The sequence below is a fragment of the Podarcis pityusensis genome (genome assembly GCF_964106645.2).
Source record: "Podarcis pityusensis genome assembly, chromosome: 7".
In the NCBI taxonomy this organism is placed as follows: domain Eukaryota; kingdom Metazoa; phylum Chordata; class Lepidosauria; order Squamata; family Lacertidae; genus Podarcis; species Podarcis pityusensis.
Window position 1 is genome coordinate 13,953,628 of NC_138031.1, and position 288,358 is coordinate 14,241,985.

General features: G+C 44.6%; 5 protein-coding genes across 32 annotated transcripts; 3 read left to right on the forward strand and 2 right to left on the reverse strand.

Moving 5' to 3' along the window:
* Positions 1-428: 428 nt before the first annotated feature.
* On the forward strand, positions 429-148,208 carry MTSS1 (MTSS I-BAR domain containing 1). Of its 23 annotated transcripts, none has more exons than XM_081012604.1 (16): positions 429-1,558; positions 20,959-21,020; positions 27,462-27,535; positions 112,925-113,009; positions 113,761-113,852; positions 116,683-116,757; positions 122,368-122,379; positions 127,939-128,096; positions 128,916-129,023; positions 129,742-129,839; positions 132,515-132,722; positions 137,870-137,992; positions 139,547-139,747; positions 142,321-142,485; positions 143,746-143,917; positions 144,739-148,208. In XM_081012604.1, the coding sequence occupies exons 1-16, from the start codon at positions 1,487-1,489 to the stop codon at positions 145,422-145,424; spliced, it is 2,391 nt and encodes a 796-aa protein (XP_080868730.1). In that variant the 5' UTR covers positions 429-1,486; the 3' UTR covers positions 145,425-148,208. The 23 variants fall into 23 exon arrangements, with proteins under 23 accessions (XP_080868730.1, XP_080868736.1, XP_080868714.1 ...); XM_081012610.1 differs by having other exon boundaries at positions 132,596-132,722; XM_081012588.1 differs by having other exon boundaries at positions 430-1,558; positions 132,512-132,722.
* A 1,502-nt stretch (positions 148,209-149,710) lies between these two features.
* On the reverse strand, positions 149,711-155,783 carry NDUFB9 (NADH:ubiquinone oxidoreductase subunit B9). Its single transcript, XM_081012893.1, has 4 exons — positions 155,628-155,783; positions 152,118-152,310; positions 150,435-150,548; positions 149,711-149,967 (listed from the first exon to the last, which is right to left on the reverse strand). The coding sequence occupies exons 1-4, from the start codon at positions 155,711-155,713 to the stop codon at positions 149,836-149,838; spliced, it is 525 nt and encodes a 174-aa protein (XP_080869019.1). The 5' UTR covers positions 155,714-155,783; the 3' UTR covers positions 149,711-149,835.
* A 2,194-nt stretch (positions 155,784-157,977) lies between these two features.
* On the forward strand, positions 157,978-171,266 carry TATDN1 (TatD DNase domain containing 1). 5 transcript variants are annotated; one of them, XM_081012815.1, is made up of 12 exons: positions 157,978-158,105; positions 159,333-159,398; positions 160,634-160,683; positions 160,837-160,900; positions 161,851-161,994; positions 162,082-162,124; positions 165,133-165,218; positions 165,301-165,341; positions 166,424-166,500; positions 167,292-167,362; positions 168,979-169,105; positions 171,090-171,266. In XM_081012815.1, the coding sequence occupies exons 1-12, from the start codon at positions 158,084-158,086 to the stop codon at positions 171,190-171,192; spliced, it is 894 nt and encodes a 297-aa protein (XP_080868941.1). In that variant the 5' UTR covers positions 157,978-158,083; the 3' UTR covers positions 171,193-171,266. The 5 variants fall into 5 exon arrangements, with proteins under 5 accessions (XP_080868941.1, XP_080868943.1, XP_080868942.1 ...); XM_081012817.1 differs by lacking the exon at positions 157,978-158,105 and adding an exon at positions 158,180-158,344; XM_081012816.1 differs by lacking the exon at positions 157,978-158,105 and adding an exon at positions 158,375-159,230.
* A 574-nt stretch (positions 171,267-171,840) lies between these two features.
* Positions 171,841-185,396, reverse strand: RNF139 (ring finger protein 139). Its single transcript, XM_081012628.1, has 2 exons — positions 185,198-185,396; positions 171,841-173,930 (listed from the first exon to the last, which is right to left on the reverse strand). Exons 1-2 carry the CDS (start codon positions 185,379-185,381, stop codon positions 172,108-172,110), a joined length of 2,007 nt encoding a protein of 668 aa, XP_080868754.1. The 5' UTR covers positions 185,382-185,396; the 3' UTR covers positions 171,841-172,107.
* An 18,663-nt stretch (positions 185,397-204,059) lies between these two features.
* TMEM65 (transmembrane protein 65) lies at positions 204,060-228,710 on the forward strand. Of its 2 annotated transcripts, XM_081012820.1 has the most exons (8): positions 204,060-204,918; positions 212,314-212,394; positions 222,271-222,315; positions 222,972-223,039; positions 223,355-223,409; positions 225,796-225,838; positions 226,467-226,572; positions 227,205-228,710. In XM_081012820.1, the coding sequence occupies exons 1-8, from the start codon at positions 204,528-204,530 to the stop codon at positions 227,301-227,303; spliced, it is 888 nt and encodes a 295-aa protein (XP_080868946.1). In that variant the 5' UTR covers positions 204,060-204,527; the 3' UTR covers positions 227,304-228,710. The 2 variants fall into 2 exon arrangements, with proteins under 2 accessions (XP_080868946.1, XP_080868947.1); XM_081012821.1 differs by lacking the exon at positions 212,314-212,394 and having other exon boundaries at positions 204,064-204,918.
* Positions 228,711-288,358: the final 59,648 nt, after the last annotated feature.

Genomic DNA, 288,358 nt, shown 5'->3' on the forward strand with positions numbered 1-288,358 from the left:
ACTTTTCCCTTTTCTTGCGAGGAATCCTATTTGGAATAAGGAAATTTTCCTTAAAAAAGGGAAACATTGACAGCTATGGTTATGTTATATGTATATGTTAAGTCTAATTACCTGAAATATTTTTTTAACGCTTTTTTATTGAGTTAATGAAATCTGAGGAAAAGATGTTACACTTCACATTGCATTTTCCTTCGGGGAGCGTTTTTAAAAATACTATTTACAGTATTGCAGAAACTCCTTAGGAGGTTTGGCACTGCAGAGACGGGCCCCGGAGCTCCCACGGACCAGCGCGCGACCCTAAGGCGGCGCTAGAGAGGCAGCGAGAGAGCGCCTTAACCCTTCCCCGCCCGCTCTTTCCCCTCTTCGGCCAATCAGCGGCCGAGGCCCGGGCATTCTGCGCTCGTGACGCGCCTTCCCGGGGAAGCAAGGTTCCAAAGGCTCTGCGCCGAGGCTGGAGCCGCCGCTGGAGCGCGCGCCTGGGTGCAGCCTTGCCGCGGTGTGGGGAGCACGGCCAGGGGAGAGAAAGAGCCCGGTCGTCGTCGGAGGCAGGGAGGCTGGGTGGATTTTTATTTTTAATTTTAATTTTTTTGCAAGCCGAGGAATCGGCATTCGGGGGGGAAGGGGGCTTTTCTTTGTTTTGATTCTCTAGCTGCCGCAGATTCCGACCTTTATTATTATTATTTGCGTTTAACCCAAAACGCAGCAGCTCTGGTGCCTGCGAATACGAGCGCCGGTGTTCCCTTCCCTCTCTTTCTATTGATGCATTCAATGCAATAAATAGGCTTCTTTTTTTTTTTAGGCGGGGTTGTTTAATTCTGAATTTCGCAGGGTTTTTGAACGGCGTTTACTTTTTTTTTGAAAAGCAGATTTAGTGGTTTTCTTAAAAAAAATTTTTTTTTTCTTGTTTGCACCCCCCCCCCCCGCAAAATCGGGTCTGCAGCTGTTCCAAGAGTACTTGCTTGCGAGGGAGGGGGTCTGTTGTCGGAGGCAGCTTAGTGAAGCCTCCTTTGCTGCAGCCGAGGCATTTTGCAAGCCGCCAGCTGCCCGGCGCTGCTTCTCTCCCCAGCCTCCATCGCGCAACCTACCTACTTGTTGTGTGGGGGGCATGAGCAAGAATGGAGAACGATGGACCTTGTTGCTGTCTTTGTGTGCGGGGGATAGAGATGTCTTGATTTCGTCCAGCCGTGGGACTTTTTTCTCCAGGGCAGGGTTGCTGTAGGCGCTGCAAGAGACAAACCGAATAACATTGGTGGGCAGCGTTAGAGAAAGCTCAGAAGCGAAAGAGAAGTGGCTCTGCTGCCTTTGAGATTGAAGTCTTTATTTTTATTTTATTTTCAGAGAAATCTCTGATTTTGACTGCTCCCTCCCCGAAGGGTAGGAATTGAAATAAGTAGGGGTGGGTCGCGTGTGTGCATTTTTATTTTTGGGGGGCTTGCGAAACCGCAGCAGTTTCTTCGGCGTCCTCCTTGATCCGGGCGAGGAAAAAATGGAGGCTGTGATAGAAAAGGAATGTAGCGCGCTCGGAGGACTCTTCCAGACCACCATCAGTGACATGAAGGTAAGGGAGCCTCGAGCATCGGGGGCGCAAGGTGCAACCCCCCCCCACCCATAAAAGCCCCGCCACGTTTGACAAATCCCTCGCCTGAGCATTGCTTCTCCCTTGCATTGCATTCATTGCCACCTGCATTGAAAAACAGGGTGGTTGTGGAAGGGGAGCTTGCCTCCGCGAGGACACCCCCTTCCATGCAGATGGAGGAGCCCTGCCTAGTATTGACAGCATCGCCCCCCCCTCCAGAAAACGAATTGCTGCTTGCTTTTACTATGGAGGCAGGAAAAACGCTCTGCAAGACGCTGAGTTGTGCGTTGCTAGCCTCCTTTTCTGAGATTTCCCAGAGTCCCCTGGGAATTCTTCTAATTAAGACGAAATGGAACCATTTAATTACAATAATAATGCTGGAAAAGAGAGGGAGCCTTGCGCTGTGCGGAGTCCCAAACTGCACAGCGGAAAGCCTCCCCAAGGTGGGGTTCAAATGCCAATGGGGAGCATATGTGTATAGACTGTGATGATGATAAACTGGGACCATTAATGCTCCCTTTGTTGAGTTCTGCACCTTCTCTCCAGCGCTGCGTGTTCTGAAGGCCCAGGGGAGGTTATCGGGCAGATATGGTTCACAGAACACCATGGTTTGCTGTTATTTATCCCTTCTGCTTGGAAAAGGAGAAAGAGGGTTTTACCTTTGAATATTGGGTGTTTGGGACAAACTGCAAAAAGGCCGTACCAGCTGAGTGTCTCTTTCCTAATCTCCCAGAGGCATTTAGCAGCTGTGAGGAAACAAGAAACAAGGTCAGGTGGATCTCGGTGTGATCCATTAAATGAGGCCCGAAGTTCAATAAGGCAGCAGTTTTCTGTACTTGGTGTTTCATGTAGCCGTTTTGTGTATATACAGCCTGGAGACTTTCAAACCCTCTTGTTATTTTTACACTAGTGGAAACAAGATTCTTAGCAGGCTGGTAAAGAAATATGCTGCCTTCTGCCACGAGGACTGGCAAAGGAGGATTATATCTTTCCCATCTCTCATCTTGAGTCTGTTGCTCTTCCAGTGCTGGCCAGAGGGAAGGGGTTGTGTTTTCTTTGTACCACTAGCAAGCAGTGTTCTGTTTTTTTCTTGCAGCAAAGCTTATGGTCAAGATCTGTGTGTATAATATAAATTCCAAAATGGGAAGGGTTGTAACTCTGTGGTTTGAGCGTGCGCATTCCCTCTGGAAGGGGCCCCAGATTCAATTCTCCACTTCACAGGATCTCTTGAGTAGGGTGGCTAGAATGGATCCCATGTCTGTCCCTTTGCAGAACTGCTGCCTGTCAGAATTGACACTGCTGGGCTAGATGGGCACTTGGGGAGCAGCCCTGTAGCCAGATCTTCCGGAATGAGCAGGTTAGGATCCAGCAGATCTCTGGGTGAGCTGGGAGTGTCCTGGGGCAGCCAGGCTATGCCATTGCGAACTCTTTAACTATCATATCAGCCAGAGATAGGCCCATGTGTCTCCCTCCTTGTGGCGGATCTGAAAAGGGGGCATTTTGGAGGGGGCGGCTGCTGCGGGCAGGACCAGAGGGAGGACTTGGGTAGGATCCTACGCCTGCTCAGCTCAGTCATGTGGCCTGGCATGAGATAACCCAACAACAGGGTGGTGTACCTCAAAACACTGTCTTAAAAGCTTGTCTTAACCTCTGCCATGCTTAGGCCAGCCATAGCCCCACCAAGTTTGAGCCTGGTGTAACTTCACTCCAGCTTAATTTACGCCAGCCTGCTTTACGTCCATGTTTGCGCTTGTCCCATGTTTCCTAGGCGTGGATCCGAGAAGATTTTCTCTTGCTCCACCGCATTCCACGGGAAAACACGCCGTTTATCGCTGGATTGGAACAAGTGTAAATCAGGGGTTCTGCGGATTGACTTTCTTCTGATCCCAACAGTGGGTTTTCCCGGGGAATGCAGTGGGGCGAGAGGAAATCCTCTTGGACCCATGTCTAGGAGGCCTGGGACCAGCGGATGAAGATGGTGGGATAAGCGGAAGTGTGGATGAGAGTTCGGTAAGATTGTTTTATGTGTGTGCCTGTGCATGATTGCGCCTATTCAGTGGAATATGATGCTCGCTTTGATGCACACATCTCTGAGGCTCGAAGGATGGCTCACAACACTTTCTCCTCCAGTGTTTGAACCTCTGGTCTCTGTTGTTGTTGTTGACGCAAGTAATCTCTAGTCACTTCAGCCATGTTGGTGTCCATGTTGGTGGGCGAGGTTGTTCCTGGAGAAGATTGCAGCATTCTCTTTCAGAGGAGGGCAGAACGTCTTTTTGAAATTCAGCTGGCGGTGGTGTTTTGTGCGCTCTCAGATATATATGCACAAGAGGCTTCGCTGGATCTTTTAATAGCATGCAATTTCCCCATCCCCTTCCCTCCAAAGAAATGGGGAAGGAAGAGTACTTAAATCTGAAAGACTTGAGATTTGGGGAGTGGTAGGAGAGCACGAGGAACTATCAATGAAGGTTTGCTGACTGGCGACTTAAGCCAATGCGTTGGGCTGAGGCTTGCTCCTTTGTTTCCTTAAAAAAAATATAATACAGTGGTACCTCGGGTTACATACACTTCAGGTTACATACGCTTCAGGTTACGAACTTTGCTTCAGGATAAGAACAGAAATCGTGCTCCGGCGGCAGCAGGAGGCTCCATTAGCTAAAGTGGTGCTTCAGGTTAAGAACAGACCTCTGGAACGAATTAAGTTCTTAACCCGAGGTACCACTGCATATTAAAAGTGAAGCTTGTTTAGATGTGGGTGTGAGGAGCATTGTGCGTTAACTTTGTCATAATGAACTCTTTTGTGATGTGATTGGGTTCCCGATCTTCCTTTGCCGAATCTCTCGGGAGGGAAGGAACGGGGGTCCGAAACAAAACCTGCAATCATTTTCATCAGGTCCACTTCAGCAGTGTGAATATTTTAGCAGATGTTTTCTTCCGCCAGATGGAATGTTGATGTGAATTGTTAGAAGCAGGGGCGGAGTGGGGGGGGGCGGGCGGGTGGCCTCTATCCTTCAGTTCTCTCCAACAGGAAGCAGATAAACCTTGAAAAACTGCCGGGCTGATACCTGCAGCTGAAAGAGTGCTCATCTGGAACACACCAAAGCTTTATGGGACAGGGCAATGCTGTGGCTGTGTTTTAAAGGAAATGATCCTTCCTTTGGAGTAGTGGAAACAAGATTTTTTTATAGTGAACACTGCAGAGCAACATGGTGGAAAAAGGAGTGGGGAATCCATCAATTTTGCATTTTACCTGGTTCAGTGAGCCAAAACTTTGCCGACAAATGCCAGAGGGAGGTGTGTTTTAAGCTGTTAACAGCAAACACAAAGAAGAGTGCTGTAGCATCTTAAAAGGCTAACAGATTTGTTGTGGCTTATGCCTTTGTGGCTTGGAGCTGGGGATTTGTCAATTTCATTTTCTTGGGAGTTCCTCATTTTTCACCTCTTCAGTTCTCCACATTAGCGCATGTGTTTGCAGATATATATTTTTTCCAAGTCCTCATGAAAATGCACCAGCATTTTAGTGTGAATTTCTCTTGGTGTATGCAATTTTGCCAAATTCACTTATTTTTGCAGAGCAGTTTTCCCCAATACAAAGAACTTTGCTTCAGGATGAGAACAGAAATCGTGCTCTGGCGGCACAGTGGCAGCAGGAGGCCCCATAGGCTAAAGTGGTGCTTCAGGTTAAGAACAGTTTCAGGTTAAGTACGGACCTCTGGAACGAATTAAGTACTTAACCTGAGGTACCACTGTACTATGCATTTTCTATGGTGTTTTCACTAACGTATGCAGTTATAGGTACAATTTTCCCCAGGATTTGCATTTTTGTATGTTACTTGGCTGGAAAACAGCATTGCAGAATTCGGAGAACTGAGAATTTTGAAGGTTGTGTTTCAGTTTCCTTATTGTTCCAGAAAGTGCAAATTAGCTAGGTTCATCTTCACATGCAAATTTAACCAGGTTTCTCCTGCATGCCTGGAGCCCACTTCACCAGATAACTGAACTTGTTTGACTCAACTTGCTGCATCCAAAGTCCGTGCCTGACCCCCTAAATGAAAGTTGCTGCTGTTAATCAATGCCAGTTTAAGCTGTAATCCTTTGCATACATGAGAGTTACCATATTTTTTGCCCTATAGGACGCACCAGCCCATAGGACGCACCTAGATTTGGGGGGGGGGGATAAAGGGGAAAAAATTATTCCCCCCCCCAGGCGCGGGGGTGGGGGAAGCCCGAGCTTCCCCAGCCCCCAGAACGGGTCCGAGAGCGATGGCAAAGCTGCGCGCAGCTTTGGCATCGCTCTGGGAGCTTGCCGGGCTGGGGGAACAGCTTCCTGAAGCCTGGAGAGCAAGAGGGGTCGGTGCGTACCGACCCCTCTTGCTCTCCAGGCTTCAGCGAAAGCCTGCATTCGCCCCATAGGACGCACACACATTTCTCCTTCATTTTTGGAGGGGAAAAAGTGCGTCCTATAGGGCGAAAAATACGGTAAGTGCTATTGAATTCAGTGGGGCTTCCTTCTAAGTAAATGTGTCACTAGACCGGCTTGATTTCACTTTTCATATAACAGCATCTTTTTACAAAAACTTGCAAATTAGGAGCATGTTTTGAACATGCATACAGATAGCCAGAGAGGGACGCGGGTGGCGCTGTGGGTTAAACCACAGAGCCTAGGACTTGCCGATCAGAAGGTCGGCGGTTCGAATCCCTGCCACGGGATGAGCTCCCGTTGCTCGGTCCCAGCTCCTGCCAACCTAGCAGTTCGAAAGCACGTCAAAGTGCAAGTAGATAAATAGGTACCACTCCGGAGGGAAGGTAAACGGCGTTTCCATGCGCTGCTCTGGTTTGCCAGAAGCGGCTTAGTCATGCTGGCCACATGACCCGGAAGCTGTACGCCGACTCCCTCGGCCAATAAAGCGAGATGAGCGCTGCAACCCCAGAATTGGCCACGACTGGACTGGTCCCTTTACCTTTACGGATAGCCAACCAGGGTAGTTTAAGCAAAATTATAAAAGTATCGCTAAGATTGCAGTCCCCTGTAGGCCAGAGTAAACCCCATGAAAGCAGTGGGACTAAATATCCTCAAAAACAGTGGATTTAAAACACTTGGAAACTTTCTTTGTGGAATGAAAGAAGCAAAAATGCATTCCACCCTAAGGGTCGAAGGAAGGCAACATAATCAAAAGATGCAGACTTTTAAAAAAGTTTTCTTAAAAATCCAGCGTATAAACATTTTGTCTTATCGGTAGATAACTGGAGGAGTGGAGTTTAACTTGTAAAAAAAACCACCTGGGAAATATGCTGGAAATTGCTCTTGCAAACTCAACTTAAGGGAAGGTTTTAAAATCATTGCTATTGCTAGCACCTATATAAATATTTCTGTGTTTAGCAGATGTCCTGGAGGGAAGACCACGTGTTCCCGTTTTTATTTGCTGGCTTTTAAAGGAAGCTTAATTGGTTTTCTGCACCCTTGGACTGTGTGTACTCCTTTTTCCTTTTGATTATCTGGATTGTGGGCCCCCATCCAAAGCCCCACAGCAAAGAGGTTTTCCTTCCCCCAAAGCACATCCATTTAGCACAGTCTTGTTGTGTTCCCGCAGTGGGGGGAGCAGGGGCGCTGTAGAGACATATGGGGCGTAGTTCTAAACATGTTAAGAGAATTTTGGTTTTGTGGGGATGAAGTTCCGGATGACGAATTTAGAAACCCCCAAATAAGTTACAGGATTACACGCCTCGGGTGTTGGCCGTGGGTGTATCTCCGGCTTCTGGTTCAGCTGCAGGCTTTGAAGCAAGGGCAAATCCTATTGAACAGCTCGTCCCTTTTTTCCACGGTTCTTGGACACGGTTTTCAAATTGCTCCGGTTTATCCGCCACCTGTTTGCTTCTTGGGAAATAATGGGCAACTTTGCTTTTGTGCAATTGACGTTTCCAGGGCTTTGGGCAACCCATGTGTCAAGAGAGTCCCGAACAGCTTGAAATGCCCATTTGTTGCAATGGCATGTTAAGTCAGGACATTAAGGATCTCAAGATCCTAAAAAAAAGGGGGGGAGGCGGAGAGGCTGACGTTGTTAACCTGTCACTCCCAAGTCGGAACATTGATTTGCTAATCTCAGAAAGCCCCTTGTGTTTTCCCAGATGCCACTGCCCACCAGCTGTCCAAAGCATCGGCCTTCTGTGGCTGCTTTTGCCTCTAAATCTTAAACGTCACCAAATTGCAATTTCAGACATAAGCTAGGGTGGTGGTAGGTCTGTGTTCTGCACCTTAATTCCCTCCTCCCCTGAAATAGTGACATCTGTTGTTCTGTATGCAGGTGTGATATTAAAAGGGGGGGGGGAGACAAAACCAAGGAGGTCCCGTCCCCCCCCGCAAAAAAAACACAGCCTTTCCTGGTCTGGTTACCTTCTGTTGTTTTGGACTACAACTCCCATCAGCCCCGTCAGTGTTAGCTGGGGCTGATGGGAGTTGTAGTCCAGAACAGCAGAAGGGAACCAGCCCGCCTTGAAACAAAGTCCGGAAGCCGTAGTTCTCCTTTTAATGGTCTCGGTATGATTTAAATGCAGTAGTCCTTTTCATTTTAAATTACAGTGGTACCTCGGGTTACATACGCTTCAGGTTACATACACTTCAGGTTACAGACTCCGCTAACCCAGAAATAGTACCTCGGGTAAAGAACTTTGCTTCAGGATGAGAACTGAAATTGCACAGCGGCGGCAGCAGGAGGCCCCATTAGCTAAAGTGGTGCTTCAGGTTAAGAACAGTTTCAGGTTAAGAACAGACGAATTAAGTACTTAACCCAAGGTACCACTGTGGATACAAACGGGATCCGTTCCGGAGCCCCGTTCACGTCCAGAAGCAAACGTTACTAGTGACGGCCCGTCTGCGCGTGCGTCGCTTTTCCCAGCTTTTGTGCATGCGCATGACGTCATTTTGAGCGTCTGCACGAGCGGCGAAACCCGGAAGTAACCCGCTCCGTTACTTCCAGGTTGCCGCGGAGGGCAACTCAAACGCGCTCAACATGAAGCATGTTCAACCCGAGGTATGACCGTAGAGGTTAGCTGTTTTTTTCCTGGGGAGTCGTGATGGCTGTGCGTTCTCCTAGGCTCCGGGGCAGCTATTTTTTACTGCATTTATTTCATAAACATTTCTATACTGCTTGATTGTTTTAAAAAAACAAAAACACCTCAAAACGCACCTTTGGATACCAGTTTTGGGGAACAAGAGCAGGAGAGGGGCTGCTATTCTCCTCATGCCAAAATTCCTTTCCCAGAGGAATTTTGTTGTGGAATCGGGCTACCTTTCTTCTGATCCAGCAGGGCTCTTCTTCTTGTTCTTCTGCCTGCTAATAATAATAATAATAATAATAATAATAATAATAATAGAAAGGTAGAAGTTCCTGGAGAATCCCAGCCCACAGGAAGCGAAGTTTCGGTAGATTGCGTCAAGGGTGGCGCATGACTGACAGATGTCCGTCAGGCTCCCTGGTGGGTCCATGCACAGGGAGTTGTGTGTGTGTGTGTGTGTGCTTATTTGTGAAATGGAGCAAAGAACTGCTCCTTTTTTCTTTTTGCGAAGTTGACATTGGCTCCGAGTAAGGAAAGCCCGTCATTTGCAAAAATCACTGAACAGGGGAAGTTAGCTGCTTGATGTGCTGTAACAATCCTTTTGTTTAGTAGGTGTCTTCCGTTCTCCCAAAGGATGTTTAAAGGGCGGAGAGATGATTTTAAGATGAAGGTGTGGCTGCTAATCCAGGATAAGGCTCTGATAAGCATAGGTTTGCGAGCGTATTTTGTAAGGATGAATGAGCGAGGCAGAGAAACCCACACTCCGCTGAATTGCATGTGGGCGAAAGAGCAGTTAAAAAGTGTGTTGGCAACAAGTCATTTGCTTAAAACCATTTTGGGGGAGGACCCCAGAATTGTAGCAGTGCTGACTCTGTCCTGAGTGTTTGTGGCTTCATACTCGCTCTTAAATACTGTGGTACCTCGGAAGTCGAACGGAATCCGTTCTGGAACTCTGTTCGACTTCTAAAAGTTCGGAAACCAAGGCGTGGCTTCTGATTGGCTGCAGGAAGCTCCGTCAGACGTTTGGGTTCCAAAAAACATTTGCAAACCGGAACACTCACTTACGGGTTTGCGGCGTTCAGGAGCCAAAATGTTCGACTTGCAAGGTGTTCAGTATCCAGGGTACAACTGTATTGTGTTCCTATCTAGAGATGCTTGCAGTTCTGGTGCATGTAGCTAGACCATATGGCTATTGAGAGGGGAGTGGGCCAGTAACAATGGAAGTGTGTTCCTTCCAGGGTTGGAGAGTTACAGCACCTGCTGTGGCTGTAGAGACCAATATGGGAGAGAGACATGTTTTGTTGCAGCTGGGGCAGATGAAGGCATCCGGAGTTGGCCACAGGTGAATCTTGTGCCAGAATTGGAACCTGAATGAGTGGGTTTTTGTTTTCCTTGTGCTGTACTGCTAACCGGCCTTTGCCCATGCTGGTTGCAATGGTATGGATCCTCTCTGGATTAGACCACCTCTTGCCAGTGCGCAGTGGAATGTGAATCTTGCGCTTAGGTTGTCTCTGATCATTGAAAGTTTTCACGAATACTAAGTGGAACTAGAGCAAGTATTCTGCATGTGTATTTATCCCCTCTGCACTTCCTTCCTTTCCCCCCTCCTCTCTCTCTCTCACCCCCTTCCACACGCTTTTTAAGTAGAAGATATTTTTGCCAGCGCATTGTGTTGAGCCAAAATACAGCTGATTGTTCACTTGTTTGAAGACCAACTGGTCGTCTTTGCTCTGCTGTTCTTTGCCATTACAAACAGCTGCACTGTGTTCCTACTCGGACTTGCAAAGAGGGGAGGTGGGGGAAGAAAGAAAGAAAGAAAGAAAAACCCCTCCTGATTTTTATCCTCTGATCTTGAGTGTTGATCTTGGAAACAATCAACCCAGCAGCTGTCAGCACATTGGGGTTTCTTTAAACCTATGGCAGGACTGTGTAAATGGGTAGCTATTTTTAGATTTTAAAGCAGTTGCTCTGAAGGTGGGAGGCAGGCACCCTAAGGAGGGGGAGACGGCTTCCAGGGGCTGATCTCCACTCCCCAACCGTTCACACACTCTTATTGGCCGTTTGCTTGATCCAGGACTGTTACCTTGTGTTCATCCTTAGAGGTATGGACCAGCGAGGCAGCTGTTGGGGAACTTTTTACCCCTCCTTAAAGTCTTTGCTCTGATACCTTTTGAAGGTAACGCTTAAAAGAATATGTCACCATGCTCCAGTCTGGGAGACAAAATCCTTTTGCTACCTGGCACATGAATTGAGCTGTGCGATGCTGATGATCTGCAAAAGGGACAAAGGGAACAGGAAAGGCAGAGAACACAATAATCCGTAAGTTTTCCCCGCTGGTTACCTGGAGGTCACCTTGACTGCAAGGAAAGTGGTTAACTGCAAGCCATTTTTGTTTTATTTTTCTCAACCAATGGCTTGCTGAGTCTCCCACTGAATCTCTCTCTTCCAGGTCTCTCTCCTATCTGCTGCTGTTGTAGTACCTGCAGTTTTCCCTTTAGCTGACCATGTCTGCTACTGCCCTGTTTCCAACCACCCTGTTTTCTTAGAATGAAGCAGCTCTGTGACTCTCCTCCAGGTAACCAGGTGTGTCCCCAATTGAGCTTACATGTGCCCAGCCGCCCGAGTGCTGCTTTTTGATGGGACTTGTCATCCAAAACAGTTGGAGGCTGCCAGGGTCCCATCTGCACTATATGTTTACGGTATCTTTATTGTCATTGTCTCATGCAAAACAATGAAATTGAAACACTACATAAAACATTCAAAACCCCCTAAAAACTCTGAAACCCCATTTTAAAGCACACTATACTATAGAGACCCCTTATGCTGCGTTTAGAACCAGAATTGCATTTGCGTAGAAACTGTTTCTCAGGCGGCTAGTCCTGGCCTTTATAACCCTATACCTTCTTCCAGAAGGCAGAAGCTGAAAGAGATAATTTCCGGGGTGCGTACTATCTTGTGCTATCTCTGCCGCTATCTTATGGTACCTGACAGCATAGATACTGCTCTAAACATCTATGGCTTCTCCTAAAGAATGCTGGGAAGTGTAGTTCTCTAAAAGCACTGAGGGTTGTTGAGAGACCAGTACAGTCATACCTCGAGTTGAATGCGCTTCGGGTTGAGCGCGTTCGAGTTGCGCTCCGCGGCAACCTGGAAGTAACGGAGCGTGTTACTTCCGGGTTTTGCCGCTCGTGCATGTGCAGACGCTCAAAATTACGTCACGCGCATGCACGGAAGCAGCGAAACGCGACCTGCACACTCACAGACATGACGGTGTGTCTTGCGTTCTGTTCGGGATGCGAATAGGGCTCCGGAACGGATCCCGTTCGCATCCCGAGGTACCACTGTATTTCTCTCAAGGAACCACACTTCCAGAGTTGGGTTAACAGTCGGTCTCTCTTCCCAAGGAATTATGGGAATTCTAGCTCTGTGAGGAGAATCGGGGCCTCCTAACAATTTTCAGCACCCTTAGCAAACCACAGTTCCCAGGATTCTTTGCAGGAGGCTGGCATGAGCATGCTTTAACCGTACGGTGCAGATTGGACCTCGGCTGGGCGAAGACGGCTGTGAAATTAGGGTGGAGGCCTTCTGCATCCCTGGAGCTGAGCTGTTGAGTTTGCGCAATATGGCTCGGCTCCTAGAACCAGTCAGGCCCCCAATATAGCTTCATTGCAAGGGTCATGCAAGGCAACACTATGGGAGATGTTGTAAAAGGAGGAGCAATACAGCAGGTTACCCGCTGCTTAGTAGCTGTGTGCAAGAGTCTGACAGCAGACCTATGAAGCTGCCTTAGACCATTAGACATCGTCAGTATAGGACCTCCTTACTGCAGACTTGCAGGAGCAGACCCTGGTCTCATGCAGTGGTCTTTCTTGGCCCTGAAATCCTTTTAACTGGAGATTTTGGGGGTTGCCTGCAGCTTTCCTTAGGTGGCGCATGTGCTATGGGCCCTTGCATTTGCCACATGCTTATGCTCAGTGTCGCGAGAGCACATGGCATCAGAACTTGGGAGCCGTGGTGAGTGGCAGGTGTGCGGCACAGGTGGCAGATCAAGGGGTGGTCTGGCACGCCCAACAGTGAGAACCCAGAGCACGCATGACACAGCCTTGGAAAGTCACATTGTCATTTGGGAGCCTGTTTGGGCAGTGCTGTTTTAAAAGCTTCCCCCTCTTTCCAGTCAGGCGTGACGCCACAGGTACCGCAGAAAGGTTTTGCGGCGTCGTAGCTCAGCAGGAAATTTGTGCATCGCCGCGGAACAACATTACCAGCCGAGTCAATGTTTAAGGACGAAGTGTGTGTATAATTGTGCACTGAATACCATTTAATACAGAACATGCGTTCTTCATTCAGTTCACTCATTCTTCAACTCATTTCTTAGGACGTGGTGTTTTGGAGTAATAAAACCAACAGTGCAAAATAGGCTTGTGTATATATATAAAAAAATCCTATCTGTTAATTGCAAGTTGGCTTTTGCAAAACGATAGAAACCTTTTGGGCATTTCACCAGTTGGAAAAGTGAACTGAGTGTTCAGATATTAATGAAATAATGGTCTAGCCATTTTAAAGTATTCACTTTATTGCTAGAACCACCCAGGACGTTGGCTTTCCTTGACTTTTCATTACTTAGGCTGCAGTCCTGTGCACACATACCGGGGGTGTAAGTTGCATTGAACACAGCAAGGTTTACTTCTGAGTTAATTATGTATAGAATTGCACCATTAGTGTCTTGCTCACAGCAGTATTCGGGTTTTTAAAATACCTCCGACTGTTTCTTTATGTTACTTTCACAGCCATTCCTTTTCTAGACCCGTCTAATCCCAACAGGAGCTTCACAGAGCAGACAACCAGATTATAGGGCAGAGAACTTCCTAGTTCCTGCCGCCAACAAGGAATCTTCATGGGCATTCCTAGGACATGGCTATCGCAGCTGATGTCTGCTTTGTGTTCATGTTCTATGGTTGCCTTCCATTACAGCAGGTGGCTGGTGGGACAGGAGAGCTTTGCTGTGCTCCAAACTCCTTGCTGGCAAACGACACCACCATGAATTAAAAGCAGTAAGTGGACACCTGCCTAGTGACTTTCTTGGTTGCAATGGAACATCTGGCGATTCACTCATGGCCAGTTAATACAAAACAGTGAATGCAACTACCTTTTGGTCCACGTAAACTTGCCTTCAACTTGCCATTTGGAACCTGTACTTTGGGTCACTTGAGTGGTTGTCCCCACGACTGCTGCACTCGAAGAGTCTTCTCTTGGACATAGGAGGGTTCCATGTGAGATTTGATTCTTAAAGAAGTTCACAAGCAGTTCCTCCAGAGCCACAGCCCAGTGTAAAAGGTAAAGGGACCCCTGACCATTAGGTCCAGTCGTGGCCGACTCTGGGGTTGCGGCGCTCATCTCATTTATTGACCGAGGGAGCCGGCGTACAGCTTCCGGGTCACGTGGCCAGCATGACTAAGCCGCTTCTGGCGAACCAGAGCAGCGCACGGAAACGCCATTTACCTTCCCGCTGGAGCGGTACCTATTTTTCTACTTGCACTTTGACGTGCTTTCGAACTGCTAGGTTGGCAGGAGCAGGGACCGAGCAACGGGAGCTCACCCTGTCGCGGGGATTCGAACCACTGACCTTCTGATCAGCAAGTCCTAGGCTCTGTGGTTTAACCCACAGCGCCACCCACGTCCCTTACAACCCAGTGTACAACCCACTTAGTATGCAGAAGGTCCCAAGTTCAATTGCTGGTGTCTCCAGGTTGGGCTGGGTCTCTGCCTGACACCTTGGAGAGCTTCTCCCTGCCAGAGTCGTCATTGCTGAGCTAGGTGGATCACTGGTCTGACTCAGTTTAACGCCGTTCCTTGTGTGTTTTTTGGGGGGTAATTTTTAGGTGATGCACTCTTCTCTGAGATTGTCCCAGTTGGCTGTGGTATCTTTATTTACACCCAACCTTTCTTCCAGCATGAAACTCGTGGTGGTATACACCAGGCAATTTCTTACCCAGACACTGACTAAACTCACACTTGCTTAGCAAGGTAGCTGCATTGTATATCCCTCAGACCATGGCTTATGCCGTCCGTTGGCAAGGTTAAGTGGAAAGGATGCACCTTGGATTTTCTGAAAACAGGTGTTTGATGAGTATAGTTGGAGTTGGGGCATCAGAAATGACTTTCTCATAGCTCTTGCATCCAGCAGAAACTAGGTACAGTGGTACCTCGGGTTAAGTACTTAATTCGTTCCGGAGGTCCATTCTTAACCTGAAACTGTTCTTAACCTGAAGCACCACTTTAGCTAACGTGGCCTCCTGCTGCCGCCGTGCCGCCGGAGCACGATTTCTGTTCTCATCCTGAAGCAAAGTTCTTAACCCGAGGTACTATTTCTGGGTTAGCGGAGTCTGTAACCTGAAGTGTATGTAACCTGAAGCGTATGTAACCCAAGGTATAATGTACTTGAGCTGAAATTCAAATTTATTTCAGGCACCCAACCCTGTGCATGTTTACTCAGAAGCAACTGTGCTCTGTGGGGCTTATTCCGAACATTAAGAATACAGCTTAAATTTAGGATATGAATCTTTCTCAAATTACTCTCTCCGTGTTTTCAGCTCTGGTATCTCCCTGGAAAAGGCAGATGTGATTTTCGCACTGAACTGCTCATCTGAGAGAAAGGAACATAGTGTTTTGCAAGGGTTGTGGGTTGTGTGCTCAGAGCTGCAGATCTTTCTACAGATTGGGCAGGGGAACGCTGTGGCGTTTGCCCTTTGTAGCTGCGGACCTCTGGCTTGCCAACTGGCCTTTCCCCTTATTGACTGAAATGTTTGTGCAACAGATGTCACTCTGGTTCAGTGAACCATCCTGTTGGCCACTGGAGCGGAGCATACCCTGACATGTCACTGGTCAAGGTTCCTTCATTGGACATCATTCAGGTTATGCTGGCGATGGGCCCATGAGTTTCAGTTTTGTGCAGCAGAATTTCGAATCTGAAATTCTGGATAATACAGCTGGAAACTGAATCCTGGAAGTTTTGCTGCAAATAACAAATGAATGCCCCAAAAGGGCATGTGCGAAGAGTGAGGATGGTACAAAGAGAAGCATTGCTAATTAGCCAGATCTTAACGATCTAGGCTTGTGCCATTTGGTTACTTGCTGAACTTGGAGGATGCAAAGTCAAAAAATAAATAAACTCACTGGATTTGATCACATGCATGCTAGTGAAGACCTTGTATGCTGTAGTGCATATGGGTGTGAATGGAACCACATGCGCTTCTTAAAAGGGGGTTCATGGCCATAAATGGTGCTGTTTTGCAGGATGCACATTCGTTGAGATGATATAAATATGTTGATATTGCAGCTGCTGCAGAGGGTGGAGTCTCAGTCTCTTTCCACCTGCTAGCTTTGCTGCGAGGGTGTGATGCTCTGTCGACAGCCCAATGGGACAGAGGAGTCTTAGTAGACCACAGGCTTAAGACAAGTCCACAGTGCGATACAGCAGCTAATAAAAGCTAATGCTATTCTAGGCTACATCAACAGAAGTATAGTGTCCGGAGTAATAGTCCCACTGTGTTCCGCCTTGGTCAAACCACACCTGGAATACTGTGTCCAGTTCTGGACCCAACAATTTAAGAAGGGTATTAAAAAGCTTTGTGTGCAGAGGAAGGCAACCAAGATAAGGAGACCAAAGGGTTGGAAACCAAGTCTTACAGTGGTGCCTCGCAAGACGAAATTAATCCGTTCCGCGAGTCTCTTCGTCTTGCATTTTTTTCATCTTGCGAAGCACGGCTATTAGCGGCTTAGCGGCTATTAACGGCTTAGCGGCTATTAACGGCTTAGCGGCTATTAACGGCTTAGCGGCTATTAACGGCTTAGCGGCTTTAAGAAAAAGGAAACAAACTCGCAAGAACTCGCAAGGCGTTTCGTCTTGTGAAGCAAGCCCATAGGGAAATTCGTCTTGCGGAACGACTCAAAAAACGGAAAACTCTTTCGTCTAGCGAGTTTTTCGTCTTGCAAGGCATTCGTCTTGCGGGGCACCACTGTATTTGGGTTGGGTGTTGGGTATGTTTAACCTGGAGAAGAGGAGTTATGATAGCCATCTTCAGATATCGCTCGGAAGATGGAACAAGCTTGTTTTCTCCTGCTCCAGAGGCTAGGACCCCGAACCAATGGCTCCCAAGTTCTAAGTCAGGAGATTCCAACTGAACATCAGGAAGAACTTATTGATAGTAAGAGCTGTTCAGCAGTGGAAGGGAGGTTGTGGACTCTCCTTCCCTGGAGGTTTTTAAGCAGAGGTTGGATGGCCATCTGTCATGGATGCTTTAGCTGAGATGCCAGCATTGCCGGGGGTTGGGGTGAAAGACACTTGGGGTCCCTTCCAGCTTTTAAGATTCTGTGAACTCTGTATGGGCCTTGAGTTTGTGTGTGTGTATATGTATCTGTAAGGGAGGCACATAAAAAACTTTGTTCAATGAAGGTAACCAGATAGACAGGAAATCTGAGGATGACTGAATGAATTGCTGTTTTGTTTGGATGCTATGTTATAAGAGGTGGGGTAGAGGCTGGGAGGGAAGTCTCTCGCGACTTGCATACTTCATTGGCATTGCAAAATCATCAAGAGTTGACAGATCTCTTGCTGAGCCTGGAGCTTTCTTGGACCAGTTTCACGAACACCTAAATGTGATTGGTCTTTGACAAAATGGTGTCTGTTTTAATAGGTCCCCGGGCTGGCGTCTCTTGGGAAGTGTGGAGTGATGCAAATTGCCCCAGAGCACTCTATAAGTGGTTTACAAAAAGAATGAAACAATAAAATTGTTAGTCCCAAAAAACCCAGGGGAAAACAAGTATTAAAAACATTCAGCAGTACTAAAGGTAAGCTAAAATAGGCTAAAAAAAGCTCAAAAATGCAATTTGGCATTCTGCATGTTTTGGTAGGCTGTGAGGCAGTGTGGTGTAGTGGTTAGAGTGTCGGACTAGGACCTGGGAGAATAGGGTTCAAATCCCCACTCAGTCATGAAGCTCATTGGGTAACCTTGGAGTTAGTCACCATCTCTTGGCCTATAGCCTACCTCACAGGGTTCTTGTGAGGATAAAACGTGGAGGTGGTAAAGGGTCCATTCCACCTTGCACTCCTTGGAGGAAAGGTGCGAGGTAAATAAAATAATAAAAATATAATAATGGTGGCAGGGAGTTTTGAATTGTGGGTGCTGCCTGTCACACTAAAAGAGAGATTTATTTTTTTTAAGTGCAGAATGAGTGTTAAACCATGCCAGTTCTGCAGATCAAAGTTGTCTGGGTAAGGCAATCTTTCCAATTAACTGGTTGATAATCCCATACAGGCCTCTTCCTTTACATAAAAGACTGTGCTAAGGGTCCTTTCCATGTGGTTTTCAAACTTGGAGTTGACATTCTCACCAGTAGACTAATGTGAACTTCATTAGTGCAAAGGTGACAACAGCACAGCTTCAGCTAGCCAAAATTAAATTAAATATTGGGACACTCTGCTGCTGGGGCAGTTCGTGCAGTCACAGCGAGTACCAGAAAGTAGCGTCTGGGTGCTCTTGACGAAATGAGCACATTTAATTCCGACTTTAAATGACATGTCTCTATAGGACAGTGTTCAGCTGCTGCACCCCATCAGTGCCAGTGTGGGAGCCAGTGTGGTGTAGTGGTTAAGAGCGGTAGTCTCCTAATCTGGTGAACTGGGTTCGATTCCCCGCTCCTCCACCTGCAGCTGCTGGGTGACCTTGGGCCAGTCACACTTCTGTGAAGTCTCTCAGCCTCACTCACCTCACAGAGTGTTTGTTGTGGGGGAGGAAGGGAAAGGAGAATGTTAGCCACTTTGAGACTCCTGAAGGGGAGTGAAAGGCGGGATATCAAATCCAAATCCAATCCAGTGCAGAGATCTCGGCTTGCACAGTAGAAATTTCCCCTCTCTTCCTTCCCCACCCTGTGCGTATCCCACGCCCTCCGCAAATCTGCTCCAGGGGGTTGGGAGAACCCCTAAAAACAGAGGGGGCACAGGGCGTGAGGAGAAGGGAAGAGTGTTCCATTGCATAAGTGGGAAATGCTTGCACCGATGGAATGAGAGACTTGGTGCTACGTTGAAACCCACCCATGATACAGTGGTACCTCGGGTTAAGTACTTAATTCGTTCCGGAGGTCCGTACTTAACCTGAAACTATTCTTAATCTGAAGCACCACTTTAGCTAATGGGGCCTCCTGCTGCTGCCACACCGCCGGAGCACAATTTCTGTTCTCATCCTGGAGCAAAGTTCTTAACCTGAAGCGCTATTTCTGGGTTAGCGGAGTAGCCCTGCATTTGAGCGCATGCATGAGAGCATTTGAACGGTGATATATCTCTGCTTCACAAGCTGGGATTTGAATGAGTCTTTTGCCTGAACTCACACGGCTCCCTTTGTGCCAGTCAGCTAGCCAACCAGGAAGTCTTCAGGTAACTCTAGTTCCTGTTCCATCCAAACCAGGAAGCTATGGTTAGCAGGCTTTGCAAGAAGCCAGGGTAGTGTTCCTAAGCCGTTCATCATATATTTTTGCAGTTCAGTTCTATTTCGTCCAAAGTTACGGAAGACTTCCTGCTGGATTTGCCCCTTCGCGTAAAGGTTCCAAAGACTGGTGAATACCTCTGCTTATTAAGCAGGGAGCGGATAATCTGCGTGTATGATGCTGCCGCAATGGTGGGCAATGTGCGGCCCTCTGCATAAGTTTACGCGGCCCTTGGCTTCTTTGGCCCCGCCCATTTTGGATCCTGGCCCTGCCCTTGACTGGCTTCAACCTTGGCCTGCGGTTAGCTGAGGCTGTGCAGGCCTGGATCGGTTTGGGGGCCTGGGGAATCACCCCATGTAGGCCGCCTTGGGTTTCATGACGGAAGAAAGGAAACGAATAAAGCAAAATAGCTGCAGCCTTCAACAAATTACCCTCGAGGGAAGGTAGCCCTCAACCGAAAATCTCCCCCCGTCCTGAACTATATAGCCAATGTTATGAAAATCTTGGCCTATACAAATGGACTGAAACCACTGTATTGCCCTTTGCATGTATTTGAGCTCTCTCGTGGAAAATTCCATGGCTGAAATGATTCCTGTAAATCAGTAACTGCTATTTATGTTGTTGAGAAATTGGCTACTTTTCCATTCCGGCTAGTTAAGAGTTTTTTATGCTGCTTGGAAGTTTTTTATTAAAAAAAAACTGCCATCACCTGGTGCGATGTGGGCCGCCAATGGCGACTTATATCTCCCTTTTGACCAACTTGAATCAACGCAGGGCGCAGTGTTAGAAATTAGCCAGGCGCCAGGCGCATTTTGCTACTAGCATGGGTGCAGTTGCAGCTACGCGGAGATGTCTGGGTGCAGGGTTGGCGACCGGAGTTTGAAAACCTCCGCCTTAGTAAAGGTAAAGGGACCCCTGACCATTAGGTCCAGTCGTGACCGACTCTGGGGTCTTGGTGCTCATCTCGCTTTATTGGCCGAGGGAGCTGGCGTACAGCTGCCTTAGTCCATAGTTAATACCATTTCCATTTCCGCTGTGTGTGTTTCTCCTCCTTGCATGCTGGGACCAGTGAATTGTTGTTAGAGCAAGCAACAGTCGATCATAGAATCGCAGAATTGTAGCGTTGGAAGGGAACCCAAGGGTCATCTAGTCCAACCCCCTGGCGAATAGACATTCCGTCGTGGCGACTGTAAACCTAGGTTTAAGGTGCCACTTGGCACCTAGCTTATACATGCTAGCGAGACTGAATGTCCTACAGGGGAGATTGCAGAAAATACACAATGGTATCTTAATTTTGCTGAGTGATTTTATTATACCAAACCTTACTGGAATCGTGTCTATATGCCAATAAGGGTTCGAGAATTGAGAATACTGCCGTCACCATAGTTGAACCTTACAGTCTTTGTGTGAGCACAGAGCTTGTTTTCACCTAGCACCTTGCGTCATTATGAGAAATGGTGTTTTTCTAAAGGATTGCTTAGCTCGCAAACCAGCCCTAGGTTTGAATCAGAACCAGCATGGGGCTGTTGGTTTACTCTCTCCTGCCTTCCATTCCCAAGGGCTCTGAGGAATTTACATTGCAAAACTTCTGAAGACCTCACTGAGGTTCCTGTCTGATGCCAAATGGGCAATGGCACTTTGTTTTCATTGCAACTCTGCGCTTTCCCTTGTTGACAGCTGCATTGAGTTTTTGCGGGGAGGAGCGGGTTATAAATGTTTTAAATAAATGCATGGTTAAGAGTGTGGCTGAGCTTGTAGCTTCTGCCACACCCAGTTAGCTTTTTACAAAGCTCTAAAAAAATCTGATCAAATTCACGGTATTTCATTCTGCATTTTTGTTTTCTCTCTCCTAGGGAAGTTATCCGGTTTGGGAAGATTTCATAAACAAAGCTGGGAAGTTGCAGTCTCAGCTTAGGTAAGCTAAACCCTTGTTCCTCTCTTTCTGTCAGGGTTGCTCCTTTAATCCACTAAAATGTCTGCACTTCAAATAAGCTTGGACTTGGAGCGCAGATGCTTTGCTGGCTCTCTGCAAATGATAGTTTGCAAATCTGGAGACAGCTCCCAGAACACACACTCCTTTCCCCCTTAATAATAATAATAATAATAATAATAATAATAATTTATTATTTATACCCCGCCCATCTGGCTGGGTTTCCCCAGCCACTTTGGGCGGCTTCCAATAAAACACTAAATTACAATAACCTATTAAATATTAAAAGCTTCCCTAAACAGGGCTGCCTTCAGATGCCTTCTAAAAGTTTGGTAGTTATTTTTCTCTTTGACATCTGGTGGGAGGGCGTTCCACAGGGCGGGCTCCACTACCGAGAAGGCCCTCTGCCTGGTTCCCTGTAACTTGGCTTCTCGCAGCGAGGGAACCGCCAGAAGGTCCTCGGAGCTGGACCTCAGTGTCCGGGCGGTGGAGACGCTCCTTCAGGTATACAGGACCGAGGCCGTTTAGGGCTTTAAAGGTCAGCACCAACACTTTGAATTGTGCTCGGAAACGTACTGGGAGCCAGTGTAGTTCTTTCAAGACCGGTGTTATGTGGTCGTCTCCCCATTTGCAGAGCAAATTCCCCTTGTCTCGTTCCATAGTTTGGAATCAAACCTTCAGTGCTGTGGACCATGACTCCTGCATGAATGAAAATTTGAACCCTTGGTTTGATGTAAATAAGGAAGCAATAGTTACTCGGGAAGTTTGTGTTAACCATGGTAAATATTGTGCACAATATTTGTGCGGCTCTCCAGGGGGTGTTGGACTCCAACTCCTATCAGCCCCAACCAGCATGGCCAATGGTCTGGGAAGATAGGAGTTGGAGTCCCAGCAGCATTTGTAGGACCACGGCTTCCCCAGCCCTGATGTACAATTTTGAACCATGGGCAAAGGCAAAGTGAAAGGAGAATTTGCCTGAGATCGTAAATGGGGAAGTAACATCCATTCCCATGGCTAGCTTCATGATTTGCAAACTGTTGTTTCCAGAGAACCAGTGTGAAGTCTGCAATGTGCACATAGCTCTTGCTAGATTCTTTTCAATATTCTAGAGTCACTGTGCACGGCCCTCCCTGTGCCACAGCAAATGCTCTCCGAAGTACAGATGTCATCTGGGTGTGGTCTTTTCAGAAACCCAGTCCTCCCATTGTCTGTTAGTATAATTTGGAGGAAATGTCAAGCAGACATTTCAAACTCTTCTTACTGTCAGGTACTAAAAGTGAGTAGCATATTCCTCCTGTTCTGCCTTGAGGATGCACTTCCTTCCTCCAGTGGTTCAGGCCCCACCCTGGATCTGAACTTTTGCATTTTTGATCTGGATATGATTTTTTTTTTTTTTTTTTTGGCAAATCCTCATCTAGACATTTTCTCCATAGCTTGCTTGGAAGAGAGGAAATTGAAAGCATTTTGCGGAGACAGTGCAGGTAGATCCTGCAAATTGGTCCTCGCTTTCTGTTTGCAAGTTGGTGCAGCAGTAAAGCTGTCCTTATTTACATGCAAATTTGTTGAAGTTTCCACAGGGAGAAACAGTGTTGTTCTGTTCTGTTCTTGTTTGATACAGGAAGCTTAGATTGGGCAGTTTATCTTTGACAATAAAATTACTCAGGAGCTCAGCTTTCTACTTGCCCGTGTCTCTGCAAAGTTGGGAGTGCGGTTAGCCTAAGAATCGGCCGAATTCTGTTTATTTAACAAGTGAATAACAATCTGGTTTGTCTTGTTTTCTGCTTCGCGGTTGCTGATAATGCCTAAATAACCAGAAATGAGTATGCTAAATCTAGAGGGTCATTGGTTAACTGACTTCATTCCGCACATCTCACTTAGCCTTTCTTGAAGCAGAAGGATAGCGTTGACATTCATTCTTCTCTCTTTCCCTTTGTTAAGGGCTCCCATCTCTGTACGGTTCATACCTATACTATTGATCAGCTGCTGGAGGGGAAGATGGGGAGGGGGATGCAGTTTCCTTGCAGCTGAGCTCCACTCTGTCCTTTTATACCCTTGTTTCTTCGGCAGTGTGCCGTGAACAGTGGATGGAAACCTTCCCCACGAGAGCAACTTGCTTGGCATTCCGAGTCCTCTCTTGCTGTGAACCATTTTCCCTACAGCAGGTCTTGGCTAACGATTTCTTGATTCTCCAGTGGCTGCAAACGGAGGGGGATTTTATGTGCGTCTTAAAAGTCTTCAGCTGACCTATGAAACGCTGTGCATCTTAACCTTTCTATGTGGCTGTTTAGTGCCCAGGAGTGCTGGTGGTCTGAGGCTGTAACTTTGCTTTTAGTAGTAAATAAGAGATTTTTCATCCCTGCGATTCTCTGCTGCGCAAAGTGATTTTGGAAGGAGGGAGGGGGTGTTTTTGCAGGGGAGAAACAGCAGGCAGGGCAGGAGGTGCTTAACCCTTGGTCGTCGCCCCTGCTGCTTTCCCTTTTGCAACACCTCCCCTTGGCTGCGTTTTGTCTTTAGGGTGGGATTCCGGGATGTGTTTGCAAGCTCTGGGGGGGAATTGTGTGTGCATACGTGCGGAAGGGGCAGAAATTGCAACAGAAAACTCCTGGATAGAGAAGACCTTCCCTTCTGCAGGTTGATTCTCCATTGCAGATGTCAATTACACCATTAACTGATGTTGGCAAGCATGGGGTTGCCCGCCACAGACAGGTTCCATCTTGAAGAATTCTTCATTTTGAACCTGTGTTTAGTTCATTTCTCTCCTGCTGCTGTGCCCTTGTTTTTAGTTTCTCCCCAAAGTCATGTCCCAGATTCCTTTTTAAAATTTAAATCTGAATATGCAATTAATTTAGAGAAGGAAGCACTTCAGCACAAGTTTTTGAGGTGAGCAGGGTCCTTAAGACCTACTTATTCATGAAGTGCCGGCTATATTTAGGAAGCTCGGATTTACATTTTGTTTCTTGCTGAGAGTAAGAATCTGGGGACCTGCTGCTACTGGATGCATGCTTGGAAAAGGGAATAAAAAGGCCATTGTGTTTGCAAGCCAAGGCAGCTTCCTAAGAGTTTTGTGTGGAAGGAGTGCTTGGCCAAGCTACATCATCCTCAGACTTCTGTGATGAATCTGTACATCTTAAGACTGAAAGTGATGGGTGTGTGTGACTGTTTGAATGCTCCTCCAGCTGTTGTCCCTGTGCATTGAACTATCATGTCAGGCTAGAACATTCTCCCCAGGCTAGTTATGAATATATATAACGAGGGAGTCATATATTTTTTGAGCAGGCTTCCTCAACCTCTGCCCTCCAGATGTTTTTGGCCTACAACTCCCATGATCCCTAGCTAGCAGGACCAGTGGTCAGGGATGATGGGAATTGTAGTCTCAAAACATCTGGAGGGCCGAGGTTGAGGAAGCCTGTTTTTGAGGGTTATCTTACCTGAATTTTGAAGTGGTCCAGCCCAGCAACAGATGTATCCTTGTGTGATACTGCTGATCGTGGTTTTTTGGTTAGAAGAACCACTGATACGACATGCCCTTTTTTTAAAAAAAAAAAGCAGGGAGGAGAGGAAGTCCAGCTGAATTCTCTTCCCCCTTCCATTTTTTAGTTGGAACATTCAAAGCTAAGCCTGCATGACTTTCCCTGTTGGGATGTGCATGGTCTCCGAATGCAAACACACGCACATCAGCTTCTTAGAATTGTACAGTTGGAAGGGACACCTAGGGTCATCTACTCCAACCCCCTACAATGCAGGAATAGAGAAACTGTACAGACTGTCCAATATCAGGTGATCTAGGGCGGACTCAAGCTATATTTGTGCTCTTACTCCCAAAATACGAAATGGTGCCCTTCTAGAGATGTGGAGGGGTGGGGAATCCATGGGAGAAAAGGACCCTCAAAAATATTTCCCCCACAGGCCTTCACATCTCTCGTACCTCCCCTCCTCCTGCAAATTAATATGAGTGCAATAAAGCAGGAAGTTTCCCAGTGCAAGCACCATTGAAGGCTTGTGCATTTCTTCCAACAGGGCTTGCATTGGAGAATGACCTGGCAGGTGGCATTGCATGGGCTAGAATGCTCTGGCATTCCATGTTGATGCGCCCAGATTCACCTACATGAAGCAGCTGTTGCCCCTTGCCCCATGGTAGGGCCACCTCCTGGGATACTCTAAATGTAAAGTGGAGGCCCTATAAGCTTTAGAATACCTGAAGCCGCTCTATAGGGACGCGGGTGGCGCTGTGGGTTAAACCACAGAGCCTAGGACTTGCCGATCAGAAGGTCGGCGGTTCGAATCCCCGTGACGGGGTGAGCTCCCGTTGCTCGGTCCCTGCTTCTGCCAACCTAGCAGTTTGAAAGCACATCAAAGTGCAAGTAGATAAATAGGTACCGCTCCGGCGGGAAGGTAAACGGCGTTTCCATGCACTACTCTGGTTCACCAGAAGCAGCTTAGTCATGCTGGCCCCATGACCCGGAAGCTGTACGCCGGCTCCCTTGGCCAATAAAGCGAGATGAGCGCCGCAACCCCAGAGTCGGCCATGACTGGACCTAATGGTCAGGGGTCCCTTTACCTGAAGCCGCTCTGCAGTGTGAGCAAACAGATCTGTCCCTGCCAGGGATTTGTGCCAGGCTCATAGGCTCCTGAAGGGCTGGTCTGCTCCCTGTCTGTACCCAGCACTGTGCCGCTGGTTTGCCTGACGTGAGACTAGTGGGCTTTTGCATACATTTTGCTAGATACCGCTTCACCTGTAGTGTGAGAGATAAGCCAGCATTGATCAAACGAGTACTGGGCCCATTGTGCAGGAGTCTGGTCAGAATGCTGCCCTTTCCTGTTGTTATATTGCTTAATGCACAGCACTCAGCTTGTTCTTTTTATCCTCAGAAGAGATCTACAAGGTCTAAGCCTTATCCTCAAAGGCTGTTTTTTCCAGCTTTGCTAGACTGACCATTTATTTCTGGGAGTAGTAGCGTCAATAGCCTTCCTTTCTGTTTTAAGAGACAGAAACTTGCTCCGTAACTTTGCGCCTGGAACATCCATAGATGGCCGAGAAGCAGGTGCTGGAGATAGTATAGTAATTTCGCCTTTAGGTCAGGAATTTACGAACCAACAGCATTGGGAGAGGATCGCGTTGAGTCTTCAGGGTACAGCTTAAAGCAGTGCCTAGCCATTGCGGTGCCTCCTGCACAATGTTGAACTACAGTTCCCAGCACCAGCACCATGCTGACTGATGGGAGTTGGATTCAGGCAACATCTGGAGGGCACAGGTTGGCTACCTATGGCTCCAAGTATCATTTACAGTAACCCTTTCCCTGCACCATTTAAAAGCTTGAGAATTGTTTCTCTCCCTCTGTGTATTAAAGCACACATTCAAACATGATAAAATATGGTTTAGTTGTCAAACATGCCACTCAAATCCAGTAATTGCTTGGATTTGTAATTCTGTGTTCTTCCTTCTCTCTTCTGTCCAACGACTGTTTCATACTCTACATGAGTTTTTTAATTCAAGTGTAGACTTGGCTGGAAGTTGGGCTGATGTCGCTGCAAAACTCACATGATTCTTGCATTCATGCCAAGATTTTAGGTGCTGCTCTTCTTAGATGTACACCTCCCAAAAACTAACATGTGCAGAGGATGCTGTTGATAATAGTTCTTCACTGCATATCGGAATAATTATTTACCTTCCTTCATTCTTCAGAGCAGAAACGTTGAACCTGTAGCCCTCTAGATTTGTTCTTGGATTCCAAACTCTCCACCAGCTCCTGACAAGATGGCCGGTGTTCAGGGATGATGGGAGACTGCCTTTCCAGATGAACTACATATCCCATCATCCCTGCCCATTGGCTGTGCTGGCTGGGATGAATAGGAGATGTAGTTCAGCAACAGATTAGAAGGTTTAGAGGTCCTCCCTCTCTCCTTTAGAAGCACCACGTGTCTTTTTGTTGTTGTTCAAGTAAACTCTGTAAGAAAATAGGAGAAAAGCAAGTTTTCTGTGGTACCATCAAAAGCAAGAAAGTGATTTAGGGTACAGTCATACCTCATGTTACGTTTTTTTCAGGTTGCGTCCCGTGGTGACCTGGAAGTACCGGAAAGGGTTACTTCCGGTTTTCGCTGCTTGCACATGTGCAATAGTGCTAAATCGCGCTTGGCGCATGCGCACAAGCGCCAAATCACACTGCGCACCTGCGCAGATATGCCACTTCAGGTTGCAGGCTTTTCATGTTGCGAACGGGCCTCCGGAACGGATCCTGTTCGCAACCAGAGGTACCACTGTGAGCTGTGAGAGTCCTTTTTGTATTTTGTAGGAGCTCAAATGAGGAGGTTGTTGTTGTTTTTCTTTTCTGTTTGCAATGCTAATGCATTTTCCTTTTCGGTGCGCAGAGTTCTAAATAAGCTGTGTCTTGCAGTTTCTAACATCACATTATCTGCCTTGTATTTTAGGACAACGGTGGTAGCAGCAGCGGCGTTCTTAGATGCCTTTCAGAAAGTGGCCGACATGGCGACCAACACCCGTGGTAAGCAGATGTTTCTCTTAACAGCCTTTGCTAACCTGATGCCCTCCAAATGTTTTCGGCTATGGCTAGTGGGCGCCAGATTGTCAAAGGAAGTTTGGCGAAGGCTGAGTTGCATTTTATTCTGTTGAGCAAAATATTATGTGATTTTAACATTAGCAGGCTCTCCCTGTCTCTCTCTCCCTCTCTCTCTCTGAAACCCTGCCAACAGCCAAATCTGTTAGACATCTGTGAAATAGTCCCCCGTTCCCTCGAAAGTGTGAATATGTACTACATGAGCAGAAATAATAAATAAATAAAATTAATAGACGGCTTGGAAAAAAGCCGAAAAGCCAGAAACCTGTCATTGAAGTTTGACTGGTGTAAATAACAGGCACGCTGCTGTATTTCGCCATCTGAACGGTATCTCAGTCCAAAATGAAAAGAGTGGGTTAGATTTTTTTTTTCTAAAAAAGGTGGGTTTACTGAAATACATTGGAGCGTGTTATGAGAGCTGAATGCGAATGTGTTTTGCAGCTTTGCTAGGTAGGTCTGCGGTTCATTTTACTCAGCTATGCTACTCACGACCACCTGAAAGGAGGAGTAAAATACTGTTTCCAGTTTACAAAGACTTCCGTGCCCAGAGCTAATTACTTACTCACCATAGACGAGCAGCTTCTTAGGAGCCTGGTGTTTTTGGCAGTCTCACACTTGGAAGCCGAAGCCAATTCTGTATAGTTTGGCAAAGGTGACAGTCTTCCAGGGACCTTTCCTTTCCAGTTTGCCGTCTTTACTTATACTGTGAGGCTTCTGCTGTGTATGTATTCTTAATTTGCTCCAGAGGAATATATCTTGGCTCTGTTAGAATCATGGAATTGATAGCCCAGTCTGTGGAGGAAGAGACTCTTAATCACAAGGTCATGGGTTCGAGCGCCACATTGGGCAAAAGATATTCCTGCATTGCAGGGGGTAGGTAGGCGCAGATGGCCCTCACGGTCCTTTCCAACCCTGATTCTCGTATTCGAAAGGTCTAGTTCAATCTCCTGCAGTGCTGCGTGGATTTTCATCATCATTTGATTACGCCAGGGTCTGTTTCCTGCTTTTCAGTGGGTAGGTAATATCCCCGATTTAGGGTGCCTGGCGCAGTGCTACAGAAGGCCACTTGGGAAAAATTATAGATTCCGCATCCCCTGCGTTAAGCGTCTAAAAAAAATGTATGTGTCAGCCATGCGTAATTATTGGCAACGCAACTTTCTGCTATTCTAATATTCCTAACTAAGTGACGTGTGGCTGTGGCTGCAAAAGTGTGTAAAAAATAAATTTATTTCGCCCACCACAATACCTCAAGGAGTAGGGCCCTTCCTGATGTTATTGGACTACAACTCCCATCATCCCTGACCATTTCCCATTCTGGCTGGGACCGATCTAACAACATCTGGAATGCTGCAGGTTAGCAACCCCTGTCTCAGAGCTATGGGTGATATTGCAGCGCCATGCCTCCAGAGGTGGGAAAGGGATGTTGCGATGTCCAAAGGCATTTCGTGGTGATCAAAGCGGTGGTTGCCGGTGCTGCCTTAATGTCGCATCTTGGTGGGGCCGTCAGAAGAAGGGGCTGGAGGTGGAGGAGAGGTAGACGGGCCTCGCAGCTTGCTCTCTTGCGCATGTTTCTGCCTCATGGTGTGTCCTGAGCAGTCAAGTTTAGCAAGGCCCCTAGAGTACCCTGGGCAAAGTAGCACCTGCCAAATCATGCCTCAGGTTCGCTGTTGTGGCCTGACACTGTGCTTTTCTGCTTGCGTTTGGGAACAATATCCACTGGACAGTGTTTTGGTGCTTTGCTGTAGAGTAATCCCAACAGATTTAGTGCATGTATTCCAAAGCTGGTGGCTTGGGACCAGGCATAGGCAAACTCGGCCCTCCAGACGTTTTGGGACTACAGCTCCCATCACCCCTGACCACTGGTCCTGTTAGCTGGGGATGATGGGAGTTGTAGTCCCAAAACATCTGGAGGGCCGAGTTTGCCTATGCCTGCTTTAGACTTCCTACTACATTACCTGTTTCCCCACCTTAAATTGTAAGATGCCCTCTTGCCAAAAGGTGCCCTTTAGAGATTTGGCAGGCATCTCTCCCTCCACCCCCGAGAGCCAGCGTGGTGTAGTGGTTAAGAGCGGTAGACTCGTAATCTGGGGAACCGGGTTCGCCTCTCCGCTACTCCACATGCAGCTGCTGGGTGACCTTGGGCCAGTCACACTTCTCTGAAGTCTCTCAGCCCCACTCACCTCACAGAATGTTTGTTGTGGGCGAGGAAGGGAAAGGAGAATGTTAGCCGCTTTGAGACTCCTTCGGGTAGTGATAAAGCGGGATATCAAATCCAAACTCTTCTTCTCTTCTTCTACGCTGCCCCCAAACAAACCAGACTGGGGAAGGGAGTCCAGGCACACTCCTAAAACAAAATACAAAAGCATATTCTGGGCAAACCCTCAAAATGCAAAGTTTCTGGTTTATTGTCTTCAAAATACTGGTTTCTAGGAAGCAGCCTTTGCTGCTGTGTTGTTATCGGAATAAACTTAACACCTGCGGGGGAGGAAGAGCGGCGAGGATCCTTGAATTAGGCCTTCATTTAGCCTCTGCACAAAATGGGTGAAATACGCCCTTCTTGTGATCTGAAAAGGCCCCATTTGGCGCTGCGCCTTGCTTTCAAAGTCTAGCGAACGCTGGGTAAAAATAGAGCAATTAATTAAGAGCCGAGTTATTTAATACTGCTCTAATGGTTGAGCCAGCTGTTCGGTTGTAGCGCTGATGAGGAGAACTGCTATTTTAAAAGCATGTAGTATCGCACAGCCAATGTTCACGTGCAGCAGAATTGTGTGATGCGGATGGGGGTTTGTGTATGCATGTTTGTGTGCGCTGCAGGTGAAAGGATTCCATATTGGAATGTTTTCCAACACACAAAATAAATAACTTTCTACTTGCGGAAGAGTAGCTCATCTGAAAAGCAGCTAGTTTAGAATACTTTCTCTCCAATACGCTAGCTCAAGGGCAGCCAACGCAGCACCTTCCAGATGTTTCAAACTATAAATCTCACGAACCCCATCCAGCATGGCCAAGGGTTCAATGCTAATTGTAGCCTACAACATCTGCAGGGCACCATATTGGTTTCCCTTGTACTAAGCTGGTTGATATTTGTGGAGAAGCACTCTGGTGTATAGGGGAGTAGCTGGAAAAGCCCCCAAATCTGCCAACTACTTTGGTTTAAGTTGATAGTAGATAGGTCAGGCATCCCCAAACTTGGCCCTCCAGATGCTATGGGACTACAATTCCCATCATCCCTGACCACTGGTCCTGTTAGCTAGGGATGATGGGAGTTGTAGTCCCAAAACATCTGGAGGGCTGAGTTTGGGGATGCTTGACATAGGCAGACGCGGCTATAAAGCCTGGGACACAAATTTTCACGGCCCTCTAGTGCCTATGGTGGCTCATTTACCGGAAATAATGTATTTAGCATTAATTCTGGAAGCGTGAACCCAATTTTGGCCAAACTTAAGCCTCTGGGAGAATTGAGTGTACACTTTTAACTACTTCACATCTCAGTGGAACCATAACTTTGAATAATGCCTCCTGATAGCTCAGAGCTCCGGCCGTTAGTGTGTGTCTGATTCCACATGTCTGTGGAATGTCTCTGGTGAATCTCTCACTCAGAAAGGATTGCTTCACATGCATACGCTGAGAGTTCCTATCGGAAGTGACTACCTTCTAGGAATATACGCCATCCCTCCATGAAGGTAGCTGGGCTCCGTGATTCTCTGCACATTGGTGTCTTGCTGGGTGCAAATTGCTTCCCTGAGGCGGTTCTTAGCATGAGATTGCAATAGCGCTAAGGTGATGAGGATGCCCTGAGTGGACAGAGGCCACATGCTGCTTTTATTTCAAACTGATTTCCAATTTACCCAGCACGTACACCTGCCTTAAGGCAGGGCTATTCCCCAGGTTGCATGCTCTGCATGCGTGTGTGAACGTTCTACCTTAACGTATGCGTTTCTCCTATACGCCTCCCTTCCCATTCTTGCGTGGCATCTCAAAAGAAAATGCAACGGTCCAGCAAGTGTATCATAGGAACCTAGGAAGCCGCCTTATACAGAGTGAAACCTCTAGTCCATTTGGGTCAGTATTACCTGCACAGACTGGCAGCAGCTCTTCCAAGATTTTAGATGGGATCTTCTCTAGCAGGAGATATTGGGGACCATCTTCAAGCAGAGCGGATACCTTACCACTCTTCTGTGCCCCTTTCAGCGGCGAAGAGGAAATGCGCAGGTGTGTGCGCATGTACGGCTGTGTTAAAAGTGTTTCGTAGCACAACGCAAAATGCTGACTCGTGTGCCTAATTGCAGAAAAGGAGGGGGGGGGGCTTTCTTTTTAAATAATTTTTAACAAACCTAATGGAAAACTGCCTGGTTAAAATGTTTTTTAAAGCTGAATGCTGCCTCGCAGCATTATTGTTTCCGGGAAGTTTGCAATCTATTTTAAGGCCTGGCCATTCTAGCTGAGGGAAGCATTTTATCCCTGTCAGTCCGCAGCAACCCTCGTCAGCCTCCTTTTTATCAGTGCTCACTTTGCAGGAAGAAAACTGCTTCGTGTATAATACTTCCATGTACACATACTGTATTATTAAAAAGGTAACACGCCTAAATGGAAAGCTATGGAGTTACTTTCAGTGTCCTGTGGCCTTTGTCTACTCTTGCCTTTCCCTCCTGCCCTCTTCAAAGTACATACAGTATTAGTATGAAGCAGAATGCTCCTATTCAACAGGAATTATAAGCTTTATCTTGTTGCCGCTTCAACATTTAACCAAAACAGAGACTGTCTTAGAGAAACGAAAGCCTGTTGAGTTCCTTGGTCAACATGTGACTTGCTTTGTGTGCGTATATCAGCTACAGCTTTGTGAAATGATGAGTGTTTGGAAGATTTTATTCCTCCCAGTTCTACAATCCAGTGATTCTGTGATTTATTTCTTGATTTATTGACTGCCTTTTAGAACACAGTTGCCCCTCCAAGGTGGTGTACGAGTCGTCATAAAAATTCAGCCATCCTCCTCATTAAACATAATGCAATCTTCAATTAAAACCACATTAATCATCTTTAAAATAGAGCAGCAGCGAGGTTGCATTTTGCGTTGTGCGCCTTGCGTTCCCCCCGTCTGCCCTATATGCTTGCCTTGTTCTTACATCACTACCCGAAAGGCATTGTTTGTCTTTAAAATAAGAAATTATGGAATTGTTGGGCAGAATCCCATCTAGTGCTGAGACAGTTGTCCTTCCAGCGCAAGGTTCTCTGCTTGTGCAGTGGAACATTCTCCCCTCGGACGCCCCCTAAATCTGTTCTTGGGGTTCCCTCAAACCTCTGGAATAGATTTTGGGAAGATATGGGGCACACGTAGTGAAGTGGGACGGCAAACCTTGCGCTGACAGGACATGTTAGTACAGGGGTAGGCAAACGAAGGCCCGGGGGCTGGATGCGGCCCAGTTGCCTTCTAAATCCAGCCTGCAGATGGTCCGCGAATCAGTGTGTTTTTACATGAGTAGAACGTGTGCTTTTATTTAAAATGCATCTCTGGGTTATTTGTGGGGCATAGGAATTCGTTCATTCCCCCCCCCCCCAATATAGTCTGGCCCACCACATGGTCTGAGGGACGGTGGACCGGCCCATGGCTGAAAAAGGTTGCTGACCCCTGTGTTAGTACCATCCTTCCACAGGTGGGTCTAGCGCCACCGTTGCATGTTTTTTGTTAGTAGCTCAAGAAGGTTCACATGCTTTGGTTGGAATGATGTTATAAGAACTGGTCACCCCTGCAGAGAAAGTAGAAAGTGAATGCATTTTGATGGCTTAATTGCAATGCTGTTTTATTGCATTGAATAGTTGTACCCCTGCCCTGGGAGCCCAGGATGAAGGGGTGGGTAAGAAATGTATGTAATTATTATTATTTTTTTAAAAAATGTTTTGCACATCTTTTTTAAAGAAGGGCTGCATGCAGGAGGTGGTGATGCTTAATCCCCTGCGGTGGTTGCAATGCTTTGCTTCCATGTGTTCTGCATTCTAATTCCTCATTGTCTTAAAGGGGGTCCTGTACCACTGAATTTAAGAAGACCTGATAAAATTGTCTACCCTCCCCTCCAAATAAAGGGGAGAGATATCATGTTGACTCATTGTTTGGGAGCTCCTGAGATAAAATTGGCGTTCTTTCAACGGACTGCATTAAACATTCATAGGGGAGCCTGAGAAGAGTATTAAATAGCATGGCCTCTTCTTTATGCTTCCTCTCCCCCTTCTTTCTTGCATTTTCAGGTATCTAAATTTAGGAGATATATAGAATTATAATTTGAGAGCTGCTGCTTACCCTGGAGCAAACAATTGATCTTCAAAGTACAATTGTTAACGAACCTTTCAACACCCCTTTTAGTCTTTTGATTTTTTTTCATTTCCTCTCTTCTATTGAAGTAGGTCTTTTAACCCCCCCCCCTCCTTTTTATATGTGTGCCGCTGATTGATAAGCATAGAATTAGAATGGGCCTTAATCACACAGTGAATCACAAAGCACAATGCCTGGGTGGGCAGTCACCAGGCAATGAGTAAGTGGGCTTCCTTTTTGTTGACAGGCCCTGCAAAAAGCTCTTCTGCTTCTTGCCTACAACCACCCTTGAATCTTTTAGCACAGTGGTGTCCAAACTTTTTTCAAAGAGGGCCAGATTTAATGAAGTGAAGGGCCGTGAAGGCCGACCAAAGGGCCAGCCAAAGTTGTCAACCTTTTCTTGGGATTGAAGTTGAGGTTTTTCTTGGGATTTTACACCAGGAAATAAACTGCCACAGGGGCCAAATTAAGCCCCTGAAACAGACTTCAGACATGCCTGCTTTAGCAGATGTCAGGCTTTGAACCAGGCATAGGTCAAAGGCCCAGGAGATGTAAACAAGATGCAGTGATTGCCATCAACTTCATTGGCTTTCAAAGAGGATCAGAGGAGGAGGACTATCAATTGGTACTAGTCACGGTGGCTGCATTCTGTGCCTCTGAAGACCAGTTGCTGGAAACCACAGGAGGAGAGAATTGTTGTTGAACTCATGTCTCGCTTGCAGGCTTTCCACAGGCATCTGGTTGGCATTGTTTGAAATTAACAACCAAGTGAAGATGTCCTGGGCACCAGGATGGTGCCTGACACCTCCACCATCTGATGGTGCATGCCTGAGAATCTGGATCTTGACTGTTTTCACAGATTTAATACCCCATCCTGTTAAAATTTTATCAGTTATATTTTATCTGCACAATCAGAATGATGTTCTGGAACCAAATGGCTTTTTCTGTGCAGGAGCAGTGGCCATTAAGAAAAAGAGCTCAGAATAGGTCAGTATATATGTGGACTATTCATGGATCTTATTTAAGTTCTCAAAGTTCTTAACCTAGGTCAAGATCATAATCCGAACTAGCCAGATGTTAAACTGCGAATCAATCAAAGTCAGCCCATCATTTGTAAAATAAGACTTCAGTCTTGCTCAAAAATGGCAAATAGACATTCCGTTTTGGCGACCGCAACCTTGGTTTAAGGAGCTTTTTGGCACCTAGCTTATACTGTATATCTGAGTTTCCAACATGGCTGGTTGGCCACTGTGGGAACAGGATCCTGGACTAGGTGGGCCACTGGCTTGATCCAGAAATGTTCTTCGGTGTTCTCTCTTCTGCAGGCATTTGAAGGCCAAACTCTGTATCACTGCCAGGATACAGTGTGCTTCTGAATCTTGTGGAAATGAAGAGCTATTGCACTCATGCCTTGCATATGGCATTGCACTCATGCCTTGCATATGGCACCTATAATTGCGGTGAATCAGGATGTTGGACCTCAGTTATGCCCTTGGGTGACCATGGAACAGCTACATAAATGTGTTAGCAGAGACTTTACCCTTTCTTTGCACCTTGGCTTGCCCTGCCGTATGGCAAGTGAGCACCTGAGAATTGTAGGGGAAGAACCTTAGCTGCAGCCTTCTTCTGCCTTGGGAGAAGACAATTTGTCCAAGCGAGTACTTGAGGCCCATAATAAATTGGATGGGTATGAGGTGGCAGGTGAATCTTTAGGGCTGGGCTGAGTCTCTGGGCTTCAGTTGGCTATCCCTACAAGGCCAAAGTGAAGCCTTTGATCGGGATTGGCCAATTTAGCAACCGGGAAAGTCTCCTACGCTTAGTCCTGTGACAGTTATGGTTCTCGTAGTCACTCCTGTGTCATGGTGTCACGCATCTCCTGTGTGACTGCTTACTAATAACTGGAATACTGAAATAGATTTTAAAAATGCATATAGCTGAAGTGGGAGGAATTGTTAGTATTCTGGGGTGTTGCTGTTTAATTCAGAGCTGAGTTGCTTAAAACCTGCAGCCTGCTTTTGCGGTTTGTCAATCCTCTCCCCCAGTTTCATTTTGTGGTGGTGTTTTTACAGCCGTGTTTGCTTATTCCCTTTTAAATTAGAATTCTCTACAGAGCGGAGAAAGCTTAAGAATGAAAGGAAACTGTGGCGTTTTATTTTAAACCGAGACTCTCAGGGAAAACTGAGAAACTGAATTCTGGTATATTTATATCTTCTTGGCTAAGAGATGGCAGTGTTGTGTGTATTAAACATAATTAGCGTGGGAAGAGGCAACTGACAAAGGCACAGGCCTATACTTTCTCAATGATGCTTGTGTTGTGTTGTGTTTTGCTTAAGAATTAATATAGTTCCAATGGGAATTAATACAGTCCCAATTACTGCTGCTGTGGAGTCCTTTTTCTGTGGAGGTATTTCTAGCTTGATAGATAGAATTGCTATGGCAACCAACATGGCTGCTGTGGTGCATGGGCCTTGTAAAATACTGTATGTAGGCTGCTCATGGTCGTCTTTTGCCTTTGTCTTGTACATACATTTTGTGGAAGGGAACTATTACGTTGCTCAGGAAACTGAAGTTCTGTGTTCAGATTACGGGAAAGAGGAAGTCAGATGAATTTGTTGTTGTTGTGGGAATGCGCTAGTCTGAAATGCATATAGAGGAACCTGCCTTCAGCCAGGTGAGACCATTGGTTCATCTAGCAGTACATGCTTTTGGTGATGGGGTCAGATGCCTTAACACCAGTGATCAGCTGGTTGGCACATCTGGCAAAGGGCAGATGGATGCGGCTTGGGGAAAACAAGCCCAATTAAGCCCCCGGGTTGGAGGTTCCCCACAGTTGATGTAATGTGTTATCCGGGGTAGAGGTCCTTGATCGCAACGGCTCAAAAAAGGTCACTGTTATCGCAGTGCATTTTCTGGGATGGTGTCTAGTGTCTGTGCTCAAGCGCCTCTCATTTGGAGTAGAATATGTGGAGAATTGAAAATGGTTGTCATTCTCCTTGCACCCAATACCTGGTAATTGCATTAGGCAATTGCTATTTTGGTGTCTGGTGAAGGCCCTAAAGCTTCCAGAACCTTTCCACGGGCAGATATTTAAAAAAACTTACATGGCTGCCTTCGTTGACAGTTGTAAGGCTTCTCAGCTAGGCTACTTTCCTGGTTCCATAAAACTAGCTGTATCAAGGGATGAAAATGGACGTTCAAAGCGGGCGTAGATTCGACTTTTATGAAAGTACGAAATTGCTACCTATTTCAAACATTTACTCTTTTCATTTTAGAAGATGGGGTGAGGGGGAACTGTAATGGTGAAATCTTTATAATCAGAGCTTTTCCTTGTTAGAAAGCAGGGCATCCTCAAGCCTATTTTCAGTGTTGATTATTTTTTCCTGTTAGAAGCCAGGTAATTGATGCTATGGCAACGGCAGTGGAATAACCAAAACATCAGAGGGTTTTCTTTTCACGAATCTGACGCACTGGGTAGCAACGGTTTCCAAAGACACACGTCGTCTGCTATTTATTGATAGGCATCGATCAATATTTGTTCTGATTTACTTCATTTCCCACAAGGCGTGGGGGAGAAGAGGAATGAAAAAGTCTTGGGTATAGTAGGCACCCCAGAATTGGTCCTACAACATCCTTCCCCAACCCAGTGCCCTCCACATGTTGTTGCTCCACAATACCCATCATGTCTGATGGTTGGGCTTTCTGGCTGGTGAATCCAATGACATCTGGAGGGCTTTTGGTTAGAGTAGGGCAGGCATAGGCAAACTCCGGCCCTCCAGATGTTTGGGACTACAATTCCCATCACTCCTAGCTAACAGGACCGGTGGTCAGGGATGATGGGAATTGTAGTCCCAAACATCTGGAGGGCTGGGGTTTGCCTATGCCTGGAGTAGGGTGTCATTTCAAGATTGGGAGTATTATGGGACTCTCAGGCTGTTCGAGGGGGGCAGCATCCAGTTTGGCTTCCAGGAGAAGGAGCTTGGGAGGTGAACAAAACCAAGGGACTAGCAGTATTTGCAGGGGGACGACGACTTGGGAAGATGATCAGGGTAGCATATTGGTAAGGGGAGCACATCCCAAGTGGAAGCAGTAGCAATTTAGAGGGAAGTAGTATTGAGAAGTAGTGGGGAAAGCCACAAAGGTAGCTTGGTGGGGAACAGGCTGAAGTTGGGTAGGAGGATTCTGTTTGGGGGGGGGGGAGAGACTTGCTGTGGCTTCTGCTGACCACATTGGGTGCTTAGGAGTTGCTTTGGACATTAAGTGATGTGGTGTGAAACAGGAAGCACAACCTCCGCTTTGTTGCCCCTCTACTATCTGAAATGGAATTTAGCATCTCCTCCTACCTGCGGGAGATTTGCAGGCAAAATAAGCTCTGCAGTTGGGTCTCAATAGAATACCTGCTCTGTTCTCTTCCCATTGTTGCTTTCCTCCTCCTTTATCAGCACCTTTTAAAAATTTAATAATGCACTGAATGTGTGCCTTTGTATTCGTTTTCCCATTCACCGTAGGCATCTTTCTAATTTTATCTGCTGTGTGTGTGTGTGTGTGTGTGTGTGTGTGAGAGAGAGAGAGAGAGAGAGAGAGAGAGAGAGAGGCAGCTTTGATTTGCTTTTGGCAGAAAATCATCCCATCTTCTTCACAATCACATCTCCAGGCATTCTTCTTTTCCCTCCCCCTCCTCTCTCTCTTGCACCCTGCATCAGTTTTGTTGTGGTGGTGAGCAAGGATGCAGGACTGTACATTCAGCATTGTTTTAGAGGGGAAGTAAAATCCCTGAGCCCACAATTCCGTGAGGCCGAAGGCGGCATGTTGAGGCAACCTGCAGAGATTTAGTATTGAAAGGCAGCAAAGGGCACAACAAAAAGAAGCACAGTGGAGTCTTAATTCAGTTTTTAAAATGTTCAAAATAATATTATTTATTTTGCCTTGTTGGGTCAGATTTTGTGTAATAAAGCAAAATGCTTCACTTCAACACAGATTCTTGATATATCCTTTGGTTTGCAGAGTAAACGTACTAGGATTTAATTTGACAGGCAAAACCCACTGAGGTGGGTGGAGGGGAAAGAGAGCGAGGCAGAGGCAAGGTCAAGGACGCAGACAGCCATGAGATTATAATGACTTTTGGGGACCTCACTTGCACATCAAAACAGAGCTCTGTTTAATCCTTAAACACAATGGCCGGTGGCGTTTTGCGTTCCTGCTTAGGCATTTCCCTCCTCTTGTGATGGAGTCTTCCTCCCAGAGAGGTCCCTGAGCTGCACGATCTGATATTCCAATTATCCCTGGAGGCTGAAGCTCTTCTGTGTTGCCTCTCTGAACACATTGCAGAAGTGTTTTCTGGCTCATTAGCACAGCTCTCACTCCTGCATGCAAGGCCAGAGGTTTTTTTTTTGTCGTTGTGGAGCAGTTTAGTCAGGGTTGTCACAGTACTCCTTAGTGTTGTACATTTTGTTCGACTGTTTTATGTTCTCTAGCTGTGATGGTAAGTCAACTCCATTTTTCCGTTCAGCGGAATCTATGATGCATATTCAAAAGAAGTTTGGCTCTCACTTCTTCCATATATTTTTCTTTTAAATGGATGGTTGTCATGTCTCTATAAAGCAATTTCCAAATGCCAGTGTTGGTTAATGAAATGGTTAATTAATGGTTAATGGAAAATGGTTAATGGAAAAGACTCTGTTCCCAAGAACTGAGGGAGGTAAGCAAATGCCATTATTTCTGCTGTTCCACACAACAACCTGATAAGATAGGTGAGTATTGTTAGGATCTTCAAATATCTTTAGATATCTGAAGGGCCGTCACATGGATGATGGAGCAAGCTTGTAGGTAGAGCCTGAACCAGATGACGAGAAAGGAGATTTTGGATAAACATTAAGAAGAACTTTCTGACAGTAAGAGCTGTTCGACTGTGGGACGGTCTCCCTCTGAAGGTGGTGAATTCGCCTTCATTGGAGGTTTTTAAGCAGAGGTTGGGTGTAGGGTTGGGCATTACAGTGGTACCTCGGGTTAAGTACTTAATTTGTTCTGGAGGTCCATTTTTAACCTGAAACTGTTCCTAACCTGAAGCACCACTTTAGCTAATGGGGCCTCCTGCTGCTGTTGCGCCACCGGAGCACGATTTCTGTTTTCACCCTGAAGCAAAGTTCTTAACCTGAGGTACTGTTTCTGGGTTAGCAGAGTCTATAACCTGAAGCGTATGTAACATGAGGTACCACTGTACCTGGTTTTCAACATTGTGATGGATCAGCAGCTGAATATCACAATATGCTGATATATCACGATGTCTGGAATGTATCTCAGCTTCTTCTTCCTCTCCACCATAGCGAAGGAAGAGGTAGACATCGAGCAGCTCTACAGCTGAGGAAGCCCTCATACTGTCCTGGCTCGTGTGAGCTGGAAGGGGGCACAGGGGCTTCCTCAAAGGGGCTTCTGGGTGAGCACCATCTTGGCCTCTGTCTGCTGGCCTGCGCCTTTGCCGTCTATAGGCAATTTGAGCTGGGAATACATCACTGTTCCCTGGCCACTGTCATTTATTGCCAGCTCAAAATGTCTGAAATCGGTATCCTGATCTGAACGCCATACCGGTTTCAGACGATTTACCAATATATCACCCAGCTCTAGTTGATGTCCGTTTTTTCAGGAATTCTTTTGCTATGATTCTTGCACCGCAGGGGGTTGGACAAGATGGACCTTGGTTTCCCTTCCAACACTACGATTCTATAAATCTGAGGCAAAGATGCATGGAAAACCCCAAAGCTTTTAGAAAAACCATGCTGGATCCAGACCGGTAGCATATCTAGTCCATTATCCTGTTCTCACAATGGCCAACCAGATGTCTATGGGAAGCCCTAAAGCAGAACTTGAGAGCAACAGCACTCTCCCCTCCTATGGTTTCCAGTAACAAGTATTTGTGGTGATTTCAGGGCTATATCTGAACAGAATATTAAGCCAAAGGCTTGCATGTTCAAGTCTTGAAACTCTACGCATGGATTATTATTATGTTTGTCTTAAATGTCTGCCTTGGGCAAATGTTTGCTGCTTAAACAGTCTCGTTGAGGACTTGTCTACAAAACTATTTACCATCCAAGGTAACAGATAGCACCAGTGGCACCTCTTCCCACTGAATAGTTAACTTAAAATCACAGTACTAGTTATAACTTCAGTTGAGTTGCATTTGAGCAGTTTTGCATGGTAAACTCAGTACTGTATAAACATTGCAGCCTTCCATGTGGAGCGTGACCACATAACTACATTTTTTGGTGACCTCTACCTTGGCCAAGTGGCAGGAATGGACTTCTAGTTAGCCTACCATTGGTAGTTCATTGCCTGTGGTGTAAGGCACTGGTTTTGGACTTCTTCCTTACAGGAATCCATATTTTTGCAGCGTTAAATACCCCAAACCTGAGAGCTGAACTGCATGATCAGTACATCAACACAGTGTATTTCTTGGCCGGACTGTACACTTGAGTACCAATGTTGTTTCGGACTGGAAACATGCTTATTAAGTCTGCCATATTTAGAAGGAAAGCATTCTCGTAACATTCTAGGCTAGAATTCTCCCTGATTTGGTATATGTTGAGGAACTGGTTCTTTCTTTCTTTTTTTAATTTGGGAAAGAGAATCCAATCCTCTTTCTGCTGCTTAAAGCATTACACAGCAGCAACAGATGCACATTTACGTCTGACTATAGAAGCCCATTTATTTAGGTTAACAGCAAGTCCATCAACCCTGAATTTCCTTCTTATGGGAACCAGAGCGTGGGGGCTTTGGGGTGTGTTGTATTATTATTTTAAAAATGCAATTAATCAGCTAACGCCTATCGAAGTCAGTGCATGCCTTCAACTTGTACAGCCAACACCCTTTAAAAAATAAATGAAAGGGCACTAATCTGCAGCCAGTGGGCATCGCCTTGGGTAATTGGCAAAGGGCAGGAGGAGAAGCATCTCTCCGCAACGCTGGTGTTTGGAATGGTTTCACACCGCTCCTCTCGCAGCATTTACTTCTAAGCAAAATTGAAAAAAAATTTGCATTATTCCCTGCTGTGAGCGCCAGGGCTTAGGGACCGGTTACTATAGAAACTAATATGAAGGGAGCTGCCTGGGAGTTCGGCGCTGGAGCTGCCCGGGCTTATTTCACAGTACGGCGCAATCCAGTGTGCAAGTAATCTCTCCCCCCCCCCCCGCCCTCCCCGCTCTTCCTCCAAGAAGGGAACGCAACACAATTTTCTCTGCAGAGGCTCCTCATGTGCCTCCTCAGAAACAGGCAGAGAGTCTGTTTGGGGGAGTGAGTTGGCAGCAGAAAACCGCGCAAACGTGCCCGTCGCGGTAGCTGTACGTTTGGGAGGGGGGCATGAAGCGCAATGGTGCAAACTCCCCCCCAATACAAAGATGCTTTTCTGAAATCTTTCTGGCACGAATTGAAATGGAAGTCCAGAGAATGGGTGCTCCCCTCGCCATATAACACAAAAGGACGGCAGATGGATTGCAAAGGCAGTATTCCCAGTTGGCAGTGGGTTTCAGGTTCCCTCTTGTTTTACCAAACTGCGCCCCCCCCCCCAGTGCTGCCAATAGAGTAGCAGTTGGAGGGGCCCAAATTCTTCCCTCTGCCCACGAAGATCTCAATAAACAGTACGGGGTGCGAGAGAGAGAGATCAGAATAGAGTCAACTGTCAGTTCTCCCTCTAAAAAAGGAAGTAATATCTGACCCAGACAATGGTGTCATTGATATCTGTGTGCTGGATATCTTGCTTATCTGTGTCTCTCGTAATAGCACAAAAAAGGCAGTGTCTTGTCTCTGCTCAGCTTAGAGGCCCTGGGCTGTAGCACGGTGTCGTTTTCCCAAAGGTTATTTTTACATAACTTCACTCGCTGGTAGCTTATGAATGAACTATAAATAAATTAAAGCATTAAAAGATGCAATTGGCTCCATAAAAAATAATAATGAAAGGCACGTTCATTAGTTAGGGGGATCTCTGCATTTAATTTTTATGGACGCTCCGTTTATCTGCCCAAAATTGGCTTGGTGTGCAACAAATCATCTTCCTGTTCACGCACTCGCGTTCTGGTGCGGCTTGGGCTTAATCCGCGAGCAGCGATGGAAACCCACACTGATTTTAAAGTTGAAGAGTTCATGCATTTGTCTTCCCCCAGCTGCTGCTGTTCAGCTGGGAGTTTTGGGTAGTAACCTAGTTATGGGAATGTGTGCGCTGCAGCGAATGTTTCCGAAAGGTGGTTGTGATATTTGCAAGCTAAAATAAAATGCGGAAGGCGCGATACCAGTTTCTGATTGGCGTAGTAGGGCAATCAGTCCTTTTTCCAGTTCGTTCAGTCTTCACCGATCGGTTTTTGCATTTAGACTTGTCTGCCCAGAAAACTGTGAACATCTACTGCAGAACACGGTCGGTTGCAGAGGCTTCTGGGGTGCAAACCTGGTTTGTGTGAGGCTCTCTGTTGGCCCCATGGGTATCACCTTTGATGTGTGAGGATGCATTCTGAAAACAGCACGCAGAGGCCACAGGCAGGAGAGCAAACAGGAAGCAGGTACACACCTGGTTGAGCTAACAACATCTGTGATGGCCGGCTGCAGGTTAAGGGTGGATTTTCCAGCTGCACATTTTAGGTAACACTTCGAAGGGATCTCATGTTAAAAATGTGCCAACAGGGCTGCTCTCAGGTATGATATTAATGTGGTGGTCCTTTCAGAAGGTGTTGGGTGAAAGGGCGAGGTGGGATCATCACCCACTGTTCAGGGTGGTGCTTCCAGAAGCAAGATCTACTCTTATTTCCACACAGCTTTGCTTCATAAGATGTCCCAAAGCATTGACATCTTGTGTTGCTATAACCAGCCCATACCTTAATTGGGTCTTGATGCTAAGAGCCCTGTTTGTCCACAGGGAAGATAGTTGTGGCCTGTGAAAGGTTTGGTGGGCTGTATATGATGCCTAGTCCTTCCATCTTCCCCAGTTTTAGTTGACTTGAAGATGGGCATACAGTGGTACCTTGGTACTCAAACGCCTTGGTTCTCAAACGCCCCAAACCCAGAAGCAAGTGTTCTGGTTTCTGAACGTTTTTTGGAAGCCGAATGTCTGATGTGGCTGTTAGCTATTGTTTCCGGGGCACCTGCACCAATCAGAAGCTGCGCCTTAGTTTTCGAACATTTCAGAAGTCAAACGGACTTCTGGAATGGATTAAGTTTGGCGCTTTTGTTTTTGCTAGCTATTTTGTGGTTTTAAGGCGTTTTTGGTTAATTTGTTTTTGTGACTGTGTGGAACCCAGTTCAGCCACTGATTGATTGATTGCGTGACTGCGGAAATGGAGAAAAGCCCCCCATCCAAACAATGACTCTCATCAGTGCAGGGAAGAAAAAATAATAATCTTACATCTACAATACTGTCTTATTTATTTTATAGTATCATTGATTATTGCTTTCATTTTATGGATCAGTGGTCTTGTTAGATAGTACAATTCATGTTAAATTGTTGTTTTAGGGGTTGTTTTTGAAAGTCTAGAATAGATTAATCCGTTTTGCATTACTTTCTATGGGAAAGCGCCCCTTGGTTTTGGAACACGTTGGTTTTGGAACAGACTTCTGGAACAGATTAAGTTTGAGAACCAAGGTACCACTGTACTTTCTTAGGTTCACTTCATGCACAGGCTCCTTAAGGCGACCCTGCGGGAAAATGCCAAATAAAGGTTTTGCCGGGATGGGATAGCTCAGTTGGTAGAGCATGAGACTCTTAATCTCAGGGTTGTGGGTTCGATCCCCATGCTGGGCAGAAGATTCCTGAATTGCAGGGGGTTGGACTTGTGGCCCCTTCCAAATCTACGATTCTATGATAACTTGACTATTGCTGCATGGAGAAGATTACAAGGAGTCCTAGTCTGGGATGAGGTTCTGCGTTGGGTTCCTGCATGACAGAGGCAGGCTGTGGTAGCCGATGCTTCATAGCATATGAAGAGCCTTACTGGGCCAGTCTAAAGACTTACCGTATTTTTCGCTCTATAAGACGCACCCAGTTTTAGAGGAGGAGAACAAGAAAAAAAATATTCTCTCCCTCTCTGCGCAGTGCCTCTCCAGCAAAGTGGGAGGAGAAACAGAAGGGGCTCCGTTTCTCCTCCCGCTTTGCTGAAGGGGCGCTGCGCAGCTTTCCCTCTCTGCGCAGCGCCTATTCAGCGAAGCGAAGTTGGAACAGCAAGAGGGATCGCTGTGCAGCGAAGCAGCGATCCCTCTTGCTGTTCTGGCTTCTGGGATAGCCGCGCCAAGCCTTTTCAGGGCAGGGGGAACGTTCCTTCTGTTGCCCTGAAGAGGCTTCGCCAGGAGACTTGCTGAAGCCAGGAGACGAGAGGGATCGGTGCGCACTGATCCCTCTTGCTCTCCTGGCTTCAGCGATAGCTGCGCAGCCTGCATTCGCTCCATAAGACGCACACACATTTCCCCTTACTTTTTAGGAGGGGAAAAGTGCATCTTATAGAGCGAAAAATACGGTATATAGCATCCTGTTTCAAACAGCAGCCAACCAATTGCCCATAAGAAGCCACCAAGCAGGACATGAGAGCAGTAGCGCGCTCCTGCTTTTAGCAATTTGAGATAGCTGGGAGGCCCTGCTCCATTCTCTATTTCTCTCTCTGTGTGTATGAGACAGATGGGGAATTTACGGCCCTCCAAATGTGATTGGAAGGCAGTTCCCATCACCGCTAACCACTGGCCACGCTGGCTAGCACTGATGGGAATGGGAGTCAGCAACATCTTGCAGACCACAGTTTCCTTACCCCGCTTTACAAGCGTGCAGTGCTCTCCTCTTAAACTTTTCTTTCTTTCTTTAAAAAAAGCTGCGTAAGTGTGACAAGGAGATTTTCTTAAACTCTTGCAGCTTGGGTCCACTGCACCGTTTCTCAATCTCCCAGTCAATATATGTGTGCTGCAGCTTGTTCTCCGGCGGGGCTATTAAGGGAAAGGAATTGTGATTTGTTGTACTTTCCCCTCCAATAAATGTGGCTAAAGTGAAGCAAAAATGGAAGAGCAGTATTGATGTCCACTGTCAAGAGACGTGAATTTCGAAATACATTGTAAATAAAGGATGACTTGCTTTTAAGGGAGGGCAGGGCAGCGCTGATGAGAAAATTGCTTTATCAAGCAGTAGTCTGCTTGGGCATATAAGGGTTGGGTTCTTTTTGCTTATAACTGCTTTTATACCTGCAAGTCTCTTGGTTAAATTGAAAGAGAGAGAGTAGATACGATCTTCTTAATGGGGCGATGATGGTATGGAAATGCTGAAGGATGAGAACTACTGGGGAACCACATTTCCCCAAAGGGACGGATACGCAGCTAGTTCTGGTGCCACCATTTTTGCCTTGATGAACACATATATCCTTAACTCACGGTTTCCCAAACTTGGGTCTCCAGCTGTTCTTGGACTACAATGCCCATCATCTGTAGCTGGCAGGACCAGCAGTCGGGGATGATGGAAATTGTAGTCCCCAAACAGCCTTTCCATGCATTCAAGGGATAAGGTATAGAACAGGCTTCCCTCAACCTGGTATTTTGTATGGCAACTCCAGTCATGCCTAGCCAGCAAGGCGGATAATCAGAGGTGATGGGAGTTGTAGTCCAGCAACATCTGGAGGGTACCAGTTTCAGGATGGCTGGTGTATTTGCAACTCCATCTCAGGAGCCTGTGAATGCTGTCTCTGAGTGGGGCAGGCGCAGTGTTTTTGAGTCAGTAGGGGACAACTTTTCTGGCTCTCCCCGTGGCGTCTGTCTCCCCTTCCTTGCTATGAAAGAAGAGGTGGTTTCTGGTTGGCAAGAAGTTTCAGTTGAGCTCGTATCTCCCACCAGCCATCTGCTCTGCTTTCCTCTCCGCTTGCAAAAATGGCGCGTTGGCAGCAGGGCAAATTCGCTCCTGTCACTGCCAGCCGCGCAGGGGCAGGCAGTCGGTTGTTATTTAATAATGCCTCTCTGATGAAGGCATCTCAGCATTGAAATGGTAAGGTGTAGGGGTAGGATTCTGTCCATCCTTGGAAGTGCCCATTTTGGGACAGTTTACCTTGCCCGGAGTTTGCGAACAGTGCTTTCAATTTAACTACATTTCACTTTTTAAAAATGCCATAACAAGATTTTGCATGATGGCATCTTGAATCAAGATGGCAGAGGGAACCTTGCAAAACTGCACTGATGGTAACCACTGATTTCAAAACTTCAATGATTTTGTGATTTCTTAGAATTCTCAGACAACGCTGGGCATGAGGTTTCTAGTTACGGATAAAATGACACATAGAAGGAGCCAGTATTTGATAGGGTCACTTATTGAGGTTAATTACCCCTCTGCATCCCAGATAAATTCTAGCTTTCCAACTGATCCCTTCAAAATTGTGTGCAAGTGGATATAACATTTGATTTAAGCGGGGCAGGACCCCACCCCCTACCTTCCTCCTTGGCCCCCACCCTCTCATTTTACAAGCCTGGACTTAGGATGTTAGAACTCCCAACTGGGGGTAACGTTATTGTTTTAAATACGGCTTCCTACCCACAGGGAAAATAAAAAAAAAAGAATGCTTCTAATAAATTATCTCTAGCAGGTGGAATGTTCCTCTTAATTTTTAAATTATTTCTCCCCCTATAAAGTGCCCTTCCATGTTGAAAGCTTTCCCTTAGCAACAGGAAAGAAACATTAAACATTAACGGAGTGTTTCTAAGTCGGATGGCATGAAATGGGAGCAAGTCAGTTCGGTTTACCTTTGATTCACTGCATCTCGGAGAACTGTAAAAGGGAAAGGTTGAAAGGACAGCAGGTGAATACCAACCATTTCCCTGTCCTACTTCTCTTTTTTCAGTCGTGGCTTCCAGATAACTTGCCTCGCGGCATCGAAGCACATTCCAAACATGACTTCTCTGTTCCCGGATTATTATTTTTTTATTTTAAGTGTGCATGCAACACGATGCTACAGATGTACGCGATTGCAGTTCTGGTTCACAAAGGATGGCTTATTGGACCTGATGCATTTTGACTTTTTCCCTCCGGGGCAATTTGAGAGCTGTGCTGGATCAGGCCAAAGGCCCCATTGAGTCCATCTTTCTGCTCTCACAGTAGCCAGCTAGATGCCCTCGTGAAGTCCGTAATCACAACTGGAGTGCAACCAGTACGTTTCCGAGCACAATTCAAAGTGTTGGTGTTGACCTTTAAAGCCCTAAATGGCCTCGGCCCAGTATACCTGAAGGAGCGTCTCCACCCCCATCATTCTGCCCGGACACTGAGGTCCAGCGCCGAGGGCCTTCTGGCAGTTCCCTCATTGCGAGAAGCAAAGCTACAGGGAACCAGGCAGAGGGCCTTCTCGGTAGTGGCACCCACCCTGTGGAACACCCTCCCACCAGATGTCAAAGAGATAAACAACTACCTGACATTTAGAAGACATCTTAAGGCAGCCCTGTTCAGGGAAGTTTTTAATATATAACATATTAGCGTATTTTTGGTATTTGTGGAAGCCGCCCAGAGTGGCTGGGGAAACCCGGCCAGATGGGCGGGGTACAAATAATAAATTATTATTATTATTATTATTATTATTATTATTATTATTATTATTATTATTACAGTGCTCTCTCCGCTGTTGGTTTCCTGCAGTTTGTATTCAGAGGCATTTTTGAAAACTTCGGTGATCAAAACTGCCCCTTTGCACCACCTATTCAGTCAAGTCCCTTGTGCAATTTACCACTGCATGATGATGATGATGATGATAATAATATTATATTTATATCCCGCCCTCCCCAGCCGAAGCTGGGCTCAGAGCGGCTAACAACAATAAAAGTAACACAGCATTCCAAAATCAATTCATTCTAAAATCACTTCAAAATCAAATTAATGGCAACCATTGGGCTAGAGTTCTGTGAGGATTCCCAAAGAGGGGGTCAGACTGTGCCTTGGACAAAGGCCTGGTGGAACAGCTCTGTCTTGCAGGCCCTGCGGAAAGATGTCAAGTCCCGCAGGGCCCTAGTCTCTTGTGACAGAGCGTTCCACCAGATCGGGGCCACAGCCGAAAAAGCCCTGGCTCTGGTTGAGGCCATTCTAACTTCCCTGTGGCCCGGGACCTCCAAGATGTTTTTGTTTGAAGACCATAAGGTACGAGGGTCCTAGGCCATATAGGGCTTTAAAGGTTAAAACCAGCACCTTAAACCTGACCCTGTACTCCACCGGGAGCCAGTGCAACTGGTATAGCACTGGGTGAATGTGATCCCGTGGCGAGGACCCCGTAAGGAGCCTCACCGCGGCATTCTGCACCCGCTGGTTTCTGGGTCAGTCTCAAGGGCAGCCCCACGTAGAGTGAGTTACAATAATCAAGTCTGGAGATGACCGTCGCGTAGATCACAGTGGCTAGGTCAGGGCGAGAGAGGTAAGGAGCCTCTCTCTGATGAGAGAGCAGGGCTGCCCTTGCTGCCCCCCTCTCCATTTCCCCCTTGGCTGGCCTTTATGTCCTCCATGCATTGGAGGATAAGATCTGAATGGGGTGGGTTGGCTGTGCTATGGGATATCAAGGGGTCCCATGCAGTTTAGAACCTTGATCACATAGTGTTCTCCAAATTGCACGGGAAGCGGCAGGCTACCTTCTTCAAACCTCCTCTTCCGACACATGACGCAGGTGGGGAAATGATGGGAGCAGAGCCAATGGGTCTCCATTCCCACTCTCTTCTTTGTTACTGAAATTGTATGAGGGATTGAACACCCAAATAGTTAGCATTGAGGTAGGAGGCAGCAGTCCTTAGGACAGTCATAGGACAGACCACTGGTCCTGTTAGCTATGGATGATGGGAGTTGTAGTCCCAAAACATCTGGAGGGCCGAGTTTGCCTATGTCTGCCTTAGGGTATAATGTGCAAGCACTGAGTTTGTATTGGGCTCCAGAACTGACTGTCTTGAATCATCCGGTGTTTATGATTGTGAAAATAAGGTTGAACGTCTATGAGCGTGCACCTGATGAAATTTGGAAAGGGGCTGGAGGAGGAGGAGAATGTTTCTATTAGTGGGTAAGACTCTAAGTATCCTTCATTGCGGGTCACCACTCCAAAGGTTTTGCCAAACCAAATTATGCAGGACAAAAAAAATGAAGCAAAAAAAATATTTTATAGTTTTATAACCTTCAGAATTCAGCTTTTTCCTCACAATATATTTGGCCGCCATATATTTAGATGCTGCGGATTTGTTAAACATTGCATTGGTGTTTGTCTTCATTCCAGGTAATAATTCCATGAAATTCTAACTTGATATGTTTGACAGACTCTATGCAATAAAAAATTGAAAATGGGTGGCTATTTTCCAAGATGGCGGCCAAGCTACTTGGCAAAAAGACATGGGGTAACCCAAGTTTTTTTTAATCCTGCACACTTTTTTTGTACCAAAAGAGCTGGTTGCATCTCGTTTTCTCCCAAATGCTACCACCTTACTCAGTTTTGGAGAAATGGTCTAGCCTGTAAGATTTTGTGGTGATTTTGAATGTTTTATCGGATACTTAATAGGAAGAGCCAAAATTGCAATAAGCCATCTTTTCATCTCTGCTCCCCTGTGAAACTTTCTGTTCTGATCTGTTCTGAACAAATCTTTATTTTTCTGATGAGAAGATAAAAAGAAAACTCTCAGAACTGCCATAATACTACATAATTCACTAGCTTCTTGTAACCAGGTTTTTTAAAAATTATTATTATAAAACCCCCCACTGTGTTATTAACTGGTTTTTGGCAATTATTCTTGGATTTTTGTGTAATCTTTTTCTCTGATAATGTCCTTTTTAGTACTCTGGTTGCTGAAACAAAACCTGAAAATATAAACTAATGATATCCTTAATTAAATACTTTGTTAAATATGGGGAAACAAAAGCCCTTTAACTTCTCCAGCAGGTAGGTTGCATAAGAGATTTTGCTTGTTTGTTAAATTCTCTTATTACATTAGTATTAAAACTCCTTTTGTTTTATGAATCCTGGGCCTGAGGATGGTGGCTTATTGAGGCAGGAGCTGGGCATGAGAGCCACTTCTGCTTAAATGCTTTATGCAGGCATGCTTCATGTTCCTCTATTAATTAAGCCTGTGCCTTGGCAGGCCTTAATGGAAATGGAAAGAGCAATAATTCGATTATCTGAATATCAGTGGCTGCTAATTCATTTCTAAATGACGGCGGCAAGGATCTGGGCAAGGATTGCTGCTTTGCGGAATGCTGTCTAAGCCATCTTCCCGTGTGAATATTCTGCAGTCCTGTGGATGAAGTCATGGTGTAGCTGTAATGCGCTCAAGAAGTGCAGAAGGGGCAAGCAGGGTTAGTGATCTTGAGGCATAATGTGTATGTGTAGACATTGACGTACCTGCAGAAATACTGCACTGACAGTGTGGAAGATTATGCATCCCAGGTGCTAACGAATTTTATGTTGGCATCCAGGGGCAATCTAGTCCACTTTGAGAATCCCCACCACCTGCCAGGGACTGGTTGGACGCAGAAGGAACCAGCTGGGGAACCCCCAAGGGAAGAAGGCTCAGAGCCTGGGGAGTGCCTCCCTCTGACGACTCAGAGGGAGAAGCCTGGGAGTTAAACTGCTTGATGTGTGGGGCCCGAAACAAACTGGGAGAGCCCTAGTGTTGCCATGGAAGACACCAGGTCCAGAGCCTGTGAGGAGGGAGTGGCATCAGCATGGATGTTGAAGTCCCCCAATACCAATAGGTTAGGGAACTCCAAGGCCCAGCCGGCCACCGCCTCCAGCAGGCCTGACAGGGTGGCTGCTGGTGCGCTAGGTGGCCGGTACACCAGCCAGACAGCCAAGCTCACCTTGGAGCCCCACACTAGGCCAACACATTCAATGCCGGGGATCGATGGCCATGGTAGAGCCCTGAAAGAACAATCTTCCCGGATTAATAATGCCACCCCTCCCCGGCCCACAGTCCGCGACTGGTGGAGGACGGAGAAACCCGGGGGCGCCATCTCTCGTAAGGTAACAGTTTCCCCTTCGCGCACCCAGGTCTCCGTCACACAAGCCAGGTCAACCCCCTGCAAGATGAAGAAATCTCGCAGGGTGGCGGTTTTGTTGCCTATAGACCTGGCATTGCACACCACCAGTGACGGAGGTGAGTAATCCTTGCTCACCCTACCCTCGTCCCACAAAGGTGTTCTGCCCAGCAAATTCAAGTCCTATGCAGAAAATAAATTGCAATTTGAGAAAATTAGGTTATTCTGGCTGAGCCAGATCAAGCTGATAGTCAAGTCTCGGCAGAGTTTGGAGCATAAGCAGTAAGGGTTTGAGGGCATCTTCCAACTGCATATTATAATGCAAAGTACTGGTGGTGTTCTACTGAAGTGTGCAGCTTGTTCCGTCCCTTAAGGCGTAGGGCACAAATTAATTTTAAGCATACACAGAATGTCAATACTATAGTTACACAAAAAATACTGCTCAGTTCTTGGCACTAACCGCAAGTTCTTTTTTCCTTTTTTTTTTTAAGCCAGTGTAGAGCAGTGGTTAAGTGCATGGCTTAAAGGAGTCTTCCCCAGTTAGCTGCCCTTCAGATGTGTTTTGGAAGACAGCCCCCAACAGTTCTTCCACACAGTACACATCCTAGCAGTAGAATCATCACCATATACACACACAGTGGATGGGGAACCTGCTCCCCATAATCACTGGCTTGTACAGAAGGGAGTTGCAGTCTAGCAACACCCAGAAGTTCCACATCCCTTCTTGGAACCTGACAGGAAAGATCTAGCATTATTTGTGGGAAGTAAGTAGAATTACCGTATTTTTTGCTTTATAAGACTCACTTTTTCCCTCCTAAAAAGTAAGGGGAAATGTGTGTGCGTCTTATGGAGTGAATGCAGGCTGCACAGCTATCCCAGAAGCCAGAACAGCAAGAGGGATTGCTGCTTTCACTGCGCAGAGATCCTTCTTGCTGTTCTGGCTTCTGAGATTCAGAATATTTTTTTTCTTGTTTTCCTCCTCCAAAAACTAGGTGTGTCTTGTGGTCTGGTGCGTCTTATAGAGCGAAAAATACGGTAACTCTTTATCAGAAAAAGAAACAGGAGTAAATTGCACCGAGCAAGTTGGAGTTAACTCTTTGTTAGCAAGACCCCATCTGCGCAGGACTGTCAGGCCTAATGAGCACAGCAAATCTAGGGCTTGCCCCCATGAAGCACTTGCAAAGACTGAAGGTCCACACCTCCGCACAGCTGCCTAAGTCCCCTGCTCTCCAGGGTATTACCCAAGCAATCTGAGACTGTGCCTGTGTGAAGCTAACATATTCTCCACCCTCTTCATGCCTCTCCTGATTCTGGGAGGCCAGGAGGAAGGAAGCTTGTCGCAGCAGGAAGGGGAGACACCCGTGCCTCTTCACCAGTCAGACTCCTCTGTGCCTCTTGGCTTCCCTCATCCCACTAAGCCCTGTTACATCTTCAGTTTCCAACACCTCCTCCGTCACGGGCACTCCGCCATACTCGCTCTAGCCGTCTGAGGTCCCGCTTCATTTTCCGAAGCTCCCTCCTAAACCAGGGAGCCCGGTTTCTGCAGGGTTGCAGAGGGCGCCTAGGTGCGATCTCATTGATGGCTGCTAGGAGCTGGATATTCCAGCCCTCAACAAGCTCAGTCAATGAGTCGCCAGGGGGAGCAAGGTCCCGCAAGGCCTGACGGAATCTATCAGGGTCCATCAGCCTCTGCGGGCGAGCCCAAATTGGCTCGCCACCTAAGCAGGGTGGGGGTGGAAAATCAATCCTGGCTTTCAGAGCGTGGTGATCAGACCATGGCACCTTCATCGAAGGAGACATGATCACATCTATACCGACGCCAAAGATCAAATCCTAGCAGTTCGAAAGCACGTCAAAGTGCAAGTAGATAAATAGGTACCGCTCCGGCGGGAAGGTAAACGGCGTTTCCATGCACTGCTCTGGTTCGCCAGAAGCGGCTTAGTCATGCTGGCCACATGACCCGGAAGCTGTACGCCGGCTCCCTCGGCCAATAAAGCGAGATGAGCGCCACAACCCCAGAGTCGGCCATGACTGGACCTAATGGTCAGGGATCCCTTTACCTTTACCCTGTTGTAAGACACACTCTTCCCATGACTCTTCCATTGCTACCGGGCTGGGCAGATGGTGGGTGATACTCTTGAATATGTTCATCCATATAATGGTCCCATCTTGTTTCTGCATTAAAAAAATAAAAGCATGCAAATTTGTGCTCGCGCACACACACACCTGCTCTCTGCTAATTTTGAGCTGAGAATTGTGTTGGGACATGCGAAGGGTTTGAAAAGCCGATGGATAATTCAGATTGGCGTATTAGGCCAGGATGTGTGGCTCAGGGCGGAATTGGCGAACGCCAGATAACTCACGCATCCCTTGGCATTCAGTGCTTCTTTGCCTAGGAGAGAGAAAAGGAGAAAACAAACAAAGATGTTTCCTGCATCACCCATATTAATTGAAAAATATTTACTCAATAGCATTTCGTTGTGCAAACAAATGCAACGTACATAGAGGATACCCCCTACCCCACCCTCGCTGAAAATACAATTGTCCTATAATACGCCGAAAAGGTTGCCATACTTGGCTTTTTAATTTTGATGCATTTATTTCATTTCATTTACAGTAAAACGGTGCAGAATTGGGCCCTCTGGGCAGTTTACAAACCTTTGACCTTTAATGTAGTCGTGGCTACTAGTTGGATGAGATATGGCTTCCTCGATGCCATTCATCTCCTCCAGGAAGTCCCAGAAGGATTAACAGATCATTTGGCCACAAGCACCTGGCAACTCGTAATAAGTTATTTCAAATGTCAACATAGAACATGGAACGTGTCCACCATATGGCTGCAATAGTCCCTCTGTTGTCAGTTTCTGGAACGCTGAACATAGATCAAGCTGTAGAAGATGGGGAACAGGCTTATAGCAGCTGAGAGCTGAAAAGCAATGTGGTTGTGATTTGTGAATAAAAACATTCATTGAGTGTGCATGTTGTGTGTGACCAGCAATGCTTCTTTCGTGTCACCTTGAGTTCAAACCGTCCACCGTCTCCTGGCTTTATGTGATCTGTGGGTCAATGTAAAGCTAACCTCTCTTATTTTGATTTTCAGACAGTGAGCCAATGCTTTATCTATCCAAAATGGCAACCCACGGTTTGCAGAAGCTAAAAAAATGATGGGTTAGAACAGGCACCCCCAACCTGTTGCCCTCCAGATGTTTTGGCCTACACCTCCCACCATCCCTAGCTAACAGGACCAGTGGTCAGGGATGATGGGACTTGTAGTCCAAAACATCTGGAGGGCCGAAGATTGGGGATGCCTGGGTTAGAACCCCAAAAGCAGGCCAGTGGCAGCTAAGCATGATGTCTATCAGTTGAATCATAGAAGTGTAGAGTTGGGAGAGACCCCAAGAGTCATGTAGTCTAACCCCCTGCAATGCAGGAAACTCAACTAGCTCATAATGGATAACCGAGAGGGATGGAATGGAGTGTCAGGAATCCGGAACAGTAATATTCCACACGGCAACATTTAGTTGCAGGTACCACTTGTAGGTTTTGAATTATGGTGCTGGAGGAGATTCTTGAGAGTCCCATGGACTGCAAGAAGATCAAACCTATCCATTCTGAAGGAAATCAGCCCTGAGTGCTCACTGGAAGGACAGATCCTGAAGCTGAGGCTCCAGTACTTTGGCCACCTCATGAGAAGAGAAGACTCCCTGGAAAAGACCCTGGTGTTGGGAAAGATGGAGGGCACAAGGAGAAGGGGACGACAGAGGACAAGATGGTTGGACAGTGTTCTGTCGAAGCTACAAACATGAGTCTGACCAAACTGCGGGAGGCAGTGGAAGACAGGCGTGCCTGGCATGCTCTGGTCCATGGGGTCACGAAGAGTCAGACACCACTAAATGACTAAACAACAACAACCACTTGTAGGTGGTGTTTTTAGTGTATAGAACTCAAAACAGTCCTTATGAAAAGGGTAGAATGATTATTCTGAAATGTTAGGAGTTTTTTGTGTTTGTGTGCATCTTAGAATCATAGAATCCTAGAGTTGGAAGAGACCACAAGGGCCATCGAGTCCAACCCCCTGCCAAGCAGGAAACACCATCAGAGCACTCCTGACATATGGTTGTCAAGCCTCTGCTTAAAGACCTCCAAAGAAGGAGACTCCACCACACTCCTTGGCAGCAAATTCCACTGTCGAACAGCTCTTACTGTCAGGAAGTTCTTCCTAATGTTTAGGTGGAATCTTCTTTCTTGTAGTTTGGATCCATTGCTCCGTGTCCGCTTCTCTGGAGCAGCAGAAAACAACCTTTCTCCCTCCTCTATGTGACATCCTTTTATATATTTGAACATGGCTAGCATATCACCCCTTAACCTCCTCTTCTCCAGGCTAAACATGCCCAGCTCCCTTAGCCGTTCCTCATAAGGCATCGTTTCCAGGCCTTTGACCATTTTGGTTGCCCTCCTCTGGACACGTTCCAGTTTGTCAGTGTCCTTCTTGAACTGTGGTGCCCAGAACTGGACACAGTACTCCAGGTGAGGTCTGACCAGAGCAGAATACAGTGGCACTATTACTTCCCTTGATCTAGATGCTATACTCCTATTGATGCAGCCCAGAATTGCATTGGCTTTTTTAGCTGCCGCGTCACACTGTTGGCTCATGTCAAGTTTGTGGTCAACCAAGACTCCTAGATCCTTTTCACATGTACTGCTCTCAAGCCAGGTGTCACCCATCTTGTATTTGTGCCTCTCATTTTTTTTGCCCAAGTGCAATACTTTACATTTCTCCCTGTTAAAATTCATCTTGTTTGTTTTTGCCCAGTTCTCTAATCTGTCAAGGTCGTTTTGAAGTGTGATCCTGTCCTCGGGTGTTAGCCACCCCTCCCAGTTTGGTGTCATCTGCAAATTTGATCAGGGTGCCCTTGAGTCCATCATCCAAGTCGTTGATAAAGATGTTAAAATCTAAGCAGCTAGGCTTTAAATGCATTACTATTTCATGAAACATGGTCCATTCCTCCTCAGCTTCCAGGAGGTGTTCGTTGGATTCCACCGTTCTCTAGGTGGGGAGGCAGCTAGTTGTGAGACAGGCCTAGACTCCCACACCCCTCCACTGGTGCAGCCTTGAGACCTGCCCCTGATAATTGGGGATAGACCTGTGATAGGGGCACACAGGAAAGAGCAGGCTGTGCAAATAAGACAGGGTGCAAGCAACTACATGCAACAGAGCTAGCATCTCTTCCTGGGACTAAAGATGCTGCCTTCAATATCGCTTGCCTAATTTGCAGCAGAAAAAATATATATCTTTATTTCTAAGCAATGACTAGCCTTGGTGAAATCAAGCTGTTGCTTCTTAGGCAGATGACTGCATTTCTTAAAAGTGTGGCCGTAAAACTGTTAGGGAATATTTATGGAAATGCCATACAAGCTGAATCACTGACTCTGCGCTCCTGTTGCTAGAAGGGGGAATATTAGGAAACACACGTTTGTGTGTGTTCTTGGTTCCTTTTTGCAGCATCTTCTGTGAATCTGAGAACTAAGACTTGCTGCTGTAGCAGCAGTATATCTGCTTGTGTCTATAAGAAATCAGTTCTTGTTGTCCCTTGAACCCAGGATTTTGGCAATCCGTGCTCTTTTTACGTATGTGCTTTGAGCATATTTTTGAGAAACCGCCGTTGAACCGCGCCCCAGTCCTCCTTATTTTTAGTGCTGCAAAGCTCTTGGCTGAAAAGGAGCTCTCCAAATAGAACTACTATTCTGGCATTTGGCTCGGGGTTGTTTTTCTGTTGCGGCGTCGTAAAACCTCTTAATTAACTACCGACTTGAAGAAGTCTGACATGGCTTGGCCTGTGCCATTTTCCTGGCTTTAGGTACCTGTGTGCAGGCTGTCTTGCAATGTATTTAACACTTCAGATGCAATCAGTTTGGTATGAATTAAACTGCTGTCCCTTCCCTGGGAGCTGAGTGCCGATGCTGAGACCTCACTGTTGGAAGGTTCCTAGCCTCCCTTGCAAAATTGCAAAGTTTGCCGGGGTTCCTTTAGAGAAACTGTTTGAAAACCTGCAGCATATATGTACCCTTATAATTACAGTGGTTCCTTGGTTCTCAAACTTAATCCATTCCGGAAGTCCGTTCCAAAACCAAACCGTTCCAAAACCGAGGTGTGCTTTCCCATAGAAAGTAATGCAAAATGGATTAATCCGTTCCCGTCTTTTAAAAACAACCCCTAAAACAGCAATTTAACATGAATTTTACTATCTAACAAGACTATTGATCCATAAAATGAAAGCAATAATCAATGTAATGTACTGTAAAATAAAAATGACAGTATTGTAGATGATAAAAATGAAAAGAAAAAAATATTCTTCCCTGCACTGATGATAGTCATTGTTTGGATGGGGGGGGGCTTTTATCCATTTCCACAGCCACACAGTCAATCAAGTCAGTCAATCAGTAGCTGAACTGGGTTCCACACAGTCACAAAAACAAATTAACTGAAAAAGCCTCAAAGGAATAAATAGCAAAAACAAAAGCACCAAACTTAACCCATTCCAGAAGTCCGTTTGACTTCCAAAATGTTCGAAAACCAAGGCGCAGCTTCTGATTGGTGCAGGTGCCCCGGAAACAATAGCCGACAACCGCATCGGACGTTCAGCTTCCAAAAATTGTTCGAAAACTGGAGCACTTGCTTCCGGGTTTTTGGAGTTTGAGGACCAAGGTACCACTGTATTTATTTATAAAATGTATATTCTACTTAATACAAAAAAAAATTGCTGGCTGCCAGTTGGCTGCTGGCCCATGTTCAAGATCTTTTTGTTACTATACAAGGGACCAGGTGTGACCTGAAAAGTTGCTCGCCCCTGTGTAGACTTGTAAGATCACTTGGATCTTCTGGGGGAAATCTACTCATGGCCCTGCTCACTACAGAATAGGGTGATGATCTGAAAACGGGCATTTTCTGCTTTCCCCCTATACTATGGAACACCCTTTGCTCTGTCATATGTGAAGCATCCATCAGCATCATTTTTGCCCAGGATTGCTCTGAAACCATAAGATAAGACCCTGTTTTTATATGAATTTCCCAAATTCTTGTTTTCGTACATTTCTGTACTGCTATATTTACTAATCATATGTTGCATTTATATGTTGATGATACTGTTCTTACGTTCTGCCCTGTTCAGAGATTGCTTAAAAATATCAAGTGGTTTGTAAATGCTTTTCAATCCGTACGTAAAGTTATAACCAAGGGGAGAAAGCCCATCTGAAAAGACAACTTCCATATCAAAATAAGACTCTTAGAAACTTAGTCAAATCCATATAGCAGCTTTTGCCAACTTGGCACGCACCAGATGTTGAGCTACAACTCCCATCAGAGGCCTGTGGGAGTTTTAGTTCAGCATCTGGCAGGTGCCAGCTTGGCAAAACCTGCTATATGCCATAGATAAAACTGAGCAGTGCACAAAAAGAAAACAAATAGGAAGTGGTGTCCAGGAAAACTTGGTTAAATTTATATGTCTTTAAGAGGTGTTTTTAAGCTGGCTACTGTCTTCACCACTCAGAGTATCTGGGGAAGAGCACTCCAAATTAAAACTGCTAGCTTCAGTTTAATACTAGTGTCGCAGGTCAGTTGCACGTGTCCGTAGATGTGCGGGGTTTTTATTTATTTACTTCTTCAAGTCACAGTTCTGCTTTCTGGGATACTTTTAAAGCAGGGTGTTCTAGCAGGGGGAAAAAAAATGTCTTCAGCAGCAAAAAGCTGTGGCTCCTGCAGCCTCAGAGCGCAGAAGAAATAACAGCTTTTAAAGACAGGGTCTAGTTATTGATATTCTGCTAATAGAAACCAATAAACCTACCTGCATTCTTGAATACTTTTGAGCAAGCAAGCATGAAGCTTGTTAAAAGAGAAATGGAGATGGAGATGCTGAAAATGGTTTAACTGGGGGTGGGGTGCGTGGAGAGTCCTTTCTGTGCCAAAACCTTCAGCTCTGGTGAAGCTCTTCTGCAATCAGCTGGAATGTACCGTATTTTTCGCTCCATAAGACACACTTTTTTCCCTCCTAAAAAGTAAGGGGAAATGTGAGTGCATCTTATGGAGCGAATGGTGCTGCACAGAGGAGAGCTGCGCAGCGCCCCTTCAGCGACGTGCCAGTCCTGCGAAGTGGGAGGAGGAACAGAAGGGGCTCCTTCTGTTCCTCCTCCCGCTTCACAGGAGAGTCGCTGCGCAGAGCCCCTTCAGCGAAGCGCCTCTCCTGGCTTCTGCCTTAGTCGCGCGCAGCCTCTTTGGGCAGGGGGAGCCTTCATCCCGCTGCCCTGAAGAGGCTTGGCACGGCTGTCCCAGAAGCCAGAACAGCCAGAGGCTATCCCAGAAGCCAGATCCCTCTTGCTGTTCTGGCTTCTGGGATTCAGAATATTTTTTTTTCTTGTTTTCCTCCTCCAAAAACTAGGTGCGCCTTATGGTCTGGTGCATCTTATAGAGTGAAAAATACGGTAATACTGGAATTCGCTTTCGAATCTCACAGTGCCCATTCCTGAAACAAGGGCAAGAATAGTTACTGAACTAAGACGACAGCCTTACAGTGAGGTCCTAAGGATTGCTGCATGCCACCCCAATCTCAGTGCAATATTCCAGGGGTTCAGGACAGTTCCCCAGGGTTTGTGTTCCCTTTTTGGAAATGAGGCACATATTCACTGGTATCCCTCTTGGTATACCAATGAGGATTTATTTACACATATATGCAACCTCACCTACGATGGAGGGGATTTCACAAAAGGGTCTTATTTCTCCCACAGTTGCGTGCTGCAGATTTCAAACAAAAACAGAAGAAGCGAGAACAAAAAAAAATGGCTGCTGATCTCTTATTTGTCCAATGATTGGAGCAGAAATCAATCCAGTGTAATCAATATTTGCTATTGCTTTCTGTCTGCAAATGATAGGCAATTGATTACCCTCCCCACATTTGCATTACATTTCTTCTTTGTTGAAATGAATGGGATGGAATAGAGTAATGACAACGCCATTTACGTAATTCGTTACGTAAGTTGCGTAATTTTGCCCGAGCGGACAGCAAAATGAATGAAGTAACTTTGGGCAGGAGACAATTGCAGCGGAATGGAAACAGCGCTGCGTGCCTTCCTGCTCCCCTAGTTGTGTGTGATCTTCAGACCAACCCCAGCCTGCTTCCTTTTCAATTTTTTTTTCCCGCGCAGATGGCATTAGTGGCATCAATACATAGCCAGCTGCCAGGTCCCATTGAGTCTTGTCTAATTTCTAGCCTGCAATAATGAAAGGGGGGGGGGAACTTCCAGAAATTTCCCTGCCAACTTCTGCATCTCGAGTGTGAAGGTCATGTGTATCTTCTCTACTTCCTTTGTAGCCCTTTCCCATTAGCTGTGCAGTCCGGACTCCCTGACAGTCTGTTCCGCCGTGTTTCCCAGGCAACAATTGCCAAATCTTTTGCCAAATCACATTTTTATTCCTAGTGCAATTAGGGAAATGCCATTCTCTTCTGTTGACAGGGTGCCTGTTAACAATTCTCTTTCATTTATTTAGTTTATATATTGTTGACTTTGAGTAGCTTCACATCAACTGAATATTAATATTAAAACCAGGTTTTATATTGACCTTGTTAGGATCGAAATATGGCCACCAAATCCACAAGCGGAAGACAGTGTGTCTAGTGGTGCTTTTTTCGTCCTTGGTTTGCAAGTGGCTTTCTAAACTGGATAAAAAGGAGCAGGTGGTGGGCATTCAGCAGTCTTAAACTAGGTTAATAGTCATAACTATTATGAGACTAAATGGCGCTGTGGGTTAAACCACAGAGCCTAGGACTTGCCGATCAGAAGGTCGGCGATTTGAATCCCCGTGATGGGTTGAGCTCCCGTTGCTCTGTCCCTGCTCTTGCCAACCTAGCAGTTCGAAAGCACGTCAAAGTGCAAGTAGATAAATAGGTACCGCTCCGGCGGGAAGGTAAACAGCGTTTCCGTGCACTGCTCTGGTTCACCAGAAGCGGCTTAGTCATGCTGGCCACATGACCTGGAATCTGTACGCTGGTTCCCTCGGCCAATTAAGCGAGATGAGCACCGCAATCCCAGAGTCGGTCACGACTGGACCTAATGGTCAGGGGTCCCTTTACCTTTTATTATGAGACTGCCTTTTGCAATCAGCCTTTTGTCTGTCATAAGGGCTGCTGGGGAGTTACATCCTGTGACTCCCAGGAAGAACATCATGGCAAGAGGGATACCAGCCTGGTCCCATTCAATTAGCCAAAGAAAGAGAAGCTGCAGGAAAACTTTATTTCCCCACCAGAAAAAAAGTCAAAACTAAGTGCCAGTGTTTGCTTTTACCCTCTTCCCTCCTAATCCCTTTTCCTTTTTGTGTCGTGTCTTTTAGATTGTAAGCCTAAAGACAAGCACCGTCTTATTACTGATCATTGTATGCCACGTTTTAAGGGAGGCTTAAAAAGACAAAACAAAACTGAAACATGGTGCAAAAAAATACTTAAAACTATTATTTATGAGAAAGTGGCTAGCTTCTCTAATAGTGAATTGCCCGCATCAGCAACAAATGAATTTCTGAGATCCTTTGAGCTGTGGCGGTTATGTCAATTTTATGCCAGTTTTCAGTGTGAGCATGTTCTGCGCGTACACCTTTGAGAGGCAGAAGTATACTCTGTAAGCATTATTAAGACTACCCTCACTTCCAATTGGTTGCACTGGTCATGTATAATGCTGGAAAAAAATGCAGAAAGCAGTTCCTGAAGCAAGAAGGCACCACATTTTGCATGTCATTTGCACAACCTTCTCTCAGGCTAGGGTGTGCTCCTCAAACTGACTTTGCTATTTCCCCCCCTTTGTCTGCTCTGCACAATATTCAGGAAACTGCTTGGGGCGTGTCGGGTTTTCCTGAGAGATTGAAGTTGTTGCATATGGATAAACTCAGGGTTGCCAGTGAGGTAGCCAGATGTTGTTGGATTAGACCTTCCATCAGCCCCAGTCATCATGGCCAAAGGTCAGAAAATTGTGGACCAAGAAAAACAGAGGACACCACATTGGCCGGCCTGTCGTCCACTCTGACTAGCAATCGTTTTTGGGGACAGAGTTCTTCCCTGGTCCTAATATTCTGTTAACTGGATGTTGCCCTTAGCTGGGCCTTTGCGTTTGCACTAAAGCACAGCTGGCCTCTTTCTAAAGTATACTTTAGGTTAAGTGGAATGCCTTTGCTGCATTTGAAGGAACTGTAAAGACTGCGCTTAACTAATAATTCACCTGTCATAATAAATTGTAGGTGGCGGATGGTTTTTGGAAAATGACAGGGAGAGAAAAAAATGGGTAATCCTTTGTTTTAATTCACGTTCCGTATTGTTCAGATGAATAGGTTCATGTAGCAAGATGAAACTGTAATTAGTGCTCTGAAGTGAGCCTTGTGCTCTTGAAGTGTCTCCAGCGTAGTCTGGGGAAGGAGCAGTAATGAAAAAGTGAATGCTGGCGTTGCAAGACTAGATTAGAGTGAATAACTGGTCTGGTGTGTGTGGGTTGTGTTTGTTTTTTTTAAAAAAGAATTACATGCAGAGCAGTAAAACCCAAGAACCAGATTTCTCTCTGGTTTTCTTCCACTGAGCTGCACCCCCACAGATAAACTGAACTGTGATCTGTTTTTCTCAAAGCAGCCTTAATCAAGAGTTGCACGTGCCGAGTGAGCTCGTCTCTGGGCAATTCCCATCAGCTTCCCTTTTGTTTTTTCTCCATGCAATCATCCTTAATCTGAATGTACGATTGATTAGGTCAAGAACAAATAGCACGAGGACTGTACCCAAGCTGAATTTAATGCAGTTTTGAAATCTGCCTGCCTTTACATCCTCATTCCGCAGAAGGAAGGAAGGGCATGTAAAAAAAGTCTGAGCGTCAGTGGTAGATTGTGACCTCCCAGGCACTGATCAGATTTACAGTTTTATCTTCAAGATTGGAATCCTCCCTGACAATCTCATGGGCCCATTGATGTGAGAGCCTATCAAGGGTTGAGTGTTCATTCTGTGTTCACCCAGCACAACTATCTCGTTTCTGTTTATGGATGTGCCACAATGCTGTTTCTAGAAAGAATTAAGGTTTTGTTATGAGAGAGAGAAGGAGAAAGAGATAAATTTAATAAGTCTGCCTGTTTGTTTTAAAATATCCCCATTCCTTTAGTGCTTGGAATTCCTCGGGGATGACAGAAGTATAATCTATACTTGTTGCAGCGAGTTTTGGAGAGGGGCAAACAGCTGTTGCATAGTGTGACAAATAACAGCTGGAGGGAACACTATCAACCCTCTGGTCTCTGTGCTCTTGTATCTGCTTTGGTATTTGATGAACCGTGGTGTTAGAGCACTAGTTTTGCATGGAAAAAGGTCCCCGGTTGGGCTGGGATTGTCCCCTGCCTGAAACCCTGGATAGCAGCTGTCAGTCCTTGCAGACAATACTAGCTGGATCAGGGTTTCCTAAACTTGGGTCTGCAGCTGTTTTTCGGACTACAACTCCCATCGTCTTTAGTTAGTAGGACCCGTGGTCAGAGATGATGGGACTTGTAGTCCAGAAACAGCTGTTGTTTTTTAGTCGTTTAGTTGTGTCTGACTCTTCGTGACCCCATGGACCAGAGCACGCCAGGTACTCCTGTCTTCCACTGCCTCCCGCAGTTTGGTCAGACTCATGCTGGTAGCGTCGAGAACACTGTCCAACCATCTCGTCCTCTGTCGTCTCCTTCTCCTTGTGCCCTCCATCTTTCCCAACACCAGGGTCTTTTCCAGGGAGTCTTCTCATCTCATGAGGTGGCCAAAGTATTGGAGCCTCAGCTTCGGGTTCTGTCCTTCCAGTGAGCACTCAGGGCTGATTTCCTTAAGAATGGATAGGTTTGATCTTCTTGCAGTCCATGGGACTCTCAGGAGTCTCCTCCAGCACCATAATTCAAAAGCATCAATTCTTCGGCAACCAGCCTTCTTTATGGTCCAGCTCTCACTTCCATATATCACTACTGGGAACAGCTACAGACCAGAAACAGCTACAGACCCAAGTTTGGGAAACCCTGAGCTAGATAGAACAGTGGTCTCACACGGTGCAAGGTGCAAGCTTCCTGCCTTCTGCTACAGGCGCTAACTGCCTGCCTAAGTTGCGTGGCAGAACGTGGCCTTTAGAGTAGCAAAGACGTTATAAAGCAGCCCCATGGCCCCATCTTCCTCTGTCCCGGATACTCAAGCGTCCCCTTTTAGCTGCTGGACAGACATAAGCTCCTGTGGGCAGTTGCAGGCAAGCCAACACTTGCCTGTTTACCCACGCACTGACTTCCTTATTATTACTAATACCGTGGATCAGAAAGGAAAACTCAAGTTGCAAGAAGCTATTCCTTGCATGTTAGGAATTTGTGGGCTGCTTCTCGGTCGTCTTTCTGTACAGGCTGCGAGGTATGGGAGCCATCAGGAGGCACTCCAGCACAGAAATAGTTGCCGCCCACCCCATTCTTGATGCTGCCAGGGACATTGTCTCCCCTCGCTGCTCCCCACAGTGGAGGCTGTCAGTTGGGTGCTAGTCATGATTTCTGTGTGCTTCAGGATCAGGGACTTCATGCATCTCTGAATACCAGTTGGTGGGCAAGTTGCCATCACTTAGCCTAACCTACCTTGCAAGGTTGTTTTGAGGATGAAATGGGGAGGAGGAGAACTGTGTAGACCACTTTGAGCTCCTGGGAAGATAAAGGTGATCTGTAAATGTAAGTGGGACACGGGTGGCGCTGTGGTGTAAACCACTGAGCCTAGGGCTTGCTGATCTAAAGGTTGGTGGTTCGTATCCCCATGACGGGGTGAGCTACTGTTGCTCGGTCTCAGCTCCTGCCAACCTAGCAGTTCGAAAGCACATCAGAGTGCAAGTAGATAAATAGGTACCACTTCGGTGGGAAGGTTAACGGCGTTTCCATGCGCTGCTTTGGTTTCACCAGCAGTGGCTTAGTCATGCTGGCCACATGACCCAGAAAAACCTCCTGCGGACAAACATCAGCTCCCTCGGCCAGTAAAGCAAGATGAGCGCTGTAACCCCAGAGTCGTTCGCGACTGGACTTCACTGTAAGGGGTTCTTTACATTTACCTTTTAAATGTAATAAGTCAAATGCGCACAAGATGTCCGTTTACAACTTCATGAAGAAGCACTTCCTGGCTTTGCTTGTTTTCTAGCAGAAATGCCACCAGTCCCCCTTTGGAACTTCCTGTGGATATATCAAGGGCTACCAGGTCAGAGATGCAGCCATCTCTCATCTGTCAGTGAGGGGACATCCCTGCCTCTTCCAGCCACGAAACTGGAGTGGGGAGCTTAGTATTGCTTTGTACCATTTTGAGGCCATAGGTATTCCTGCACCAGAGTCTACTTTAATGAAATGTTTGAAGTGTAATCTTAAATGGAATGCAAGGAGACACACACATTTTGTGTTTTTGTGTGTACATGTGTACACATATCTACACATGGTGGACATCATGAGGAGAGAGGAAAGAGCAAAAAAAAAATGCGCAAAAAAATTTGGCAGGCCGTGATGATGATGTAAAAGCAAATTAGTTACTGTGGCAATTAGCAAGGTTGTGCTGATGAATCCAAACATCTCTGCATTGGCAAGCTCATTAACATAGGCAGTGTGATAAAGAAACCTGTCTCAATTCAGACCGCAGGTGATGGAGTTGAATTTCCTGATAAAAAACGCAATTCAGCAGTTTCATGCTGGAGCCTCCCTTTCTGAAGTCCCTTTGTTTGAGGAAAGGCACATTTTAAAATCACTTGCATAGGAACCTGCTGTGTTGTAATGCTGTACTTTCCAGTTCTTGGATATTGCCTTTTCTGATGTGTGAACCTGCACGATTCAACTTGAAATATTTAGGTTTGCATAGTGACGCCTTCTGGTGATGAGTCAACTGAAGGAAGGACTGGGGATGAGGATGCAGACTTGCCCTCCCAGACTGTAGCATAAGACTTCCCTCAAAAGCTCATTGTTCCCCACTGGTTATAAATCTGTTTCGGTTCAACAACTAGCCTTTGACTTAGTCTGCCAGTTTGCCTCTTGGGTTTCCTGCCTCATTTACCCAGCCAACGTCTCTAGTATGGACTCCTGAGTTCAACCTTGCCTGCAATTGACCTCTGAGTGCTGGTTGCCTTGGGCTGGAAGTGGCAGAAATCAGACCTGAATCCAGACCTTCCAGAGATCCTATCACTATCTCCTAGGTGGCACTGAAGGTTCACTCAAAGTTATTTAACAGCCAATTCCGTAAGCAGGACATTTTTCCAGTGCTTTGCTCTTCCGCAGGAAATTTTCTGTTCTGTGTAGCAATGAATGGATGCCAATTCGAAATTGGGCAAATTTGGCATCTTCGAAGCTTTTAAGCTTTCTTTACTAGATGCAAGGAAAACAAACATACTAAATCAGATCACGTTCTTGGGCACCAGAGAATTTTCCAATGCAAACTGGAAACATTTCCCATGGAAATTGCCCTCTGCAAATTACCCTCAATTGCATGGGGAAAACTTTTTCCACTTCAAAATGTCTGGAAAACCTATTGTTAATAACCGGCTATAACAGAGGAAGATCTGTCCTGCCTTGTTCCAGCGCCTCCATTTTGAATCCTCTCATGTAGGTCTTAAAGAACTGGCACATTGGCCTTGCGCTTAAAGGCACCTGGTCTCATCACTGGAGGTCGTGAGCAGATCATGTCAGATTTGTTTCAGCCAAAAGCTCTCGGGGAATTGGGCTAATTGGGGATTAAAGGGATCCCGTTGCACAGTTGACAGCCAGTAGATCGTATACTCCATTTGGGTTACATGAGTTTATCTGAATGCTAAGTGGCTCCTTAAACATCAGTAGTTTTTTTCTGGATATGTACCTTAAGATCACATGTGTTTTTGGTCAGTCCCAGCTGCTTTCCTGTGCCTTTCTGTACATTCCTTTATTAAAAGTGAGGAAATAGGTCTTTAGAACCTTACTAGACTTTGATCCTTCCGTCTTGAGTTTGCTCAGAGAGAGATTTGGCCGTTCTGTGGTTCTTCCGTGCTTGCAAGAAATTATATAAACAGCTGTTCACCACTTGTACATAATCACTTCTCGCCGTAACTAAGAGCAGCTTTGTGCTTGGAGACTGGGCATGCCTTCTATTAGCATGGTCTTGAAGTCTACTGTGGTTATTAAAAGTGTGAGGCAAGTACTAATTAAGGATATGGGCCACATGTATTTGATATAAGTTGTTTGTTTTAAAGCTGTGTTTTCATTGCAACTTTTTTGTAATTGGATCAGGTTGCTATAAGGTGTTATATTTTGTTGTCATAAACCATGTTGCGTAGAGTTATTTAAGGAGTTGCCTTTCTAACAAGAGTTTGGGAATCTGTGGTCATCAAAGTGATGATAGACTACAGCTCCCAACATCTCTGGTCTTTGCTAGCTGGAGCTGATGGAAGTTTGAGTACAACAACATCTGGAGGTCCACAGGTTTTCCACAGCTTTTCTAAAAGAAAAGGATGCAGTGGGGGGGGGGAGAGAAGGAAGAAAACCAGGAAGATGGACATCCACTCTTCATCTTTTCAAGTTGGTTGGTTGGTTGATGGCATTTTATCCTACTTTCCTCCCAAAAAGCACAGGGCCCGAACATGCTCTTCCCCCCAGCTATGAACAACTTGTCAACCTCTTCCAAGAAGGGTTTTTGTGATGAGAGGAGAGATGGTGAGTTGTACAAGGTTGTCCGGCACCTTTTGTGGCTGAGCAGGGATTTGACCTTGTGTTCCTCAGTCCTTGTCTGACACACTAATTGCTATACTACGCTGGTTGTCAATGTTTGGGGGTCAAAGGTGGACTGAGATTTTCTGAAGACTGCCATCCTAGTACAGTCTTACCCTGCTGATGCCCTCCAGGTCGTGTCGGATTCCAGTATCCATCAGTCCAGGAATGACGGGTGTTGGTAGTCCAATGTCATCTTGAGGACACCTGATTGGTGAAGGCTAGAGGTATAGATGCAGATATTTTAACTGGGTTGGAAAATAAAGTGAATGAGTACAGTTACAAGTTACTGCTTGCTTTCTGTGTTGCTAACCCACCCCCCAAGAACACATGCAGTGGGGATATAATCCCCATTGTAAAGAAACCACAGGAGATTATCATATTTTTTTGGGGGGTGTCCTATTAGCAGAAGGACTCTTTAGAGTTCTCAATGTACTGATAAGTATTCACAAAGGCCTCCATTTTCTTTGCTGTGAGAAGGTTCAAAGCGAAACCATGCAACAGACTAAATCAATCTTGAACGTTTCCTCAATCCTCACCCCGTCAGAAGGGATTTAATTGGCCGAGCAGAAGTGCTGCCGTCAGGAAATGCCGTTCTCTTTGGTATTGCTGAATATGGGTTCTTTTTAACTCCTGCTAAGCATAAAACTGCAGATGGTACGGGAATAATTTGTAATTCCAAAGGAGAAGTTCCTGAGTGGAACTCGGAGTGCATTACAATCCACTGAGCACCTTAACAATCCTGTACATGTTAACCCTGTTAAGCCAAGCTCCCGAATAAAGTCTCCATGGCACCTGAGTGCTATAACACCCTTTGCCCTTGTGCAATGGCCTTTAAATCTACAACTCCCGGGTGATAATCCATTTGATGTCTGCCAGCCAAAACGATCAAGAGGATGGAGCAATTTCTCTCCCTCCCCCAATAACAGGTTGCAACATTTGGGGGCTTTTTAGTTTGGAGAAACAAGCGAGTAAGAGCAGTTTGGCATGCCAGATGCGTTGAAAATTTTATGTGGTGTGGAGAAACTGAATACAGTGGTACCTCGGGGTACAAACACCTCAGGTCACAAACGCTTCAGGTTACAGACTCTGCTAACCCAGAAGTAGTACCTTGGGTTAAGAACTTTACCTCAGGGTGAGAACAGAAATTTTGCATGGCGGCGGCAGGAGGCCCCATTAGCTAAAGTGGTACCTCAGGTTCAGAGCGGTTTCAGGTTAAGAATGGACCCCCAGAACGAATTAAGTTCGTAACCAAAGGTACCACTGTAGAGAAAAGCTGTTCTCTCTCTTTCATAGCAGTAGAACTCAGGGACCATCTGATGACGTTGAACCTTGGAAGATTCAGGGCAAATAAAAGAAAGTTCTTCACATAACACTTAGCTAAATTATGGAATTCAACCCCCATCCCCAATGAATAGTGAGCACAAGATGGCTTTTAAAAAGAAAGGATTAGACAAATTAATGGAGGATAAGGCTAACAGTTGCAACTAAGGTAAGGTAAAGGGTAAAGGACCCCAGACGGTTAAGTCCAGTCAAAGGTGACTATGGGGTGGCGGCGCTCATCTCGCTTTCAGGTCAAGGGAGCCGGCATTTGTCCACAGAAAACTTTCCAGGTCATGTGGCCTGTGTGACTAAACCGCTTCTGGTGCAACACAACACTGTGACGGAAACCAGAGCGCAAGGAAACGCCGTTTACCTTACTGCCACAGTGGTACCTATTTATCTGCTTGCACTGGCGTGCTTTCGAAATGCTAGGTTGGCAGGAGCTGGGACAGAGCAACAGGAGCTCACCCTATCACGGGGATTTGAACCACCGACCTTCTGATCGGCAAGCCCAAGAGGCTCAGTGATTTAGACCACAGTGCCACCCGCTGGATAAATCAGTTGGTTAGGAGTGTGCTGCTGATAACACCAAGGTTGCTGGTTCGATACCCATATGGCACAGCTGCATATTCCTGCATTGCAAAGGGTTGGACTAGATAATCTGCAGGATCCCTTCCAACTCTATAATTCTGTGATTTTATGACTCTGTTTTCCTGCACTGTTGGTGGCAGCAATTAATCCAGGCGTGCCTCTCCATTGCTGGAGAATAAACTGTGTCCATGGCAGAGGAGCTCCAGTTTTGTAGACGTTCTGGCAGTTTGTTCAGGACACACTGTGATACCCAACCTTAATCAGCAGCCCCACTTACATCAATGAAAGAAGCACACAGCAATAAAACTGTGTAACAAAGCTATGCAGGGTCTGTTATGGTTTAAAATTGGATGGGGGGGCCTCATATTGAGATTCCTGCATTGCAAGGGATAGGGTTCTGTGATAGGGAACTGGTGGCTGCAATTTGGATTGCCCAAGTACGTTATGTGCCAGAGTCACCAATATTTGAGCTTCATCAATGCATTGGGAGTGCATGCAAAGGCTCCGTTTCTGACTTTCGCCAGAATATCTTCCCATTCTCAAGAATCTGTTTCCCATGCAAAATGCTGCATGTGCTGTCGAGTAACCTAAAAATTGCAGTTTAATGGACCATGTCAACCTTTCATTCGCTGATGTTAACTTTACCCTGAGCTGCTTCAGATAAAATGTGATCAATCGAATGTCCTGGCCTTTATGATATGAAATGGACCCTGCTGTGGATATCGGAAACTCATTTGCTTTCATAATTGAATAGGTCATCACGAGCTATTGAACGCTCATTGCCAGGCTCCTGTTTTTTTAAACCTGGAAGTGGTTGGCTTCAGTCTTTGTTGAACACTTTGTTTAGCTACGTAAGTTACAGAACAATTTAACGCACACAAAATCAGTGTTCACATCTGTTTGTTACATGCAGACACAGCTTTTTGAAAAAGCAAATTAAGCCAATACTTCCTAAACTCAGTTTAGATGGAATAACGGCCATTCAGATGAAGGAAAGTGACTGCATACTAACCTAAGCAAGTTGTGCTTCCTTCTTCTGGTTATTTGGCTAGAACTTTTGATAGAATACAGGTAATTGAACAAACTTTGTTGCATTACATTCTTCATTAAATTATCTTTCCATTGGTATATAATTTTATCTGAAAAAAAGTGGTGTTATGAGCCACCAAACCTCAGAAATACACTTTTCCCAAAAGCTTTCCACAATTTTGGCCACTAGTGTACATATGTGCTTTGAGAATGTGAAAAAGTCTGTTGGGCTACCAGGTTTTTCTTGACATGGTTTCTTAGCTACCTTGGATTAGCATTTATTTTTATTTGGGGATTAGCAGTAGCACTAACATGAGGCCACAGATACATCCATGAATCAGGTGCGCTGGAGTATTTTTCAATTTTTTAAAGACTTCCTTTACCAGATCTACTTGCCTGCAGAAAGGAGAGGAATGGGATCCTCAAACTCTCCTTCATGGTCACGTAACCTGTTTAGTCACACTGGGATTACCAATAATCCTGTGGACCATATTATTGCTGTTCCCTATCATGGAAGTTGCATGCTGTAGTATTCTTCCCCCCCCCCCCCCCGTTAAGAAAATTGCTTGTGGACGGAACCTAGAAAACGACTGCAGTGCAGTTTGCCCCCTATAAACAGTATTTGATTCTCTAGTTCAGCTTTCTGTGACTTGTTGCCTTCTAGAAATTTTGGACTACAGTCCCCCATCCGCTGCAGAGTCTCGGGCAAAGAGGTCTTTCCAAGGTGCCCTTTTATGCATTGGGGGAGTGTCTGCCCAAAATGCGCACACCTTGGTGCATACTTACAAAAATTATCCCGAGAACATAATTTTGTTTAAGCAAGTAATTAATTTGCATTTAAATAGACTGCAGTACTTGTTTTTAAACTTCTGCTACTTTGCATGGCTGATTATGCGCGCATGCACACACAAACATCAACCCCCCCCCCCCGCTGCAAAACAACCCTTAGCTCTTCACCACCAAACAGCTTTCGACTATGAGATGGGAACAGACGCACTGTCTTTGAGGCTAGTCTTTCCCCCCACTAGCTACAATGAGAATGCATCAAGGGCACTGGTTATCTCTTATTTTTCAATTTTAAATTAAGGGGGGGGGGATCGCTCCTTCATGAAAATATAAGTTGAAGTATGCCCTTAATTAATTTGCAGCAAAGGCTTTTCACTGGGAAGAAGGGGGAGGAATTCATTAATAAGAATGAGATGCATGTTCTTGCCGTTCCAGGGTCCGACTCCCAAACTCGGGTTTTCGTTGTCGGTTAGCATTGGTGTGTGTGTGTTTAAAATCTAATGAATCTTTGGTAACAAGCACCAGAGAACTCTCCTTTCCAAGAAGTCACAGTATTATTAAACATCTTGAAAGTTGCCCTTAAAAATAGCTCCGGGTCCTATTCTGATCAGTGTGGCTTTTCGTGCAGTGCCCTTTGAGATTCATTCTCTATTATCAAGAAATGTGGAAATTTTAAAAAGGGGAATCTCTGATGCAGGAGTTTGGAGATGGTTGCAACCATTGCATTAAATATTTGCATTGATTTTGTCACCTCTCTGTTGCTTCTTTTGTTTCTTATATTTTGCTCCGTTTCACAGTTAGAATTCTATGAAACGGAGTATATAAGAAATAAAAGAAGCAATAGAAATATAATTAAAAAGCAATACAGCACCTACTGCAGCGCATCACAACTGCTACAGCTGGCATTAAAATCGTGAAATGATCTGCCAAGACCCCCAGCAATTTTCAGGTCGTCTGTAGGGGGGGAAATCCTTAGAAGATTTCAGTTCACAAACAAGATGGTTTTATGGTGACAAAAGAGTTCCCAATACGCTACATCGGGTATAGGCAGTGTCACGTAGTGGTTAGAGTGTCGGAATAGGACTTGGGAGATCTGGGTTCAAATCCCCACTCGGTCATGAAGCTCACTGGGTGTCCTTGGGACAGTCACTGTCCCTCAGCCTAACCTACCTCCTAGGGATGTTTGGCGGGAATTAAATGTGGAGAAGGAGAACCACGTAGGCCACCTGGGGGGGGGGGGGAAGGCAGGATGTAAATAAATAAATTGTGCCCTCCAGATGTTGTTGTTGTTGTATAGTCGTGTCTGACTCTTCTTGACCCCATGGACCAGAGCACGCCAGGCACTCCTGTCTTCCACTGCCTCCCGCAGTTTGGTCAAACTCATGCTGGTAGCTTTGAGAACACTGTCCAACCATCTCGCCCTCTGTCGTCCCCTTCTCCTTGTGCCCTCCATCTTTCCCAACATCAGGGTCTTTTCCAGGGAGTCTTCTCTTCTCATGAGGTGGCCAAAGTACAGGAGCCTCAGCTTCAGGATCTGTCCTTCTAGTGAGCACTCAGGGCTGATTTCCTTCAGAATGGATAGGTTTGATCTTCTTGCAGTCCATGGGACTCTCCAGAGTCTCCTCCAGCACCATAATTCAAAAGCATCAATTCTTCGGCGATCAGCCTTCTTTATGGTCCAGCTCTCACTTCCACACATCACTACTGGGAAAACCATAGCTTTAACTATAAGGACCTTTGTTGGCAAGGTGATGTCTCTGCTTTCTGCTTTTTAACCACAACTCCCATCATCCCTGGCCATCAGCCATGCTGCCTGGGGCTGATGGGACTTCATACAGAGGGCACAACCTTTATGGAAAGAAGCATCACTTACCCCACTAACATAATTTTGGAAGTGGTTAGTTCTGGAGGGGAGAGAAATAAGGATGTGCTTTCTGTTTGAAGGGTCCTTCTTTGTTATTTTTACACGCATCAAATTTGGGTCCGTCGCTTGCATCCCATGTGTTTGGATAGCCCCCCTGCTGTAGCCCCCTCCTGCCACAATCCATAACTACATTGGAAGTGTCCTCTGTTTACCTCATTAAAAAAAAGGAACTGTCCCTGAAATGTGCTGACATTGCCATTGCTCCCTCAATTTCTATTCGCCATGCATTTTCTCACTGAAAGGCTTCCTCTAATCTATTTTTTGTTCTACTGTAAATGGCCAGTTCTCCTCCTGAAAGGCTCCGGTTTGGGGGAGGCTGGAGTTTTGGGTTCTATTTTTGGCCAGGCCACAAGGCTCCTTTGTTACCGCGGGCCAATGTTCATGGGGGCATGATAGAAAGCCCACTGAAATAGATAAGATGCTTCCTTTCTTCTCCTTAATGGGCAGGATCTGAATACCGAGCCCATAATCTGAAATAGTTTTCTTTCTCTTCCCCCTCAGATGGCTAATATCTACTTTGCAAAGGCTCATTAGTGCTTTTAGCCCTTGGAAGTCCTGAATGAGAAACAGGATAAATGTGCCATCAAAGGGGGGAAAACTGGGCTTGTTAAAACAAGGATTCTGCAAAGGTTTTCTCCCCCCCCCCCCAAGTTGTTTTCCTGTGTCCAATTTTTAGTTTGCAAGCTCTTTGAGCTAGGGACTTGTCCTCTGTAAAGTGTCATGCACGCTGATCGCACTGTATAAACGATAAATAATAGTAAAGTAAAAACCTTTGGCCAAAAAATATACTGGCCTGGCATTCCACACACCTCCATTATGGTTTGAAGAAGCTTTCCTGATCATTAACCTAGAAGGCAGGGAAGAAACTTGTTTCACTTAATTCACACTTCGCAAAGCAATATGCACACCAAAATCCTGTGAAGTTTATACTTCCCAGAAGATCCACCTGTTAGGAAGAAGTGTGCAAAAAGAAAAAGCATGCCTTAGTGAAAATGACAGATTCACCCATTCCCTGCCTAGCAGTGACCCTTTTTAGCCACGTGTGAACAGCAAGTGACCATTACAGACCTGTTCACATAGAATTTATAAGGGGCCGTCAAGCAACTTCTGGCTCTGTTGCTCAGCAGCCCGTTTTGTTTTTCTCATCGACTTTCCTACTGCTGAAGAGAGTAGCATCTGTTCATCTTAAGGCATCACCTTGTCTCTTTAGCAACAGGGTCAGAACTGAAGAAGACAAAAGGTTCAGCTGTGCATGTGTCCTCTGTTTCGTGTGTCCGTCTCTTTTCCAGTTTCTACCCAATGTGAGGGTAAGGTTGGCCTTAGTTTGCTCTTATCCACACAGACTCCTCCATCACCTCCTTAGAGACTCGTTACTCGCTTTCTGACCCAGTTCAGACATAAATAGACTCCAACTCTCGTTGGTGCAAAGAGTCGTCTTCCCGTGTGTTTGTGTGTTTATACAGTCATACCTCTTGTTATGTTTGCTTCAGGTTAAATCTTTTCAGGTTGCGTCCCTCGGCGACCCGGAAGAACCGGAAAGGGTTACTTCCGGGTTTTGCTGCTTGCGCATGCGCATGCGCAGATGCTCAAAGTGACGTCATGCGCAGAAGCTGCGAATCGTGACCCGCAGACGCGGGTCGCATTCTGCTCATGTTGCCAACGGGGCTCCAGAACGGATCCCGTTCACAACCATAGGTACCACTGTAGTTTTATAAGAACTTTAAAAGAATCTTTTCCAGTTTATTTGGGTCTCTTTCTGTTTGTGCCAAACCTGTAGAGAGAAGAAGAGGAAATTCTAAAGGAAGAACTGAAAACTGCTTGCTTGCTTGGTACAGCAGTCTGGCTTGCGTGATGTGCTCTAGAAAAGGCACACTAGCCTGCAAGGCAATTGCATAGTTACCGAAATATCCGTCAACATTAATATCTGCCTCTTGCTTTTCCTGCTGCTGCTTGTTAGCATCCTCGATTTTTTTTTCTCTCAGATGAAAGCCTATCCTACAGTTGCATGCTATCTGGGGTTTTTTTTTTTCTTGTTGGAGAAAGACAGATGTAAAGGGCGGTAGATGGAATTCTCATCTGCAGTGTTTGTTTGACTTCTAACCTTCCTGTTCTCCTTTGTCTTAAAGAGCACTGGGCTCAACCAAATCTCATCCTGTGAGCATAATATCCTTTCAAAATTAAAACTAGTCTCCATCTGAACAGAGGTCCAGCATTCAGTGGCTGGTTTGCAGTACCTTAAATAAAAGGTACTGTCTTTTTCTGAAGATGCATTTATGTCACCAATATAAATTTGTTCCCAGTCAGACCACAGCATAACGAGCATTCTACTGATTTGTGGCAAGGATATACTTTTGGTACGCCTTCACCTTAGAAGGATTCCTTTGTTGTGGTTGGTTTTCATTCCCTCTTCCACATTTGAACTTGGATCTGAGGGCAGATTTGATGCTCGGCTGAAAGAACCCGTGGACAAACTTCCCATAGAAATGAGTTTGGCTTGAGAGGAGAAATGATGTCATTTCAAAGGGAAAAGAGTTATAACAAAAAACTGCTTTCTGCCTGACATTTGACAACCTCTGGGGGAAGCTCAGTGGTAGAGCATCTGATTGACACCATCATGATCATCATCATTTCTATACCGCATGCAGCAAGTTCCAGGTTCAATCATTGATGTTTCCAGGAAGGGCTGGAAATATTAACTGCCCTGAGTCCCTGGAGCCCTGTTGCCATTCAGAGTGGGCAAAGTCAGCAGACCCGATCACCAGACCTTTTTTTGCCACACCATCCATTTGGTGACCTCGTTGCTTTAAAAGTCTTGACGTTCTTGGTCAGCTGCTCTTTCTTGGGGTCGGAAAATCGCATAGGCGCTGTAGCACAAAAGGCAGTATTAACTTGCGTTGTTTTCACAACCAAATTGGCCCCAAGTTGCTCCTTGTTTCATAGCAGAAAATATAAAGATCTTTCCTCCAGCACCACAATCCGATTCTCTCCACTGCCACCCCCACCGTGGCTGCTTTGGCACTGTTTTGAAAACAGCTCAGGGATTTCTGTTTACCCATCTTCCATGTCCACATTGCCGGGCCTTCATCCTCCCCAGAACAAAGTGTACCGAAGTTCCCAGCATATTGACAACTCAACAGGGTGGGAAGTTCACCCGGCAACACCCATTCTTTTACCCGGTTCCCACGTAATGCTAAGCCAAACCATGCTTTAGCACATAGTTCCTCCTCCCCTGGCCTTCCTGCAACTGCACTGCTGTAAGGGTCGTCCAAGCCCAACCTCATGGCTTGTCTCGTTCCAGCCTCAAACCATGTGCTGTAACGGAGAGGTAGGCTTGCGCTAGGTTGTGGTTTCACTTAGCATTACTTGCTAGTTGAATCTTTAAATCAGCAACTGTATCTGAAGGAAATGGGAGAGTTTCAGAAAAAGAGTGTATTTTAACATCCACGCGGAAAGGATGATTTCAGACACCACAGTGCCGTGTCAACAGTGGATGCAAGCTGATGCTCACGTATATTTCATTGCTGTGTTTGGGCGCCTCACTTCAGACAAACCCACTGTGAAATGAAGATTGGGGCAGTGGTACCACTGACCATTAGGTCCAGTCTGGGGTTGCGCCGCTCATCTCGCTTTATTGGCCGAGGGAGCTGGTGTGCAGCTTCCGGGTCATGTGTCCAGCATAACTAAGCCGCTTCTGGTGAACCAGAGCAGCACACAGAAACGCCGTTTGCCTTCCTGCCAGAGCGGTACCTATTTATCTACTTGCACTTTGACGTGCTTTCAAACTGCTAGGTTGGCAGGAACAGGGACCGAGCAACGGAAGCTCACCCCGTTGCAGGGATTCGAACCGCTGACCTTCTGATTGGCAAGCCCTAGGCTTTGTAGTTTAACCCACAGCGCCACCCAACGTCTTCAGATAAGTATGCATGCACACGAAAGCTCATACCAATAACAAATTTAGTTGGTCTCTAAGGTGCTACTGGAAGGAATTTTTTGTTTGTTTGTTTTGACTACGGCAGACCAACACGGCTACCTACCTGTAGGTGGTACCACTAGGCAGAGCAAAGCTGTTTGTGTGCCATGAGGTCTGATCAATAGTGTTACGATGAGGTCCAACTGCTAACCTGATCAGATAGCAAAACGCTTTTCTCCCTCTCTTATGCGGTGATCTTCTTTTATTTTAATTTTAAAGAAAACCCAGTTACCAGTATCTTGCATCATGTCCTTTATTGTTTGTTTTGGTTACGGCTGGCTTTGAATTACTGCATTTTAATATAACTTTGTATTACGCCACCCAGGGAATATTTCTTGGTAGCCGGGTACATGAATTAAATGGTAAGAAGTCTGCTTTGTCCCGTTTCTGGGACTGGTTTGAGACTCTCTGGACTCTTGTTATAATTGCCGTAATGCAAGGATGCTTCAGATACTTTTGAGCAAATGAGAGTGGAACCTTCCTTAATGGCCGGGGCAGAGAATTGGCTGCAGTATAGAGTGTTTACTGGACACAAGAAACAAACAATAAAAATGCACAATGAAAAGTGCTGTTTACCCCCCTCCCTCCCTCTATCTTTCCTCTCTGTGCACACACAATCGCAATTTGGCATCTTCATAGGCTGTTTTCTTTGGAATGGTTTTCCTTTGATGCTGTTCGATTTCAGTCCCTGGGTACGTGTATGCATGAATTCTTGTGCAAGAAACTTTCTTTTTATTTGATGAGCTGGAGGGCATAGTGTTCGCCAGTTCGCTTTCCCATCCCATCTTTATGCGTGTGAAGCAGAGTTAGGCCAGATGTTGCGAAGCACGTATCTTTGCTTAAACTTGCCTCCCCCCCTCCCACTCTTTGACAAATTGTGTGGAGCGTGAGGACTAATGGACAGGAATGAGCTTGCACTCAAAACTTAATTCTCATCCCTGACATAGATGCCCAGAGCTTTTTCATAGAGTTGTAGAGTTGGAAGGGGCCTTGGGGATCCAGTATACCTGAAGGAGCGTCTCCACCTCCATCGTTCTGCCCGGACACTGAGGTCCAGCTCCGAGGACCTTCTGGCGGTTCCCTCGCTGCGAGAAGCCAAGTTACAGGGAACCAGGCAGAGGGCCTTCTCGGTAGTGGCACCTGCCCTGTGGAACGCCCTCCCACCAGATGTCAAAGAGAAAACTAGCTACCAAACTTTTAGAACACATCTGAAGACAGCCCTGTTTAGGGAAGCTTTTAATGTTTAGTAGGTTGTTGTATTTTAGTGTTTTGTTGGAAGCCTCCCAGAGTGGCTGGGGAAACCCAGCCAGATGGGCGGGGTATAAATAATAAATTATTATTATTATTATTATTATTATTATTATTACAGTGGTACCTCTGGATACGAACGGGATCCGTTCCAGAGCTCCGTTCGTATCTAGAAGCAAACGTAACTAGCGACAACACGTCTAAGCATGCATGCGTCGCTTTTTGCCGCTTCTGTGCATGCGCGTGACATTTTGAGCGTCTGCGCATGCGCAAGCGGCGAAACCCAGAAGTAGCGTGCTCTGTTACTTCTGGGTTGCCACGGAGCGCAACTCGGAACGCGCTGAACCCGAAGTGCATTCAACCTGAGGTATAACTGTATTATTATTATTATTATTATTATTATTATTATTATTTATTATTATTATTAATTTTATTTTATTCTCATTCTCATCATCTAGTCCAACCTCCTGCAATGCAGGGAATCTTCTGCCCAATGTGGGGCTCGAACCCTCAAACCTGAGGCTCCGTAGCTTAACCGACTGAACTATGGACTTGATTTTTTTGTGGGGGGGGGAGAAGGTGGGGTGGAAAGGAGTCTTTGTGTCTGTACAACTGCAGGGATTTCCTGGTCACCTTCGGTGACCAGCTGAGTTGTTGGGTTCACTCCCATGCCGTGCTCCTATGGGGTCTCCCGCGAGAAGCAGCTGATCTGTGTTAAAAATAAAACAAAAGTTTTGTGTGCACCTTAAGAGGATGTCGAGTTTTGCAGGGAAAGAACCTTCCAACTTGCAAGTACCCTGAACTGCTTCTTCTTCACCACAAATGGAATCCCAAGGCTGTTTAGGTTTGACCTTCGGGCACAAAGAATTCAAAATTTCAAATAGGATATTTACTTTTGCTCCGGTCGTGTCATCTGATATTGCAGCGGTCTTGTTTTATTGCGTGTGTCTCTCAGATTGCTTGACTGCATCCAGCTGACTGAGACATTCTAAGGATCCGAAGGTGTTCTTTGCCCACCCCCTCTTCCTTTTTATTTATTCATTTATTTTTTTAAAAAGAAATCCTATGAAAGAATTTCATGGATATTTTGACTTCACGCTCCAACAGTGATAATTAGATATGTGACCCACTTTCATTCTGCTGGCTCATAGGGATAGTGCAACCTCATTACAAACACAGAGATTAAGGGAGGAAAGGTTTTGGATTTTGCACTATAAAATGTTCCTTTAGAAGATGCCCCAAAGAGCTCTGAGCTGCCTTGGCCACTGTGAGCGTGCCTTGCGTCCTTAAGCGACTGTTAAAAGAAGAGCTTCCTTGGAATAAAATCTATTAACATGCATCTAAAAGCCCTTTAATGTACATGGAGGGAAACGAAAGCTGCCTGTGTAGAAGTTGCTCGAATTCTACAGTCTCGGTTTATTTTGTCACTCGTCTCAGTTGCTTTCCTTGGGAGAAAACTGCGGCACAGAGATGGGAGTGCAGGCATTTGCATTCATAAGGCCCTGGGTTCAATTTCTACCTCTTTTATAAGTGGATCTGAAAAGTTATGGGCAGATTTTATTTGTGATTTTAGCGGGCACTGGAAGGGATTTTGCAGGTCAAGGGATTACTTTCATGTATGTACCGTATTTTCCGAATTATAAGACGACTGGGCGTATAAGACGACCCCCCCCCAACTTTTCCGGTTAAAATATAGAGTTTGGGATATACTCACCGTATAAGACTACCCCTCTTCCAACGCACACCAAATAAAAATTTAAAAAACCAGCCTCCAGTCCGGCTCGGAAATCTGCTCCACTTCCCAGTGGCCGGGGGCTTCTGGGGCCAATTTTCAAGCGTATTTCTGCTTCATCTAGAGAGCTTGGTGTCCTCTGATTCAATTTGCTGTCGTTTTGTCCTTTGGTGGGGAGTTGCTGCAGGAGCTGCTGCTGTAGCCGGCGTATAAGACGACCCCCGACTTTTGAGAAGATTTTCCTGGGTTAAAAAGTAATCTTATACTCCAGAAAATACAGTAGTTGGTTTTACTTTACAAATAGTTATATACACTGTAGAACTTTCTGTATACAATACATATACATAGATTGGGGGCGGATAATAAAACCCAGCACTGAAGGCAGAAAAGCTGTATTTATACTTTTTTACCCCAATCTGATGTAACACAGGAGAAACAGGAATCAGAATAGATTTGTGCTTCTTGTTCTATGTTGCTTCTGTAAGGCTCCGAATGCAACTTGGACATGTTTGCTGTGTTGACGTTGCTGTTATTTTGGCATCACATAAAGATGTATCTGTTTTCTCTGGCTTTTACGTTTAATTTTTTTTTAAAAGAGTGATAACGCCAAGGTTGCAGGTTTGACAGCGGCATATTCCTGCATTGTAGAGAGTTGGACCAGATCAGGGGTAGGCAACCTAAGGCCCGTGGGCCGGATGCGACCCAATCGCCTTCTCAGTCCGGCCCGCGGATGGTTCGGGAATCAGCGTGTTTTTACATGAGTAGAATGTTTCCTTTTATTTAAAATGCATCTCTGGGTTATTTGTGGGGCCTGCCTGGTGTTTTTACATGAGTAGAATGTGTCCTTTTATTTAAGATGCATCTCTGGGTTATTTGTGGGGCATAGGAATTCGTTCATATTTTTTTCAAAATATAGTCCGGCCCACCACATGGTCTGATAGACGGTTGCTGACCCCTGGACTAGATGATCCTCAGGATCCCTTCCAATTCTTACAATTCTGAGATTTTTATTCCTCTTTTCCATGTAGCTGTTTTCAGTTGTCTTTGTTTGCCGGTGCTTTTAAGAATGGTTTATCTGTTTCTTAAAAAATATATATATTGGGGGGGGGGGGAGTTTCATTTTACATTGTGCTCTGTCTTCCCATTTCTGTAACTGAAAGGAGGGTTGCAAATATTTTTAAAATTAAGAATAAATAAAGGTGTGCAGGCTTTCCCCACAGCAAGAGCTCACACAGATATGCAAATTCCATTTTGGATGTTGCTAAGAAGCATGAAGGGAAAGCACATTGTAGAAAGTTCACCTGCTCTTCCTGTTCCACCTGTATCGTGCTCAAAGCCACTCTTTTGTCTTCCACAACATGTGAATGAATAACCGAGGATAAATGAACCCATGCAGCATAGAGTCTGTTGAGTTGGATAAACAATCAGTGCAAGGTTATAATCAGTCGAGTTTTTAGGTGGGCCATTGGTCATGTGCTCATCCAGCAGGTTTTTGGCATTTTTCTTTTCTCATCTCTAGAAGAGCACTCATTCTTTTTTTGCTATACAATGGACGCTCGGGTTGTGAACGTGATCCGTTCGCAACCCGCGGCGTTCACAACCTGCGTCTGCGCATGCACAGGTTGCGATTCAGCACTTCTGTGCAAAGCACAATTTAGCGCCTCTGCGCATGTGCGACCGCTGAAACCCGGAAGAAACCCGTACTGGTACTTCCGGGTTTCGGCGGTCCGCAACCCGAAAAAACGCAACCTGAAGCAGCTGTAACCCAAGGTATGACTGCATTGCAAACCCAAGTTTCAAAAAAGCTTGCCATAATGTTTGTGGGTTGCCCCTCCATTGCACACATAGAAGACTCATCCGGTTCCTTTTGATTGCGAACAAGGGCTTGGAAGCCCTGCTACATATAGAAATAAACCCTTGCATTATTGATCTCAGTAGGCTTAAGCAGTAAGAATAATGGCGTCCACCTATACAAATTGGTCAGCCTCGTGCAAAGAGGTTTGAGTTTTTTCCACTGTTTTTGGTAGGGGACGAATGGGCAGTTGGGTAGACAATGGAGTCTGCTCACCCAGTATTCCTTCTCAGATGGTAATTGACTTTCTGCTTTTCTACTTAGGCCACTCTTGGGGAGAGAGGATACAAAACGCCTCAAATACAGTGGTGCCCCGCAAGACGAATGCCTCGCAAGACGGAAAACCCGCTAGACGAAAGGGTTTTCCGTTTTGGAGGTGCTTCGCAAAACGAATTTCCTATGTGCTTGCTTCGCAAGACGAAAATGTCTTGCGAGTTCCTGCGGGTTTTTTCCCCTCCCCCCCCTTTTCCCCAAGCTGCTAAACCGCTTATCAGCTGATGGCTAAGCCGCTTAACAGCTGATCGCTAAGCCGCTTATCAGCTGATCTTTAAGCCGCTTATCAGCTGATCTTTAAGCCGCTTAACAGCTGATCTTTAAGCCGCTTAACAGCTGATCTTTAAGCCGCTTAACAGCTGATCGCTAAGCCGCTTATCAGCTGATCTTTAAGCCGCTTAACAGCTGATCTTTAAGCCGCTTAACAGCTGATCGCTAAGCTGCTTATCAGCTGAGCCACTAAGCCCGCTAAGCCGCTAATACTGTAGCGCTAATCCGCTAAACCGCTAATGGGCTTGCTTCGCAAGACGAAAAAACCCGCAAGACGAAGAGACTCGCGGAACAGATTCTTTTCGTCTTGCGAGGCACCACTGTAGTTCGTGTTGTATTCTTGCAATCATAAGAGTTGTTGACGACACTTTTTTACGTTAATACTCATGAATAGTTAAACAATTCATTGTGTTCTTTTGAGGCTACCCGTAAGATCCCGTGGGTCAGTGAAATGGCTTTGCAAAACAGATTGCTTCCCAGCTATTCTGAAGTGCTTGAATTAATGCCTTTGAATGCACAACATTGTAGGTGTGCATCTGACATCTGTGTTTGTTCTAAATGCAGGAAGTGCCATGTCAGATGCCAAGTCGACCGCCCCAGAGGCTGGCTTGCAAAACCACATTTTTAGGTGGAGCTTTTGTTGATCTAAGCCAGTAATTTTTGGTGCTGTGTTTGCTACTGGTGTGTGTGTGTGTGTGTGTGTGTGTGTGTGTATGTGGATAGAGAAACTTGTTCACATTTGTCTCTGACGTGGCATTCTCTGCTGAGTTCAGGCTTGCATTCATTTCTCTGATCCCCACAGCTCTTTATATACGTTTGCGTCTGATGTGCATTCGGTTGATGACAGAGGCTAACCTTTTGTGAGATTTGGAAGGGAAGAAGAACAACCTTTTCAAACTCTATATACCACTGGAACCAGCAAATCATTAAAAAAATAAATCTGAAAAGAAGGGTGGATCGGACAGAATACGTGGAGAGCTTTTGCAAAACAATTTGATACATAGACTGCCTGGATAGCTCAGTTGGTTACAGCATGAGTAGGCAAACCACGGCCCGAGGGCCGGATCTGGCCCAATCGCCTTCTAAATCCAGCCCGCAGACGGTCCAGGAATCAGCATGTTTTTACATGAGTAGATCTCTGGGTTATTTGTGGGGCCTGCCTGGTGTTTTTACATGAGTAGAATGTGTGCTTTTATTTAAAATGCATCTCTGGGTTATCTTGGGGCATAGGAATTCATTCATATTTTTTTCAAAGTATAGTCTGAGGGACAGTGGACTGAAAAAGTTTGCTGACCCCTAGGTTAGAGCATGGTGCTGATAATCCAAGGTTGCAGGTTTAATCCTCGTCTGGGATAGCTGACCTGAAGGGATAGCTCTGTCGGTAAAGATATCCCTTACTCTTAATCTCACGGTTGTGGGTTCGAGCCCCGCATGAGCAAAAGATTCCTGCATTGCAGGGGGCTGGACTGGATGACCCTTGTGGTCTCTTTCAGCTCTACAGTCCTATGATTCTATGATTTATTCCTGCATTTCAGGGGGTTGGACTAGATGATCCTTAGGGCCCCTTCCAACTCTACAATTCCAGGAATCTACGATAACGTTCTTAGTTTTGTTTAATTAGGGTTAAACCACTGGCTTTGAGGCTACAAAACTGTGCACCCCTCCCTTCTGGATATTGAATTCCAGTTTCCCTAGCTCAGCTCTGGTTGCGTCACTTGCCATATTAACAATGGTCGAGGCAAGTCAGTGCAGAGAAGTTGTTGGGCCATCTGTCTCTGCAGTATATATTGGAAGCTTGAAAGAAAATGGGCACATGAGAGTGAGTGGAGAGAGGAGAATGTGCTGTCTTCCCAGTGGCGTAGCGTGGGGGGTGCAGGGGGTGCCGGCCGCACCGGGCGCAACATCTGGGGGGGGGCGCGCTCGCACTCGCAGCTCTCTGCCCCTACCTGGCTCACTCACTCTCTCTCACTGCAGTGCTGGCTGTGCGAATCCGATCCAAGCCACTGGGTCGCCGCCCACTGTGGAGGGGGTGGGTGCCAGGCGTGTGGTGCGGAGAGAGAGCGAGGGACTATCTGGGGGAGGGACAGTGCAGCGGCCGCCCAGCGCAGCGCTGAGCGCGGGAGAGAACCACACCAGACCAGAGGTCAGGCAGCAGCAAGAAGAAGCTGGCAGTGGTGGCAGGTTAGGGGTTAGGGGGCGCAAATTACTTGCCTTGCCCCAGGTTAGGGGGCGCAAATTACTTGCCTTGCCCCGGGTGCTGACAACCCACGCTACGCCGCTATGTCTTCCAGTTTTGCAGATGTTTCATTGCCTGGCCACCTGGGGGAATCCTTAGTCGCCTTAGGTCAGTAGTCATTTGCTAGCCTGTCTCCAAGCGAGCCAGGGCTCTGTTTCAGAAGTGAGATCACAGGCTATGTGCCAGTTGTCTGCAGGTCATCAGCTCTCTGCCTCAAGCCACAACTTAATGAGAAGCAGCAAAAGGATTTACCAGCTAGTTTTAGCTGATTTGGAAAACTCCATTTGCTCCCAACATTCTCACGTATTCATAAGGATAGGTGCTTCCTAATTCTTGCAATGCTTTTTCTTCTGAGATGAGGGTTTAAGGCCCGGAAAACGTTAACCATGTCCACATGCAGTGAAAGTTGTTTTCAAGGAAAGGGTAAAAGAGGTCAAACTTCATAAAACTTGCTGACCAGAGGAATGTTACTTGAGGTCAACTTGCGAAAGTTGAAATGCCAGAATGTGTCTTGCATTTCATTTAAGGAAGCGGAATTTGGAGGCGCTTCCCAGAAGTGGGAGGAAGAGGGAACATAAACCACCTGTTTGGAGAGGCCACAAGTCTGAAACAGCAAATGGTGCCTGAAGCAACAGTGTTTGAAAACCCCCCAGCTGCATACATTTTGCAGTGGAGTTCATTCTTGGTATTCGCTTGATGTTGCTTGGCTGTGAAGACAAATAATGTTGATAAGGGCTTATTTATTTTCCTCCAAGGAGCTTGGAAGTGGCCTGCATGGTTCTCTTCCTCCCCATTTGATCCTCGCAACAACCCTGTGAAGTAGGTTAGGCTGATAGATAAGTGACTATTCCAAGGTCACTCAATGAGTTTCATGACTGTGCAGGGACTTGAACCCTAGTCTCCCTTGTGCTAGTACAACACTCTAACCCAGGCTTCCTCAACTTCAGGCCTCCAGATGTTTTTGGCCTACAACTCCCATGATCCCTAGCTAGCAGGACCAGTGGTCAGGGATGATGGGAATTGTAGTCTCAAAACATCTGGAGGGGCTGAGGTTGAGGAAGGCTGCTCTAACCACTACAACCAGGCTGGCTCTCAGGTGCCTTGGGGAATCCTTTTCTAGTTTACACCGCTTTCGTTTCGGCTCTCCATATTCTGCCTCTGCTCCAAGGTGCCCAGAACTATTGTTGTTGTTGTTTAGTCGTTTAGTCATGTCCGACTCTTCGTGACCCCATGGACCAGAGCACGCAAGGCATCCTTGTCTTCCGCATTTTGGTCAAACTCATGCTGGTAGCTTCGAGAACACTGTCCAACCATCTCGTTCTCTGTCGTCCCCGATCACTGCCTTGTCTTGGCGAAGGGGCTTGAATAACTCAGAGAAGCCATGAGCTATGCCGTACAGGGCCACCCAAGATAGACAGGTCATAGTGGAAAGTTTAGACCAAACGTGATCCACCTGGAGGAGGAACCAGCAAGCCACTCCAGTATCCCTGCCAAGAAAACCCCATGGACAAAGACAGCAGGCCCAGAACTACTACGACTATTCTAAAAATTTTCTAGGCACCTTACAAAGATGAGTGGGTGACACTGGAGTAGAACTCCCAACAACCCTTGTTGGATGTGGAGTCCTAGCACATCTGGAAGTCTGGAGATTCGCCAGTCCTGCTCTAGAGCTTAGCTCTGAGTCATGTTTTCAGACCCAGCACACTCTGCTGTGGGTTAACTTTTGCTTCCTGGTCTGTGTGCTACTTGCAGAAATTGGTCCTCCCCCCAGCGTCGTCCCACAACATAGTGCTGTTGTTAATTCTTCAGAGCGGCGTCCTGCAGCAGGGGTGGGTCTACGGATGGATAATTCAAAGCATTAAAAAAGGCCTTTAGGAGTGCATGAAAGCGAGATTTTTCAAAGCACCTGAGGGGGGTGTTAATGTACACGAATCCGCCTGCTCCTTTTGATGTGGTAATGGAGGAGCAATTTAAATATGTTGATGCATACAGGGTGGGTCTTATTGTTGCTGGATGGGTGCGTTCTCTCCCCAAAGTGGGGGGGATCATGATGCACCCGTAATTGTAGCTAAACGAACATGGCTGGCTGGCTGGCTCTTGGGCAGACTGAACCTAATTTGTCACAGCTGTCAGGACGATCATGTCATGTTGGATGCCTTTGGGGGAGGACTTGCAGCCTGGAAACTCGGCTAGCATTTATTGAGATGGAACTGGGAAGTAATATGGAATATATGCTGACCTTAGGATTCGTGTAGGGGTTTGTTCCCCCCCCCCCTTTCTCCCCCAACCCCACTTTAATCACTCGCTGTGTCCTTATAAGTGACAGCTGATTTAATGAACTGTAGCTGCATGGGACTGGAACTTGATAGCCTGAGACGATAGCTGGTCTACCGCAAAAGCCTCTTCCATTTCCATAGAGGTTTAGATGGTCTGCATAAAGCAGCCAGCTTGCTTTGTTTATACCTTATACTTAGAGAAAATCTGAAAATATGTTAGTCTCTCCCTGCTCTTTATTTAATGCCCCTTAATTAGTAGGCATTAAAACCGAGGTGGGGATCCTATGACCAGCCAGATGTTACTGAACTACGATTTTCATCATCCCTGGCCGTTACCCATGCTGGCTGGAGCTGATAGGAGCTGGCACCCAACAGCAGATAGAGGACCAGTCTTTGCTTAAAGATTACTTTATGACTAGCCAATGGGTATCAAACCCTTAATGACTAAGTGTCTTCCCCTGCATGTGTAGGCAGGCTCTGGCAGATTGAGTGTGCGAGACCAAAAAGTGGGTCCAGGGTCAGTGAGGGGCAGGTGGGGCTCATCAACCTGGGAAGGTAGCCCATCTGGGAGAAGGAAAACTCTGATCCTAAACCTCCGCTGCCTTGCGGGATATCTTCAGGAGAAGAAAAGGCAAGGAGGAGTGGAAAGTGAGGACACCACCTTGGAGAGGGACCCAGGTGGAGAGGTGGATTTCAGGACCATGGTTAGCGATCTGCGGCTGCGATTGAAAATGCAAGTTGTCTCAGCAGTGTCCTGGAACAAATGGGCTGTATTTAACGAAATGTTATACAGAGTACACCCATTTAAAATAATGGATCTAATTTAGTCATGGTCATTAAATTTTAGTGGGCGTACTCATGTGACTACAACCCATTGGCAGATCTCTACAGCCTGGGCTAGGTAGCTGGATCTGGTCAGTTAGAGGGGCTGTTGCCTTCCTCTGCATACACTTGACTTATTTTAGGCCCTGGGGTTTCAAGCTATGGGGATATCTCCTCTAGAGCTTTTCTGATTCTCTAAGGAATTTGTGGACCAATCAGCTGTGTGGTGGAAGAGGGGTCTCTGTGCTACTGAGGGAGGAGATGAGGGCCCCAGTGACCGTGGCTCCCCATGGGAAGGACCAGGGAGTAGACCCACCTCCCCCTAAGTCAGAGAAATATCTTGCCTCTGTGTGTTCTTGTTCTGGAGCCTTAATATCCCAAAGACTCTTTTCATCTTCAAAAGGATTCAGCCTGCTCAAAGAAGTGAAGCTAAATTTCATAATAACAGACAGGCAGGTTCACTTTCATCATTCCTTGTTTAACTGAGGGTCCAGCAGACAAGAGCAGCACAACAATGCTATAGTCCATTAGACACGGATGCATGTTAGTTGTGTCAGCGGTACAAAGATTATTTCATCAATAGGCAATCTTATCTGCAAAAAAGCTATTTTTAAATCAGAAGCAACAGAAATCTGATTCCTGTCAGTACTGAGATGAGTAAATGGAAGAGATAGCGCTGTGGTCTTGTCGGGTGCTGCCAAAAGGAAAGGAAAGATCTTGCGCTTAAATAGGGCACCATCTGCTTTAAAAAGCCCACATCCAGTTAAAATCAATTATGCAAACGTTTTTAGAGTGTGGTGTTTTATTTATTCCAAAGTTGCTTCTCACTCTTCCTCCTAGGGAGTCCTATGCGAAGGCACAGGGGAAGTAGTTCATTTTGTCCTCGCTACAAGCTTGTGAGGTCTGTCTAGCTGGGAGAATCATGACTTGCTCCAAGGCCACCATCTCAGCTTCATGGCTGAGCAGGGATTGGGGCCTTGTATTGAGTTGGTACTCCAGCATCACTCTGCATCCATCTCAACCATTCAAATTTTCTTGTATACGGTTCTCTAACCTGTCATGTATTATATGAGCACGATGCCATTTCCGTTATCCAGGGTGCAGTAGTTCGCCACGATAAATAAGTAAGAGTTTGGCGAGACCAAAGTATCTACTGTGCTGCTGCCCAAATTTTCTTTACTTGTTCTGCTCAGAAAAATTGACAGCGTTGTTGTTCTCAATGTGACTTAGCCAGATACCTCATTGTCTATTCCTGCTTTTCCAATTGGGATGCCAGAACAGCAACTCACTCAGAGGCACAGTGAGTTTGTTCCATTCTTTGACCTGCACATTCCTTAAAGACAGATGGGGAACCTTGTAACCCATAGAAGTTGTTGGATATGAGCTCCCTTCGGCTCTAGCCAGCCTGGCCAAACTTTGGGGGGATGATGGGAGTTGTAGTCCGGCAGCCTAAAACTTTTTGGGTTTCAGAGCGAAGTGTGCCCTGTGCTTCTGTGCTGTTTGAAACAGAAGAGTTTTTCCTTAAGGGTGATGAGAGGCAAAATGTTTGTGGGCTTGGAATTCCCTTGACTGCCTTTTTCATCTGCTCAACCAGCAGCAATTGCTATCTGCTTATGGGCTCGTTGGGATGGTGCCTTAGCAATTCAAAATAGGACTTGCCTCGGCTTCAAAGATAACTGCCCAGCTTTTAAGCACATAATTATATCAAAATAAAACTTGCTTCCTGCAAAACCAGTACCATGAGTCCTCCCTTTTTGAGGCTTCTGGGGGTATAGGACCATTTTTCTTTAAATGGCAACTTAAGAGTTTCTATTGGATAAGCTTGGTGAAAGAAAGAAAGAAAGAAAGAAAGAAAGAAAGAAAGAAAGAAAAAAAGAAAGTGTTTTTCAGCATATGAAGGGAAAGGCTGTAGCTGAGCACCACATGGTCCCAGATTCAATCCCTGACATCTCCTGGTAGGGCTGGGAATGTCCCTTGTCTGAAACCCTGGAGAGCTTCTGCCAGTCAGAGTGGACAGTGTTGAGCTGATGGACCCAATGCTCTTTATCAGTATAAGGCAGCTTCCTATATTCCCAAGTTTAAACTAGTTCCCCACCCAGAAGACTGGTTAAAAATCAACTAGTCAAATCAATTTTATTTGTACGCCACCTTTCCAAAGTTAAAACCATGTTCAAGGCGGCTTACAACATATTTTTAAAAAATCACATAACTACAAACATAGCCAACATAGCTCAGTCGGTAGAGCATGAGACTCTTCATCTCAAGGTTGAGGGTTCGAGATTCACGCTGGGCCAAAGATTCTGGTGTTGCAGAGGGTTGGACTAAGTGACCCTTGTGGCCCCGTCCAACTCTACAATTCTGCGAGTCCGTAGCAAAAGTAGTCATAAACAAAATCGATCAGTTTCAACACAAATCATAAGATCCAGAGCTAAAGATACCAAAAATTAACATCGACAACAGGAACAACCCCCAAAACAATTCCTCAATTCAAGAGTCTGATCAGCAGCCTCAGCTTTTTGTAGCTGGAGTCAGTCCCCAGCCAGGTGAGAAAAGGCCTGTATGGGAGGGAACCAAGCCTTCCAGAACTCACAGCCAAGATGGTCTCTGGAGTTGGTAGTTTTGATGAGGGTGCCAAAACTCCAGATATTTTTCTCATTTGCTTCCTGAAAGATCAGCGTGGGGGGGATTTTAATCTTAGATTAAAGCTTCAGTTGATTAACTGGTGAGATGCATCGATTTTCAAAGCTTGCCCTTTATTTTCAGGATTAATGCCTCTAGGCTTAATATTCCCCTGTAACCTGTTTTGAGGCTTAATTTCCCTTGGGGATGTGTGTATCACTCCTGTTGAAAACTCTGTGTGTAAACCCATCAGTGCTATTGCGAATACAACAGCTCTGCTGGGACCTTTTTTTCTGCCATTATTTATTACCTGTGTTCCCACCAGCGGATTCTAATGGGCTGTTAAAAGAAGCTTCTCAGCTTACACAACAATGTAATATATTTCTTAATGGAGATTCTACCCTCATGGAGTTGAAGCCCTTTATTCCCTTTCTTGAATCAGCTCTCTTTTCCACAGTTAGATAAATGAGAATGAGGAGACTTCCGGTGGCCCTAGATGGCCTTAATTACTAAAGAGGAGAGCTTTCTGGAATTTGAGAGTGTGTACATGGGTTGCAGGGAGGAGAAGTCAGAATTTGTTGGGGGTAAGTTGCTGAGACAGTAGAGCAGAGCTAGTCAACATGGTGGGGCCTCCAGTTATTGCTAGACTGTCCCTTCCATCGTACCAAAATCTCATACCCTCCAACCTTTATCCGATGAAAATAGGGATGTCCTTAGATTATACTGAATTGGCCAGATTAACAGAGACAATTAGGGGACAACCTAGACCAGAATTCCAAAAAGAATGGGGAAAATGCAGAGAATACTTTACCAAACAGTGCCCCAAAGTATACACCTGGACTTGTTTTGATTAATTTCTATAGGAGACTTTGCGGGGGGGTTTAAGTCACAGTTAGGAAAAACTGTAATAATCGCATATAAAAGGAGCAGTACACAAGAAGTAAATAAGGAGGCCATTTACAGGATAAAGGAAGTCTTTTATTTTTATGTTATGTGTTCTTTGTGTAAGGGGATAGGAGTTTAATTTTGATAATTAAATTGTCAATGGTGGTGGGTTTTTTGTTTGTTTGTTTGTTTGTTTGTATGTATGTATGAGTTGTTGTGGACTATGTTGTAAATAAAATAAAAAATTTTAAAAAAGAAAGAAAAGAAAATAGGGAAGCCCTATTCCACAGTAATAATAATCAGACTGGGTTGCCCCAGCCACTCTAGGCGTCTCTCTCTCCCTCTCCTCTCTCTCTCTCTCTCTCTCTCTCTCTCTCTCTCAAATTTAAACCCTTCCCTATACAGGGCTGCCTTCAAGTGTCTTCAAAGGGTTGTATAGTTACTTATCTCTTTGGCTTGGGAGTTGCATAACTCCATACTCTCCAACATTTCTCCAGTGAAAATAGGGACATCCTAAGGAAAAGCAGAGGGTCGTAGGTGGCGCTGTGGGTTAAACCACAGAGCCTAGGACTTGCTGATCAGAAGGTCAGTGGTTCGAATCCCGTGACGGAGTGAGCTCCCATTGCTTGGTTCCTGCTCCTGCCAACCTAGCAGTTTGAAAGCACGTCAAAGTGCAAGTAGATAAATAGGTACTGCTCCGGCGGGAAGGTAAACGGTGTTTCTGTGCACTGCTCTGGTTCGCCAGAAGCGGCTTTGTCATGCTGGCCACATGACCCGGAAGCTGTACGCCGGCTCCCTCGGCCAATAAAGCGAGATGAGAGCCACAACCCCAGAGTCAGCCACAGCTGGACCTTATGGTCAGGGGTCCCTTTACCTTTTTAAGGAAAAGCGGGATATTCCGGGATCAGAACAGAAACCGGGACGGCTTCTGTAAATCCTGGAGTGTCCCTGGGAAAGAGAGACGCTTGGAGTGTCTGAACTCTTGACAGTGCTAGTGGGGGCACATTGGATTGGGGGGTCCAACAACCACTGGATGGTACCTTGTTGGCTATCGCTCCACTAGAGGATTGTTTCATGGTGTATGTAACTGTGTCTTATTGGCACCTGCCATTGGGTGGAAGGAAATAATACGGAACCATTGGAAATGGCAGGATCTGAGTTGTGAAAACTTCTTCCTTCCCGCAGACTTTTGTTTTTTAAAAAATCATCTTAGCATCTTAGCTCATGCTTTAAACATAATTTACCTGCGTTTCTGATCGACGGGGAATGAAACTTGCTAGCCTTTTAAATTTTGTCTGGCTTGCTGCAGTTGGTTTTGTTATAGCTGTTTCTTATTATGATGGATGCTTTACAATTTATATTGCATGTCACCCAGGGACTGTGGTATAAGGTGGCTGATAAATTCAATTCATAACATATTAATAATAAAATTACATTAGGAAGGGGGAGTTGGAGACACAGAACTACTCGTCTTTCATAATGTCTGGTTCTACCTCTGGGAGGTTCTGGTAATAATAAAATATAGTGGCTTCTATTGTTGTTGTTTTATTGGCAATTCAATTAGACATACTTGCATAGAAGGTAAACACTGTTCTTTGGTGAAGTGTGTTCAGGCCTGTCTTTTTTACTTCTTAGGAGGCAGGATGATAGAGTATCCTAGGCTGAAAAACATTTCCTGGTTTATTATATATCTGATGGAGAGTTGCTGTGATTCCTCTATCATGGCCTCTTCTGCCTTCCTGTCGTTCCAAGATTTGTGAATGGGCTGGGAGAGAACGGGTGTGTTTGTCCATGAAACTTTGTACTGGTAGGGAAAGAAACTTGTTTCCAGGTGTTCTAATCACAAACAGAAACCTGACTCCTTAATATCCTCTGCTCAAATCCTCCTGGGGCATCAGCTGTGCTACTACTGAGAATGACTGCTCACGCACAGCCAAGTCCTCGGTTGACTTCAATATTAGAGTCACGGCTTGTCTTCTCCAAGGCAAGGAATGACCTTAGCTCAGTTTTAGGGAATATCCTTTGCATGCACAGGGTCCCAGGATTGTTCCCCGACATCTCAAGGTAGGGCTGGGAAAGATCCTTGCCCAAAACCTTGCAGTCACTATTGGCAGTACTGTAACGAGCTAGGTTCGTGTTTCTCAAACTTGGGTCTCCAGCTGTTGTTAAGACTTTGATTCCCATAATCCATAGCTAGCAAGACCAGTGGTCAGGGAGGGTGGGAGTTGTAGTCCAACAGCAGAAGCTGGAGACCCAAGTTGGAGAACCATGGGAACTAGATGGACCAAGATGGTCTAACTTGGCATAGAATCATAGAACTGTAGAATTGGAAGGGACCACGGAGTTCATCTTGCCCAACCTCTTGCAATGCAGGAATCTTGTGCCCAATGTGTGGCTCAAACCCATGACCCTGACATTAAGAGTCTCCTGCTGTACTAACTGAGCTATCTATGAGGAAGCTTCCTCTTCTTCTGGGGTGTGGGATCTTGGCCGTGAAACTGTATACCCTAGAGCAGTGGCGTTCCACTCTTGTCCCTCAAAGGAACTCTTCTCGCATTGACCTATCTATATTGCATTGTAGGAGATTTGGGAGGCATATTTTAGGGCACACAGATGTTTCACAGCAGGACATTAGCCAGACCTCTCAGACCTCACCGTCGTGGGTGTTCTTCCTGTGAATTGCACGGTAGTGGTGAGCAGAACAGCTTCTGGACAAGCACACGTTAAGTCATGTTTTCATGAGCGGAATTCAGGATAAGTTCCCAAGGGGTCCCGGGGTTCCTCTGAATGGGGCCAGAGCAAGACATTCTGCTGTTTTGAGCAGGAATAGACGAAGGGAAGCAAAGCATTGTGTTTTCTTCAGTTGCCTGAGTCCTGTTCTCGACGACTTCAGCTTTGTCATTTTTGGGTGGGGTGTCGGAGATATCTGGTGTTGCTTCCTGCTGACCTTTTAGGCTGCTTGGACAAAGAGGAGGAAGCGTCTGGGGTTACGTGTATAGTCTTTCCTGGTTGAATTGTGAAAGGCTTCTGTTGGGTTGGGAAGCAGCTGTTTTGACAAGTCGGTGCTGCAGCAATTGCTGGGCAGGAAATTAATCACCCTTCTGACGAAACTGCTGGGTGGACTTCAGATATTCCAAGAATAGAGGCATCCCCACCCCACCCCCCTGGGTGGATTTGGATGCAAGACCTGGACCCAAAGCTGTTCATGTTCCTTCCTCTGCAAAAAAAAATTCCAGCGAAATACCTTGAACCAAAAGATGCTCAGGATCTGGGTTTTGGGTTTTTCCTGTCCTTTGCATTGCTTTTCTTGCCTCGAGGCTGAGTCACGGTAGAGAGAATCACTCCCCTTCTCTTCTTCCCCAAACTGTGAACGGAGCACAGTTTGACTTAGCCCCCGTTTATCACTTACGGAACCGTCCGCTGCCTCCCTGGTCTTCTTCAGACAAAGTCTCCCGTCTCACCCTGATCCGGCCTGACCCTGCTAAGCTTTGCAAGGTGAAATGAGACTGCAGCCAGCGGGAGTGTGGTCGCAGTAAACAAAATGGGAGGATGCTAAAAGCATCTAATTGAATTACCGTCCTTTGACGATGATGCGGTGACTCAGAGTGAGGCAAGTCACCTGCTGCTGTGTCTTCCGCTTTCTGCTACCTATAGCGGGCTCGCGGTTAAAAACATTTCAGAGGTCATTGTTATGAAGATTGCTGGAGTCCCATTGTTTTGCCTCTAAAGGCATCCTAAGGTGCATGCAAATAAGAAGGTTGGAGCAATAGCACTGTACGAAGGAAGGTGCAAATAGACTTCTTGTTTTACTCTTTAAGGCTACTCTGTTGAAATGCTTTATTTACAAGTCTACAGGTGGAGCATAGATAGAGTCAAACAGTATGGCACATGCACCCCATAAGAGATATATCTTCAGAGGGTGTCTTCAGCCTTCAGCTAACTCTCTGCATCTGCCCCCCAAAATCTTCTTTTTCTTTCACACATGCACATTCCATTTTCTCTCCACGTAGCAAGAATTCACCTTTCGCAGGCTCTGGAAACTTTTCCGTTTATAACACTCTGTGTCAAGGAACTATCTCTGAGCAAATTTAGTTTTAATAAAGAGAGACCCACTGACCAGACCCTGCTTTCAACCCGTAATTTGCTAAACCAAAGGCATCTGATAGGCAAGCCTACCTCTGCTGCAAGCCAGCTATCACAGTGTTCCAGCTTTGCTCTTGTATGGCTGTGTATTTTAATTTGGCACAAATTGATAACCTTTGAGGATTTGCTTGTGTGCTTCGGCAGAGCAACATATATTACCCCGTGGCTCTCTTTCTCAAGTGTGCATGGTGGCAGTACCCTGAGATGGAGAATGCTCTCCTTTGGCTCTGTGCAGACAGTACTTTAAAAAAAATATTTATTGGAGATGTCTACTGGCTTAGGTCATTCTTTCTTGGCCAGCGTTAGTGTGTGCTTCTCCATAAGTATAGGATGTTCCAAGAAAATAATATAGTATTTTCTGGTCCTTGGAGGGGTTGCCAAAGGAAATGCTTCCTTCTGTAAACAAAGGAGCTTATTTTTTCTAACAAATGTGGGTCAGTGAATGGGTAAGTCCTGGAGGTTTCCTTTTGATGTCACCGCCCTGGTGTTGAGTCAGCTCAAAGTTGGCTCTCTGAGAACGTTGCAAGTTTGGCTGTTCCTTTTAATAACTTGCCATGGACGGGATTAAGAGTCAGTCTCGGAGACTGCATGCCGTGTAAACAGTTGACATACCCTCTTGATGTTGCTTTCGGTAGGGAGCAATTTGCATTTAGTCACTCGAGGAATAAATCCAAGCGTTGATTTGGAGCACATGTCGTCATGCAAGGTCCTGGGATCGCAAGCTGCCTGCTCTCCAAGGCTAAAGGGCTTGTGGGCAGCGCCAGCCTGGCAACTGCTGTTTGGAGAGATGGAAAGGCAGTCACGGCCAGGGAGGACAGAAAGAAGAATGAGAAAGGAATAGCTGAGGGCTCCTCAAAACCATGTCTGATCCGTAACACATTTTCTCCCTAGTTCATGGACAGGGTTTCTGCTCAGTTTGCTGGAGGTGGTTCAAGACCAGCTTCCTCTTTCTAGAGAACTCTCTCGCCCACATCACAATATCGAAATGGGCAGAACTTTTCACTCATGGTGGGCTGAGGCTAATCAGATACCACCACCAGCAGCTTATGGCTAGGACTGCAATATTGCCATCGCAGAGGCTGCTAGAATCATAGAATCTAGTCCAACCCCCTTGTCATCCTGTGTGCAGCCCTCTGTTAGAGCTCATGCTTCCCATGCAAAAGGTTCCAGGATCAGTCCCCAGCATCTCCAGGCAGAGTGAAGGCAGACTCCTTCCTGTCTGAAACCCTGGAGAGCAGCTGCCAGCCAGTGCAGGCCTGGCTGATACGACTTGGTTATAAGCTAGGCTTCCTGTCCACAAATAGTTTTACCCTTTGCGTTTTGGTACCGAAGGATGTTTCCAAATACCTTCCTGCCACAGCCGAGGTCGGAAAATTAATGGAACCTCGAGCAACTGACCAAGGGGTGGTGATTAAGGCTCCTAAAAACGTGGTGCTCTTGCCTAGGTGTCTGGGGGAAAACTTTGCTTCCATTTTGCCATCTTGCCTTTGCTGCAGCGCATCATAACATCTCCACAAATATTTCTTGAAGGGGCAATACAATGAGATTAAAATGCTTAATCAAGCAGGCTTTCTCGCACTGTAAAACGGGTGCCTCCGTTGGTTATTTTATCTTTTGCTGTAGTTTTTAAAGGACCGTCTTGCCTTTGTAATTGAGTCGTTTGTTTTAACGTGTACAGTTTGCTGCAGTTTTAGTGCTGTATTAAACAGCAGATGGATGGATTGAGTGCACCAATTATTTTGTTAAGAATGTGCCTCTGCGTTCTGCGCAGAAGAAATGACATCTCTGCTGATTCGTAAGACAAAATCTTGAGCACTGGGAAGATGTCATTGTTGCCACGGTGGTGTTATGATTCTGTAATCCTGCGCAGTTAATTGGGAGAAACCCCATTAAACACAGCGGGACATTTCTGAGTGATCATGCTTAGGATTGGACCGGAAATGTATGTTCAGCTCATTCAAAAATACAGTCATATCTTGGGTTACAGACGCTTCAGGTTGTGTTTTTTTTGGGTTGTGGACCGCTGAAACCTGGAAGTACCGGAATGGGTTACTTCCAGGTTTCGGCGGTCACGCATGCACAGAAGCGCTAAATCGCACTTTGCGCATGCACTGAATCGCAACCTGCGCATGCGCAGACGCGGGTTGTGAACGCTGAGGGTTCTGAACGTGCACCCCACACGGCTCACGTTCGCAACCCGTGCGTCCACTGTATACATGCTTATTAAAGTGTACAGGACTTCTTCCTGAGTGCACAGTGTGCTATGAAAATAATAATGAACACATTTATTCCTTGCCATTCACCCTTCCTCTCCCATATGTCTTTGGTTTTTTTTTTTAAAAAATACTTATTTAGAGAACTTGTATATCACTTAACATTTTCGGGGGCGGGGGAGAAACCCTCTTAAGCTGTTTACAAGTATCGTAAAATATTACCAAACCAGGAAATGACAAATACATAATAAAAAGCCCCCAATGCCTTCAGCAGCTGAACAGGACAACCCTCTTAAGCACCAGACAAGACCTGAGTAAGCAGGTAGGTCAGAGATGGGGGACACGTGGCGCTTCAGAAGTTCCCAGCAGGCCCCTTCAGCATGACCAGTAGTCAAAGATGATGGGAATTGTAGTCCAGCAACAGCTAGAGAGTCACAGCTTCCCCACACCTGAATTAGGCTTTAAACAGTGTTCCTTACCTGTCTAGAAGCAAAGTCCTGCCCAACGGCTCACAATGACTCTAGATTGCCACCCCCTGCTGAAGGCTCTTTATTTCAATGTAATCACCTATGTCTTAGGCATGTTAGACAGAATATGAGTGACAAATAGCTGTCTGCCTTAAAATAATTTAAAATATAAAGGTGCTACACCCACAAGTGTACCTGATTGGACCCAGTCCAGAAATCAGCCTTGATAAAGGTCTGACCCAGTTCTTGAGAGATGCTCTAGAAATGGCACGTTTCCAAGCAGACAGAATTTTGTCGGCTTGGCATAGACATTCCACGTACTCTCTTCTGTCTGAACATGTGGTATTAATAAAATGCTGTTCTAAGAATATGATGGGAAGTGGCCACGTCAGGTGCACTGGTAAAGAGTGGAGGTGGTTCCATGAATGTTATTTAACTTGCCTTAATTCTGGGGGACAAAGATATTAAACTACTGCGAAAGGGAGCTAGGGCTGTGCTTAAAAGATTTCCCAGTGGTCTTCCACCCATGATAAATGTCAATTGAAACTTCCAAGAATCTAGGTAAATAGTTACTTGTCTGATGCGCCATTATTCTCAGTGTATTTCATTATAATATGCACACAGCCATCTAGGAAAAGAGTTCCCAGATTGTGGTCCGTGGACCATCAGTGGTCCACGAGCTTCGTTCAGGTGGTCCATGCTGTGTCTGTGGATTTGTGGTTGAAGATGGGCAATGCCACATTTATCACGTTGAATGGGGTTTTTTAAAATTGTATTTTATTGCTTCTTTTGTTTCTTATGTTGTATTTTATTGCATTACAATGAATTCTGTGGAATTGCAGTTTCTATAGCAGGCAGAAAAATCAGTACGACTATCAGGAATTTTCAAGTGGTGGGGGGAAACTCTGACCTAATTGGAGAGCATCTTATTTATTATCTGCCCTTAACTTAAAATCCCAGGGCAGGTCACCACATTAAAAGCCATTTAAAGCAATCCACAACTTGACTTCTCATGAAGGAGGCAGGGTCAAATTGGAGGATTCCTGCATGCACAGAGCAGATAGAAAAATGGGGTGGGGGGGGCAGGCATCTTAATATCAGCAAGCTCATTGTTCGTGTGGGAACCTGGCACTGTAGCAGCAAATCAAAGAGTTCCCTTTGGGAATAGTTAATTAATTTCAAACAGCAGGTGACTCTTCCAAAGCAGTTTCCTCTAAAGCTGTAATCTATATTCCGAGTGTCTGTAGCTGAGACCTTAGTGTCAAGGTCAAAAGCCCCTCAGCCCTAACCTGATGATTTCCTGTTTGTCTTATTAATAGACAATTTAACAGCAATAGGCCATAAAACCAGCTGTGCTTTCCCCAGCAAAAAATAAATAAAATGTTTTTTTAAATAAAATGGTTGATGAGGTCCGTTGAGCAGAAATAGCAAGCGACTGGAGATGTCTGCGTTGTTGTGTGTTTAACGTTTTCCTGTGATGAATTTAGCTCACTCGCTTCCCCTTAACAGTGGTCCCAAGCTGTTCACTGGTACAAATTTAACACCTGTGGCTGTGGTTAACCACTGTTGCGTCGCTCAGAAAAATAATGGCATCTGAATTTGCTGTTCGGAGGTGGGCTTAGCAGTTAAGGTTGGCTCTTACCAACTGCATAACTGCAGCTGCAAGGAAGGTGCATGTGTTTCCGAGGCTGGCTGCTGATTGGGAAACCATGGTTAGCTGAGAACCAGCCTGCTATCGCCTCACTGAAACATTAACCTGCACTGTTTGTACGAATAAAGCTGTGAATTGCACATAGGTAAAGGTAAAGGGACCCCTGACCATTAGGTCCAGTCGTGACCGACTCTGGGGTTGCGGCACTCATCTCGCTTTACTGGCCGAGGGAGCCGGCGTACAGTTTCCGGGTCATGTGACCAGCATGACTAAGCCGCTTCTGGCGAACCAGAGCAGCGCATGGAAACGCCGTTTACCTTCCTGCCGGAGTGGTACCTATTTATCTACTTGCACTTTGACGTGCTTTCGAATTGCTAGGTTGGCAGGGTTGCACATAGGGAGGTTTAATTTATTAGCACCCTGATTCCCATGATAGAGTTCAAGGTGACGTACACAGGGTGCTTGGGGGCCACCAATCCCCCATCCTGTAGAATTCTATCAGCTAAATTTTATTTGCACCATTGGGGTGAATTTCAGGAACCAAATTGCTTTTTCTGTGCAGCCTGAGCAGAAGCAGTCACCATTAAGAAAAAAGAGGTCAGAATAGGCCAGATATATATGTGGACTGTCCCTGGATCAAGTGAATTTTCTTCTTTCGGTTCTCAAAGTTCTTAACCTGGCTCAAGGTTGTCATCTGACCTAGCCAGATGTTTAACTGAGAATCAGTCACAGTCAATCCACCATTTGTAAAATAACTTTAGAGCCGTCTTGCTCAAAAATGGCAACTAGGCATTCTGTTTTGGCGACTGTAACCTTGGTTTAAGGAGCCATTTGGTGCCATTTCTGAATTTTCTAACACTGGCTGGGAACATCCTTTGTCAGCAGCCTTGGAGACCAGCTAGATGAACTGATGTTCTGACTTGCTGTAAGGCAGCTTACAGTGGTACCTCAGGTTAAGAACTTAATTCGTTCTGGAGGTCCGTTCTTAACCTGAAACTGTTCTTAACCTGAGGTACCACTTTAGCTAATGGGGCCTCCCGCTGCCGCTACGCGATTTCTGTTCTCATCCTGAAGCAAAGTTCTTAACCCGAGGTACTATTTCTGGGTTAGTGGAGTTTGTAACCTGAAGCGTCTGTAACCTGAAGTGTCTGTAACCCGAGGTACCACTGTACTAGGCTTCTTACAATTCATTCCATGTATCCACCAGCCTTAGATCTGGAGACAGAAAACGTCATCTTAAAGGGTATAAGTGTCAATGCATCTCTGATGGGATTTTTCTAGGGGGCTTCAATAGTCTCAGTTGACCCAAGTAGTAAATATATGTCTGCTTATTTTCTGCAGAGTTTTGGGTGTGTGTATTGTTTTCAGCAAATGCTTGCCCCCGTCCTTGTTTTCTTTTCTTTTTTTGCAACAGGTGGCCTCTTGCTGCTTTCCCATTGATGTCAGACGTGTACCAAATTCTTGGGCTTATGAGGCTTAAGGTCCCAGCTGCTCCTCTGTGGGTGGGGGCGAGGGGGAAGGATGGGCAATGCTGTAACAAAATTAGTAAAGTTGATGTTCAGCCTGGCTGCAGCAAGCATGGGTTGATGTTTCCTCCCATGGCCAACAGACAAGAGGCGGCTAATAATGACCTTGCATAGGACAATTTTGCCTTTCAGCATTTGTTGGAACTGCTAGTGCTGCTGTTAGAATGCCTCCCTCGCCAACTCGGGTCTGAGTAGATGCTACGGCAGACAGGCACTGTGCAGCTACAATCTAGATTCGTAGTTAAGAGAGCTGCAGCCATAAAGGGTGGCCTACAAATCAAACATACCTTTCTTTCCATGCTACTGCGTTCCATGGGGACGCGGGTGGCGCTGTGGGTTAAACCACAGAGCCTAGGACTTGCTGATCAGAAGGTCGGCGGTTCAAATCCCTGCGACGGGGTGAGCTCCCGTCGCTCAGTCCCTGCTCCTGCCAACCTAGCAGTTCGAAAGCACATCAAAGTGCAGGTAGATAAATAGGTACCGCTCCGGCAGGAAGGTAAACGGCGTTTCCGTGTGCTGCTCTGGTTCGCCAGAAGTGGCTTAGTCATGCTGGCCACATGACCCGGAAGCTGTACGCCGGCTCCCTCGGCCAATAAAGTGAGATGAGCGCCGCAACCCCAAGAGTCAGTCACGACTGGACCTAATGGTAAGGGGTCCCTTTACCTTTTACAAATCAAACATACCTTTCTTTCCATGCTACTGGACTCTGGTTGGTACCCAGTCCTTGCTCACTAGCCCTTGCGGATATTGAAACAGTGATGTTATTTTTCCATGTGAGCTTAATTTGGTGCAGTCATGAGCCATCGAGGAAAGACAGCTTGCTTCTGAATGCCAGTTCCTGGAAATGGCTGCACGGGGAGATTGCTCTCAGGTGCTGTTTGCAGGCTGGTCCAGAGGCATCACATTGGCTGCTGTGAGAACAGGATTCTGGGCAAGATAGGCCATTGCCCTGACCTAGCAGGTCTGTTCTTGCATTATTGTGAGTTGTCTATATGCCTCCCTGATCTGTGTCTTATATTCCATCTTCCACACTGCACTGCAATTTGCTTTTGTATACCACGGAATATATTACACTTAATTCTCCATTGTAGTAGACGTGAGAGGAAATCTGTGCTACTGCAAAGGGGGAGGGCCCTGTCAAATACAATGTGATTTCTGTAATTGGGTTAACGTGCTAAAAATGGTGCTTGACAAAATGCCTTTCTATTTCAGCAGGCGTCTTAAAGAAATTCTCTGCTTTTGTGATAAATTTTAATTGACTCTATCCACCGCGTCCTTTCTGTAAGTGTTAGGAGGCATGCACCTTAAAGATTCGGGCAATTAAGCAGCATAAAGTAAAGCAGTGAGCATGCGTTGTTAATGAAACAATTTATTTTGATAGTTGGGCCATCCTAGCTGAAGATGCCCTGATATCTACAGAGGAAGAACGGTATACAAATTCAGTTAATATGAATCATAATAATAAGAGCAATTTAAGAGCAAAAGTCCCCTCCTCTGCACTTAGATAAATGTAGGGAGAAAGATAGCACATGGAAGGTGGGTGAGATAAAACAAAATCCTTGTATTACACCCTCAAAAAATAGAAATGTCAAGAGTCTAGAATATTTTTGGGAGTCAAGTAATATTGTAAGTGCAAGGGGAGGCAGCTGGTGTCCACCATAATCCTGCCCCCCCCCCCCACCATGTCTGCATGTTTTCAGATGGTATTTATCTGTATTGTCTGCCTTCTTTTTATTCTTTCCATCTGTTGCGCACATTTTCGTTCCTTGGCTTGGAAGGTGGAGGCAGGGAAGGAGGAGGAAAACAAGTGTTGCTCCTTCTCTCACAGAACCTGGGGAGAATAAGCAAATCAGTCTCTTAAGCTTAAGCCAAGGAATTGAATATCAATATACGTATCAAGCCTTTGAGATTAGACCACTGAAGAAGCCCAGAAAACTACCTGGGGGAGTGTGCTACCTGCAAGCCCCAGTAAAAGGGCCCCATCGGGGGTGAACAGCGGCCTCTTGATTACTTGGACCGCCAGGGCGAAACAGGTGCAAAACATCGGCACCCTCTCGTCTACAACTTCATTAACATCCATCTACAACTTCACTAGCAACTCTCAGTATTGTGAACAACACCAAACTTACCTTTTGTTGGTATCTTCATGAACTTGCCTAAAAAGATAAAGAAAACAAAAGACTGAGTTAATCACTTGAAAAATCCATTGAAATCAGACATTATAAGTTCATCTTAGGTTGGGTAGTTTGCAAGTCTCTGTGGCTTTGCATAAGGTTTTGTATTTTTCTCTGTAGTTAAACTATGGTACTTGCTGATGGTTGGCCACCACCTTTGATGAACACAGCCTTGCCTGTTGGAGGCAATATGTCTCTGAACACTATTTACTGGGAATTGCGGATGAGGAGAATGCCTCCATGCGCATTGCAGGCTTCCCTGGGGCATCTGGTTGGCCGCTGTGGGAACAGGATTCTGGGTTAGATCTAGTCACCTGATCTAGTAGGGCAGTACTTAAGGCGGATGGAGGAATGCATGGAGAGTATGAGGTAGATGCATCCTCCTTAGGTGTGGACTTTTATTGTGGTAAGGGTTTAGGCCTAGATAGCTCAGTTGGTTAGAGCGCGGTGCTGATAATGCCAAGGTTGCAGGTTCGATCCCCCGTCTGGGACAGCTGCATCCTCCTGCGTTGCAGGGGATTGGAGTTGATGATCCTCAGGGTCCCTTCCAACTCTACAATCCTGTGATTCTATTTTTCTAATCTTAAGGTATACAGATCAGCAAAGTGGGAAAACTCCTGGCCATTTAACTCTGGAAATGCCAGAGATTGGACCACGGACCCTGCTGCGTACAGATACAGTCGTACCTTGGGTTAAGAACTTTAATCGTTCCAGAGGTCCGTTCTTAACCTGAAACTGTTCTTAACCTGAAGCACCACTTTAGCTAATGGGGCCTCCTGCTGCCGCGCGGTTTCTGTTCTCATCCTGAAGCAAAGTTCTTAACCCGAGGTAATATTTCTGGGTTAATGTAGTCTGTAACCTGAAGTGTATGTAACCTGAAGCATATGTAACCCGAGGTACCACCCGAGGTAATGGACTCGGCCGCTAAAATCATGGCTCTTCCCCTTCCAGTTTCTAGGATCCAGTAGCAAATAACATGAACCCATGTCTGTTGAGATTTGTTTTAAAAAAAGGGGGGAGTACGCACGTCTGCACAACTTGCAACGCACCCCATAAATCAGGTATTTAGGCCTGGCCAGGTGCCTCTTCCCTGCATCTTTTCTGTTGCATGCAGGCAGTGAAAAGCAGCAGATTCCACATTTTATGGTGGTTCCTCAAAATGGCTGGTGGCCTGTGTTCAGCGGCCAAGCCAAAAGTAGTGCAGGATCAGTTTCGATTGTGTGGTGCTCACATCAGATGTTTAGCAGCCTGGTCAACCAGTTTGCTGGGATTCTTCCAACCCAACTATAAAACTTTATGTACGTCATGCGTTATAAAAAATAAAAAAAAATTGTCATTCTGCTGATCTCTGGAAGGTAAGATTATCCTGCTGGATCTGGCCAAAGGTTGACCCGATACCTATGGGAAGCCAGCAAGGATAGGAAGACGCACGACTGAAAAATGTCTTGGACCTTGTCCTGAATACGAGAAAGAGAAGAGTCCCGTTTTCCTGCTTGAGTGCTTGAATCTCTTGAAGGGCCTTGAAGTTGCTCCCTAAACGAGCGTGCCGTTTGTTTAGCTGTGTTTTCTTCGTGGTGCCATGACGGCGTTGTAATAGGAAAGATAAAGGGCTGGCTGTGTTCTGTTTTCAAGGAAGATAATCGCAGAAGGCCTTGCGAACGCACACCTGCCCCGTTGCCCAGGACACAGATAGATGGGGAAGGACGTGCAGCTTGAATCTAATCTGTCTGCCTTGAGATGGTCTGTCTGCTTCCTTCTGCGGGAAACAAATGGGGGCCCGAAAGAGAGGCTTGTTAGAGCAGTGGTGTCCAACTGTCTTGGCAAGAGTGGCACAAATCAAGTCCTCCCGTGTGCTCAGTGCTGCTTATGCCACATGATGGGCTGAGGCAGAATTCTGCCTTCAGTCTTCTTTGCCAGAAAACAGGCAGCAGTGTGCAAGAGAAAGAGAGAGAGATAAAAGAGAAAGTGAAAGAGAGGTAAGCAAGCATACAGTCCTGTTTCTGAGTCCTTGCCAGGCTTGTGTGTCCTAATAATAATAATAATAATAATAATAATAATAATAATAATAATAAATTATTTTATTTATACCCCTCCCTTCCTGGCCAGAGCCGGGCTCAGGGCGGCTAACACCAGTAAAATTACAGTAAAATCATAATAGAAAAAAACCACCAATTTGAAATACAGGTTAAAATGCAATTTAAAATGCAGCCTCATTTTAAAAGTAGCCCATAGATCAAAACCATAAGGAGAGGGAAACATAAGGGTCAGACTGAGTCCAAACCAAAGGCCAGGTGGAACAGCTCTGTCTTGCAGGCCCTGCGGAAAGATGTCAAGTCTCGCCGGGCCCTAGTCTCTTGTGACAGAGCGTTCCACCAAGTCGGGGCCAGTACTGAAAAAGCCCTGGCCTTAGTTGAGACCAACCTAACCACCTTGCGACCTCCAAAATGTTGTCATTTGTGGACTTTAAGGTCCTCCGCGGGGCATACCAGGAGAGGTGGTCCCGTAGGTACGTGGGTCCTAATGCTCTACTCCAGGAGCACTGCAGAGCCTAGCTACCTGTGCTACTCATGTGGTGCAGGGGGCTTAACACTCATGCATACCTATGTTGGGGCTACAGAAGCACAAGCCTGAAACTTCTCATCAGGTTGCTTTGTTTTGTTTTGAATATTTTACACTAAAAAAACACAAATCTGTAGAACGGTTGGATTCTGCAGCCTGCATAAATGGTGTGAATGTGCATGACTTTGTAGAGCACATAAACTTCTGCAACTGTGAGTCACAGGAACGGGTGAAGAGCGTTTTGCAGATCCCACAGGAGTTGGGGGAACAGCCATAGTTTTGCATCTGCTCTGCATATAGGAAGTCACTCTCTGACTTCTCCAGGTAGGGTTGGGAGAGAAACCTGTCTGAAGCCCTGGTGAGCTTCAGTGTAGACAATACTGAGAAAGATGGACCAATGGTCTGACTTGGTACCAACACCAAGACCTCCTTGCACTGTGTACTGTTGACCCTGGTGATGGGGAAAGACTGCAGAGTCAGGAAAGGAAGAGATGTTTTGCACTACCTGGTCTCTGGATGGTTTCACCCACCCCTGGTGCTGGCAGCCTATAGCTTCCGCCTGTGTAAAATACTTCCTGGGCAGGCTTGAGTATACCAGTGCGAAAGCCAAGCTCCGTTGCTGTTGCTCCGTAGACTCTCTTGTTGCTGGTCAGCCAAATTACCTGCCTGTCCTCCTGTCTCTTTTCTGTGTGCTGCTTCTCTGCATCCATAGCCTCACTTGCTTCTTGGTTGCCATAAGTCAAATCCACACCCTGCATTGATCGATCGCCCTTGCACCATTGTAACAGTAAATGGCTTTCCCCAAAGAATCTTCGGAATTGTGCTTCGTTAAGGGTGCTGGGGGGGACGCGGGTGGCGCTGTGGGTTAAACCACAGAGCCTAGGACTTTCCGATCATAAGGTCGGCGGTTCGAGTCCCCGCCACGGGGTGAGCTCCCATTGCTCGGTCCCTGCTCCTGCCAACCTAGCAGTTCGAAAGCACGTCAAAGTGCAAGTAGATAAATAGGTACCACTCTGGCGGGAAGGTAAACAGCGTTTCCGTGCACTGCTCTGGTTTGCCAGAAGCGGCTTAGTCATGCTGGCCACATGACCCGGAAGCTGTACGCCGGCTCCTTCGGCCAATAAAGTGAGATGAGCGCCGCAACCCCAGAGTCGGCCACGACTGGACCTAATGGTCAGGGGTCCCTTTATGTTTAAGGGTGCTGGGAGTTGTTAGGAGGCTCCTCCCAGGGCTACAGTTCCCAACACCCTTAGCAAAACTACAGTTCCCATGATCCTTTGGAAGGAAGCCTCAACGGCTAGGTTGATTATTTCATGCTACTATTACCCGGCCCTTCAAGTGTTGCTGGACTAGAACTTTTATAATCTCAGATCTTTGGCTATGCCAGCTGGAATTGATGGGCATGTCCCAACAACATCCGGACGCCCACAGATGTAGGGTCTGTCCCCAGCTCTCCATTCCACCTCCTCTCCCAGTTTCGCCACAGCTCCATACTTCCAGTCCTCCAATGGACAAGGCAGCCAAGCTCTAACCCCTTTCCCTCTCTTCGGACACTTAACTTGAAATCACGTTAAGATTGTTATTTGTGAGTGTCTCCTCCTTCCTCCTCCAGCGTCTTAATTAGGTGCTTGACAACATTAACTTTCAAATGGATGCAAAGCCTCTCTGTTGTAGCAAATACGCTTTGACGAAAGAATTAGGCTTCCCCCTCCTTCCAGCCCCCCTGTTTTGAGCTGCGGCAGATGCCTGCTCATTTGGAACAGGCTATTCAGGGTGAGCACGTACAAGCACTGCTTTCCCCCTTCTGTGGGTCGCCTGCCTGTGTGCCCATTAATGCCCCACTGTGTTTCAAGATGGCAGCAACCTCCCAGACGCGGAGGAGGCTGTAGAAGGGCAAAGCTGCTCCCCCTCAAATGAGTTTTGCCTCCGTTTGACTCTTCCCAGAGTCTTGTGTCCTGGATTAAGCCACGCTGGTCCTTTTTAAAATGGAGAATAATAGATCTGGAGCCGGCACTTTTTCCCCACCCAGAGCGCACTTTTCTGGCACCTCTCAGGTGGGCGCCATTACAGGCTGGTGCTCCCCCTGCCCACTTCTGGCCTTTACGTACTTCTGAGAAGCCCAAAATGAATATTTCGCGTCAAAATGGAAGGTTGGCCACTGTGTGTGAGTCTGCACTTTTTTAGGTCTACGACTCCTCCTAGCCGCCATTGGTCAAGTAAATGGGTGGGGCCAATTCATATTTCCTTTTCTTCAGTCCCTCTCTTGTGTAGTGGCAATGGGCTTTAAGCTTTCCAGCCAGGCCTCTACCATTGCACACATGCACGAGGACCCCTCCGAGCTGCCCTAGCCATCTGCCTGAATCTAAGGGAACGAGGGAGGTGGGGACACATTTATTTGACCTGCACCAGAACCAGGGGTGACCCCTGAACCAGCTAGGGAGACAGCTTGCCATAGTTTTCAGCAGTGAACACGGCGCGGTTTCATTTCATTTCACTTTTGGTTTGTATACCACCTTTGTATATGACTACATTCAAGGCGTTTTACAAGCTGAGGAAACAACGGAATAGACAGCAAAGACCACGCAAATAATAACAATCTCACCCGATACAAAACAAAAGTCATAATAAAGGCGTAACTTTAAAATAAACAACTTGAATCAAATAAAGCAATATTCAATAATCCCTTGTTAAACCGGCATCTTTTCTGGGCTGCCCCAAGTTGCCCAACTTCATTGTGAGTTCAAGCACCTATTTTTCTTGGTGTTCATGCCAGAAGCATGACCTAAGTGCGCATTAATTATGTCAGGAGTGGAATTCGGGTAGCGGGCCGTGACTTTGTTTTATCTTGTTTTATTTGTGTGTGTCTCTCATGCACAGAATCTCCATTTACCACAGCAGCCTCGAAAACACCTCATGGGGTTTTTTTGGTCATATGTTTTTTGGGTTCCTAACGTTGAATGAGAGCATTTAATATACAGGGGTACCTTGGGTTACATACGCTTCAGGTTACATACGCTTCAGGTTACAGACTCCGCTAACCCAAAAATAGTGCTTCAGGTTAAGAACTTTGCTTCAGGATGAGAACAGAAATCATGCTCCGGCGGCGTGGCGGCAGCAGGAGGCCCCATTAGCTAAAGTGGTGCTTCAGGTTAAGAACAGTTTGAGGTTAAGAATGGACATCCGGAACGAATTAAGTACTTAACCCGAGGTACCACTGTATTATATCAGGTGCCTTGTCTCATCTGTGGAGGTATGCCAAATTCTCCAGTTGGGTTTCCACCCCGGAATCACATGCAACAGCCCCCCAAGCGCTCTATCTGAGCCCGTATGCCTCTGAATCCCAGTTGCTAGGAATTGCGGGTGCAATGGCACGGCTGTGCTCATGTCTTGCTCATGGGCTTCCCATGGGTATCTGGCCTGCCCCTGTGAGAGCATGATGCTTGGCTTCAATAGGCCTCTGCTCTGATCCAGTACTGTGGCTCTTCTTATGTCCCTGGCATAGCTGGCTTCCAAAGAGGACAAGGCAAATTCATGAAGGAAAGGGTTAGGTCAATGACCATCGGCTGCAGTAGCTGCTGATGGAATCTCCGAACTTCAGAGGCAATGCTTTGCTTAATTATCAGATGCGAAGGGCAAACAAGAAGGAATGGCTCGTCTTCATAGCTCCCTGAGTTTCCCCCAAGGACATCTGGCTGTTTCACTGTCGGGAACCAGAGTGTTGGGTTTGATGGGTTGCAACTGTGATCCAGCCAGGCGGTTCTCAAGTTGTGTTAGCACCATCTACTGGGGAGTCGAATGTTCTGTGGAAGCCGATTCGCAGGTTTCGTGGTACAGAACTTGGCTGCGTCACAAAATTGTCAAGGGCTCAGGTTTTTTGGTGTGGACTTAGAAAGCAGTCCTGTGTGCCTCCTTCCCAACCACAAATCACTGGTTGCCACGGCTAGCCAAATTTAGTGGACCACTGTGGAGGTGGGCATCTCTGGCAACCACCACTTAGCGTGGAACCTTTTGTAGTTCCCTTGCAGCAGGAATCGACATTGGACACCTCTGCCTTTGAGCAGAGATACAATATCTACTAGTGGGCTGGAGCATCCATTATCCTTTGACCCCTGGCAAATCCAAAATACGCTTTGCCTTTTATTCTTGCAAGGTGGGGGAAAACCTGCAGTGTTTTGCTCTTTAGTCTTCAGTGAAAGGTAGTAAGTGAATTGCCTGGTATTGGTTGAAAAAGCAGTAGTGTGGGTTCACAAAGTCAGAGACTAGGATATGTGTTGTTTTTTCTTTTTTGCAAGATCCTGCGCAAGATCTAGAGTGTGTAGCCTTATCACATAATGTCCAAGCTAAGTTGTCTGTGTTCCCAGCCTCCTTTGTTCCTCTCCTTTGCACTGAAAAGCAGAGCAGTGTGCTATTGTTCACCCTAGACAACCACTGAATGACAGTCGCCAATTGAGGGCACCCTTATAAATTGATAGCTTGCGGTTCAGTTCTTTGAGGCTATTGATACGGCGTCACAGTTGTGGAACACATTTCCTGGGGAGTATTGCCTGGCTATTTAGTTCTCCCTTTAATTTTAGGGAACACCCTTGGTTCTGGCAGGTTGTTTCCATTGAGTCTGAAGAATGAGTTGCTCTCTCTTTTTTCAAAGCTTGATGACTCCTTTTAGTCATTTTATCATTTCATGGGTTCTCATTTCTTTTATTGCTTCTGCCACCCGTGTCAAACTAAAACCATCCCTGCACAACAGATGCCCCAGGGGCCAGGCTATACTTTTTATAAACGAAAGAGTACGTTCTGCCCAAGTTTGCCCCAGAGCCGTCAATTCTGTAAGCATTAGGAAGAACTTTCTGACAGTAAGAGCTGTTCGACAGTAGAATTGACTCCCTTGGGAGGTGGCGGACTTTCCTTCCTTGGAGATTTTTAAGCAGAGGTTAGATGACCATCTGTCATGGATGCTTTAGCTGAGATTCCTGCATTGCAGGGGGTTGGACTAGATGACCCTCGAGGTCCCTTCCAAGTCTACGATTCTATGATTTGCCCTAGGTATAGGGAGCCTCCAACCTGCCAGATGGTGCTGAACTGCAGCTCCCATCAGCCCAAACAAGCATGGCCAGCGGCCAGGAATGATGGTAGTTCAGCAATGTCTGGAGGGCCAAAGATTCCCCACAGGTGATTTAGACACTGGCATTCAGGTCAGGCCACTGTTGAGGAATCTTCTTGTCCCATTCATTCTTTTTTACTTTGGTGTTGGAGGAACCTTTTAGGAACTTTGCATTGCACGTTGCAATATTCTGGTTTTCAGTTGATTTTGTCCATTTGTATTATATCTTTGTTAAATTGCTTTGAGACTTTTTTTTTCTTGTTGTTGCATAAATCGGTGGGGGGAAATGTAATAAATAATAACAATCGATTTCCTAGGCATGGTTCAGAAATTTGTATCAAGACACCACAGATGGCCTTAGAACTCCCAAAGGGCCTGAGAAGACCTCTAGCCTTGGTTTAATCTGTGTTTGAAATACTGGGTGGTTTTCCTCAAAATAGACCCATTGAAATGATTGAACATGGCTAAATTAGGCCCATTAATTTCAGTGGGTCCATTCTGAAACCCATTGCTTTTATTATTTCCATGCACCACTTGGGGATACTGTGTGTGTGTGTGTGTGTGTGTGTGTGTGTAAAACCTTTCTTGCCAGGTTTTTCTAAATAAGACCGCTTTCTTCTTTCAGGTGCTACAAGAGAAATTGGCTCTGCTCTGACCAGAATGTGCATGAGGCACAGAAGCATAGAGTCCAAACTTAGGCAGTTCTCAAGGTGAGTTAATGCATGCTAGTGAGCCGACACAGATCGGAAGGAGCCCTTCATTATTAGCTCCTGGACTTTGGTCAAGATGTAATTGCTACACAACCCCTTTCATTCAGGACCACATTAAGTTGTTTGCTGGGGCTGGCTTCCAGCTAACCTCTGACTTTCGGTTGCTGGGAACACCCTTCCCTTTTCTCCCATCAAACAAACCGGGCTTTGTGGGAGAGGAAGAGTTTACTGCCCACCCCGAGAAAAAAAAACAGAAGCTTGCTGGCACAACCCTCTTTGCACACCAGGAATTCCTAGTCATGGCAATAAGTGTAACTCAGCAGTGAATGAGGGACGCCAAAGGGGGATCGGTTCCAAAGCTGAGAACTTGGGAAATTGCTGCAAAAGCAAACTATTTTATTGGGCCTTCTCCAGTATCTGGTAACTCTCTCTTGAGGGAGTCTGAGAGCTACAGTTGCACCGGGAGATTTAGCCATGAAATGGAGAGTCCCACCGCCCAACCCCTCTGACACCCAATAGCCAGCCCTACACGTCTCATGCCATCTGCAGTATGGACGCAATAATGCACAGCCTAACGTGATGGGCTGTTGAGAACACTTCAAAATAATTTTATGAATGGGTTAGCGCAGCTCATAGATATTGAGGGGGTTTCTGAGCAGTCCATGGGTCTGGCTTAGGGTAGATTCAGGTTGATTCCCCCCGCCCCCTTTGCAGGATTTGATTCCTCTTTGTGTTTTCTCAACCAAATTAGTGCTTTAATAGACTGTCTGATAAACCCACTTCAAGAGCAGATGGAAGAATGGAAGAAAGTAGCCAATCAACTGGATAAAGACCATGCAAAAGGTAGTTATATGGAGAAGGAGCCGTGGACAAGATGTGGCTGAACGATACAGGTTTTAAAATATAACTGTGCAAATGTTTACTTTTTGTGCTGTGTTTTCGAGAATCTGGTCACACGAGGTGGCGATGGCCGCTTATGGTATGACGCAGGTACAACCAGGGTTATGCATGAGCCAGCGCTAAGAAATCAGGAATGGACTGTGAGAATCACCCACTCCTTTGCTGCATCTTCTTCCGTCCCTTAAGCAACCCCCCCTTTCCTTCTGCAAGCACGATTAAGCGTCATGTTAGCTCCAGTGTTATAAACATGGTTAGGTTTAACCATGGTTTCCGTTTTTAATACGGGTTTTGAACCATGGTTTAATGGAGTTGGCTTTCAAGTCCTGGTTGAGTAGGTGCCAAGGGTAGCCTTAATACTGTCACTTAACGCTGTTAAAGTAATGCAGGTGGCTTGCCGTTTTTTCCTAAGCTGGAAAGAACTTCAGGCAAAGGATCACGCAGTTCTGCGCCTGGTGCTCAGTCTCTTAACCATGGATAAAGAGGTACCAGGATCCTCATCTGAAGATTTGGTAGAAGCCACCACTTCTTTTAAAAAGAGTGATGTGTTCATTTTATGCAGAGATTTCAGGCCATAAAGCTAAGTATTGCTTGCAACTGCTTTAATGTTTTGTGTATGCTTAAATGCAGCCTCAAGTGCTAAGAAGAAAGTATAGTGGATGCTCAGGTTGCGAACGTGATCCATGTGGGATGCACGCTCACAACCCATGTCTGTGCATGTGCGGGTTGCGATTCGGTGCTTCTGCGCAGGCGCAAATTGCGATTTAGCGCTTCTGCGCAGGCGCGCCCGCCAAAACCTGGAAGTAACTCGTTCCAGTACTTCCGGGTTTTGGCGGTCTGCAACCCGAAAAAACAACCTGAAGCGTCTGTAACCCAAGGTATGAGTGTACAACCAGAATTTGGGACTTTGCGAAGCCCCAGTGGCTAGAACCTGCGGTTCTGCCCTGTTAACTGCAGAGGGGTGCATTTGTAGTAGTCTTAACCACAGGAAGCCACGGTTTCTTAAAATAAAATGAAAGAACAATAAAAGACAGGTTACCACTAAAACCTGATGCTCTTTAAGAACATCCTGTCTGGCTGTTTTGAACAATTGCTGCTTCTCAAATAGGACAGGTGAACCGGTGGTTAGGCTGTGCCAGAGCAGGTAGATTTAGTGGTGGAGCTGCTACCTTTTCTTCATCCCTGCTAGCTTGTGCTGGCCGGGGCATTTCATTTTCATTTGTATACCACCTTTCTATATTGCTATATGGACAAGGCGGTTTACAAAGCTGAAGAAACAACAAAACAGATGGCAAAGTTCACCCACCTAATAGCAGTATGATCCAATACAAGAAAGTCATAATAAAAGCATAGCTTCAAAATAAACAACTTACTGTATATCAAAATAAAGCAACGTTCAACAATCCCATTGGAATATAATAGTAAGCAGTAAAATTAAATACCAGCAGATAATAATTAAACAGTTTACACTTGAAAATTGCAGTAAAGAATGACTAAACTGTAATCAATAAAAATAACAGTAAGTCACAATGCATAAAATAGCACAAAGCATACAAAACCAGAAAGTGGGGAGCTGTGGTTCTCCCCCCTTTATTTTATTTTGTTCCTTCCCATTGCCTTCAGTGGGAAGGGAGTAACCATGCTAGCTCATAAGCTGGTTAAGATTCTGGTTTGGGGGAGGAGGTGAGGGGTATCAGAGGGAAAAAGCAGCCTAGGATTGTACATGTTCCCAGCTGTCCCCCACATGTTTCCAGGCTGCCCACAGAAAGGGAAGTCAGAAATACTGTGCATTCCCCTCCAAGTGGCCCTAGTTTTGCAGTTTTAACCATGCTTGTGTTGCATATTTTACATTCTAAACTGCAGGGAGCGTTGAAGGGCATTTGAGGTGCAGGTTAAGTAGGGCCACCAGCAGATTCTGACTCGGCCCACACCTCCTCCTCCTTCTCACGAGTAATCAGATGAGTACTTGGCTTATATTGAGGCCCCCTTGGGGTTACTTGTTGTGACATCACTCATCACCAGATGACTCACTGGGGCAAGATGGTTTGAGCACGTGATGCCAATCCTGGCTCATTGATTTCCGGGCCCAGTTATAAAGCCTTAAATGGCTCAGAACCTCAATACCTCAAGGACCGCCTCTTTCCATATGAACCTACCCAGATCCCGAGATCATTTTCTGAGGGCCTTCTTTGTGTGCCTCCTTTACAAGAGGTCTGGAGGATGGCAACACGAGAACGGGGCCTTCGCTGCAGTGGCCCCCCCATCTGTAGAATGCTCTCCCCAGGAAGGCTTGCCTGGCACCTTCATTACACACCTTTAGACTCCAGATGAAAAGTTTTCTCTTTAACCAGGCATTTGGCTGATTAACGTGGGCTTTTAAATGTGTTTGTGTGTGGGGGGGGTGTTATTGGTTTGTTTTTGTTTTATTGTGTATTTTGTATTCTCAATTTGTATTTTTCTGTTGTGAACTGCCCTGGGATCTTTGGATGAAGGCCAATATACAAATTTAATAAATAATATTAATATTTTCCTGCTCTTCCCTTCCCTTTTACATACTGCTTTTGTGCTAAATATTAGTGAAATGCATTAGGATGCATAAACAGAGAAAAGTAGCTTAAATTGCTTTCTCAAACCCTGCATGCCATTCTCTGAACTCCTAGCATCATCAGGCATAGGCAGATCTGTTTGTTTATTTTTACAAAGCATGCCATAGCACAGATGTCAAATGTGTTGATATTCAGACTGTGTTTCCCTCCTTCCCTCTTTCTCTCTCTAGAATACAAGAAAGCCCGCCAGGAGATTAAAAAGAAATCTTCAGACACACTGAAACTACAGAAGAAAGCAAAGAAAGGTAAATTTCTCCCTGAGGTTTTCCTTACTTGCTTGGTGTGTGGCTGCTCTGAATTTCCTGTTTGTTTTTTTATTGCAGCAAAAAGCTGTGTTTCTGTGACTGTGTATATATAATAATTTGGATGTATTGATTTGTTTTTGCCAAACACACACACACCCCTCCAGTTTAGGGTGGAATTAAACGTTGTGGTCTTCTGGCCATTTCATCTGCACAGGCATGTCATTTAGATAGATGGAATAGTCTCCCACCCTCTCCTCCCCCTTTGCACTGTTCTGGGGGATTCTTCTGACACACGCCCCACAAGCCAATTTCAAGGGTGCGATGTGGGGGGGGGGACGAAGCCCCATTGCACGTTCGTAACCTGCAGCATTCGCAACCCATGTCTGCGCATGCACGGGTTGCAATTTGGCACTTCTGCGCATGCGCAAAGCGCAATTTGTGCATGCACGACTGCCGAAACCCGGAAGTAACCCGTTCCAGTACTTCTTGGTTTCGGCAGTCCGCAACCCGAAAAAACGCAACCTGAAGTGGACACAACATGAGGTATGACTGTATAGCCTGCTGCATACTGCTTACGCCCTCTCTGTTCTTCAGACCACAGGGGCGCACAGGAGAATTTACAGCAAGGCTCAAAAGCTTCCCTCATTACGTGGCAGCTCTGCTGGACAGCTTCCCTATCAATGTGGGATTGCTAGGACTTGCAGCCTCACTCTTCCACTGCCACTTTCCCAGTTGAGGCCCTGAGCCACAGCTGGAGATGGTTTGATGCCGAACCAGCTTGTCCCGCATATGGAATATGCAATAGCAGGACATACCTGCTGGTTTTGCACACACCGTTGGGGTCCAGCCCTCCATTTCATAAGCATTGCATTACTGAACGGGCATGCGCCTCTTACGGAAATGCTTTCGTTGCAACTATTAAAATTGCTGGGTGCCAGAGGGTTCTGAAAACGGACGCTTTCCATCAAATTGGCTGTGCACTGAATTGCGCTCAGTGGTTTATAACACTGCAAAAATTAACTGGAAAGGGAACTGCCTTATGGCAAGTAAATTGGGAAATGTTGTCTGTTCCCAGCCATTGTGAATTCCATCCCTAAACAGCATAACTCCCACACTTAACTGCTGTCGTGTTGACTGTTGTGATACGCATTTATTTGTGCTGAGTAGGAGGAAGTTTGGGTAAGCGATAGGACTACTTCCTCCCACTGATGCATTTCTATAGGTGTAAGCTCCTGCTGCATTTTAATCACTGTGTAAGTGCATCGGCCTTCGCACTGAAATAATTTCAATATTCCTTCAGAGTTCTGGTGCGAGTGTGTGTGTGTGTGTGTGTGTGTGTGTGTGTGTGTGTCTACCTGTCCCAACACCATGACCCCTTCATCCTGTAAAATCGGTCCCCCTATTACGTCTTGTGCTCCCAGCCAATTCTGTAGACACAGCAATAGAGAAGAGAATCACTTTCATAACGCTTAGAGTCAGGAGTCAGCAAACTTTTTTCAGCAGGGAGCTGGTCCGTTGTCCCTCAGACCTTGTGGGGGGCCGGACTATATTCTGAAGTGGGGGGGAAATGAACGAATTCCTATGCCCCACAAATAACCCAGAGATGCATTTTAAATAAAAGCACACATTCTACTCATGCAAAAACACCAGACAGGCCCCACAAATAACCCAGAGATGCATTTTAAATAAAAGGACATATTCTACTCATGTAAAAACACACTGATTCCTGGACTGTCTGCGGGCTGGATTTAGAAGGCAATTGGGCCGGATCCGGCCTTAGTTTGCCTACCCGTGGCTTAAACACTGTTCTGAACAGTCTCTTTCAAATGCTAAGTCCACCCCAGGGTTGGTTTGCGGCACTGAGAGCAGGATAGCTGCTCTTGGCCATCAAGGTTGGCCTCTGTCTGTCTAAGGAGACAATGGAGGAGTGTGCCTTTGGGGGTGAAGTCAAACGGTTGGAAGATTACAGCACCTGCTGTGGCTGTGGAGATTGGTATGGGACAGACATGTTTTCGTTGAGGATTGGATCAGACAAAGGCATCCAGTTGTTCTGTTTTAGGTGCATCGTGGTGTTTTTTCTCTCTGCGCTCCATCCTAGCAGTCATTCCTCCTCTGGTTGCTGTCGTGGATGCAAGACCTGACTGACTGTCTCCAGGTCTTCAGTCTTCTGCAGGGGATTCCCACACGATGAGGTTGATGTCGCCAGCCTTCATGTCCCGTTTGCGGACATCTTTGCAGTGCAGAGTTGGTCTGCCAACTGGCCTGGAGCCAGCTCCCCATAGAGCACATCCTTGGGGAACTTGCCATCTTCCGTTCTGTGGACCTTAGGATGATGGGATGGGCTTTGGGAAGGAGGCACAAGGCGTTAATACTCTGATTTACCGGAAACCTGTAGGGTACTAGCCTTGTCCCCCTAGTCCACTGACCGCACACCACGTGTCTTGTGCTATCGAGATGTAACCTTACCAAAATTTGATAACTACATTTTCTTCTTTGTCCAGCTATCTCTTGTTTCTTGTAGTCTCTGTCTGGCATATCTGTACACGCACGGTGGCTCCTTTAGAGTGGAAATCTGTCCCTTCTGTTTGTCCATCCACGTGTATGGAAAATATGCAAGGGGGGAATTTATATAGTGGTCCACACACAAGCTGTTTTAACTTGGTTTTGTGATGTGACCAGGTTTCCTCTACTATTAGTAGTGCCTCCACCAGCTTTTGGAGCAAGCTCTCCCAACACAGCTTACGATAAAGATGTTACAAACAAAACAAAACAAGAGGCACACTGCTGAAACTCCCTGTTTTATTAGAGTGAAGGTGCAATGTCAGTACTTTTACATTTTTCTCATGGTAAAACAGCCCAAAGCCATACTGGAAAATGGTTTGGATTGTAGGCACTTCCTTTATTGTGGGTTCTGCTGTTCACTTGTGCATCAAAATTTAATCCCATACAGCGGTACCTCGGGTTACATACGCTTCAGGCTACAGACTCTGCTAACCCAGAAATAGTACCTTGGGTTAAGAACTTTGCTTCAGGATGAAAACAGAAATCTTGCTCCGGCGGCACGGTGGCAGCAGGAGGCCCCATTAGCTAAAGTGGTGCTTTAGGTTAAGAACAGTTTCAGGTTAAGAACAGACCTCCGGAATGAATTAAGTACTTAACCCGAGGTACCACTGTATTCCCATTTGATCCCCATGTACTGTTTCCGCTGAAAATCCATTAATTTTTTTTTTTTAAAAAAAACACAAAACAAAACAAAACAGAAACTGTAAATCTGGATGGCGGGGAAAATTGGGTGGCGGTTTGATGATTACAAGATTGTGTGGACATTTCGGAAAACTTGCATGCAGTAGCAGCACCAAGTTCCACAATAAACTGTTGAGTGGAAGTGTCCTTGGATGTTAATGGTATCAATAGCCCTTGAGAGTAAATCTTGATTGCATCACTTCATTTTAAAAATCATGTTTTATTTGTTTGATGTATTCTCTCTGTTTTTCAGTTCAGTAAAATGTTTTTGGGTGTGCAGGCATTTCAGATTTTAATTTTGCTGCCCATTAAAAAATTAAGATTACATGAAAGCCGATGAGATTTATGTACCTAGGATTCTGAACTGAGTGTATGAAATGTGATAGGCTAGGTGGTGCCTTTTTCTTAAGAAAAGCGAATTCCCCATTACAGATTGGGAATTTATTACAGTTCACCATGGTCTATTGCACTATATTGTATTTGTGTCTATTTTGATACTTGTTTTCCAACAGCTCAGCAAGCCTTTCAGTCGCCTTGGGCCTGTATCTATAGCTAAATACCATTTCTAGTTAGAAAACATTGTGCCCGTTACTTCAACCATTTTCGTGACTCTTTTATGTATTTTATTTTATTATTTTTTGCAACCATTTTTGCAAATGTGTAATGTAACTTTGGCTTATTAACAGTTTGATAGCCCAACCCATCAATAAATGGTATATTAAAAAATGGCAAACCACTTTCAGCAGCAAAAGGTAATCCTGAAATTCACATGATGATTTTTGCACTCTCTGGACCTTAGAATAAGATGGGTTGTCACTGTGTCTCCCCATTTTTTGATTGTTGGTCTCTAGATATTTCTGTTCCATAGGCACTTGCTTGGGCAGTTTTTCCACTTATCTCAAAGACAACTATTTCATCCAACAGATTTTAGCATTAAAACATTTTGTTCTGAAAAATATTGCTTGTTAGCTGTTTATATCCATTAAAAAAAACAACAACTAGAAGGAGCTTGAGGGGTGTTTTACAGAGGGACTGCAACTTCTATGGGGCACAGAATTAAATTAGGAGATTTTGGCACGTTTGGGGAATTCATCTGCTACATTGGAAATGTTTGAGATTACTTGTATGTCGCAAGTATCTACAGATGTCACACACCTCTGTGTCACGCTGCTGGAGTGTGGATCTTCTGTAGCACATAGGTATTTTTAAGGTCACAATAATGTGCTTTGCATAATGTTATGCCTAGTGTATATATAGAGAAAGATATGTAGAATAGCATCTATATCGAATTCTGTTCAAGAAAATTTCAGGGTTGGAGAGGAGAACCCGTGGATGTGTTTACCAGTCTTTGCTATAAAATATGTGGTGATTTCAAATATGTCATGTGATTTTTATTACTCTGATTTAATATTTTTCTTAAGTAACCTACATAGAAACACACACACACACTTGTCTAAAGATGAAAATTGTGCAGCGATTTAAACTAAGCGGATGTATGCAAATTTGCATAAGACATTCCAGTTGCATAATTTGAGGTTTGTGCTTACAGTAAACACACCCTTCCCTGTCTTAACGTGTGCACAGAAGGATGTGGGAACTCCTTAAGTGGTGTAAAAAGGGTCAATTGAGATTATCCTCCAAACCGTGATTTGGAGGAACAGTAGTGTTTTAGGTACAAATGTCCTTTCCTATACACCAGTTTTCTCTTGTTTTCAGTTTTCTTCTAATCGTATTGTGCCCTGACACCTGAATTGGGCAAACTATGGTTAACACCTAACCTCCAACTTAAGATTTGAAACCATAGTCTGCAAAACCACTTCAAACCATGCTTTTCAAATGACAGTTTAGATACTAGTGCTAGCCATAGTTGGCCTGATTTGTTTGCTACAGGAAACCGTGGCATAGAGTGGGCTGAACCCGGAAGTGGAGAAATGGAATCGGGATCAGGCAACTCCTGATACTCCAAACCATGTCTTAAAAAATGGGGGTGTCCTATTTCACTAGATCTCTTATCGCAAATCTAACCTTTCCCCTGGTTCCCCATTGAATTCATCAAGTTGCATCATGCAAATGTTTGAAGGACCAGCTGCTGAGATGAAAGAAACTGGAAGTTCTAACAAAGCTAAATAAATTAAAACCAGCTTGAGTACAGCGGGATTTTGTTTGGGTGGAAATTAGCACTTTGACCTTAGCAACTTTGGAATGTGAAAGAAGGAAGGAAACCTTTGGCGTGAACGGGATCATTTTGCTTCTCTTCAATCTGCTAATAATGTATATAAACACTAGGAAATTTAGAACATTGGTTTTGACTTATTTTATTTTCCTTCTCCTGTGTCAATTTTTGTATCCTGCTCACCTTCTCAACAGCTGAGGCGCTGGGTAAGTCTGAGCTGCACCGCATCCCTGGTGGCTGGTTGGTATAATTCTTTGCTGTGGCCTCTTATGGTTGTCTGGTCTCATACTAGCTGCCTAGACTTTAATTTCGAATTAAAAACTCCTACATCTTTTGGCCTCGACACCCAAGAGCAGGTGTCTTCTCAGCCAGATGCTACATGAAATCCATAGTGATGCACTAGGTTTGGAAAATAGTAGGTTGGCGGTTCGAATCCCCGCAACGGGGTGAGCTCCCATTGCCTGGTCCCTGCTCCTGCCAGCCTAGCAGTTCGAAAGCACGTCACAGTGCAAGTAGATAAATAGGTATGGCTCTGGCGGGAAGGTAAACGGCATTTCCGTGCACTGCTCTGGTTTGCCAGAAGCGGCTTAGTCACGCTGGCCACATGACCCGGAAGCTGTATGCCGGCTCCCTCGGCCAATAAAGCAAGATGAGTGCCGCAACCCCAGAGTCGTCCGCGACTGGACCTAATGGTCAGGGGTCCCTTTATCTTTACCTTTACTGGCATTAAATTATTTAAGTTCGAGCTGTGCCCTCAAACACTTCTCAAGTTTCTGGGCATCATGATGATACGTGGTCAAGTTATTTTCTAGACCTGACTTGAGGCATTCAGCTCTCCCATTTTACTACCTTTTTCGGGGTATTTGCAGGAGAATTAGCTCCACATCTTAATAGCCTAGGAAAGAGCAGGAATACTTGAGTCGAAATCACAGCCCAATTCTTACTACCAGATTGATGCCACCAAATTATAACCAAATTGATGTAAAGGAGTTGAGCAGCATTTATTTATAAGATTTTTTTACCCGCCCATCACCATAAGGTCCTGGGGCAGTTGACAGCTGTAGAAAATACAACGGAAATAAAAACAGATGAAACCATTACAGAAGGAGCAGAACGATACAATTTCGGCCAAAGAGGTGGGAAGCCAAATACATTCATTTTCAATGGCTGAGGTACGTCTTCACCATAAGGTGAAAGCTGTACAACTTAAGGTGAAAGGCACACCTGTCTGCGGAGGGAGTTCCACAATTTAGGAGCTCATGGGCCACCATCCTTGACTCCCTTGAGGGGGGTGGAACTGAGTAGACTTGTCCAAGAGACCTGAGGTTAGAACGGCAACACCATCAAATTTATTCCGTTTTTCAAAAACTTACTTGCGATCTCTCAACAGGATGATTTCAAATATATGTGCCTATTCAAAACATCTTTTTAAAGTCTAGAGCCTAAATTCCCATGTTTGTAACCCCTTGACCCTAAAACGTACCCTTAAAAAAATCACTTGCATGTTATGCCCTGATTGATAACAAATATATGAGTTTGGTGTGTTGAGAATGGGTAGAAATATGTGGTTCCGAAATAAGGTTTTGAGTTAGAGATACCTGACAAGTCGGGCTGTTGGGAGTAGAAAATGACTTTAGTTTTATCCTAGAATGTTGTGATCTTCAGTAAGTTTGCAGCAGGGAAATCCCACCGTCCCTGGCCATTGGTCCATGCTGGTTGGGGTTGATAGATGATGGAGTACAGCAAACATCAAGGAGGATTACCTGTCTAAATTTTAAAAATGGGAAAGACAATAGGGGGAGATGAAGGAGAGATAAACGTAAGCAACGGATGAAGGGGGAGCAAGTGCCTCTATATCTTGTTGGACTTGGACATAGGGTGCCAATTGGCCCTGAGGATTAAGGGGTTACACCCAAGCTTTCAAGGAAAATGTGAGTTTGAGGAGGGAGGAGGCTGGTGGTTGTGGTTGTGGTTTTTTTAATGGAATGAGATTCATGCAGTGCTATGTGTGCGCACTGATGAAGCAACCTTTCTGTGAAACCAGTGTGAATGTGTTTGAGAGAGAGGCTGTTTCTGTTCTCGTCTTTATACCGTAACAACACAACAGGGAAGGTGGTGATAGCATAGCGAAATGCAATGTGACAAAAGATAGTGTCACCAGGGCAACCGTTAGACACTTATAAATCTAAACAACCACGAAAATAACAGGAGTCCTCTTTTTCTGAATAAACATTCGTATATTTGAATAGAAGGAAGAATCCACTCATAAATCAGAGTTGCTCAACATTCAGACGTAGTTCCGGTCTACATCACATTTCCTCCCACCAAAGGGCCTTATCACCGAGCTAACGAAATTAAATAAAACAAGATTCCAGTCAACGCCTACTTCCATATGAGGTAAACAAAATGCGAAGAGAACGCACGCATGCAACATTACCTGTGTGGTAAAATGTAGGTAGTGTGCAATTATACTACTAATAATTTATGAGTGGATTCTTCTCCGATCGAGATTCAAATATATGAATGTTCGTTGAGAAAAAGATGACTCCTGTTATTTTCATGGTCTTCATGCTGTGGCAGGAGAGTAAAGAGAAAGTCTAAGACAGGGGTCAGCAACCTAAGGCCCATGGGCCACAAGTGGCCCACGGAGAGCCGCCCCTGAACCAAGCCGCCCAGGGACTCGCTTCTGCGGCGCCGGAAATCACGTCTGCGCAGATGCTGGAAATCGCAGGCGCCCATGGAGGGATCTCTGCTGGAGTGAACTGGCCCAGGCGCGGTAACCCTTGCTGACCCCTGGTCTAAGACTTGCGCTACCAAGGGGCGTTGCAGAGCAAGGTTTGAGAGCACCCCAATATGTAGCTACTGGGATGATATTGAGGCTGGTATCTTCCTAGCATGCCTCCTATATAGCAGAGGGCTGAGGTAGTAGACCATAGGTTTTAGCTTTCTGCTTCAGTGAGATCCTAGCTGCTCTCATATGGCACCTCTCAGCACTTACAGAAGTCTGTCCAAGGCGCTTAATTCCGATTTAGTGTCTGAATTACGAACACAAAAGCTTCTGCCATGCACAGTTGCACTTGAGTAGCCAGACACTTAACAGGCAACACACTGGAGTCTGAGCTCTTTAATTTCTTCCTGCAGTTAAAATAACGGCCGGTATGTCTTTGTGACACACAGCTCCTATCTTGCTAGTAGCCTTCAGTGGGGTGGAGGTTAAATGTGTTCACGGTGAGGGGATATTCGCAGCATAAACTCTGCCTGCCTCCCATTGGGATGAAGCCATGTAAATTTCATTATTGAAGAGGAGATGGAAGCATGGTTGGCGGCGAACCTAAAGGAATCTGGGCAGCACTCTTGCATCACACATGGGATTGAAGACCATGATTGCCATCTTGGACCTTAATGGATCTGGCGCTGGCTGAGAGCCAAGATGGCAGGGTTGGCCCCATATTACATCTTTTCCCAACTAATGCCCTCAAATTTCGTTGGAATGCAACTCCCGTCCACCTTGACCATTGGCCATTCTGGCTGGAGCTTATGGGAGTTGGTGGGCCAGCAAGATCTGCTTAGCAGTGCTAGCTGTTGAGGTGATTTGTGTCCTGTGAGTCTTGGTCTCACAAAGAGTACTAGTCTGTAACTGAATTTCTGCTGTACCTGCTAACACTTCGGTTCTTTGCAGTAGCATTTTCTACACACATGTTATTTGCTACAGAACAAGCTTTTTGTGTGTAGAATTGACTGGCTGTGAACAGCCACATTTAAGTCAAGGTGGACTTTTGCGGGGGGTATAAACTAGTGTCTTACCTTAGTAAGCTTTCTGAGCTAGCTCCCAGGCTGTTGGTTTTCTTTGCAACACATATACTTTGATGTTCCGACGAAGTCCCCAAACCCTGAAGGCAAATAAATGTACTGCTTCTGTCAGCTGCAGTCTCATGCCAGCTTCAGTTTTATGGGTGCCTTTTTGTGGTCACTTTTGCCAGTGAAGCACATCAACTTGGATACCAGGCTGTACCTTAACGGTTCAATATTTTTCTGGGGAATTTTTAAAATACACTTAAGATTGTGAGGGGCGGATGCACAATATGGTGGTGAGTTTGGCAGGAGATGAGAGCTGTGCATACATTTGAACACCAATACCCTTGTTTGTTTGTAACCCAGTGCTTGAATTGAAGCAACTTCCCTATTTCCCTTGTGAAACTGATTTCCTCCCTGATACCTTTACGTGAAAAGTTTGTATATATACACACCAACTCCTGTTATCCCCTTTAACGTTTGCTTATGAAACTGGATTGGCTTTAAACTGGGGTGGGTAAGTAACCTCTTCTGCTTCTCCTGGAGCTAACATCCTTCACTAAACTTTGGTGGGACCCAGCCAGGTTCTTACTGAACTGGCGAGTCCTGGGAGTCCCGGGAGAAGGGAGTTGGTGTTGCACAACCTTCGATCTGTCCTCTAAACCCGCCTTCCTACCTTTTTACGGAACCATTTTCAGTTTGCTGACCAAGAGAACACCTGTCCCCTAAACTCCTTCAAGGCATGTTCTAAGCTGCATGGCCATATATATAACCTTGGCGTCTCCAGTTGAACAGATGAGAGAGCAGGCGGTGAGAAAGACGTCTGTCAAATGAGTCGCTGCCGGTCAAAACAGACAATACTGCAAATACAGTGAGCTGGTGTGAGGCAGCTTTCTGCATCCCATGCAGCGCATTGGGCAGGCCTTGCGGGGCTCATTGTTACTCTGTATAAACAAATAGTGCCCTAGGTAATGCATATTATACGAGGAGATTGGTAATCGGTAGGCAAGCCGTCGTCATCAGAAGACCCTTGCTGGATCAGACCAAAGGCTCACCTAATCTCATGTCCTCTCCACCACAGTAGCCTTGGGAGGCTCATAAGCAGGACATGCGCTCAACAACACTGTCCCATTTGTGTTGCCCCAGCAAGTGGTACTCTGAGACAGGCTGCCTCTGTTCCCGAGGGTAGCATGCAGCCCTCATGCCTGCTGGCCCACTGATAGGCAAATTCATAGAGGTCAGTTTGAAGCCATCTTTGTTGGTGGCCTTTGCTACACTCTTCTGTAAGTGAATTCCATAAACTGGCAGTGCACTATGCGAAAAAATGCTTCCTTTAGTCTTTCCTGAATCTCCCACCGTTGTTTCAATGGACGGCTCCTGGTTCTAGAATTTGTATCAGAGGGAGAAAAAGCTTCCTCCAACCACTTTCTCCATGCATAATTCTATTATTCTGTTATGGCGCCAGATACGTTTGTCTACCATTACTGCTCTTCTTGTTAAAGGAACCCCAAATAAGCTGCTAACGATTCCCAGGGTATCCTGGGAAAAAGTGTGGGAGACCACCAGTCTGTGTCAATGTAGCTTGAATTGTTCCATCTTCTGTTATGTATTTGATGAAATACAACATTTGACTGCTCTGTGAAAGCTTAACCTCTTCTCCTTATGTGTGTAGCCTGTTCTTAATACTGTAAAATATAAGAACTGTATTTTCTTTGTTAAATTAATATTCCCTCCCCTTTGTCCCAAAGGAGGTGTGCTAGACTCCTTGATTTAAGCCGCAAATTCAGCTTATTCAAGGCAGATTCACTCCCATTGAGATGGATCGACAAGGGAGTTGACGGCATGTAGTGACTAGCTGTGTGAACACGCTTGACGTGAGCCCAGATATAGTCAAAGCCGTACAAATGTTTATAGGCTTCCTTAGGAGTAGCTTCAGCCTATAACCACCTTTGCTTTTTCTCTGTTGTGAATAGGTAGAGGAGACATCCAACCTCAGCTAGACAGCGCCTTACAGGACGTGAACGATAAATACCTACTTCTTGAAGAAACAGAGAAACAGGCTGTTAGGAAAGCCCTGATTGAGGAACGCGGCAGATTCTGCTCATTCATTTCAATGCTGCGGCCTGTGATTGTGAGTTTTGTTTTGAACCTTTCCCCCATTGCTTCCACAAAGCATGTTTTGAGTCTGAAATTCCCAGCTGTCAGAAAGGGTTATTTATGTATGCTACTACTGCGGCCCGTGTTTTGTTAGCCCCAAAATGGAAAGTGAGCGAGGTCCCAAGTATAGAAGAATGGCAACTTAAGCTGATAGAATATGCGCAGCTTGCAAACATATAGAATAAGAGAACAAGAAGAACATATGTTTAGAGAAGATTGGAAAACGTTTATTGAATATACGGGGGGAGGGAACTGTGTACACTTGAAAATGTTGGCAGCATTAAGATCAATTCAACAGTGTAAATAAGTTTTGATGGGTGCAATAATGGAATACTGAATGTATTCTTGTTCTTGTAAAATATGCAGGGATTTATGATAGGCAAAATGAACCATGGAAAGAGAAGAAGGGAAGTCATTGATATTTTAGGGATGTTTAAATGAGTATTTTAAATCATAAAACAGAAAATGTAATAAAAATTATTATATAAAAAAAGAAAGTGATGTGGCAAGAACTAAGAAGGCTTTTTTCTTTAATGATTTAAGAATGAAGGAATGTTGACATCTTGCTTGCAAGCCTGACCTTTTCTGTAGCTTCAGTCATAAGTATCTAATCCTTTTTTTTTAACCTTTACAAATTGTGTCTGTTTAAAGAAGTGAGTGGTGCTTATGCCTTGACTTAGTAAGATGAAGCAGCTAGTTTGTTGATGTTGACCGAAATTGCATACGTAATAGAACTCAGTAACTCGGGCAGTTCTGATTTTCTGCTTCGTTTCTGTGTTTTTTAATCTTCCAGGAAGAAGAAATCTCAATGCTGGGAGAAATAACTCACCTGCAGACCATCTCAGAAGATCTGAAAAGCCTCACTATGGACCCTCACAAGCTGCCGCCATCAAGTGAGCAGGTTAGTTTGACTGAGGAAAGGCTAATCTGTTTGGTTTACTGTGTCTACTCAACCCACAAATGGTAGAATTCCATATATGTGCAAAAGGTAAATATCCAATGAAAATACTTCCCCATGCAAGCGCTATTGATATGATTGGCAGCTGCCCAAGAACATGGTAACATCCTTGCCTAGCTCCTCTTGAGGTGGCCAGCTGTGGGGGCTTTAGGAGGAGAACTTTCCAGTAGACTGTGCCCTTGACCTTCATCTATGTCAGTATTTTCTCAGCCTGGTGCCCTCTAGATGTTGTTGGACTACAACTCCCATCATCCATGACTGTTGGTCGTACAGGCCAGGGATGTTGGGAGTTGTAGTCCCAACAAAATCTGGAGGGCACTGGGTTGAGGAAGTGACAGTGTAGCTTCACTAGATTTCAGCAAGCAGCACTTGGAATATGGTTGGCAGAATCTTGAATAAAACTGGTTGTGTTTTGTAAGGGTTTTGCTGGTCTGGAGGGCTCTGAGAAACGTGTGCTTCAAGAAAGAGAAAGACTGAAGGACCGTGATAATAGCAAGTCCGTAATGTTAGAAATAAGTGTGCTTCGGTGTTAGTAGGATATGCTTAACTTGATGCCCTGATAGGATTGGTTGACCTGACAGCAGCTAGCTAGTTTCAAGCCACCAATGACCAATTCACTGGTGTAAATAACCGTGCATGACTGTATCTCCTGATTCTCCAGGTAATTCTAGATTTGAAAGGCTCTGATTATGGCTGGTCCTATCAGACTCCTCCATCATCTCCCAGTACCACCATGTCAAGAAAATCCAGTGTGTGCAGGTAAGCAGAAAAGGCACATGATCTGTTTCTATGGGAACCCAATGTTTTATGCTAATAAATGCCCTTTATTTATTTATATGCTTGGATCCTGCTCTTTCCTCTAGGATGTTTGAAGCACCTAGGAAGGACCACTCAGTGTTCATCCAGGCACTGATGAGATCCAACACCTTTTGAGGGCTCAGCCACATGTGCCATTTATCCCGTGATTTCTAAACATGTTTTTCTTTTGTCCTGCCGCTTTCCCCAGGAAAACCTGTGGTTTACTGCTGAATTGGAACAAATGTTAATTAGGTTTTCTGCAGATTGATGTTTGTTCCGATTCAGCAGCAAGCAGTCAAAAGCAGCAGGACAAAAGAAGAACCTCTCAGACCCTTGTCTAGAAATCACAATCTTCTCCACGCTGCGACAAAATGTTCTCCCCAACCCATTCATGGGCAATGAGCTTTTTAGTCTTGACTCACATCAAAATAATGGTGTTTTAAGATGGTTGAATCTGGGGGTACGTCTGAATTTTGTAAAATAATAATTTGTCTACTGTTTTGTGGTCCTCTTCTTCTTGAGATGCTATTGATAGAGTGAAATAGAATTGTTGAGCGTTGTTATGACAGCCATACAAAGAGGCTCTGGAAAAAATCTTTTAAGGAAAACCGGCCACTGACCATCCAGTTGTTGATTTGGGGTCTGGTATTCTTTGCCACTGTCTCATGAACCCACATACGTTGTAAATGTTTATACGATTGCTTAATCGTACAGAAGGCTTAATTTCTCAGTAGCGTAAACTGTTTGGATGCCTCCCGTTTCTCTTGCAACTTGTTTGAGTAAAATCCTTTACTGAAAATTATTCGGTAGTACTTTACTGTTCAGTACTGATGAAATGCAGTTCAGGGAAAAAAGAGTTGTTATTTTTTTATTTTTGCGTGTTTCGAGCATCTAGATCCCCCTTTGACCTCTTCCATGAAAACTGTTTTCTCTCTGCTAAAACAGTTTGGCAGCATGCATCTCCTCCTCCTCCCTCACTCCTTGCCAGGCACACCGGTGTCTAATTCTATCCTTTTCTCCACCAAAAGGAAGACGTTCTGCTGTATGTTCCTTGCTCCTGCATTTCTTTTTAGCCTTAAATGCTATTATTATTATTATTATCATCATTATTTTTAACAAATTTGCCTTCCGAATCACATGGATTGGAGAGCTGAAGCACCCTACGGCATGGTAGACCAAGATGCCCCTTGCATTTCCCTGCGTAGCGAGCTGTCTGTGCATGCGTACATACAGTATCTATAGACAGGAGATCTATAGATATTTCTATTGACAGCGGTAAGCCCAAGCTTTTCAAAATGCAATATCCTTAACAAGGAAAATGGCTGGCCGTACAATCCCAGCAGGTAAACTAGGCAAGATGGTGGGAGATTCACATGACCATCATCTCCACAGGCGATGGGACTGTGTAGCCTCTTGTCTCCCACAAAGCAGATTGCCATCTCTATTTATTACTTAAAGGGAATCCTCAGGAGACCCCCATGAAAGATCTCCTGCTGTCTTCATCTCATTGAGCCCAACAGTTGATAGTATTATGTAAACAGCAGACGCTTAAAGGAGAAAGTAGCCAGCCCTCTTGGGTTAGCAGTGAAACCCCTCTTCTGCCTTAAAATTTTAAAATTCTGCTGCAGACTTTTAACCCCAAGGGAGGGTGCCTTTTCTGGCGATAGGGCATGCTATGAGAGGAAGGGACATGACAACCTCAGGAGCAGAGTGAGGCCACTGCTTGCACCAGCAGAATTGAGAGGCAAGGCAGGTCCAGTCCACGGTGCATAGTCTGCCAGAAGTCTCTCCTATTCCAGTCCCATTGAGTACCAGGATCTGTACCCGAGTGCAGTAGTGGTTTTGCTACCACTCCCATTCACTTGCACAGGGAATCTCTCAGTAGAACGTTCCACATGCTGGTTAGCTTTTTGTTCGGGTGCTGATGGGATTTCTTACCTCGGGCGCCTTGAGGCAGCCCTAATCGGTATCCAATGCAGCATTTCAAAGATACCCCTAGCCTACAAAGGAATTGTGTCCAGCAGAGTCAGTGCTCTTGCAGACCTTCCATTCACACAGTGGAACTTCCTCTTTCTCCTCCTGTGCTCCTACCCCTTCAGATCGGCTCTGAGGTTGCCCCTAGCCCTCTGCAGCAGATTGGGGTGGCGTGAGAGGAGAAAGGGAAGTTTTGTTGCATGAGCAGAAGTCGTTCCACTCGTGCAACAAACGTTCAATTTGACCCAAGCTATCCCAGCTTCCTCCCCAGTTGTCAGCCGTTTCGTTCCATGCTGGTAGCCTGGGGTGGGGTGGGGAACCAGCTCCCTCCCGCTTTCCTGCCTGGTCTGCTGGAGGAACTTCTTCCTTTGCAGAAACAGCCCCTGACTTGTTCATTGCCGCATTCTAGTACCACTCGATGCTGTCGATTTGCCATTTTCCATCCGATTCCTAAGGATACTGCAGTTCCTTACGACTCTTACCAGTTTCCTTCCGCTAGTTGTGCCATTTATTTATTTTATTCTTTGTGCTGCATGCCCTGCTGGAGAACCATGGAATGTTAATTGTCCTATGCGGTCTCTTCCCCCTCCCCCCCTTTTTTTTGTTTCTCTTCCCCCCTCCCCCTCCGCCCTCGTCTCTCTTCCTTTTGTATCTCACAGCAGTCTGAACAGTGTAAACAGTAGTGACTCACGGTCAAGCGGCTCACACTCTCACTCACCCAGTTCACACTATCGCTACCGCAGCTCCAACCTGCCCCAGCAAGCGCCGATGAGGCTGTCCAGCGTGTCCTCGCACGACTCCGGCTTCATGTCCCAGGACGCTTTCCAGTCCAAGTCGCCATCCCCCATGCCGCCAGAGGCCCTCAACCAGGTATGCCTAGGGAGCAGCGGCTGCCCCCGCATGTAGCACCTTCCGTTTCTCCCCCAAGATCTCCAAGGGCTTCTGTGCTCATTGTGCTTTTTGTGGCTTCTGCTTCGGGTTATTTGGTTGTCTGCCTGCTGCATTACTCTACTGCAGGAGTGGGGAATATTTTTCCAGCCCAAGGGCCGCTTTGCCTTCTGAGGGACCTAATGGGGGCCACGTGTCAGTGGTGGGTGGGGCCAGAGGCCAAAGTGGGTTGAGTATTGATGTAATTTTTTCCATCGTATGATAGTCGGACATGACTAAACAACAACAGATAGGCTACATGATTACAGACCTCTTCTCTCTCATCCATTCAGGAAAAGCAAGAGGTCAAGGGTACCTTCTAGCCAGGCACAAAACACACAAGGAGGGTGTGAAATAGGACCAGTGAAGGGGATGGCAAGGAGTGTGACCTGGATAGAGTCTAATGTGCTGGATAGAGAGTCCTGGGAGGTCACATTTGACCCCCAGGCCTGAGATTCCCCACCCCTGCTTTATTGGGCAGACTACTGCTACTTTCTGATTCTCACCCATCGCAAATCACGTCTTAAGCCTGGCTTGCAGTTGCCAAGAGGTAAACCCAGCAACTGCCTCCTGCCGCTGCAGCCAAAGGCTAAAATGCGGGGCCCTTTCACAGATTACAGGAAAGATGTTTGCATCTTCCCGTCTTGTCTTTCACATCGAGTTGATCACAAGAGAAATGCACATGCGAGCTGTCAGGGTATGTTCTCCCTAGCACTCCCTCTCGCCAGTCTCCTTCCCGCCTGATGCTCTCCAGATATCTGGGGGCTGCAAACAGGGTGGTGGTGCCGTGTTAATTTTACCTGTGGTTGACGATAACAAGAGAAACTATAAACAACTGCTTCCAGTGATGCAACTTTTAATCAGTATCCCATGGATTCTGCCATCCTGCAACTCAAGTTTAGAACCTTCCTCCCATTTGCTATGCGAATTCTTGCAGACAATGTTCAGTGATCTGACAGCTGCCTCCTGGTGGCTCAGCCATAAATATTCCCCTATTTTGTACCACCCCATCCCAAGCTATTTGATGCCCCAAAGCTTACCCCATAAATGTTTCCCTTCCTTCCATTAAATTTCAAGCTCTACAAAAGAGGTGTACAGCAACTTAAGTTGAAGTGAAAATAGTAAAAAAACAAAACACACAAAAAAACCCCTGGGTAATAATTCCGTATTTACAGGATATGAGAGCGCTTCTGAGAGCAGATCTCATATGTTCAGGAAGTAGAATGTGGCGTTGCTGTAGATACCTGACAGAAGCGGCTTGTTTTGAGACCACGTCCACGCTTAGGGCTTGTCCTAAAATCTCTTGGTGCAAAGTTAGCAGGGACGGGAAAAGGCTAGGCTGGAAGCCTTCTTCCTGAACAGCTGCCTTTGCGTGTGATGCTGGGATATTTAACAAAAGTGTTGCATTCAGACATGCAATTTTCCCTGCATGCCCAGTGAACCAAAATGCTTCAGGGAACACTATGCCACACACCTCTTGGAAAAGACTTGGAACTATTCCAACTAGGGGTTCTTTAGTTACAGGGTTCACAGGTCCACGTTCGGCCCACGTTAAAGAGCACTTCACATGCTGACGTGTTTAGTGTACACCTTAAGCCAAGATCTAAAATGAATGTGAACGCAAATCAGGTATGTTTGCAAACATCTGTATTGCACAGCGGCACCTGTATCGCACAGGTACACTAATCAGTGATTAGCCAAAGCTGAGTCTGTTGCCAGCAGCGTAACTGGCATGGACTGGCATGCGTAATGTGTGAAATGGCCCAGAGCATCAGTTGTCCTACTGTGCAATGCATTGTTTCTTTTGCAAGGTGGGTTCTGCATGGCATTAGCTTTTATGAAGAGATCCAGCACACAATTGGGTTTTGGTCCACCACAGTTGTAAGCGATCCAGGTTTTTGAGTCACTAAATTCTTGGAACTATGATGTGTTTTGGAGCTGGTCACAAGTTGGACCTCTCCATGTGACCTTAGCTCCATGTGGATTTCGGAACATAAAGAAACTGTTGCCCAGTGGGGAGAAATTGGCGTTCTTAATGTGCTAATGAACAGAGGAACCCCCCACTGCTGATCTAGAGAGAGAGAGAGAGAGAGAGAGAGAGAGAGAGAGAGAGAGAGAGAGAGAGATGTCCATAGCATCATTTCAGCGTGAGGATAAAAGGGATCATTTTTATGCCCTGGATATTTCAGACTTGCTTGAATGTCCTGCTACTCATGCAGGCAGAACCCAGAAAACCGTTTAATGTGTTGTGTGTTTTAACCAACTGACGGGCTTTCATCTTGGAGTTTTTATTTGCAAGACAGAGAAAATAACCTCGCGCTGCCCCGTGTCATCGTTTGAAAGCAGAATGTTGATTCTTGCGATAAAGCCATAGATGAAAGTGGTGTTCTGCTTTCTCTGTTGATGCTTTTTATGTGTTTTTAGCGGCCCGCTTTGTGTGAGTTCCGTTCTCTGTTGCTGAGGGACAAAAGAACGCAATGGGCAGTTGTTGCAACTTCTCGCGCCATGGAATTGTAGGGGATTGGGTGAAAGGAGGCAATTTGGCTTGGTGCGTATCCAAATTACTCCATATCATAGTCAGTTGGGAGGCTTAAACTAGCAAGAAAGACAGAGGAGGGTTTTTTCCACAGGGAGAGTCAGAAAAAGTCTTGCCTGTATATCTTATAAAAAGGTCAGTAAGGCTTGCGCCTTGGTGTGTAAAAGTTTTGCAGGCAGTGGGTTTAAGCCCTCATGTGCAAGCCTGTCGTATGAATTGCATCCCTTATAATCACCTCCATGAGTAGGACTTGCTTTTGCAATCCGCCCACCCTTATTTTGTTACGTATGGGTGGGAGAAACAGGGCCTGCTTTGTGTAGGCCCTGGTTTATATGAGAGTTTTTTTCAGCCCTGCACCTCTCTGCATGTGCAACCTATAAACAAGGGTGACTGATCTAGGTCTGTCCGTTTCAAAAATCTAGCTTGTGTTCCAAAGTACAGTGGTAGCTTGGGTTTGTAACTTGGGTTACAAACACCTCGGGTTACAAACACTTTGGGTTACAAACTCCACGAACCCGGAAGTAGTACCTCGGGTTAAGAACTTTGCCCCAGGATGAGAACAGAAATCGTGTGGCGGCAGCAGGAGGCCCCATTAGCTAAAGTGATATCTCAGGTTAAGAACGGTTTCAGGTTAAGAACGGACCTGTGGAACGAATTAAGTTCATAGCCCGAGGTACCACTGTAATTTGATTTAACACAGAGCAGGTGTTGAGAACCTTCTTCTTATGAAATAGTGAGGCCTTTCAGCACTGTAATGGGAGGTGGGGGCGACGTCCCCCTGTAGAAGTGCAGATATTGTGCACCCGTACAAAGCAAAGAGTCTCCGTTCTGGGTGAAGAAACCTCAAATTCTGTGCTTGGAATATGTAGAGCAGATTGTTGTATTTGCAGATGCTTAATAGGGTTGTTGTCTCGATTCTTTACTGAAGGCTTGCCTTGCGTGCCTACACCTTCCATGGGGGTGCATTCCTTTTGCTCCTGTTGTATACATTTTTAGCCCGCTGCTATCTCATTGATGTGGGTCACTCTGTAGCAGGGCTGGGGGAGGGGGAACCTGTGGCCCTCTAGATGAGGTGGAGCCCCAGTTCCCATCAGCCAGTGGCCCAGGAATGATGGGAGCTGTAGTCCAGCGACATCTGGAGGGCCACAGGTTTCCCACTCTGCTCCTCATAGAATTGTAGAGTTGGAAGGGACCCTGAGAATCATCTAGTTCCAGCCCCCTGCAATGCAGACAAAGGATCGGACCTCACTTTATCAGCACCACACTATAGCCAACGGAGCTCTCCAGGCCGAACTAAAAGCACTGGAATGTGTGGTTTGTAGGTTTGAGCTGAAGAGCAGAGAATCCCAGGGAAAGGTTGGATTTAGGTATCTGTGGCACTACAGGAAGAGCGTCAATTTATTATTTCAATGTTGAGATTCTCACAACTCTCCAGATGTCTCAACACCAATTTGGGGAGGATAGTACAGACATACGGACAGCACAGGGAGACTGAGGGCAGAAACCCTAGTAATAGTAATTTATTATTTGTTCCCCGCCCATCTGGCTGGGTTTCCCCAGTCGCTCTGGGCAGCTTCCAATAAAGATTAAAAATACATTAAAATGTCACACATTAAAAACTTCCCTGAACAGGGCTGCCTTCAGATGTCTTCTAAATGTCAGGTAGTTGTTTATCTCTTTGACATCTGGTGGGAGGGCGTTCCACAGGGAGGGCGCCACTACCGAGAAGGCCCTCTGCCTGGTTCCCTGTAGCTTTGCTTCTCGCAATGAGGGAACTGCCAGAAGACCCTCAGCGCTGGACCTCAGTGTCCGGGCAGAACGATGAGGGTGGAGATGCTCCTTCAGATATACTGGGCCGAGGACTCTCTGTGGGTGGACTCTCTGACCACCAGCACCCCTCACTTAAGGCCGTATAGAAACATTGGGGTAGCTTCGAACAACTTCCCATGAAGGAATCCACACGGAAAATGTCTGCCTGGTAAATATGGATTTACTTTCTCAAGAAAGTTCTGTGCGCAGCAGCTGGTCTTCCGCTGCTGGCCCAGTTCTTGACAAATCCGTGTGGGGTTTCCAGATACAGGCTTTTCCCTAGGTACCCCTGCCTAGATTTTCCCAACTACCAGCCTCAAAGGCAAGGCACGGCCGGAGGGCCTTTGCGTTGTGGCGCTGCAGCTGTGGCTTCAGCGCTCTGCCGATCTGCTCCGAGGTGGTTCTGAAGGTGCCATTGCCTCAGCCCTTTCAATTGAAACTGAAATCTCAGCGGGGAGTTGGCACGTGGCGTCATAGATGTTTGCTTCCTTTTAGACGCAGCAAAGGCTCTGCCGTTTAGGACCCTGTTGCTTTTGTCCCTCTTGCAGCGTTGAAGGCTTTCAGCTACGTTCATAACGATCGAATTTTTGCTCTGATCTCCTAACACTCTGCTTCTCTCCTCCTCCTCCCGTGAATGTATTCGTTCCTCTGTGCTTTGTTGGGTTTTTGTTCTCCTGTTGGCTTGTCTTTCCTCTCCTTTGCTGTTCCTTGCCGTGTCATGGTTGCCGCTATTTTTTTAACCCAGCAGAATTCGTCCAGCTCTGCCTCCTCGGAAGCCTCTGAAACCTGCCAGTCAGTCAGCGAGTGCAGCTCCCCCACGTCAGTCAGCTCAGGCTCTACCATGGGGGCTTGGGCCTCCACAGAGAAGGTGAAAAAGGCTTCGTCTCTAAGACATGTTCTTTGATCCTCCCCGGGCTCTGAGACACACAGGCCCCAAATAGTTCTCCTGAGTGCAAATGAGAGGATGAGAATGGAAACCCGTAGCAGGCATGTCCAAAGTCCATTTCGGGGGCCTAAATCCTAAAAAACCTCAACAACTTCAATCCTAAAAAAAGGTCAACAACTTTGGTTGGTCCCTTGGTTGGTCCTCACAGCCCTTCACTTCATCAAATCTGACGTTGGGTGTCAGGTGCTTTGAAGGCCCTAAAAAGTTTGGACACCACCACAGCGTAAAGGATCAAAATTGGGTACCGGGAACTCTTTGGACCTCCAGCTGTAGCGCTGAACTACATCGTTCATCACCCTTAGTCATTGGCCATGCTTGTGGGTGATGGGGAGTTGTAGCTTCGCAACATCTAGAGGGCTGAAAGTTCCCTGCACATGATCCAAATGAATGAGTTGAATGCAGGGGATAAAAGCAGCGGGAAAACCTGCCTCATGCTTCCAGCCACACAGTTGCTTTTAACGCACGGTTGCCACCTCTTTGGGTGCAGTAACTGGTTTTGTGAGTCCCTGCCTGCCACGTTCTGGAAGTGGAGATTGTTCAGCAGTGATGGTAACGCAAGTTGGAGCATTCACAAAACCATTTGCCAGGCATTTTGCGGTGCAGTCTGTGGCATGTCGTGGCTGTGTTTATAACCGTTAGCCCACGACAGAACCACTTTGGTCAATGCAATGGAATTGGCTCTAGGGAGCTTTTCTAATAATGCGAAGCCAAAATCTTCATGCGGTCTACTCATCACCTCCAATCATGCACAATCTCAGATTCTCTTTTTAAAATCAGATGCCCCCTGGCATGCATAAATCTTACTGGCATTTTCAAGTAAAATAATAATTTGGGGATAATTTCCGATCTCCACCGGAGCGAGTGATTTTAAATTGGGGTCCATTCTCATCTGGAAACGCCCCCGATTCCTTCCATCCCCTTTCATTATGTTGTTCCTAGAACATGTCATTTTCTGAGGGTGAGCTGCTGCTGCTGCTGCTGCTGCTTCTCACTTGAACGCGCTGTGAAAATACTAACCCAGGAGGCGTATTAACAGCTTTGGAAAGATCGCACCCCATTGCTTTCAGAATCTGAACGAAACTCGCGATTGTCCCTCAAGGAACGAGAGCATCCAAACTCCGTATTGTGTTTATCCGGCATGCATAACACTGGCCAACGCTGGGAGGTTAACCCCCCCCCCCCAAAAAAAGGCTGCCTCTCTAACAGAGCACCCTAAAGCTGTTCAGCCCCTGAAAATGATGTTTTGGTTTTTGAACGGCGATGCATATTTGAGTAGCATTAACAAAGCATGATCCAGCACTGTATGGGGTGTTGAGTTGCGAACAGTTCTCAAATCTCCGTGGGGTATTCCCCCGCCTCCCCTTCACTCCCAGCAATGCATGCCTGATTCACCTTGTATCCCACCCCCCATATTTTGTCCTATTTATATTAATTTCTCTCCTCTTTTTTCCCCTTTTTGTTTTGTTTTGTTTCCAGTTGTCTAATGGGTATTATCACTGTAGTTTGTCCAGTGGCCCATCCTTAGCTTCCGTTGGTGCAGGCCCTTCCCCTCATTTCCCGCCTGTCTCCCACGCATGGACCCGGGCTTCCTCTTCCACCACCCTCCTTCCAGACTGCGCTCATTATTACACCATTGGGCCAGGCATGTTACCATCATCTAAGATCCCTAGCTGGAAGGTTTGTGTTTCTTTTTTTTTGTTTCTGTCACCCATTCTCCTTTCCATTTCCCACTCCCCAACTCTACTGCAAGTTGTTGCTTCTGGAATCTCATTTAATTCTCGGTCGATTTCTCTGCCCCACCCCAGCTCGTAATACTATTCCGAATTCTGTGATCTGACGAGGGAGTCTCCCTTAGCTCCTACTCCCATAAATCAAGAACTTCAAAAGAGAGAAATCGGTGTTATCTGAACAAGTATTTCAACAGCTTTCCGAACTGTGCAGCAGCACACTGAGACTTTGGGATGGTTCTAGGTTAACCTTTGGTGCTCTCTGGATAACAGTTTGATAGGACCTAATTGAGGGTGTGCCTCTATTAATAAAGTTAAGGAATAGGGAATCTTTTTCGTTTAACAGGCCCAGGTCCTCATCAGGATTGGACTCAAGGGCCAAATTTGACAGGTGGCCAGGGTTGCCAACTTGTCAATCAACTGACCTCACAATGACGTTGGGTGTCAGGTGCTTTGAAGGCCCAAAGTTGCGACTTCAAAGCACCTAATAAAGCACTGCTAAAACACAAGGGTTTTTCCTCCTTTTAGCAGGGCTTTCCGCACAAACCCCTTCCTTAGGAAGCTGACCCTGCAGGCCAGGATTGGCCCACAGACTGGAGGTTCCCTAACCCTATGTTAAAATTAACACTAAAGTTGCTCATGGTACCTTTTCCAGGGAAGATCTCTTGAACAGGGCCTTGCATTTCCTGTTGGCTCTCATTCACAGCTTCACCCCTGGAAAAACTTGCTGGGACAATCACTCCCTAGTGTAACTTACGTTATTCTTTTTACCATGTGCACACACATAAAATCTTCCTTCTTGAAGACTACATCAGTTACATTTGCCTAATGTACAGTTGGTGTCAAAGGAGTCAGTTTACTAGGTTTCTAGATTGCTTTGAAAGAAGCACATTTGTTGGGAAGGAAGAAGGGAAGAAATGTATCTGCAGTGCCCTGGGCAACCCATTATTTGTCTGTCTGGCCTGAGAATCCATGGGAACGAGGGTACAGATATGAGACCCAGACACTTGCATGCTATTTTGGTTTTGAAAGGTGCCTACCTGTGTACTTCCCTTTCTGAAATACACACCTGGAGTTGACCAAAGCAGGAGTGTTTCTGCTTATTTTAAAGGGGTACGTGGCGAATTAACACCCAGGTGCACCTTTCAGAAATGGTGTGCTTTTGGATTTGGGTATCCTTACATGGGTTCAGAACTTGGCATGAGAAACTGCCCTCATCTAAACGACGTAACAATGCACTGGGCTGAGTTTACATTTGAACTTAAAGTACTTTTGTCTTATTAAATGAATATTCACTGACAAAGTGATTCTTAAAAAGCCTTCATATGAAGCGCCGCCCCCACCTACCCGCTAATATTTACTTTGTGTGAATAAGTAGGAGCTTCATGCTATTTGCAGAAGCAGGATTTTTACTGGATTGGAGGAAGGCTGGGGAGGTTCAGCTCTTGCTAATAGATCTCCAGACCTTTATAGAGAGAAATAGCCAGTTTTCTCTCCCTTACATCTTAAGGGAGCTTTGTTTCCAAACAAGATCTGGTTGCAAGGCTGATATCCATAGCAAGGACTCTTCCCTTTAGTGCACATCCTTGGCACTTTTCAGATGTTTAAAGTTCCTCACATATTTATCTCAGTAATGCTTACAACTGCCTTGCCAGGGACATTTGTATTATAACATCCCCCTTACTACAAATTTGGTAACTGCAAGGAGGTTTGGTCTTGCCCTTAACAATTAGCCTGAACATTATCTATTTGTGGCAAAATTGTGATGGTTTGTTACCTGGGGTAGCTTTCAGAAGTTACGTATTTGTGGGGAGGGGGACAGGAAGCACAGATGTTTCATTCTTCCAGTTCTCTGCAGCGTTTTTAATGTCTGTTGCCTCTCCGTTGAACAGCTGTGCATTGCTATCCTGTCCCCCAAACCCTCCCACCCATTGGCCCAATCACATTAAAATGACGCCATGTTTCTGGCGCTGTATTTTTATCAGTGTGGCTGTAAAACAATTTTTTTTTAAAAACCCAATTATTTCCTCCTTTAGCCATTTGGAAAGGGCCTTTGTGTGTTGGCAGCTTATTCCTCAAAATGGAGATTTCCCCAGCTATATATTAAAATAGGCTTAGGAAAACCAAGGTTTTATGAAATCCTAGCAATTGGAGCCAACAAAGTTGACTTCCTTTCGCTGCATTTCCTCCCCTGTCTGCTCTAGAGGGTTGGGAGAAACCCCAGAACAGATCAAGGGTTTTTTTTGGGGGGGGGGAGGGACTCTCATCCTCAGCTTCCTAAGCCATCACTTAGGAAGCTGAGATCATTACACCAGTCACTGACTCGCTGCTGTGCTGTTGCTCCTGCAATGGAGTCAACCTGGCCTGTGCCTTGCTTTGAAGGCAAAGCTGTACATGAGTTTAGAAAAACAACATCTTAAGACTGGTGACTTTCCTTTAATAAAAATCAGAGAGCCCAGCACGTATCTTTGCAGAGAATATGCAATCTGCGTAAACTTTTGACTAATGGGATTTTTTCTCTAGGATTGGGCTAAGCCAGGTCCTTATGACCAGCCCTTGGTAAATACTTTGCAACGCCGGAAGGAAAAACGAGAAGGAGACCCCGCCGGGGGAGCACAGAGTGGACCAGCTCTGGCCACCGAGGAAGCTCAGAGACCTCGGAGCATGACTGTGTCGGCTGCCCCAAGGGTGAGACTCGGTTGTTCTTTGTTGTGTCCTCAGTAGACCTGTTCATCCAGTACCAAATTGGCCCAACTGAGCCCCAATGTCTTCTGAGTTGCACAGACATTTGCTGCTTATCATAGAATCGTAGAGTTGGAAGGGTCCCAAAGGTCATCCACTCCAGCCCTCTGCAATCTTGGAATCTTGGCTAAAGCATCCGTGACAGATGGCCATCCAACCTCTGCTTAAAACAAGGAAGGAAGGAGCCCACATCCTCCTGAGAGAGCCCGCCCCACTGTCGGACAGCTCTTACTGTTGCGCTTACTTGCAGAGCTTGAACACTTACCGTATTTTTCGCCCCATAAGATGCACCTGACCATAACATGCACCTAGTTTTTAGAGCAGGAAAACGAGAAGAAAAATATTCTGAACGAAACAGTGGATGTATGATTTTTGTGGTTCATACTGTGGCCACAGACATGTGATCTGATGGTGAGTTTGGGGTAGCCCAATGCAAAAATCCTGCAAATCCATGTGGATCCATGCTTTGTAACCACATTTTTGCACCATTGCAGCCTCAGGAAACAGTGGATACGTGATTTTTTTGGTGCAGGGTGTACCCATGGACATGCTATGTGATCTAATGGTGACCCAATGTAAAAATCCTGAGGATCCATGGGCTTTTACCTTCCCCCTCCTAGGCAGCCTCCGCTAGCGTCCCTCATCTCTCTCCTGATCCCACCGATCAGCTGTTTCCTTTCAACACTCCCTTCCCTCTTGTTTGCCGTAGTGTCTTTTCCTTACCTGGAGCAGTTTTTTGCTCCTCCTTTTCTTCTAATTTCTCTCCTTATTGCTTTAGTCTTCCTGTTTCCCCCCCCCCCCTTTTGCAAGTTTGCTGTCTTTACCTCTAGCGTCCCTTATCTCTCTCCCCGATCGGCAAACGATCAGCGGCTTTGTTTCAACACCCACCTCCCTCTTTCAAAAAAAAAGAAGAAGAAGAAGCATGATCTGCTTTTTGCCCCTGGGTAATTTGGCTCCAGGGACCACACATTCGCTCCATAAGACGCAGAGACATTTCCCCTTACTTTTTAGGAAGAAAAAAATGTGTCTTGTGGAGCGAAAAATACAGTACTTTGTGACGTTTTGGTTGGTCTGATCATCTAACGGGAATAATTTCGTAATAATCTGCTTTGTGCGGAAGGGGTCGTCACAGCAAGAGGCCCTTGGGGATCATCCTAGCTTTCCCTGTTCCGCAATCCTAACAAGAGGCCTCTCTTGTCTTTTTAGCAAGGAGAGGAGATGGAGGCCTGCGAAGAGCTAGCTCTGGCTCTGACTCGAGGGCTGCAGCTGGACACCCAGAGGAGCAGCCGGGATTCCCTGCAGTGTTCCAGCGGCTACAGCACCCAAACAACCACACCTTGCTGCTCAGAGGACACCATCCCCTCGCAAGGTAAGCAATGTGCGTGTCCCATCTTTTGCTTTTTTGGAACTGCCAAGCCAAGAAAGTTGCTGCACCTCTCAAGCCTTCTGCATGCTGCAGACTTTGTGCGTTTTTACAAAGGCTCATCATGCGTTGAAGAGATGGTAGCAAGGAGAGCTGAAAAGAATGTTATTTCACATCTGACAACCAATATGTCCCTTTGGTTTCAGATAAGACATGGGTAGAAGAGTCTAAAAGCCCAGGACACGAAATTTCATATCCCTCTAGCAGTTACGGTGGCTCATTTGCCAGGAGTAATGTATTTAGCATTAACTCTGGGAAAGTTACATATACAGTGGTACCTTGGTTCTCGAATGGCTTGGCTCCCGAATGCCACAAACCCAGAATTATGTGTTCCGGTTTGTGAACGTTTTTTGGAAGCTGAACTTCCAACGCAGCTTACACTTGACTGCAGAAAGCTACTGCAGCCAATCGGAAGCTGCGCTTTGGTTTCCGAACGGTTCCCGGAGTCGAACGGACTCCTGGAATGGATTGAGTTTGACAACCAAGGTACCGCTGTACAGTGGTACCTCGGGTTAAGAACTTAATTCGTTCTGGAGGTCTGCTCTTAACCTGAAACTGTTCTTAACCTTTAGCTAATGGGGCCTGCCGCTGGAGCACGATTTCTGTTCTCATCCTGAAGCAAAGTTCTTAACCCGAGGTACCACTGTACTCAATTCTGAGCAGACTAAGCCTCCTGTGTAAATTTTGCTCATCCTGCTGCAGTTAGCGGCAGTGAAATAAAAGCTCGCAGCAGTTGAAGAGTCGTAGTTTCCTGACTTGCCTTTTTCCACCCCCAGTTTCGGACTACGACTATTTCTCCGTCAGCGGGGACCAAGAGCCGGAGCAGCAGGAATTTGACAAGTCTTCAACTATTCCTAGAAACAGTGACATCAGCCAGTCGTACCGCCGCATGTTTCACGCCAAGCGCCCTGCGTCCACCGCAGGCCTCCCCACCACCCTTGGGCCTGTGCTGGTGACTCCCGGCGTGGCGACCATCCGGCGGACCCCTTCCACCAAACCGACGGTCCGGCGTGGGACCATAGGGGCAGGGCCGATACCCATCAAGACGCCCGTGATTCCGGTCAAGACGCCAACCGTCCCAGACATGCCGGGGGGGCTGCCGAGTGTGCCAAGCGGGGCTGAAGAAAGCCCTGAGCAAAGCCCAGAGGCCGGAGGCGGCAATTCGGTTGGAGTCGGTGCAGCCTTGCCGTGGAGCGGTCAGGCACCTGCCAACCCTCCCGCTGTGAGCCAGAAGCCGAGTGCCGGAGAGGAGCAGAGACAGGCAGCCGGGGAAAGGGAAGGAGAGCCCGGAGAAAGGGAGAGCCCCAACATGACTGCTCCCCCATGCCAGCCGGTGCCTCAGTTGGGGGACCAGAATCCCGGAGAGGCCCCGCAAGGCGAAGACATGCTGAACGCCATTCGCCGGGGCGTGAAGCTGAAGAAGACCACCACAAATGACCGCTCGGCGCCGCGCATTTCCTAGACGCTGAACCACTGCCAGTTGACCCGCTTAACAGAGACTACCTGATGAAACCGTCTGTCTGTCCATTCCACTGTACAATCAGAATTTGCAGGATGCTCATTAGCAAAGCAGCTGGAAACGTTCTTTAAAATGGAGGGCAGCGGGGGTGGGAGGAGGGAGGGAACCTGCAAACTAAAACGCTTAAGGCACAGCCTCTTTCTGATATTTTTATTTTTATTTTGTAAATACTGCTGATTATTATTTTTTCCCTGCACATTTTTAACCTGAGTTTCCCTTTTGATTCCCCCCCCCCCGAAGGTGCCAAATCCTGTGTAACTTTTTTATAAACACTTTGTACAAAACAAAAGGAAAAAAAAGTTTTACATGCGTACGAAGAAGATCAAGTAGCTTAAACTTCGGCAAGGAGAGAGGAGTAGTAATGCATTCTCACTCTCCCCGGGAATTTTTTATTTTATTTTTTATTTTGCAAAGCACCTTGTCATGAGAAGGATGCGAAAACCAGCTTTTGTTTTTTAACGTACGAAGGACGTGGCAAGAAAAAGGTCCTCGCTGAAGTACAGTGACTTTTTTTTTATGTTTGAAAGGCAGGAAACAGCAGCTGATTGATTAAAGCAATATATCGTGGAAGAGAGAGAGGGGGAGAGCCTGTAATTGGTTAGTATTTAGGGGATAGGAAAAGGGGAGGGACTTTACTGTTGCACAAAAGTAGCTTAGCGGTAGCTTCAAGATACATGCGTCCGAATAAGCCATATTGGATTGCAGTGTTTGTTTATGTAGGAAGTATATGGGCGCTTTACACTAGGAACACCTCCTGTGTTCAGCCTCTCCCATTAAAATTTGTCAAGGCTCCGTAAGATCTCCTGCCTAAGAAGAGCCTGTGCGGACTGTTCCTTTTAATAATCATAATTTGTATTATTCCACCCCACCCTTGTCTTCAGGACTGCACAAGCAACAACTTTTGTCAAGTCATGCCATCTTAAGCCAGGTTAGACTTAAGAACTTTTTTTGTTTTCTCCCTTCACGTTGTCTCGTTTTTTTTTCTTTTTTCTTTTGTTAAGGGACAGTAACGAAGAAGTGGAGAGAAAGAAATGCGTAGACTTGAAAAGGGTTGTGGTGGGGAGATTTACCAGGGAGTTCTTAGTTAAAAACTTCTCATCAAACTGGCTGTGCTCAGCAGGCTGGGCAGCTTAACAAACAAACAGCAAACACCCCACTAGTTTTGAGGAAACAACTTGATCTGATGGGGAACCAGCTGAGAATTCTGATGAAATGAGAAACGTTTATCGTAAGGGGCCTGTTTTTCCTTCTCTTAAGTGACATTTTGGGTTGGCTTTTTTCATAAATGCTAAAAGCTTTGGGGGAATGCGGGAGGGAACGGGCACACAGCTTTGCTTTTTTTATTTATTACAGGGGTTACGGGGGGGTTGGCCTTTTTTTTTTAAGAGACTTCTTAGCAACGAATTTTAGGAAAGCTGTTAATAAATTTATAGATGGGGGTTTTTTTCCTTCTCTTTTCTTAACATGAAAATTGCTGTGATTATAATCCATTTCATGGGGTCGGTAGAAAACGTGCATCAAAAACGTGCACCACGGGTGTGCTGCAGTTTTGTGGGTTGTGTCTTTTTCTTTTAAAGCATTCTGCAGTCTAAACGAATACCGTCTGCCTTATCTCTATATGGGCAACGCAAGCGGAATTAACGGATCAACAGACCTGCGTGTTGGTGGTTGCAGAGAAGTAGCCCCTACAGCGGGAGGAGCCCATTTGGGCATATGCTCACACATCTACTCCTCCACGGACATTCTTGAGACTCCTATTGGCTGCCATCTTGCCTACATAACCTCTTATGCTTTAAATACATAACTGCATTGGATGTGAGACGTATTGTAAAACTGTTATAGTCACTGTGTTCTATATACATTTACACTGCTGTGGTTGCTTAACACTTTTTTAAGTTATGGCTTCAGAAGCAAACAAAAAAAAACACACAAGACAAAAAAAGCATGATCTTTAATTGATAAACCTCTCCTTTGATGAAAAACAAGCTCCTTATTACTTCGAAACATACATTAAAACAAGTAGTGCCTCTGGTATAATTAAGCCCACCCAATCTTGATGAAATAGCGGATGCGTTCTGCAAATGATGCTTCAAGATCTTTTCCCCATCACTAAACTAAGATGGGGCGGGGAAAACAATAATTGGACTAAAATGGATGCAGGGGGTCACGATCATCTCCTGGCAAGCTTCATGTTGAAATCAGCTGGCATTTCACAAGGGCTTAGCAGTTACTCTTGTATAATTCCCGTTAGTTTTTGTGGGGCTTGGGCAGGAGAAATTCCTGATGGATTGGATCCAAAAGGTATACAAAACATTTTTCTTTTTTTAAAATCCAGCTGTACTCAAGAAGTGCAGCTCCTCTTTAGTTCTTTAAACACTAGGATTTACTCTTGGTTTAAAATTTTATTATCAAAACTGTTGCCAAAATTCAATGTTTAGGGTGTAACAAACCACTTTGAATCATTCTGTTGGGTTTAATTTTTTTTTGGTGTGTGTTCCTTGCCTATTGTAAAAGCAGTGTCACCGTTTTTTAAAGGAAAAGATGTTTCTAATGGTAAGTTATTGTGGTTTAGTTGCTAGTTTGTACTGAGAGTTGACCTCTCCCCTCATGCTTTTTTGTTCTGAATTGCTATAAATAAAAAATTGCTGTTAACTGTGTTACCCTTCTACATTGTAATGATTGCTTCAGCCTATATTATAAATAAAGACCTGCTAATAAACCTCCTCATATTTTAGTTGCCTAATCTTACTCCATGACCCCCATTTCAATAAAAGGTTTTGCCACTATGCTTTTTAAAACACCAGCGTATTATATAGCAAAGTATGAACTGGGCGTTAACCACAAAACTGACACACAGAAAAAAAGGAACATTTCATTGCAGGTAAGAGAAGTGTGTTTGAATATTCCATATACCTTCCAGTGTAGTGTATTCACCTGACATTGTAGCCTTCCATTTGCAGCCACGAGAATAAAATTCTATGTCTTTTCCCCCTGCCTTCCCATCAAAGCATGCCCAAGGCAGCTAACAAAAGCAGCGTGACCCACATTTTGTGGACTTCCCAGTACAAAGTGGATGGTATAACATAGCTGCATCTCACTGTACTTGGTTTTAAAGAGGGTCCAATTGCACAGCTTGATGATTGAAGAAAATATGAGCTGTAGCAGTACAAGAACTTAGGCTTGAACATCAAGACATCCTCTTTCACCCCTTGCCTACCTTCCCCACCTGATTGTAGGAAATCATTGTGCTAATAGGATGACTGTTTGATACAACCCTATTACAATAAGCTTATCTTCATCAACAAGGGCTTCATACATTGAATGCTTTCTCATAGGTTTAGTGTGAAATGGCTATTGAACTATATAAAAACAGAGTCTGAATTCTGGAGGTGACCTGGGCATGGTATGTAGAGGCTGTTTGCTCTGGAACAAGGATGGGGAAACTCCAGATGTTGTGGTCCTACAGCTTCCATTATCATTTGCCATAGCAGCTGAGGCTGATGGCTGCCGCAACATCCTCTGTAAAGACAAAAGGTTCACCACCCCTCCTTTAGAGCAATAATAATCTTGAGTGGCAGTCCATGGCCCAGGTCTGTTGCGTTTCATATCCACACTGCTGCTCCCATAAGGCAATTCCTATACAGAGAACCAGACTGCTTAAGAAGGGCAGAGTGCCAACACACTCATCGTTCCCCACCAATATCTGGAGGATAAGGACTCCCAAGAATACATAACTGGGCAATGGGGCGGCTGTTTTAAACAGGGTGTCCCTACTTTGGGAGAAACTGTTTTGTGCGTTGGGTTGTCATGCCAACTATGCGATTCAAACTCGCCCAAGCGTTAATCTGCTCAACTTCTGGAAGCAGCATAAGAGGAAGACATGAGAAACAGTTCCAGGTAGGGGGTTCCATAATTAAAGAGCTACTCTTCTCCCTGCATATACCGATACTAAAACAACATACAGTGGTACCTCGGGTTAAGTACTTAATTCGTTCTGGAGGTCTGTTCTTAACCTGAAACTGTTCTTAACCTGAAGCACCACTTTAGCTAATGGGGCCTCCCGCTGCTGCTACGCCACTGCTGCGCGATTTCTGTTCTCATCCGGAAGCAAAGTTCTTAACCCGAGGTACTATTTCTGGGTTAGCGGAGTCGGTAACCTGAGGTACCACTGTACTGAGGAAGATGAGGTGCCACCATAGTCCACACTTGAATGTTCACACGAACGCCACTGATTGACACTGAACTTTATTTTATTGGGTACATGTACCACAGTAATGCATGCAGACATTCTTTTTACTGGTAGGGCTTCATCTCCTCTTGGAGAAGTGTTTTTGTACATGGAAAGTTGATCTTTTTATGCTGGACGCTCCCGTGGCCTAGTGACATACTGCCACCACAGGGGAGGCAGGTGTCCCTCCTTCCGTGCTGGAGGCAGGGCTTCCGTCTTGGGCCCATCTGCTGGGGTTTCTTCTTGAAGCTGCTGAACCTAGAGAGTGAAACCAAGTCAGTAGCCACCAAGAGTACATCTCCAAGAATTTATTTATATAGAGTTGCCCACTTCAAGCTTGGTGCCCATACATTTCCACAGGAGACTATAGCAATGCATGCTTGTGTCCTGCTGGACTGAACATGTATCAGAAAGTTTCCCATGCCAAGATAAGATGGAAGTACTAACTGGTATCCTGAGCGGGGAGAGAAGAAGCTATCCAGATTAGCCACTTAATTTGGGATGGGCAACATGCCACTGAAATGCAGTGCTGTGCATTTGCAAAGTGAGAATGAGCTTTCAAAGATGATAATGAGGTATCTAGGCCTCATGGTAATGACGACATTTGAAGACAGGTTGTTAGGAAACAAGCAGAATGTTTAAATATATGCGACTGCCATTTTTTTTCTTTCTCAACACACAGAAATCTACACTGCAGTACATGTAGTAGAAGCAGCAAGACCAACCTCTTTCTCCCAGCTTTCCATCCTCAGCTTCTTCCACTGCTCTCTCTTGGCAAAGTAGTCCGGATACATTGCCTTCTCTGAAGGATGCCATAAATCTAGGAACCATTCGGGTGCCTGTCAGATTGGAAACCAGACCATGACTTAAAACGCTGCAATAACAATGTAGGCAAAGATTGCTTGTCTCTTAGAAGGCACAATGTTTCTCCTGTAACGCTTCAATGTGCTCCTTTGTTTAAGAGGCTAGTTTAATAAAGACCCAGTAGACTAGTTTAATAAAGACCTAGCAATTTTTAGGCTTGAATTGCTGCAACGTGCAGCTTAAACCAAATTGAGAAGAAAGAATTACAAGGTGTGCACCCCATTGTGGGGCTTCATTTCTATGAGTCAACTTGTGCCACACAACTACTCTTCAGTCAGAAGATCCTACAATAAAATACTGGACTATAGTCAGGAGAGCCAATAGAATAAATATCATCTATCCACCTTCCAAAAGACTCTCAGTGAGCCTAAACGAAGAGGGAAGAGGCCATAGCTTGCCAGAGCTCAGTGCGAGAGCTTTCTTTGTATGCAAAAGGTCCCTGTTCAGTCCCCACCATCTCCATGTTGGAGCAAGCAGCATGGCTGGTAAGACACAGGACAGGTCTACATCTGACTACAAGACAGCTTCACATACCCAATGAAAAATATTATACATTTCCTCATGGGCTCCTATGGCAGCATACTGAGCAGCTACTAGAAAAGAAGAAATTTCGCCATCCAACTCATTTGGTAGAGGTATGGGCAGAACTACCTCACTTTCCAAATGAATGGTTGGTTGCCAGGGGCCATTTGGGCATGCACTACCTTTCTGATATGTAGGGTTCCAGTGACCCGCAACCACTCCCACCCGTTAAAATGATGGATCTTCTGGATACAGTGGTACCTCGGGTTAAGTACTTAATTTGTTCCGGAGGTCCGTTCTTAAACTGAAACTGTTCTTAACCTGAAGTACCGCTTTAGCTAATGGGGCCTCCCACTGCCGCTGCACGATTTCTGTTCTCGTCCTGAAGCAAAGTTCTTAACCTGAAGCACAATTTCTGGGTTAGTGGAGTCTGTAACCTGAAGCGAATGTAACCTGAGGTACCACTGTAATATGGTTCTTCTGCTGCTTCTGAAGCTGATAATGTGAGCTATTTAAAGGATGCACATCTAACCTTCCAACTTGTACTCCTCTTCAGCATGGATGAGAGTGACAGTAGGATCAATGCAGCAGGTATTTGTATAATGGCAGAAGCAGTGCTGCTCAGTGCATCCATCTTCTTGCTTTTAGGAGGCACACCCTTTTGATAATACTTTATTGGAAGACAACTTCTGTGTTCTAGCAAAAATTTGGTCTCTCTACCTCTCCATGACTCTTTGTTATGCCCAAGACCTGATACTTTTCTCACTTACATTTTCCCATGTCTGAAGTATACTCCTGGAACTCAACGATTTCATTTTCTTTGGGAAAAGAAAACACATCAGCCCTTTCTTTTTCCCTTCTGACTGCTCAAAGGGTTGTGGCGCCCCCCCCCCAATTTAGTGTACTTCTTGTACTAATCAATACTCTCTGTTGAAACTATGATAACTATCCCAAGCATGTGCACAGTGCTGTTTGCAACGGATTGCGGAGGTTAGTCACAAGTTGCCTGGTAATGTACTGACCTTGTAGCACTCGTATCTCTCATAAGATGTGCCTCCTGGAGCATCAGGAAAGATGTAAGGCTCAGAGTGTTTATTTTCCCAAAATTCTTGTTCACCAGCCAGCAACAACTTGGATGCTTTCACCATATCTTTTTCATCCTTATGTTCATCAAACCGTGCTCTCAGCAGGCAGGCGAAGAATCGATACCTGTCCCTGAGAATGCAAGGAAAAAGGAAAAAGATAACCATCGTGAAATTACAGGTCCCTGGTATAGGCCAATGAAGATATAATGCTGCCTGATCTCCCAATCACAGTTACTAGAGAGGGCTCCTCTGCTCCTTTCCGCTTCTCAAACACAAATCCCTTTCCCCTTTTTAGAGCTAACCATGGTTATTATTTCTTTATGAACCATTAAAAAAAAATCCAGGCTGCATTTTGGTAATTTTATGACGCTGTTTTAACAATAGCTTTCTCTGCTGATGTTGCTATCTTTTAATGTCAGTTTTATTATTTTATCACCATTTTAACAACTGTTCTCTGTAATGCATTTTATAATCTAAACTGAAAAGGTGTGTAACTATTGTAGTGACAGAAGTAGCTCTGTTTGTACCATTCTGCAGTCGCTGAGAGTTCACGCACTGTCAGATAGCTACACACAGATTGCTCCATGGATAAAATGTCATGGGGCACCGTGTTCATAGGACACCCTGTAAAATCCACAACCACTTACCCAATTTTCCCAATGCACTAGATAAGAATTCTACTTAAGACTGTTATAATAGAACCATTTCTATGGAATGGCCACTAGAGGGATCTAGTGTGTAGATAATGTTTCACAAAATTAGAATTTTAGGCATAAAGCCCTAAACATTATCTAAGATTCTAAGTAGCTGATTAACTATTTGGTTGTTATTTTGGCTCTTAAATACAGCTGTGCAGGGCTGTGAGGGGATTTATCGCCATGGATCACATTTTAAGCACAACTGAGCGTGCTAGACACTTCTGAAGACCTAAATATTCCCTGTATAGAAGGGAATTTAGCCCCATATTATTCTGGTTGTCCCCTTTGGCAGCTTTTTCAGCTCTATAATGTCGATTTTGAGATACAGACAGCAGAATTGTATACAAGTGTGTTCACACCATAGATTTGAATGACAGCTTTGGCTTTCCTAACAATCCCTAGAATAGAACTGGGCCTTTTTTACAAAGGTGCTGCACGGTGGCTTGACATTTTCACTGAGCTACACAACACTACCCCAATATCTAATTTCCACGTTTGTCTACATGTGAAGATACGATTGATTTGTCCCCATGTATATCACTTGAAACTTACTTTCAACCTCATCTGTCATTTTGTTGCCCATTCACCCAGTCTGGAGCGATTCTTTTGCAGCTCTTTCCAGTCTGCTTTATTTTTCAACATCTTGAATAATACGGTATCATCTGCAACCTGGTCACCTCACTGCTCAGCCCTTTACTTTAAAAACATAGGTGCTCCTGAGGAATAGGGTGGTCAGGAAGCACAGCAAGGGGTAAACAATAATTAACACGGGAGCAAAGACCATCTGAAGCGACAACAAGACCCGTGAGCTCATCTTAATCCTTGTTAAAATGATTTCAGGGAAATGCTGAAACCTCACCTGATCCCCTCAGCCCACCCACCAGCAAACATCAACAAATAGCAGAAAAATCACAAAATGGGTGAGGAGAAAAGAAAGAGAAGGGGTGGGGGAATATTAGTACCAGAAATATTAAAAGGTAAAATTTTGCCATGTCAGAAACCTTGACATACAAGGGATGTTGACAAATGCATCATGTTTCTATGTAAAACACAATAGTAAAAAGTGTAATTAGACCGTTAGAGCATTGGACTACAGCTAGTCAGCCGCAGGGTCAAAATCCTATTAGCTATGAAACTCACAGTGATCTTGGGCCAATCACCATCTCAGAGCCTAGCTTTCCTAACAGGATCCACAGAAGGGCAATACCTTGATTAGGAATGTCTAGAAATTGTTCAGTTTGGTTGTGTATTATTTCATGTTTTATTTATTGCTTAGAATCACTTTTGTATGTTGTAGTTATGCATTTTTTCATGTTATAAGCCACCTCCGGCATGGTTTGAACTGTGGAAAGGCAGCATACAAATAAAAGTATGTACGTATTTATTTATTTATTTATGTATGTATGTATGTACGTATGTATGTATAAATTAATACTATTAAGTCTTACCATGCTCTTTTTGGGAACAATGAAGCTCCCTTTTTACTTTTGGTCCTGCTATTACAGTACAGTGGTTCGCAGTACCACCCTGGTGTGGCAGCAAGATTCAAGGACAATCAATATTATTCACGTTCTTATGTAGCTGCATTATTTTATACTTTCTGGATGTCCTATTATAAATCAAGCATGGCTAGGAGTGGTTTCTTTTTGTTTCCCTTTTTAAAAAAATAAAATTTATTAAGGTTTATAGGGAAAAAATACAAAACTTGAAATATTTTTCCTTATTTACCAAACCAAGACTTTCATACAGATACAATAAAAAAACAGAAAGGTTGGACTAGATGACCCTTGGGTCCCTTCCAACTCGAAGATTCTATGAAAAATTTAAAAATCGGAGGGTAAAGAACTTCCAATTCTTCATCTGTCCGCTATATAAAACCAATATTCAGTTTTCCAAGGCATTACTCATGAATTAAAAATCTGGTGTGGTGCGGGGAAATTTTTATTCTGAAAGAATGGTCCTGAGAAAAAAGTTTGAGGACCACAGTCAATGGGTCTGCTTAGTTTTAGATCATTGTTCACTACATCTGTTTGCGGACCACTTCAGCAGCGTTGGAAGTCATAAAACAAAGCTTTACGGCTTGTTTTCACCAGATAAGAATCTGACCCATTGCTTCTTTCAGAGACTTGCATAGCCCACAAAAACTTTCAGAGACCTATAAGACTTATGTTTATTTGGTTCTATGTTTTCAAGAGAATCCATCTTTTGGTTCTATGTTTTCAAGAGAATCCATATTTTGTGACTTTTAGAGATTTAGAAGATTTCTGTTTATTTGGTTTTGCAGAGAGTGCATATTTCATGTATTTTGTATTGTTCTATAAAGATTATATAGAGTTTATATTGACATCTCATTGTTGCACTTGGTCATCGTGTTGCCTTTGGATATTACTAGCTTTTGATTAAGCAGACCTGACTTACTCTGCTCTTTTTTCCTTACCCCCCCCCCCCTTTTTTGGTTCAACGGGGCTCCCTTTTCCCCTTCTGGCCCTGCCTCGCAGGGTTGTTGTTGTTGTCCTGGCGAAATGGGAGGGCCGTGAGGAAGAGACACAGAAGGAACCACGAGAGAAGCTGCCCGGCCCCCCGAGAGGAAAGACAGGAAAGAGGCGGAATCAACGAAGGAGGTCGGAGCGAGGCCCAGTCGCGGAGGAGGACAGAGGCCCTCCTTCTCCCTCGGACCCCCGCAGATAACGGGAGAGGGCGGCCAAAGAGAGGGGAGGGTCCCGGGGAGCAGCCCCCCCCCGTCTCTCACCGGAAGATGCACCAGGACTCGAGGTGCCGCAGCGCCCGCTTGTAGAGACGCAGCACTTTCTGCTGGTGGGTCAGGTACGCCGCCATCTTGGCTGGGCCGCCAGCTTCTTCACCTTGCCAAGGAGGGCTGGCCGCAAGGGATCGTGGGAGGGTGACGTCAGAGGAAGCGGCCTATCCGGGCCGCCGCTGGGGAATATAGAGATAGGAAAGAAGAATGTAGAGATACGGAGTAAAGGGTAGAGTGGGGCGAAGACGCAGATAGAGATAAGGGACTTAGAGAAACGCACAGGTTAATTGGCAAAAAGCAGATAAGAGATACGGAGGCGCAGGTTACAGCAACAGCAAGGCGACGTTTTTCCACCTTCGCCGCATCAAGCAGTTGGTCCCTTACCTTCCCCGCCCCGACCATGTCTTCACTCAAACTTTAGGTTCTTCATTGGTCGTAGAAATGACTTGCTTTGACATTGTGGAGGCTTGCCGGAGGTTCCTGCAGAAGTAGACTGAAGTCGATGTTTGTGTTTGCTTTATTTGACAGTATTAAAAATGCCTAGCTTCGGATTATTTCGGTCAATCTGGACGTAGGACGTAAATGTATGTGACTGGTTGTCTTTTTCATCTTGCCAATGCCACTGCTTCAGGTTTCCTCAGAGGCAAATAGTCCCGCAAAAGCAAACAAGCAAAACCCACCCCAAGCCGCTCATTTGAAATTCATGAGTACTCCAAGTCCGAACTCCCATGTTTAAAGGGGGGGGGGGGGCTGTTTCTGTGGTTCACTAATAAATAGGCAAAATGCAGTGTTGTGTAGGAAAAGAAGCATTTGCCCAGTAGCTTTCATTCTTAAATAGACAGCCGCTCAACTTTGCTCTAAAACTAATTTGTTAGATTGTCAGACATGAAGGCTATGCAGACCTCTGCTTGCATTGTCCCATGAGGAATCAGAGGGAAGTATATTTTATTCAATACAGGCATTGTATTTAATATTGTACATACCTTTCCCGCCCCGACCTGGCCACAGTGATCCATGCGACGTTCACCTCCAGGCTTGACTACTGTAATTCACTCTACGCAGGGCTGCCCTTGAAGCTGTCCCAGAAACTGCAGCGGGTGTAGAATGCCGCGGCGAGGCTCCTCACAGGGTCCTTGCCGCGGAATCACATTCATCCAGTGCTTTACCAACTGCACTGGCTCCCGGTGGAGTACAGGGTCAGATTTAAGGTGCTGCTTTTGACCTTTAAAGCCCTTCACGGCCGTCTCTCCCGGTATGCCCCACGGAGAGCCTCAAGGTCCATAAATAGCAACACCCAAGAGGTCCCAGGCCCTAAGGAAGTTAGATTAACTTCAACCAGAAGTTAGATTAGCTTCAACCAGAGCCAGGGCCTTTTCAACACTGGCTCCGGCCTGGTGGAACGCTCTGCCTCATGAGACCAGGGCCCTGCAGGATCTGATTTCTTTCCGCAGGGCCTGTAAGACAGAGTTGTTCCGCCTGGGCTTTGGCTTGGAGTCAATCTGATTCCCTCCCCCTCTCCCCCCCCCTTTCAACTCCTGTGATGAGGCTGCATTTTAATGTTGTATTTTAATCTTGTTTTTAAGTTGTATCCATTCAACTTGTTTTTATTATTGGTTGTTAGCCACCCTGAGCCTGGCCTTGGCTAGGGAGGGCGGGGTATAAATAAAATTTATGATGATGATGATGATGAAACTGGAGAAACGCACAGGCCAATTGGCCAAAGGCAGATAGAGATAAGGAATCAAGACAAACGCAGAGGCCAATGGGCAAAAAGCCAGTGCTTCCCTTCAGCCTGCCCTGGGGGCTTTTGAAGTTGGCTCCACGATGTGAATTAGAAAATGTCACCACCGTAATTTATATCGCCACGAGCAAGCTGGGTGACCTTGGGGCCAGTCCCCTGCTATCCACCACCCAGGATAAAACAGGGGGCAGCAGGGTGGTGAAGGGAAACCATGTGCATTGGTAGCACCAAATGCTGCGAATTAATCAAATACATTAAATCAATAAAGTTAAGGGTTTTTTTTTTGTTTTTTTCTTGCTTTGTTACATTTCCATGCCGCATCTCCACGCGAATCCCCGAAGCGGCTTGCCAACATTAAATTAACGAGAACATGCTAGGAGATAATGAAACACCACAAATGCAGCATAAATCATATTTGAAAATTAACTATCGCTGCATTATATATAACGTTCAGTATAATTTAAATGCGATGGATAATAATACAGAAAATGCCAAAGGAATAGAGACAAGGGGCCATAGAGATACATTTCTAAGTGTGGCGGATAGAGCGGCACTCTCCTCTATGGTCCATTCGGCCTTCTTACGCGCCTACCCAGCATGCGGCTAGCGCTCAAAGGGAAACCGGAAGTGTCGTAGGCGCGTCTGCATTCTATGGGAGGAGAGAGAGAAGGAGAGAGAGAGAGGCGCGCGGGCCTCAGTCGCCGTCGTCATGAGCCGCTTCAAGTTCATTGGTGAGGACGGTTGCCTGGGCAACTGGGGGGGTGTTCCTTTGCGTCCGCAAAGAGGGCGCCGGGCCTAGTCGCTGAGGGGCAGCCCTTCGAGGTGGGGGGCGGCTGCGGAACCGGCCGAAGGGACCCCCCCCCCAGGCGCGCTTACTCCGAGGCAAGCCCCGTCGTTGTCAGTGGAGCTTGCTCCCGGGGTTGGGGATCGCAGCCTTGCTCCCCTGAGAGGAACCTGCGCGGGGTTGCAGGTGCGCGCAGGGCGATCCTGTGCTCGTTGGCTGGGGAGCAAGCCCCCCCCAAGTCACAATTCCGGTTCTGCGCATGCTTACTCAGAAGCAGGGCCCGTCGATTTCATCCATTCATTTCTTATTTGTGTTATATGGGGCTTGCTTCTGGGTACCCCGGCGTGCAAAGCCGGAGCCGTAACCGTAACGGGGTAGCTCCTTCTCTGCTTTGCTTGTATCTCACAAATGCACACAAGAGACATTTTGTTTTTGCGGCAAGCAGTCAGATTTATGCAGAGATCTAATCCGTTTGCGGTATTTGGCTACAAATGGACACAGGAGACAGTTCCAACCCTTTCCCTCACATCCTGCAGCGATTCCCCTGCAGCCATTGCCAGATGAGAATCTGCATTTAGTGGCTTCTCTTGGGGGTTAGTGCCTGCATGCATTTGACTCTCCCTGTCATTTGATGATTTGGCAGGTGCATTGTGTATATTGACTCCACTGAAAGAGCATTGCACATGAGGTGGCCTGAAAGTTCTGGCCTTGGTGTTTGCATGAATGAGCCACTGCAGATTATACAAGCTGTCACGTGATGCACGTACCAATGTATTATTATTAGCATTATTGTTTTTTTTTTATTTCTATACCATTTTATATGTTTAAGAAAAACCTCAAAGGGGCTTACAACACATTAAAACATCAAATAAAACAATCCAGAATGAAACATAGCAGGTACATGCAAGACAGCCCTCGTTCCATAAGAAAGGTTTTGCAGGCTTTTTAAAGGGATCCTCTCCTAGTACAGACTCCGGCCTTTAACAGCAACCAGTATATATCTAAAGCATAGAGTCATAGTTTCATCACATGTCAGGGACCCATCAGATCTTCTGACATCTTGAAACTGCAGGTGAGGAGCTTTTCAGATGATGGACTCCAACTCCCATCATCCCCAGGCAGCATAGACAATGACCCAAGTTGAGGATACTAATTTATTTCTCTCTCTCTCTAGATATCGGTGTTAATTTAACTGATCCTATGTTCAAAGGCATATACAGAGGTACTCAAAAGCATCAAGGTAAATATTCTGTTTCTTTAATGGCTCCTTCTGTAGTCCTCATATCCCCAGATATTCACGGTATGCATCTGCAAGAGACATTTTCTTTCAGGTTACGCATTTTGGGGTACCCCCATTCCCAGAGAGTGACATTATTATTATTATTATTAGTTATTAAAACTGGACTTTCATCCTGCTCTTGTCTCCCACCCATCATTTTGAGAGAAAAAACCCACTAGGGTGGTAATTCAATGCAGTTTTACTCAGAGTACACCCATTATAATTATTGAACATGACTGATTAATTGAAATGGATCTGATCTGAGTAATAATTGAGTATATATAATTGATCTGAGTTACTCCTTAACTGAAGGCTACAATCTTTTGCATATCTTACATGGGAGGAAGTCCTATTCAGTTCAGTATGGCTTCTAAGTAGACATGTGTAAAATTGCGCTGTAAAGCCACAGTCCTTAACACTCTTAGCTGGGAGTAAGCCTCAGTTAACACAATGGGACTCTCTTCTAAGCATGCATGCATAGGATTGTGCTGTAAGGCTGCAATTCTGTTAATACTTTCTTGGGAGTACGCTGCATTGGACTCAGTATTTTTGAATAAGCATGCTTAGTGTTGTGCCTTTGAAGTGTGCTATCTGACAATCATACTGAGAGTAGACCCACTGAAAACTAAAGCTACTTGTGATGTAACTTCAGTGTGAGTTTTTCCTCAGTAAGACTTAGTCACATTGTGCTACCCTAAGACTTGAGTTTCAGCAAATCTCCAGATGAAGAGTACAGTATTCAATTGCTGAAGGGAAACTATCAAAAACGCCTCCTGCATGACCAAGAAGCTCTAATGAAGCATAGATGATTAAGAAGTCAATTTCTGGCAGTTGGTGGAGCATACATATGGAGATGATCACTTATATATGTTGAATATGTTCCTAGGAAAAATATTTATCAAGGAAAACTTGATGAATCACAATCCTCAAATCACTTGAGAGTGGTACTGCTTGTGGAGGAAATTACTTTCAATGATCTTCAAAGAATCTGAGGTATAGTCCTTCCTAGTCAATAAGGATATCTATGCCGCTTAATGGAGATAGCACAGTTTGATTGACCATTACTGCTGTAAAGTTGCAGGAAAAGGAAAGGAAATGTAGGAGCTGCTGCACACCTGAGGCTGTTAAAGGTTCCAGAAATAGACATGGCCATAGGAATGCTTTAAATTAAGGATTTCAGTTCTGTCTTTTTGCAGATGACTTCTTGGATGTGGTGGCTAGAGCGGTCAAAACTGGTGTTAAAAAGGTACATTTGTTCTTCAAAGGTTTTGGGTAGTGTGTTTTGTGTTAAATTTCAGTTGTTTCTGTTGACTTTTGATATCTGTGTTTTTCAAGATATAAATGAATCCTAACATTTAGAAACTAGCACTTAAGTAAACTTTCTTTTTTATTATTCCAGTTCATGATTACAGGTGGAAGTTTGCAAGATAGCAAAGATGCACTTCAGCTGGCACAAACAAATGGTATTTGCCTCTTTATGTTATATAGCTTTCAATGGAATGCTTTAATTATCCTGTACAGTGGTACCTCGGGTTAAGAACTTAATTTGTTCTGGAGGTCCGTTCTTAACCTGAAACTGTTCTTAACCTGAAGCACCACTTTAGCTAATGGTGTTTCCTGCTGCTGCCGCACTGCTGCTACACAATTTCTGTTCTCATCCTGAAGCAAAGTTCTTAACCCGAGGTACTATTCCTGGGTTAGCGGAGTCTGTAACCTGAAGCGTATGTAACCCGAGGTACCACTGTATTTAACATTTAAAATGACCAAAGCCAATATGCACCAGTTCAGTCCAAAGAATTATGAGCAGAAGGAAAGGAATGCTTTTCACACACCATTCCTTTGGGGCGGTTGGCTGTCTCGACCTAACTCACTGCTGCTAGGTCTGATGTCTTGTCAAGTGAACCATGCATAGAGTCACACACAGAAGGGGAGATGAGTCAGGTGATCACTTGCTTTGTGGTCTTTGCAGAGCGTATGTAACCACCTGCTCACAATCTTATCTGCTATGCTGTGTGTCTCAAGTGACACTCTGCCATTCCAAGGCTGGTTTCATGACCACAGGAACTACCGGTACCTTATTCAAAAGTGAGTAAGTTAATTTAAAAGTTGAGTTAAAGAAAGCTTTGTACTGATGTACAGAATTTTACGTTGTCTTTCAAATCTGTATGGTGCCTCCCTGCTCCATGAAGCCCTTGCTTCTTGAGTTCCCAGGTTTTCACTCCCAGGTCCTAAGTACATGTAACAGCATATCCTTGCATTCAGCCTCTGTTACCATTGCATCTGCTCACCATCAGGCTTTAGGATGCAAGTTCTTTGGGGGCTGGAGACTGGAACGCTTATGCGGTGATGCACCCTGCACTTTGACAAGCTTTCTAGCAATAATAACCCACACGTTCATGTCGTTTGTTTTCAGACATGTTTTATAGTACTGTTGGCTGCCACCCCACCCGCTGTGGAGAGTTTGAACAGAGCAACCCTGAGCAGTACTTAGCAGAGCTACAAGGTCTAGCTGAGAAAAATAAAGGGAAGGTCATAGCAATTGGAGAGTGTGGCTTGGGTAAGTAGCAACCAAGTGGCTTGGCAGTGATGTTTCCTTCCTGGCAATTCAAAAGCCAGTTAATTGTTTGTCAATTCTCTCTTCCAGATTTTGACAGATTAGAATTCTGCACTAAGGACACTCAACTCAAGTAAGAGAGATTTACTTAACACATAAGAGAAACTGCATCCTTCATACTTTTTAACAGTGTTGTTTTTATTAACAAGGATTTTCTCCCAGTGACAGCCATTGGAAGCCAAGGAACAGTTGCTCTTCCTCCCCATCACCCCAAATGGATATAATAACCAAGGAGAAACAGTCACCACTTCCCTGTTCTTCCCTAAATGGCCTACAGGTCACACCAAACCCCTGACTGCCTCTTCACGTGGCTGAACCATCCCATTGCTTCCACCACATCATGCATTGGAACTTGCAGTGGCTGGCCGGTGCTTTGATTCCATGGGTGGTGTTTTTGCAATCCATATATGCACAAATCATCATAAAGCATGATGGCAGGGCCCAGAACACCAGCCCTCGAGTAGAAGTTGTGCATGCCAGGTGACCAAAGGATGGGAAGTTGCAGTGCTGAGTTAAATTGAACAGGACGCGGGTGGCGTTGTGGGTTAAACCACAGAGCCTAGGACTTGCCGATCAGAAGGTCGGCGGTTCAAATCCCCGCAACGGGGTGAGCTCCCGTTGCTCGGGCCCTGCTCCTGCCAACCTAGCAGTTTGAAAGCACATCAAAGTGCAAGTAGATAAATAGGTACTGCTCTAGCAGGAAGGTAAACGGTGTTTCCGTGTGCTGCTCTGGTTTGCCAGAAGCGGCTTAGTCGTGCTGGCCACATGACCTGGAAGCTGTACTCCGGCTCCCTCGGCCAAGAAAGTGAGATGAGCGCCGCAACCCCAGAGTCGGTCACGACTGGACCTAATTGTCAGGGGTCCCTTTACCTTTACCTTACTGGGTGGAGGGGTCACTGGATGCTATAGCTACTGAGTGCACAAGGCGCTGGTTGCTGTAATGTTAATCTTGGGAACAGTTTGACTGCAGAAAAGCACTGAAGTAAAATGGAAAGAGAATGAACTAGGTGCAAAAGCCAAGGAATTTAACATGAAACAACACATGCCAGTAAAAGCTAGTAGTTTTTATTGTGCATTGTAGGGATGGGGGAAGCTGTGATCCATCAGTTGCTGCTGGACTCTTGACACCTATCGGCCTCAGCCAGTATGGCTAATAATGGTCAAAGATGATGGTATCTGTAATGCAGAAACAGCTTGGGAGGGCCCAGGTTCCCATTCTCTGGTGTAATAAGCTTAAGGATGTGAGGTTTGGTTGGCAGGATTAGAATGTTGAATCTAGCATTCCAACAGCCAAACAGATGGCTCTGGATGTCCACAAGCAGGGCAGAGGTGTGGTAGCCATCTCTTAATTGCCCCCAGAGCCTGGTTACCAAGATGCATAACTGCATCTGAACATGGAGGCTTCCATTTCCTGCATTGCTGGGGGTTGGACTAGATGACCCTTGGGGTCCCTTCCAATTCTTTGATTCCATGATTTCACTGTCCTTCCTTAATCGGTCCACAAATGTTTCTGACAATCCCAAGTATTTGCTGCCACTGCGTTTTTGATGGCAGCTCATAAGACAGTGCTGACAACCGACAGTCATCTGTGTGATATTTATGCTCTTCTGCATAGGGGGAGACCCAGCATCAGTCATGGCAGCACAGTTGGTTAGCTAGGATTCTTTCACAATTCAAAGGTAAACTATGACTGTGTAATGTTTGGTCTGACACTTGCACATCACACGATGCAAACACAACCTCCTGTTGTAAGGTGATACAGTCGTACCTCAGAAGTCGAACACCTTGCGAGCCAAACTTTTTGGCTCCCTAGTGCCGCAGACCCAGAAGTGACTGTTCCGGTTTGTGAACATTCTTTGGAACCTGAACGTCCGGTGCAGGTTCCACGGGTTCTGATTGGCTACAGGAGCTTCCTGCAGCCAATCAGAAGCCACACCTTGGTTTCCAAATGTTTTGGAAGTTGAACAGACTTGCGGAATGTATTCTGTTTGACTTCCGAGGTATGACTGTATTTTAACAGCATTGCTTTTCTTGGCAACATCCATAGAAGGCCTGGCTTTTTACCATTCCTCGCTTAGGCTTGTATCCTGGTCTAATGGCTTTGAAACATAATTTTGCTGCTGTTATAAAGCAGGCATGGCCCTCCGAAATCCCCCCACCCCACCCAAGCACTTCAAGTCTCCTTCTGGCCTTAATGAAATATCAGCCACTGAAAATGTGTGTGTTGTGGCTGTAACATTAGGAAGCCACTTTCTAGATCACCCCACTGCACGGAAAGCCACTATAAATGCGCAGTCCTAGCCGGTATGGACAGAGGTGGTGAGAGAAATGCTGCCCTCTACCCTTGGAAGAACCTGCTGGTTTTAGCACTGTGGTACACTAAGATCTGGAGAGAAAAGATCCCTCTTGAGGTGCTCTCCAAAGAGCAGGGAGGGGGATCTTTTGTCTCCCGATTTTAGCATTACACACCAGCATTGCTAGACACCCTCACCCTGCCACTCGAGTGGGAAATGCAGGAAATGATGGTTTGCGTGTGTCTCTGCGTCTGTCTCCAGGTGAGTTTGTGGGGAAGAGTGTGAGCCTGGGAGAATGCTCTGTGCCTTCATATATGTTGGGTGCATGTTCTGTATGTGGGGTGAATGTGCATGTCTGAATATATGTTCATGTGGTCTGTGTGTGTGTGTATACACTCGCTTATAAATTGACAATACCCACCACGGGCGTGTGTCCCTGGAATGGGAGGCTGACTGTCAGTGTGGCCTTCAAGCCACAAAAGCTTAGCCACTCCCGGTCTAGAATCATTTTCTTATCGAGAAATCACACAAAACCTGGCATGATGTTGCCAATATGAAACATTTTCAAATCCTATGGGGTTTAAAGCACATGCTTAACCTTCCCATAGAACTAAATGGGACTTAAAAGTGTTCCCTTCTGGCAGGATTATGTCTGCACCTAAATAATAATAATTAATAATAATAATAATAATAACCACTCCATTCTTTCTAACGCTTTAAACCATTTAGATAATCTATAGCTGAGATTTCATTAAATGTAGGGATGTTTCTGTTTATTTCTTTTCAGGTATTTTGAAAAACAATTCGATTTATCTGAGCAAACAAAATTACCGATGTTTCTGCACTGCAGGAATTCACATCCAGAATTTGTAGGTGGGTTTTGCAAAAGAATACTTTTTTAAAAAATGTAGAAATCTCTGGGCTTTTTAATGTAAAATATTCTCCTTTCACACAGATATAATGAGGCGAAACAGAGAGAGGTGTGTGGGAGGAGTGGTAAGTGCCCGATGTTCAGTTGTGTTTCTTTTCAGCATCAACCTCTTTGTGATACAAGTTTATTTTATAAACAGATATCTCACTTTTCATGTGTTTCTAAGTAGCTGAAAACTAAAACATGCAATGCTTTCTAGTTGCCCTCGGTAAAATTATCCCGTGAGCAAGCACTTTAAGGTAGGGGTCTAGTCTGAAATTTACAGGTAGATTCGTTTTGTGGACCAGATGACTAGTTCTACTTCATTACTCTGAAATCCACATCCTTTTTAAAGTGTGGTGAATGTGATTGTCACCTTTTTCCTACAGACACATTGAACAGGGAAGGGCCGCTCCCTGTTGAGTATATACTGTGTGAAACCCAAGTTTGCCTCTGCATAGTGTGCAAAATGACCTGTACAGATTTAGTTCAGCTGGGCTTATTCCTAAATAAGTGGGCATAGTCTTGCAGCCTTTGAAATGAACAGTGTGTTCACATTATCTCACAATGGAATAATGGCGGTTGTGTGACATAGCTGTGAAATAGAGTGGGGTTTCCCAAACCAGGGTCTGCAGCTGTTTTTGGACTACAACCCCCATCATACCTGACCCCTGGTCCTGCTAGCTAGGGATGATGGGAGTTGTAGTCCAAAAACAGCTGCAGTGGGGATGAATGGCGTGACCTGTACCACATACACAAGCAATGGGCCTGTCCTGGCAGCTAAGCTACAGTGCCTTTTGCATCAGAGGCAAGGTAGGGGAGCTGTCTTTCAGCCTCCTTGAATTGGGCTGCTGGTCTCATTGCCTTCTATTCGTTAGATTAAATCAAAGATCTTTGATTTAACTGAATTCCTGACCGGGCCACAGATGGTTCTACCCCACAGCATGGACTTCGTTGATTGGCTCTTATCGGTTAAGGGCCCCATACATACACATACTCACTTTGGGTGGCAAAAATTATCAGCGCTTGTGTGCACACGGCTAGCAAATACTATTCAGAAATATCAACTGGCTTTGGAGGAATGCAAGAAAAGGGAAAGCTTGTACTTAAGTTAGAAAAATCTCAATGCATCTTCAGATGATAAAGGTGTATCTTTACTTGTTTACAGGTACACTCTTTTGATGGCACCAAAGAGGAGGCAGCAGCTATAATAGAGTTAGATCTCTACATAGGAATAAATGGTTGGTAAGTTATTTTAGACATCTAATGGCTGAGGTGAAAGGGTTCCTTTTTATTTTGGGATGGATACTTTAAAGCACACCTGTGCAGCTTGTGGCTCATCAAGGTGACTGCACCTCAGCCACCATGTATCGTGCCCTCACAGGTAATTCAGACACTTCAATCCCTGGTAGGCAGTAAGAACAGCCCACCTATGAAGCATCTGCCAGACATGGGTGGCGGGCTATATATAATTTGCTGTCCTTCACATATTCTTAAGTGCTGCAATGGGCTGCCTACGGAACTTTGAATTGGACTATATATGCAAGTACCAACCACTCTTGTGTGACATCGCCAGAATCTCAGTCCTCATTAGCCTTGGTTTGGAATTGTGTACATAGCTAGAGCAACAGCTGCCAGCCAACAGAGGTGAGCTGGGTGCATGGGGGACATTTTAAATGAAAAGACAAATAGGCAAGAAGAATTAAGGGGAACCTATGGAAAGAATGGGGGAAGAGTCCTCCCAAGGCTGCTTCTGGTTTAAGGAAAAAAATCAGGAAACGTAGGGAAGTTTCACACAACTGCTTGTAAATCTGGTTTCAGCCTTAGCCTAAGATAGCAATTCCGTGTGCACTTTCATGAGAGTAAGCCAAACTAAATTTTGCAGGAGTGACTAAATGTACTTTTTGGGGTGATTGTGCCCAGCATCTTGGATCTGGGCAGACAAGTTGCTCCTTGAATCTTGTGAGAACTTCCTTCTATTTGGACTAAAGAATTTCAACAAATCATAGTGATTTTCATATTCATATTATTTCCAGTTCCCTGAAAACAGAAGCTAACTTAGAAGCAGTGAGGTCAATTCCCAGTGAAAGATTAATGCTAGAAACAGGTAAGTTGTTTTATTTAATACTATTTAACATTTTACTTCCACCAATATACCCCTTTCAAAACTGTTTCTGATCTGGGATATATTTTGTTTGTAATCTTCTGTCTCAGTGTGCCATTTTAAGATTACTACCCAAATATATCCCAGATCGGAAACAGTGTTGACTGGGTACATGCTTACTCAGCATGGCTTAGAAAAAAAGAAAAAGGTTCCTAACCTAAAGAGTAATGTCTTTTTATAGCACGGTACCTAATTCATTAGCAGTGCAGTAAGAAAGGAAAATCCCCTGTAAATTCTATATTTAACAGCTCTCTTGGTCACACTATCAGTGTTGTGTACCCTCCAGTCCACAAGGGGGAGTGAGCATGCTCGAAATGCCATATATTGTCACCAAAGTGAGTTGTAAGAAAGGATATTGTTCTTGGCAAGAATCAGACTAAGCAGAAAAGGCCTTGCCTCATTCCTTAGAAGGGCTGTGTCAAGGACAGGCCAAAGACATTTTGGTACCTGATGTGAACCAAGGAATAAGGGATGAGTGAAAGTCTACACCAGGAATGGGGAGGGGAGGGAATAAAGATCTACATCAGGATCTGCTGCCTCTATGGATCTTGCCGCCTGAGGCAGTTGCCTCACCTTGCCTCATGAGTGGGCTGGCCCTGGTGCAGTCTTTGCCTGAGGAAATCCAGGTTGCAAAGGGGAAGAGCACACATCCTACCCTTATAGTCCACATTCTTTTCCTCCATAGCAAATGGAACAAATTGTTGATTTTTGCATCGTAATCTGATGGAAAACCTACCTCTCATTCACACCATTGGCCAAAAGCATGGTTGCCCATTTACCTCCATTAATTGGCAGAACATAAGACTCCACTCTCTCGTAGTATTGCCAAATTGGGAGGGCTATGAATACCACCCATCAAGTTGACCACCTTTGTGCTAGAACTTTGGTGACTTAATTGTATGGCTTCCTTAAATCACCTCATTATCAGGCATCAAAGAATCTGCTTTGCACATTAATAACAAACTTTGGTAATACAACTGCATTATGGAGAGTTTGACAGGAGTTCAGTATATCCCTGAAAACCCTGCCTAATAGCAGTTACCCTTCCTGACTAACTTCATTGGTGCTTGGCAGCAGTTGCTTGAGGTTAGGGGCGAGCTTCCTAACTGCTAAGCCTAGGGACCTAAAATGATCCTGGCTTGAGAGGAGCAGGTTTGTCTTCGTAGATGGACCCTTGCAAAACTCTTACATTCAAATTAGCAATTCTGACTTTGGCATTTTAAACAGTGTAAACTTGCAAGACCCTTGGAATTATGTTATGGTCCTAAGTATTGCTTACTAAAGTCATCAATTCCAACTTTCTGTTGTGGAAGTATGTGGTATATTGGTGTGGGACCCTATCTGGGAATAATTTTACTACTTACGTTTTTTGTACATGTTACGAACAGCTCTGACAGCAACTTTGCTTTGGTTTATAGCCTGTGTTAAGAATAAAACATCGCCACCGCCCCCAGTGGACAAAAAGAAATGGCTGCGGTGGTTATGAGTTACAGAAAGCTGGTAGATTATGTAACCATCTGTATGATGTTAATTCTAAACTGTTCCATAAATCACACTAGATGCTCCCTGGTGTGGAGTGAAAAATACCCACGCTGGTTCAAAGTATGTAAAAACCACATTCCCTACCAAAAAAAAGTGGGAAGAAGGACACTGCCTGAAGGACAGAAATGAACCTTGTCATATAATGTAAGTATATAATTTAATATATTTCAAGGCTCCAATTCAGCTTAATTTAGTTATGACTAAGTCTGGCTGAAACCAGTGGAATTAGTCATGAGAAACTTATGTCCCATGGCTTTCAGAGGGGCTTGATCATGACTGACCTTTAGCTGGGCTGGAGCCCAAGGGGTTTAATGCCATATAAAGAGTTGCGCCTAACAGGCAGAGCAATTGTAACCACCACCAACCAGCTGGTTCGGAGGGATGTAGCAGAGATTTCCCTCTGCCATTTCATCCGTCAACAGCACCGGCTGTGAAAAGGCTACTGTTAGCAGTAATTGATTTAAGGCCCTGGAATGAGGATGGGACAAGACTAACTACAGAGCCACTGGATTCTAAACTTGTCCAGCGGCTGGAGGAGTTTGAGCCTGCAGGTGGTGCAGCAATAATTAGGTATAATAAAATATAATAATAATAATAATAATAATAATAATAATAATAATAATAATAAAAACAACTCTGCCCATCTGGCTGGGTTGCCCCAAACCATTCTGTTTAGATGTACTCTCTGAGCTTCCCACACAGGTCAAAACTCCTGGTTTTCCAGTAATTAGCAAGCTAAGATTTGCTTTGCTGGGTTACAACCAAGAGCCAGTCTTGTCTGCATTCTGTTTTCTGCAATAGCTAGCCAGGTGGCCTTTGGGAAGGTTACTAGCAGGTCATGAGGGCAACAGCCCTCTCCCCCTGTTGATTGTCATCAGCTGGTACGCTTGAGGTTCTGCAGTCCAGAGAGAGGATATACATACCAAAGTGCATCCTATGTGCCAATTGAAGGAAAAGCAGCTCTGTGCATTGCTATAAGGAATACTTGTGAGATAATACCACAGGAAGCAAGAATGCAACCTCATCCTCTGTACCACTCTGAGAAGGGGGGTTCTCACTCCTCACTTGCTCAGCAAGGCTCAAAGGGGAAAGAATACAGTGGGGGGTGGGAACTGCCTATTATATTTCAGTGGTCTAAATCAATGCCCTTTTGCCCTCATGAATTACTATAGCAATGTGTTTGCATACAACTTATTAGATGCCACTGGTGGTTTTTAGCTACAGGTAGCAACAGTACTGAAATGAAACACTACACAAATTAGAAATAATCCCCATTGGAAAGGTCAATGCCAAACAGGAAAATGGCCTCAAATGCCAAAATATGCAGATTTCAGAACTTGTGTTTGTCATGAAATCTAAAACCATCAGTTTACTGATAAAGCATGGTAGGGACTATAGTTTTCTGGTAGAACATACACTTGGCACCAGTAAATGTCAGAAGTTCAATCCCTGGCACCTCCAGTTAAAAAGGATCACATAGCAGGTGAAAGAAAGGCCAATGCCCCAAAACCTTGAAGAGCTACTGCCAGTCAACAGAGCAACACTGATCTAGGTGGACGAAGTCTGACCAGATTAAAGACAGCTTTTTATGTTCTGAGATGCAAGTTACCTATCCGCAATATTGCATACAGTTCAGCATTTAGATTGCAGCATTTCCTTCATTACTTTTAGAATAAAATAAACTCAACACTGCAAACTTGTGCACATGTGCTTCGGAGTAAGTCTTACTGAATTCAATAAAATTTCCTTCTATGCAGTGTTATCCATAGACCTATTGAAAGGCATAGTCATGACTTAGTCATGAACCAATGTGCCTAGTATTCCAGCATGCGACTGGTGTAGACATAGGAAGCAGATGTTGCTGCTTCTGTAACTTGCCTCACTGTGGAGATGGGAATCTGCCTTCCCCTATAAATTTCAAGATAGATGAATAAGTGCATCACACTTTCCTTTATCTGAAACTTGTATATGATGTTATTTGGGTATTTTTGTCTGACATTAAAAAAAAATGGAATCCTAAATGCTATTTATGTAAACTTTAACCACCCTTGAACAAGTAATGTTCACAGTGAACATAACCACAGTGAAGTGATTTTGCCTAAAGTGCCTCCCGTTTGCTTTGTTTTAGTCAAATACTGGAAATACTAGCAGCAGTACGTGAAGAAGATCCACTAGAACTGGCCAACACTACATATAACAACAGCATTAAAATCTTCTTTCCAGATATGTAAAGCATTTTATGTATTATGATAAAAACTGGTAATCCTGTCCATGTAATAAAGATTTGACTCTTCTCTGCATCAAATCTGAAACCATGATTTAGAAACAGGCATGCTGTAAAGGTTTGATTAAACACCTAAGTAGAAAGCTTTCACCCCCACCCCGTGAAATATTTTCCTGGTTGTTGTTGTTTTGCCAAGCATTTATTTCAATTTATTTTACTATCCAGTTGACTCTGTTATATGGAATATAATGTCTTACTATTCATATAGAACCGAAAATGGCACAAGGCCCTCTGACTACCTATCTTCCAAGAGAAATGCAACCCTTAGCAAAAACAACAGTTTCTTCATCCCCAACATTTCTCTCTTCCCATAAACATAAAAACAGTAGCAAGAATGGTAACAGTTATGCAAACCTAAAATTTTAATTTTTGCTGTCAAGTTGGAAATGATGCTTTGATAGGATTTTAAAATAACTGACATCTGTTAACCCTTATCCAATATTTTAATTGGTTTAAAGGGTGACTCCTTGAGACACTGGCTTGTTTTCAATATATCCAAAAACCATGGGCTTAAGTTTACCAAAGTGCGGGAACTTTTTGACACAACTTGCACACTATAATTTTTTGATCAATTAAGAAGTGTTTTGTTCAACTGTTTTAAAAAATATGCGAAAACACTTTATTCCATGTACAATAATGTACATAAAGTTTAAGGTGGTCGCAAAAGAGACCAGCAGTAATTAAGAGGTATATTTACAATCGCACATCACAGTAAATTGACAACCCCATTCACAGATTCAACATTTTGAGATACTGTTCTTGTGCTTAGTTACACACTGATGAAGTGAAGCTTTTATTCCATAGTTGAACTCCACTATTAACACCCACCCACAGTGTTCAGTACATGACATTTTAAACCAAGTCAGGTTCCCTGTTCTGAGTGTTCTTCGGGCAGTGTGACAGACTGACTTGAATTCTCAGTCTCTGCTTCCTCCTCACTCTCAGAACTGTCATTATCTTCATTTAGTTCATTTTCCATATCAGCAGCTGCATCTTCTCCTTGCAAAGGATTTTCATCAGGTTCATTTTCATCGAGTGCAACAAAGCCATTGTTATTTGAGAGATTGAGATTCTCCTTCTCCTCAGTATAAACTTTTTGATGGCACATTGGACAAGTGTCTTGAATGTAGAGCCATTTCCGAAGGCAAAGTGCATGGAAGTAATGGTTACATGGAGTAATACGAGCAGATGTAGTAAACTCGTGGTAGCAGATTGCACACACGTCATCGATTTCACGTAATCGCTCTCCTTTGACTTCAGGAAGTGAGTTGATTTTCTCAACAGCTGTCCTGCGATTGATAAAGGTTTTCCAGCCATTCTTTGCCTGCAGGTAGATGTTGAAGTAGGCATGCAGACACATCATACAAGCCCGGATTTTGCTTCCTGATTCAAACACCATGGTGTAAGCACCATTCCCAAACATTATTACTCCAAATATAAACTCAATTATATTGCCCGTTGATCGAACATAGTAGACATAATCATCAAGCTTTTCCCATAGGACATTATAGTAGCCATCAATCATAAAGAGTACATACACAGTGATAGAAACAATAACCTTCAGGCAGAGTTCCACGCAGAATGCCGTAACAGCAAACAGCCATGTATTTAGTGCATAGTGGTGCCAAAGCATGTAACTGAGCAAAATTGGAAGAACAAAGAGGCAAGCTGAGACGAAGAGCACAGGAAAGTGTCTGCGAAATGAGGACACATGGGAGGCACTCAGAGACATTAGGACAGGGTCTGTCATTCCGTGGATAAAATGCAGGACTGCGGTCAGCAAAAGGCACATGTTTCGACTCAAGCGAACTAGTCTCTCTTCTGGCTTAAGCCCACTTAAACCAGTCTGCAGGGCCAAAATAAAAAATAAAACTGGTGCCACAAAACCAAGCCTTTTGTCGTCTTCATCAGTAGATCCAATAAAGGCCAAGATACCAAGCCCCAGGTAGTGAGCTATAGATGAAATTACAGCACTCATGCCTAATACAGTTAAAGTAGAATCACACCCGCTGACAATAAGGCTGCAAAATAACTCCCAAAAACTGTCCCAAGAAATCATGTAAAATTTAATGCCTGGATCAGTTTCTGCCATTTTGATGAAGAATGTTAATACAACAGCTTGAGCTGCCAGCCTCGTTAGCCAAAAGACCCGCAAAACTGATGGAAAACGAATCCTTTTCCATGTATCTTCCAGCAACAGTTGTAATCCATAAATGCGATACATGTGCCTTATAAGAAGATAGACATACCGTGAAGAGTAGTAGAACCGTTTAATTTTATAAACTAAAACGACCAGGGTGTATACTGTCAAAATGAAGCCTGAGGTAAAGACTAAAATCTGCCTGATGTGTAACGGCAATTCAACGATCAAGCCTACAAGAGGAATCAATAAATCCAGTATGATTAGCTGAGAATATATGGACTGGATATTTAACAGTGCAACGTAGCCAATTCCAAAGGCAAGCTGAAGGACAGAGAGTGCCATCCCTAAGGAAGGTCCTTTATGAGGAAGGAGCTGAACTCCAAAAGGTGTTGTATAAGAGGCACTGTGGAAGTTTATGTGCAAAAAAGCGTAATAGTTCACCATCACTGATGTTGCGGCTAGCAGAAGAGCGGAGCTGATCGTATAAAACTTGAAAAGTGATCTTTGTGACAGAATCAGAACAACACTGGATACAAAGACACCTAAAAGGAGGAGGAAAGGAGAGTTAGTTGTCTGCACGCTCTAAAATGACAATTGCTCAATGACTCTAAAGCACATGCACTTTGAACAAGTGTGACTGTTTGTTAAGTTTTCAGTCCTCTCTGTAAATTCAATTCTACAGTTCAATTTTATAGAAGCTGTACTCCAATTAATCCAATCATAGTAAATAATAATTTCCACACAGCCCAGAATATCAACTCTTGAACAGGCATACCTCACTTTATTGCACTTCACAGATATTGCTCCTTACGAGGCCGCTTCCAGGGGAAGGAAGCCCCCCGCCACCTCTCTTCTGGCCTGGAGCTAGGTTTCCCCCTTTCGCCCCTGCAGCCAGGGGGGTCTGGCTTAATAGACTACAGTATAGTGTAAACGTCACTTTTATATGTACTGGGAAACAACAAAACCTGTGTAACTCGCTTTACTGCAATATTCACTTATTGTGGTGGTCTGGAATCAACTCTCAATAATCTCTAAGGTATGCCTGTATATTCACTTGCTCCAAACTACTGAGGACAAATAAGCACAATGGAAATGAGGGCAAACTAATCACGTTTGATAGCATCAATTAGGCCACCATTTCTACATACATTGCTGTTCCTCTGTAGCAGCTCAGACCTCCTAGCGGCAAGTAGGAGATCATCAACACAGAGCAATATACACCAAAGTCATTATTGACCAGGGCCAGAGGGGGCCTTTTTAGTGATCACACCCAGACTGTGGGATTTGGTGCTCAGAAAGGTTCTTCACCCCTTCCCTGAGGGTCTTTTGCAATAAGGACCTTCCTTTTTAAGGAGGCCTTGGTTACTAGATGGGCTTTTAGTTTTTTATGGCTTTAATACTTAGAAAAAAATCAGTAAAAACTAGATGATGATTATGATGATGATGATGATAACAAAATAAAATAAAATAATATTTTATTTATACCCTGCCCTCCCCAGCCAAGACCAATAATAAAAACAAGTTGAATGAATACAACTTAAAAACAAGATTAAAATACAACATTAAAACATTAAAATGCAGCCTCATCACAGGAGAAAGGAAAAAAGAAAGGGGGGGAGAATCAAACTGACTCCAAGCCAAAGGCCAGGTGGAACAACTCTGTCTTACAGGTCCTACAGAAAGAAATCAGATCCTGCAGGGCCCTGGTCTCATGAGACAGAGTGTTCCACCAGGCCGGAGCCAGTGTTGAAAAAGCCCCGGCTCTGGTTGAGGCTAATCTAACTTCCTTAGGGCCCAGGACCTCTAGGGTGTTGCTATTTATGGACCTTAAGATCCTCTGTGCGGCATTAGCGTTTAGTATTTATCTGTATCTTGATTTCATTCATTCATTCTATTTCCCGTCTGCATATAGGTTGTGTTGTTGGTGGGCATCCTGAATTTTTTCTAAATACAGACTGCATTCACATATATCATGTAAACAACAGGAATATAACAGGGGCCACCTACCATCGTGGGCCCATGAGCAACTTGGAGGACTGGAACTGTTATGGGCATCATGCACACACTGTGACCCCAACACACTACAACCTTTTTTACTGGCTACAATTAAATGCTCTTTTTAGCCTAATTTCAGTAGGGGAACTGAACCCTTTGGGTGCAAGGAAAGGCCTCTGGAGGTGCATCTTTGTCTGAAGGTGCCACATTGGCAATCAGCGTTTTAAAATTACATTGTATGAAGGTAAGAAATGGTCTAGGGAAATAAAACAACCATTTATGGATGAGTAAACAGCACTGTAACTGTACTTAACATCACAGCCTGTTACTGCCTATTATACCCATCACTGATTTGCATAGTGGTTACACTTACACAAACACTGAAAACACTTGTTTTTCCAATCCCATGGCAGCATGTTCTTATACAATAAGAGTGCAAACCAGGCATTTCCTGTGGTGTTTTAATACAAAACCTGGAGGTGTGTCAATGACACGGTTAACAAGCAATATAGCCAACAGTCAAGCCCCATTATCATGCAGTTTCACTCTACCATCTGGGTGCTGCTTTTTGCTAAGTTGGTTTATGTAGCCAAAAACACCTTGGGCTTAAGGTTCTCCACAAGACTTCCTGCCAGTTTTTGCCAAAATGGGGAGAGAAAGAACCATGCACACCACCTGGAGCTCCTTGGAAGAAAAGGTGGTATATAAATTTAATAAATAAAATAAAACCCATAAATATTTGCAGGTTGTGCCCTACCAATGAAGAATTTGAGGTTTTATGATGAATACTGCTTGCCTAATCTGACGACAAGAAGGCTCGTGACTGGAAGAGATCAGTGATTAATTAAATGATTAGAGCAGGCATGTCCAAAGTCCATTTCGGGGGCCTAATCCGACCCTGTGGCAGTTTATTTCCTGGGGTAAAATCCTAAAAAAAAACCAAAAACCCTCAACAACTTCAACCCTAAAAAAATGTCAACAACTTTGGCTGGCCCTTACAGCCCTTCACTTCATCAAATCTGGCCCTCTTTGAAAAAAGTTTGGACACTACTGCATTAGAGACTGTTTGAGCATATTACACAGATCCTGGTCTGACTGCACTGGTTACCAATTCATTTTCAGGCCCAATTCAAAGTGCTGGTTTTAACCTATTAAGCCTTAAATAGCTCAGGACTGCAATATATTCAAGGACCGCCTCTTTCCACATGAACCTACCCAGATCCTGAGATCATCTTCTTGGAGGTTTCTAAGCAGAGGTTGGATGGCCATCTGTCATGGATGCTTTAGTTGAGATTCCTGCCTTGCAGGGGGTTGGACTAGATGACCCTCGGGAACCCTTCCAACTCTACAATTCTATGAAATTATCTCCAGGTCAGTGAGTAGGCTGGAGAGGAAGGGGCAGAATGCTATTTCTGCTATAGCAGCTCACTCTGTTTTTGTACTGGCCATAGAAAATGGTTTTACTGCCTCCACAGCCCTGTTTGAACCTGCAATCCCCCATCCTTACTCATAAGCGTCGGTGTGGTGAGCAGCATTGCCTCATTTCAGTATTATTATTATTATTATTAACTATACTTGCATACTGCCCTTCATGTGAAGCTCACAGGGCAGTTCACAACATAAAAATACAAAATGAAAACACATAATAAAAATGAAAGCAAACAAAACAACACCCCCCCCCCCATTACAGGCAGAATTAAAAGGTCACAGAATATTAATCAATACAATAAATTCCACAAAGCCAGGAAAGGTAATCTTGCCACCTCAATAGTAGGGTGGGGCTGTCAACGCGCCAGATTTCCCCACCTCTCCTGCAAGACAGTAAGCTTCCCCCAGCTTGTATATTGGGAACATGCTGGGAACAACATAGTCTGCATCTCTAAGAAATGGAACCTGAGTGAACTGTAGGTTTTCAGAGAGTCAAGCTGGAGGAAGGTCAGAACTGCAACCCCCTTTATGAGTAAACAGCACACAAGTAAAAATGCTTCCAGGCTGGTAGCTTTGGGGGGCTTACTAACAGGATTGCCTTGAGCCCTGTGGGGCTATATTTGGCTGGATGGGTCACAAGTTATTCAGGCCTCACTTAAAGGACCATTACAATCAATCTGGAAAACAAGAAGCAGCGGCCAGAATGATCAGAGGCTGCTGAATGCAGATTAAGAGCTTGGTCATGCCTTACAGTAATTATTATTGGAGAAGTACATGAGTTATTAGTGCAGTGAACTGAAGCTAACTCATAAGGAAAATTAACAAATCTGTTTATAATCTAATAGTGATTATTATTTCTTGAATCCTCTTTAGCTGAGAGGCAATATGATTGTACTCCAGAAAACATTGGTGGTGGCACTGGCAGGGGGAATAGCGCTACTAGTTAAAAGAACCAAAGTATATACTTTTTCCATTATGGGTTTTTTTAAAAAAGGATTTAGAGCCACTAATTAGCCATAAGAGCAAAGAACCTGGTTTCAAAACAACAAGATAACTTCAGATAGAGTATTCATTGGGTTTCAACTATTGCCCAATGGGCCAGAAAGATTTCCCTGTCATGTGACGTGGGATGAAGCAGTGGACCTACTAAGATTCTTTGGTGCATTCAAGACAAATGGGTAAAAAGGGCTCGAGTGTTATAGTAGTTAGTGTCTCCTCTTCTGGCTTAAAATAACTTGTTTATAACAGTGACCTTTCACTCATACTAGACGGCAAAACTATATTCCTCCCAGAGGAAAGTAGTGAGACACTACTTCTATTCTTTCCAAATTGGATTGAGGGAATAAACTTATTTGGATGGATTGACTAGGACGACATTTATTCAACGTTCCTTTAAGGCTTGGCGGAAACAAGGATTTGGATCAAAATATAGTCCCTGGAAAACAAAGGAAAAGTCAAGTGAAGCTTGTCTTTTAACTGTTTTACTGAGGTGAGAGTAGCCAGAGTATGCAAATGTGTTGTAAATGTTAACATTCTTTATACCAGTGTTTGAAACTACCATTGTTCTAGGTGCATTTTGTGACAAGGAATTTCATTAGTGTGAGCAGTTTCTGAGCTCTGGGCACAGTTCTGCGCCTAAGATTTCAGATTAAAACTGCAGAGTGGAAATAAAGGAAGACCTTCTTCTGCCTCCCCACTTCCAGCCACTCTCTGAAGACTGGAGAAGAGACCCTCTTAAGAATATTAGTGGGTGGGCAGGGGAAGGACTAGACCATGTGGAAAATGAACGTAATATTTTAGCTGCAGTTCATTCATTTTCAGCTTTGTATTCTTGTTATTAAAAAAGTGTGCCTAGACATTCCGTTGTTATGCCCATAACCAAGTTTAAGGTGCCATTTAGCTCCTAGCTTTCATATCTCAGCTTCTAACATGGCTTTACACACTGTATATTTGTATTTGGACATGAAATTACTGCAAAGCGTTCTGAATAATGTGTAATTGGACATGCAATTCCGACTTCACAATAAAAGGGGGGAAAGCTGATGTTGGCTTCTAAATCAAAAGTTTCTCAATGAAAAATACAAGAACCACTATCCTAGTAATTAAAGCAAGGGGAAATAACCTTTTAGATGTATATCAACTGCATGATTATTCAATGTGTTTTCTAAGGGGAAAGGTTATAGGACTGCCAAATGATCTCTGCCTGAGTTATTAACTGCTAAATATTATATCTCTCAGGAAATTGTCTTTTCTATCTGTAATCTTATTATACCAGCTACAGTTCCCACATGGGCCAGCAAATAAGGAGCTCTCTTAGCTATAGCCATATATTTGAGTAAGGGAATATGCCAGTATAAATTTAAACCATTCAAGATATATCCAGAGTAGGACTGGGCAATATTATCAATATGTGGACGCAGACGCAGACCACTTCACTCAGCCAGCGGTATATCGCTGGTGAAACTGCTGCCGCTTGAGTCCCTAAGCCTCCAGGGCGCTAATGGGGAAACAAACTACAGTGGTGCCTCGCAAGACGAAAAGAATCCGTTCCGCGAGTCTCTTCGTCTTGCGGGTTTTTTCGTCTTGCGAAGCAAGCCCATTAGAGGTTTAGCGGCTTAGCGCTACAGTATTAGCGGCTTAACCGGCTTAAAGATCAGCTGATAAGCGGCTTAATGATCAGCTGATAAGTGGCTTAGCATCAGCTGTTAAGCGGCTTAAAGATCAGCTGATAAGCGGCTTTGCCATCAGCTGTTAAGCGGCTTAAAGATCAGCTGATAAGCGGCTTAGCATCAGCTGATAAGCGGCTTAGCCATCAGCTGATAAGCGGTTTAGCGGCTTGGGAAAAAGGGGGGGAAAGGAAAAAAACCCCGCAGGAACTTGCAAGACATTTTCGTCTTGCGAAGCAAGCACATAGGAAATTCGTTTTGCAAAGCACCTCCAAAACGGAAAACCCTTTCGTCTAGCGGGTTTTCCGTCTTGCGAGGCATTCGTCTTGCGGGGCACCACTGTAGCTGGGAGCTGGAGGCAGAGGGACTCAAGGTGGCAGTTTCACCAGCGATATACCACAGGTGAAACCACCATCACACTCTGCCCCAGCAGAGAGAGAATCAAGCTGAATCAGCGAGGAGCGTGCTGCTGCCCTCACCTCAGCCATGCAGTTTTAAGGAGCCCCTGACCCGCAAAAGCCAACAACGGGATGGATGCTCCATTAAAGTGCTCCCCCTTCCCAGCTGAGAGAGCCCCGATTCCGCTCCTGCTTGCACAGGAGTAGGAGTGGGAGGAGGGCTGCTCAGGTGGGGAGCGTGAAGCTGACTGGATATGGAGAGAACTGTACATTTTAGGATATTCATAAATTCATACGTGAGTGCAGATTATGTAAAACCATCTGTATCTCCAACATACAACTGCTCTATATAATTACAAAAAATATTCTCAGTATCTCAACAAACCCAACAAAAATCTAACTCCTTGAAGATAATCTACCATAGCATTCTGAAAATCAAACTCTCTACCATTCTCTCTCCAAAATTATATAAATCGGTGTCTTTTTGTTTGAGGAGTATCTGAAGTAATTCTGGTCTCTTGATAATCTTCTCCGTAATTGCAATAACACATACTCTAAGTAATCAGGTTTTCACTTCTGGGATTTTATCATCCTTCCAAAGTCTAGCCAAAACATTTTAGCTAGAACTGGATACAGTCATACCTCATGTTATGTTTGCTTTATGTTACGTTCTTTCAGGTTACATCCCACGGCGACCCGGAAGTACCGGAAAGGGTTACTTCTGGGTTTCGCCGCTCGCGCATGCGCAGAAATGCTAAACCGCGCATGCGCACAAGTGCCGAATTGCGCTGCGTACCTGCACAGATACTGCGCTTCAGGTTGCGCTCTTTACATGTTGCAAACGGGCCTCCGGAACAGATCCCGTCGCAACCAGAGGTACCACTGTATTGGATATGAGGCATGGTCAAAAATATGCAATAGAAATGAATTCTAAGAATTCTCTGCAAATGAATAAATGCTATGACCTATCCTAATACATCAATTCCTTAAAATTTCTGTCCAGTAAATCACTCACATATATTTCCACTATCCTTTGACTAGAGTTATGGCCCTGAACCAAAATTGCAACTAGATATGAGGAAAACATATTAGACAACCCAGGGCTTATCTGGACATGACCCATGAATCACAGTATCTGAACACCCTATTGATTCCTAGAAGAAGCAAACATACATCCAAATGTTAAAGTTCAAGTTTAAGACTTATTATGAAAGCTCAATGATACACAACCTTCTCCCTGACTATGATATACCCGGAAGTCAAATTGTAATGTACTAGGGACAATCGGCTTCTATCTCTTACCACAAGCAAAGCTTCCCACAATTAGCTTAGCAGACCATGGTCCCAATCCAGAGAAGTCACATTCCAAAAATCCCCCTGAAATTAACGGGATGTGCAGGTAAATGGTACTAGTTTCAGCAGAATTAAGCACAACTAACAGTCTCAATTGGTGCCCCAAATTAATTCATAGTTCAACACTTTCCAATAAATTATGCTGCAATGTTATGCGCACCTGCTATTAAGTCCCATGGAAAAGAATATATCTGTGTAGACATGCATAAGATTGTCTCAACTTCCTTAAAAATCTTAAGAAAAGTGTTAGTTTAATTCTTTCTGAAACACAAGGTCCCACAATATTTATAGGAGGAAGAACGGGGAACAATACAAATCTCTAAAACATAAAGGACTTTTATAATATGGCTACTCTTTTTAAATCAAGGCTTTTAAATTGAAAAAAGAGCCCCTATACAAGCTGCATCCATTTTTTAGACTACATTGATCCAGATTTTTATTTTTTATTTATGCAATTTGTATACCACCCTTTATCTGAAAATCCCAGGGCGAGCCAGATGAACAAGATGAATGTGGCTTATGTAAAATTTGAGATAAAGAAGGAATACAAGGGCTTCCATTCTAGACTCTCCTCATCCCCTAATCCTTTCAAGAAAGGATAGTTATCAAATGCCCCTAATCACTTAATCTTATCATTTTACCCTTAGCAGAGATCATCCAGTAACTGACCTGATAGATCTCATTTATATAAGATTAGCTTAAAAGCACTCAATTTTGATGCATCTTCACAATGGAATGATAATAGACATGTTTAATTACATGTTTACAACTTTACCACCCCCTCATCGTCATTATCACACAAACTATGACCATGGAAACTGAAGCACACAGCACTTAAAAGCCTCACCCTGCTATGGGGGGAGGGAATTCCACCTCTTTTATTATTAGTGTTTCTATAGTAAGTGATGAGTCACCAGTTGAGGTTACACCCCCTGAGTATTATGCTCTGCAACACCCTTTCAGCTGTTATTCCAATGTACTACAATGTACCTATTATTCTGGCTTAATGCCTATCAGGCCACGTTCCAGACACAAATATCAAGCTCGCAGAACAGAACTAGGATTTACCCAGTAACACTATCACAACTGTCATAGTTTAATCTCCAAACCAAAGTACTGTATATGGAAACTGGGGAGGAAGGGAGGGGTGAAAACCAATTCCACATTTGCATACTGCATTGATGTCTAGTTCAGAGATCAGACATCACAGACTGCTCAGAACTTGTTTATACAGATCAATAATTTATATAATTTATCTATCTATCTATCTATCTATCTATCTATCTCTCTATCTTCTAAAACTCTTTCTGCTTTGTAAGATTATAAAACTCTCATGAATGGGAATAACATCTCAGAAGGTATGGAGAAATCCAAGAATGATTTGAAGTACCAAGGGTTGTAATATGCAATATAGGTTTCTATACACCCTGTAGGGTACGCTCTCCCAGTGTCAGTAAAGCATACTTCTGGTCATGTGATCGAACTTCACTTTCCCCCTAGTAGTTCTCCATATGCCCTTTAAATCTTCTCTGCAGAGTTGGTGGATCCTCTGGGACAGATTTTTAACAGAGAAAGGTGAAATCCCACTGCACAAACAGAAGTCTGCTAAGGCAATGCCCATGCAACTTAGCCTCACTTAGGAAATGTGACGTCAAGTTTCATAAAAGTCCATCCGTCCCCACCACCACCACTACAGTATAAATGTGCTCTAAGCAAATCAGCGGATCTTGTCAGGCTAATAGTTATAGTAAAACTCAATTATGTAAAAGCTTTTATAGAGCTCTGTGCTAAATTAAATTGGAGCTGACAGGTAAATTCATTAGAATGTAATTTGGAATGCAACATAAAGATGAAATAATGAGGAAGATAGGAAGAGCTGTTTAGCATTTAGGAGCTATCTACGGTAAGTAGTTTTGCTAAAAAGCTATTATTAAATGAGTTGTTAACAGGCAATATCCTCTACCAGATAGTAGTTCACAAATACATGTGCCATTCTTATTATTATCAGCTGCTTTTCTTCACAAAGTTACCCAAAGCACATGTTACTTGTGGCATATATAAAACCACTTGAAAGAGGGGGAAAGAGAAGCAAACTTTGTTCTACAGTATTTACAACTGCACATTTATCTGATCATTTAGGGGAGATTTTTATCACATGCAAGCAGATAAATGACTGTTTTCAAGTCTGGTTTCCACACCATTTCATGTGACATTTCTTGCACGAATAGCACTTCTGTGCAGGAAAAAGCAAGCAAACTGTTTTATCATATACAAAAACCATGCATATCTATTTTGTTGCCTGTATGTGACTAGTTATCTGAATAATATTGTTCTAAACAGACAATTGCTATCTAGGTAAGAATCATAGAATTGTAGAGTTGGAAGGGACGACGAGAGTCATTTAGTCCTTCTGCAATGAAGGAATCTTTTGCCCAACGTGGGGCTTCAACCCACGACCCTGCAATTAAGAGTCTCATGTTCTACTCACTGAGCTACCCCAGCACAAATTGGAAACTGGTTCTGCTTGAACCAAGATATGATGACCAAATTACCAGCAGGCCTATTGCAAAAAAGCAGAAGGCACTGAAACACTAGAGGTTATAGTTAACAGTTGGGCAACCTTAGCCCACGACAAGATCATAAAAGGTCATTTTACAGTCAACAAGCTGTCCCTGGCAAAGGTTTAGCAAACTAGGCTCTTATAAAACTTCCATAAAACTTGGGACTAGCTTTCACTACTCTTAATTTTAGGGGGGGGGGACCTATACTGTAGTTATTTTGACTGAAATTTAAAGGATTGTAGCTTAGCTAACAATCCAAGGGAAGCAGGAAGTCTGACCCAGGTGTCAGCATTAAATAAACTAGGGGTTTCCCAAACTGTAGTCTGTGTGCCAACAGTGATCCACAAATTTCATATTGATCCTTAAGTGTATTTTTATTGTGTTTATGTGTGAATACAATCTGAATCATACCATGCAATGCAAACTGTGATATAATAAAACTTAGAAATGCAATTAAAAAACAATTAAAAATAGACAGCATCTAGCACAGTGTGTCACAACTGTGACAACAGGTAGAAAAATCATTAAGTGATCCACCAAGAGCAAGTAGTCTGCGGGAGCAAAAGGTTTGGGAAGCCATGACAAAAAGAAAGTGGACACGTCTCACTGGAAATCTGGGTGTGAGGAAAGCAGAGCTAGGAAAAAGAGACGCATTCACTGTGCAAAAGACTACAGTAAACGTTTAGCCTATTCCAGCCAGATCAATAAACGTACATTTTCACCCTTTAGCATCCTTCAAAAGTGCCCTTCACACCCCTAACTCTAAATGGCTGAAGATGTGCTGCTGTTTCAACACTTACTTATGGGTCAACCGAGGATTAGCAAACATCCTTTTTACAAGGACAACAACCACAACCACCAACCCGGTGCAGTTTTGATGCTCTCAAGGGGAAAGGAGGAGGTGGTTTAGGGAGGATTCACGCCCGAGTAAAACAGGTAGGCGATCGCCCTCTTCTCTCCCCAACGCCAATGAAAAGTAAGAGAGCAGGAAAGTTGCCGCACAAGGAAGCGCGGAGAAGGCACGGCGACCGTTCACCACAGAAGCTTCTTCCGGGGTGGCGGAAAAAAGGGTTGGAGATGTCTCCCCCCCCTTACATAAAAACCCTTCCTCTCCACCTCCTTAGTAGCCTATAGGAAGGGAAGGGGATGACAGAATTGCATCACAGAACTGTAGAGTGGGAAGGGCTACCGGGAGGTCATCTAGTCCAACCCCCTGCAATGCAGGAACCGTTTGCCCCACGTGGTGCTCGAACCCGCGACCCTGAGATCTCGTGATCTATACCTGCTGAGGTAAAATTGGGACGGAGGTGGGGGGTGGAAGCCCCACCCACCCCTTTCTCTCCCCCCACCCCCCAGCGATAGGCATTTAAATGGGGTGCCCGTGAGGGGTGGGGGAAGGGTCTCTCACCCATCAGCCGCAGCAGCCCCCCCAGAAGGCCGGCCCACAGGGAGTCTCCGGGGAACACCGGGGACGAGTTGAAGATGGCGTCGATGAGGAAAAGGCTGGGCACCCGCAGCGCCACCTCCGCGCCGGCCCGCAGCCACGGGCCCAGCCGCTGAGGCGGCGGTTGAAGGGGGCCCGGGGCCGCCATCCCCGAGACCCCGCCGCCTCCTGTCCGTCTCTGGGCGGGCGGCGGGGGGAAGGCAGAGAAAGGGCACGGCGATGACGGCGGCCGCCAGTTACCGCCGGGCTCTCGCCGCCCGGGACCCCGGACGCAGGGACGTTGCCGACGCCGCCGACACCAGCGCTCGCGAGGAGGCCGCCGCCATCATGTCCGCGATGCCTGCCTGCCTCTTCCTCCCTCCTCCTCATCCGCCGCCCGCCAGTCAGCCGGCGCGCGCCGCCGCCGCCGCCTCCTCCTGCAGCAGCAGCAGCGACGTAGCCGCCGCGGCCCTCTCAGAAACAACGCGACGGGCGGGGGAGGGGGAGGAGGGGAGTGGGCGGGGCCACGGCGTCCTCCCCGTCACAATGCCCCGCCCCGCCAATAGGCAGCCGGTGCTGGCGGCGGCGGCGGAGTTGGTGGGTGGAGTTTAGGACTAAAAAAAAAAAAAAACCTCACCCATCACCACCACCAAGGGTAACTGTCGAATGAGCGGCGCGAGCGCACCTCGTACCCGCCAATCCGGAACCGCCAGCGCCGTCGCCGCGCACGCGCTCGGAGGTTTTTTTTTTTTCCCCTCAGGCGAGTCGTTGGTCGCAGTCGTCGTGGGTCTGACCTTAGTGCCTCCTCGCTGAGGAGAGGGAGCGTGTGAGGGAGTCCCGGCTCCGAACGGGTTCTTCCTCAGCAGCGTTTCGAATTATTTATCTGATAAAATTTATACAGTTGATTGTAAAAAACAAACAAACCACACAGACAGACCTCAAAGGACTTTGCAAAAAGATGAGGCAATAAAATCGAAGGGGAATTCACAGCCCTGCTTTAGTTTAACATACTAAAGCAGGTTAAAGTTCATCTCAACTTTAAGCTTCCTCTGAGTAGGCTTGTCTAAAAGAGGATTTTTTTTTTAGCAGGCGCTGAAAAGAATAAAAGGCGCCTACTTTTAAACAGCATATTTATACGCAGTGCCTGATTTACGTATAAGCTAAACAAGCTATTGCTTAGGGCAGCGCACTTGGGGGGGGCGGCAAAAAAATTAAAGGGAAAAAAAAACCGATGTACATTTCCAAAATATAACATAAAAAAACAAAATAAAACCTACAATTATTATTTCATGTTATAGCAAGTTTCTAGAGACTAAATTATGAGTCTTTGTAAATTGTGTTTCTAAAGGAACTTTTGTTATTGCCAAATGCCAATGTGTTTGCATTATTAAGTTTGTTATGAATAAAAAGTAATTTTAAGTTACAACTTAATAATTATTTCACTATTTAATATACTTCTTAATTGTATTTCAGTTCAACAATTACTTTGATAAAATACATATTTTGTTATGTGCAAATGGCTTTAGATACCTATTAGGTCCTAAATTACCATTTGGCATATATTCAGCACACAAAAAAGCGACAATTTGTTGTTGACAAAGGACAGCTGGACATATAAAGGGCCCCATTACCTTCAGTAGCTTAGGGCCTCATCAAACCTAAAGCCAGCTCTTTTTATACCCCGCCTTTTTCCCTGTCAGGGACTCAAGGCACCTTACAGATGAATATAAGAACAGCCAAAAATATAAGGTGTTTTTATCTCTGGAATATTGCTGGAAAGGATACTGCACCTGGTGGTTGGCCTGATCCAAAAAGGGCTCTTGTTACTGCGATTGCTTTCATGCCGTGTAATTGCTGGCACACCCAAGTAAATAATTTTAGACATTTTAGTTTTGAAATGGAGTATACATTTTCCTCCCCTCCCCCATCAAAGAAAAACAACCATGTTGTTTCCCCTCTCAAATCCCAAATTTAGATCCCAAACAGTATGTTGTTGTTTTTCAGAATTTCACTACAAAATATATAGGAGCAAAACGGTGGGATGTGGTCCCAAAGCAAGTGAGTGTATTCAAGCGCAACATGAAGCCTGTTTAGTCAGAAGTACGTTCCAATGATTCCATGGGGCTTACTTCCAAGATAAGTAAGATTACAAGATTACAGCCTAAGGTAGCAGTCGTATACACAAAAAGCTGGCATAAACCAAATTGGTTTAAATTAAGACAGCATTAAGTTGCACCAGATCCAAACTCCGTTCAGTCACAGAGCGACTGATGTCTGAGCCAGCCTAAGCCTATTAGAGGGAGCACAAGCCTTTAAGTTTCCTGCTTGGCAGGGGGTTGGACTCGATGGCCCTTGTGGTCTCTTCCAACTCTATGATTGTAGGATAGTTTTTGAGTTATGCCACTATTTTTGCCATTTTCACTTATTCTGACTTGCTAGGTCAAGGGACTAAACTGAACAGGCTTTGGATCCATCCTAACTGCCCCTGTTTGGTCCCATCCCTGGAAAGCCCATTTTTTGCATGGTTTACAACTCGCTTAAGATACTTTGGGCTCTGCCCAGCTGTCTGGGTTCCTGCTGAGCTGAGATGGTGAGATAAGCCACCTTAGCCCCAAAACATTTGAGACAATAAAGACATGCTCTCTTATGAATCTGCCTGGGCTTTGTGATAGGCCTCTGGAGCTTAATCCTCTGATCTGCTGTCAAGAACCATCAGACTGGCTGGTACTAGGGCAAAACCTTTTCAGCCTCCACAGCTTTGAAACTTCATCCTACAGGAAGTATGTATGTTCCATTGGTTTTAAGTGAATGTCAGAAAAAGTTTTTATTCCACTTAGTTTTTAATAGCTCAATGCAAGCTTCATGTTTTAACTGTTGCTCTTTTGATGGTTTTAGATCTGGTTTGTTTTAAAATTTGCGATATTGTATTCTTAATTGTTTTGTAAAGCACCCTATGAGAGCTTGCACCTTAAAAGGCAGAATATAAAGAATTTCAATAGAAAAAACCTTTGAATACTACTGACAGAGGATGATAAGCAGACATAACTTTTGCGTTGGGGCCAGGCAAATCTTTAGAGCTGAGTCATCATGTATGTACCGTATACGCAGAACCATGCAGTCCTAGTACCAAGCCCTCTCATTCGATATCCTCCCCCAAACAACTCGGTGAACGGCTGTGTGCAGTATTATATAACTTGCACAATTATATAACTTACTAGTAAATGAAGCTTGCATTCCACAAGCATAAATACACATTCCTGGTTGATACTGAAAGTGCGTATAGCCCCAAACTTAAGCTAGTAGAAGCAACAAAACTCCTACACCCTGACATTCTGTCCAGTATGCGGTTTTGGCTCACTCTCTGTTGGAATGCTCCTGGCCTGTTTTATAAGAAAACTTTTTTGCTTCTGGGATTTACTAGAAGCAAAATACCACATTTTCAATAGCATGTTCTACTTAAGGCATACCTAAGTACAGACAAGAGTGGGGCCATACTTTTAGCCCCGGCCATACATTGGGTGATTTTTTAAATATAGCAACCCTGTGTTATGCACAACTGCCTGTATAGAAAGTGAGATTTTGTGTGTGTTTAGCAGCTGCCTATAGTTGGGGCGCCTGGCCAACCTGATGTTAAAACTACACAAGTTATTATTTAAATTACATATTTTAGACAAACCCTTAACTAATAACCAAGCAAGTTTTTCCAGCAATGGTAATTTTTAAAATAATGCATTGGAACAATATACATCAATGTTACAACCTTACAAATTCTTTTTCTATATTGTAATTGTATTATTATTTCACTTGGATGAACCAAAAGAAACACAAGGGGTGACGAAGGATTGTTTTGAAACCTGTGGACCTTCTTTTGATCTCAGCAAAGTCAATCTCAGTTCCCCTTGCTTCTGGGCATGAAGTTTCATAAAAGAGCTATGCAATCTTAGGCAATCTATTTCATAATATGGGTGCGCAATACTGTTGCCTAGTCAGACAGAAACAGTGGTTTATTATAAAACAGAAGTGGAGCCAAAAAGAAAAAAGTATGCAAATTGCAAAATATAGATTTTTCTTAGGCAGATACAAAAAGCGATATTTATGGGCACACTTCATTTTTAAAACCTTGCCCCTTCATGATTGGGTAATGGGTATCAATCCACTGTTGATAGTACAAACCAATATCTTAAAAGTCAGAGAGTAATCGAGGTAGGGGTTGTAAAAGATACATCAGGGGAGAGCGTGCAAGACATCACACACCCAACTTGTAATTACTGTGGTCTCCCTGGAAACATGAATAATTACCATAGAGACAGGCAGCCAAATAATACCCACCAAGATATTGGGGGGGGGACCTCCTGAAAAGACATGGTCAGGAAAAAAGAATGACAGATGCCTCCTTGTTTGTGACAGGTGAGATTAAGTGGAGGGAATTTAATTTTGCTGGTTTCCCAAAATGGGAGTGTGGGGCATTGCAAAATGCCATTTACCATGTCAAGGAAATTCAGTACAATAACACACTTGTTATCTATTTTTAAGGAACGAATGTGATATATGTGCCTTTATTTTAGAAGTCAGTGTGTTGCAGATTATGTACATGCTAAATTTCAGCTTACTGTGTGGCTAGGAAGAACTTGAGCCATTCTCTTTCTCCCCACCACCATTTTTTGCCTTGAGAGGCTAGACATATCCGGAATACTGCAGTCAGCAGCAGTATTTGCTTCAAAACGGCTTTTTTGTCCGATTTTGCCCAAAAAGCTCAATAACGTTTGGCCAAGACTAAAGAAAAAGGAAAAAAAGGAAGAAGCCCAACAACTTTGCCAAAAAAATTCAACAACTTTTCTGTCTGGATTTTCACTGTTTGAAACATGGCACATTTTTAGTCTCTAATTTTGAATGAGTTCTAAACAGATCCAGGTTTTAGTTTTTTGGTTTGGGGGTGGGGATCTTGGATATTTGTGGCAAATTTCTGGTGTGAAACCCTAATACCTCTGCTGTAATTCTGTAAATCAGTCTGAGAATCAGTAAGGCTCAACTGTGTATACATACTGTAATTATAGGTTTCTGTGTTGCTTCTGCTGCAAAAGCAAAGCTGCTAAGTCATGCTGACACTAGGAAGAATCATTTTTGAATGACAAATCCCCATGAATTTTCAGGACAGATCTGTTATTTATTTATTCATTTACAGTATTTATAAAAAAAATTTATATACTGTACTGCTGTATCTTAATAATATAGCACAGTGTTTTGCAACAATATAAGCCAGACAATAAAATAATAAAAAAGCTAAAAGCAAGTTAAAAGCAAATGATCCCCAGAGTCACTTTCTACTCTAGAATTCTATGAGTCTATGAGATTATTGTGGAGGATGTACTCTTAAATGCTTGCATAGGACTGGTAGAATAGAAAAGTTTTCAGCAAGTGTTTAAAAGATGGCACATAAGGCAGCCACTGAATCTCTATTGGCAAGGTGTTCCACAGGACTTGGCCGATGACACTCAATGCCTGGTTTCTCATAGCTACCAAATGAGCTTCACCAACTAAGGGAACGACCAGAGATGCTCTTGCAGATGATCTCAGTAATCAAACTGGAATATAAAGGTTCAGGTTCAGTGGCAGACTTGGGTACAATGGTGCCCTGTGCGAGGCCAAAATCCCCCCTGCCCCTGCACTGCCTTCCCAAAGATGGGCAAGGAGGCACCTACTGTACCTTTGGGAAGGAAAGGCTTTGCCAAAGTCCTAGAGCCCTCCCAACTCCTTCTCAAAGCTGGGAAAGTGCTAACTAGGCTTTGGGAAGGAAGTGGAAAACTCTAGGACCTTGCCAGAGTCTCACACTTCCTTCCCAAAGCCCAGCCCCACACATACAGGTCTTTGAGACAGCGCCCTCTTGACTCGGCACCCAGGATTTGCACAGCCCTAAATCCTCCCCTGTTCAGGTGGTCCCTGAGGTATCCTGAACCCAAGTTGTAAAGGGATTTGAAAATCAATACAAGGACCTTGAAGCTGGTTCGGTAGCAGATGAGCACCCAGTGCAGTGCAGTGTCCCATTGGCAATCAGCCCACAGCATTCTGCACCAGCTAGAGTTTCCGAACCAGACCCAAGGACAGCCCCACATACAGCGCATTGCAGTAATCTAGACCCAAGGTTACCAATGCATGGACTGCAGTGGTCAGACTATTCCTGTTCAGAAATGGTGGTAGTTGGTGAGCCAAATGAAGCTGGTAAAAGGCACTCTTAGCCACAGAGGACACTTGGGCCTCTAGGGGCAAATTGGTATCCACAAATAACCCCAAACTACATACTTGCTCCTTCAGAGGGTGTGCAACCCCATCCAGAGCAGGTAACTTGCCAATTTCCTGAACACGGGAACCACCCACCCAAAGAACCTCCATATGCCCATGATTCAAACATATCCCTCATCCAGTCCACCACTTAATTCAGACACCTATCCAAAGCTTTCACAGCCTCTCTGGATTCCGATGTTATGGAGAAGTAGAGTTGCATGTCATCAGCATTCTGGCGACACCTAGCTCCAAAACATCTAATGACCACATCCAACGGCTTCATACAGATATTAAACAGCACTGGGGAGAGAATAGTATCCTGTGGAAGCCCATACAGCGGTTCTCAACCTGTGGGTCCCAAGATGTTGTTGGACTACAACTCCCATAATCCCTGAGCTCTGACCTTGCTAGCTAGGGGTGATGAGAGTTGTAGTTCAACAACATCTGGGGAACCACAGGTTGAGAAAGGCTGCCACAAAAAAGTGTGGAATTGGGGTGGAGGGTGCCTGTCACAAATTATCCACTCAAGTCCTGAAACAAAGTAGCCCAAACATTTCAACTTCACTGGTAAAGCCGGCAATACTAACCTGTATAGCCAATGTTGCTTTAATGGTATCATCATCATCATCAACGTAATAACCTCAGTGCTTGTTCAGCAAAAAAATCTGTGTGTTGGATTTTGATATGATCGCTGCATGCATCTTATGTGAGAGTGATTAATCATGCAAGCAAAGCATTCATCAAAAGTTGAGAAATGGACTAAAACTGAAAAATAGGGTGTTTACAAAAGTGGAACAAATGGCAAAGACGCATCAGTTGGTCCAGGATTGGCAATAGCTGGAACACTGCAGTCGAAAGCAGTGTCTGGGTGGAAATCGCAGGAATGTCTGGGAAAATCTGGACGTATGGCAACTTTGGGCATCAATAACTTTTGTGCCCAGATTGTCACTTTTTGAAATATGGCAACCCTACTCAATAGCAACCACAAGAAACATCCCAGCATCACACTCAGCAACCAACATATCAGCATTGAAACTTTTGTGCAAAAGGGTATAGCATTCCATTCACTCAGCGGTCATGCATTTTATACCTCTGTTTTGCCACAAGGTGGTAGGCGTGTTTCACATGAAGAAAAATGGTTCTAGAAACTGAAGTGCAATTTAACATGGGCAGTCTCTCAAAAGCAAACATAAAAATGCAAGAGAGAAAAATACATAATAAAAACAGGAACAAAGCAAAAAAAGAACCCAAACAAAAGAAACAAAACAAAAACTCCAACAACCCACAAACCAAAGAAAATCACTCTTCTTAATGGTCAAAGCCAGAGCTTGGAGCAGAGTTTTGCAGTGTGAGCTAGAAGATAGCAAGAAAGAGATTTACAGCAACGTCTGAAAGCAGTGTTTGATTTCTCTTTGAATCCAAGGCTGTGGCTATGGGAGAAACAAGACCCTTTTGTGGTGTTAATGCTGTGAACCCCTTCAACGAATCATATATCATGGAGAAACCACAGTCTCCGCTGTGCCTCTTTCCCAAAAGAAACACAAACCTTAGTTAAGCTCCTGGAACCCCTGGAATCTCTCACCACTCAGAGAATCAGGTGACGTGCAACAATATTTAGGAAATAACATTAACTGCTAATTAGCAGTGCTCCTTCAGACATCACAGTGATTCTACATTGAGAGTAAATGCCATGGGTGATTGGGTGCAATGCATTTGCATTTTAAATAGATGGTGTTTGTGAAGCCATTTGATCAGGAGAGGCAAAATGCACTGTCTGAGCTCATAATTGCTATGGAGAAGCATAGAATTACTATCAGGAGAAGAAATGAGCTTCAGGCTCATTCAGCGCAAGGAGCAGGTGGCGCTGTGATCTAAACCACTGAGCCTCTTGGGTTTGCTAATTGGAAGGTCAGCTGTTCAAATCCACATGATGGGATGAGCTCCCGTTGCTGTGTCCCAGCTTCTGCCAACCTAGCAGTTCGAGAGCACGCCAGTGCAAGTAGATAAATAGGTACCGCTGCGGTGGGAAGGTAAACTGTGTTTCCGTGCTCTCTGGTTTCTGTCACAGTGTTCCATTGCACCGGAAGCGGTTTAGTCATGCCGGCCACATGACCCAGAAAGCTGTCTGTGAACAAACGCCGGCTCCCTTGGCCTGAAAGCGAGATGAGCACCACACCCCATAGTCACCTTTGACTGGACTTCACCGTCCAGGGGTCCTTTTCCTTTACCTTACCCCAGGAAAAGCAGGAAAAGGTTGCCAACTCCTTTTGTATTGGAAGTTAGGAACAGACTAGATCAGTCCCCTGTAGATCTTGTCCATATTTTTGTGCTTCTGTTAAGATTGCATATTTTTAGACCGGGGGAAGAGGAGAGTGTTGCTTTATAGCACTGCTGATTTTCCACGAGGTGTTAAAGAACAACCAGGTTACATCCATATGGTGCTTCCGACCTACGCTTCCCATATGGCTATGCAAAAGTTTGTTTGGGTAAATGCCCTGCCGCTAAATGATTATCACCACAGGATGAAATTAATCTGCACAGAAGGGTGTGACTACTGTTGCTACTTCAGAAGCTGCTCAAGAAGCAGAGTGTGAAACCACTTCTCTTGAGTTTTATGTGGGGCTCTTCAGCCTTGGCAGTTCTTACGGTGGCTGGAAAAGACACTTGTATGAAGATGAGTGGATTTTTGTGACATGAGAATGGCTGTGCCAATTTTAAACCCAGAACCAGGAAGCAGAAACAGGGATTGATTTCCCCAAGTGCATCTTGAGACAAACGGGATGCGGGTGGTGCTGTGGGTTAAACCACAGAGCCTAGGACTTGCCGATCAGAAGGTTGGCGGTTTGAATCCCCTTGACGGGGTGAGCTCCCGTTGCTCGGTCCCAGCTCCTGCCAACCTCCAGTTCGAAAGCATGTCAAAGTGCAAGTAGATAAATAGGTACCACTCCAGTGGGAAGGTAAACGGTGTTTCCGTGCACTGCTCTGGTTCGCCAGAAGCAGCTTAGTCATGCTGGTAACATGATCCGGAAGCTGTGCCGGCTCCCTCAGCCAATAAAGCGAGATGAGCGCCGCAACCCCAGAGTCGGTCACGACTGGACCTATTGGTCAGGGGTCCCTTTAGCTTTACCTATCTTGAGACAGAATAAATATACTGGTGTACCCATTCCTATGTTAAAACGTAATAGATGCATCCCTGGTCAATAGCATGGAGTTTTCTGTATAAAAACAAGCCATGAGGACCAGACCTTATAAAACTGTCACACTGTGGTTCATTTCTGCTTGAAGGAAGGCAAGACATAAATGTAACACATTAAAAAGAAAACACTCTGTGAGGAAGACAGATATTACTTTTTGGGTTATTGGCTGCTGTATAGAATGACCTCCATATGAAATCAGTAGAGAAGTTCATAGATACTTTATGACTTACCCAAAGGCAGTGTTCTCAGGTGGAATTCTTTCTTTTCATCTTTGCTTGCAAATAAAGCCCTCTAGGTGAAGGGAAGAATGGAAACAGCATCAGCTTTCTCAAATTAAGTCATACCAGGAATGTGGGGGCGGGCAATAGAATTTTTTTTTAATTGCCTCTGAATAACTTTTAAAAGCACATCCCGCTCCAAACCATATTCTGCACTTTCTAGGACACTTTGGGTCACAGTTTTTAAGGAGGGAAATAGCTACCCTTCATTTCATCTTTCCCCGTGCTCCTCCAGTATACCAGCCAAAGAGAAAGCTCTCATATAAAAACATTTGTCTATTTAATTAATATATATTCCGCTTAATATTTCAACCAAAATCTAACCAAAAGGAAACGATAAGAAAATTACAATGCAAATTCTGCATTCAGAATCGAACAAGAATGATGCTGCTACTCGCAATAGTTGAACATTTTAAGCAAGATAATTAAACAGGGACCCAAGGCAGCTTACAGATAAAAATAAGAACAATTAAAAACACAGGGGAAAACAAACAATCAAAGTTAAAACTACACCCACCCACACCCACACACCCATTAAAAGCATACTGATAATTATAATAAAAACAGCATGGTACAAGCCATTTCATTAAAAGCAGTCAGTTCCCAAAAGTGCGCTGGAAAAAGTTATCTTCCTTCACCTGCTGGCAGAAGGACAAGGAGGGAGCCAACCTAACTTCTCTAGGGAGGGAGTTGCAGTGTCGGGGGGCAGCCACCAAAAAGGCCCTCTCGGTGTTGCTTCTTGCCATCCACTTGCACAGGAACGAGGAATCTATTGCCCTCCAGAAGCTGTTAAGACTACAACTCCCATAATCCCTGACCACTGGCCATGCTGGATGGGGCTGATGGGAACTGGAGGCCAACTGTATCTGGAAAGCCACACATTCCCAACGCTGCACTAGCATATCCATCACCCCGTGGCATTTTCTGTGTTGACCGTATTTCCTTGCACTCCCCAACCCTATGGCAGTTGAGATACTTTTAAAGATTTCTTAGAAATTTTTGCAATGCAAGCAAATCATTTATTCTAGATGCTATCTGAACGGCTGGCTGATTTTAGGTCTCCCTTCTCCAGCATCTCCCTGTGTCCTGGCTCACATTGTTCAGAAAGGTCCCTGGAGAGGTTTTGTGGGTCACAGATGGCTGCTGTGGAGGGGCGGGGAGAGGAAGGAAAATGAAACTTTCCTTCTATCAACTTCTTTAAGTTAACTTTTTAAAGGAACAAGCCCCTACTTATCTTCTATGCAACCTCACAAAATGTTTGAAAACCAGCCAGGTTACCTCCTTCCACGCCAATCACATTGCTTCATCATTTCAAGATCTTTTATTTGCATCTACAGTATGTAATTTGCTAGTGATGATAGGGAAAATTGCCTTGGTGGAATTTTCGCCTGTCGAAATGAATATGTCAGTGGGCTGCCAATCTAAAGTGAGCTTGGAAAAGTGCTTGCTACTTTACCTACACAAACCCTAACAGAAGCTATGTGTGGCAGGCAGAAATTCAACAGATGCAACCTTCCCAATCACTGTGTCTCCATGCTAGGAACAGGGCGATGGAATTTTAAATTCTGCATATTAATATCCATGTGATCATTCTCTCTCCCTAAGGTGGTTGGATGGTGTCTTGTGCACCTCCTTCTGGCAAATCCTGCAGCCAAGCTGGTGAAAATATATTGCTCTGCTTTCCTTTGGACCACATCAACAAGGCTGGGGCTGTGTGTGTCTTGTCATCTGGGCAGTCCAGGACCTCCATACACGCTGTCCAGGCTTGGGTCCCAGAGAGGTCACTTCAGTGCTGCTAATGAAGCAAAAACAAAGCAGGAGGCAGCAGTTATGACTTACTGGTCTCTCCAGCCACAGCAGCCGCTGTGATTCTCCAGTAGTTGGACTTCACCCCCAGAGGCACACTCCATTGTATTTTGAGATAGAGGGGTGCCAGCAACAGCGGCAAGAGTATTGTTAGCCCAGAAATGGAAGCAAGAAGAAATTCCGATGAAAGAAGAATGGCAGACGACGTTAACGGACTATGCAGAATTGGACAAAATGACAGGAAGGATTCGAAACCTGTGGAACCAGAGATTTACAGAAGATTGGAAGAAGTATATGAATTATTTGAAGAGCAACTGTAATCAACAAATTACACTAGTAGGACTACAAGAAGCTTTTTAAGGAGAAATATACGAAGTGTTACAAAGTAGAAAAAGATAGAGAACTTGGTTATGCGTTTGAAATGTAATGGGGAAAATAAGAAATGCATACTAAGAGATTAGATTGGAAAATTTTCAGACAGGACTGATGGAAGTCAAAAAAATTGAATAAGATGTAAAAGTATGTTTAATCACTGTTGAAAATGATATGTTAAAAAACTAGTTTATATATATATATATATATATATATATATATATATATATATATATGAGAGAGATAGAAGGGTGCCAACAACTGCACTGTATTCCCATGGGGCCAATTCAGTTGTTAAAGCACTTCCATGTAGGAAATACTCAGGCTACACTTGGTGGGGGCCCTTTCACAGCCTGAAGGCTGCATTTTCCCTCGGGAGGCTGTGCACTTTTCTTCCATGGAGGTTTTTTAAGCAGAAGTTGGATGGCCACCTGTCAGGGATGCTTTAGTTGAGATTCCTGCATTGCAGGGGCTGGACTAGATGACCCTGGGAGTCCCTTCCAACTCTACAATTCTACCAGAAGCCATATGGGTTTCTGATTTGATTTGATTTGATTTGAGGTTCCCAATCCTTGGGCTGCAATATTCCAGCTTGCACTGTACAGTGGAACCTCTACTTACAACCTAATCTGTTTGGGGGGGGGGGGGTTGAAAGGAAGCAGCCGATCGGTAAGCGATCGGGAGGGAGATAAGGGATGCTAGCAATAAAGGAGGCTGCCTGGGAGGGGGGAGGTAAAAGCCCATGGATCCTCAGTATGTCCATGGCTATAGCCTGCATCAAAGAAATCACGCATTCACTGTTTTGTGGGGCCGCCATGGCGCAAAAACATGGTTACAAAGCACGGATCCACATGGATTCTTTTTTTTTTTTTTAAAGCAATTTATTAGGTTTTACAATAAAAATAAACCATAATAAGCAATGTAACATTGATCTTAACATATTTTCACATTTTCTTTGGACTTCTCAGGATTTTTGTATTGGGCTACCCAAACTCACTGTCAAATCATATGTCTGTGGCCACAGCATGAACCACAAAAATCATACATCCACTGTTTCGATCAGAATATTTTTTCCCCTCTAAAAACTAGGTGCGTCTTATGGAGCGAAAAATATGGTACATTGCCTGGCTTGGTTGCCTTGCCCCTGCAACCTCCCCAACCTTCCATTGCGAAACTGTCACCTGCAGATGTGTCATCATTTGCACATGCGCAAAGGCTGCCTCAAATGTGCACACCTCAGCTAAAATGTGAAATGAACGCGGCTTTCTTTTTCAAATTGAATGGAAGTTTGGTTTGAGGAAAGACACATCAAACGGCAGTATTTCTTGAGAAACTGCAGGATTGGTAGGAATTATTGCTAACGCCATGTGTACACAGCTTGCAATACGGCAGGGGGAGCGCCCTGGAACCAGAGTTCTGAGAAAAAGAGCACAGTGGAATGCTGAAAGGCATCTATCTCATCAAAACCTTCAATGCCATGGACTGAGAATCAGAGTAGAAAGAATGGATTAAAGAGGCGTACGATAAAATGTCGTTTTAAAACCCCATTCAAAGTACCTGACCTAAACTTGTTTGAACTCAAAATACCAGAGGGCCGGATCAACACCCACTTTTCCTTTTTTTCATTCTTTTCCTTTCTCCCCTGAAGGCTGAACAAATTACAAAGCATTCACTTTAAAATAAAGAGTGCTCGTGACATCTGTAGCTGAGAACTCAGCATTAATTCACTGCAGCTGTTGTACTTGAAAGGAAAAAATATGTGCCTTTGCAGCATCGAAAGCGGTGCTTTTCAGCCGATGGCTGAGCCGAATGAAAGATGTAACACCACGTAAGGTCACCAGAAAAGCAGCAGGAAGATGCCATCTGGATGGTCTGAGCTCTCCCAAGACACTTCCTTTCCAGGAAAAAGAGCTCCAGAATAAAATGAAATAAAATTTGGTGATGTATAAAAATAGGTTGTCCAGATGCTTAGAGAATGGCACATAGCTGACACACACACTGGATTCCAGCACATTTATGGATGCCCTATGCAAGCTGTCTGACAATCAGAGGGAAACCAACACATCCCACCTCTCTGATAGGGCAGCTGTACCCTTTTTACTGTGTAGGCAGACAGCTTCTAGAGCAGGGATATGGCCCTTCAGAGGTTGTCGAACTTCAGCTCTCATTCAGCATGACCAGTGTTCATGACTGCTGGGAGTTGTAGTCCAACAACAACTAAAAGGCCACAAGTTCCCCACCCTTGCTCTAGCGTAGCCTCCCCCAACCTGGTGCCCTCCATATGTTTTGGACTGTCCTTGATTAATGGTATCCGATTTATTTATTTTAACAAAATCAAGCTGCTGTTCACTACCATTAGCACCAAAGCAGGGTACGATGTCACTAAAAGAGGAGTAAAATGCATAGTAATATAGCAACAAAACACACCATTGTAAACAGTCTTCATTTGGCATCAGTTTGTCTTGGGAGACAATGGAGGAGCGAGTCTTTGTGGGTGATTTCAAACTCTTGGAAGATTACAGCACCTGCTGTGGCTGTGGAGACCGATGTTGGAGACACATGTTCATTGCAGCTGGAGCAGATGAAGGCATCCAGATGTGCTGCTGCAGATGCATCAAGGCGTTTCTTCTCTCTGCACTCACCCCAGCGGACATCCCTCTTCTGGTCACTGCTATGGATGCATGCCTGACTGTCTGTCTCCAGGCACTGTGGTCATCTGCAAGGGATTCCCATATGGCACGGTTGATGTTGCCAGCCTTCACGTCATGTCTGCAGACATCTATTGGCAAAACCTATTGGTGTTTCGCAACTTTCTGACTAGTTGCAGGACCTTAGCCAGACCTAGCAGAGTAAACGCAGAGTTCACGAAAGCGATTGGCAACTTGGCTGCAGACAGGATGGACGAAGCAGGAACCAGGAACTTGTAGTTAGGTGTTTATTATACACAGTGGGCTATTTACAGGAACAGAACAGAATAAGGATCTTTAGCTAGCTCTCTCATACACGACTCACAACTCTCAACCTCCAACTCCTACACTAACACTCGTACTAGTTAGTAGGCCATTAATCATTATTCCCTTGAGAGAGCTTGACCAATCATGGAGCTGTCTCCATGCCTCTGTATCACCAGGCAGACTTACTCCTTCACATTGCCTTTTGGCTGTCTGCCAAACCTTAATTGACTCTGTGTGAGTAGCTGCATGTATTCAGATTCCCAACAACATCTTTGTAACACAGCTGGTCTGCCAACAAGCCTGGTGCCTGAAGCCAGCTCTCCATAGAGCACATCCTTGGGGATCCTGCCATCTTTCGTTCTGTGGAGGTGACCAAGCCAGTGTAGAGGTTGCTGAGAAAGGAGTGACACACCTATTTAACCATATGGTTAACAGAATTAACGTACCTATTTAACCACAACGCAACCCAAGACTGGGTGAACAAGTGAGACTTTAGTTTGTGCTGAAAGCCTGGCACCAAGTACAACTGAGTTGTGAGTTATGTTGATCATTAAATGATGATTGTCATGGGAGGATTACACAATGAACAGTGGGCTACAAGTTGAAGGAAATAAATAAATAAATCAAAATGAAGAAATGAAATGAGTAGGACACCGTTCCAAGCTCATATATTTAAGAGCTTCCAAGAATGGGATCCAAAAGCAGAAACAATAATTATAGGCAACAGGCAATTAATTGTTAAGAATTGCCTAATAGCCCTTTTAACAAAGGGAAGAAGTACTTGATGAATCATATTTGCCATGTACCATCAGTCTGGGAAGCGTACATATTTAAGTCTAACCTCACCACACCTTTCTTTTATCTTTCATCTTTATAAAACAGGTTAGTCTTCTACAGGGCAGAATGTCATGACTCTGTTAGAAGAGGAGACTTATTTCTTTCCTTTTGTGTACGTAACCACATAAATTTGCTTTTGCGTACACATCTGCATAATTGCCTCAAATTATAACAAAAAGTAATTTGCATGACTGCCCACAAATCCTGACAATGTGCATGGTATCAAGTTGCCAGCTTTCGAACGGCCTTCTGTAGCTGTCCATTTATTAGCCGTTTGATCTCCAGCAATGAGGACGGCCTCCACAAGCATGGTGTCGGCCAGATGTTTTGTACTATAATTCCCATCAGCCCCTGCTGATACAAGGCTGTAGCCTTGTAAACATAATCTTCTGCAAATCCTTGGCCATATGCTAGGGCCCTATTAGCCTGTTGGATAATCTACCCCGGTCAAAAACAGCTTTGATCTCAAGTGTCAGTAAAATCAATCAAGAGGAGGGACTTTTACAGATGTTCTGACTATTCTGAACTTATTCACAGATGATCTGAATGAAGCTTGTGGACCAATGGATCACAGTTTGAGGACCCCACTATACATAGTGCTATGGGTTTTTTTTTTTTAGGCTGAATGTCTTCCCCCTGCCTTCTAATTCTTTGAACAGCCAGGCAAGCTTCCTGGTAAGGTTATGGGCTGTTAAAGGAACAAAGGAAAAGGCTCTGTGTTAGATGACAAATCCCACCCCCCAACCTCAACTCAAGGGTAGTTAGAAAGACAAAGCCAGAACTGAGAGCAAAGAGTTGGAGCGATGTGAGCTAGAAGCAAAGTAGCAAGCAAGGAAGAGAGATAAAAAGCAATGTTTGATTTCTGTTTGAATCCAAGGCTTCAGCTATGGGGGAAGCAATGCCCTGAGAACCTCTTAATGAGGTGGCCTGTAAATATTGTAATTAAACAAATAAATATAAGTCCGCCAATGTGAATTCACTGTGTTATCTGTTGGCATCAGTGGGAAGGGGGAATGCAAGGAAGATGGGCTGGCTGATTGGGACACTGACCCGGAGCACTGAATAATGCAACATTTTGTGATTTACAGCTTCTCCTGAAAAGGTTATTAAGGCTTGCATTGACTTTATACATAGCAATTAAGAAGCAAAACAGTGACTAACAAACTGTAAGCAAAACAACTCCCCGAAGGATGTTGAATTGGCTGCTGAAGTTACATAGGCCTTCATGCTCCTGCTTTCTCTGATAACCTTGGTGAAAGGTAACGGCTACAATAGCTGACGAAGATAATTCTGCTGGGAGAAGGGCCTGATAAGAGAGCTGCTGTTCCCTGAGGCTTGCCGCAAGGGAGGTTTCCATCAGAGAATTGAGTGGGTTGAATGAGGCAGGAGCACTGGAGGGTTCTGGGAGATTGGTGTTTTGCATACGAAGGTGAATTTGTGTGAGGGCTGCATCTAGTATCTGGGAACTCAGCCAGGGATCCCCTTTGCAATTGTCATGGCGCCAGTGAGTGGTTGATGACGTTTGCAAGCATGCCTCTGAGCATTTTCAAAGTGCCTGTCTTTCCTCACACTGTTGAGCAGCTACAGTACCCTATGCAGAAAGTACTGCTTCCAGTAAGCTTGAGCTTCAGCACTAAGCAGGGTTGAGCTTTTTAGAATTGATAGGCTGATTCCATGAACAGCCAATGCATCTTGTTGCAGCGGTGCAACTGCACCCCTTAGATATTGCCTAACCTTTATAAGAGTGACGCGGGTGGCGCTGTGGGTTAAACTACAGAGCCTAGGACTTGCCAATCAGAAGGTCGGTGGTTTGAATCCCTGCGATGGGGTGAGCTCCCATTGCGCAGTCCCTGCTTCTGCCAACCTAGCAGTTCGAAAGCACCTCAAAGTGCAAGTAGATAAATAGGTACCGCTCCGGTGGGAAGGTAAATGGCGTTTCCGTGCGCTGCTCTGGTTCGCCAGAAGCGGCTTAGTTACCGTATGCTAGCAACATGACCCAGCAGCTGTACGCCAGCTCCCTCAGCCAATAAAGTGAGATGAGTGCCATAACCCCAGAGTCGGTCACAACTGGACCTAATGGTCAGGGGTCCCTTTACCCTTTACCTAACCTTTATAAAGGCCAAAGTCATTTGAGGCAACACTTACTTTCCCTGGAATCTTTGTCCCTTAATCCTAGAGGGGTGTGAAATATACTCGGAGTCGAGAGTGGATTTCATGCTCTTTATTCAGATCATAGTGGTGAGGAGAAATGGAAGTTCCCCCACAGTATCTGCTTTATATACATTATTTTACACAATGGGCTGCACATGATTGGCTAATTCCGGGATTCTCCTGTAGGCCAATCAGGTTGTGGATTCACTTCCACCTGGAGCTGGATTGGGTGGCTCCTGCGGACCAATCATACTGCTGCATTGTTCTAGGACCAATCAGACTGCTGCATTTTGGATCCTATTGTTCTAGGACCAATCAGACTGCTGCATTTTGGATCCTATTCAACTCAGTACATTACAGATGTGACCTACTTTTGAAAATTGTTATTTCTTTAGGCAGGATTCCACTCTGGACATGCTCAGGGGCAATCCCCTCTTCTTCCTCCAGCATGATGCAGAAGGCTGACCTTCAGCAGCCATAATTCATCCTAACTGATTCTGGGATCGAGCCCTTGCTTTATTAAAAAAACAGCAGTCTGTGAAACACTCATCCAAAAAGAGGCACGAGAGAGAAGTGGGGAATTTGACTCCAACTCCCATCAGCCCCGGCCACTGTAGCCGAAAGCCCGGGGCTGATGGGAGCTGTAGTCCATCCACATCTTGCACGAAGGGCAGGAGGGTGGTCTGTTGAGGGTGGGGAGAGGCGGAGCCCCTGCCAGCCCCTGTCCCTTTGATTGGTTACCAAGACCAGTTTTAGCCGCCGTATTGGTGGAGAGGGAGCGGCCGGGGTCTGTCAAGGGGCATGGCGCGGCACGCCAGTCTTGTCACTCAAACTCCACAACGTTCGTTAATCGGCGGGCGGGAGGGAGCGAGGGGGGGGAAACGCCTCCTCGCTCTTCCCATAGGCTGGACGGAGGTGTGGGCGGGGACGGAGAGAGAGAAAAAAACATGGAGAGCGCCGCCTCCTCGCTCTTCCCACAGGACGGACGGAGTCGGGAGGACGAGAAGGCGGTCCATTCAACCGAGCCGACCGGCGCCTGCGCAGAACCGCCCTGCCTCATTCTCTCCTCACGCACAGACGCGCGCGCACGGTCTACTTTGCAGCGCTGCCGCTGCTGCGCTTCTTTGCCCCCCCCCCCCGACCCCTTTTACCTCAGCGCCGCCTGACCAGTCTCTGAGGCGAGCCGTGGAAGCCCGCCCTGCTCTGGGAGGAGGAGAGAAAGATGCCCGGAGCCTCCTCGAGGCGGCGCAGGGAGCTGCCGCCGCCGCCGCTGTGACTCGAACCCCTTCCCAAGCCAGCGAAGGGAGCGGCCGCGAGAAAGAGAGAAAGCGTCTCCCATGAGCAGCGCCTCCCCCTCGCCAGGGCAGCGCCGCCCTTCGCCTCCCCAGCGCCGGTAGCGAGAGAGAGCGGGCGGGCCCCGCTCCGAGGCGGTCGGCGAGGCATGCCGTCGACGTGGCTGAGCTGCCGCCTGGCGCTGCGCTTGGGCTCCGGGTGGCCCGGCGGCTCCTCGCCCTCCGCGCTGCTTTCCCGCCTCAGCCTCCGGGCTCCGCAGCCGAGGGGCCTCCGCTGCTGCTGCTGCTGCTGCCGCTGCCTCCTGCCCCTGCCGGGCCAGCGCCGCTGCCTCAGCACCTTCCGAGGAAGGACGGTGGCTCCCGCTGCCCCGGCCTCGGCGGGCTCCCCCCGGTCTCTGGGCACGCACCCGAAGAAGGAGCCCATCGAGGCTCTCAACACGGCGCAAGGGGCGCGGGACTTCATCTACAGCCTCCACTCCACCGAGAGGAGCTGCCTGCTGAGGGAGCTGCACCGATTCGAGTCCATCGCCATCGCGCAAGGTAAGCAAAAGGGACCGCCGGGAAAAGGGCTCCTGTAAAAGGTGCTGCTTCTGCCCGACTCGGGATTCGAACCCACGACCCTGATAGATCCCGGGGGTCTCGCGCTCCGCCGAGCGAGCTTGGCTGGGCTTTGCTTCTTTGCGCGACTTTCCCGCCCCAGGCAAGCATTCGGAATGGAGAGCGAGAAGAAGAGCCAGGAAGAAGAAGAAGAAGAAGAAGAAGAAGAAGAAGAAGAAGAAGAAGAAGAAGCGAAACTTTCCTACTTGGCGCATCGACCGAGGACCTCGTTGCCCCCGTTTCTCCCCTTCCGTATCTATAGCGCGCTTACCCGGAGTTCAGCGAGGCTTAACTCCCAAGTAAAGCCTTGCCCGCCGCTTAAAGATTGCAGCCGGCGCTTGGCGTGAACTTGGGCAGCGGCCGCCGTTCTCCACCCGGCTTCGTCGTGCGATAATATCGCCCTGGAATGCGCAAGATACAAGGATAATGCCCCTGAGCACATTCAGAGTGGCTTTCTTGGGATGCTGTGTAACCATAACCAGCCACTGTAACTGTGGGGTTAAGGGGGAGGGTGTGGCTGTCAAGCAGGTTTGAGGCCTTGGTCTGGTACTGCTTTTGTGTAGAACGGGACAGGGATTCAGATGGGCGTGCTTTAGAAATAAACTATTGAGGCTAGGGCTGTGTGCTTGAAATGAATTCTGACTTGCATGGGGAAAGTGCTTCTCTTTAGTTCATGGACCCACCCATCTGACTTCAGGAGGCAGAGCTTCCAAGTTCACAAACATGTTGTTTAGGGAGCGTTGATTGAGCCTCCAGGCCTAGGCATGGAAACACTGAAGGCATGCATTAACCTGATATAGGGAAAAAAGTATTCACCCTATGTTGGTTTCCTAGCCCATGGCTAGTTGTGTGCAGGTGTGGCTTTTAGCTTGTCATTACAAATGTTGCTTTCCCAGCATTTGGCAAGGTGTGCAGAAAGCTGAATTGCACATGTGATAGCAGTTGTACAGGGGCGACTTCTTACATACTGGGTGATCACATGCATGATCTCTCTTGCCACATTTAGGGTTGTGCAAGTGAATTTTTGATTCTTTAATCTCTGTTACATTCCAGTGTTTTGAATCGGTTGTGTCCAATACTTTGGGTCCCATTTGTGGATTGTTGCCAAGAAGATAGTCATGGTGCATTCTTGACATTGGTGTTCCTGTGGGTATACATCATGTACTGTAATCCAAATTCTGCTATCCCATTTTCCTGCAGTGTGTGCCTGATACTGTCCAGACTGAAGCAGGAAACAGAGCATGGTAACTTGGATGCCTGGGAATACTATTATGATAAATTTAAGATGTGAATATTTTATAAACGGGGCAGTTTAAAAAAAACCTCTTATATGAAAAGGGAATCAATGAGAGCATACTCTACTGTCTACAGCAGTAGAGAAAAAAGCACAAACATTGATTTGATTGGAAGGCACATGACCAACTAAACTGTTTCATAGTTCTGAGACTGCATGTAGATGGCAGCTTGTTTCACAACACTGAAATGGAAGTACTAAAATTGGAGATATATCTGACCTGAGTGGTACTAACTAGCACTGGGATGGTTTGGAGCTAAAATTGCAGATTTGGAGACCATACCTCTTTTGCTAGCCTTAGTTTCTCTGTGAGGGTTTCAGGTGACAGCTGCACTGATTCAGCACATCTTGTCAATGTAAAACTTTTCTAACTGCTTTGAATGCTGATGTATGGAGACTAAAGTATGGATATTGAACAGCCCATTGATTTTGTATATTAATAAAAGAAACAGAAGCAGTGGAATAGGAATAACAGAATATACTTGATTGAGGATCCATCTTCTTTTAGTTAAGATTTTGGAAAAACTAGAGATTTTGCTAAAAGAAGATATTGTACTTCTCAACTTCAGCCTACGCCACAGTATATGTATTTTATTTGCTTATCTAGCATAATACCGTATTTTTCTGTCTGTAAGATGCCCCCGTGTATAAGACACCCCCTATTTTTGGGGACTCAGATTTAAGAAAATGGGGGGAGATGGCCCAGAGTATAAGATGCCCCCTAATTTTTTGACATTATTTTTTAGGGGGAAAACCTACTCTTATACACGGGAAAATACAGTGTTTTATTTGTCTATATATCATCATCAATGTATGCAGTACAGAGGTTGAGATGTGAAGCCATGGGAAAAGCTGGATTTTTCCTTGTTTATTTTTTTATTTAAATTTCCTAGCTTTTTTCACAGGACTTCACATCTCCGCAGAGGACAGGTTCTTATCTAGGGGGCTTACAATCTATAATTCAACACTGAAAGGCAATAGAAGGTGATGGAAGTGGAACGAGGGTTAAACAGGATTTGTTTAGCCAAACTGAAGAGCCACAGAATAGTAGAAGTTGAAGAGGCCCTGAAATTTACTGGGCAGGTTTACATAAAAAATAAATCATGGTTCAGATGTAACTGTGGTGTGTTCTTTTACTTTACTGTAGTATTGTGTTATGGTAGCATTTTAGACCTCCAGCATATTGGATGGAATGTTTTCTTTGAAATCATGAATATTCCAGCATGTATTCTGTCACATTGAGCTGGCACATCAAATAGCTTGTTTTGGAACATTGCTTAATATAAAAGGCTTGTATCATAGTGTGAATAATGTCCATTCAGCTTTTTCCATAGTGAATAAGAGCAGCTGTTATGAGTTCCAAAGTGCATGCATGTGACAGCATCAGGTGGAAATGGCTTAAAAGATCATGTAAGGTTATCTTTCACATTGATTTTTCACCTATTTTTCAGTTATATAGCAGGTTCCCAGCTGATAGTCTCCTAGATGAAAGGCTGAAGTGACTAGAGAATTGCAACCTTTAAAGTAGAAAAATGAGCAAATGCTAAATTTAAAGTTCTTCAAGTGTTATAGGTTACTAGCAGCAAGCTTTCTTGGGTAAGGTTTGAGGTTACAATACACATTTAGAAACTAGCTTGCATTTGACTCTGGGCCATGACTTTGGTAAATATGCCCTTGAAAAGGACACTTGGCTGGCCCATAGCTAGGTACTCACAATCTGTTGCATTGGTATTGTTTAGTCTCCGATATATGTTTAATCTTAACCTTATATATAAAAATATAAACCAAAGCTTTAATATTGAGTCTTATAACTCTCAAATAGTTACTTCCTATATTTGTAACGTCAGTTCTGAAGCAATCAGAATTTTCCTATATTTTTCAAAATTCTAATTTCAAAATTATTTCCTGCTTAAATCTTCCAAAATATAAAAATAATTCTGATTTGAGTGTTGCAATGCAGGCTTATGTGATGCCTACACCACCTCACTCTAGCCTTTGTTTTGCAGAGCTGTAATTAAGGGACGCAGGTGGCGCTGTGGGTTAAACCACAGAGCCTAGGACTTGCCAATCAGAAGGTCGGCGGTTTGAATCCCCACGACGGGGTGAGCTCCCATTGCTCGGTCCCTGCTCCTGCCAACCTAGCAGTTCAAAAGCACATCAAAGTGCAAGTAGATAAATAGGTTCCGCTCCAGCGGGAAGGTAAATGGCGTTTCTGTGCGCTGCTCTGGTTCGCCAGAAGCGGCTTAGTCATGCTGGCCACGTGACCCGGAAGCTGTACGCCGGCTCCCTCGGCCAATAAAGTGAGATGAGCGCCACAACCCCAGAGTCGGTCACGACTGGACCTAACGGTCAGGGGTCCCTTTACCTTTTCCTTTTAACCTGCTAATTGTCTGTGTACAGTGCTTTTTCTCTTGACAGTAGCTTTTAACTCCCCCCCCCCCCCCCCCGGGGCCTTCCTCAGGCTTTTCTTGCTGGATCCTGGTTGAGAGTCCTAGTGTCGTTTTCTTCTAAAGGAAGCTCCTATTTGTCATATTCAGCATTAGTTCTGCACCTCAGAATCTCTGTTGTGTTTCATGGTGACATGCTTAGAATTCTCAGTCTTCAATTTGTTTGGGATCCATAAATGTTGGCTTGACTTACAAGTTAGCCAGTATTTGTGGTCTCCACTAATCCCCTCTCCTGCATCCTCTGGAATGGACAGTGGATATAAGAGAAAAATGATGAGCTATCTCATTTATGTTGGTATGTATGGAGAAGGTACAAAATGTCAAGAGTCTTACGAGCTTATAGTGGAAATGAGGCCTCTGAGATAGCAATTTTGTTGTGCCAATTAGCTTACCCACATGAGGTCTGAGGGAACACAGTCCTGAGGATGTGGCAATTCATTCAGTTGAATTAAGTGAAGCCAAAGTACTGACAGCAGTACCTGCACGCTTGTTAGAATTTCCCCAGGTGCGTTTTGTGACTGGCACAGACCCTATTGCGACCACTTGGAGATCTCTGGAATGCCAGGTTGGCAACTGACATCTCCATCTGGCTGGCCCCTCCAGCTTTCTTAAGCAAGTAAGCAGAAGAGCTTATTTATTGCATTTATATCCCACCTTTTTCACCAAAGGGTATATGGTTCACCCCCCAGTAAGTTAGGTTGAGGCGTTGTGACTGGCCCAAGGACACCCAGTGAGCTTCATGACTGAGTGGGGATTCGAATCCTTATCTCCCAGGTTCTTGTCTGACACTCTAACCACTACACATGTTGACTTCCTAGAGTACTTCTGCTATGGGGCAGGTATATAAATTAAGTGGGAAAGCAAAATGTCAGAGAAGGATCTGAAATATTTTCCTTGAAGCTTGAATTTGTTTTATTCTGCATTGTTTTATTTGCTGTTTTAATGTGTTGTAAACCACTGAGATTTTTTTATTTAAAATATAAAGTGATATTGATATTATTATTATTTTGCAAAAAGGGCCACCTAGATATTCCACTGTGGCGACTGTGACCTAGGTTTAAGCTGCCATTTGGTGATTAGCTTATATTGGAGTTTCTAATGCAGTCATACCTCGTGTTGCGTCCGCTTCATGTTGCGTCTTTTCACGTTACATCCCATGGCAACCTGGAAGTACCGGAATGGGTTACTTCCTGGTTTCGCCGCTCACGCATGTGCAGAAGCCCCAGATCGCACTGTGCGCCTGTGCAGATGCAGCACTTCGTGTTCCGGGCATTTCACGTTACGGACGGGCCTCCGGAACGGATCCTGTCCATAACACGAGGTACCACTGTACTGCTGCAGTCTTCTGTGACATCTTAGTAGCCCATCTAATTTCAGGGAGTGGGGGCTGGGAGGTATTCATTTGCCTTAGGAGTTGTCTTTCCCTTTAAAAAGTTACTGTGACTCTCTGGTAGATGGTTCTTATGAGCTAAATGTTCTTTGCTCTTATTTAGTGCTGCATTCATATCTCTCTGACCATATTTGCATGGTGAGATCAAAGTAGAATTTTTAATTACTGCTGGCCACCATCTGTAAAACTATACAACTGTTTCTATACAAACATTATTTTTATCTCAAAGTGGCTAAAGGGTAGCGAAATAGCATTGGTTAAAAGGTCACATGAACTAAAGATTTCTAATTTAGATTAGCTCAGATGACTTAAGTAACACTTGTTCTGGCATGAAAAATTGGAACAGTTACACAGCTTTCATAAAGTTGTGCTATTTTGGGGAATGACATGATGACAATGACTCAGAACTAGATTGGATCACAGAACTAACAAACCTGTTTTTTGTAATAGTGCATTGTCTTCTGTTTTGGCAATAGTATCTCTTTCAAGACTATGTGTAATTATTTGTTATTAAAGGGTTACAGAAGTTGCCTTTTTATTGTGAGATCAGTCATGCAGGATTAACAGGAGGTGCTTAAATGCTAAATACAATGCCACTATATACCTGATACTATGACTTTTAATATTTAATTTGAGAGACTATTGTTCACACTCTTTATTCAGATTCATAAAATTCAACACACTCTGCACAGACTCCACAATGATGCAAGGTGAAACATTTCCAATGCTTTATTTTTCTATGGAAAATATTATATTTCATAAATTCATTAGAAACAATGAATGGATGTCAGATGCAAAGAAATATTAGGCTAGTGTGACAGTTTCAAAGTTTTAGCTTTGTTTTTCTAAATACTAAGGATGCTAAATTAGATCACTCCCTAGGTTATCAGAAAATAGTCTGCTACAACACCCTAATTTCCAGTAAATATTCCCATTTAAAATATTCTGGAAAACCAGTATCCCTGAGTATCCCATGCATAGATCTTCAAAGTATAGAGCTACCAAGAATTTACCTCCCTTGGTAGCCACTCATTATCTGTGATGGCCTTAGACCCTTTCCATCTCTGGTAGTTTGTTTATTTTCCTGTTGTATCAGTCATGCACAACTTGCTGTGCAAATGATTGTGAGTAGAAAGGAGGAAAGGGGCAAAGAAATGCTAAAAATAGGTTTATAAATAGCAGCTGTTTTGCTCACCTGTGGTAAAAATGACCTCTAGGTTGTCTGAAACCCAAGTATCTAATGAATAAAATTTAAAGATGCTGGCCAAGTAACTTGTAGATTTGGGCAGGAGCAGTTAATTGATGTGCATGGAGGAAAATAGACAATTCTTCCTTCAAAGGAGCAGTAAGAAGGCAAGCACATAGCTGTGGTCTTGCAAGAGTAGTTCTGCAAGCATCTGTACCAATATGAGAAGCAGTAGTTCAGCTATCGATACGTCTGTCATATTTTCTTGATTTATCCTGACTCAAATTATTTTTTTCTGGTTGCACTTGCCCAAATTTATAAATAATCTCATAAGGATTTGACAAGTCTATGTAAACCTAGCAGAGTTTATTTTTTATGTGCAAGATTGGGAAAGAGGAAAATATGCCATACTACTTCAATTTCTTCAGGAATAAGGTAAACCTATCCATTTCACACAAGTGTATGTGATAGACCTTGATGGTTTGAAATTCAAAGCAACAGGTTGGTGTGCCTAATTGTTTCCTTGCTCCAAATGTTATACACCACAAGCTGTTCTCCCACCCCGGTGGTGTTCCGTGTGTGTGTGCAAATACTCTTATAAGTAGTATAAAGCACACCACGTAATGCTGGATCAGATTATTCCACAATATAGGCATGCGTTGAATCTGCTGCGGAGCAACAAAAAAAGAAAACCAGAATAAACTGGACAGAATGTTGTTGGTGCCCAATTAAACTTAATGTTTCACCTTGCACATTGGGTCACACTTGGAGTAGATGCACTGAAATCAGTGGGCTTTAAGTCCATTGTTTTCAGTGGGCAAGTATGACTAAAATTAGATCTCGACCATTAAATATACCAGTGGCCTAGCAGAAAAATATTAGACTTGCTTCTGAGCAAGCATACATAGGATTATGCTGCACAGTTTGTAGTTGGAGTAAGTTCTGAAAACACGGATTCATGAATATTAAAGGCTTTTAACATTGAAATGTAACTTTATTTCTTGCGTTTGAAAAACTTTAGCTTCCAGATTTCCTAAACCACTGGTACCACTTGAGATGCCTTTGAAGCAAATAGTACCACCCGAACCAACTAGTACTTGGGGTACAGTAAACTTCTCTACTTGCTACATAAACGTGCATGGTCTAAATAGGTGCTAGGTGAACCATGGTTTTGATATGATGCAAAATAGATGCTGCTGTTTCATTAAATCTACTTACATAAACATGCTATTCTGTTTGTTTTGTGTAACCTGGAATGTTTAACAGAAATGGCCATGGTTGTTTCCATTTGCATTAGCATATGACTATAATGAGTTTCAGGGGTTGCCATTTTTGGGGGGACCATTGGACATATTTCTATTTTTGAGAGAGCATTGTGGGTGTCAGTCACAAAATGATTGTTGTGGCATAACGCACCATAGTTGGGTGAACTTAAATAGAGTCCTGCTGAATCAAACCAAATATAGATCCTGTGTTCTATTTCTATTCTATGGCTTGTTCCTTGAACTCACTCATTCTGTCTCTGAATTCAGAGATTCCATTTAGCCATCATGACTCATAGCCATGAAAGACAAATTCATGGTGAGAGGTTTTGAAGTCTTTTACCTTATACCTATAAACACATCTTGTGGCAGTGCGTTCCATAGTTTAGTGATGAATTGTATGAAAAGTACTTTTAACTGTCCCAAACCTTCTGCCAACTAATTTCTTTGGATAGTTCAAATTCTAATATTATGCTTGAAGGAGAAAAGCCTTTCTGTTATGAGGATGAGGGAGTATCTTGGATATACAGCTATTAGAATTTTAAACCATATTCCAAGTGTGGTTGTGCTATAAAGAATTAACGCAGTGTAGTTTAATCATGGTGCTTTGAATAAATCTCTGACTTCCTCATTCTCATACTTGTTCTGCTTAGTTAGGTACTTCATCGTTTGCTATTGGATCCAAACCAGCAAGCTATGGCTATGCAAAAATCCAAGCCATAATTGCCACATACCCAGGACGAGGAATGTGCAAGGCCAAGACTCAGCCATAGTTCAGTATTTTACTTCTGAACAGTGGCTAAATGTCATTTTTTAAAAAAACATTTCTCCTTGTCATGGTATATGAGTCATGAGGAGCGTGTGATTCATTTCCATATTTTTAGGGGGTAAAATGGTCAAAAATTTTCATGTCTTATAAATACTTCTACAGTACTACTTCTACTACCACCTATGTGCAGACTGAATAAGTGACATCTAGAATTGGAAAGATGGTCTTAGTTTCAAAATCATTAATGTAGGCAGTATTGTTTCATACATAAATTTTTATTAGGGTTTATATAGACAAATACAAAGACTATTATTAAAAAAAAAATTAGTCTAGACTGAAACATTAATCTAGAGGCAAAAAGAGAAAAACGAGGAAAAAGAGGAAAGGAGGGAGGGATAGAGAAAAAGGAATAGAAAAAAATGAGAGAAAAGAAGGAATAGAAAAAGAATTGAAAGAGACAAGAGAAAAAGATAGGCAATATTGTTTGGTGAATCTCTGAGAAAATACACAATTTTAGCAGAGGTGTGTCCTAAGGATTGTGTTCTAATTATTTTGTTTGTCAAGTTAAACTTTGTATTTAATTCTCTTCTTGACATTTGACTTTTTAAAAAATAACTATTGTTTTCCATAAAGGAAAACAATAAGGAACAATACATTCTATAGCATAGTAGCATAACACTACAAAATCAAACTTCATTACAAGAGCAGAGTAAAATTTTGAAACCATGATTTGAAGCGGATCTGTGCAACAAGAGATATGCATGTGATATAAGCACATACCCCTTTATATGTAGGATTTGGAAATCAAACAAGCAGCCACAAATGCTTTAGTAAAGCATTGGACCATAGCAGATGGTGTGAGACTGGAGGGATGGAAGAACCCTTTGTTGGGTTAATGGGAACCCGGATAACATTTGGTTTTAATTCCTCTTACATCTCTGTTGCATTCCATAACTTGCTCAAGCACAGCTAAGTTTTAGACTCTATTCCACCAACTTTTTAAGGTAAAATGGGAGTGAAAGTGTCAATGCTGTGGTAGTTCTAACTGGGCTATTGCTAGTAACTCTGTGATCCTATCTGTATACATTGCATTCTCCAGTGTGCCAGGGAGGATGGAGAGCAACACTAGATCCAGAGAAATTATTTGCTGTGATATTTGAATAATTTAACAGACGTTCAGAGCAAATATCTGTTGTATCTGATTTGTTTTGTCAGACCTTAGTTTTAATACAGAGCTATCTCTTGTGTGTGGGCTTTTAGCTGTCTAAATACTGCTGAGATGCTTGACAAATATGTTGTAATCTCTGTAGGATCCTGCTATGCAAGTTGTATACTCTTGGCATCTAAGTCTATCAATTATGTTGGCAGACATGGCTTTTCTTTTAATCAGGTTCATTTATACCGTATTTTTCGCACCATTGGACGCACTTTTTTCCTCCTAAAAAGGAAGGGAAAATGTCTGTGCGTCTTATGGAGCGAATGTGTGGTCCCTGGAGCCAAATCGCTGTTGCCCTGCGCTGCTGGGGTGCTCTTTGGTGGTGGTGGGAGGAGCCACGGTGCTCTGCCGGCAGCCTCCGCTTTCCCCTGAAGCCCCGGCAACGTTTGCAAGCAGCGGAAGGCTGTGCGTTCCTGGGGTGCTCTTTGGGGGTGGGGGGGAGGAGCCAAGCGGCTCTGCCGGCAGCTTTTGCATTCCCCTGAAGCTCCGACAAGGTTTGCAAGCAGAGGGAAGGCTGTGTGTTCCTGGGGTGCTCTTTGGGGGTGGGGGGAGGAGCCAGACTGCTCTGCCTTCAGCCTTTGCTTTCCCCTGAAGCCCGGACAAGGTTTACAAGCAGAGGGAAAGCTGTGTGTTCCTGGGGTGCTCTTTGGGGGTGGGGGGGGAGGAGCCAAGCGGCTCTGCCGGCAGCTTTTGCATTCCCCTGAAGCTCCGACAAGGTTTGCAAGCAGAGGGAAGGCTGTGTGTTCCTGGGGTGCTCTTTGGGGGTGGGGGGGAGGAGCCAGACTGCTCTGCCTCCAGCCTTTGCTTTCCCTTGAAGCCCGGACAAGGTTTGCAAGCAGAGGGAAGGCTGTGCGCCTTTGCCCTGCGTTCCTGGGCTGCTCTTTGGGGGTGGGGGGGAAGCCACATTGCTCTGCCTATAGCTTTTGCATTCCCCTGAAGCCCCTGCAACGTTTGCAAGCAGAGGGAAGGCTGTGAGCTCCTGGGCTGCTCTTTGGGGGTGGGGGGAGGAGCCAAGCGGCTCTGCCGGCAGCTTCTGCTTTCCCCTGAAGCCCGGACAAGGTTTGCAAGCAGAGGGAAGGCTGTGTGTTCCTGGGGTGCTCGTGGGGGTGGGGAGCAGCAAATTGCTGTCTCTCAGTGCCTCCTAATTCAACTGCAAAGGATTGCCTAACCGGATTCTGAGCTCCATTTGAACTTTAAAAATATTAAGTTTGGGGATTTCTTCAAGTAGCAGTTTTGCAGAAATAGTCATAAATACATGCAAAGCATTTCCACAATCCAGTATTAGTGAGCTCAGCTAAAACTGAGCAGGCATCTGGCTCAGTAACAGTTTAAACTACACAACTATAACCAGACATCCTGTGTGTTTGTGTGTGGACCATGTTCCTAGCAGCTAATCTTTATTGATGAAAAGAGGCACTGATATTCCACTCCAAATCTATAATTCATTATACAAATTCTTACAAGTACAGTCCACCTATACCAAACCAAAAACATTGTGTTCTCTTGTTATTGAATGGAAGCTATTTATCTGCCCTCTTTTCCTCCTCTGTTCTTTGCTCAGTCACACCATTTTGAATCTTCCTTTCAAAACAACCATGCCTGTTTTGAGAAAACTTCAGAGATTTAGGAACTGGAGCACAATCATTTGATCTCTTTGCTGTTCCTCCATACTCCAAGCACTTCTCATTTGCACAGCCCTGGTTTCTCTCCCTGACTATTAATATTCTTGATTAATAACAGTAAAATGCTCAAATTTTTATTTTTGTGACTGCTGCCAATACTGACTTCCCAGTGATAATGAAAACAGCTACATTATAATGGAATGTCTGTCCTTTTTCCATTCTCTTCATTATATATCGTGGCTCGCTTTAAAGCAGCAAAGTGGACAGGAGCCACCCACTTTGCTGTTTTAAATAGTTTAGTACAATATTTGAGTCAGATTTTTTCTTCTTATTTTCCTGCTCTAAAAACTTGGTGCGTCTTTTGGTCAGGTGCGTCCTATGGAGCGAAAAATACGGTACTTTCATCAGTTTTTTAGTTGTTTGTAAATTAATGTGTTGCTTAATCTGACACTGCCCTCCCCCCCCCCCCCCGTTTTGAGTTTAGACAAGTATTTCCAGTTTCATATTGTGAATAGCACTCTTAGAATATTTGTAATTAAGTCTGGTTTTTTAAGTTCAGACTAAATACGATTCTTGAAAGGATAGTTTTGAACTCTGAAATGAAAGAACCAAAACACTGGTTATTGGCTTCTCATTAGTAGAGAAGAACTGTATTTGTAGCTACAATTCTATGATCCTATGCACCAGATTATTGTTAGTAATCTAGTGTCAAAAACAGTCCAGTCTGTACCAGTTTAATCATGCAGTGGAAACATTGACTGTGATTGAGGAGAACAAAGAGCAGTTTAAGGACCAGGGTTCTTGAAGGACTGTACATAAAAATCTTGAGTGGAACACATGTACCATCTGAGGTGAAGTGAGTAGCAGTCAAAGAGGGAGCTGCCTTGATTGTGGCACCCCAGTTGCAGAATGCTTATTGTCCTTTTAGTGACCCTTTCCAAAACTTTCCTGATTCTGCTGACTGTTTTATGCCACTTTTATGATTTTGCATCTTTTAGCTTGCTTTTTGTATTTACATCTTATTTATTATTTTTGTAAATCACCCTGGGAATATGATTTAAAGGGTGGTATAGAAATACTTAGAAATAATTTTTAAGCTGGCAAGATAGCTTGGTTATTGGTGTAGATGAAGTATAACCTGAATTTGTGGTCTCAATTTTAAGTTAGATAAAACTGGTATGAACTTGGTAAGTTCATAATGCACTACTTGTGATGCTAAATTTTCAGCATATTGCTGAAGCACTCATTATGGAAACTTATGTGTTGCTCACAAAATTTCATTGGAAAAGAAACAACTGGTTTTTGCAGTACCAGAGCAACCTATTCTAGTCTGTTTATAACCTGGTAAAAGCCCAGCAGAAATTTTGAGAGCTCCTTTTGAACTGTTCAGATCAGTTTAGTTCCCACCTGAACATTCAACATCCTTAGGTAAGATGATGGGAACAGCTTGCTATCTTTTTCTCCAGTTTAAAAGATGAAAGGGGAGCAGTCTTTCAAATTCTGATGTGCCGTTCCCACATGAATGGGATGCCTTTCATATTGGTGTGGTGGTAGAACACTAAGAAGATACAATGCTAACAGTTGGTAGAGGTAGACATCAAAGGATCCAAATTCTGTTTTATAGGCCTCCCAAGTATGTGTATGTAGACTAGGAGCTATCCTTTGCTCACAAATTTGAAGTGAATCTTAAGCCTTTTTTCAAAGCTTTTTCTTCCTTTAGGAAAATAGAGCAGTTTGTTCCAAAATGGAACAAAATATGATTTGAATTGACACTAAATATGATTTGATTTGACAGGCTGAAAAGCAGCTGTTCAACGGTCTTGACTTGTATTCTGTGCCATAAATCGTCTGATAGACCTTTTTCTTCTTGATTAAGCCATTTCCCCCCCTGTTTTCAACTCGAAATGTTATACCTCTTAGTACCGTCATGTGCCTATCTGAAACAAAGGCATCTCTAAGCTTTTATGGTGAACACTTTCAGAATTACAAGTGCAAGAATTTCATCCTGTGATTACCAAATTATTCTGTATACTTCTGCTGTCACTGTGGGTTGTCAAAATTATTGAGCTTTGAGAAAAATGAAATCTATCTAGATTTATCACTGCAAGATCAGTGTGAGTGAATTATTGGGACCTTTTGTTGGGGAAGCAGGGGTGAAGAAAGTTAGGGTTACAGCATCTTTGCACTGCTGATATGTGATACAGTGTGGTTGTGTTGGCACGGAGAGAAGTGGGAGCAGGCTGGCTCTTCAGAGCCAATCCACTCCTGCCTGGCCCCTGGGGAGGTGAGGCCAATGAGCAGTTTCTATTGGGCAGGATTCATAGTACAAAATGGGGCAGCAGAGACAGGTAATTGCCTACTCTGCCCTATGAGTTATATACTGGGATGAATTGCTTTTGAGTTTCTACAGATCATCAGGGTTCCTAACAGCCTAATTTCAAATTAGAAGGGAAGAACCCTGTTGCTATTGTAGGGTTAGCAATTATAAACTTGCTGATTTTACTGCAAATCATACAGTGAACTTTTGATAGACCCCACTATGCCTTCTACTTACCATGTTCTAGGGGGCAAGTCTTTGCCCTGAATAAACGGAGCATGCTCCCAACATAGCCAACTATCCTATAGCAAAAAGAAATTCTAGGAAAAGTCATTAGTATTGGGCAAGTTGTTTTTAGGGAAGCTTGTCTGCTGTTACCAATCTTCTTATTGAAGATCCTCTGATAAGTGTGTAGGTAACCATTCCCTTAAAACAATTTGAAAACCATTATACTATGTGCTGCCATGTACATCTTAAAAGGTAAAGGTACCCCTGCCCGTACGGGCCAGTCGTGTCCGACTCTAGGGTTGTGCGCCCATCTCACTTAAGAGGCCGGGGGCCAGCGCTGTCCGGAGACACTTCGTCACGTGGCCAGCGTGACGAAGCTGCTCTGGCGAGCCAGCACCAGCGCAGCACACGGAAACGCCGTTTACCTTCCCGCTATAAAGCGGTACCTATTTATCTACTTGCACTTAGGGGTGCTTTCGAACTGCTAGGTGGGCAGGAGCTGGGACCGAAAGACGGGAGCTCACCCCGCCGTGGGGATTCGAACCGCCAACCACGCGATCGGCAAGCCCTAGGCACTGAGGTTTTACCCACAGCGCCACCCGCGTCCCCAATGTACATCTTAGAGGATATCAAAAGGATGACATTACTAGACTATATATTTCCCATTCTTGAGGAATTAATTTTATGAAAAGATATTTTTCCTCATGCAGCCATTATTTATTTTTATTGAGAAAACAACAACTATGAACTGCTTAATTGAAAAAAAATGTAAGCAGTGTCCATAAAGTAATATGAAATAATAGTACATGGATAGTCAGCAACATCTTGAAAACAAAGCAAGTATATATGACTAACTTACATGTCTTTGTAGGTATGCTAGAAAAAGTTTTATTATAGTGTGCCTGCAGTTTGGGGGTTACTTTTGGCAGGAAAAAATGGTACCTAAGAAAAGAGGAAGAAGTTTCTTGTTTCTAAAAATATCAGTGGGGGAAAGCATGTGTTTGAGAATCAATAGATGTTTACTGTTTATGGACTGTTTATGTTAACTGCTATAGTGAAACCTAGAAATAAGACTCTCCCATTGGGGAAACTTTTAAGTAGTTCTCATGCTGTATTTGTAATATTTCAGTTGCTTAAATAAAGTTAAAATTAGCTTGATCTGGTTTCTGTGCATCTTATCCACCAGTCCAGATGTCTTCTACCACATAGTGCCATTTGCTTTTATGGGCTCTTGAATAAAGCTCCTTTTTGACAGACGCAGGGATATATTTTGTTCAGTATGGGGTAATTAAATCTCTCACTGTCCTGATAGTATCTTGGCAAGTGATTTGCTGGCTTTGCCTTGACAGGCAGGTGGAGAAAAACTACGTACTGTATATTCTGTGTTCTGAACTGATGGATCTGAGGCACAGAAACTAACTTCAGGTAAGATGATCCTTCAGTCTGTATATGTAGGATACACTTGCTTAGAGCCAGTTGTCTTTCCAGTGTCTTTGTTTATGAAATAAAGCATACACACCTTCATAGTTTATTATTTTGGACTATAAAACTGTTGTATCCTGCCCTTCCTCCATGGAGCTCAGAGGCTCAAGTGGGGTCCTCACAGCAACCCAGCTACTTTAGGCTGAGACACAGTGACTGGTCCCATGGCATCTGGTAAATTTTCCCCCACTAAACATCAATACACTTTATTAACTACACTACACCGAATGTACTGTGTACAGCTATGCACACAATGTGATTTAACCTACTTGTACCATTAATCATGTGGTTGTTTTCATAATTTTTTTTTGCAAAATGCTAACTGTTGCTGCTATAAGAACTGTTAACCCAACTCCTGCTTTTGGATTACCAGTAGATGCTTTGTGTTTTGTTTAGGCTGCAATTTTCTTCCTTACTGAAGGCTTATTTTTTCCCCCTTTACTAACACCCCAGCAGTAGGATATCATTTAAATGACCCCCTCAGTCTGATATCACTTTAATCCAATGTATTTTGAGTTGCATAGTGTTGCTTAAAAATCAGTAAATGTTAGTGTAACGTTCTTCTTGTGGCAGGAAATTGGGTTTATACCACTAACCAGTGTTGGAGATTTCTTCTTGTAAGCAATATAACATCTTTTTGTGGTATTGGGTAGTGTTCAAATCTTCAGTTAACCGATTTTATCAAGAGCACTTAAGGGTAGTAAGTGGTCTCTATGAAAATATACATTTTAGCCACTTCTTGTTTATGGTAGGGTGCTTAAGAGAGTTAAAGGCCATGGGGTAACTTAAATTGTGAGATTCATTTTAAAAGTATTTATCATTTCCATTTTTACAATTGAAACAATAACATTAATCCAGATGTAAAACACAATTATTTTCATTTTACCTTCTCCCTTTCATGGTTCATTTTATTATTATTATTTTCTGCTACATATTCTATTTCCCCCCAATATTTAAATATACTTACATCTATTATACCTAAAAGAAAAGCTTCTGGGCTTTTAACAAATGTCTTTTTCAACATTTTTTTCCAGTTTATTATATATCATCTCCCAGTAAGTCTTAACCGTTTTGCATGTCTACCACATATGATAAAAAGTACCTTCTTTTTCTTTACATTTCCAACAGATATCTGATTCAGATTTATGCATCTTAGCTAGTTTACTCAGTGTCAGGTACCACCTGTAAATCATTTCCATAAAATTCTCCCTCAATATGTTAAAATGTAAATCTTTTTTCCATAGTTTCTCCCATGCACTCATCTTTATATTATGACCTATATCTCTTGCCCAGTGAATTATAGCTGATTTTACCAATTCATCTTTTGTTTCCCATTCTAATTGTGACTTGTACATTTTGGAAATCATTTTTCCCTACTCTCAGTGATCTCTTTCAAATTGTGAGCTTTGGGTCATAAAACCCCTCCATTTATCCTGTCTAAACAAATCATTTATTTGATGATACTGCAACCAGTCTGTCACAGCCTCTCCAATGTGTCATGTTTTAAAAGTTTTATTTCTTCTTTTGAAAAGTCCAAAAGGTCTCTGTATGTTGCCTAATATCCTTCCATATTCCTAAATTGTGGGATTTTAATAAAGGGGCAACAGCATAATCATGTACCCTATCATATGCTGAGACTAAAGGTTGGATTTTTCAAGATCAATTACGGTACATACAAGCAAGGAGAATTCAATTAGTCAGCAGTTGGGCACCCCTGCACTAGTGACAATGTAATTTGAGTATTTTAGCCAACATTATTCAGTGTTTCAGATGATCAAGCAAATGAATATACAGTCAATTATTTTGTGAAATGGTGCTTCATTAGAATGCATAAGAAGTGTATAGTTCTGTTAGCATGCTTTTGTTTAATCAAAGGCAAGCATGGATCTGAAACTCACAGAAGACTGCAGTAAGCTGCCAAGCTGCAGTTTTCTGCGCAGTAGCTTGTGAATGCACCATATATGAAGAAATCCAAATTTTCTATGAAATGAGTATTTCACACTATGCTGTTCAAAGAGAACAGCTGTTCAAATATTTGTGGTTATAATGCTTTTCTTTAATCACATTTTTCTACTTATCTAGAGAAGTTGGAAGTTGCGCCACCATCCACTGGACAGCTGAAACATGGTAAATTATGTCTATTTTTTTAGAAGCTTAACTGTGGAGAAAGCCTCTCTAATACTTGAAACATTTCTCTCGAGGCCAATGCAAGGCATACAGTTGAATACATGAGAATACATTGGGCTGCTTGAGTCACAACATTATAGAATTCTAATTCTTGCTTCCCCAAATTATGAGTAACATCATAAATCTGATTATCTTTACAAAAATAATTTTTGCTAGTAAGTTTTACTTTTAGCTGTGATGAGAGGAGAGTGGGGTTAAAAGGGACAGAAATGAAATATGACAGAGAGGATGAAGATGTTTCACCCAGCTCTTTGCAAATTGTTGATTAATGTTTATAAGCAGATTTCCCCACCCAACACAACCCTTCCCATATACGACAATTTTCGTGGGGGGGAGGGATGACAACTCCAGATTAACTGGGCCTATAGCAGCTACATTGGTTTTTGTAGTGCTCTGTGTACAATGTGCTAGTAGTTGCTGTGTGGTGAGTTATACATGGAAAGAGCATTCCATATCCCATTTCTGTGATCTCAAACATCACAGTTCATATGGGAGTTTTTTCAAATTGTAGAAAATGGAGAATTGAACAGTAGTCTGCATGTATGAATTTGCAAGCATTTGAAAGCACTCCTCACACATGTGTCTCTTTCTTCTAGTGTTCTTCCACAATGCAATACCTTTTGTAGGGTTTGGATTTTTTGATAATGCAATTATGATTGCTGCGGTAAGTCATGTTGCTCCTTGATCTCAAGCTTGTTTTGTGCTGGGTTATATTTGGTATCCAGTTACCTTGATATGATAACATGTGTAACGCTAGCTTCAGAAAGACTTATTATTTTCAGTAATGTTTTAGCATACTGTATTGCTATAATAGATGTAACCTTATGCATGTTGTCTTTTAAAGTTTCTGGGAGAATTGGATGGCAGAGAGCTTGCTATTCCTAATGTCTTAATTTTGTAAATAAACAACTTCTGTAACCTTGCCTTTGTTAATGAATGTATAGATTTTAATGAAAGTTTATATTCTCTTTATTTTTAGGGCACACAAATAGAACTGTCCATAGGAATTGTCCTTGGAATTTCTACTATGGCAGGTAAGTAATCTATGCTTGACTGACTGTCCATGGTAATCTACGAATTGCCACTAATCTACGAATGTGTCTGTGCACACTAGGTCATTTTTTTAAAAGCTGCTGATTGATGATTGAACTTTGTAGTGCCAGATGGAAATTTGGTTACCAGATAATCTTACAGAAACTCAGTTCTTATGCAAAAACTGCACATTAAAGTTCCATGAATCTTTCTGCCATGATTTTAAAATCCTAAGCAGGCTGTGTATAACCACAAGGAGAGGCAGCTGGGGAGAGGCTGCTTAACTCCTCTCCTCCTGTTTATACTTCTAAATCACATTCCGTGAGGTCCATTTTCACCTGGGATGGTTAGGGCTCCTTCTGGATGAAAAAGCTGTTTGGGAAAGTGATTGGGGCTGGAAAAGATTTAGGGACAAAGGAGTTAAGCCATGGGTAGGCAAACTAAGGCTCGGGGGCTGGATCCAGCCCAATCGCCTTCTAAATCTGGCCTGAGGACGGTCCAGGAATCAACGTGTTTTTACATGAGTAGAATGTGTCCTTTTATTTAAAATGCATCTCTGGGTTATTTGTGGGGCCTGCCTGGTGTTTTTACATAGGAATTCGTTCACCCCCTCCCCAAATATAGTCCGGCCCCCCACAAGGTCTGAGGGACAGTGGACTGGCCCGCTGCTGAAAAACTTTGCTGACCCCCCTGAGTTAAGCATTTCCTACAGGCTTAAACAGCTCAAGAGGTTGAATCCAAGCAGGAAACAGATCTTACATTTGCCTCTTGCATTCCTAGTTTTCTCTTCTTAAATAGTTTTAATTGACACTACGACCATCATCATTACTATTATTATTAGTTTAAAGCCACTTTGAGTGTTTATTGGTATATAAGTTCTATAAATAAATAAGTTCTCACTTTGCAAAATATTTTTTTATTTGCGCTTCCAAACTGTTCCAAGAGAGCAACAAAAAAAAAAAAAAATCTGTTTCTCCATGGCACTTGAAACAAAGTGTCTCTGTTTAAGATGAAAGTGTGGCAGCATATTAAAGTCACAAGTGTGAAGTATTATTGAATAGTCTCCTTTTAAATTTTAGAACTTTTTCATCCAAAAGGATTGACTGGCTAATTCTGAACCTGGAGGCAAATATTTGTGATAGATTTTAAATTCAATAATGCCAGCAGCTTTCTTAGCAAGATTAACATGCTTATAGAAATAGAAGTTGGTTTTGCAGAAGCGTTGAAACTAGGAACATAGGAAGCTGCTTTATACTGAGTCAGATCCAGCTCAGCATTATCTTCACTGACTGACAGCAGCAGCACTCTAGAGTTTCAGAAAGGGAGTCTTTCTCTGGAGATGCTGGGGATTGAAACTGTGACCTTCTGTGTACAAGGCAGATGCTCTGTCACTGAGCTATTGCTGTTGTGTGTATGTGAGAAAGTATGTTTTCACATCCCCCTGAGCACTGTAAATGTGTTGCTTGCTGCACCTTTCAGTCTATTCCTTCCCCTGTAGATTGCCAGTGCTGATGTACACATGGATATAGAACCCCACCACTCACCCCAAAAATCTCAAAGTGGTCAAACATACAATTGCATCCTAGATTCTTACTCTTTTTAGAGTGTGATGCATGGAGAAGCTTATAAGAGCATCGGAGAAACATTTCTTTCGTTCTGCAGAAAGCACTTTCTATTCAGAGTCACACTGATCAATTGATTCTCTGTGCTTGTAGAGAGCCAGCCTGCACTGCTTTGAAGCCTCCATAATCAGCCAAATGATATGCTTCAGAATGTATTGTAAAGGACAACCACTTTTTGGCTCATCCCTCACTTTATCACCCCACAGGTGCAGGGCAGTACACCGTGACATGACTTGGCTAAAATGGCCTGGGAATGGGGAGGCCTGGCTTATCCAGTTAGGTTCATAGCTTAGACATTCCCCACTCCTGTATTACCCTGCTCTTGTACCAGCTTTCTTGGTTACCATTTTCTTTCCAAGTTCAATTCAAGGTGCTGTTTTTGACCTTTAAAGCCTTAAATGCCCTGAAACCAAAATACCAGATTTACCTTCCTCTCTGTGTTACCTGACAATCTCATTCCTCTTCTGGTACCCTCATTGCTGGAAAATTCCTGTTTTAATTGTGTAGGTTACCATTCTCAAGCTGTTCTGCTCCTACGGGTTCTTAAAGATTATTGTTTGTATTCTGTACCGATATATATTTGATTGTAAGATCCTTGAATATTTTATAGAAAGGTGCATTATAAAGGGTTTCAAGCAAGCAAATAATATTAGGTATAATTCTGGATTCTGAATCATTAAATGAAATAAAACAGTTGGCATTTGTGTAGTGTATTGTTCTGTTCTTAGTAGATGCATTACAATGCTTGTGATTCTTTAATATCTAGCTGCTGCCTTGGGAAATCTTGTCTCGGACTTAGCTGGATTGGGGTAAGTCTTAATTATATTTTATAGGCTGTGATCCAGTATCTTGTTCGTACAGTGGTTAACCAAATGCCAGTATTTACTTTACCAACAATTGCTCTGGGGCTGTTTAGTGTAGTCTCCACTACCTTGGAGCTGAATGGCTGGCAGTGGCATAGTGGAACTAAGTCTCAGATTTGTCAGTTCACAACCAACCACCCCCCCCCCCCCGCCAAAGTTGCAGTAGAAACAAGAAAGCTTTCCGCAAAAACCATCCCGACAAAAGGGCACAGCACCTGTTACATGCCAGAGTGCCTCTTTAAAAGTCTATTCTTTCTACCCCAAATCTCGCATGGATCACCCATAGGCTTACCTCACCTATACTGCCAAGTTTCAAATCAGTCCTTTAAACTATTTCACACCCTATAAGCAATTGAACCAACTCCCCCTTGACACAGGGCCACAACTGTTTTATGTATTAGTATTGAAATTGTCCCTCTTAAGCTCTAACGGCTTACCAAAGTGCTGGTTTGGCATATGTTCAGGAGACAGAATTTCTCGCTGCATTTCCACAACCAACAGAAACCGAGCATCCTGTAACTGCTATATTTCATATTATTGTGCTCAAAATATTTTTTGGGTTTTTTTCTCCAAGACTTGCAGGTTATATTGAAGCTATGGCCTCCAGGTTGGGCCTCTCCATTCCTGATCTAACGCCCAAACAAGCTGACATGTGGCAAACACGCCTCAGTGCACACGTGGTGAGTCTATGTTGTGTCTGTGTTTTTATACATACAGTTTTGGTTAGTGAGAGGTTAAACTAACAGCAGACACTGTGTAGTGCAGTAGCACCTTGGATCAGAATTCAAGTCAGCTGGAAAAAGCTAAGTGCTCTCAGAATTTTGAGATCTTAGGGGCATTTAACATGTGGCTTGTTCTGCAGATATAATGACCATAGTAGGCACACTATAGATACAAGTGATAGCTTCCCATTTCTGCATTTACGTGTTTCTGTTAAATCCTTTTATACTTTTTGCCACTCTGGCAACAAGTAGTTTTGGCAAGTACAAGGCAGCTGTAAGGGAAATATGACTAGATGGTCGTGAGACTATGAAAAGCAGCAACTCCAGTATTCAGATTATTCCTGAACACTTGAACTTGTGGAGATACAATGTGCATGTTACCCCACTCCCTATTATTGTGGGAATGAACTCTTTTAAAAATGCACATAGAGGTTCTCAGAATGTAAATTCTGCAGCAAATATTTGGGAACGAGAAGGATAATAGAAATGAAGTTCATTGCTCGTTACTTCCTGTTCCTGTTGTTGGACCTGAAATCTGGTAACCTTCATAACTAAATTGTGAGTGACCCATTTTTCTTTGTGTTTTATAGGGTAAGGCTATTGGAGTGACCATTGGCTGCCTTTTAGGAATGTTTCCATTGTTCTTCTTGGGAGATGAAGAAGAAAAAAAACTGGAAGAAAAAAATTAACCTTTTTACAATGCTTAAGATCTATATAAACTAATGTACCTCAATTATACAACTATGCTGTCAAAATACTTAGCATTTAGCAGACAGTAACAATGTATAGAATGGGGAACAAAACAGCATGCCATTTTATGGAAACACTAACTTATTGTGGCTTTGTTCTAGTACATCTTTTTATAAGGGTTTTTCCTTTTTAAAATGTAAATTGTTGATGTGTGTGTGTGTGTGTGTTTCACTTACACCGGCAGTTGGCGTTTACCATCCCCCCCCCTTTTGCCTCTATCTTTTATAAGGATTATTACTTTCAGTGCTTGCCATCAATGTACTGTATGGGGCTGGAGTTTGCATATTTACTTAGCGTTTGCAAACGCATGGCACAAGTTCCCTTTGATGCCCATCATTCTCTCCATTCTGGCCTTTCAGTGAAGCTAGGTGACAGATGGCTTTAGGAGGAATCATGTCTTACTTTTATTCATCTTGGGTCACCAGTTGCACACTGTATGACTGAATAGCAAGACTTGTTTGAATAATGCAAAATTTGAAATAGGGTGTAGATACTTGCTGAATAATGAGGCAATTAGAGTGAAACACTTAAAGGTCAATTGCAGTTTCAGGTGCTGCCCCTCTCTCAAAACTCCATAGACATTGCTTGGAATGCATCCTTGATCTTGCCAAATTGGCATCTGAGATCAGGAGAGTCCTGAAAATTGGAATCTTAGTAACTTACACGGAACACAGGCTACAGTTAGGAAATGGGGGTTTGCTCAATAGTTGGAGCTGGAAAAATGTGCAAAACAACAATTAATGATAGTGCTCATCAGCACCAGGAGGCCAGTTGTTTGTGAGAGTGTAGCAACAATATTTTTGAAAATTGGTTTTCATTTCAGTTGGTGTGTGTATGCTGCCCTCCTTCCATGCCTCTCCGAAAGAATGAAAGAAAACCTTTAACCTATCTGAATTTCATTCATCAATTCTAGGCGTCTGGGGAACCCCCAACAAAATAAGGGTCTATTGTTTGCTGAATCATGTGTATTTGTAGAGCACTTTGTGCACTTGGTGTGTGCAGGCCGAGAAAAAGCAGTGCATAGTGCACTTTGAATAGGGGAAAAGTGGAGTTCAGATATGTTTAGAATTAGTGCAAAGTAAGATGAAGCCTTGAAAGGTTGTAGCTCTTTAAACTGTGTTGCCTTCAGTGAGAAACAGACTTCAGTGTGCCACTTCTGGAAGTCTCTTGTTTCAGGAATTTGAAAGTAATTTTCACTGTCCTTGTTTCTTTGAATACTAACTGGGGCAGAATGTTACTTTAGATGTGTCTTGGAATGCCTTTTAAATGTCTAGACTTGGTCTGGATGTGTGGATCATGTGTGCAAAATGTAACTTAAATAAATAAACTTGATCACTTTTCATTAATTAGAAGGGCATAAAGGTTTCTTTCCGTTTTGCCTCACTGGTTCTCTTGTCATACTTAGTGTGCAATTTCCTATGTACCTTTTACTTGTTGGAATAGAGAATATTAATCTTTGCCATGTTCTGAATAATGGATGATAACTTGCACTGAACATCCAACTTCTAAATATACAACCAGCATAAGTAGGAATGAATACATGGCTGTAGGAAGCTTTTAATGACACTTTGTTTTGAAGTCTTAGTTGCTGCTTTTTAAAAATAGTTTTTATGGAGGCATTATCCTATAAAATCAAAGCTTGTTTCTAGCTATAAAATGCCATCACTTGCAGCCCTATTACAGTGGTACCTCGGGTTACATACGCTTCAGGTTACAGACTCCACTAACCCAGAAATAGTACCTCGGGTTAAAAACTTTGCTTCAGGATGAGAACAGAAATCGTGCTCCTGCAGTGTGGCAGCAGCGGGAGGCCCCATTAGCTAAAGTGGTGCTTCAGGTTAAGAAGAGTTTCAGGTTAAGAACGGACCTCCAGAACGAATTAACTATTTAACCCGAGGTACCACTGTACTGAATCCTTGGGAGTTGTCACATGCAAGCTGCCACCGTACCTGGAAGCACATTGCATTGAAATCAATGGGGCTTTCTTCTGAGTAAACATAGTAAGGTTTGAATTCGGTAAGACGATTCAGTAGTAGTTGGGTTCGGAATTTGGCCGCATTCCCTCTTGACACTATTGGCACCTAGGGCTATCAACTGAAACTCTGCTACCCTGTGGTCTGGTTTGCTCTTGTGCCTTTAGCAGCAGCTTGACTTGTACAAATCCAGTAGATGAAGCTTCTCATAGCATGGAAATGCATTGTCATCTACTCTCGTTCTTCAGGTATCTGAAGGACTGCCAACTTCTGCATGAATCCTCCTGTACATTTAGGTACCGTCTTCCAAGACCCTCTACCTTAGGTGGGGTGAGACTGGGCAAAGAGCATCTTTGATTATGCCTCCTCACTTTTTTGAAATGTTCCCACCAGGAAGCCTGCCTCTTTTCTTTTTAACTCCAGTCAAAAACTCTTCTCTTGTATTACGCTTTTAATTACGTGTTTATAGTTTTAGCTCGCTTCTGTTTGGTATCCCACTGTTGTAAGCTGATTTTATGCTTTCATCTTTTTTAGATTTGTTCACTGCCCTGAGAGCATTTGTGCTTAACCATGGGATTAATTGGGTTAAAAAAGAAAAAAAAAGGTTTGGCAACCCTAGAATAAGCCATATCTACAAACTGATACACAGCAGTATTTATAAATGCATTTTTGAATTACTTTTAATGTTTCTTGTTATAAAAACTATGAGGAGGTCTATACTCTTCCTATTCCAAATTTATTGCACATTCTGAGAGAGGAAGAACTTAAATCAGTAACAAAATAAGGGACCCCTATCTTCTGCTGACCCCTAGCAATTTAAAACAAATATTCTCTCACAACTATGATTTGAATAAAGCATCCCTTAAGTAACTGCTCTACTAATTTACAGAACCTTATAGCTTAATGTATCTGCCGATATACTGATAATCTGAATATAACATCACTTTAAGGATCAAACTAGATGATTGGTAGCAGACAAGCATGTAAGAATCCCAGACATAAAAAGTGATCACGGAGAGAGAGAGACCTGGAAGGAGAAGCTGTAATCTTTAAACTACCTTCAAGCTGTAGGTGTACATACCCCTCCTCCCCTTCAGTTGTCTTTCCGAATCATGGATTCCCAGATACTTGTTTTTCCCCCAGATGGAAATAACAGTTCAGAGAGTTTTACTATAGGAGTTCATTCAGCTGTCACCCTAAAATTGATTCTGCTTGGTTTCAAAAGGATCACATATTAGGTGATAAATGCTGAATGTACAGTTTAATAGTTTTGGCTGCATCTTTCTCTGTGTAACTTGCTGACAAATATAAATTTGTTTATGACTTTCCCCCAACTTGTCTTACTGTACTGGGTATTATGATATTTGGTGACAAAAGATCAAAGCAATAGTCAACAACTGACAGGCTGTTTGGAACAACTAAATTTCCTGAAGAGAGCACCAGAGCAAAAAACTAGCCAAATGTCTGCTGCTGCAATAGTTTGCATTTTTTAAAAATAAAAAGTTCATTTAGTACTGTTTTTTGTTTTGGTTTGTGCATGTAAATTGGGTGCATTTTTGTTGATATATGTATGTCAAACTATTGTACTATGACCAATGTTTTTAACAAGAAAATATGAACTAAATCTTATAAAAATGTGTGTGTGTATTGTGAATTCATTGTTGTCAAACTGGTACTCTGGAACTATACCAATTACATCTTGGACATGTAAGGTAAGTGACTGATGAAATTGAAATGGTGAAACCAATGCCAAGGGAACATTTTCAAATATGAATGTGGAATTAGATTACAAACTTCGAGTACATCAGAGGCCCCCCCCCCCCGTTTCTTGTGTGTGGATGCATTCTGCAACATGTCGCTGATGCAATAATGCTGCATTAGTGATGAACTTACCGTATTTTTTGCTCTATAAGACTCACCTTTTCCCTCCTAAAAAGTAAGGGGAAGTGTGTGTGCGTCTTATGGAGTGAATGCGCTCTGTGCAGCTATCCCAGAAGCCAGAACAGCAAGAGGGATTGCTGCTTTCACTGCACAGCGATCCCTCTTGCTGTTCTGGCTTCTGAGATTCAGAATATTTTTTTTCTTGTTTTCCTCCTCCAAAAACTATGTGCGTCTTGTGGTCTGTTGCGTCTTATAGAGCAAAAAATACGGTAAATTGGAATTACCACATTGTTGCTGTCTGGAAGGACACTCTTCTGCTACACTGCAAGAAACGTAGGACAACCCATAATTATATATATATATGAATGATTTGTGGTATGAAAAGTTAGACTTTCAATAAGAAGCTACAGGACAAACACCAAGTGGAAATGAAGTAGTATGCCCTTGCCAAAACTTCTGCAGGTAAAACAGAATTGAAAGTGGGATTGTGTATAACCACCTTGCTGCCATAAGGAGCACAAACCATCATGAATGCAGAATAAAAGTGACATCTAGACGGGGTCCCAAAGTAAACTTAAATGTGACTGGGCATTCAGCCAGCAAGGTAATCTGCCAGCATGGCAGGAAATTTGGCTAGCTGCTTATTGACTCATAATGCTTTGGGAGTTCTGCCATTTGCCTCTAATCCTAGCTACCATGTTGCAGCCAAATCTTGAATCAAATACAGTGGTACCTTGGGTTACATACGCTTCAAGTTACAGACGCTTCAGGTTACAGACTCTGCTAACCCAGAAATGGGACCTTGGGTTAAGAACTTTGCTTCAGGATGAGAACAGAAATCGTGCTGTGGCGGTGCAGCAGCAGCAGCAGGAGGCCCCATTAGCTAAAGTGGTGCTTCAGGTTAAGAACAGTTTCAGGTTAAGAACGGACTTCCAGAACAAATTAAGTATTTAACCCGAGGTACCACTGTAATGGAGAATTGGGGTTCCGTTCTGGAAAGTGAGGGTTCAATGAAACAACCTGCCATTTGAAGGTTTGGTACACTAAAAGATCAGTGGCCACAGCTGTAAGATGAATAATAATTTAGATGCCACAAGTCACTTGTCTCAAATAGAATCACTGTACATGAATGACACTTGCGCACCTGCAGAATTCACAGATGGTGGTGTGGGTGGTTTCTTATTTTTGCTTATGGTAGGAATGGCCTGATTCTCTTCAGCTCAGGAGATGAAATTGTAACTTTTGTACAGTTGAAATGTCCTTTTCCCTCTTAAAAATCTTAATTCCTGCTACTCATTTCTAAAACATTTGTGCTGATTTCTTTAAAATAATACATAATAATAAATTATTACAATTGGGTCAAAATGTTGATTAATTAGAAGCAGCATTTCACATTTTGAGCCTATCTATGAAAGAGCAGTGAACACTCTTTTCAAAGCCATACTTTTCCTGGGATTATTGAATTTCTGTGCTACAACAGTAATTTAATGGCAAGTTCTTGCTTCTCACTGAAGACAAGGGAACTAAGCACTGGGCATTGCCCTATCATGCCAGGATTCACCTTTTTAATGCAATGAATAGTGCCTGTTTTGGAAGTGAAACTTTGTCTAGAACTGCATCTACCAAATCAAGCTTGGAAGAGCTAAAAGGTAAAGGTAAAGGACCCCTGACAGTTCAGTCCAGTCGCGAACAACACTGGGGTTGCAGCACTCATCTCGCTTTACTGGCCGAGGGAGCCAACATTTGTCCCCAGACAGTTTTTTCCAGGTCATGTGGCCAGTATGACTAAGCTGCTTCTGGCGAAACCAGAGCAGTGCATGGAAACACCGTTTACCTTCCCACCGGAGCGGTACCTGTTTATCTACTTGCACTGGTGTGCTTTTGAGCTGCTAGGTTGGCAGGAGCTGGGACCAAGCAGCGTGAGCTCACCCCGTTGCAGGGATTCGAACCACCGACCTTCTGATCGGCAAGCCCTAGGCTCAGTGGTTTAGACCACAGCGCCACCTGCGTCCCAAGATGCTAAAAAGAGCTAGGGGTGATAAAACATGTACAATTCCCCAGACATTGTAATTGTGTTTTACTGTGTGTGTCTGCAGGATAGACAAAATGGCTGTTCCAAGAAACATCAGGGTCCTTCCTGCATTTATCTTGTGGCAGACACTGTGGAACGGTATTTTGAAAGGCTGCTTGCACTTCCACGCCTGGTGTTTATCTAGCAGCTGAATTCTCAAAGGGAAGTTGGATTTTAACAGCTGTGGGTATTGCTTGCAAGACATGTGGAGCAATACCATATTTGCCATAATAGGCCAGTCTCCACTGCTGACTCATGAAGCATCTTCCACAATTACCTGGGAGGATGCTGTATATTCTCTGTGCCTGTAGAGCCAAACAAGTTGGATGCAAATGGGTACAATCCTGATGGTGGGCTCGGTATGACTATTTTGGCTGTCCCCATCCTTTATTAGTCATCTGTAGCAGTGCATTTTTACCACAAGTCCAACATGGCCAGGAGATGGAAGGCTGTTTCATCCCTTAGGGCTCTTCCACACAAAGCCACTTCTGCCCTACAGAGGAGGTGGGGTTGTGGGCTTCACGGCCCCACCATGCGTGTGGCGGCTGGAGCCCAGCCCCCGCGTGATTGGGGGGGATTCCCGGCCGCATCACCCCCTGGCCAGCCAATCGGCAGGCACTGGGGGTGTAGCCTGCCCTATTTAAGGCAGGACGAGGCCGGGGATCTCCCTCTTTGTCGCCTGCCAGCTGTTCTGGTTCCAATATGGCCAGGAGATGGAAGCTGTTTCATCCCTTAGGTCTTTTCCACACAATTACCTTTCTTCCCACAACAACAACAACAGCAGCAGCAGCGCTCTCTGTGTTTGTGTATCACATCGTTTTTGTCTTCCATCACACTGAGAAAAGTTTTGTAGTGTGTGAACAAGGAGGAAAGTTATCCTAGAAACTAAAATGGAAATAGTTACTGCTGGGATTTGCTAAGGTTTGTTCCTGTCCACCAGGAACTGCGTGCTTGATGGCTGCTTAGCAGCAAACCTATTGGGACACACGTTGCAGCATGGTTAATGTGTCTGCCTCACTCTGGACTCAACGTCTCTAGCACTGGCATGTTCAGCTGCCGTTTGTCTTGTGATGAAACGGCGCTAGAGAAGTCTCAAATGTCCACGGCAGAGAAAATCCAGGCTGCAATTTAAGATTGCCAGCTAACCGGGAGGAAATTGTAAACAAAGCAGCTGAAATAACGCCGAGAGGAGTTGGCCTCAGAGATGGGTGATTGTGCGAACAGGCCTATAGATCACCTGAGAAAGACAAAATATGAAAGTATGTTTGTTCCTTCTATGTTCACAGCAGCTTATAATGTAGAGATAACATCCACCGTTAAAAGTGTGCGACAGGTTTGGGCTCCGTTCTTCCTGCCTAGCAAAAAGCAGCAAGATCCTGAGCTGAACCAGGATCCTCGTTGGCAGGTAATGCCATCGCAGCTCCCCACACCTGTCAGAAAACAAGCTGCTCCATTTTAGCCCAGTAGTAATTTTTAAGGGCACCCCCTGTTTAAAGTGCATCATATCAGTCACTTCTAAAGGCTGCAAATGTTTGAACAGCTGTCTCTCCTTTTTTTTTTTTTAATTAAAGTTTTCTTGGTTTACAAAGGTATGCACAATGTCTCTTTTTTCAAGTTACATTTTCCATAGGTCATTTTCATTTGTTGGGACATTAGGGTTACATTAGGAAGAAAAGGGGGGAAGAGGTGGAGGGGGCCATGGTGGGTGGGGGTGGGGCCGGGAGGCGATTTTTCTATTTTACTTAATGTATGTGTGGGGTTTTGTGTCAGAGTCGCTTGTGCATGTTCTCTTTACTATTCACTTGTGTTCCTTGGGTGGTGAGAGAAGTTGGGGTTGGCCTAGGGTGTGGTTGCTTGTTTGTGATTGGCTGTGGTGAACTTTGTTTTCGTGTGTGAGTGGGGTGGGTGGGTGGTTTTGGATCAGGTTAGCCATAGACAGCTGTCTCTTCTAAACATGTTCCAGGCTTCCAGGCACAGTTATTTGAAAATAGGGATGCAGGTGGCACTGTGGTCTAAACCACTGAGCTCTCGGGCTTGCTGATTGGAAAGTCGGCAGTTCAAATTCCCGCAATGGGGTGAGCTCCCATTGCTCTGTCCCAGCTCCTGCCAATCTAGCAGTTTGAAAGCACACCGGTGCAAATAGATAAATAGGTACCACAGTGCTGGGGAGGGAAACAGTTTCTGTTTCTGTTTCTGTTTTTGTTTGCTCTGGCACTCGTCACAGTCCTCCATGCGTCAGTAGCGGTTTAGTCATGCTGGGCACATGACCCGAAAAACTGTCTGAGGATAAACTCTGGCTCCTTTGGCTTGAAAGCGAGATGAGCGGCACAACTCCATAATCGCCTTTGACTGGACTTAACCATCCAGGGATCCTTAAAATTTTTTTTTGGGGGGGGGGGAATTATTTCATTTATACAAAGCTAAGCCAAAACTTTGATTTCATCTTTAGATTTCAATATACCTGGACCCTTTGAACTCTCAGCTTTTGCACCTGGTGATTTCTTTTATATAGCTTCATAACCCAATAAAGTTATATAGTGCTCTCATCAGCATTCATAAAAGCTTGGATAAGCATTATCAGCTTATGCCACCTCAATGCAAGTTTATGGTGATGTATTAGATTATGCTGTGAGTTCTTGAAATTCTGGCCTTTTTATCAACATAACAGCCCCCATGAATAGGCAAGGAGCTGGTGCTTGTGAGCAGTTGCAGAAGTCCAAAGTTCCCTTCGGGTACCAGTAGTAAAGTAAAGGACCCCTTGACGGTTAAGCCCTGTCAAAGGCGACTATGGGGTGCAGCACTCACCTCGCTTTTCAGGCCGAGGGAGCCGGCGTTCATCTGCAGACAGCTTTCCGGGTCATGTGGCCAGCATGACTAAATCTCTACTGGTACGCAGAGGACTGTGACGAGTGCCAAAGTGCATGGAAACGCTGGTAGTACTTCACAGAAGGAAGGGCGAGAGAATCCAATTCGAAGATCGGTGCACACAGTAGCTGACTGTGCTCTTAGCTGTTTCTTTTTCAGAGCTAGCTCAAGATGGTTACAAGTGCACTCCAACAGGCTGAGTCAGTGTGCCCCAATACTGCTCACGTTTGCATGTGATCTAAGCTCTCTGAGCCACACCATAGCAAGAGCCTTCCTTTTTGACAGTGGGTGGTGTGTATTGTTCAGTTTGCTTCATCATCCATTGCCTTAAAACGCATTGTTCTTGGAAGATCTGCCTGCATTGGGTCACCCCTGTCTCTTTTGCACTATTTTAGCAGAGTGATGATCCTAAGCATCTTGGGGCAAGGAGGAGATAATAAAAATGGATTGGTTTGGACTGGCTGCATCTCTTGAGTAGAGGTGGAGAGAGATGCAATACAGTTCTCATTTAAACCCTCGCCAGCTGAATCCACAAATCTACCTAATTTGAAGTTCATACATGAACTGACACATCCTTTGAAATTGGCACTTCTCCAGGTTTTGCAATGCAGTTCTTGGTCCAAGGAATTTGTACAAAACAAAATTTATATCCCATCTGTCCTCCCAGGAATAAGTGCGCCCCGGTGCACAGGAATAAAAAGAAATTCATCTAGGCCCCAGTTCAGTTCTTGTAGTGCTCCACTAGTTTGCAGGAAGGGGGTCATGTTGGAAGAGCTTTATAACATTACACACGGTCTATGGAGAGAAAGTGATAATTTTCCTCCCTATTCCATAACACTATCTGTGTTACCCAAATAAATACAGTGGTACCTCGGGTTACATACGCTTCAGGTTACATGCACTTCGGGTTACACACTCCGCTAACCCAGAAATAGTGCTTCAGTTTAAGAACTTTGCTTCAGGATAAGAACAGAAATCGGGCTCTGGCGGCGCAGCAGCAGCAGGAGGCCCCATTAGCTAAAGTGGTGCTTCAGGTTAAGAACAGTTTCAGGTTAAGAACGGACCTCTGGAACGAATTAAGTACTTAACCTCAGGTACCCCTGTACATGGGTACCTTGTTTTTCGAACATAATCTGTTCTGGAAAACCGTTCCAGTTCCAAAACGTTTGAAAACCAAGGTGCAAGGGGTGGTCTGCAAATTTAATAGAGAAAATGGAGAAAAATAACATATACACTCAGCAGAAGCTGTTCGACTTCTGAGGCATGTTAGAAAACGGAAGCATTTACTTCTGGGTTTACGGCGTTCGAAAACCGAGACATTCGTCAACAGAGACGTTTGAAAACCGAGGTACCACTGTACTATGTATATTCAAGAATAGCCAAAAGAAAACATAGAATCGTTGGAAGGAACCCCAGGGATCATCTACTCCAACCCCCTGCGATGCAGCTTAATAATAATTGGCTCCCATCCAGTCTATTACCATGGGCAGGCTTAGCATTTACATTTTTAGATGACTGAGCATAAAGTGTTAATGCAGCAAGTACACATACCCTATGTGAATGGCAGCAGTTCTTTGATGAGCAAACTTTGAGCGAGATCCAGAATTACCTCCATGGGTGGCGCTGTGGGTTAAACCACAGAGCCTAGGACTTGCCGATCAGAAGGTCGGCGGTTCGAATCCCTGCGACGGGGTGAGCTCCCGTTGCTCAGTCCCAGCTCCTGCCAACCTAGCAGTTCGAAAGTACAAGTAGATAAATAGGTACCGCTCCGGCGGGAAGGTAAACGGCGTTTCCGTGCGCTGCTCTGGTTCGCCAGAAGTGGCTTAGTCATGCTGGCCACATGACCCGGAAGCTGTACGCTGGCTCCCTCAGCCAATAAAGCAAGATGAGCACCACAACCCCAGAGTCAGTCACGACTGGACCTAATGGTCAGGGGTCCGTTTACCCTTTACCTTTTAATGCAGGGGTGGCTAACTTGTAGCCCTGCAGATGTTTCAGGACTGCAGTTCCCATCATTCTGGCCATTAGCCATGCTTGCTGGGGCTGGTGGGAGTTGGAGTCCAACAGAATCTGGGGGGCTACATCTCTCATGTGATGTAAAATGTAAGTGAGCTGAACCATACTCGGTGCCTCTGAGCTATGTGCCATTCTGTGGTTTGCTGGGTTGTCAGCATATGGGAACAAAGTAAACATTTATACCAACAGAAAGAAAATCTGCTGCAAGTTTTAATGAACGGTGGCGAAGAACCCAAACTAAACAATTCCTCATAACACAATAAATACTGGTAAGCTGTACATTTGTGTAAAACAAAACAATGCAGAAATGCAGAACAGTTTAACTCGGAAAAATAGACATTCTTGTAAATGCTAAATGGATAAGAGCAATCTGTTCAAAACTGGCTGTTTGGCAGAAAAACATTATCCAAATGTTTTTAGGTGTAAACATTTGGATAAGAATAACACTGATTTCTGTAAGAATGCCATTTTCTAAAAATGCTCAGGATAAAGAATAACATGGAAAACATACTGAGGAAAAAATATCAGCTACATTTGGGAGTGGGGACACATACGCAACCCTGATATAGCAAATTCTCTTATCACCCAACACCAATAAAGTTGAAAGCTATTTATTTATTGGGAAGGGGTGGATTTATGGATAACTAATAAAGAAAGCACAAAATGAGCCGCAATAAAAAAGGGCAAAATGCAATGAAAAAGGTTTCCACTGTTACTCAGGAAAGAACAAAGCAATCAAAAGTGATTTAAAGAAATGCTTTCTTCATGTTTCAAGCTCAGACAAAAGCCTACTAACCAGGGCATTTTGGCACCTGAGGCAAACCACAAAATGCTCCCCATTCACTGGGCAAAGAAGAAGGGGTGGAATAAAGAGGGAATAAAGATCTACATTGGGAACGAGGGTGGGAGGACACCTGAAGCAATCTTGCTCCTAAGATCCCCCTTTTTATTGGGTGACATGATGCTGAAAGCTGGGTGGAAAGGGAGACCAAAGGACATCATGCCATCTAATTTGGATAATGGGCCAATCTGCAACTTTCCAGTGATCTTGGGGCTTTCCCTCATGGTTCTACTATGGTTTTGTAATGGTGGAAGCATTTCATCAACTTGGTTAGAGTATCCAGCTTGGTGTTTTAATTCCGTCCCAGCTTTTTGGATGGACGCTTTGTGCCCCAAAGTCTCAGGATTTTGGATGGAAGCTTCGTGGTCCATCTGATCAGTATGAATGGAACCCAGCCGTGTTACCATGACAACGTTGCAGTTTTTAAATGCAGTTTCTGCCTTCCCCATTGAGACCAAATACGGCTTGAACTGACTCCAGCTATGTAGGTCATCTCAAATGAGCTCCAGCATCACTTTGAATCCTACAGCTTTCCTAGTGAATCGTGTTTAAATTAGTTGCAGCAGAATAACTGCACTTTAAAATAATAGTCATTATATTTATATTATTCATATTATTTAACTAATAGCCATTATATTTTATAAATTATATAATAATAAAAATACAATTATAATAATCTTATTATACAGTTACAAAGGCACAATAAGTATAATTTGCATAATAATTATATGATCAATACACTTCCAGTGGCCCTCCTTTTGCTTGGGGGCATATTGACCACATCCAATGACTTTTAAGAATCTGAGTATAATGGGGCATTTGAATAGGACTGTTAGTGGTCAGGAGGTGGAATTTCAGCTCCTTGACCCACTCTATTTCTAAAGGAGGGGGGCAGGCTCTGCTTGGTGGGTCAGCACCATCTGTCAATCACCTGATGTCATAATGACATCGGGTGACTGACAACCATCAAAGTTCAAAGGAGGCAGTTATAGCAACAGGCAGTTATAGCAGCCTCCTTTGAAGAAACAGTGTCAATCAGCTGATTGTCACTGGGAACACACCTTCCCATAGGCCAGGCATGGCCAAACTTGGCCCTCCAGCTGTTTTGGGACTACAACTCCCATCATCCCTAGCTAGCAGGACCAGTGGTCAGGGATGATGGGAATTGTAGTCCCAAACATCTGGAGGGCTAAGTTTGGCCATGCCTGCAATGTTGTTGTTGTTGTTGTTGTTGTTTAGTCGTGTCCGACTCTTTGTGACCCCATGGACCAGAGCACGCCAGGCACTCCTGTCTTCCACTGCCTCCCGCAGTTTGGTCAAACTCATGTTGGTACCTTTGAGAACACTGTCCAACCATCTCGTCCTCTGTCGTCCCCTTCTCCTTGTGCCCTCCATCTTTCACAACACCAGAGTCTTTTCCTGGGAGTCTTCTCTTCTCATGAGGTGGCCAAAGTATTGGAGCCTCAGCTTCAGGATCTGTCCTTCCAGTGAGCACTCAGGGCTGATTTCCTTCAGAATGGATAGGTTTGATCTTCCTGCAGTCCATGGGACTTTCAAGAGTCTCCTCCAGCACCATAATTCAAAAGCATCAATTCTTTGGCGATCAGCCTTCTTTATGGTCCAGCTCTCACTTCCAGACATCTTTATACATGCCTGCAATAGACTCTTGTAACCACCGATCAGCTGGTTGCCAGTTCACAGCAAACCCCTCTGAAGTCTCTGCAGAGGGGGATATGCTCTGAAACGTGATCTGTATTCAAAGTGGTTTCTCCAGTGCTTTGAATGCAAACCGCTTCCTCTGGAAATGGGAAGAAACAACAATGTTCTGTTTAAAAATAGAGCATTTTTTTCTTTCCGCACAAATTAGTTTGCATTCAAAGTGCTGGAGGAAGCACTTTGCATCCAATCAGCTTGCTCCAGCCCCCGGGGCTGTGCTAGAGAGGTCCCAAAAGGGAACTCTCTGGTGCACCCAATCCTGTATGATTCAGCTGTGCAAGGCTCTCTTCAAGCACTGACAACCCACTGATCCCTGGAGTCCAACTGATGTCCAAGTTATACATTTCTGATTGGTGTTTTAGTCTATATTCATATCAGGACTCAAAGAAAGTTGGCTTACCCAAGTCCAAGATGTAGGAACTTCACGCTAAGTCATAACTGTATTCTTCACAGATCTTTGCAGCATGTTTCATTAACTCAGCAATCAGAAGGGATACTCTTCTGGTAGTTTTGGTAGGTCTGTGTTGCACACTTAAAGCATTATTCAGAACGCGGTAGCTAGACTGGTGACTGGGAGCGGCCGCCGAGACCATATAACACCGGTCTTGAAAGACCTACAATGGCTCCTAGTACGTTTCCGAGCACAATTCAAAGTGTTGGTGCTGACCTTTAAAGCCCTAAACAGCCTTGGTCCAGTATATCTGAAGGAGCGTCTCCACCTCCATCGTACTATCCAGACACTGAGGTCCAGCACCGAGGGCCTTCTGGTGGTTCCCTCACTGCGAGAAGCCAAGTTACAGGGAATCAGGCAGAGTGCCTTCTCGGTAGTGGCACCCGCTCTGTAGAACGCCCTCCCACCAGATGTCAAAGAGAAGAACAACTACCAGACTTTCAGAAGACATCTGAAGGCAGCCCTCTTTAGGGAAGCTTTTAATGTTTGATGTATTACAGTATTTTAATATTTTTTTGGAAGCCGACGGGCGGGGTATAAATAAATTATTATTATTATTATTATTATTATTATTATTATTATTATTATTCTACAGATATTTGGCCCTTCTTCCTCTCTCAGTACTTAAAACCTGAGTCGGATTTTCCCACTTTCTGCAAGTAATTGCTAAGGTTCACATGTTATTCCTTGGATGCTACATTCCCTACAGTGCTACCATGAAGTTGCCCTGAATACCCTCTTTAATAGGAAAGGATGAGCAAGAGATTTCCCGAGATTGCGGATAAACTTCTCAGATTTAGTTATCCTAACCTGGATATATCACCCTCCTCCTCTTGCAGTGAGTTTGCCCTTTTGTAGCTTACTATTGATTAAGAGGCAGCAGAATGTCTGCAGAAAGGTAATTACAACTTAGAACAGAAGTCACCCATGGCAATAATTAGTTACTTTTAGCCTTGCAATTAGAATCCATGAGTCATCTGTTTAACAAGCCCCTTATCTCCTATTCTTTGTGGTTTTGCAACCTTAGACCCAGTTATAATGCATATGAAGTTGACTAATTGCCTCTCACTTTCTCCAACCGTAGTAAGATTTGCAGTGAGGAAAGAGGGATGTAGGTTTCTGCCTGTTAGGCTTCTCTGGCTGTTTGGTCATATAGCCCCTACAGTGATCAGAATGAAGGGCAGCCTAAGCTCACAGATGTCAAAGGGTTTTAGGCTGCATATGTTTATCATGGCTGTGAGTTCTGGAAGACCTGCTCCCTGCCTTGCAGGCCTTTTCCCACCTGGCCTGAGAAGACGGGGCCCAGTCTGACTCCAGCTACAAAAGCTGAGGCTGCTGAACAGGCTCTGGTTGGGATAAGTTTAGGGGTTTTTGTTGCCACTTTTGATATTATTTTTTTGCATCTTTAATTTATATTTTATTATGATTTATGTGGAAACCGTTCAATTTGTGTAGTTCTTGAAGTTGTATTTATTGTTTGTCATACTACAATAACAGAAATACAACCTCAAAAAGCACACAAATTGTCGTTACTTTTGTTACATTTGTAAATAATAATAATAATAATAATAATAATAATAATAATAATAATAATTTATTTGTACCCCACCCTCTGGCTGGGTTTCCCCAGTCACTCTGGGTGGCTTCCAACAAACATTAAAAATACATCAAAATGTCACATATTAAAAACTTCCCTGAACAGGGCTGCCTTCAGATGTCTTCTAAATGTCAGGTAGTTGTTTATCTCTTTGACATCTGGTGGGAGGGCATTCCACAGGCTGGGTGCCACTACCAAGAAGGCCCTCCACCTGGTTCCCTGTAGCTTTGCTTCTTGCAGTGAGGGAACCGCCAGAAGGCCCTCGGTGCTGGACCTTGGCATCCGGGCAGAACGATGGAGGTGGAGACGCTCCTTCAGGTATGCAGGACCAAGGCCATTTAGGGCTTTAAAGGTAAACACCAACACTTTGAATTGTATTGTTGTTTATTTACATGCTGTAAGCTGCCTTGAATGTGGATAATGCACACCCTGTGGTTGCAAACAAAGATTTTTTAAAAAAATTGGTGGGGAGGGGGACTCAGGATCTCTGGTGGCAATAAGGGAGAGCCCTTGAAACTACCTGAAAAGCCATGAAGGTTGACCCCCAAAAGGTGACAGCCATGGGGGTTGACCCACTCCCCCAAAGGCAATCCGCCCCCTATGATATGGGCTTGAAATGCATGGAACTAGGCTGATGTTAAGGCTCCAAGGGGTGAGCCTTCTCATTGGTTGATGATGATTGTCCCATGTGGCTCACTCCTGACCTTGACAGAAGCAGCAGTCAGTGGACTTGCTTCTGTATGTCACTGATGGGATATCTGTCCATTGGGCTGGTGCGTGAGCACTCTCCCCTGCTTCTTTTTGTTAGAATTCCTGCTCCATGATTTCAGTCATGGGATTTTTGTCTACCACATGACGGTGTATGTTTTGACTCCACAGAGTGGGAAGTGACGGAGACAGGATGTTTGTGTTCCTGTGTTCCGTGAAGTGGGACTATTGTCCTTTGTTCTTTTTCTCTTTGCTGTCTGATGCTAGAGAGAGAGGGAGCCATGTTGCAGTGCTCCGTGTGTGTTTATATGTAAATAAAAAGTAGATTAGCCAAAATGCTGTATTGCTGAGGTCTGTTACGCAAAACTGTGCAAACTCTGTGGATCCATAAGTGTGCTGATATCTGTTGGCATCGGTCGCTGTGATGTTCAGGCTGAAGAAAGCTTATGAAGCTCCCGAACGATCAACCAGGAGGGAGGGAACATGCCAGTTGGGCATGTGTCTCTGCCAGGGTCCTACTCGAGTGTAGGCTGAACTCCTGACACTTTTGAGATGCTTCTTTTGATTATATCACTCGAAGCTGCAGATTGACAGGGCAATGAATGAAGTCTCCACCAAAGGCTTTTGAAAAATTTAGAAGCTGGAGGCAGCGTTATTTAAAACTCATGTTGCTCTATTTAAAAACTAAAAAGGGAGTTCCAGTGGATTGCATTAAGATGACAGTTTAAATGAGATCTGTGGCCTCTGCTCTCATCCCCAGGGGAAGATGGTGATGCTTGATGGAATGTAACTTTAGCACTGTTTAATGTTCTTGCTGTATGTGTGGTTTGCCTCAACAAAAGCATTGGAGGAAGTGGCAATAAAAGCAGCCAGTTGCTTGATCAACCTTTGCTGACAGCCTGAAGGAAGACTGATTTATTAAAGGAAAGTTACTCCTTTCAGCAACCAAGGAGGCAAGAAATTAAAATAAAGGTTTTTTTAAAGCGAGGAATGTGGTCTACCATGATAATTAGTGAACAGCAATATTCTTCCACATGAAGAAAGGAGGAGGATGTATTATCAATTGTTTAAGAAAAAAATATATGAGAGCAGCTGAGAGGATTTATGGAAGGGAAAGGGAACCTGCCGTCATCCCAGCATCACTGACCATTGGTCATGCTGGCTGGGGCGGGAGCTGGCAGTCAAGCAACATCTGTTTTAAATCATTTTTATTGATTTTCCAGTAAAAAGCATCCAATTAATATATCCTATCATAATCCAATTAAAATAAAAAACTAAAATTAAAAAAAGACCAAATTATAATCCAAATTATAATTATTGCTTTTTCAGAGCTCCCCACAGTCTGGACCTCTGAAGCATATTTCCACATCTCAGTCCTGCCTCTCCTTGCTGTTTCCATATTTTCCACATCTCGATTTTAACTCTTTAAAATTCTCTGTCCCTGGTTCCACGATTCTCAATCATGTCAGACATCATATATCCTTTCATCCGTCGAATACAGCTTTATTTGTATGTATATATTTGCCCAACTGCCTTTTTACCAGGGCAGCTTCCTCTGACTCCATTCCAATCCGGGATGTTATCCAAGTCTGTTATCTGAAGTTTAATGACGCAGCAACTTCCAGTCTTTAATGGTCCAAACCTTCCTTTTGAGCTTTAATAAACCAGTACCTTCCACGTTAAATTGTTGGGCAAAGCTGTTTGCAATATTGCAATGTAAATAAACTTTCCCCACAAATATCAGTCATTTGGCGATCGATCAGCCTCTGGAGACTGCACACTCCCCCTCCGGGCCCTAGAGGGGGGGCTGGCAGTCAAGCAACATCTGGAGGGTCATAGGGGAGATGGGGGGGACTTTTATTTCATTCACATTGAAAGGCAACCTTGTCCAGCCCACACCTTCTGAAACAATATGCAAACCGAAACACAGCCCTCCTTCAAAATTCACGCATCTCTGAATTTTGTGATGCAGTTCTCCAGCCAGGTAACGTGTACAAAAGTGAATACACTAAGGGAAAATGTGCGGAAAATTGCAAAGATCAGTAAGAATAACATGCACAGATGCATTATATCAGGGGAAATTGCATATAAAATTGTGTATATTAGGATAAATTTGCATTTAAAAATGCTGATGAATTTTCACAAGGACATTGAAAAAACCACCAAACCAAGGTAATGTGGAAACAGGGAAAACTGAACTTAAGTTTGGGAAAATGAGAAACCACCCATCCCTAGCTGCCGTGTGCCTTGCATTCTAGGTTATGACACATTGTAAGGCATTTGGTGAAGAAAGATGGAACACTGAACAGGAATATATTCTGGAACTCCTCCATTCTGTCTTGTAGTGGAGATATGATGCTGAAGTGGGAAAGACATCAAGCCCCCTGCCCACTACCTCATTTGTATGAAGAGCAAATACACCTTGCGCTGCCATCAGGTGACTCAAGCCCTGTTCACATGACCAATTGTGTATGTGGCAACTTTTGGACATCATCAGCTTGTCTGTATTCAATCTGAGCCATGCTGATGCTTTAGACCAGGCATGGCCAAACTTGGCCCTCCAGCTGTTGTTGGACTACAACTCCCATCATCCCTAGCTAACAAGTCCAGTGGTCAGGGTTGATGGGAATTGTAGTCCCAAAACATCTGAAGGGCCAAGTTTAGCCATGCCTGCTTTAGACAACACTTTGAATTGTGCTCGGAAACGTACTGGGAGCCAATATAGGTCTTTCAAGACCGGTGTTATATGGTCTCGGCGGCCTCTCCCAGTCACCAGTCTGGCTGCCGCGTTCTGGATTAGTTGTAGTTTCCGGGTCACCTTCAAAGGTAGCCCCACGTAGAGCGCATTGCAGTAGTCCAAGCGGGAGATAACCAGAGCATGCACCACTCTGGCGAGGCAGTCCGCAGGCAGATAGGGTCTTAGCCTGCGTACCAGATGGAGCTGGTAAACAGATGCCCTGGACACAGATTTGACCTGTGCCTCCATGGACAGCTGTGAGTCCAAAATGACTCCCAGGCTGCGCACCTGGTCCTTCAGGGGCACAGTTACCCCATTCAGGACCAGGGAATCCTCCACACCTGCCCGCCTCCTGTCCCCCAAAAACAGTACTTCTGTCTTGTCAGGATTCAATCTCAATCTGTTAGCTGCCATCCATCTTCCAACCGCCTCCAGACACTCACACAGGACCGTCACTGCCTTCACTGGTTCTGATTTGAAAGAGAGGTAGAGCTGGGTATCATCCACATGCTGATGAACACCCAGCCCAAACCCCCTGATGATCTCTCCCAGCAGCTGCATGTAGATGTTGAAAAGCACGGGGGAGAGGACAGAACCCTGAGGCACCCCACAAGTGAGAGCCCAGGGGTCTGAACACTCATCCCCCCCCACCACTTTCTGAACATGGCCCAGGAGGAAGGAGCGGAACCACTGTATGACAGTGCCCACAGCTCCCAGCCCCTCAAGACGGTCCAGAAGGATGTTATGGTCAATAGTATCAAACGCCGCTGAGAGATAACACGGCTTCATGTCTGCACAGGGTCTTTAAAACTAAAAATCAGAGATACTTTGCATTAGACTGAGATAGAGGGTTAGATCCAGACTTTGTTGTGCTAAGAGTAGACCAGGTAAAAATATTGGGACTTTAGTCATGACAAACTCAAGTACCATTGATTTTGAAAGGGTTAGGTTCCGACGCCTCAAATGAAACAGGCTATTATCCATTAGCACAGTAAATTGTTGAGTCTCTAAGGTGCCACAGCCAGCTTTTGTACTTTTCTTCCTACCCGTTCAGCATTTTCTTAGAGGTGCAACAACTTTAGGTCAAATGCGATGTTGTCAATCCTGCTGAGCTATATTACTATGACACAGAAGTTAGCTCTGTATGGCTGAGCAATCACAGCCCCCAGCAAAACCAAATCTTGTGGTCATATTTATTATGTCCTTGGGTCACTGCTTCCTTTGAATCTAACCCTGAGCTGGCACCAAATCAGTGTCGTCGAGACCTGCAGTATGCTACTCTTCAGCTTCAAAATTCTGGAATTGGAGAAGCAAGGAGGGGAAGTTGTGGGTCAGCTGCTTTCAATTTTCACTAGAAAATGAGAACCTGAGAGAAAGTGAAATGGACAGAACCCCACACCCCTAGACCCAGTCACTGCATCATGTCTGATGATGAACACAGTTCACCTATACAGTGGTACCTCAGGTTAAGTACTTAATTCGTTCCGGAGGTCCGTTCTTAACCTGAAACTGTTCTTAACCTGAAGCACCACTTTAGCTGATGGGACTTCCTGCCCCTGCTGCTGCGCGATTTCAGTTCTCATCCTGAAGCAAAGTTCTTAACCTGAGGTAATATTTCTGGGTTAGCAGAGTCTGTAACCTGAAGCGTATGTAACCTGAAGCATATGTAACCCGAGGTACCACTGTATACCATATTTTTCGCTCTATAAGACTTACCAGACCATGAAACGCACCTAGTTTTTTGGAGGAGGAAAACAAGAAAAAAAATATTCTGAATCCCAGAAGCCAGAACAGCAAGAGGGATTGCTGCGCAGCCTGCATTCGCTCCATAAGACGCACACACACTTCCCCTTACTTTTTAGGAGGGAAAAGGTGTGTCTTATAGAGCGAAAAATACGGTACATAGCATTTCACACCACTGCAAGAAATCACTGTACCTTAAGGAGCTTAACAAAACTATCCACCCTCAAGAAATGTTGCCATTCTTCTCCAAATCCTTTTGGTATCCTCCTGACTTTCTCAAGTGTTTGGCTCAAGGGTGCTCTGCTTTACCCTTCCACTGCCTCCTTCGTTTTCTTTTAATTCCCCACAAGTCTCTTCCCTCCCTTAGAATACTGAATATTTTTGGTTGGCTTGAAGCCCACTTAGGGAGAAAGCTGTCGTAGGTGGAAGGGGAGAAGTTGGTGGAGAAGGGTTAAGCACTCTCTCCCCCCTGGCTGCTTCTCTACTACAAATCACCACTGATTTTGAATTTTTGCTGTTAATTTCAACATCAGGGGGATGAAACATATCAAAAAGAATGGGGAAAATTTATGTTATATATAGAGAAGATGATGTGAAATAGGGAAACCAGTAGAATTAAAATAATATCTCATAATGGGAAAATACAAGAAATTTACTGGATAATAATATCAAAATGAATTAAAAATGTATATTAGGATTATTATTGAACAATATTTGTAAATGAATATAGACAGACAGCAAGAATTTGCATATATAGAAAGATTTACTTGTTTACGGACATTTAATGGAAAAAATGAAGAAGAACAATCTTGTGGAAAATGGACAAAGACAATGCGAAAAGTCAAAGAGGACACAAAAAAGCCAGAAGAAGGAAGGAGGGAAGTCAGCTCGGGAGAGCAAGAACAAATGTGAAATATAATGTATGTGTATGTACAGTATGGAACTAAAAATTCAATAAAGATCATCTGGGGGGGAAAAACAAATCACCACTGATGTTTTGTTGCATATATTCACATTTAATGTGTTTGTGGTCCTTATGTTTTTCTGCAGCTAGAGACGTGGGTTTATTTATTCCATTTTTAAAATAAAAAAATACTGCTTAATTACGATAATATTTAAGCAGTTTACAATACGGAGAAGTTAAAAGGGAGTTGAAACTATAAAATCAGAGTTCAGTTAAAATGCCTGCTGGAGCAAAGCAGCTTTCAGCAGGTGTCAGAAGATCAACAGGGAGGGGGCAGGGACTAAGAATAGACTTCAGAGATGAGATGGCGTTCGACAAAAGATGAGAAGAAGGAAATGTGGAAAATTCCAAGAGAGAGTTAGGTCAGCATTTCGATCACACTGGCACAAGCTACCACATTAGTTTATTTCCTACTGTTAAGAGTGATACATTTAATAAGAGTGATGCAGAGTATATTTCCTTCTTCTATAATCATCCTTCAGACTCTGAATATATTTGTCATATTATCTCAATGTACCATAATTTGAAAACGGCAGCTTCCAGCACACTTTGGCACATTTCTGTGCATGACAGATGCAGTGGAAACAGCCAAGATCCAGTTGTGCTCTGTGGAAAGCAAAGCAAAAAAGATTTGAGAGATCATTGAAAAACATCTGCTGCCGTCTGTTTAGGAAGTTCCTAACAGGGATTAGATCTGTAAAACAAGTGTCTGATTGAAGTTAGAATTAGAATATATTACATTGTTCCAACATTGCTGGAAGGTTAACCAATCAGGCATCAGGGCCTACCTGGGTAGAAAAAACCACCATCTGGAGATGTTGGCCCCATGTACCAACCAGCCATTTCATCAGTTAGAAAATGCACCAATTATCATCCAGATCTCTTGATGCTGGCGCTACTGAGACCTGACAGATGGATTTTAATTTTGATTAATTGTATGTCTAGGAAAACTGTGAAAGGAGCATGGGGACAAATGAATCTCAAAAGGCTCGACCATCTGCAGAACTTTGTGGTGGTGGTGGATGGTTGGCTTGCAGAGATGCATGATGGTGGCGAGGAAAGCAGATCTTGAGTAGGCGGACCTCACCTTGGCTATGTGTGATCTAGTACATCCAGGCTAGACTTCTGCAGTGCAGTTTATGTGGGCCTGTTATTGAAGACTACTTAGAATCAGCTGCTTGGGTGCTTGCTATGGCTGGGTGAGCAGACCAGATTACAGTGGTGCCCCGCAAGACGAATGCCTCGCAAGACGAAAAACTCGCTAGACAAAAGGGTTTTGCGTTTTTTGAGTCGTTCCGCAAGATAAATTTCCCTATGGGCTTGCTTTGCAAGATGAAACGTCTTGCGATTTCTTGCGAGTTTGTTTCCTTTTTCTTAAAGCCGCTAAGCCATTAATAGCCGCTAAGCCGTTAATAGCCGCTAAGCCGCTAAGCCGCTAATAGCCGTGCTTCGCAAGACGAAAAAACCGCAAGACGAAGAGACTCGAGGAATGGATTAATTTTGTCTTGCGAGGCATCACTGTACATCTATACTGGTTGCCGGTCATGTTGAGCCCACCTCAAAGTGCTCTGTTTGACCTTTAAAGCTCTAAAGTGTACAAGCAGCTCACAGGCTGGAGTGGACTGGCTATGCTCGCTTTTTGGCTGGTGGGCTTCTGTTGCTTACCAGGAGATGGGGGCAGCTAGGTGGTGGGGAGGTCAGTGCAGTGTAAATGCATAGGCAGAGTCATTCCAGCATTCCTGAGGGTGTGTTTGCACCTCATCCCTCCTTCTCTTGGACATGGGGAACCACAGACTTGGGAGATGATGGGAAATGGGCAGAAAATTAAATCAGGTGGTGGGAGGTCACATGAAAAGAGTCAAGGGGAAGCAAAGGAATCTATTTAAGTACAGTCGTACCTCTACTTATGTATCCCTTTGGATACAGAATCTTTGGGTTATGGCCACTGCAAACACAGAAGTATATACTTCTGGGTTTCGCTGCATGCACAGTAGCGTTCAATCTCGCTGTGCGCGTGTGCAGAAGCACGCCTTTGTTAACATTATTTTTGGGGTGCAAACGGACCCCTAGAACGAATTAAGTTCATATCTGGAGGGTCCACTGTACATCAAGTATCACTGTACCAAATGGTTTTCTGTGAAAAGAGAACAAACACCTTGTTTGTTTGACCTCTTACCCACCCCCTTGACTGAAATGTCCCAGAGCATATTACAATATAATATAGAGTTATAAGAACAGATGCAATTATAAAACCAAGTAAATTCAGGAAATGAGGTGGGTCACACCAAACAAAAGAGCTTCACTGTCAAAGACCACAATGTAAGAAGTTTATCTTCATCATACAGCAAAACATATACGACAAAGATGCAAGGTGCGTGGCCGGTGACATCATATTCCAACCATTATTTGCTTCCCTTCCCTTATTACACTTTCTTGCTCTTTCTTCCCCTTCCTCTATTCATGATATAATGTTTTATGAATGACCCTTTTACTCCTGAGAGGTCCTCCTGGCACTGGAGCCCTGCAATGTGGAGTTTGTGTTCAGTTGACTGTGTTATTATGTAACACAACTTGCGAATACAAGAGGCATGTGAAATTGATTGAGTAGACTGTAAATCAATCATTCCTTGATTTGCTTCCCAAAGTCTAAAGGCTATTAAAAATGTGCTTTAGCACTGACAACTGAAGATTTTGGGAGGATAGGCAATGAAACTCCACAAGCCACTGTGGCTACTGGTATCAGAAAACATATGTTTGCCAGTACATATTGTGACACCAGCAAAGTGGTTAAGCTGGTGAGTTACAGAACCAGTGATAGATTTCTTTATAGATATCGGGAAGGGTTGCTAGCTTGGTGTCAAGTGAGGATAGGCAATCTTAGAGCAGCTATGGGAGCAATACTATGTGCAAAAAGTTGGCTTAAAGGAAACCAATGTCAAGGCTGCTGTTACTCTGCCCAAGTGTGGCAAGATTGTTTAATGTGGACTAAATAGCCAAGATGCCCACGAGGAACGATGTGAGCTGATGCAGGTTAACGTCTCTTTCCATTACTGCTTGACCATAAATCATCTCCTGTGCAGAGATATGACGATGATACACAGTCTCTCTCACTGTAGAGGGTTCCCCTGGTTAAATGATTGCCAAACACGAAGCTCCATGACAGATGGGAAGATATACCTTTGGACGTGAGCTGTACTGTAAGGGCACAACATGTGTTCTAATAATAGCCTGCTTTTGCTGAACATCTTTCCTACCTCAGGAGAGCAAAGGGATTAGCACTATCCCTATCTGTTCCACTTGAATGTAACTCCCAGAGCAGAAACAGAGCGTCCGGGTAGCACACACAAACACAAGTCTTGGACCCTGCAAATTTGCTGAGGCCATTGTGTTGGCTGGCTCTAATGGACCTCTGAGTATAATTACCATGACCAGAATATAGACATTATGGATGCACAATAGTTCCAGAGCGAGTCATTAGCTACCATAATTTCAAGTTCTTTCCAGTTGCAGAGGATTCGGAATAAGTTCGGAATGGAAGCTGAACAAAAGTCATCAGGAGTTTTTATGCTATGCAGGGATAGCCAATGTAATGCCTTCCAGATGTGTTGGGTTCCAGCTGCCATCAACCACACTAGCATGGCCAATGGCCAGGGATGATGAGTTGATGAGTTGTAGTCCTGATATAAAGTATCTAAACATGAGCTGTACAGACTTAGGTTACAGCAGTGTAATGGACAGCAGAAGGGAAGTGGTTCCAGTCTGTTGCAGCAAGACCTAGAGCCGGTCCCACCATTAGGCAAAGTGAGGCGATTGCCTCAGGCAGCAGTTGCTAAAGAGTGCTGGTGGCAGCCCTCTGGCTGTTCCTCCTGAGCCCCCAAGCTGTTCCTCTCTGTTGAAAGACAGAGCAGTGAGTGCTACATGGTCTGTCCTTGGCCCTGTAGTTTAGCTACTGTCCCAGATGCGGTGGACAATCCGATCTTGTTGTCAGAATTGAGCTAAGAATCAGCTGTTGGCCCTGTCAGCTTCTGTATATAGAATTGGAGGATGATATCTTGTCCTTTGCCTCAGGCAGCAAAGTGTCTTGCGTTGACACCCAATAAAGAGACTGGGCAAATGAGCAGGATGAACGGAGCTATGCCTGCACAGCCTTTTGCGGTTCTTGATTTGTTCAAGGAACAGATTCAATCTTATTGTTGCAGCCCACCAATCCCAACAACAGCAAGCTGCAGTGTCACAAAACAGTCCATTTGAACGTGGTTACTGGAGATATGCTTTGTTTTGATCAAAGCTGCCATAACCAGAAACTTGAATTGTGTAATTTGACTTCTTAATGACTGCTCAAACAGCCCATCTCATGGGCTGGAGGAACCATCTCTAGAACCTAGAATTAACCATTCTAGGATGATGTCTTAGTCCCTAAAGGCATCATTGCTCTTAAGGAGCCTCAAGAAGGATACAGGTGCAGATATGCCTGAGATGAGTCCTGGCAGTATTCATAACAAACACCTGCAAATTGTTTTTGAATGGGAGTTGTTTTGAGCCAGCCCTACCATTAGATAGGGTGAAGCGGTTGCTTCAGGCAGCTGGTTTCATGAAAAGGCAGCAGGTAGTTTTATTCCCTAGGACTAAAAACGTAATAGGCAGAGAGACATGTGAGACATGTTCCTGCTTCAGGTGCCAAAATAACTTGGCCAGCCTTGGATACTATGCAACTTGGCCTGGGAATGTGTGTGTCATTCACTGCAGGGATCAAAGATGTGCAAAGGAAATACTAGAAAATTTACATGCACATGCACGCGCACACAAAAGTGTAACAATTCTGCTGCCGTAACCTCATTGCAACACCTGAGCATCAGGTGAGCTACTTTATCCAGCCTGTTAATTAACTGGAGCAAATAGTACCCAACTGTGTAGTATTCAAGTGTCTCCCCAACAAAAATCAGTTCACTGCCAGGTATAGCGAGAGACACAGCAGGGGCAAATTAATTAGTTTTGCTGTCACTGTGTCGGGTGGAGCATCCCTTGGGATGGAGTATTGGGGACAGTCCAATGCATTTTGGGAACAAACAGCGAGGTGTAGCCATTCAGCACATCAGAAAAATAGCTAGCAGCTGCATCTGAAAGCCAAAGCAAGGGATTCCAATATGACAGGGTTGATGTTGGCAGCCTTTATGTCCTGTTTGCAGACATCTTTGTAGCACAGAGTTGGTCTGCCAGGGGGCCTGGTACCTGAAGCCAGCTCCCCATAGAGCACATTCTTGGGGATCCTGCCATCTTCCATTCTGCGGACATGACCAAGCCAGCATAGACGTTGTTGAGACAGGAGTGTGAACATGCTAGGAGTGTGGGCTTAGGAGAGCACATATTTGCCTGAGACCCTGTCCTGCCATGTGATGCCCAAAATATTCCGGACGCAGCACACCTGGAAGGTGTTGAGGTGTCGCTCCAGATGATTGTAAGTTGTCCACGACTCACTTCCATAAAGCAGCGTGCTCAACACACAAGCCTGGTAGACTTTCATCTTGGTATTGGACATTAGCATCACATTCTCCCATACCCTTTTGAAGAGGTGAGGCATTGCTGTAGCTGTCTTGCCAATATGCTTGTCTAGCTCAGTGACGACAGAGAGGCTGCTGGTTATGGTGGAACCCAGGCAGACAAGGAATCCTCTTCTGCAACCAACTACAGGTTCCATCACTTTCGGGAGGGCTGGGGGCTGTTCTGCCTCTGAAAATCTCTGAGAAAGCGACAAACACAAGGTAAGAATTCAGCGGTGCTTTAACTGAAATGGCTTCCTTTCGTGTGTGTGTGCATTTTAAAATATAGATTAAAGAAAGACTGTAAGGAGGGTTTTTCCTCCCCAGTCTGCTTCAGTACTCTTATACCTTTGCAGACAAACCCGTCTTCAGCAGAGGGTAATAGGCTAGGGAGAACAAACCCCATTGTCGCATCAGAAAAGGCACCATGTTAGCAACACTGAGCCCTTGAAAATCCCTGTGGGGATGTTGGCTCGTGTAACCTGAGCAGTGGGGATTCTTCCATCTCAGGCACATCCTCTTCTGGGATGTGCTCCCCTGTGCTCCTTGTTTCTTGTTGCCATCAGGTGGCACAGAAAAGAAACCAGGGAAATGAGCAAAATAGGGAAAGGATGTAGCTCAGTGGTAACACACCTGCTTTGCACACAGAAGTTTCCAGGTTCAATCCCTAGCAGTTCCTGGTCAGGCGGGGGAATTTCCCCTTCTGAAACCATGCACAGCCACCACCAGTCAGTGCTGACAATACTAAAGTGTGCCTAAAGATCAAGTGGTTGTGGGCCATAATATTAAGCTTTTTAGCCGAGAAGCAGCTCCAGCAAACCACAAATGCATGATATCATTAACCCGATGCAATATTTATATGTCACTTAATATGCAAAATCTCTCAGCAGTTTCCATAAAACACAGTACGATAATTAGGAAAAAATGTATACAGCATTTAAAGCCAAAAATACAAAGATATATGTCGGTAAAAAAAAGAGAAGCGATCAATAAAACACGTCCATATCTTACCAGGAGATAAGCTGCTGTGTTTTTGCATTAGCCGTTCTTCCTGCACAGTCTACAAGGGCAGCCCCATGTAGAACACATTGTAGAAATCAAACATTACCAAAGCTTGTATGACAGGAGCCAAATTCCTATCAGCCAGGGGAAGATGCTGCCAGAGACTCAGAGGGAGTTGGTAAAAGTCTATGTAGCAAAAGCCAATAGCCACCTCCTGAGATCCAACCACAAGGTTAAGTCCAAGAGAAACCTGCATTAGGAAGTTTATGGAGTCACTGGGATTAGTCTGAAGTGACTCTGAAGAATGAGGGTTGTAGCTGCAGCTTCTTGTTATCTCAGGATAACAACCTGGCCTAATGGTATAGATTTTCAGTCCCAATAACATCCAACCGAGGCTCAGATGCCCTTAAGTTGACTGTCATGGTTGTTCTTCCAACAAACACCAATTTCCTTCCCCAAGTTCCTTACTTGCTCTCCTGGGTATTGCTCACTCGGTTTAAATAGAGAATTCTCACCCCCCCCCCCTATTGCCAGCTTGGGTTATTTTCTGCTTCGCTGCACACTTTCAATCTACATCCTTTATCAGTAAACCAGAAGGTACTTCAGTATATGAGCTTTCCTCCAGACCACACAAGAGAAATATTTCCTTGCTCAGCACAGAAGGATTTCATAGAAGAAGGGGTGCATACACACACACACACACACACACACACACACAAACAAACTGCCCTCCTCTATTTAATTATCCTGTGGGATACTGAATTTTCCAGTTGGCTTTCTGTGCACGTCAACAAATTTAAATATATGCCTGGTAATGAATATAGACTGGGTAGTGAAGATTCATTTAGTTGTCAGTATGGGAAAGAGTCACTTAGCACACCGTGGATGGCTACCCTTCATTAATGACAAAACTGAATGTAATTCATGAATGTAATGAGTGAGGATTTAGAACACGTGTGGATACTTCAATGCGGAGGTCCCTGCCAAACGGAAGACAGGCAAAGACGAAGAAGCAGGCAGCAACATCCCTCAGAAAAGCAGCCCCCAACCAAACAACATCCAAAGACAACCTCCCACAACCTCAATTTAAAAATTAAAATTAAAATTGGCAGGGGGAGGGGCCTTTGGGATTGCCAAAGGAGTGTCTGGGGATGGTGAGGTACTCAAAGGCACCATGTTGACGACCCCAGATGGTCAGATGGGTGGCATATAAATAATAAAATAATATAACCATAAATATAGTCAGTATGAATTTTGCAGGCCACTCGCAACCCCACTTTTCCAGAATAATGTGCCTTCTTTTTCTACCTTTCTTTTTAATGCTATTATTTATTTAAAATGTTTTCCTCCCCACGTCTTTCACCATCCGAGGTGGCTTTCAAATGTAATTTAAGAATGATACAACCCAACACTTGAAATAGCTAAAATGCAAACGAAATGTACTTCCCAGCACAACGGAACCAAACACAGAGCCAGATCGTAATTTAAAATCTCACTTCAAGTCCCAAAACAAATGTGCCTTATTATGCCTTCTGAATTTCTGAGCTGATGGAACTTTAAGCGGGGACCCACCAAGCCAGTCTAAGCTGATAAAGGGAAAGACTTCCTCGCTTAGCATGTTTTGGCCCATTGACACAGGATGATTAGACAGCTAGTAGTTCAGGTAGCATCTTAAAAAGCAGAGACATCACCTTCCCAACAAAGGCCCATATAGTTAAAGCTATGGTTTTCCCAGTAGTGATGTATGGAAGTGAGAGCTGGACCATAAAGAAGGCTGATCGCCAAAGAATTGATGCTTTTGAATTATGGTGCTGGAGGAGACTCTTGTGAGTCCCATGGACTGCAAGAAGATCAAACCTCTTCATTCTGAAGGAAATCAGCCCTGAGTGCTCACTGGAAGGATAGATCCTGAAGCTGAGGCTCCAGTACTTTGGCTACCTCATGAGAAGAGAAGACTCCCTGGAAAAGACCCTGATGTTGGGAAAGATAGAGGGCACAAGGAGAAGGGGACGACAGAGGACGAGATGGTTGGACAGTGTTCTCGAAGGTACCAACATGAGTTTGACCAAACTGCGGGAGGCAGTGGAAGACAGGAGTGCCTGGCGTGCTCTGGTCCATAGGGTCACGAAGAGTCGGACACGACTAAACGACTAGACAACAACAACAAGTTCAGGTGGCTTTAATAATATGTTAAATTCATTCAGCGAATAGGTCCAGCATGAATCACAGAGCTAGGAATGAAGGAAGAGCCAATAGAATTTATTCCGAACCACCAAATTGAGTAGAAAATAACCAAGTTTGCAAATGATCCCCAAGCCTGTAAAACAAAAGGATGTAAAAAGAGAAACTTCCCCCCAGCAGTCCTGCAGTTCACCAGAAGGTAAAAAGTTCAAGCTGACCCAGGTTAGAAACTTGTAAGGAATGAACAGTGAGTGACTGAATCCATGCGAGCTAGGTCAGAGTTAGGTAAGCGTAACCCAGGAAGCTAGAGATCCTTGCATGCTAAGCGTGACCCAGAGGTTACTGGGAAGCTGACCAGTTGAGGCTTCCCACATCATATACAGCTTGTCTTTTGACCAATAAGAGTTTTTCACCTCTTCTCTGTGAGGGAGGGGGAAGAATGACTACAAGCTATAAAAGGACTGGACTGGACTTTATTGCCGAAGAGACTTGTGCTGGTCCCGGGGGGGGGGGGGGGAAGGTACTAATACCGTAGCCGAAGTTCAGTCCAGAGTCACTAGCAGGGTAGACAATCACTAGATGAGACGCGAGGTCCGAAACAGGGAGCCGGGCGGGGGAGCAGGAACGCTGGTAGGGCAGCAGCAGGAAGCCAGGCGGGTAACAGGAACACTGGTAGGGCAGAAGCAGGGAGCCAGGCGGGGAACAGGAACACTGGTGGGTCAGCAGCGGGCAGCTGGGCGAGGAACAGGAACACCGGAGAGTCAGGAGCAGGAAGCCGGGCGTGGAACAGGCACACTGGGAGTGCAGATCTAGGTCTGGGTAAAGCAGGTACTCCACAACGACGTTGCTCCCGCAACCTGGGACCGGGCTGCCTGACCTTTATCTTCTTCTAAGGCCGGGGGCGGTCCCGGCCCCCAGGAGCCCCGCCTCTCTTGGCCTTAAGGCGAGCACTCCTCCTGGGAGAGACCAGTTCCCTTCGCCTCTCTGCCCTAAGCCTCTGCAGTTCAGGAGAGGCCTAAGGGTTACTGGGCCCCGGGGGAGGCTCACCTGTAGCCACTGAGTCCTCCAGCACCTCTGGGGCCAGAATGGTCTCACCTGGTGCCTGCCCCTGAGGATCTGGCACAGGTGCAGGCTCCTCAGCATCTAGGCCTTGCCCCAGTTCAGCCGGCCCTGGAGGCGGGGACTCCTGTGCCGGCTGGGATTCCTCCGGTTCACTCTCAGACTCGGAATCCCAGGCCATCACAAGACTCTTGCTTCAGGAAGGACCTCATCTAGTCCAAGGAGTTGCAGGACGTCCACTGCTACAGATCACAAAGTAAATTGGAGTGAATTCTGTTTGGCTGTATAATCAGTTCTAAGACCCTCATTTAGGCATGGGAACTAAAACTGGAGCATCCATATTCGTATGCAATGTGCTTTCTATGGCGAGATACTGGAGACAAACAACTGTGTCATGACCATCACAGTTTTGACTGCCTTGTGAACTTCCCAAGGACAAGTGGCTGACAGTCGCTGCAGACAAGAGTGATGGGCCACAGGTTTCCCACCCCTGGATTTGACATAGCTTTATTCTGATGCAGCAAGGCCATTCTTGTGTTCCTATGAGGGCAAGGCTAATATGGGCAATTTGCTTATGGGAGGCTTGTAACGTAATTAATGACACACCAGCAATATGGCGGCACATGCCCTTAGCAAAGAACTGGCATCTGTTGGCGTAACATGCCATCTGGGAAAGGATGTCAGTTAGCGATGCCCCCAGCATTCACCTTCTTTAACTGTGCAATATTTCCCCTCCTGCTAAATGTGAGTAATGGTGCTTGGACAAGCAGAAGAGGGTCAAGAGCTGATACAGCTTTACTGTAGAAGCAATCTTGCGACTTGCAGGGAGACAAAAAGCTGGAGCTACAGAAAGTGCGAGTACAGGAGGGATCCTTAAAAGCTGGGCGACGGTTCTTGCTTATCTGCAAGACCCTCTAACTGTGCAATCCTAACACATGATTTTTTTTTTTTGCATAACTGTTTTTAATTGCCTTATATGTAAATTGCCTTAGGAGAGTGGTTTAGAAGGCAATTAATAAATCAGTGCTGTCGATGACGACGCTTGCTCAGAAGTAAATCCCACTGGGTTCACTCCCCGGTGTGTTTAGGATTGCAGCCTCAGTGTTCAAAATGTTTCTCAGCAATTAAGCTAACAGCTTAATTGACTCCACATTTGGTTGCAGGGCATGGTAAAAAAAAATGTAGCAAACAACTAATAAATAAATAAACACTGCAGCTTAAGTATCTGACTCATCCCCCCTGTCAGAGCTAAAGTAGCTGCATTTCCCCCAGCTTCAGCAAGCTCTTCGAAGGTATAGCCAAAATTGCTTTCTGCATAGCCTTTAGGATCTTGGCTCCGGGCTGCAAAAAGCAATATGTATGTAGGGATGGAGAAGAGATTTGATTCAGTTCACATTTAAAGGTGGACCTACAAGAGGCACACTTCTAAAACAGTAAGTAAACTGAAACTCATTCTTTGAAACACACATATCTTTGAAATCTGCACGTGTACGGAAATACACAGACTAGGGCAAAGTGTGCCTAAAATGCATTATTTTAGTGAAAATAACACTGAAGTGCACTATATTAGAGAAAACTGCATTGCAAAGATAAGCAGATTAAGCGAAAAAGGCATATTAAAAAGTATGCAGCATGAGAAATTTGCACTGAAACGGTGATGAGTTTTCATGAAGATTCTCCTGGTTTGTTTTAATGGAAACTGGTGGGTCTGTGGAGAATTGAACTTTAAGATTGGAATAATAAGATACTGAGAGAAATTTGACAGATTTGCCCTATGCCTTTATATGTGTAACACAAGAGTGAGTGGGAAAAGGTTAGACAGGAGGGGAGTGAGATGGAATTAGATAACATGCACTCCTGTAATCAACTGTGGAGGAGAAAGTTTCTGTTTTTGAAGGAAATTGTGATTTACATGCAAGCTTGTTTATCGAGCTCTCATGTTACATTGCTTCCAGAGCGGCAGTTCTCAAGGACTTTCATTGCCGATCTCTCAAAAAAACGGGCTGCCACTGTCTTTTAAATCAAAGTCCATAGCAGAAGCTGTCAAAACTGCATTCTAGTGAGCTTTTATTCCTGCCTCTAACTCTAGCAAGGAATAGACTGCATTTGGTAAATGTGCTGGTCGTATGGAGACAAGCACACCTGCTGAAATGAAGTGTGAACCGAAGGTTTTCTATTTCTTTATGTCTAAAAATATTTATATGCCACTAAAAGCCATTGAGGTTGAGATCTTGAGCCATAAGAGGGGTCTCACCTCCTAGCTTAATTAACAGCCATCATTTCCCCCTCCTCGACAGTGCTTGAAAGACTTTGATATCTGTGAACATTTATCACACAGAACTTCTGGGGGCGAAGCATTTCCCAGCATGCTCATGGTTTCCCAGTGAACTCTTCACCTGATGATTTTCTAAGCCTCTTTCAGCTCTAAAAGGCTCAGAACCCCCTGTTCTTGTCAGCCATAGGTCTCCTGTTCTTTGTAGCTGAAGACTTTAGATCTTGGATGTACAAGGAAAAGTAAGAACGGAAGCTGAATATTCAACAACGAATCCCGTTAGATGTACCAACTTAATACAATGCATTATATGCTATGCTTGTTGACCGAAATTGTACACACACACACAAACACACTAAAGGAAGATTATTGTGAAGTATGTATCCCCTCTGCATTTATTGTGCTTGTATTTTCTGCTTTCATTCATCGCATTTTGGAAATTATGAGACAGCAATAAAAAGCCATATGTATATGTATGACATACCCTTCAACATTTCTCCAATGAAAATAGGGACGTCCTATTCAACAAGAACAGCAGCAGCAACAGCAACAACGATAATAATTTTTTTATTATACCCCACCCATCTGACTGGCTTACCCCAGCCACTCTGGGTGTCTTCCAACATATATAAAAACATAACAAAACATTAAACATTAAAAAAACTTCCCTATACAGGGCTGCCTTCAGATGTCTTCTAAAGGCTTTATAGTTACTCATCTCCTTGGCTCAGAGGTCAAATACTCCATACCCTCCACCATTTCTCCAATGAAAATAGGGACATCCCATGGAAAAGCAGGACATTCCACGATCAAATCAGAAACCGGGATGGCTTCTGTAAATCCGGGACTGTCCCTGGAAAATACGGACACTTGGAGGGTCTGGTATGAGTGTGTGAGTGTGTGCATCTATATATATCTATATTCAGTATTCCTGCTAGGAAAAAAAGAAAATCACACTGGTGACTCTACTGGGCACATAGCCTGGGAAGAGGAGAGAGCAATGATATGTTTTACTTGCTTAGCTGCAGCCTTTGCAACAACATGTGTTTTAAATAATACAGCCAAATGCCAAGGTCACAAATACAGGAACAAGGAAGGTGGTCACATAAAGCTGGATATTTTGGGAGACTCTTGAGTCGTACGGGTCAACGTATGAAACATGAGCAGCCACTCTGATGCTTCAGAGAAAGAACTAGCTGGGAAAATATACACTGCCGGGATAAAGACTGAAGACAATTTCTGAAGAACAGGAGCTAAATTAATTGATCAAACTGACAAATTAGACCTTGTTAATGCTCCAAGTTCCTCAGCAAGTCAGAAGCATCTGGGTCCAAGTCAGAGTTGTGACCCAAGTCAAGACGTCACAAGCGCAGAGATATATCATCCAGTATAATATACTCTTTCATATTTCAAGCGAAATTTCTCAGAAGTTTACAAATCCTAATGAAAGGAAACCAGTATAAGAAACGCACTACAAGTTCAGGCCAAACAATACTACTCCCACCGATAGTAATCCTAATAATAACTCCACATTCGAAGTAACATAATTAAATAAATGTATCAAAACAATGGGCATCGAAACTGCCCAAAATCACAGAAACAAACCAGTACACAAGCCATCCAGATATATGCAAGATGCATCAAAATGCAACATAACTACAATATATCATTGAGCTTATAAGTTTATAAGAAGTAAATAAGGAGGCCAGATAGAGGATAAAGGAAGTCTTTTATTTGGTTGTTTGTATTGCTGTATGTTATGCTCATTGTATATTATGTTCACGTTTAATGAGGGTGGATTTCTGTACCGGGGGGGGGGGGTTGGGGGGTTTATGTTATGTTGTAAATAAAATTTCCAATCAAAAATCTCCCTTAAACCCTCTGCGTCATTCCATCCACTCAATTCTCACTTCAATAAAATGTTGCAGTGTAAATAACTAACCAAAACCATGCCACCCCCCTTCCCCTGTTCCTTGCCACCATTGTGAAAAGTTGTTTTTCTTTACTGGGCCTCTTTTTCTGTGCATGGGATATCCCTTTTCTCTCTCTTGTTCTGCCATCCCTTCTCTCCCTTGTCCTTTTTTCTGTCTTTCTCCCAAAAGCATCTGTCTGGGCACTGAGAAGAGAAGAGAAGAGAAGAGAAGAGAAGAGAAGAGAAGAGAAGAGAAGAGTTTTGGATTTGATATCTCGCTTTATCACTACCCAAAAGAGTCTCAAAGCGGCTAACAATTTCCTTTCCCTTCCTCCCCGACAACAAACACTCTGTGAGGTGAGTGAGGCTGAGAGACTTCAAAGAAGTGTGACTAGTACAAGGTCACCCAGCAGCTGCATGTGGAGGAACGGGGAATCGAACCCGGTTCACCAGATTACGAGTCCACCGCTCTTAACCACTACACCACATTGGATGGTCCATTGGTCTGATCCAGCAGCCTCTTCTTATGTTCTAATGTTCTCTGCTGCTCTCTTCCCTGCTTTCCTCGCTACCAGGGTGAAATTAGGCAGCTCCTGAGCCACAGGTTCCTCCACAGAATCATCGAATTGTAGAGTTGGAAGGGACCCCAGGGTCATCTAGTCCAACCCCCTGCAATGCAGGAATCTCAGCTCGATGATACAGGACAGACGGTCATCCAGCCTCTGCTTTCACCCTCTAAGGAAGCAGAGTCCACCAACTCTTGTGGCAGTCTGTTCCACTTGTCAAACAGCTCTTACTGTCAGAAAGTTCTTCCTGATGTTTAGTCAGAATCTCCTTGAATCCCTTGGTTTGAGTCCCACTAAGTTTGATTTCATCAGATTGGAGAGAGAGCTTTAAAATAAAAATAAAAATGTATTGCTTTTACTTTGCAGGTGTACGCTGGAGATTTCTCCAGTAAATGTAACTGTATTTTGGCCATGCCCAGCATATTTGGATCGATATCTAGAATCTAATTTATGAAATGATGGATTTTTTAAATGCCAACAAATCCTTAAGATATGCTTATAATGCTTTTTAGAAGAGCTATCGGGCTTACTGGCTTAGAATGAAAAGTTAATTTTTTGAACGGCAGCAAAAATCTGCAGTGCCGCATTATGGAAAGAACCTGCAGCATCTAAAAAATTCTGTTTGTTTAAGGATCTGCAACATTGCATATTTATTCCAAAAGTTATTTCCAAAAACAGACCAACGTGTTTATTGGAAAAAAGGACTTTTAAAATTACCTTCTGGAAGAATACATTCCAGGATAAAGGTTCAACCTTATGTTATTTTTGCCATAATTATAATTTTGTATTGTTTATTTTTTTAACCTTTCATGTTCTGGTTTTCATGTTTCTTAATACATAAAATATTGTATGTGCCAGGGCTGGAGTCTGACGGAGGCCAGCAATAAAGGAATCAGATCTCCATTGTCAGTGAAGTTAACTATTTATTTAAGGAAAGGAACATGTAAGTTGACTTAGTGGTCGCAAGAAAAAAGCACACCAAGAACTCAGGCCAATGTAAGTTTCAATAGGGGGAGTGGTCCCTACCCACAAGTCAATAGTCAATAGTAACAAAAACCAATCCATTCAAAAGTATGTATTCTGACAAGAATTACAAACTCAAACAGAGATTACAAACTCTAATAGAGATTACAAACTCAAACTCATAAAGGTATGTATAACACAATAATTCGTTACAAAGATTTTCGACAATAATGTTGATCCTTATCATTTATCAGCTTGCAGATGGAGACTCAGTTTCAATCACAGCAGAAATCAGAAGTCAATTATGGATTAGAAACCAGGAAAGGGCCCTGTTTCGATGTATTCACCTTCATCAGCTGGAAGTATCAAATATTACATGAAAATACATTTAGATTCTAAATTATCATAAATTATAGAACAATCATAAGACTTAGTGGTCTCAGCAACACTCTTCAGTAGGTCTTGCCCCTATGAAAAAGTTGCCAGGATGGAAGGTCCCTGCCTGCTACTCTCTCTAAGGCTCCTCCTCTCCCGGATGTTTCCCAAGCACTCTCAAACTGCATGTGCACACCTCTGGTCTCTGTTCTGCCATTCTGGGGACCAGGGAGGAGGGGAGCTTGTCGCATCAAGAGCATAGCTGTCAACTTACAGATTTGAAAATAAGGGACCAGCAGCCTCGAAAATAAGGGATCAGCAGCCAAAATAAGGGTTTTTAGTCAACCAGCAGCCAAACGAAGCCTCAAGCGGTGGTTCCCACAGCGCATCAACCCAGCAAAGGGGGTGCAGCAAGGAAAACCACCGTTACCTCTCCGCTGGGAAGCGCTGAGCAAATGCAACTCCCCAGGCAATGCGGCCGATTTGATCAGCACAAGGCATGCAAGCTCCACCCCCCCAGTCATTCTTAGACTCCTTATTGGGTGAGCAACGCAGCCAAGCAACACAGTTGGAGCCTCCCTCCTCCCTTTGGGGTTCCCCAACTGGTGCCTCCCACCACTCCTTTTTGCCCTGCCAGCCCCTGACAGCAGTAAGGTAAAGGTAAAGGGACTCCTGATCATTAGGTCCAGTCGTGGCTGACTCTGGGGTTGCGGCGCTCATCTCGCTTTATTGGCCGAGGGAGCTGACGTACAGCTTCCGTGTCATGTGGCCAGCATGACTAAGCCGCTTCTGGCGAACCAGAGCAGCGCACGGAAACGCCATTTACCTTCCCGCCGGAGCGGTACCTATTTATCTACTTGCACTTTGAAGTGCTTTTGAACTGCTAGATTGGCAGGAGCTGGGACCGCGCAACGGGAGCTAACCCTGTCGCGGGGATTCGAACCGCCGACCTTTTGCTTGGCAAGTCCTAGGCTCTGTGGTTTAACCCACAGCGCCACCCGCGTCCCTCTGGCAGCAGTGCTTTCCCCCTAAAAATAAAAAAAAAAATGTTTAGGGATACTCTCATTTCCCTACTCATATTGAAATACTGCCCCTCAATGAGGCCAAACTTAGATTCACAAAATGTTTAGGGGTATGTGTACCCCTGCGTACCCCCAGAAGAAAGCACTGCCTGGCAGTATGAGTGAAAGGCAAAGGGTGAAATTCAACTTAATGCTATGGAGATTGTTCCATTTCTGCTTAACCATCAGAACAATCTCTTCTCTATTCCTCTCACATGCTGTTCTGGGGGTTCTCCCCATCCTCCAGAATGGATTTAGGAAAGGTGGGGGCACATAGGGGAGGGAAGGAGAGGGGGAAAGCCCCCTTCTGCTAGCAGGAGTCCTTGCACTGGCTTCTGCTAGCAGAAAAGGGTAGTTGAATCTGGCCCAGAGTGTGTAAATGTGGGATTTTGGGGTGGTTGTTGTTGTTTTTTTAATGCCAAAATCTTATCACTTAGGGCTTAGGCTGATACCCCTGCAGTACGTCTAACCGCTCGGCCAGTGCTCAGCATCAAATCTGGGTGGAATCAAGACCCATATTAAAAAACACTGTGAAAATGCTTTCTAAAAAAACGTTTTGAAAAATATATTGAATTTGCCATAAGCTCACCATCGCCATCTGGTGTCACCTTTGAATAATGCACTTAAAACGTTGTGTTTGCAGCTGTATTGCTGAGTCTCTGGTTATAGTTACTCGCTGTGACAATTGCTATTGACCGCCCCGTCACTTTAGGAAAACTGCACGAACTTTGCACATTTCACCAGCATCACACAGTAATCTGTAAAAGGCTTTCGAAAGCAGTAATCAGTCTCTGCAATGGAGTGCTTCTGTAAGCACCAGCGGTATTAGCGCCAAGTTGAGTTAGGTACAAAAGCAGCTGGTGCTTATTACTGCATAATTGAGCGCAGCAGCCTGGTCTATTAGGATGCTGCGATGTCGAGACTGCTCTTCTGATGACAGGGCTTTGTAGTTTTGCTTCATCACTGCACTCAAGCCTTATTTACGTCAGCAAGTGCTCTGTACGTCAGTCGTATACACACTTAGCTGAGAGTAAGTCCTACCAACTTAGATGGACTTGCCTCTGAGCAAGGATTTCGATGCAAGTCACATTCGAAAGACTGGATCCCGGTTAGCTTTGTACCGTGGATGTATTCTATCCTTCTCCTTCCCTCTGTTCTATTTTTAGCATGAGCCAAATTCCATCTATTTGCAGCAGCCTGGTGGGAACTTATTATCACTTTCTATATTTAAGCCCTAGAAGAGGTTTCGAAGCTCCTTTCCACAAAGCCATGACAAATATAGTAGCAAGATTGTAAGTGAATTTCTCTAGCTGCATGCTTAACAGGGCTGCCAATTATTATTATTATTATTATTATTATTATTATTATTATTATTAGCTCTTGTGCTTTTAAGAATAGCTTTACCTGCAGTTATTAGGAGGCAATAATCTCCATGCCTTGAAAAAGAGGGGCGGGGGATGCATAAGCATATATCCTAACTAATTTTGATTGCAAAAACTCAAATTGCTTTATCATTCATCTCCCTTCTCATTATATATGCTTTTGGATTAGGGGTTACCTACAAATTTGATAAATAATATTAAATAACACAAAACCAGTTCTTTCTCTCCATTGAAAAAGATAGGAGCTGCAGGATCAACATCTCTGTGCTTCAGTAACCGCCGCCTGGCACAATGAGGTCTTCTGCCTAAACAAAAGTAAAGAATGAAGCTGTCCATGTTTTGGTCCTGTGGAGGATCCCATTGGGCAAGGAGGCAAAAGCAGGTTTGCTTATTTCAGCGCTAAGGAGAACTCCTAGTGAGCAACGTTCACCTCTGCTATACTCCACCTCTGCTATGCTCCCTTTTGAAGAACTGGCGAGTCTCATAAAGTTCCACCTCTGAATATGGGAAGGGACGCGGGTGGCGCTCTGGGTTAAACCACAGAGCCTAGGACTTGCTGATCAGAAGGTCGGCGGTTTGAATCCCCACGACGGGGTGAGCTCCCGTTGCTCGGTCCCTGCTTCTGCCAACCTCGCAGTTCGAAAGCATGTCAAAGTGCAAGTAGATAAATAGGTACCACTCCGTCGGGAAGGTAAACAGCATTTCCGTGTGCTGCTCTGGTTCGCCAGAAGCAGCTTAGTCATGGTGGCCACATGACCCAGAAGCTGTACGCTGGCTCCCTCGGCCATTAAGCGAGATGAGCGCCGCAACCCCGTAGTCAGCCATGACTGGACATAATGGTCAGGGGTCCCTTTACCTTTACCTGAATATGGGAACTTCTCCAGTGCTCCACAGCCTCCCATCTAGTGTTCTCCCTGTGCCACTGGACTCATCAGGTAGTGCAAGAAGCATGCTCTTGGGCTCAAGAGGAAGGCACCCTCCATGGGGGTCTTGACTCAAATTTACAGGGCCTGATCCAGTGAGATCTAGTTCAGCATCCTGACAGTCTTGAGTTTGATGGTCCTCTGATCATCAGCATCAGTCCCAGAGCCAGGAACTCAGTCTGGCTCACTTACTGGGGACACTGTTGTCAACAGCTTGGAGTAGTGGTAACTACTGCATTCTGGGATCACAAGAATGTAGTGCAATGCCCCACCTAGAGTCTTAGAACAGTCAGTGTGAGATACAGTTCTCCACCCTACTTTAACCCCCAGAAAACAAATGCTATGTGCCTGAGTTTTTCGTTTGTTAAGAGGCTTAAGACGAACAAGTGCAGCATGTGTTTCCACTGTTTCCAGTTCCGCTTCCCTTTAATCATTAAAATATGATGTTTGGCTTCACTTGCTTTTTGAAGAAATCTATAACCCCCAAACAAAAAAGCTTTGTGAATTGTGAAGAACTAAATTTTAGCGCTTGCTACTTTATTGAATTCCAGAGGCAGAACAAGTAAAATTAATTGTGTTTCTTTTTGGCTACGGACTTTAGTCAGAGTAGTTCTTATCGTAAATTCCATTAGTATGCCATTTGCTGACAAGGCTGACAAAGCGAAGGGATTAGCTGGAAGGAGGTAGCTGGTTGTTTCTGTTTGATCAATAGTTCCCACAGCTACAATATCACTTCTGTGCAGTGTTTTTTAATTCTGCAGAGGTGGAACTTCTAGGAACTTCTAGGAATTTCCACACAGAACCCTCACTTTACTCTGGGAAAAGAAAACTTAGGGCCCTTCAGATTTTGCTGGACTTCCAACTTGCATCATCTTCGATCATTGGCCATGCTGGCTGGGGCTGATGGAAGATGAAATCCCACAATATGTGGAGGGCCACAAATCCTGCATCCCAGTCTTGCTCCCTGTTATACTGGCTAGAGTGTTGGACCTGGGAGACCAGGGTACAGGTCCGCACTCAGCCACAAAGCTCACTGCATGACCTGGGGCCAGTCATCATCTCTCAGCCTACTCTACCTCACAGGGTTGTCGTGAGGAAAACACATTGAATATCCTGAATTTTTGTTCAACTTACTTTTACGTGCATTTTTATACAGCTGTTTTATTGGATTTAAGTTGTGTTTTTGTTGTAATTATTTTGTTTTTGCCAGAGAGATGATGAGATAAAAAACTGTGAAAACAACCCAGCTACAAGGATGCAAAAGGTTTGGACTGAGAGCAGATTTCATTTGGTGAAAGAGATGGTGGGGGAGGGGAGCCCATGGTTTGCTTATTTTTCTCTACATTTATGATACGGCAACTCTTCCCGGAATGCAAATTTTATAAAAAATATATCTGCACAAGTGAGGATGGAAAAAATTGGAATATAATGTAATATGGAATTTAACAAAATTGGAACTCTCTGTGTGAGACAAAGGAACTGAGGGGGAAGTGGGGAGGGGAGAAACCCTATGCTTTGAAAATATAGAGCAAAATCTGCCCTAATTTCCATTATTCTCAAAGGAATGTGTTTAAGATAAGGATAAATGGCCATAAATCAGCGGCAGGGAGGAAAGGAGTCTACCAGTTGTGGGAATAGAAGATTATGGATTAACTATTTGCAGTCTGGATTCAGACTGAAAAAAATGGCGAAGACGGCTTGTTTACTGGAAGCTGAATCACGGGACCAAGCGATGCAGGGACTTTTGGAAACTGTGAGGTAACAGCTTCTTCCAGGACAGGACAGGAACCATCAACACTTGCAGGAATGAAGGATACAACAATATATATGGATGGGAAAACATCATGGAAAAAATTGTGACATGCAGGAAAGAATAAGGATTATGGCTAAAATTCCTCACTTGAAACTTTATAAATTATCTAATATACCAACACAAATAGAAATCACAAGATTGTAGCTTTTATATAAAGGATTATTATATCTGAATGGAATGAAATGGGAATTATTAAAAGTTTGGAACGCAGAAAAAATGTAGAAGAACGAACTTATAAACTCTAACATGCGAGGGGGCCAGTTTAATTAAATTGAATTCCCAAAGGAGGGGGTCAGGCTGTGCCTGGGCCAAAGGCCTGGTGGAACAGCTCTGTCTTGCAGGCCCTGTGGAAAGATGTCAAGTCCCGCAGGGCCCTAGTCTCTTGTGACAGAGCGTTCCACCAGATCGGAGCCACAGCCGAAAAAGCCCTGGCTCTGGTTGAGGCCAGCCTAACCTCTCTGTGGCCTGGGACCTCCAAGATGTTTTTGTTTGAAGACCGTAAGGTCCTCCGTGGGACGTATCAGGAGAGGCGGTCCCGTAGGTACGAGGGTCCTAGGTCGTATAGGGCTTTAAAGGTTAAAACCAGCACCTTAAACCTGATCCTGTACTCCACCAGGAGCCAGTGCAGCTGGTATAGCACTGGGTGAATGTGATCCCGCAGCAAGGACCCCGTAAGGAGTATCGCCGTGGTATTCTGCACCCACTGGAGTTTCTGGGTCAGTCTCAAGGGCAGCCCCACGTAGAGCGAGTTACAATAATCCAGGCTGGAGGTGACCGTTGCATGGATCACAGTGGCTAGGTCATGGCGAGAGAGGTAAGGAGCCAACTGCTTAGCTTGGCGGAGATGAAAAAATGCCACCTTTGTTGTAGCTGCAATCTGCACCTCCATGGAAAGGGAGGTGTCGAAGATTACACCCAAACTCTTAACGGACAGTGCTGGCACTAATTGCACCCCTGCAAGAAATGGGAGTTGCCCCCCCAATCCCATATCGTCCCGCCCCAGCCAAAGGACCTCTATCTTCGAAGGATTTAACTTCAACCGGCTCCCACGTAACCATTCAGCCACAGCTTCCAAACATCTGATCAGTGTGTCTGGGGCCGAGTCAGGATGGCCATCCATCAACAGATAGAGTTGGGTGTTATCAGCATACTGATGGCAGCCCAACCCAAAACTCTGGACAAGCTGGGTGAGGGGGCACATAAAGATGTTGAAAAGCATCGGGGAGAGTATCTCACCCTGCGGCACTCCACACACCAAGGAGTGGCGCGACGACAGTTCCCCCCCCAAGCGCCACCCTCTGTCCCCGACCAGAGAGAAACGAGCGCAGCCATTGAAGGACTGTGCCCTGGATCCCCACGTTGGCAAGGCGGTGGTCCAGGAGTTCGTGATCAACCATGTCGAAGGCTGCTGGCAGGTCTTAAAGAATCAGCAGCCCTGACCTGCCCCGATCCAGCTGCCTGTAGAGATCATCTGTTAGGGCGACCAAAGCTGTCTCGGTCCCATGACCAGAGCGGAAGCCGGATTGGAATGGATCCAGAGCCGATGTTTCATCCAGAAACCCACCAAGCAGTTCAATTTAAAAAGGTATCCTAGCATAGAAGGATTCTCTTCAACTTGTGGAGGGTGAAAGGGATTTAGAGCACCTGAATAGGATTGTATTCATTTGTAAAATCACTTATTTCTCAGTCGAAATAAAAAAATTCCTTCCTGTAGCACCTTAAAGACCAACTAAGTTAGTTCTTGGTATAAGCTTTCGTGTGCATGCACACTTCTTCAGATACACTGAAACAGAAGTTACCAGATCCTTCTATATATTGAGAAGGTGGGGAGGGGTATTACTTAGAAGGGTGGTGGGAATCGGAGATTGGCAGATAGCTGAGATGAGCCTGTTGACGACTCTTAACGACTGTAATAGGTCTTACAGGAAAAGGCAAGGGGTGAGAAGGTGAGAAATGGCTTAGTCATGTATAATGAGATAAGAATCCAATGTCTTTGTTCAAACCAGGTTTCTCCATTGTTTTAAGTTTGGTAATGAGTTGTAATTCAGCAGCTTCTCTTTCCAGTCTATTTCTGAAATTCCTTTGTAGTAAAACAGCTACTTTGAGATCTTGTATAGAATGTCCTGGGAGATTGAAGTGTTCTCCTACTGGTTTCTCTGTTTTGTGATTCTTGATGTCAGATTTATGTCCGTTTATTCTTTGGCGTAAGGTTTGGCCTGTTTGTCCAATATAGAGAGCTGAAGGACACTGTTGGCATTTGATGGCATACACAATGTTAGACGATGAGCAATTAAATAGTCCCGAGATGGTATGTGTGATGTTGTTGGGGCCAGTAATGGTGTTGTCCGGGTGTATGTGGCAGCAAAGTTGGCATCTGGGTTTATTGCAGGCTCTGGTGCCAGTGTCCGTGTTAAGTCTGGTTGTAGTATTATTGTGGGTTAGGAGTTGTTTAAGATTGGGTGGCTGTCTGTAGGCAATTAAAGGTCTTCCTCCCAGAGCTTGAGAAAGAGAACTGTCATTGTCCAGGAGAGGTTGTAGATCTCTGATGATGCGTTGAACTGTTTTAACTTGGGAGCTGTATGTGATGACTAGTGGAGTTCTGTTATTTTCTTTTTTGGGTCTGTCTTGCAGCAAGTTCTCTCTGGGTATCAGTCTGGCTCTGTTGATCTGTTGTCTAACTTCATCTGCTGGGTATTTTAGTTCTGAGAAGGTTTGCTGTAGATCTCTTAGGTGAGAGTCTCTGTCTGTAGAATTGGAACAGATGCGGCTGTAACGTAGTGCCTGGCTATATACAATGGACTGTTTGGTATGTTTGGGATGGTAGCTAGAGGCATGTAGATATGTTTGTCGGTCAGTTGGTTTACGGTATAAGGTGGTGTCTATGTGTCCATCCTGTATTTTTATAGTAGTGTCCAAAAAATGTATTTCTTGCATAGATTGATTCATTGTAAGGTTGATTGTGGGGTGAAAATCATTGAATTTCTGGTGAAAGGTGTCCAGGGTCTGTTGACCATGTGTCCAGATGATAAAAATATCGTCAATGTATCGTAGGTACAAGAGAGGTTTGAGTGGGTAGGAGTTTAGGAAACGTTGTTCTAAATCTGCCATGAAGATGTTGGCATACTGTGGGGCCATGCGGGTGCCCATTGCTGTGCCGCTGATCTGAAGGAACAGGTCATCACCGAATTTGAAGTTGTTGTGGGTAAGGACAAATTGGCAGAGTTTCGTGGCAAGGTCCGCTGTGGTTTTATCTGAAATGGTGTTCCTTATCGCTTGTAAACCATCGTTGTGTGGGATGTTGGTATACAGAGATTCCACGTCCATAGTAGCTAGTATAGTATTGTTGGGAAGATTATTTAAAGATTGTATTTTCCTCAGAAAATCTGTGGTGTCACGTACATAGCTGGGAGCACTGATGGCATATGGTTTCAGAACAGAGTCCATATAACCGGAGACACCCACTGTAATAGTGCCAATACCTGAAATGATGGGGCGTCCTGGATTTCCTGGTTTGTGTATTTTAGGTAGAAGATAGAAAGTTCTTGGTCGAGGTTCTGTTGGTGTGTTGGTGAGGATCTGTTCTTGGATGTGTGGGGGTAGCTCCTTAACAATCTTGTTCAGTTCTTTCTTGTATTCTTGTGTGGGGTCTGAGTCCAATTTTGTGTAAAAGGCGGTATTGGAAAGTTGTCTGCGAGCCTCCTGAATGTAGTCAGTTTTGTTCATGATGACGACAGCTCCCCCTTTGTCTGCTTCTTTAATTATAATGTTTGGGTTGTTTCTGAGATTATCTATGGCTCTCCTTTCAGCATGGTTTAGATTTTGTTGTAAGTGATGGTGTTTTCTGGTTACATCTGTTTGGATTCTGTGGCGGAAGCAGTCAATGTACAAGTCCAGTGTGGTATTAATCTTATTTCTCAGTATTAATCTTCCTGCCTGAGATGAATGTTCTCCTTTGGCTTGATGCCATTCTGCCATGTTTTCCATTATTTCATTGCTGAGTTTTATGTCGATAAATCGATCCCTTAGTGCCTGTTATACTTTGGTGACTTGCCATGCTGATTTAGAACTGTGATTCTATATAATAATAAAAAAAGGTGTGGGGCGGGGAGAACAAGCAAGTCATTTCTCCATTCACAGCATGCCAAGATCAATTTATAGAGGGGCTAATTGTGTCATCATTCAGCCATGAAGAACTGTGAATGTAAAGCATCAAGGAATGACAGAAGCCTGCAATACTATAATAACTTGATTTGATATTTTAAATAATGCTATGTTCATTCTCTGAAGGCTGATCGCCGAAGAATTGATGCTTTTGAATTATGGTGCTGGAGGAGACTCTTGAGAGTCCCATGGACTGCAAGAAGATCAAACGTATCCATTCTGAAGGAAATCAGCCCTGAGTGCTCACTGGAACGACAGATCGTGAAGCTGAGGCTCCAATACTTTGGCTACCTCATGAAATGAGAAGACTCCCTGGAAAAGACCCTGATGTTGGGAAAGATTGAGGGCACAAGAAGAAGGGGACGACAGAGGACGAGATGGTTGGACAGTGTTCTCGAAGCTACCAACATGAGTTTGACCAAACTGCGGGAGGCAGCGGAAGACAGGAGTGCCTGGCATGCTCTGGTCCATGGGGACACGAAGAGTCAGACACGACTAAACGACTAAACAACATGTTCACTCTCTAGGAGTAGAGACAGGAGTAAGTGCTGACAAAGTAACAGGAAATGTCAGAGGCATAAACACACACATATACACACACCATTCCCCCTGGTTTTTAAACTGGAAACTCTAGAAGAAATCAAAATATGTGCAATATTTATATATTTACCAATACTAAGCTGGAATCATGTCAGGCAATGACAAAACCAAAACCCAGATATCCTTTCAATAAGGGAGCAATCCTACCCACAATAAGCTGGCATATAGAAGCTTGGCAGAGGGGAAACTTACCTAAGTTTTCTATTTTTCAAAATTATTTTTTGTATATAATTTTTATTAAATTTTCTGTTTTACAATTTAAAATACTTATTTTAACATCCTGAAAATATCAATGACTTCCCTTCTTCTCTTTCCATAGTTCATTTTACATATCATAAATCCCTACATATTTTACAAAAACTATACCATTCAGTATTCCATTATTGCATCCATCAAAACTTATTTACTCTGTTGAATTTATCTTAATGCTGCCAGTCTTTTCAGCTGTAAACAATTATTTCTCACATCTCCAATAAACGTTTTCCAATCTTCTTTAAATGTATGTTCTTCTTGTTCTCTTATTCTATATGCTAAGCCCAAAAATGGAAAGTGAACGAGGTCCCAACTAAAGAGGATTGGCAACTCAAGTTGACAGAATATGCACAACTTGCAGATTTAACATATAGAATAAGAGAGCAAGAAGAGCATACGTTTAAAGAAAATTGGAAAACGTTTATTGAGTATATGGAAAATAACCACGTATAGCTGAAAACGCTGGTAGCATTAAGATAAATTCAACTGAGTAAATCATTCTCGATGAGTGTACAGTAATAGTGGAAAATTTATTTGAATAGTTATAGGAAAAAATGCAGGGATGTAAGATATGCAAGGGACGCAGGTGGCGCTGTGGTCTAAACCACAGAACCTAGGGCTTGCCGATTAGAAGGTCGGTGGTTCAAATCCCCGCGGCGGGGTGAGCTCCTGTTGCTCGGTCCCTGCTCCTGCCAACCTAGCAGTTCGAAAGCACGTCAAAGTGCAAGGAGATAAATAGGTACCGCTCCAGAGGGAAGGTAAACGGCGTTTCCATGCGTGGCTCTGGTTTGCCAGAAGCGGCTTAGTCCTGCTGGCCACATGACCCGGAAACTGTACGCTGGCTCCCTCAGCCTATAGAGCGAGATGAGGGCTGCAACCCCAGAGTCGTCCACAACTGGACCTAATGGTCAGGGGTCCCTTTACCTTTAAGATATGTAAAATGAACCATAGAAAGAGAAGAACAGAAGTCATTGGATTTTTAAAAAAATTGTAAAATGTTTATTTGAAATTGTAAAACAGAAAAGTTAAATATATATATATATATATATATATATATATATATATATGAATGAGAGATGTGGCTTCAGAAATGGGGTTGGGAAGGTGAAGCATGAGCTTAGGAGCTGCATGGGGTAGGAAGATGAAGCTCTAGGGGGTTTATGTGGGTTTGGGGTTGGTGAGTGGAGTGTGCAGGGATGCAGCTTCTAACAGTTTCAGGACATGATTTCAATACTGGTTCTCACCACACGGCAAGGTAGCCCTCCATCTGGGCACACATAAGAGGCTCTGAGGTTCCATGGCAGTAACTCAAGTGAATACAGTGGTACCTCGGGTTACAGACGCTTCAGGTTACAGACTCTGCTAACCCTGAAATAGTACCTTAGGTTAAGAACTTTGCTTCATGATGAGAACAGAAATTGCACGGTGGCAGCGGGAGGCCCTATTAGCTGAAGTGGTACCTCAGGTTAAGAACAGTTTCAGGTTAAGAACGGACCTCCGGAACGAATTAAATTCTTAACCCAAGGTACCACTGTGTGTGATTTGAAATGGGACACTTGTGTAGGCTTGATGGAGTATGTAACACTTCTGGTGCTATGGGACATGGAAGTTCTGAAAACATACTGTCGCAAGCATCTTGGTTGGGCATGGAAAATTGCCTATTCATAAAAGCATTTTGGCCGAGAGGTTTTTGCTCATTGAAGAAATGGGCTTAATGGCCTGTGATGGCTGGTGGCTGCTAGCCACACCACTTGCTGCAATATATGGGTGAGAAGTTGAAGGAAAGAGTTTGGCCATCTGGAATGAAGCCAATGGAGGAAAAGCAAATGAGTTTTGCAGCTGGACAGGGGTGTGTGTGTGGGGGGGGATTCAAGGATGTGCCCTTGCTTTGGAGGAAGCAATAATAATTTATAACCTGCAGTGCCTGTCTGGGCTTGCTTCCCCGCAGAATCGTTGAGTCTATTTCTTGATAATCCGTTAATTACAGAAGTTTTCACAAGTCTCTGACATTCCTATCTCACAAGGCATCCTGTAAAAGACTGGCACCAAATTTAACTCAGGTACATGGTGAGCTCAAACAAAAAAAGCAATTGAGTGGGTGAGTGGTCCTGCAAAACAGCTGCCAGGCCAGCCAGGGAAAACAATGTCTTAGATTTTTAGGTCCCAAAGTGGCTTTACACGAGTGCACTAAAAAGCAGGAAGCTCTTTAGCTTCGCTTCGCTTCACTTTATAATTTATATCCTGCACTTCTGCATCTAAGATGAAGCTCAGTCCATTGGTCTATATAGCGCAGAATCATTTCCCCTGGCTGGCAGTGACTCTCCCTTCCTATGGTTTCCAGCAACTGGTATTTATTATGTATTGAAACTTATGACTCTGTAGAATAATATGAAGTTTTTTCTTCTCCATGAAGGTGCTGCTGTCTGTCAGTGAGAGGCTAGCAGTGAGATGTATATGACGGCTGCTGTATAATTACCACCTCAATCAGCCCTCAGTCTCTGGGTCAGGGAGCAAGATATATTTCCATGTCACCTAAATTTATGGATTGAAGAAGAAACACAGCTGGGGATTGGAACTCGGATCTGTACCGCAATTGCTGCTGATAGGTGGTGACTTGCCTATACCAGGGAATGGTTACTTGTCTTATCCTCTCTGTGAAATGGCATTTGTTATGATCAATGGCGTGCGAGCCTCGATCCGAGGACACATTTTCAATAAAAGAGTCATAATTCACGTCGGCTTGGTTATTTATCTTTCCAAGTTTCCTCCATGCCATCTCCCTCACCTGCCAAGGTCAAAAACAAGCCCTTCAACATTTTATCCCCTTTCCCTGAGGGCTGCAAGAGGACAGAAGCAATCAATCAGGATGTGAGCACCAAATGAACTTTCCACCCATCTTTCTTGCTCACCTGTAGTTCTGCCTTCTTTTCTGTAGACTGTTGGGTGAGAAATTAAGACATGAAAACGAGGGGATAAAACCACAATGAAAGCTTTTTACGAATTAGCTGTCACGGACTGGTTGGACGCAGAGGCATCATGGGAGGAACCAGCTGGGGAACACCCAAGGGAAGAAGGTTTGGAGCCAGGGGACTGGTGGTGGGACGATGACGAGTGGTCAGAGGGAGAAGAAGGAGAAGACTGGGAAGGTGTTGGAAGCACACTTATTCATTTTGAAAAAATACAGTGGTACCTCAGGTTACATGCGCTTCAGGTTACATACGACTCCGCTAACCTAGAAATAGTGCTTCAGGTTAAGAACTTTGCTTCAGGATGAGAACAGGATGAGAACCGTGCTCCGGCGGTGCAGTGGCAGCAGGAGGCCCTATTAGCTGAAGTGGTGCTTCAGGTTAAGTACAGTTTCAGGTTAAGACCGGACCTCCGGAACGAATTAAGTACTTAACCCGAAGTACCACTGTAGTGGGTTTTGTAGTTTGTTGTTTTTATTTCATTGTATGGCACCTCTAACTAGTGTTTTGTTTTTGCATTGCTGTTTAGAAGAGGTGTCTAGTAAATTTCATAACTAAACGGAATAAACACAAGACCAGGAGATTTAGGTAACAATCCCTAAATGAATGTTATTCTGTGCAAGACCCCTCAAAATGAAGGCCAGCCCTAAGTCATGTTGCTTCCTGAAGCAGAGCAGCCACAGTGGCTGGGGACAGACCAACATTCAAAGTACATTTCTCCAGCCCTGCCACCACAAAGAATCATGGGAACTGTAGTTTACTTATCACAGAGCTACAAGTCCCAGAACCCTTAACAAACAGTTCCCAGGATTCAGTGGGGGTGGGACAGAATGTGAATTTAAATGAATGGTGTGTGTGTGTCTGGGATAACAATCTGGAGGCAAACCAGGTCCTTGTTGTAGGATTTTATTTTCTCATTAACATCCACTTCACTGTAAAAACCAAAGTCTCTTTGGGCCCTGTCCTTATGTGTGCCTGTTATTCTGGTTTCAGTGTCAGATTTGATCAATATGCTCTTCCATTCGAATTAAGTTGGAACATTTCTATTTTATTTTTTCTTCTTCCACCAAGACTAGGGTCATTTCTGCTCTTTAGTTCCCAGCTGAAAACCTTCCTTGACTCTTTAGCTTATAATTGATACTCTCCTTACAACATTTTGTGATACTGAGCGTGAAGGACGCTACACACAAACACAGAGACAGAGAGAGCTGAAGTTTGTACAATATTGTTTCTACGGCAGAAAGACTCTTCCATTCATGCCTCTGCCTCCCCAGTCATAACTTTACAGTGATCATACTGCTTATTGATGGAAATACTGACAAACACAATGACTACTCAAACACAGAGATTGATGCTCAGCAGTTTCTAAGCCCTTAAAAAAAAGCACAATATCCCTCTAATGATGTGATCACATCCCCCAGTTTCTATATTCAAACTGTGCGTTAATGGATTTCATTTACATAATTCATTGAGCTGGAAAATGGTTTAGTTCAAGAATTTGCAAAGGGTTATTTTTTAAAAGAAGGAGGGTGGGGGCACAGCTTTCAATCACCGATTGCAACCGCATCATCTGCCAGCAATGCCCTTCTTCCTGTGTTCTGCGTTGGAGAAAGAGGTCAGTCTCACAACAGGCATGAATCTGACATTAAAAATGGCAACATTCAAAAACTTCTGTGTGTGTGGAGGGAGGGGGGCATTTCAACCTACCAAGAGACCCAGGGGAGGCCTGTCTGGTTTTGCCATCTGAGGCAAAACAGGAATCGCCATTTCTTGCTTGCCCTGTTACCACGCCCAACCCCACCCCAATTCCTCTGCCAAAATGTCCTGGCCCTCTCCAGATTCAGCGAGAGCAGAGATGCTCCTCAAAGCATTGCTACGCAGCCTCTCCACCCCAGAGAGGGGAGATATGAGCACCAATGTGGCGAGCAGGAATGCCTTGCTGCTCGCTGAATACAGTGGGAGCCAAGGCATGCTATAAAGAGTTGCTACTTGGCGTCTCCACTCAGTGACAGGGAAGATGAGTGGCAATGCTGGTGATGGCAGGTGTTGTGATGTACAGAACCCCCCACATGAAGCACTCAGGAGTCAAGCTGCATCTTAAGTAGGGCTTTATTCTAATTGCAGTCTGGCATCCTCATGAAGCAGTCTTCTTACATCCCAGAATTAGCATGCACAGGTGGGGTTACATACACGGGAGAAGCCAGTATGGGGAAGTCAACCATACCTCTGAATACTAGCTGACTGTAGACCAATTAGGCAATGCCCCATGTCTCGTCACATGAGACTGAGTCAGCATTTCCACTTAGCACAGAGTGCTAACTCCTTGATACCCACACCACTCCAGCAGTGGAAGCCTGTTGCACTTCTGACGTCTGAGGCAGATGCTTCACCCCGCCTCATGGGCAAGCCGGCTCTGAAGACACCCTGTAAATGACCTTGAGGGGGTCATACTTGAATGAAGGAGCTGTTAAGTGAGAAGGAAGGTGGTGACAGAGGGTAGCTATACCATGTCCGGATTCTGTGCAGGCCTCTGGGGATCACTGAAGAGAGTGGAACTAAATAGGCCCCCTCTTTTTTTTGTCTGAGTAGGAGATTCCACTCCTGCAGAAGCCTTGCTCAGCTGGTCTGGAGTGCGGATGGTGAAGCTGAATTCTTCTCAATGCCATGGACCAATCTCTCCTCTTTACCAGAACACCCACAAGTGGATAGATTGCCTGTTCCCATGTACAGCTGCCTGGGATTTATGATCAGTTGGGAACACACTCTTAACAGTCCTGCATTTGCCAAGTGTGCATTATGTGGCAATTCATGGAGGACAAATTCATGATGTTTAGCAAGGCCATCAATGGCGATTAGCCATGATGCTTCCTGCTCTGCTCCACACTTGGAGGTAGTAATGCTTCTGAATAACAATTCCTGGAAATCGCAGGAGGGAGAGTGCTTTTGTGCTCAGGTCCTGCTTGAAGGTTTCCCAGAGGCATCTGGTTGGCCACTGTGAGATCAGGATGCTGGACTAGGTGGGCCACTGGCCTGATCTGGAAGTCTCTTTTCGTGTTCTTATGTGAGATGGTGTTTCCAATATGGATGTGCAGCAGGAGAGCTTGCTGTCTTGATGAATTGTTGCATGTGTTGATGAGCCGGCTGTTTTAACGGTTTGATGCCCTTTGGGTTTTTATTGTGGATTATGGGCTTATGTCTCATATTGTACAATGCTCTGGCATTATTTTTTAATGAGGAGCAGGATAAAAATTCCCTAAATAAATAATGTGAATAAAATAATTGCCACCAGCTTGTGAAAACTGGGCCTTAGTCTGACTGATTTCTGCTCTGTGTTGGTTAATTGCCAAAAAACAACACATATTTTCCCTACAGGAGGAGTTCTCAAATTGTGGTCCACAGACTACCAATGCCCATGAATTTCATTCAGGTGGCTTGTGGCATGTCTGTGGATTTGTGGCTGAAGTTGGGAGATGCCACATCCATTGCACTGAATATTCATATTGATGTTTCATTGTATTTTAATTGATTTCTTATTACATTTTTATAATTTATTTCTCATACATTGTATTCTATTGGATCATAGCTTGAATTCTGTGGAATTCAAATTGTAATATAAAGGGGGTGGCGGCGTGGGAGTGTTTGTATGCAGCAGTACAAAATCACACAATATCCAGCCCAGTATATTACATGCACTTCTGACGTCTGAGGCAGACGCTTCATCCTGCCTCATGGGCAAGACAGCATTTAGGTGGCAGCGAAGAGCACTTTTCAGGCATTTAGCCAGAACAGTCAAAGGCAAAAAGGCACAGGGTGGGGCTGGGGCCCATACCCCTACCCCAACCTGAACCCCATTCCTGTTGAGACTGATTGGATGCAGAGAATTAGTGGGAGGAACCAACTGGAGAACACCCAAGGGAAGAAGGCTCAGAGCATGGGGTTTGGTGGTGGGACGATGAAGAGGGAGAAGACCGGGAGGAGGAGGTGTCAGAAGCTGAAGAGGTAACAGGGCTTAGTGAGCTGGGAGAGTGTGTGGCAGAGAGCAGTCCAGAATCAGAGGCAGAAGCTGAAGCTGAAGCAGGGGAGAAAGGAAGCCAAGAGGCAGAGATGGGTCAGGCTAGTGAAGAGACAGAGATGTCTCCCCCTCCTGCTGCAACAAGCTCCCCTCCCCCCGGTCTCCCAGAAGAGGAACGAAGTGGGAGGAGCAAAGGCTGGCAGGCTGGCACAGTCTCAGATTGCTTGGGGAGAACCATGAAGAGGAGGGCACTTAAGCAGCTGTAGGGAGTGGGGACCTCCAGTTTCTGCAACTGCTTTATAGGGTCAAGACTGACCGAAGAAGAGTTGCTGTGGTCATTAGGCCTGACACTCCTTTGCTGATCCTGTTTTCTTTGCTTTCCAATAAAGAGTTAACTCCACTTAGTTTGTGTGATTTACTGCTGGCTTTCTCCTGACACTGGGCATGACCTCTTCACCCCACGCTACCTTTTTGCATTGAATGTAATCAGAAATTTCCCTGTGATTAGGACAGCTTGGTAGTGCAGCTGAATGCACTTACACCCCCCCCCTTCCTGCCTGATTCATTAAGTGGTCTGCCAAGACCCTCAGAAATATTCATGTGGTTCTTGGTTGGGGGGGCGAGTTTGGGAGCCACTGATCTACATCCAAAGATGCAGTCACCTCCTTGCCCTTGGATAGAGACTCTCTACGTAACGTGAGCCAGGAGAGCACCTGAGCTCCCTAGAACTCAGGGACAACATACATATATGCTAAAATTAGGCAAATTAGAGATAAGGCAGGATGAGGAGACGAGATGATGAACAGCTTTAAATATCCATCCTGTACAACTCTTTAAATAGATTGTGACAGGAACGAAGCACCCGACTTTAACAGTGTTCAGAAAGGGACGGAAGAAGAAGGTGTCAGAACAATTCAGGTAGCTAAGGTTTTGTACTACCTACCAGCAGGTAATGCAGGAGTTCTGAATTTGTGGAAGCAGTGATGAATGACTTCCTGACCTCCCCACACTTTCAAAATCATTCCATTGGGCCTTCTTCCTGCCTGCTTTTGGTTCGTTGTCTTAGTCTGGATCCAACCTGGATTTGCGTGGTGAGTTCCTGCCCCCCCCCCAGTGGAAATAAAGACACATGACACAATTATTAAGGTTAATGGGCTAAAAAAGGCCACAACTTTATTGGTTACAGGTGATGAGCAGTATTGGCTTAGGCATTGGTCCTAACTGACTATATCCGGCTTCAGCCCGTCCGCTTGAAGTCCGGGAAGGGTTAACCACCAGTAGGGGGAGTCCTGCTGATGCACATCAACTAGGAACTCCCCCGGGGTCACCGCTAGTGGGCGTGACTTAGGCCCTCACCTCCTTAGGCTTCTGACAGGGCCACACCCCCTGGAATCCTTTACTGGACTACCCTTCAATATGTGGGGAAGGTGATGGTGCTACCTCCCCTCTTCCATCTACAGAGCAATACCAATGCCTAACCGCCAATACCAAGAAAGTTGTGATGATTTGCTACGAGGTAGGCAAAAAACCAAGTGGCTGGTGCCAATTTGCCAAGTGGAAAAGATTCCTACCAGGCCCTTCAATGGCGACCAACCGAGATCCATAGCAAGGTCAAGGATGAAAACCTTAAAGGGCGGGAGGGTGGGAAACCAGAGCAGCTGAAGGCGGCAAAAGAGGGAGATCCCCAGCCGTGCCTGCGTTAAATAGGGCAGGCCACGCCCCCCGAGCCAGCCGATAGGCTGTCCAGGGGGTGACACGGCCGGGGATTCCCTCAATTGCATGGAAGCTGAGCTCCAGCCGCCGCTGCGCGCAAGCTGGGGGCGTGAAGCCCGCAACACCACCTCCTTTGCAGGGCGGAAGTGGCTTAAACAGAAATGCCATAGATATCACCAGGCAGAGCCTAGCCGTTATGGCTAGCAGCCATTGAAAGCCTTTAACTCTTTTTGCTTTTCTGCAATTTTCTTTGAAAGCCATCCAAATTGGTGGCTATCAAGTTCCAAGGTTTAACTATGCACTGCATGAATAATTTTATCTGTCCTGTATCTTCTATTAGGCTACGTAACTCTCTCTAATAGTAATACTGGCACTCTGCACAGCAGACTGCTGGATGACTCCCCAAATTCACTGCAGAATTATTATGAGTGATATCTTTTTCTTCCCTTCCCTTTGGACTGTCCCCTGCTCTGTATCGATCACAGGCACGGAGAAATAGACAGGTCTCCATCGATTTGGGAAAGGAAGATTCGCTGTGAAGACCTCCTGCTCAGGTGCTGAAATGCTAACTCGATAAATAGTACCATTTCTTGCACACTTTCACAGATAGAATCCTGCCCAACCTATAGATTCTCATGGTGTTTCAAATGGAGGCAAGAATGTCAGCCAGGGAATTAAAGAGCAAAACAAAGAACCCAAACCAGAGGCTTGGCTTGTTAAACCTCTAATGAATTTGTGTGTGTGTGTGTGTGTGTGTGTGTGTGTGTGTGTGTGTGTTAAGTGCAATTATACAGTGTTGTTTTGGCCTTCCAGGAGCCATGTGTCTGAAAGATTTATGGGATGCTGGGAAGGCGTAGTAAGTAAGGAGTTTTGATCTGCTTTGTTGAAAGATTACATTTTAATGAGCCTCTGTGAGCAGGAGACAGAAGGGAATGAAAGTCAAAGGGTTGTTAATAGGGCTTGTGTGTGCAGAAGATTCTTTTGCTGTGCGAGTCCTGCTGGGTGATCAAGGCTAACAACTTGATCCCGTGGAGTGGCACAATGTTTTGTTCTTCATGCACTGGAAGCTTTTCCTCCAAGACTTTGCTCCACAAGCAAGGGAGGCCCAAGTCCATCTCCCACCCCACCCCCCAGATCACTGGTTGCTGCTATGCTCCTTCAGTGCTGCAGAGAAGTTTGCCAGCTTTTACAGGACTTGGAAAAAAATCTCACCAAACTGAGCCGCTAGTGAAGTCTCAAGAGAGTTGGCAAAGTATCGCAAGTGTTTGCAAAGTCCCATGAGACTTGGCTGGGTGAGACTTGCATTGGTTAATTTGGTTAAAATGAAAATGTAGGTACAGAAAAATAATAAAAAGTAGAATTCCCTGGATGCCTAGATCCAGGTGGGGGGCAAGTATACTTTAGTGAGAGAGCCCCACCAGAGTTTTGAAACCACAAAACATGCAGCAAAGTGTGGAAATACAGGCTGTTAGTCCTTTAAAACGACCCTTTCTAAGTTGCTTCCAAAGTTATCCACTTCCCTTAACATAGAAACAGACCACATGTTGGGTAAGTTAAAAATGGTTTACTTACAAACTCTTCAAAGGTCAGATTCATGTGCTTTCCCATGCAGCAGCAAGAAAATACAGACATCATAACATAGTTTAAAAAATGGCAAATGTTTCTAAATCATTTGTATAGGGACACAAAGATGGCTTGCTTAAGTCACATGGCCTAAGCTTGGAGCATCCATCCTAAATCCCCTTGGTGGTAGGATTCACATGGTGGAATGGGGAGAACAAAGAGTTTGCTAACCCTTCCTTCCAAGTTGAGGGTGTGTGACCTAGCTAAGCCTGACAGGACAGCTTACTCTATGGTCTTAACGCCTTCATGCATTAATTAGAGTTAAGCATTCAGGTAGGTAGCCGTGTTGGTCTGACGCGGTCAAAATATATATTAAAAATTGTCCAGTAGCACCTTAGAGACCAACTAAGTTTGCTCTTGGTATAATCTTTCGTGTGCATGCATACTTCAGATACGAAGAAGTGTGCATGCACAGGAAAGCTTATACCAAGAACAAACTTAGTTGGTCTCTAAGGTGCTACTGGACAATTTTTTTATAGAGTTAGGCATGTTGGTTATATGAGGCTGATTTTATCCCACAACTTGGACTTGGCCTGGGTGGGGCATTGCCTGCTCAGGTGCTCATCCATCTGTTTTCTGGCCAACCCATCTTTCCCAGACTGCTCTCCTCACTGGCCCTGCTCCCTGCTCCCCTTGACTGCAAAGTTACATGGTCATTACATTATTTCACCTCATTCATTTCAATGCAAAGGAAACACAACACAATTTGGACCATAATCAAATACATATCGCTTGCCGACGAAAAGCAACAACAGTAGTGAATACCAATTGTAACTGCTGAATTGACTTCTGTACCGGACATGGTGTGAATAAGTGAGCACTGATCATTTGCTTTCTCGTTTTTGTTTATGCCAGAATTCTCTGATGTGCCATTTGGAGCCATTGATTATGGAGGTAGAAAAAGCCATTCTGAGAACCTCTTTACAGCCACCAGTAAGACATACTTATTTCCTTGCTTGCACATTGACGGATCTGCTTTCACATGTTACTGTTTATCGCAGTGGATTTATGGCACCAGTTCGCCATCACTGATGAGCAGATCTCCCATCATGTAGCATTTCCTAATGGAAGTTGGACGGCTTTTCTCCAGTGCAAATAGCTTTCGGGTTGTTAGGAGCAGTGGGATGCAAAGTTCATTTTCCTCTCTCATATTTTCAAAGCAAGATTAGGTTTTATGTCTCAGCATCGTTATTACTTTGGGGGCTGGGGTTGGCGGCTCCTTTTTAATTGCTCCTGTTAGCTACTGCCCATTACCTTAAACTTCCAACAAGCCTTCTGGGTTGCAGCACTTCGGAGTCATGGCTTGCCACAGGAAAGTTTGGATAATCTTCTTCTCCATCTTTCTTTTGTATTAGGCTTGCATTGTACCCAACTGGCATCTACTTTGATACAAAGGGAAGTATCTCATTGAGCTCTATGGCGGCTTCATACTTTGTTGTTTTGCGTGTACAGTGGTACCTCGGGTTAAGAACTCAATTCGTTCTGGAGGTCCGTTCTTAACCTGAAACTGTTCTTAACCTGAGGTACCACTTTAGCTAATGGGGCCTCCCATTGCCACAGCGCAATTTCTGTTCTCATCCTGAAGCAAAGTTCTTAACCCGAGGTACTATTTCTGGGTTAGCGGAGTCTGTAAACTGAAGCGTCTGTAACCCGAGGCACCACTGTATTTTGACTCACTGCAACCTCCTTGTGGTGATCCAGTAACAGAGCGGTGACAAATCTTTTTAGGTTTGTGGGCACATATGGATTTTTGAGTGTCATCTGGAAGCCACCCCTTCTGGTAACTTCCCTCCCCTCTTCCCTGGATCAGAACCACCCGAAAAGAGACAGAAATGAGAAAGTGTGTGCACACATACTTTACACAAATGCTTTAGCACACATGCTAAGAGACATGGATAAAGCTCCAGTAAAATTAATCTGAGCCTTGAAAAGCACATAGAGTTGAGACAGAAAGCGGGAAAGAGTGCTCTTTTAACTTCTTCCTTAGCTCTGCGCACTTTTCAAAGGAGAAAAAGGTAACCGAATGCAGCCCGACACAACCAAGGAGGCAGTAGGGGGACTCAGAAGTTTTGTGGGCACTAGAGAGTGCCTGAAGGGTGCATACTCTCCAACATTTCTCTGATAAAAATAGGGACGTCCCATTCCATAATGATATTTTTACTGTTTAGACCCCACACATCTTACTGGGTTTCCCCAGCCAATCTGGTCAGCTTCCAGCATATATAAAAACACAATAAAACATTAAACTTTTTTTTTAAAAAAACCTTCCCTATACAGAATTGCCTTTAGACAGCTCGGGGGTCCGATAACTCCATACCTTCCAACATTTCTCTAATAAAAATAGGGACATCCTAAGGAAAAATGGGACATTCCAGGATCAAATCAGAAACTGGAATGGGTTCTCTAAATCAGGGACGTCCCTGGAAAACAGGGACACTTGGAGGGTCTGAGGGTGTCACTATGCTCACAAGCTCTCCATTGGCAGCTTCTGCTATAATACAAAGAAGCATAAACATTCATAAAGATATATGGAATTAACACTTGCATGAATCACTTTTTAAGAAAAATAGGCGTTGGCCCCATAATCAGGATCTGGACCTTGCTGGGGGTGGGGATAGGGAGGTTTAACCCTTTACCCTCCTGCTATTCTCCCAATTCAGATCCCCTTCCCTCTGTTAGGGTTGTCCTACTCGCATCTAGGACCCTGGTAGAGACACATGCCCAACTGGCATGTTCTCTCCTGGAGCTTCAAAAGCTTTCTCCAGCATGAACATCACGGCGACTGATGCCAAAAGGCACCGGCATGCTTAGGAACAGCAGAGTGTTAGCAGTTCACGTGACAAACTCAGCAGCACAGCATTTTGGCTAATCTACTTTATTTACATATAATACACTTGGAGCATTCTGCCTCAGCTCCTTCCTCTTTCTCGTCAGACAGCAAAGAGAAAGAACAAAGGACAATAGTCCCACATCATGGAACACAGTAATACCAAACATCCTGTCTCCGTCACTTCCCACACTGTGGAATGAAAACATACACTGTCATGTGATATAAAAC

Bases quoted from the DNA above. Each gene is read 5' to 3' on its own strand.
- TMEM65 (XM_081012820.1), top strand. From the start codon at position 204,528: ATGCCGTCGACGTGGCTGAGCTGCCGCCTGGCGCTGCGCTTGGGCTCC. The intron at 204,919-212,313 runs GTAAGCAAAAGG...GAAAAACTTTAG, and splicing joins GTCCATCGCCATCGCGCAAG to CTTCCAGATTTCCTAAACCA. The intron at 223,410-225,795 runs GTAAGTAATCTA...TTTAATATCTAG, and splicing joins TGGAATTTCTACTATGGCAG to CTGCTGCCTTGGGAAATCTT.
- MTSS1 (XM_081012588.1), top strand. From the start codon at position 1,487: ATGGAGGCTGTGATAGAAAAGGAATGTAGCGCGCTCGGAGGACTCTTC. The intron at 1,559-20,958 runs GTAAGGGAGCCT...TCTCTCTCCTAG, and splicing joins CCACCATCAGTGACATGAAG to GGAAGTTATCCGGTTTGGGA. The intron at 139,748-142,320 runs GTTTGTGTTTCT...TTTTTTCTCTAG, and splicing joins CTAAGATCCCTAGCTGGAAG to GATTGGGCTAAGCCAGGTCC.
- TATDN1 (XM_081012815.1), top strand. From the start codon at position 158,084: ATGAGCCGCTTCAAGTTCATTG. The intron at 160,901-161,850 runs GTATTTGCCTCT...GTTTGTTTTCAG, and splicing joins TCAGCTGGCACAAACAAATG to ACATGTTTTATAGTACTGTT. The intron at 165,219-165,300 runs GTGGGTTTTGCA...CCTTTCACACAG, and splicing joins TTCACATCCAGAATTTGTAG to ATATAATGAGGCGAAACAGA.
- NDUFB9 (XM_081012893.1), bottom strand. From the start codon at position 155,713: ATGGCGGCGTACCTGACCCACCAGCAGAAAGTGCTGCGTCTCTACAAG. The intron at 152,311-155,627 runs GTGAGAGACGGG...TTGCATTCTCAG, and splicing joins GAGTCCTGGTGCATCTTCCG to GGACAGGTATCGATTCTTCG. The intron at 149,968-150,434 runs GTTGGTCTTGCT...TTCACTCTCTAG, and splicing joins TGGAAAGCTGGGAGAAAGAG to GTTCAGCAGCTTCAAGAAGA.
- RNF139 (XM_081012628.1), bottom strand. From the start codon at position 185,381: ATGGCGGCCCCGGGCCCCCTTCAACCGCCGCCTCAGCGGCTGGGCCCG. The intron at 173,931-185,197 runs GTGAGAGACCCT...TCCTCCTTTTAG, and splicing joins GGGGCTGCTGCGGCTGATGG to GTGTCTTTGTATCCAGTGTT.